Here is a 288358-nt window from a genome sequence, read left to right on the forward strand (position 1 = left end):
TTAAATGTATTTTAGATAAGTTTTACAGAAAAAAGTTTTGTATAAACATTTTTTTAGCTGGTATCTTTCGGTTTTTGTACATTACATTTTTTGTTATCTTTCTTAATTTTCTCAATTAAAAAGAAATAGTGTATTTCATTTCTAAAGTAAAATAATTTAGTGCAATTTACAGACTACATCCTCATCTTTAAAAGACATCTATAAACCTGTAATAGATCTGTTGAAAATTTAGTAATACCGTCTTAAAGTGGTGTTAATTCTGTAAAACTATGAAGTTTTCAAAAATTACATTTTTTGAGACGTTATATCATTTGAATTAAATTTTTGAGATTTTTTTTGAATGAAACATCGTTTAGCAAGATGATTGAAAGGTAAGTTGTGCAAAATTGAGAGTTTTATAAGGAAAATTGTATTAGTTACACAATTTTAAATCATTTTTAAACAAAATTCAAGTAAGTCTCACTTTCAGCCCACACCGTACTTATGCCTATACATTTTGTTTCTTTTTATTAACTCTAAGATAGCTTAATTATTCTTCTTTCATGCTCAATTTGTAAAATTTCATTTGATCCATTAGTTAAAAGAATTGCATTAGAATAACTCAACCGTGCCCTTCGGGGCGTACGCTAGTTTACAGTGCGCCAATGTTTGTGAGAAGGGTGACTTTAGCTTTATAAATAAAAAATTATAGAAGATACAGATTTAATTTTAGAAAAATCTTTTCATAAGGTTTTTTTTGTAAGATTTTTTGAATTTTTTAATGGCCAAGTCAGTTTTTTCCAAAAGTTTATATTTTCGGAGTTATTTAAAAAATCATCTATTTTCGCAGTTCATTTGTTTAATAAAAAATGAAGCACCCACTTCTCGAGTAGAACTTTTTGATAATAAATTTTTTTTTAATATTATTTTATTAATATATAATTATTTTTTAATAAATTTATTAAACATTTCTTAATAAAATTACAAAAAGTTTTATCTTGTTTGATTTTTTCCGAAGTGAAAATCTATATGCACTCCCCTAAAAGTGTGAACCTGTTAAATCTGTTACATTTCCTAGTACAGTATATTTTTTTTCAATCCCCTCCCTCCAGCTTCTTCTCGGCCTTCCTCTTTTTCTTCTCCCTTGTGGTGTCGATATCAAAATCTGTTTACGAATCCTGTCATCTAGCATTCCCTGTACATGGCCGTACCATATTAGTTGATTTGTTTTTATGTCATCAATTATTATTGTATGCGTGACTCCCATCATTTATCGTATTCTCTCATATTTGGTATCCGATCTTTTCTTGATTTGCCTGCTGCTGGAGTTAGTTACCTAATAGTCTAAATAAAATATTTGCCACATGTGAACTAGTGCCTGTATCCTTTTGTGATGTTTTCCGGTTTTTTTAGCAAATTTTTTTGTTTTTTCATCAGCTCTTTTGTTACCGTGTATTCCCTGATGACTTGCCACCCATACTATTCGCGCCATTCCTAAACTAGTAGGCCTGGATCTCGCGTACCAAAAAAAAGTTGATTAATAGCAAGCTGAAAATTTGTTAATCGCTTAACGGTGTCTAGTCGGACAAACTTTAATGTACAGGAACACTGGAACAGGGGAAGTCTTAATTGTGGAACAGTTTAAAAATTTGGAACATCACATTACGAAAACGTCCCATGTATTTTGTCGGATGGAACATCCAATTGATTTGTTACCCTTTCATTAAACTCTCATGCAAAAATCAGACTGCTATTACTAACCAACATGATTCCGGTCATTTAACATGTTCTTTGTGTTCCACTCATTAAAATGCCCAGTTGGTAATAAACACCAGTCTGATTCTTGCATGAGAGTTTAATGAAATGGTAACAAATCAATTGGAAATTCTGTCAAAATACTGAATTCTGACAAATTACATGGAAGGTTTTTGTAGTCTGACGTTCCAAATTTTTAACCTGTTCCACAATTAAAACTTCCCCTGTTCCAGTGTTCCCATACATCAAAGTTTGTCCGACTAGACACCGTTAAGCTACTAACAAATTTTCAGCTTGCTATTAATCAACTTTTTTTTTGGTACGTGGGATCCAGGTCTATAGCTTATAATTTGCGTAGAAGTTCTAAGGGTCCTCAGTTAGAAAGCCTTCACATTAATTCGTCTGGCGTAGAGGAATTAACATGAAGGCATGATTTGGTCTAATCAAGTAAGAAAGGTCGGAAAATCTATCAGATCTCGCTCGTCCGATTTTGAAATGTTCACAAACTTCAAAAAGTTTCTTAGTGAGATGAATGTCTCATCAGATAAGGAAATTAACTGCAATAGACGAGTTGTTGTTTTAAAGGTTTTTGTAAAATTCCTTCAGGAATAGGTACATATAACAAAACAGTTGGAAAAATTGATATAAAAAATAGTACAGTAAATGTTTGAATTGATTGCTTTTAAATTATACTATGAAAAAATATTTGTTTATAACGGTTTTTATTTTTGTTTCAGGTGAGTTATTTATTGTCCAGTCTTCTCTAGCATAAATGTGGGTAAGTTTTAGGCTTAGTAATATAAATTTTTGAAATAAATTTGTAAAAATGTGCGCTAAAGTTACACCAGGCACCAAAAATCAAAAATCACAAAGACATAAGCAAAATATAGTTAAAAGAATATTATAGTAGTTATATAGCTAAAAGAAATTGTTGACAATAAAAACAAAATTAAAAATTTACACAAAGAATCATCACCAGCACATCAGCAATAATAAAAGAATATTTAAAATCTTTGTGTTCTTTTTTTGTAACCTGTTTTCGTAAATAAAGGGTAGGGAATGACATTCGTTAAAATAAATTTTATGTCTCTTTTTTGTAAGTCGTGTGTATCGTTTATTTTCGCCGTAAGCTAACATCCGGTCTTTATGGTTGAGCAATACCGGCGAAAGAGCGAGAGCGCGTAGGGCGTAGGTCAAGAGGGTGACCTCGGCTCGGCAACCCTTAATCAGATTATAAGCTGATTCACGCAGCTGCCGGTTGCTGATGCTGTTGCTGTTTATCCCGACAATAGCACAACTAATTTTCTTCAATTCTTGCGTTGTCATTCATACAGAGGCGTACATACATTTTTGCGATATGATATTTTTATGACAATAGTTTAAAAAGACCACATCTACAGTGGGTGATCATATTGTTAGAGCCATCCTAGTAAAATTCAATGTTTTAGAGTATGGGTATATAATTGAACTGTATCATATATTATTGGATTTGTTTCCATTTGGCTGTCTTGTTACACTTTATGAAAGTGCAATAAATAGTCTGACAATAGTGGCAACATGTATGTGTGGCAATGCGTGACTTATATGCCATTGTTTGTCAGTGCTGCCCAGTCTAGCTTGCCACTCGTGTGCCTATTATTTTGTATTCTTGGTGTTTAGAGTTATAATAAACTTTGTGAGTTTCCATTGCTCTCTAGTGATATTCTGGCAGGCCTATACTATTTTTTGTGAATTTAGCAAAAATTGCGCGTTCGTTACACTAGTGGTACCAGAACATCATGGGAAATCCAAAGGCATCTCACCAAGGAAAATAGCAGAAATAAATAGCAATACTAATTACTCCAACAGAAACATACATCCATTTCTAAAGTTTTAAAGGCAACGTGGACCGTATAAAGAAAAAACTTACATACCATTATTAAAAAAAAAGTAAAATTTTCTGAGGTGGCTCTAATAATATGATCACCCACTGTAATTGTTACTTTTTCTCTACTTTATTTAATAGAAATAAACTACAGACAGAAAATTTTCTATATGTATGAGTGCAGAATCCTTGATAACTATCTGTTGCCTGAACTTTTTACAAATTTATAAAGACACAGGACGATAAATAGTGCACATGGGAGAATCTACAAATATACATCCATCACCTGACCGCTTATTTAGACAAAATTCCAACAGAATTCTGCATCCTTAGTATCTACTCAAATATGAGTAAAATGAGCTGAAGAAAGACAGCTGTAGATTCAATTCAATTCGGGGCCACCACCATCGGCTGACCAAAGTTTCTGCTTTTCAGCGTCTTTAGAGCCGCTTCAGCTCTATGAAGCCCTCTGTAGAGCTCTTTGTAAAAAGTATAGGCAACAGTTAGTTACCAAGGATTCTGCACTCACACCTATAGAGAATTTTCTTTGTCACTAGATAGATGTGGCTAACGCGTCCGTACGCATTTAATATTTTATTAAGGCCGCACCTACATTGGATCCGTATTTCTCCGATCCGATCCGATCCGACGTCGGCCGACGTCGGATTAAAAAATAAACCCATAGTATTAAATGGGGGTGCCTACATTGGATCCGTTTTTCTCCGATCCAATCCGATATCGGGCGATTGATAGGAGAAGCTACAGCAGAGAAGCAGTTCGACGTCGGTCGATATCGGATCGGATCGGATCGGAGAAATACGGATCCAATGTAGGTGCGGCCTAATAGGTGCGGTCAGAATGGGATAAAGCTTATCCCTAAATTGCTTGCGAAAATTGATCATATGGATCTAGAAATCAAACATTTAAAAAATATATCAGATTCTGTTGGCATTAATGACCCTGACACTAGGGAAGATAAAGAAGAAATAATATGTGAGATGATTGAGAGGCAGAGTCGGGCTTCTAACATAATAGTCTGTAACGTGAATGAATCAAAAATGAAAACGCAAGTAGAACGTGATTCTGAAGATGCAACATCTATTGGGAAAATATTGAATAATTTTAACATTGACAAAAATAATTTAAAAGTGTTTCGTTTGGGAAAATATGGTGGAAGCAAGAGTAGGCCGTTCAAAGTTATTCTTAACTCAAAAGAAGATGCCAAATTTGTTCTTAAGAATAAACAATTAATTTCTATTCCAAGCATCAGAATATTTGGTGATCAAACGAAGTAGTCCTGTCGCCAGGGGGGGTACAACGGCCTCGTTAATTCAGATGGACTTACCCAAGTTTTTTTTATGTATTTTGACCCGTAGAAAACGAATTTTTTGGGTAACAGTTGATCCGGATGTCGATAAGATTGTTATAGACCAAGAACTTGAGGAATCAAATAACAGCGATTTTTGGCAAAACAAAACAATATTTTGTATTTTTTGGGTCATTTTAAGCAAAAAATATTTCTACAAGTTTTTTAGTAGGATGCAGAGTTTTCGAGATAAACGCGGTTGAACTTTCAAAAAATCGAAAAACTGCAATTTTTAAACCCGAATAACTTTTGATTAAAAAATAAAAGAGCAATTCTGCTAAGCGCCTTTGAAAGTTCAAGTCAAATTATGTCGGTTTTGATTATTTGCATTGCTAAAAATTTATTGTGTTATTGTTAAACAAAGCTACAAACAACTAGTGCGTGAGTGATGTTTCTATGATTTCTCATTTAAAATCGAACGAGTAGGTAGAATAGGTACTAGTGCAATCAAGACTATTTCTACGTTACATGCGTTAAAACGCATGTAAAAGCACGGGAAACCCTACGTGTTTATAGCTTTGTTAAACAATAAAAAAATAAATTTTTACCAATGCAAATAATCAAAACCGATATAATTTGACTTAAACTTTCAAATGCGGTAAGCAGACTTGCTATTTTATTTTTTAATCAAAAGTTATTCGGGTTCAAAAATTGCAGTTTTTCGATTTTTTTAAAGTTCAACCGCGTTTATCTCGAAAACTGTGCATCCTACGAAAAAACTTGTAGAAATATTTTTTACTTAAAATGGCCCAAAAAATACAAAATATTGTTTTGTTTTGCCAAAAATCGCTGTTATTTGATTCCTCAAGTTCTTGGTCTATAACAATCTTATCGACATCCGGATCAACTGTTACCCAAAAAATTCGTGTTCTACGGGTCAAAATACATAAAAAAACCTTGAGTAAGTCCATCTGAATTAACGAGGCCGTTGTACCCCCCTGGCGACAGGACTAAAGGCTCAGCAGGAATATTTTAAACAAATTAAAAATAAACTACAGACTTTGATCGATAACGGTGATACTACCAAAACTATTAGATATATAAATAATAAACCAACTATCGTTTCGAAATCCGTTCAAAAAAACACGTTATAAACCCTAATATACCATTCAACTCCGATATAATTTATCTCAACGCCCAAAGCATAGTTAAAAATAGAGACCAAGTTCAGGAATCCATAACTTGCTATAACCCCAAAATAATTCTATTGAGTGAGACTAGGACGACATCAGATATTGAAGATATAGAGGTGAAACTTGAAAATTATTGCCATATTCGCTGTGACTCAACGAGTAGATACACTGGAGGTGTTATGTTATACATCAACAAACATTATGATTTCTCAAATTTTAAAACATTTCAATTGCGTAATAATTATTGGTGCAAAGTAACAAAAGTTGATTTTAAATCCATGGTCTACTTGGTGGGGTGTTTATACCATTCACCATCCAGTTCTGATGCTCAATTCATTGAAGATTTGGAAGAAATATGTGATGCTTCATTTACTACAAACTATCATTGTGTGTTAGTTGGTGATTTTAATATAGACTTGTTAGCTAGTAATTTCTATGGGGAAAAAATAAAAAAAATGTTTTCGGCTTATGGGATACAACAGCGTATTAGTTATCCTACTCGTATTACTAACACTAGCAAAACTTTGGTAGATTATGTGCTTTCTAATCAAAATAATATAAGTGCTTGTGTTCACGACTGTCCAAAAATTACTGATCATTCCGTTATTTCAGTAAATATCTCTAATAATAGTAGTTATAATATATCTGATGGTAATATATCCAAGTTTAGAAATTTATGTAATCAAAACTTGGATAAAATCAAAACTAGTCTTATCATGTGTCACTTTAATTTGGATTCTGTTGATGTTAATATCATTTACCAGGAAATTTTGCAAAATTGTGAAAACGTAATCAATGGCATAATACCAATTGTAACATGTCAGTTTCAATCTAAATTACCTTGGTTTGATTATGAGGTATTTAAACAAATTAAACAGCGTGACGGGGCTTATAAAGATTTTAAAAAATGTATTGACGTTATTGAAAAAGAACATAAATGGCAAGTTTTTAAGAGACATAGAAATGAGGTAGTAAATATGTTAAAGCTTAAAAAAGAGCGATTCTATTTCAACAAAATAGACAGGTATAGAAACAATCCAAAACAAATGTGGAAAACTTTAAAAAAATTAATCAATGATAATAGCCGAGAGATGCCAAACTCTGTAATCTTTGAAACTGCTACAGGCCCAAAACGGTTAACAAACAACTTAGAAATAGTTGACAAACAGTTTTAATGAGTATTTTGTTGAAAGCATTGAAGGTATTGTTCAAAGTATTAAGAATTCTGAAACATGGTGTAATGTAAATAATAATCTATATTTAAATTTTGATAAATTTGAAGAGCTTTCCATACAGGATTTGAGAAAAATTGTTGGCAATTTGGATAATAAATTCTCACTGCACGAAACGTTAAATTGCAGAATGGTAAAGGAAGTTTTTGAAACCATTGGGCACGTTATGTTAAATTTAATTAATACATCTCTTGCTACGGGTAAAATTCCTGAAGTATTAAAAATAAGTACTATCACCCATATACAAAAAATACCTAATACTACAAAAGCTGAAGAATTTCGTCCGATCAATACTTTACCTCCTATAGAAAAACTATTAGAAATTGCTGTTTATGAACAATTATTGGAACATGTAACAAAAAATAAAATTTTAATTAATAATCAATCAGGGTTTCGTAAACAATTCTCTTGTGAATCAGCATTACAAGTTACATTATGTCACATAAAGAGTAATTTAGATACAAATAAGTACGTCGGCGTATTTCTAGATTTAAAAAGAGCTTTTGAGACAATCGACAGGACAATATTGATATCAAAACTTAAACAGTATGGTATAGGAGGTGCAGTAATTGAGTGGTTAGAAAATTATTTAGAACATCGCAAACAGAAAGTACGTTTTTAAGACCAATTATCATCTGAAATGGATAGTAATACAGGTATTCCTCAAGGCAGTGTATTAGGCCCTCTTTTATTTATTCTGCACATTAACGATATCGATATTTTTGTAAATTGTGAGTTTATTGACCTTTTTGCCGATGATACTCTAATCTGTTGTAGTGATGAAAATTTTGATACAGCCATTCAAAAAATTAATACTATTTTAGATATGGTTAACAAATACTTGATAATTAATAAACTTAAGTTGAATGTTAAAAAAACAAATGCAATGGTTTTCACTACTAAACATAAATATAGCTTGCTCGATTCTGAGAACATAAATTTAAATATTAATAATGAAAAAATTGAAGTGGTTACAACAGCTAAATATTTGGGATTCCAACTTGACAATATTCTGAATTTTGACAGTCATTTCGAGTATGTTCCTAAAAAAATATCAAAAAAACTATACTTTCTGAGCAAAATATCTCAAAATTTGTCAATGGAGTCAAAAATTACAGTATATAACACAATTATTCAACCTCATTTTGACTATTGCTCATCAATTTTATATTTATTTAATCTTAATAAACTTAACATGCTACAAAAATTACAAAACCGTGGAATGAGAATAATTCTTAAAACAAATCGTCGTACTCCAATTAGGACGATGTTAAATACCCTAAACTGGTTCTCTGTTGAAAATAGATTGTTTTATTTCACCATGATTTTGGTCTTCAAAATAGTAAATGGCTTATCACCTGAATATTTTCAAGAATTCATTTATTTTAACAAAGATATTCATTCTTATAATACCAGAGGTTTAGATGACATATATATACCTAGAACTATTTATAAAAGTACGATGAATTCGCTCTTTTTTAAAAGCTTTCTTAAGTTTAATCAGTTACCTGCAACTGTAAAAAAATGTACTAGTCTCAATAATTTCAAAATATTGCTTAAACAACATATCAAAAATTTATAGTGTACTTTCTTTTCTTTATATTTTATGTATATTAGGTTTTTTTCTATTTAAATAAAGATCTATCTATTTATCTATCTATCTATATCTAATATGCATAGTTCGACAACTGGATTCAGTTCGCTTCGGGATACACCCCAAGCTGCTCTGAAGACGCTGAAAAGCAGAAACCTTATTCAGCCAATGGTGGTCGCCCCGAATCGAATTTAATCTAAAGCTGTCTCGCCTTATTTAATTTTACTCATTTTTAAGTACTAAGAATCCACGAGGAAGAATTTCCTGTAGCTGGCTGTATACCATTAATTACAAATAAAATTTAATAAAAAAAATTTCTTGGTAAAAGGTATATTAGTTTAAAAAGCCCCTATAGGGCTACAAACATATAAACAAAACGTTTTCGCTCTGTAACAAGAGCATCATCAGTGTTACAAACAAGAACATGGTGAGCCAACCAAAAAATACAAATGTCAAAGCCTTTCAAAAACAGACTAAAAGTCTCATATAGATGCAAACACGTCAAAATCCAAAGGATGGATATAATTCCTAAGTACTAACGATGCAGAATTCTGTTGGAATTTTATCTAAATAAGCGGGCAAGTGATGTATATTGTAGATTCTTCATTGTCCGCTATTTGTTGGCCTGTGTCTTTATAAATTTGCAAAAACCTCAGGCAAGAGAAAAGAAAATTACTCTGGTATGGACAACACGCGAAGGAGGCAAGAATACTACTGAGAACTTGGAAAAGGAAACCAAACCGAAAGAGAAAAAGAGGATGTCCTAGATCACAGTAGAACGAAAAAATAAAAACAGCAATAGAAAAAAGAGACCTCGGTGAAGCAGCTATATGACGAAAATAAATGGCAATTGGTATGTGGTAAACAGCAACTACAATATGCTCAGTACCACTACACTCTGTAGCACTAACGACCACTTACGGTAATAAAAAACTTAATAGAGAAGTCGGCGGAATACAACAAACCATTGGCACTGATATTCGTGGACTACGAGAAAGCGTTCGATACCATAAACCAGCAGAAAATGTTAAAAGCATTGACAGAATGCCGAATAGACCATCGCTACACTAACATGATAAAATATATCTACTTCTGATCAACAAACTAATAAATTCTGTATGCAGCGAGGACTACGGCAAGGAGACATCATCTCACCAAAGCTGTTCACAACCCTTTTAGAACACACTTTTAAGAAGGCAGATCTGAACGAATATGGTATCAATATAAATCGAGAGAAGCTCAGTCATTTGAGATTCGCAGATGACATCGTCCTTATAGCTGATCGAATGGATGATGAAATAATAATGTTGAACAAATTATATCACGCTTCCTTAGAGATCGGACTAAAGATTAATATCAACAAGACGCAAATAATGACTAATCTCGTGCTAAATCGTAATATTGTTGTTGATGGAATGGATATTGAGCAGACTGCATCTTATAAGTACTTGGGACATGAAATTCGGTTGGGAAGAGATATCCAGACGTGTGAGCTCCCACGTCGCATAGGATTAGCCTGGGCAGCGTTTGGTAAACTGAGCATGTATTTAAATCGGACTTACCCATATGCCTGAAAAGGAAAATCTTTGGCCAGTGTGTATTGCCTGTACTCACTTATGGAGCGGAAACATTAACACTCACAAAAAAGGTCGTGAACAAGATTCGCATAACTCAGAGGTCTATGGAGCGCCAGATGTTGGGTGTTTCCCTGAGGGACCAAATCCCAAACGAAGAAATACGTCGTAGAACAAAAACAACGGACGCCGTCGAAAGAATCGCGTTGCTCAAGTGGAATTGGGCAGGACACGTCGCCAGATTGTCAGACAAGCGATGGACAGAACGTATTGTCGAGTGGAGGCCACGAGAAGAAGCACTATGGAGCAAAGGACGACCACCAACCAGATGGGCTGATGGGCTGACGATCTGAAATATTGTCAGCAACTGGATGCAAGCCGCACAAAACAGAGAAAGATGGAAAAAGCTGAGGGAGACTTATGTCCAGCAGTGGACGAGTACGGGTTGATGATGATGTCGGAGATCATAAAATTTGCCCTTGCGTTTGTCTTCTATTTAGGAGTCCAGCTTGTTCAGGAGCTATTTATCGGGTTGATAATTTTAATCTTAGACAGTTTAGTCTAAGTCCATGTTCCAAGTTTTTGTGCCATTGAATTTTGACAATTCCATGTTGATACCAGCTGCTTTACCGCATTCCATTTTTTTTACCCTCTATCTTACCTCTTCCATAGAAACTTTTGGTATGCTATCTTAATTGTCTAACAATGCTTGCATTAATTATTTACTGTATATTGTGTTACTTAAATTACGTATTTCGGAGATACACTCTCAAGCTTTTTCCATATTATACTGCCATCATATTCTAAAGGGAGCACGAATCTTGATAATGTAGTTTAATCCCTGCGGTAATTACCCTGGCGTTATCTGACCCAGTTACCCTGACCTAAACCTTAATAATCTTGAGAATAAATACATAAATAATTAAGTTAACCTGGGAAGCTTTTTATATAATTTAATAGAACTTTTAAAACCGTTTAGGCTGCTTCTTTTGAAACAGAGAGCTATTCATCAAATTTGATTTAACACACAGCAAAAAAGAAATAAATTACAAAGAACATAAATTAACCGAAAATGTACGAAAACATATCCCTTTTGTATGGGGTAAAAGGGGTACTTTGTGCGAAATCCTGAAACAAAACAGATTAATTTAAATACGGAAGGACACATACTTTGTGCTACGGCTTAAACCATAATCATTTCAACTGCTGACCACATTCAACCAGACTTTTAAATTAGTGTTGTAGGGACATTGGCGTTACAAGTGTTTTTAGTAAATATATTCTGGGATTTAAACAACATTACAACGTCCAACATACTTTTTTTAAAAATTAATAGGGAACTTGCATAAAATTTTAAGTTCGAAAAAAATGGTATAAATCACAACAGAACATAATTTAGAACCTGTATCAAAAATAAAAAAGTTTTGTTTGTCTTTCGTTTGGCCCCTAAAGACGACTAAAAATTCAACTTATACCAGCCACCCCAAAACGCGTCGTGACGTCACGGGGTTGTATGTTTACATTCTACACCAATTGTATATATAATTTTAAATTAGACATTATAAACGTCAGTAGAAAATACAGTTATGTGACGTTACAAATGTTTTTGATCGTTTGACTTATTCATAGAAAATTGGTACTTTTACAAAATGGTTTTATTTTCAATAGTAAACCTTCTTTCCTTTCCTCCAAAAACTGTATCAAACTGCAATCTCAACAAACTGGTATATTTTATTACAATGACATACGATAAATGTCATTAGAATATAAACATTTTTCCTTTATTCCCCGAGGACGATCTGGCTAAATACCCAAGTAGGTGGAGGCCAATAAACTAAAGAAGAAGAAGAAGAATATTAGACAATGCTTTATTAAGAGGAAACAGTAGGGATCAACAGGTAACAAAAACGCGTTCCAAGATTGCGGCTGTAATTTTGAATATTTTTTCGAGATATTTGGCACACGTATTCGTAATATAATAAAGAATGGCGGTACAGAGCCCAATTTGAAAAATATATTAATATGTGGAAATTACTCTGTAATTCAATGAAATATTAAAAAAACGAGCCTGTACCGCCATTACGAAGAACAAAAAATACACTTCCTTCAAATAAACTTTTTTATCCGATGCCTAGATTTTGTGTCATTTTGGAACTAATAAAATTTTTTATTTCATTAGTAGTTCCAAAATGACACAAAATCTAGGCATCGGATAAAAAAGTTTATTTGAAGAAAGTGTATTTTTTTGTTCTTTTTAATGGCGGTACAGGCTCGTTTTTTTAATATTGTATTTAATTACAGAGTAATTTCCACATATTAATATATTTTTCAAATTGGGCTCTGTACCGCTATTCTTTATTATATTAGGAATACGTGTGCCAAATATCTCGAAAAAATATTTAAAATTACAGCCGCAATCTTGGAACGCGTTTTCGCTACCTGTTGATCGCTACTGTTTCCTCTTAAACTCCTTTTTATCAATTTTTTAAAACTATCACAACTTGCTTCAATCAAAATGCAATATCTCATAAACTAATAGTTCGAAACTTATAATGAAGGTAAGGGCTGACTAAAAATCATCTGGATTGCGTTTTATTTTTTATCTAGCCATTTCGATCTGCCAATCTCGTCTAGAAAATAAAATTTAACGTAAACTAAAAATATACTTTGTCTTGCGCATTACTTAATATAAGTTCATAGGATAATCTTTGTCAAGGTTAGAGATTTTTGTCTATTTTGAGGTTAGAAACAGTAAGAAATGCCCGAAAATCCTTCGCAGAGAATTGGAACTTGTAATCAAATAACTAATCATTTCATCGCGTAACACTAATCCCTAATTGGTCCGAAACTTGTCCAAAACTAGTCAGATACTGTCTCCGCTAATAAAACTATAGTTTGTAGTTTTGTTAGGTGGATCGAGCAGTTTAACAAAACTACCAAAGCAACAAATGGAAGTCGGGATATATGGAGAACTTACAGAACTTATAATACGATAACTTTAATAATGCATTACGTATTATTGTATATGGAATATTCGTCCTACCGTGTTATATTTTATTTGTTTAGTTTTCCCTCTTAGTTTACATTACTCTGTTTATTCTCATTCCGATTCTCCTGCAATCAAAGCTTTTCCTTAATTAAAAACAGCTTATGTTTCAATTCGGTTCAGAGTTCATGCACCATCCCCATACGTACGTTTCTGTCTCTCCAGACCTCTTCAGTGAAGCTATATGTCCCAGATGTAAACAATAAATCTGAAAATTCTCATGGAACTACTTTCTGCTAACTTCCTTAATCTCTGCCTTTTACAATTTACAAGGCAAGGAGACGACGAATAAAGGAGGCAAAAGGGTCTATACAGAAATATGCTTTATTGTCATGAAAAATTTAACAATTTTATAGACAAAGCTTACAAGAATCATAAATAAGAACAATAACAGATAACAAATACAATTTACTAAAATGATATAAATCGTCTATATAAATAAAAATAATAAAGAGAAACAAAAAAAAAAGCAGAAACAATCTATTGCAAAATTAAAAAAAAAAATTTGCAAATTGCATATTCTACCTTAAGAAATTTAATAAGTTAAGTTAAGCTGCTGCATATGACACTCAAATATAGATTAAGATTAATCTTATAAATAAGAATACTGTACTTTCTTAGTTATTGGTTAAGAAACTCTGCTGTTGAATAATATGGTCTTTCAGATAAATAGGCTTTAGTCATTTTACGGAACTTGGGGAAAGATGTTGCAGATTTAAGTTGTAGAGGGAGATGGTTGTAAAGTTTTTTTGCAGAATATAATATAGATTTCTTTACTAACTCACTGGACGGGATCGGTAAATAGATGTCAAAGGTAGAATTTCTGGTGGAATAGTCATGTCTAGGTCTTGCTGGAAAGACATGTAGATGTTTACGAATTAAGCAAACAGTTTCTAAAATATATAAAGAAGGTAGTGTTAGAATCCTGTGATCTTTGAAGTAGCTTCTGCAATGTGTTTTTCTTCTGAGGCCAAACAGATATCTTATTGCTCTTTTTTGTAATTTAAAAATAACATCAGTTTGGGCAGCCGTACCAGAACCCCAAAAAGGGAGACCATATCGAAGATGTGACTCGAACAAAGAAAAATATGTTATTTTGGAAGAGGCTAAATCCATTTCCTTCGAAACAGATCTTATTGCAAAGCAAGCTGAGGATAGTTTCTTGCTTAACACATCAATATGAAGGGACCATTTCAGATTGCTATCTAAAAAAATACCAAGAAACTTTACAGAATCAACGATACTGATCTGGCTGTTATGAAGAGGTAAGGATTGAAGAGCTCCTTTATAGGACAATGCTACTGTTTTATCTACGTTAAAAGAGAGTAAATTTGAATCGGACCAAGATTTTATTGTAAGTAGATCAGAAGTTATAGTAGCATGAAGAGTTGCGATATTTGAGTTGCTCCAAGTGATACTGGTATCATCAGCAAAAAGAAAAACTTTTCCATCGATTTTTAAGCTAGTAATGTCATTAATAAAGATAAGGAAAAGTAGAGGACCCAATACTGAACCTTGTGGTACCCCACATACAACATTTTTGAGACTAGAGTCTGTATCATTTGCTCTAACCAGTTGTTTCCTATTATCCAAGTAAGATTGAAACCAGTTCGAAGAAATACCTCGAATTCCGTAGAAATCTAGTTTTTTTATCAAAATATCGTGATTCACACAATCAAAAGCTTTGGCATAATCACAAAAAACAGTGGCAGTGTGCAGATTATTGTTTAATGCTTGATAAACCTCATGCAGTACAGAAAACATGGCATCTGTGGAACATTTATTATTTAAAAAGCCGAACTGATTTTGTGATAAAATATTGTTATCAACGAGAAAGGACATAAGTCGGGCTTTCATGAGTCTCTCAATAATTTTGGAGAGTACCGGTAGTAATGCAATAGGTCTATAATTGCAGGCATTTGATTTTTCACCACCCTTATGAAGAGGAATAATGATGGCCGTCTTTAGGCACTCTGGAAATTTACCTTTCTCAAAAGAATCATTAATTAGAGAGATAAGGACTCCCAACACACTGTCTGGGAGATTTGAGAAAATTTTTATGGATAGTCCATCGGTACTACAGGAAGATTTGCTTTTGATATTATTGATTGTCTGAATCAGTTCAGATTTATCAACCGGTCTTATAAAGAATGAATTCGAGACCTTTCCTGAATTAGGGAGATAGGAAATGGGATCTTGTTGTGACACAATAGTTGATGTTATATTTTTACTCACATTAACAAAGTATTCATTTAGATTTTCTGGGTCTGGAAGGGAAAATGTTTGAGCTGTGTGAGTTTTATTACGAAGATCGTTTATTATTGACCAAGTTTCTTTTGCAACACTTTTAGAGCTTCTCAGACGATTTTGATAGTACAATTTTTTAGCTGATTTTATAAGTTTTAAATAGATTGCCCTGTACTTGGTGATATATTCAGTAACAGAGACGTTGGTAGTAAATTTCTTGATGTACAGTAGTGAACGCATATTTTTGGCTGATATGCGGACACCTTTGGTAGTCCAGGGTTTGTGATGTTTTGGCTTAATTGTGATTAAAGGAAATGCTTTATTAAAGATACAGACAAGCTTATTCAAAAAGTCACTGAAATTATTATCGACGTTCATAGAAGGAAAGGGCCACTCAGAGGTTAAGCATAAATTTTGGAATTTACGAAAATTCCGAGCGGAAAAAATCCTGCCTAAACGTCGAGTTTTCGAAGAGTGCTTGCTAAAGATGTTAAACTTCGTATAAACCGCTTCATGATCAGATAGTCCCGCATTAACAGTTGTAGCGCAGACATCACCGGGTGAGAAGTCTGAGACAATATAATCAATTATGGTAGATGAAGTTTTTGTAATCCTTGTAGGAGAATCAATGTGCATTGTTAGACCATACGATTCAAATATGTTGACTAGGGATATTTGTGTAGCACAAGCAGCAGCGTAATTAATGTTAAAGTCCCCGCATAAAATTTTTCTGCTTTTATGGGGCAGGTCATCTAACAAATTAAGCAGGTTCTGAAAAAATAGTTCCACGGAAGAGTCAGGTGATCTATAAATGCAAATAATATAAACATTAAAGTTCTTACTGTAAACTAAGGAAAACTCAAAGAATGCTTCGCTTAATAGAAAATCATATTTTGTTACCAGAGAAAAATCATTATTTGTAGAAAGAATCAGGGTACCTCCATGCGCTGAACTTTGACGATCGTACCTAGCAATAGTGGAATATTTTTCTACAAAAAGAGGCTCGTTGACTTCAAGCCAGTGCTCAGTAACCGCAACTATCGGAGGAAACCCTAATTCCTCTAGAAATAGAAATAATTCATTAGTTTTATATCTTATAGAACGAATATTAATCAGAACCATGCTAAAGTTGTTATCACTAAAATAATTTGAGGATTCTAGTCCCTCAGAACACGTCGTGATGTTTAAAAATTTCGTTTAGGAGACACAGCGGAATAGTAATTTTGGTGACATTCCCTTGATTTTTGTAAATGGATAATTCTTTCAGAAGCGAGAAAGGACCTAAAAGCAGCAAGATCAGCTTCCACCTCATCTGGACCAATTCCATAGACTTCGTTAAATTCTAGAAGAATTTTTCGTAGATCTTCCGTGTTGGTAGGAAGCCCTTCGGAAGCCAAAAACAGTTTAACGCTTGTGTTCGTAAATCCATCGTAAAATACAGAAGCAGGTTGGTCGTGTAGATAAGCAAGATGAAGTTTAATGGCTTTTAAGATATCCGGTTCCCTTAATCTGGCTAGAAGATACCGACTATTAGAGTTATTGGTTAATCTAACTCTTGGTGGAGTCAAAGGATCCAGATTTATAGATGGTTCTAAAGTATCTTTCTTAACGAAATTAATTTGCGAATGGAAAGGATTCTTAGATTTACAAATTTCGATGGCCTGCTTGTCTGAACATATATTTGTGTTCTGTGCTTCATCTTTGTTGTTGCATAAACTGGTAACTGGATTTTCCGGGATAACAGGGCTTCTGATATTCTTCGGATTCTTATGTGACTCGGATGGTTCGGAATATGAAGATTCAATGGACCATTTAATGATTACACCAGGTGGCCAAATTTTCTTATTAAATAGTAAGTTAATCGATGATCTAGATTTTATGCCTATTTATTCAATAGGAAAATATGCAGTCACATTCCGTCTATTCATCTAGGAAAAATTCCAACAAAAGTTGATTGGCACGTATTGTAGAGTCATTGTAGGGCCAAGATTTTGGATTGGACCCAATTTCAACTGCTGCCCACTTTTTCTTCTCTTTCCAATAGGAAAGACAAGAAGAGGTAGACCCCGAAGATCATGGAGGGATGAAGTGGACGAGACCATGGAAAGACGAGACCTTAGAGACGGAGAATGGCAGAACAGAAACGACTGGAGACGCTGGTTGAAAGAAGGAAAGCGGTGACAGCTGTAAAAATCATTATATAGATAGTTAGATGTAGGGTCATTTCTCTTTAATAGATATCGCTACCGCTACAGCGCGCAGCGTCCGATATACAAAATTATTTTATATATAATTCTATTTAATATAAATTCTATTTGGAATGTGCCTGCATGTTATAGAGTCCCTTTCGTCTCCTTTCTTCGTCGTCTCCTTGCCTTATAGTCTAAGAGCTAGAGGCAAGAAATCATCGTCATAAGTAATATGGAGTTTGGCATGTGAAATGTGTCTATTATATATTGATAACTATGACCCCTTTCAGGCTGACACCTCAGTGGATACAGGGAGTAGCAATAAGGGATGAAAGGGGAAAGTTAACGCAGTCATTAAAGGTTTTCACCTCCTATTTTGTTAAACCTCCATCTATTTACATGAAAATTGGTGAGTAGTTACAGCATACCTCAAGAAATAAAACTGATATAGTGCCAACGTGCGCTTTTACCCAGGGGGTGGATGCCACCCCTTCTCAGAGGTGAAAACTATTTTATTAAAAATAACCCCAGTAATCGATAGAGGGACAAATTTTAAGCAAAATTTATTACCTCTAATTATTAAAATAAATCAATACTTTTTGAGTTATTAAAGATCAAAGATTTTTGAATTTTTCGTGAAATAAATGCATGATGTAAAGCGGTTTTTCGTAAATAATTCAAAAACTGTAAGTTTTATCAAAATAGTTATAATTACCAAAATTGAAGGTAATAAAAAATAAAAGAGATTTCTTATTCGAAATACCTTTGAGAATTAATAAAAAGTGACTTGTAGGTGATGGAATGTATATTTTTTTTTCGGCTAGTACCCAAATCTATGTATTCAAGCTCAAATAACGGGAAAACGGTGCATTTTATAAAATATATTTACTGAACACTTGTCAAAGTACTTAGAAATATGTATGAAATGAGCTCCCGGAAAAGTTGGTACCATTAAACATTATGCTACAAACATTTTTCAAAGTTTAGGCTCCAAAAATTTGGAGCTTAATTATTATATTATTTATATAAGTTTTTAAAATTGTTTTAAGACATTTATATAAAATATAGCAAAAATGTATTTGAATATTATGTCAAATGTGCCCATTATTGGACACCCTCAGTTTCTCTACATATTCAGTTTATACAGGGGCGGTTCTAGACCAAAAAATGTGGGGGGCAAGGGAACACAACCGGTGAATAAACAAGATAACGTGCCTTTTTAACGAAAATTATAGTACAAAAGTACTGTTAAAACTGAAGGGGGGCGGCTGCCCCCCTGCCCCTGGCTAGAACCGCCACTAAGTTTATATCGATAGAAAAAATTCAATTAAATATCGAAATAATATAAAAATAGTATTTTAGTAACATACATATTATTTCAAAAATATATTACTTCATATAAACTGTAAAAGAATTGAAATATCAAATAAATAAATATTGCTTATTAATTTTAATGTAAGTAATGTTAAATGGCAGGTTACAAATTTTTGGTGCTCTCTACCCAATGATTTATGTATTATGTATATTATATTGTATAATATAACTTAAGTTGGACACATATATTACGGGACACTTTTTTATTTTTAATTTTACGAAATAAAGTTATAATTCATAAAAAGTTCTGCATCGTCTAAAACCTATGATTCAATCATCAGATAGCAAATTTTATCTATATTATAGGAGGTATTTTAAAAAATATGAATTTTGCTCAAGATTAAAGTACCTTTTTTCACACTGTTGTAAATTATTGTTACTACGAAAAATTGTTTGGAATTAAAAACTGTGTTCTAATATATGCAATAATTGTTATTATTATAATTAAATAATTAATAATTATTATAATAATGTAACTATTATCTACATTCTTCTAATAAAAAGAAAATATTTAATTTTTTTCTCAAATTAGAGATTCCTACCAATCATCATTTTCATTTATAACTCTTTTATTATTAATTTTACGAACAAAAATTATTCTTCATAAAAAGATCTGCACGGTCTAAAATCCAAGATGCAATCATAAACATAAAATTATATAAAATTGTATAGATTTTAGTCAATGTGTAAAAAATATGAATTTCGCTCAGTAAAGTGCCTTTATAGCTCACAATATTTAAATAATAGGATATAATTGCACATTAAACATAATTTTTAATTCTAAACAACTTTTCATAATAGCAATTTTCCATATTAGGAATTTAAATACATAAAAAACAAAGTTTTCGTTATAATAATGCTCGCATTTTTAACTTGTTATATTTAAATTGTAATAAAACGAACTTAATAATAAATTATAATCCTAACTTCATTCCCGAAATTCCTTTAAAAATTATTCTGTTAACAAATTTCAAAATAAATACTCTTTTAGTAAATACACTTTTTCCTAAAAACTCGAAAGGGTTCTCTTATTTTCATCATCACTATCTTAGCTTTGATGTTATAAACTTCATCTGGAGCTCACTTGATAGGTATTCTTTAGTACTTTGACAAGTGTTCAGTAAATATATTTTATGAAATGCACCGTTTTCCCGTTATGTGAGCTTGAATACTTAGATTTGGGTACTAGCCGAAAAAAGTATACATTCCATCACCTATAACTCACTTTTTATTAATTCTCCAAGGTTTTTCGAATAACAAATCTCTTTTATTTTTTATTATCTTCAATTTTGGTAATCATAACTATTTTGATAAAACTTGAATTATTCACGAAGAACCGCTTTACATCATGCATTTATTTCACGAAAAATTCAAATCTTTGATCTTTAATAACTCAAAAAGTATTGATTTATTTTAATAATTAGAAGTAACAAATTTTGCTTAAAATTTGTCCCTCTATCGATTAGTGGGGTTATTTTTAATAAAATAGTTTTCACCCCCGAGAAGGGGTGGCATCCACCCCCAGGGTAAAAGCACACGTTGGCACCATATCAGTTTTGTTTCTTGAGTTATGCTCTAACTACTCACCAATTTTCATGTAAATCGATGGAGGTTTAACAAAATAGAAGGTGAAAACATTTAATGACTGCACCAACTTTCCCCTTTCATCCCTTATTGCTACTTCCTGTATCCACTGAGGTGTCAGCCTGAAAGGGGTCATAGTTATCAATATATAATAGACACATTTCACATGCCAAACTCCATATTACTTATGACGATGATTTCTCGCCTCTAGCTCTCCGTCTATTATAAATTATTGTAAAACGCAGAGATTAAAGATGTTACTACGTGTAATGTAAATGTCTCGTGGTTCCACGAGAATTTTCAGATTTATTTGTAAGATCTGGGACTTCTTATTTCTCCTCAAATCAATTCCATTCACTTACTTTGCCAATTTATTTAGTTTATCTCTGACTACTTAGTAGAAATTTAAACAAAAAAGCTGTCAGTGTGTTTTGTCGAAGGGACACGATTGTTCTAAATGTTTGCTTTCAAAACCAATCTCTTATCTCGTGAAATAGAGACGTAACTCACTTATTACCCAAATCTAGCTTTAATTGTGTTCTGGCGACGATCCAAAGTTAGATATTCGAAAATGATTGAAGGAAGTTTATCACAAATCCGTCCATTCTTCCGTTTGATCTGACTTCTGGCTTCACGTCTCTATTCGTCCGATTAAATGACAACAAAGCCTTTTCTTTTATTCATTGTGCTCCTTTAAAACGGTGCCATTAGTCAAGTGGCAGTCGATTTTGCTTTTCCTTTGCTCACATTCACCTATTTTGGAAAACGGTGTCTCTATTTAAATAGAATTTTTTAAAAGATGATTGTTGAACTGTCAATTATTGTTCTCAAGTTTTTTCAGATTTTTAGGGCAAATAAATAGGGGAGATAAATAAAAAAATAAATCAGTATTCAACGCAAAAAATTACTGGTTCTATCTAAGGTCTATAAAATCAGTTCTATAAAATCCTTGATTATAGCCACCTTCGAAAAAATTTAAGAATATAACGCATATACGCATGATTTCTGAAAAGTAATCATCATCATAATCATTGGCTCTACAACCAATGGTGGATCTTGATCTGTTATAGAATCAGCTTCCATTCCCTCCTAACTTTCGCCTTGGTTTTCCAAATAAATCGTGTTCTGGGCTTGCCTCTTCTTCCTCCATTCGGTCTCTGGGTATAAATGTGTTTCGACGGCTCCATCTCATTCATTCTGTTATGGACTAGCCACCACAGACTGTTTATTTTGATAGATGTACCAATACTATGCTTATTATGCCATTATCCCTTTTCCTGCATGCCTTTATAGATATATCTGAGAATTTAACGTTCAAAACAGCCTAACCGTTCTTTATCACTTAGTGTTATCGTCCACGTTTCTGACGCGTAAGTCAGGATTGAGGACGAGCTTAATTAGAGTTCTGTATATCAATATTTTTGTTCGTTTTGTGACTAAAGGTTGCTTTAATTCATATAGTACGCTCGACTTTCTAGATATATATACCTCTGTTAATTTCTGCAGTTACTGTATTACTTTGGTTGATTTGTGAGTCTAGATTACGAACACACTCATTCGGAAAGATTTCTGGAAGATAGATACCAGTGGCGCACCGAGAAATTTCCTCTTGGGGGGTTGTCTTGGGCACCTAAATTTTTTTGTATTGTTTGTGAAAGAGAACTTACATTTTCCTACTACTTTGTATATTTTTTATATGAACTGGGAGGGGTTTTAACCCCCAAACTCTTCCCGAGTGTGCCACTAATAGATACATATAATAAGATTCGTAATATTAGAAATAGCCTTGGATTTTTTTTTCGATAGTTTTATCCATATTTTCTCGAAATGACGGGATAGACGAAAATGTGAATATTCTTTTTCGTATATTATTTACACATAATTTTCATACTTTGTTTAAAGTAGAAAGTTGCAATTATTTCCTCTTGTTTGACGTCCTAGGTATTTTCTAATAAATACCAGGTACCATCTCGTGCCCTCAAAGTAGAGGGAAAGACAGGTTTCTTACCAAAACAAGCAGGTAGATTGCTTCTACACAATCCAGAGTGCACCAGTCTGTGAATGACTGCATGGCTGTATAAAGGCCACCGATATCCAAAAAGAATATTCTCTGTTTTTCTGTCCGAAAAAGTTGGAACTGACGAGCCATAAATGGCGAAACCGGTCTCAAAATGGCGGTATAGACAAAAGTGTGAATATTCTTTATCGTATATTATTTACACATTATTTTCTTACTTTGTTTAAAGTAGAAAGTTGCAATGGTTTCCTCTTGTTTGACGCCCTAGGTAATTTCTAATAAATACGAGGCGCCATCTAGTGCCCTTAAACTAGAGGGACAGCTAGGTTTCTTACCAAAATAAGCAGGTAGGTTGCTTCTAAACAATCCATATACGTAGTTCATGTCTTTTTCTTCGTGTTACTCTTCGGCTATTAGTACAAAAATATTAATTACAATTACATTAACGCACACACCCTGGTTAATATAGAATTAAAGGACGTCACTGTCTGTCTTATTTTGAAATTAAACTTTCATTTTGTTGTTTACCAAAAAAAGAACATACAAAAAACTTCAATAAACCCAATTGTTACTAGATATCGTGTACATAACTTTGACTATATATTTCGTACAAGAATCGAAAAACAAATGTAAGATTGATGGCGAAGATCACGAAAAGTGGCTATATTGAAAAAGTTTTGGTACTTATCGGTCCTTTTCTAGTAAGACGCACATCCGCCTCCTCGATAATCTACTCATCCATTTATCTGTTGTATCCGAAGGAATGGAAGTTATTGAAAAAGTTTCACATCCCATTTGGATTGATGGGGCGAGACCATAATTGGAAGCGTGAAAGTTTCATGAGGCACTCCGCCGCGCCGTTTAACACGCTTTCAATTTTCTCTTGATTACGTCAAACTAGACAAAAATTGAAAATTGTCATTGAATATTGCAAGAATTAAGAGTTTTAAAGTTTTAAAAGATGTTAAAGAAAACCATTGGGAGAAATTTACAAAAGAAATGGAAAGAGACTTGTATGGGAGGCAGAGGAAAGTATGAGGAATATTAAGAAAAAAATAGCTTGAAGTCAAGGAAACCGTACAAACTAATAAAATTACGACACAGCAACAGTGGCGGCTCGTACCACTTTAAGAAGGTAGTGCCACAACTCGGGCAGCCGCCAAAATTTTTAGTGACGGATTCACGATATTGTCAAAAAAAGGTATACTGACAACAAAAACTAAAAAAAATATGCGCGGATACTTTTATCTTATGTACATATCTTAAGTTTATTGATCTGAGGTGCCAAGCAATTGTCCAACATTGATCAAAACAGTTCCGTAAATTAATTAATAATAAAAACCTCTTAACCTACCACCAGCATTTACTGCTGATAGTGCTTGAAAATTGTTATTACGATTTAGTCTCTATTTACCAATTTATAAAAATAATACTATTTCATTATTCACACACATGCACAAATTTTTGTAATGTCACTTTTAAAGTTTACGATATATGAAGTTCATTCTTCTATTTTTTGGTTGCAAAGTTTTCAATGACTTTATAATTAAAATTATCAATACAATTTACAAAATGCTTTTCTGCAGATAGCATACCTAAAGCACTAGGTTTCGATGTAAACATCGAAAAACAGCGTTCTGCTTCAGATGTTGATATAGGAATGGTAACTAAAATACTTAAAAGTTTAATAGTTTCTTCAAATGTGCTTTTTGAACCTTCCCTCTACAATAAAACCGATAGCGAAACAGCCCCAGAGGTAGTACTTAATTCGTCTCGCTAATACAGTACCTACTTCTAATTCAGTTTTAAACCGAGTTTTGCTTAAAAATTAAAATTGTCTCCAGTCTCCATGGTTCATTAAGAAATGATTCGGAGAACTGATGCTTATAAGCAGAAAACTTCTCCGACATAAATAAATTAGAAGCAACTAAATGTCCGGAGAAGGTAGACCTTTGAAAGATCTGGTACTTTGAATAATATGAACCATTAAGTCGTTGTCTAATTCGGCGCTAAAATTGACCAGCTCCTTAAATATGCCTCTATTTTCTGAATTTTCTTTTTCGTCGTGACCTCTTAAAGCTAACTCGAAAGCTCCACAACACCTTATAACATTTGTAGTTTTTTTTCTAGCGAAAAACCACCAAAAAAAATTTTAAAATACTAATCTTTATTGTCAATTAATAAATTAAACTTAAGAAATAATCAAAATATTATCAAAATACCCACGATCATGATGCACCAAAAGTTTAATTATAAATACAAAAACTTTTTAACAGAAAATATACAAAATAAAAGCGACAAACCAGCACGTAAAGAAACTCAAAATAAATAGACCTGGCTTCATACCCTCGTGCCTGGCACAGAGATTCTAATGTTAAGGTATACTAATAGTCCAATATAGCTCTTTCTCTGTCACTTACATATAATGCTCGTAAAATCTTTCTCTCTTTACTCGTGCCAGTACTGACTTCGGCGCGAAGGAGATTCTCCTGTCGAATACTCTCCGCTGTCGGCAGGGATTGTATTGCGCCCATAGTTGCCATATTTTATATAATTTATGAAGATCAAAAGAAATACACACAAAAAAATTAATAGGAATTAAAAAGTTTTGAAGATAAAAAATATGTTTATGGATAGTTAGCAAGGTAGTGCCATGGCTCTATGGCACTACCTCACGGGCCGCCACTGCACAGCAATGGAAAACATACTTTAAAAATCTATATAAGAAAAGTGAAGACCTAGAACAGATACAAAATGGATATGAGGAGGACAATGATATTGAGATAACAAACGATAAGATAGAAAACTTCATAAAGTCCCTTAATAACAGAAAAAGTCCAGACTTGAGAGTGGATCAGACGATATCACCAATGGGATGTTCAAACACGGAGGGAAAAAATTGCAGAACGAATTACTAACCTTATTTAAGAATATTATGGAAGAACAGAGAATACCGAGCGAATGAAAAAACAGTATAACAATACCCATTTCCAAAGAGGAAGAGAAAACACAGAAAGCAACGCTGACTATGCTGTCTTTATCGCCGATTCTGAAGACAATCTTCAAAGGCTACTGCATGCATTTAATACTAAAGCTAAATAATTAAATATACTCATCAACACCGAGAAGACTAAATGCCTAGTAATTTCCAAAGAACCGATAAGATGCAAATTGGAAAATGACTCCAAAACTGTGGAACATGTGAATTACTTCAAATATCGTGGAGCGGAAATAACAAGCCATAGAAATCTCTCAAATGAGATCAGAGAACAAACAATAAAAGCAGCTAGAATCTCGGGATACCTGAAAGGGGTCGTATGGAAGAGCAAATCATGGGCGTACTAGAAAAATCCACTAACCCCATTTTTTTTCAATTTTGACATTTTAATATCACTAAATCCACAAACATCAATATGTTAACAGGAAAAACCCTGTATCTCCAAATTCGTTATCCACTGTGCTTAGATCGGTACATTCAATGACAAAGAAAATCAACTAACTCCATCTTTTTCTAAGTTTTCATGAACAAAATAATGTTTTTCTAAATATTTTTATATACATGTATGTGCACGCCACATGTGGCTAGCATAACAGCCAGTGTACCCGATTTTTAAGAGGTAATCCGTAAGGTATATTAATGATTAATAAATATAAATGCGTTGTTCTCAAAACTTTACTTCTGTGAGTTGTGGATTTTCCCAGTACGCCCACGAAATATTTAAATACTGAAAGCAAAGTCAAAATATATAAAACAACAATAAAACCTATTATTACATATTTATGCTTCAGAAACAAGATCAGACACAAACAGAACGTTACAAATGATGAGAACATTGAATTAAGAACACTAAGAAGTATACACTACGTGACAGAATAAGAAGTGAAGACATCAGACAAAACTGCGGAATACAGGACATAGCAAGGTGGCTCATACAGAGATAAATATATTGGAACAAACATATAAAGAGAATGGAGAACAGTAGACTCGTGAAAAGCGCAAAAACAACTAACCCAGTAGGTAAAAGTCTAACCAAAAACGAGATGCCTATGACCGGTACTAAAAATTCGCAATTGATGAAATCAATTTATCTCTGACAGATAAATGGGCGTACCAGTTTTCAGTTTTCTAAATAGAAGCGTTCTGGAGTTATTTAAAAAAAAACTAATTACAAGACGCCATCTTCAAAGAGCTCTACAGTCGGAAAAATGAAAGAATACCCATGAACGATCATATCAATCACATACAATCACACATTTTGTATTTGCTGTTTTCAACGAAAACTTTTCGTTTATAAATTCGCAAAGTGTGTGTGTTATTGCGTTGCCGTTCCTGTTATTGCGTTGCCGTTCCTGCAATACTTAGAGCAGATTTATCCATGGTTTCTTATGTAGTTTTGTCTTCTGAATCCAAATCTGAAAACGGCATTTCGATATCTCTAACCGTCTTCAAGATAATCGACCTCAAAGTCTAAAATGTGACGTCACAATCCTTTTATTTTCTGCTGACACACTAAACGTCAGCTGAAATCGTTTCTAGTAAGTAGGCTAGTTTTTTCATCTGAATTTGTTAAGCAAAGCATAGGTTATTTACATTATTTGAGTTTGATACTTCGTGAATGTCAAACTAAATTTTAAATAAAGTATTAATAAAATATCAATGACATTTGATAGTGAATTTAATTATTATATAAAATAAATACGATATTCAAAAATACAATTTGAGTATATTTTGAAAGCAATACTTTATTAACAATTTTAAAAATGTTTATACGAGTATACGGCCTCCCCTTTAATGGGAGTACCTAATGATAAATGGACTGTTACATTTGTTATGAAATGAACATTGTTATTATAGTCGGTTCGCTAAACTCAGACACAGCTGACTAGTGATTTTAGTAGTTTTTTTGTTATTTACCAATTTTGCAAAAATTGGCAAGATTACTAATTATTTAGTAATTATTAACTATTTAGTAATTATTTTTTTGCCAAATTGGTAAAATTACTGACTAAACTCACCAGCCAGTTGTGTCTGAGTTTAGCGAACCGACTATGAAATGTTGTTTGGAATAAAAAAATATGGTCTGATATGTGCAATTATATCCTTCTAATGGAATACAATATTTGAAGATTTTTCTCAAATTATGGATACCAACAACATTTTCATTTATAGTACAGGAATTTTTCCTTGTGATATTTTCATTTATAACTCTTTTATTTTTAATTTGACGAAGAAAAGTTATTCCTCATAAAAAGCTCATCATGGTCTAAGATTTATGATGCAACAATCATATATCAAATTTTATTAATTTTATACGAGGTATATAAAAAATATGAATTTCGATCAAGAGTAAAGTACCTTTATAGTTCACAACATTTAAATAAGAATGATATAATTGCACATTAAAACATAATTTTCAATTCTAAACAACTTTTCATAATAGCAATTTTCCATATTATGAATTAAAATACGTAAATAAACAAAGTTTTCGTTATGATAATGCTCGCATTTTTAGCTTGTTTTTTCTATAAATAACAAACGAGAGAGATAGATTATTAATTATTAGTAGTAATTGCACAAGAGCTCTGAAATTATTGAATTTTTCCCGAGTGACACTTTGACAGTTTTAATTTCACGAGCCGAAGGCGAGTGAAATTATGTCAAAGTGTCACAAGAGCAAAAATTCTATATTAATTTCAGAGGTCGAGTGCAATTTGTTGCGATTATTTCATGAATAAAACTGTTCAAAACCAAAATTTTATTGTAATTTATTTATGTAAGTACCATTAAACACACAGTTTTTATAAATATTTGACGATTGAAAGTCATCACTTTTATAATTTTTAAAACATTAATTGTCATTAATGTCACTGAATGTATTTTTTCGTAGCAACGAAGGACATCTGACGTAATATACTTAACGACGGGAGATTATCAAAAATTATTGATTTAATTCAGATTTCTGTAGCTTTCTATTGGTCAGAATATCCTATGAATGAAATAATCAGTAGTAATTGCACAAGAGCTCTAAAATTATTGAATTCTATATTAATTTTAGAAATCGAGTGCAATTTGTTGCGATTATTTCATGAATAAGACTGTTCAAAACCGAAATTTTGTTGTAATTTATTTATGTAAGTACAAATTAGTACCATTAAACACACAGTTATTATAAATATTTGACGGTTGAAAGTCATCATTTTTATAATTTTTAAAACATTAATTGTCATTAATGTCACTGAATGTATTTTTTCATAGCAACGAAGGGCATCTGACGTAATATACTTGGCGACGGGAAATTATCCAAAATTATCACTTTAATTTGTATTTCTGTAGCTTTCTATTGGTCAGAATCTCCTATGAATGAAATAATCTTAATAATATGTGATTGATGTGATCGTTCATGGGCATTCTTCCATTTTTTCGACTGTAGCTCCCTTACGAAGCATTTTCGGACTAGGTAAATTGGGTTGCCCTAATTGTTTTAAAATTATCTAAGAAATCTCCGGTGTTCATTTGTCAGGAAAGTTTCTGAACACCCTGTGTATCGTTTATATTTTACTTACCTTTGATGTTCCATGCCATAGCTTTCTTGTTATTAAACCTCTTACAATCGTTTTAAACATATATGTTCAAATGCGTTAGAAGAAGTCAATAACCTTTTCGGCAAACAAAATTTCATGATTGAAACGTCGCAAAATCAAACAAGGTAGCTCAAATTTTGATAAAATCAATATGAAATATAAAGACTAATTTGATATTGCCACTACATACACACTCGTCCTGATTGAACTTGCACAGTGCCTCGAGTACGGAATTGTGAGCTACAATCTAATATTTATCACAATCCGTCTGCAGAATCGAAAACATGTCACGCTAATGGATATAGACACCATAATGTAGAACTTCTATACCAGTGGTGGCGAAGCTATGACCAGCGAGTCTCGCACTGACAAATGAAAATTTATTGAAAACGTTAATCTTCACAACCTTGCTTATTGAATTAAAGAACGGAATTTACAATACATCTAGAATCTAGAGTGTGTTTGGTAACGAATGGGCCATAGCTTAACCTCAGATTCCTTAGGTTAAAATAGGTCGATTTAAGCTAAGTTACTTTAGTACGAAAGTTGTTAATAACCGAAATACAGGGTGTCATAGTTAAACTTTTATTTTATTCATTCTTAAATATTAAAATTTGGTAAGCAGACACCTGCTTACCAAATTTTATGTTGTTATCCCATGCCAGTCAGGAAATATTCAAGAATATATAAAATAAAAGTTTAACTTGGATATTTGACGGTTATTTGACGGAATCGTATTTCGGTTATTATCGACTTTCGTACTAAAATAAGTTAGCTTAAATCGACCTATTTTAATCTCAGGAATCTAAGGTGAAGCTATCGCCCATTCGTTACCAAACAAAACACTGCACAAGTCTATCATTAATAATAAAATATTAAAATGGCTTGGTTTCTATAAACTCTGAATTGCAGCGTTGGTGGAAAAATCAACGAAATATTACATAGTGTAGTGCTTCTCACTCTAACTTTTCCCATGCATGAAATTATTCACAAATTATTTTTTATACTAGGTCTGTTTTTTCCTCACAGAAACTAGTATCGAAAAATAAAGCCGCTTATCAATAGAAACCGAAATAAGTTAAACAAGCCTAGAAGGCTTGTAGCTCTATCGAATCGTGTTTCGTTTATGGCCATGAGAGTAGATGGCGCTTTTGTAGCTTTTATTTTTAGTTCTTCTAATGCAAATAAATATGATAACCAAAAATAATGATAACCAAATCAGACGTTAGTCAGGCACTAGACTCTATGAAAACCAATAAATCTGCTGGTCCAGATGAATTACCTAGCGAGATGATAAAGTTGGTCAACGAGAAAAACCTGGACATAATAGTAGAACTGTTCAACGCTATCTATACTACGGGAATCATCCCTAGAGAAATGTTGACATCAGCATTTGTGTGTTTGCCAAAGAAAGTGAATGCCAAAGAATGCAGTGACTACCGAACCATAAGCTTAATGTCACATACCTTGAAAATTCTGCTGAAAATTATCCACGCCAGAATACACTCTAAACTGGAGCTGGATATTAGTGACAATCAATATGGGTTCCGCAATGGTATGGGTACCAGAGTGGCATTATTCTCCTTCAACGTGCTGACACAGAGATATTTGGATGTTAACCGTCCTCTTTACGTCTGTTTTATAGACTAAAATAAAGCGTTTGATAAAGTAAAACATGATCGACTCATGGAAATTCTGAAAACTAAAAACGTAGATGAAAGAGATTTAAGACTAATAACACACCTCTATTACAATCAGCGAGCAATAGTAAGAATCGAAAAAGAAACATCCGAAGAAATTGAAATAAAGAGAGGAGTCCGGCAAGGCTGCATACTATCACCTCTATTATTTAACGCTTATTCTGAAGAGGTAATGCGAGAAACTCTCTCTAGAAGATGAAACAGTCGGCATAAGAGTAAATGGAGTATTAGCTAACAACATCAGATATGAAGATGATACAGTAATAATAGCCGATAGTTTACAAGACCTGCAAAGACTCACGAGTAAAATAGTAAGGTGTAGTAGGGAGTACGGACTCTCTCTCTCTCAATATCAAAAAGACGAAGTTTATGAAAATTAGTAAAAACAACCATAATACTAACGAAATCTTGATAGTAGAGGGCCAGCAGATCGAAAGAGTAAAAAATTACACTTACCTAGGAACACTTCAGACAATAACAGACAATAATGACTACATTGCAGAAATAAAAGTCAGAATCGAAAAAGCATGTTCTAATTTTATGAAAATGAAAAAGGTCCTATGTAGCAAAGATTTAACATTAGCTCTTAAAGTACGCCTAGCAAAATGTTACGTATACAGTGTACTATACTATGGAGTGGAATCATTGATGTTAAATGTAGAGACAATGAGACGACTTAACGCGTTTGAAATGTGGACCTATAGAAGAATTATGAGGGTTTCCTGGGTAGATAGAGTTACGAACAACGAAGTACTGAGAAGAATAGGTAAATAGAAGGAAGTTGAACTTAAAATTAAAGAAAGAAAACTACAGTATCTCGGACATGTGATGCGGGGCGAGAAGTATGGCATCCCGCGACTCATAATGCAGGGAAAGATAGATGGCAGAAGAAGCATCCGAAGAAGGCGAATTTCATGGCTGAAGAACCTGCGAGAATGGTTTGGATGCAGCTCAAAACAACTATTTAGAGCTACTGCCTCAAAAATTAAAATAACTATGATGATTGTCAACCTCCGTAGCGGAGATGGCACCTGAAGAAGAAGAATGCAAAAGGATAATTTCAAAAACAAAAAAAAAGGAATTCTTCAGAAGAATTACAGTTTCGAGACTAGAGATTAGAGACCATCCACGAGATAGTATTAAAAAAATATATGAACAAAATTGAACCCATTTCTCAAATAGGTTCGCCGTCACTGTTCTATATCGTGGAATACGCTACATACAGAAACCGTTCAGAAACTCTGTCGGGTAGTATGGGAAGGATAAAATGGATTAATTTTGCAATTTAAATTTCAAACTGTCAATTAAAATATATTATTAATACCAATTTACTATAAATGTATTATGCATTTTACCTTTAAAATATAAATGTTGATTGATTTTTGTTTAATTCATGAAGATCATAAAATATGCGAAGTACGGTTTGAAAATAAAATTAAAATTATAGTAATTTATCATTAAAACTATTATTAAGGGTTTTTGTTGAAAGCCATTGAACAGAGATATTCGTACAATAGTCAATTATATGCATATTGATAAGTGGATCGAAATTATTAATTACTAATTATTATATATTACATATTATAAATTATTACTAAATAATTATCTATAAGCCGAGCGAAATACAGTGCGTCACAAAAATACAGTGTGGTACACTTTGCAGACTGAATATACCGATTAGCAATGTGTTTTGGGAAAGAACATACGGTAGAAGACCGACAGGATGGCCTAGAAAAAGGTGGAGAGATGCAGACAGAGAAGACCTGGAGAAGATGGAAGTGAGACCATGGGACATACTAGCACAAGCTGTAACTTTAACGTGCCATAACCAAAAAACGAAGCACTTTTTTGGGGAAAAATCATTTTAACTTATTTAAAGTGTTTAAAAAAATGCTTATTTTTGTTTTTTAAAAAACATTTTTAGCATCAAAAGTAAACAAGTTACGCTCAAAATAAAGTTGGTCCCTTTTTTTGGTAAGAAATGGGGAAAATCACCCCCTAATTAGCATTTCAAATGAACTTAATTGTTACCACTTCACAAGTTTTTTACTCGCGTACGTATTGATCATATGATCTGTAAGTTTCATCGGTTCAAAGTCCTTATTTTTAAAAGAGCTGTAGTTAAAAGGACTTGAACGAGTCACTTATCACGAGTGTATGCAAATTTAGAAAAACCGAATCTTAACCAATTTTTGTCTTACAGAAAAACAAAAAAATACAAAATATTCAGAAAAGTAAAGCTGACTTTTTTTATTGTTTAAGATTTGGTGTTATTTTGAAAAAAGCATTTTTTTTATAATTCAATTTTTTTAAATTTTTATTTTAAAACCAAATTTTTTCAAAAATAAACACTTTGAATCGATGAAACTTACAGTTAATATAAACACAACATAAGTAAAGTAACTTGTGAAGCGGTAACGATTAATTTCATTTAAGTTGCTAATTGGGGGGTGACCTTCCTGATGTTTTTTTGCTAAAACAAAAGAGAACAACTTTATTTTGAGCGTTACTTGCTTACATTTGATGCTAGAAATTTTTTTTATAAAAACAGAAATCAAGATTTTTTTAAACACTTTAAAAAGTTGTAATGTGTTTTCCCCAAGAATGGTTCATTATTTGGATATTTCACATTGAATTATTCTAGTTGGAATTTTTCGAATATGAACCTATTTTTCATTAGCTATAACTCTGCGTTTGCTAGGTGTAGAGGCCTAATATATACACCGTTTTTTTCACTTTTTGATAGGCAATAGTTTTGCTAAAAATATTTTTTTCAAAAAAATGCTTACGTTTTGAGTTATTTGCGAAAAACCGTCTAAAAACGTGGTTATTTTGTTGAAAAATGAACATATTCACTTGCAATTAACTCTAAAAGTATTGATTTGGTGAAAAAACTCAATAGAACAAAAGTTGCTTCAAATTAGTCAGTTTCTCCCTTTCGGGACTTATCTTGGACATATATTTTTTCACCCCCGAGATGGGGTGAAACTCACCCCCAGGGCAAAAGCACACATTTTCACCATATCACTTTTTTTCTTTGACATGTTAGCTAGGCGTATGCCAAATTTCATGTCAATCCAAGGGGCTCTTTAAAATTTACAGCAAAAACCGTGAAAGATGTACTATAGGGATATTGAATCTGTTGTGAAGTCTTTGTATGTACTAATTTCGCAATCAATGGTCTTGTAATATTCTTCACACTCTGACATACTTAACAGCTTCCAATCTAAGAACCTCTAATATAATTAAATGACGAATTAAAAGAACCTCTAATAATATTAAAATAAGGAATTTATTTTAATGGTGATTTATCTCCAACGAAATGTTTAATAAATTCTGAAATTCAACGAGAATTTGTCAAAGCTGTACTAAAAGTGACTCATTAAAAATTGATAAAAATAATGTTTTAACTCTTTCAAGATCCAACTAAATAAATCACTTCCGTTTATCTTATTTTTAGATGTTTTTAATGCCTTCCCAGTACAGCTTTAAAACGCGTTGAAGATCAAAAGGACCTTCTATTATTTCCTTATATTGTGTATCTTCCATTTTATTGCCAGAGCCTGTGATAAATTCAACTGTCAAGAGTGATATATAATGCGTACGAATCCACACTTATTTACACCTTTGTATTAGTTTATCTCACATTTTATATCAAATGTTTCCTTTGGTCCGTTGAATACTCATCGAGTAACTAAATCTTCGATGGGACTACTATGTTTTTCACTTGGTTGCTTTGAAAGTGTTAGATACCTATTTAAAGATGTTTTGGTAGATAAGAAGTTAATCGATTACACGCTTATCGCTTTTAGTTACGTCACGTGGCTGTACGAATAAGTAAGAACCTTATTTAAATAATTAAGGTACTTAAAAAATAAACATGTGTATAAAGAGTGTCCCGCAATATAAGCGTTAGGACCAGTTTGGAACAGTTAAAGTGCTTGGCACGCTTTCAATCGAATTTAACTCAGAACAAGGTATCAAACAAGGATGTACACTTTCTCCAAAACTATTTAAGCATTATATGTATTGTTATGATCTGCTTTCTATTACTTTTATATTACTTATTATTTATTTGATCAATTATTTAAGTAACGCAAATCATACATAAAAATATTAAGAAAAAATCTCAGGGTGCTTTTTGTCAAAAAAATTTAATTAAATTCTCTTACGTTATACTTATCCTTTCTCGTGGCTTCAGTATCTCTTAGTTGATCCTTATCGGGATAAAATAGGAAAAGGAAGTAAATAGAAAAATCATAAATAAACACATACAAATACCTTTACTATCAAAAGCAATCAATAAATTTATCAATTAAATCCTGTGGGCATAACTGTCCAAAAGAAACTTTTACCATATAAATTAATCTAATTCAAACAAATATTTTTCGCTTTGTTCTTGATACCCTTAAGAGGAAACAGTAGCGATCAACAGGTAGCCAAAACGCGTTCCAAGATTACGGCTGTAATTTTGAATATTTTTTCGAGATCTTTGGCACACTTATTCGTAATATAATAAAGAATGGCGGTACAGAGCCCAATTTGAAAAATATATTAATATGTGGAAATTACTCTGTAATTAAATACAATATTAAAAAAACGAGCCTGTACCGCCATTAAGAAGAACAAAAAAATACATTTTCTTCAAATAAACTTTTTTATCCGATGCCTAGATTTTGTGTCATTTTGTAACTACTAAAATTTTTTATTTCATTAGTAGTTCCAAAATGACACAAAATCTAGGCATCGGATAAAAAATTATATTTGAAGAAAGTGTATTTTTTGTTCTCCTTAATGGCGGTACAGGCTCGTTTTTTAATATTGTATTTAATTACAGAGTAATTTCCACATATTAATATATTTTTCAAATTGGGCTCTGTACCGCCATTCTTTATTATATTACGAATACGTGTGCCAAATATCTCGAAAAAATTTTCAAAATTAAAGCCGTAATCTTGGAACGCGTCTTGGCTACCCGTTGATCGCTACTGTATCACCTTAATAAACCCAGCTAACCAAACAAATTTGGTATTCGCAAAATTACTTATACTTCCTATTAAATTTTTGAAATGTTGGAATCTTAAATTCATATGCTCTTACGTAAAAAAATTAACTTCTGATTATAAAAAAAATCTATCACATAGGTTGTTGACTGACCTTTTTGATTCACACACAATGATGTCTCCTCTTGACCCAAACGGCTTTTCCTTGTTGATTATGTTAGGCTACCAATCAAAGCCCTCTCCGTTCTCAGCAAACAATCCAGCAGGATACCAGCAACTATTTCTCCAAAAACACAAGCCCGGCCTCTTTTTTGCCAGCACTCGTTCACTAAACTCCAAAACTCTCTCCTCTCTTTCTCTCAACAATAATATCCTGATACCCAAGTATCGTTTTTACTTGGTGTCACAAATAATTTTAATAATGATAATTCTTGTAACTTACTCTCTTGGACTTTACAGAATCAAAGAGGTATTTCTTCTCGATTTGATTTGTCTCTCGTTCCACTTTTCCGCTACTCTCACTATCAAAACAATACACTAGTACTTGCTTCTGAACTACTCACGAAAACTTTTGACTGCTCCTTTCGGATGCCGGTAACACAATGATCTTTTCTTTTCCAAACTGTCTCAACATTCAAACAAAACTTTCCCCATTCCAAATTTCCAAGCCAATCAGAAACATTTCTCTCTCCCCATTCTTTTTTTCATTAGAAAACCCACTCATACTTTCAAAATTATTCCTACCATCATACTAATTACTTTCGGGAAATTCTACAAAATTTACTCGGGGTTAAACAAAAAGAATAAAATTCCAAACTTTTTTTACCTTAATTTTTAAGAACTAATTACCTATGGCTTCTATCTTTCCCGTAATAAACAATCGGTTTAAAATACTAATCCTAAATAACTTTCACTTCACTTTTATTTACAAAAATGTTTTTAATATTCTTCATGGAAAAATTCATTAAGGAGAAACCACTTTGCATTGAAAGCTAACTTCTAATAAATATTTACTATAAATATTTATTTCAAAGAATAAAAATTAAAATTTTTATTCTTTGATTGATAAATTGAAACACAATAGTATATGAGGAGCATATTATGAGAAGAGCGCTTGAATGATGTGAAAAAGTCACCTCAATAAATGACCGAAAAATAAACGACCTACGTTTTTCAAATGCTTCGTTGCAAATATGACACAACATTTTTTGCAAATTGTCAAGAAGAGTTAATTGATCTCATACTACTAGTTGATACCGAAAGACAATTATTTGGTCTGCAGTTGATCATATCAAAGAGAAAGATCATCATAGTGGATAGACTACATAACAATAAGCTACAAATAACCACGACTCAGCGGTTTGAAATTCTGTAATCATTGACCACAAACACAGGATCCTGAGTTTAGAATTATAACTATTTTGGGCCAGTTGTTCAAACAGTAAACTCATGGATTAAGTAAACCATGTTTAAATATAATTCAAAGATTATTTCTTAAGAAGTTGTTCAATGTTGGTTAACTTTCGGATTTATTAAACTCGAGTACTGAAGCGGTGACAATGTTGCCAGTTATTAATCAACGGCTTGGAACAAGTTTTATCATGAAAATTGTAATTAAAAATGTGTTCTGTGGTATAAAGGTAATGATTTTTGACGTATGGTGTTTAAATTTTCTTCTAAGATTCATGTGCATTTTTGTTATGTTAATTTGTATTAGTGATTAGTTTTATTTAATTTACACAATTAAACATAATTAAAATGGAAGAAAGTAATAAAAGAAGGAGAACTGATAACTTTACGTCAAAAGCACATGTTTAATGTAATGTTAATTTTTAGTTTTTAACAATAAAAATTATATATCATTCCTTCCCAAAAAAATTCATAAAAAATTTTTAAAATTTGTTTTTACCTGATTTTTACACATAATGAAAAGCAAGAAGCAAGTGAAACTTATGGAGATATTTATTTACTTTTAAATAATAATAATTATGTATCATGAATAAATTTGTAGAAAGCATAAGTACCTACCTATTAAGAAAGCATATACACTGAGAAATCTAATTTATTTTTGTACTGCCCATGTGCATATATTATGGGTTATAATAATATAAATTATTTAAGAAGTAAATTTTTTTGAACAAAAAAAAAATTCTATTAACAACAGCTAAGAAATCTTCGTCCTCTGTGATATGTCATATCATCAAAATCAAAAACCCTAATATTAGAAATAGCCATTATTATTATTAGATACATGAAATTATATAGATTATTATTGCAAATCTTATCTACTACTGAAAATTTGTAGAAAGAACAATTCAATATTTATACCTACTTAGTGCAATAACTATGGTTGTTTCAATGTGGAATTTTCTTGAAAATATTTAATTTAAAAATAGAAAGTAAGGATCTTTAGTTAACACCGTTTTGAAGATTATTTTTAATCTGAAGATAATCTCCAATTGAACAATCGGCCCTAATGGACAAACCTAAGTGGACAAACGATTATACCAAAGAATTCAGAGTTCAGAGGGCGCCAAAAGCATGGGCGCCCATATAAAAAATTTCAGGGAGGGGCAGGCGTGAAGATGTTGCACATTATATTTTGTATATTCTGAATAACATAACCATATATAGTTTACAGCACCCGAAAAGCTAAGGGGGGCCACGGCCCCCCTTCTGCCCATGGGTATGGGCGCCCATGGCTAAAAGGGCATCTTAGGAAACGAGTTTTAAAGTGTTATGCATTTTCTGTTCTTTTATGTGGTGTGGAGACGTGGACTCTTAATAAACAATGTCCCAATAGATTAAAAGCATTTGAAATGTGGACATATCAAAGAATGCTGAGAATATCCTGAGCAGACAGAATAAACAATGAGGAAGTACTAAGAAGCATAGAGAAGAACAGGGAGATACTAGATTCCATGTAAATAAGAAAACTACAATGTCTGGGTCATATAACACGTCAGATAGGTCTCTGTCATGTAACAGGTCAGATATGAATTCCTAAAATTAATAATGCAGGGAAAGGAAGGCGCAGCATAGGTAGAAGAAGAATGCCCTGGCTGGGCAACCTCAGAATGGTTTGGATGCAGCTCAACTGAACTCTTTCGGGCTGTAGTGTCAAAAGTTAGAATAGCAGTGATTATGGCCAACCGTCGTCGTAGAGATGGCACGTAAATAAGAAGAAGACAGAATCACTACAAGAAGAAATAAAACGTAGAGGTGATCTAGCAAAAGTCGCCGTCAAAGTCGCTAGCAAAGAAATGGAACCAGCAATGACCTAAAAGGCAACAGCTAAACTAACAACAAGGAACAAAATAAGGAATACTGAGCTCACGTTCAATGCCCTAATTTTGGGCAATACAATTTAAACACGGGCTCTAAAAAATTGATAGAAGATGAAAGGGTCTACAGAAGAATTAATTCTACGGTGTGCTGGACAGAACACAGAACCCACTTATCAATTCTGGAAGAGCTTCATATTCATAGATATGCTATTAAAAAATTAAATTGAGCATGCCTAAATTACTTCGAGCACATAGCCAGAATAATGAGGGTGTAACTATTGGTAGTAGAACCACGGTAGACAGAGACCGGTATGCTCGTAAATAAATCAAAATGTGTACCCCGACGCGCATGATGTTACCTACGAAGCAACAATACAGGTTCCAGATGTAGGAACCACCAGTGTCCCGGTTGATCTATTTGTGTATCGTACGGTAGATAAACTGTTTTTACAAAGTCTCTCGTTTCGATCTTTTTCTATTATTTAAGTCTGTTTTGTTAAGTTTGTATGTATTAACAAAGACATGCCGGGTTGTGCCGTAGCTAATTGTAAGAATTATAATCGATTGACGAGAGGATCAGACATAAAATACTTTCGATTTCCTCAAAATGAAGAGTTTGTAAAGTAATGGGAGGTTGCAAGTCGGCGCCAAGATGACAAAATAAAGGACTTATTCCATTTCAAAAAGGGATATTGCTTACTAATAGATCTCTGAAAGAGTTACTTCCTTACCTACAAGCAAAATACAACGTTGACTATATTTTTACATCGAAGCTGAATCAGGATGTGCTAGAGAACATTTTTTCTTATATTCGAGAAGCGGGTGGTGCAAACGATCATCCTTCGCCAATAGATTTTAAATTTAGATTAAGGTGGTATATTTTAGGAAAAAATTCAGCGGCGATCTTTACAGAATGTCGCAATACTATTGAAACTACTGAATCTTGCGTAAGTAACAGCTCAATAGAAAGTCCTCAATTGCCAAGCAATATTTCGGCATCGGAAGATATTTTCTTGACACAAAAAGTGCTGTCTAATTTGAGAGAAAAAACTGAAGGTTCGAAAAAATCTCAGTCTGAAGAGGACAAAATACTTCGAAATAAATATATAGAAGCTCACTACTTGGAGGAGGATCATATAACTGACGATGACATTTTGAAAGTCGCAGAAAATTATGAGGCGAAAGAAAAAATTAATCGGGACTCTTTGAAGTATGTTGCTGGTTTTGTGGCATACAAATTCAAGCATAAATATAGTTTACTAAACCCTACAAAATATGGAACCAGGTTGGCTACAGATAGTCTCAAGAGGTTCTCTTAAGTACCCAAACGAATAATTGTGGGAAGCTGCACTAAAAATGGAATCACTGTTTTGTACAATCCGTGGAAGCTCTGTGTCAAAAAAAACTAAAATCTTTCAAGACCTGCCACAGAAAACATTGGCTCAACTTGTGAATATCACGATACCATTTGAGGTACTTTTATGCCTCAGTAGGATACGTATATATACATATATATATGCTTAAGAGAAATGAACAGAATGATTAGTTTGAGTAACTATCAAAGAAAACTCAACAAAAAAATATCAAAGTTTGTTAACTCTAAGAAATAAATTTTAATAAGTAATGTATAAAAATAGGTATTCAATAAATGTGCAATAAATCTTCATTATAAATTGTAGGTCGGATTCATTATTGGCATAGGCGTAACCAGGGGGGGATTTGGTGGTTATAACCCCCTCATTTAAATGTACTTTGAGCTCTATACGCTTAACACCATTACTATTCCATATCCCCAGAGACCATAAGTAGTTGTAACCCCCCGTTAGGATCATCCTGGTTACATATCTGATTATTGGAACATTGTAAAGAAAGCTAATGTTGGAAAATGCAAATGAAAGTTTGAAGATATTTTGTAACCTCTTGTAAACGTCAGTTAAGTAATTCGTAAAGTGTTTTTAATATTTAACCATTCTACCTACTTTGTTCAAAATACACGATTTTCGAAATATTTTGTTCAAAAAACAATATTATATTCCTACATTAATATGAATATACTGTTATATTTCTATTTGATATAAAAATTAAAATTTGATAATTATAAACAAAATTTACTGTAATATAAAATATTTTTAATTTTCTCAACCTCGGGCATATAAATTTAGAACAACCTGTATACAACAAATTGTTATATTTAATTTTAAGAAGTGATTAGAATAAGCGTACGAAACTCGGAACAATGTGCTTAGATAAACAAAGTGAATGACGCGTACCATTATCGTTCTTCTCGGAAGGTCGATCATTAGCCTATGCTAAATAAAACTCAGTGAAATAGATGATAGTTCATTATCGTTTTTCGCGGAAGGTTTCGATCATTAGCCTATGCTAAATAAGACTCATTTGAAAGAGAGAATAGGTCATTAAAATTTGTAAATAGTTAGAAAGTATTTTAGAATGGGAATTAAATATTTTCTTTTGAAATCCATTAAGCATATTTAGAAAGATTAAAAATTGGTTTTGAGGAATACTGCGAATGAGAGTTGGTGGTGGAAGATTGATTTGTGAATCTGGAAGGGATATTTAGAAAGTAGGTGAATGAATGACAAAGTGAGAGCAGAATGTTTTGAGCTGTCGAGAAGTGAAGTCGAGTAGTAGACGGTAGTGTACGGAGAGTGAGAAAGCCGGTGTAGTTCCGTGAGTGTGGAGTATCTATCGTGGAACGAGAAGTAGGCCAGGTCGAGAGTAAAAGAACCTCCTTGAGCCAAGAGTGTCCCGGTAGCTGATAGCAGTTTCGAAAAAGGTAGAACACAGCATCACAACAGAAGCAGGAACGAGAACTATTCGAGCTAGTTTTACAAAGGAGAACATTACTGGAAGCCAGGACGAGGTTTGATCGCAGCCAAGGATAGCAGGAAACGGGTCTTGTGTGAGGACATTTTCAGTTCACCAGGAAAAGGTCAGTCTCATTTGTTTGGACATGAATGTATGGGTTTTTCGTATTAAATTCCACATAAAAAATTGAATAACATAATCAATAATATCAGAAAAGCTTCATCAAACTTAAATAGAGTTGTGCTAATAACTCCTAATAGTTAAATGTTAATAAAAACTTTCAATTGAAAACTAAAAGGAAATAAGATTCCCATTTGTAAATGTTATGTTTAAGAATAATAAGAAATAGTAAATATTAAGCATTGATTGCCTTTTAAATAAAATAAAAAATATTTTGATTATAATTGTAACCCATATATGTGTATTTTTTTTACTCTTTTCTTTTCTATCCCGATTAGGAACCATTAAGAAATATTTGAAGCCACGAAAGTAAGTAATTAATTTATAATTCGCCCTGAGATTGAAAACATATTGATATGTGATCTGGTTAATTAATTAGATTAGTATTAATACATTGATTAAATTAAGTGACATATAAGAATATTATCTCATATCAATAATCAAGATCACATCAACTGTCGTCCAACGTGGAAAGCATTGTAAAGTATTTCTAGTGGCAAATTTGAAGGATAGAAAGAGTAAAGCCGGTATTTGAAAATGTATATGCCTGTGGTAAAAAGTGAGATACTTACATTTGATAACATAAAATTTTAGATCTCTTTAGGTACAAATTTTACATAACTGATTTAATAATTTATTTTTACGATATTTACATTTGATATATTTATTGACAATTTATAATATTTGGGTGAGAAAAAGTCGTCTTGGTAACACTAGTAAAATTTCATATTTGGCGGGGATAGTACTTCTTGAAAACAAATGTCTGTGACAAGAAGCCAAAGCAAAGACAACAAAAAACAAAAAGAACATTCAGACCAAGAAGATATTTTAGACACGACAATCATGGCATCAGAACAGCAAGAATTATCAGGAATAGATAAACTATTACAACTGATGCAACTCCAGTCACAAAAAATGGATGAAGCAAAAAGGACAATGGATAAAGTGGAGAAAAGAATGGTACGACTGGGCAAGAATATGTATGCACTACAATGTGTAATAATGCCAAACATGTCACATGACATGATAGTAGGAGTGGACGAATTGGCAGAAAAACATGTAGTGATAGATTTTAAAAATAATACGATGAAACTAACAGAAGAAAAAGAAAAAGAACAGGACAAGGAACATGAGAAACAAAATACGGACGAATCAGGTAAAGAACAAACAGTGGAAATGAATTTGGCAGCGAAGCAAGGACAAAGAAAAAAAAGGAGAAAAGGTCAGAAAAAGATCAAAGAAAATGAAACCTGTGGCTCCTCAAAAGAAGAGTTGAGCCCAGAAGAAGAAAATTTGAGAGTATCAGAAACAAAGGAAACCTGGGATTCCTCAAAAGAAGAGACGGGCTCAGGAGAAGAAGAAATAAAGCTAAAAAATGAAAGTGAAAAGAATATGATTGAAACAGTGGTATTTGAAGAGGAGGTATATGCAAACGAGGATGCAGAATGCACGGTAAACATGTGTGAAGAATCTGAGAAAAAAGACAGAAAATTGATATGTGGAGAAGGGAAAGAAAAGGAATTGCGGATGATGTTAAGAAACTACGAAAATTTGATCAATGAGGAAAACAGAGTGGCTAAAAAGTACGAACATTCATTTGAGGTGAAAAACTTGGGAAATTTTCGATCAAAGACTTACCCGATTCCATACAAGTATCGACAAGAGGTGAAAGAAGAAATAAATAAAATGTTGGAAGATCAAATCATCGAAAGATGTGATTCACCGTATGTTAACCCGATTGTGATAGTAAAGAAAAGCAGTGGAGAATTGAGATTATGTTTAGATGCCAGGAATATCAACCAGCACACTGTATCACAATATGAATCACCTCTAAACATCGAGGCCATTTTTGGAAGAATCACGGGTTCACACATATTTTCGAAAATTGACTTAAAACACAGTTTTTGGTTGATACCGTTAGCTGAAAAGTGTAGAAACTACACCGCTTTTTCTATTGATGGTATTGTCTACCGGTTTAAGGTAGTGCCGTTTGGATTGCAAAGTGCTTGTGCTGCACTCGTCCGAGCTCTACATACCATTTTGAATCGCCACGAAGATTTCATAGTTCATTATATCGATGATTTATTAATTTTTTCACAAGATACTCAGAGTCATCTGAAACACATAGAAATAATTCTGGAAGAATTGGACACAGCGGGATTGAAATTAAACATTGAAAAATGTCATTTTTTTCAAAAAGAAGTCATTTATTTGGGTTTTCAATTGTACACCAAAACAATAAGATTAGCCGAAGACAGAGTCAAGCTCATAGATGAATACCCAAGACCAACGAATTTGAAAACATTGAGAGGTTTTCTTGGCACGATTAATTATTTTAAAAAACTGATTCCCGATTTGAGCCAAAAGGAAATCCCTCTGATAAAGTTGCTTAAAAAAGGAATAAAATGGAATTGGAAAGAAGAACAGGAGGAAGCTTTCAAAACATTAAAACGAGAATTCGCAAAAGGAACGAAAATATACCACCCCATTTACAATTTACCTTTTATACTCCGAACTGATGCGTCCATACAAAAATTTGCAGGAGTTTTGTCTCAAATACAAAACGACCAAGAAGTGCCGATATGTTTTATATCTCGAGTGACTAAAACACATGAGAGAAAATATAGTGTTACAGAATTGGAGTTTGCCAGTGTACTATATTGCGTAAACAAATTGAGGTTTTACTTATTGGGAGCAAAATTCACAATCGAAACAGACCATGCAGCTTTAGTACATATCATGAAGAATAGATTAGTAAATAATAGAATACATAGAGGCATTCTATTATTACAGGAGTATGATTTTGAGTTCCGATATATAAAAGGAAAAGACAACATAATAGCCGACGCTCTAACACGGGATGAGGACACGGGAAAAAAGGAAACAATTACTCTACAGGTGGGACTAAATAGATTAATACAAGAAGAAGGGATATATTCGTTAAATGAGATAAGGACAAACCAAGAAGACCTAGAGGAAAGAGAGAAAAGAAGAGCGGAAGTAGAAAATGACATATATTTTAAGAGAATAGACGGAAAGGAACTATATTTAGTGACACAGACATTGGCCGAAAAGATAATAAAGAAATTACATGAGGACAATGGGCATATCGGTAGCAGAAAAGTTTGGCTCGTTTTTAGGGAAAATTACATCAGCCGACAGGATTACCGCATTGCAAAGGAAATTACCCAGAAGTGCGATGTATGTCAAAAATATAAGAGTCGGAATTTCAAAAACGAAAATGTTGCCAAAAATATTGAAGCCCGAAACAAACTAGACATTGTAGCAATAGATATGTTAAGCGATCTAATTATGACTACTAACAGGAACAAACATATTCTGGTAATGGTGGATGTGTTTTCAAAATACGTAAAATTATATAGTTGCCGCACCACAAAGGGGGAGGAAATATTAAGAAAAATCGACAATTTTATAGCCATAGTAGGAACACCAAAAAAGATCCTACTGGACAATGCAACGTATTTCCGAAATGATCGTTTCAAGGGACAACTTCGAGAACGAGGAATAGAGACAAATTTTGTCAGCATCAGGCATCCACAGAGTAATCCTTCGGAACGATTCATACAGGAAGTGACGAAATTTCTTCGCATTGCAACAGATGGTCAACATCGCCACTGGGACAGGAAAATGGCGGAAATAGAAAGGTATCTAAATACAATTCCGAGCACAGTAACAAAAGAGACCCCAGAATACATCATGAAGGGTGTACTGCCGATAAGGCCATGGGAAGACCAAGAGCCAAAAGAATATCAACAGGTGATTGAAACCGTACAGAGAAGATTACGGCGAAGCAACGAAAAATATATCCAAAGACAGGAACAAAATAGAAAAAGAAGACCAGTGACTTTCCAAAAGGGTGAAAAAGTACTCGTGAGGGCATTACGAGTATCAAATCTTCCTGGGGGCATTTGCGCAAAGTTGATGCCTGTTTTCGAAGGCCCTTACATCGTGAATAATGAAAATGGGATAAATAGTTATGAGTTGAGGCACAGGAACTCGGAAAAGATCCGAGGAATTTATAATATTCACGATGTATACAAATATCACGAATAAAAGACAGAATTACATGAAGTAGATAGTAAGTTAGGATATAACACGTAGATTAAAGTAAGGAAATATACAGGGAGTTGGTTTTGCCTCGAGAAAATTTATTTAAAAATGCAGATAAATTTTATCGAATACAAGGCGGGGATTTGTTATATTTCTATTTGATATAAAAATTAAAATTTGATAATTATAAACAAAATTTACTGTAATATAAAATATTTTTAATTTTCTCAACCTCGGGCATATAAATTTAGAACAACCTGTATACAACAAATTGTTATATTTAATTTTAAGAAGTGATTAGAATAAGCGTACGAAACTCGGAACAATGTGCTTAGATAAACAAAGTGAATGACGCGTACCATTATCGTTCTTCTCGGAAGGTCGATCATTAGCCTATGCTAAATAAAACTCAGTGAAATAGATGATAGTTCATTATCGTTTTTCGCGGAAGGTTTCGATCATTAGCCTATGCTAAATAAGACTCATTTGAAAGAGAGAATAGGTCATTAAAATTTGTAAATAGTTAGAAAGTATTTTAGAATGGGAATTAAATATTTTCTTTTGAAATCCATTAAGCATATTTAGAAAGATTAAAAATTGGTTTTGAGGAATACTGCGAATGAGAGTTGGTGGTGGAAGATTGATTTGTGAATCTGGAAGGGATATTTAGAAAGTAGGTGAATGAATGACAAAGTGAGAGCAGAATGTTTTGAGCTGTCGAGAAGTGAAGTCGAGTAGTAGACGGTAGTGTACGGAGAGTGAGAAAGCCGGTGTAGTTCCGTGAGTGTGGAGTATCTATCGTGGAACGAGAAGTAGGCCAGGTCGAGAGTAAAAGAACCTCCTTGAGCCAAGAGTGTCCCGGTAGCTGATAGCAGTTTCGAAAAAGGTAGAACACAGCATCACAACAGAAGCAGGAACGAGAACTATTCGAGCTAGTTTTACAAAGGAGAACATTACTGGAAGCCAGGACGAGGTTTGATCGCAGCCAAGGATAGCAGGAAACGGGTCTTGTGTGAGGACATTTTCAGTTCACCAGGAAAAGGTCAGTCTCATTTGTTTGGACATGAATGTATGGGTTTTTCGTATTAAATTCCACATAAAAAATTGAATAACATAATCAATAATATCAGAAAAGCTTCATCAAACTTAAATAGAGTTGTGCTAATAACTCCTAATAGTTAAATGTTAATAAAAACTTTCAATTGAAAACTAAAAGGAAATAAGATTCCCATTTGTAAATGTTATGTTTAAGAATAATAAGAAATAGTAAATATTAAGCATTGATTGCCTTTTAAATAAAATAAAAAATATTTTGATTATAATTGTAACCCATATATGTGTATTTTTTTTACTCTTTTCTTTTCTATCCCGATTAGGAACCATTAAGAAATATTTGAAGCCACGAAAGTAAGTAATTAATTTATAATTCGCCCTGAGATTGAAAACATATTGATATGTGATCTGGTTAATTAATTAGATTAGTATTAATACATTGATTAAATTAAGTGACATATAAGAATATTATCTCATATCAATAATCAAGATCACATCAATACACACTTTATGTAGCGGCAAAATGTCGAAAATAGTTGTTTTATTTTTCATTAATCAGAAAACCTATACCCAAAAAAATGTTAAAAATTGTAAACTACACACCATATAAAATAAAGTACCAAATGTTCATGCTTACATTTTTAATATTAACCGACTAACAGGGCAAGCGTTATTAGTGTTCTAATAGAAACTTTGCTTCGCACGTGACGTCACTCCTTAGCTAGCTTGCGTATAGGCATACCGGTCTCTGTCTACCGTGTAGTAGAACGAAAAGTAGAAGGGACGACTAAGAAATAGATATCGAAAACGAAAAGCAGAACAAATAAAGACTCTGGTGGTAAAATCCCTACCTACATAAAGCCTTCTAGAACAGGATCCCAGGCAATGGAGAGAGCAAGCTAACAATATTTAGAGTGTCAACACGCCCTGAAAAGGACTAAAGGAATATGGAAGAGAATCTTCAACTTTGGACGTAGAAGGCTGGATCATCATGGTGATGAATCCTTTATTACCAAAGTTGACCAGAAGGGACCTTCAGTCTATGCTTTCTGCAAATAATTATTGATTTTGTCGGAAGGTATTTGTAGTTTGCTTACAATTTCTTGAATTATGTCCTCTATAATTAAGACTGCGATCTCATTACCAAAATATAAATACAGGAACAGCTTTGATAACTTCGTAACCAGACCAAATTTAAAACTCATTTAAAGTTTTGTCCAGTTTCTGAACTTTAATCGAAACTGTAAGACATTTTACACATTCACATAGTTAGAGTAACATAAATTTGGTGCGGTTAATAGCTGAGCAGCCTTAATGGCCTAAATAAATAACCACCCATTTTCACCAATTCCTCGGTGGCAAACTATTAACCATTTTATAGATTAAATTTCGCACACAGACAACTGATTACCAAAGTTCGCAACTAATATATCCTGATTAAAGTTGCTATCTAATTACCTAACGAAACTGTCTGGAGTCAAAGTTAAAGTCAATTTAGCAGTTCGGTATATTCTGACATGATTTCTGCTGCATGTACAGAGTTGCGGTGAACTTAGTCCTCCTCGACAAATGAAAAGCACATTATTAATAGGAATGTGTCAGAATTTAGCTTTTTGTAGCGACGTTTAAGATAATTATATTTCTAGCAGTGCCTAGCGGCTATAACCTGATACGAGGTAAATACCTAGAAAATTGAAGTCATCAAATGTACCTATACCTACTAAGAAATTGACTGACGTGTGATAATGTCTTGATTATGTATATTTATTATTATAAATATGTATATAATCATGAAATATAATCATGAAATATAATCATGAAATATAATATAATTAACATGAAAGACAAACTTTTACAAAATTCTACCTATTCCAAAATTCTGGAACCGTATACCAGTTTGGACACGTCGAGTACCTTTTTTGTTAGTCTTAAAATGTATTTTAATGCCTCAGTCTTGCGGGATATGGCTGTTTTAGGTGCTCTGCTACAGAGTCTGAAGCTTAAGGTTTATGAAGTATTCTCATTTTATGCAGGGGCTGCTAGGCGGAAAGAGTTATATTGTGTTAGGATCATGTTTTTTCCTCTTCTTACGGTGCCTATCCGTTCCGGATATTGGCGATCAGCATAGCTATCCTAACTTTGCTTGGTGCTATTCTGAATAGTCCGGTTCTTTCTGGTCCCCTCTTTCCAAATACCTTGCCTTGAAGACTAAGTTGCAACAAGCCATATCTCTGTTTATTACTCATAACATGGCCGAGATATTTTAGTTTGCGCTCTTTGATGGTGTTAATAATCTAACATTTCTTGCTTTTTCTACGTAGGACCTCAACATTAGTCACACGATTCACCCACAAAATTCTTAGAATGCGTCTGTAACATCACATCTCGAAAGCCTCGAGTTTTCTTAAAGAAGCTTCGGAAAGTGTCCAGGCCTCTACTCCGTATAACAACCAACGTAGAAAATATAGAGCATCTGATGATAAAGATTTTGGTAGCAAATTTTGATCATGTTTCACTGCCGTATATTCCCTTCCTCTTCTTCTTTAAGTGCCATCTCCGCGGCGGAGGTCGGCAATCATCATAGCTATTCGTATTTTAGAGACGGCTGCTCTGAAAAGTTCATTTGATGTACATCCGTACCTCTCTCTATGGTTGCGCAGCCACGATATTCTGCGTCTCCCTATGCTTCTCTTTCCTTGAATCTTTCCCTGCATAATCCATTGGAGCAAGCTGTATCTCTTTCCATGTGTGATATGTCGGTGATATTCCAATTTTCTTGTTTTGATGGTATTGAGAATTTCCATTTCTTTATTCATCTTTCTCAGAACCTCTTTGTTTGTGACGTGTTCTGTCCACGATATTTTCAGAATTCTTCTGTACACGCCCATATCGAATGATTATAGTTTTTTCGTTGATGCAGCATTCAAGGTCCAAGCTTCCATTACTTGGAAGCATTAATTGCATTAATTGCATTAAATGCATTAATTGTTCATGTCGTACTTTGTCGAATACTTTATTATAGTCAATAAAACAGGCATATATATATCTTGATTGACGTCCAGGCACCTTTGTATAAGTATGTTAAGTAAAAAAAGAACTTCACGAGTTCCCAGGCCTTTGCGAAACCCAAATTGCGTATCATTAATATCTATGTCCAGTTTATGATATATTCGGTTGTGGATGATTTTAGCACATGGGACATCAAACTAATGGTGCGGTAGTCGCCGCATTCTCTTGCGTTTTTCTTTTTAGGGAGGCAAATAAAGATCGACGTCAACCATTCTTTGGGTAATGTGCCTGAGCTATAAATGTTGTTCAAGAGTACCACTAAAACATCAATATGCTGCTCATCTATAATTTTTAAAAGGTCGATAGAAAGCATGTCAGGTCCTGGGCTTTTCCTGTTTTTCATTGTTTTTAACGCATGTATTATTTCTTCCTTTGTAATATCTGGACCTATTTCTCCTGAAGTAAGTTCTCCAGGTAAGTGTGTTCCAGGTACCCTCTTTCATCATCAAACAGTTCATCGATGCATTCTGCCAACGTTGTACTTTCTCATCGGTCTCTGTTATAGCAACCCCGTGTCTATCCAGAAGTGCACCAGTGAGATTTTGTTTTCTTAGTCCAGCCATTTCTTTGACTTTCTTATGTAGGTTAAATATATATTTATAGTAGGTTATCCAGGTTGCTATATTCCCTAGTAACCTGGAAATCATCATATCCGCCAGTCTATCGAGTTATTTTCAGCATTATACCTTGGGGCTAGGGGCTACTAAGAGCCTCCATGGCCGCTTAAACAAATGTGCATATATTGACCCGTTGGAAAACACACATGTTAATTTCTTTTACACAACGCAAGATTGCTCAATTCTATCCCTGGATATGAGTAGTTTTAGAACTTAGTGTGTGTGCTTTTAGTGTGAGTGGCCGTAGTTCAACGGCATAATTACTGGCCTCATATGGCAGAGCACGCGGGTTCGAGCACTGCCAACGACAATCAATTTTTCATTTCTAAAAATGATACGAGCCGTTTCACCAAGCTTCGGAGAGCACGTTAAACCGTCGGTCCCCCTGGGCTAGTGTACATCGACACTAGTTACGTAAAACAGGGTTAAAGATGTAAATGGCGCCGGAACAATCCGAAAGGATCTCCCCGGCAAAAATGCCATATGAAAAATTCCATATTATTATTATTATAGTGCTTTTAGAAAAACAAATATTTTTTCATAAAGAGAGATTTCACTTGCAAAGAAAAAGACACCGACGATAACAAAGTTTTAATAGCAGCTCAATTTCTGATGGACACAGAGATATAAATTCTATGGATAATCACTAAAGCATAGCAAGTACACAGTTAAAAATATGGAGAATATTATTATGTTATATGCTACTCAAAAGCCATATGATTGTACGACATACTAATTAAATATATTAGAGATTCATAAAGGTACGTATATATCATCGGATAAAAGAACAGTCTTAATAAAATTAGAAAATCTACGGTTTCGTTTTGATTTAAATCTGTCTCCTGCCATCCCCGACATTACTATTTCTAGGTCTACTTGTTGTCAAGGAGGCTCTGCAGAAGACACCAAAACGTCCGTAGTTCTCGGTACAAAAATAAAACTATTTATACCGTAGTATGGTTAGAACGCCCTCTAACGGGGAATAAGTGAAATGCATGTCGACTCGATTCAAGTTCTCTGTTTAACCCAGATATGACAATATCAAAAGGCACCGCTAGGAAAATATTCCAATATGCGGTTCAGAGAACCTGTATGAAACGAGTCTTTGTACTCTAATACAGAGTATGGCATTAGTAAAATTAGAAATTTTTTTTATGATTCTACTGATGCCATTCTCTGTATTAGAGTACAAAGACTCGTTTCATACAGGTTCTCTGAACCGCATATTGAAATATTTTCCTAGCGGTGCCTTTTGATATTGTCATATCTGGGTTAAACAGAGAACTTGAATCGAGTCGACATTCATTTCACAATCTTAATGTATACCAGATTGACCATGTATTAATAGGTAAAGAATGTATAAACTAGATCACCATATTATGTCTGTTGAATCAGGATCTGATGTTGTTTAGCCGGGATGTTCTTCTTCTTTATGGACCTCGCTGTCCAAATATCCTTTTTTTTTGCAGGATGGTTCGTAGGTAACTATACAGGGTGTAACAAAAATACAGGTCATAATTTTAATCACATATTCTGAGACCAAAAATAGCTCGATTGAAGCTAACTTACCTTAGTACAAATGTGCACAAACAAAAAGTTATAGCCCCTTGAAGTTACAAAATGACAATCAATTTTTTCCAATATATCGAAAACTGTTAGAGATTTTTCATTGCAAATGGACAGGTGGCATTCTTATGGCAGTAGCCTCTTAAGAAAAAATTATAGTAAAATTTGGACACCCCATAAATATTTTATGGGGGTTTTGTTCCTTTAAACCCCCCCAAACTTTTGTGTACGTTCCAATTAAATTATTATTGTAGTACCATTAGTTAAACACAATGTTTTTAAAACTTTTTTGGCTCTTAGTACTTTTTCGAAGAGTCAGTTTTTATCGAGATATTTTGAATATTTGTCAAATCCACCACATATTTGTATATGGTTAAGTACGATTATGGAGACTTAGTAGTAATATGAAAATTTATGTATGACTTACATTTTTTATAAATATTTTGAACCATATTAAAAAAGAAGCCACATCTCGATAAAAGGTGCCTTCTCGAAAAAATACAGAGGCAAAAAAGTTTTAAAAACACTGTGTTTAACTAATGGTACCGCAGTAATATTTTAATTGGAACGTACACAAACATTTGGGGGGTTTAAAAGAACAAAACCCTCATAAAATTTTTATGTAAACATATTAAAAAATAGGCCTCAACTCGATAAAAACTGTCTTATCGAAAAAATACTAAGAGGCAAAAAAGTTTTAAGAATATTGAATTTAACTAATGGTACCACAATAATAATTTAATTGAGACGTACACAAAAGTTTGGGGGGGGGGTTTAAGGGAACAAAACCCCCATAAAATTTTTTGGGGTGCACAAATTTCACTATAATTTTTCTTTAATATGCTCCTGCCATAAGAATGCTACATGTCCGTTTTCAATAAAAAATCTCTAATAGTTTTCGATATATTCGAAAAAATCGATTTTTATTTTGTAATTTCAAAGGGCTATAACTTTTTTTATGTGCATATTTGTACTAAGGTAAGTTAGGTTCATTCGAACTATTTTTGGTCCCAGAATATGTGATTTAATTTATGACCTGTATTTTTGTTACACCCTGTATAATAAAGGAAACGAAATTTTAATAAATCGAGAAGTGATAAACAACCTGAGGTACGCGGGTGACAATGACCTCATAGCGGATAGTGCAAAAGAAGAAAAGTAATAATAATCAGTAATTATTAATATTTGGTAGCATATGATTCTATTTTAATCGCTAAAATTAAACTCTATACTAAAATAAGGTAAGGCTAAACTTTATTATTTACTAGCCAGCTTTTGCTTTGAAATATTGCACTACGGCATATTAATTTTGGCCCCTACGTTTAATGGCTTGTAAAATCGTTACGAGCAAAACGTAATATTTTCGCAGCCATATTGCACATATCGGAAACGTGATTTTCAATCCTTATCTGACAATAATAATTCATACCTCGCTAGTAAATGGATACAATTCTTACCGCAACATGGAATCCGTTTCCTGAAAACCTGCAATTTTAAACCGCAGTTGTATGTATCCGTTTCACCTTCTCTTCACGACAACAAAACTACCGTTGTTTATTGGGGGATTGAACACACCTTAATAACACTATACTCACACCAGTCCAGTCAAATACAACTTTAATACACGTAAAGCATTTTGTTTTATTTATAACGGTATAATTCGAAGTGGTTATTACATTATTAAAAATTAAGAAATTGTTATCCTCTATAATTCAGTCAATTTATATTCTACGAGCTCCCTAGCGGGAAAGTTTTGGGGTAGTTCTGATTTCTTTCATTATATTTATATGTATTTTAGGCTGCTGAATCCGAATATAAGGTTTGCGGACAAAATTTCTTGACGGAACATTGAAAAAATCGCGAAAAAGCGAAAAATTTCTGCTTTTTCCCGCTTTTTTGCTAAAATCTGGAAAACTTTTAACTTTTAGTAAATGGTCTGTCAACAGAAATTAAAGTACTTAAAATTCTCTACAAATATCACTATTTACTTTTTTTTTCAGACGAAACGTTTGGTCTAAAGTGCAAGTTGAAAATTGCCAATTTTTAATGATCTCGGTAAAACCCACTTTTTACATTAAAAAACTTTATTTTTTAATAGAATGCTGTCACTTGATAAATTTCTCCTAGTTTTTTGTACAAATAATAAATTTTAGTTCATAATATGAATATGGTATGTCTCTTGTGATAGCTTCCATGAATCCATTCCGTCCTAAGAGGCCGGGAATGTCTCTGCTTTTCCCTTAGAGCCACAGAAGATCAGGCACAGATGGAGTCACAGTTTCAGTTGGTGTGAACATTCCCTTCGGATATGTTATATTGATTTCTGATAAACCTTAAGGTTTTGTCCTTTCAAAATGTATTAGTTGAACAGCTCCCTGACTTCCATAAACCTCAGGCGCGGGTATAGTTTTTAAATGAGGAATGGACTGGTTAGGAGCTACTGCATGTTTTGGTGCAATACAAGAAATGCCACCCATGACGTGAAAAGTGTGGTATCCGTCGATTGTATGTATGTTTTGTTCAACAGTAAATGGTTGAGTTCAATTAGTGCGGTCGTAAATATTATTAAATTTATCTGACCTGGCCCATTGTTAAGACCCATCCGGAGCGATAAGCCACCGAGCTAGACAGAGTTGGTCTTTTGCAATTATCACTGACTAGACGGTACTCCCGTAATAAAGCCTGAAATAAATTTTACCTAAAGCCGGGCCTTTTATACTATTATCGGTTAATCCAGGAAGTTTATAGTGGTAACTAATTGAACTCAACCATTTACTGTTAAACATACCATACGTTAAAATTAGCGTTATCGTACACCTGTTGTGTAAAGCACGGCTGGTCAATTTTCTGCGGATCGCCTGCGATTGCTGACACTTCTAGATAAGCAATGCGCTTGCTCAAAGCCTTGTAGCGGCAGTATGGCCCAGATAGTTGGTCTCACCATTCCTTGCAGGGTTGGCCGTTTTCTCTAGAAAAAGTACGGCTCAAGAAAATAGGTTGATATAGTTTCCTCTTTGGGGTTTTGTTCATCCTATACAGAAGCTGTTCGCCTGGAAATGTCAGCATTCGCAGGCGATCCGCCGAAAATTGACCTGCCGTGTTTTACACAGCAGGTGTACGATAACGCTGATTTAAACGTACATACAATCGACGGATACCATACTTTTTACGTCATAGGTGGCATTTCTTGTATTGCACCAAAACATGCAGTAGCTCCTAACCAATTCATTCCTCGGTTAAAAACGAAACCCGTGCCTGAGGTTTATGGAAGTCAGGGATCTGTTCAAGTAATTCATTTTAAAAGGACAAAACCTCAAGGTTTATCAGGAATCAAGATAACAGATCCAAAGGAAATGTTCACACCAACTGAAACTGTGACTCCATCTGTGCCTGATCTTCTGTGGCTTTAAGGGAAAAGCAGAGACATTCCCGGCCTCTTAGGATGGAATGGATTCATGGAAGCTGTCACAAGAGACATACCAAATGAACTAACATTTATTATTTGTGTAGAAAACTAGGAGAAATTTATCAAATCACAGCATTCTAATAAAAAATAAAGTTTTGGAATGTAAAAAGTGAGTTTTGTTGAGACCGTTAAAAATTGGCAATTTTCAACTTGCATTTTAGACCAAACGGTTCGTCTGAAAAAAAAAGTAAATAGTGATATTTGTAGAGAATTTTAAGTACTTTAATTTCTGTTAACAGACTATTTACTGAAAGTTAATAGTTTTCGAGATTTAAGCAAAAAAGCGAGAAAAAACAGAAATTTTAGGTTTTTTTCGCTATTTTTTCAATGTTTCGTCACGAAATTTTGTCCGCAAACCTCATATTCGGATTCAGCAGCCCATAATACATATACAATGGAAGAAATCAGAACTACCCCAAAACTTTCCTAGTCAAAACACAATTTTATTGAACTACTAATGCCTTTTAAGATGTAAATATTAAGCAAAATAAAGTGATGAATCAGTCAACGAGGGGTTCTATAATTTTTGCACCAAGGACCTGTCGTTCACCGTGATAACAATCTTTAGCGAACTAGTTCCGTGTACACCCACAAAAGTGAATGGAAATAAACTCACGGTGAACGACAGGTCGTGGATTCAATTATAGATCCCTTTGTCGACCCCCATAATTCATCCCTCTCTTTTAATTCATATTAACATCTTAAAGGACAGTAAACGATAACAATTCGAATTTTAGTTCCTGCCTCTTTTGACTAACTATTCATAGATGGTGCTAGTTGCATCTTTGGAATGGTAATTATTTTAATAATTACACCAATGAAAAGATTTGATTCCAGTTCAGTGTCTCTGCACAGGTGCTCCACTGAGGCTAAGTTAAAGCCGAAATATATATAAGAAAATATAGTAGAGGTCCTGTTCTGTTATCATATCTGAATCATCTTTACTTTCCTAAAAATTAAAACATTAATTAAAAAGTGGAAATGTCCTATAGGATTATAATTTTCAAGATCGTTTTTGTCCTATCATCAGTGAAACTTGACCAATTGAGATGCGCTTTGTAAATTATCCTGCAACAGACTATACTATTTACTAATCTAATTATATACTTTCAAATTATGGTATATAAACTAATATAAGAATCATTTCTTACTAATTAATTAAAAATACATATTTGTAGGGCTCCTAATTTACCACAATCAATAATAAAAAATTATTAGAATTATACCATATAAAACCAAGAGTACCGCAAGGCAGCGTGTTAGGACCAATGTTGTACCAGCTTTTTACTGCAGATCTACCAACTTCAAGAACTACAATAACAGCAACCTTCGCAGATGACACTGCAATACTCGCCTCACATCATGATACAGTAACTGCCCCAAGAAACTTACAAGCCAGCCTTAATAATATGCAAGCATGGTTAAAAAAAAATGGAAAATTCGAGTTAATGAGACCAAATCAATCATTTGTTACCTTTACACTAAGAAGAGGTATATGTCCAGCAGTGTTATTAAATAATCAAATGATTACTCAGAGAAATGAAGTCAAATATTTAGGTTTACATCTTGACAGAAGATTAACATGGAGAACACATATATTTACAAAACGAAAACAATTGGGTCTCAAACTAAGACAACTTTACTGGCTTATGGGCAGGAAATCACAATTAAATCTCACAAATAAGATCTTATTATATAAAGCCGTACTGAAGCCAATATGGAGGTATGGAATTCAATTATGGGGTTCTGCTAGCAATTCAAACCTAGAAATCCTACAAAGATTCCAGAACAAAGTTCTTCGAATTAGTGATGTTGAAAAAGTATCTATTCGTACAAAGTACTCGTTACTTACGAATATCGAAAGTAACGATTACTATACAGAGAGGCAAATCGTTACTTTGATTACTCTGATTACTTCGTTACTTCGTACCAATCGTATCAGAGCGAGTACCTATTTTGAGTAATCAATCTACAATCGGTTGATATCGGAATCGGACCGGTATTCCACGAGTGTTCGGTATCAGTACAGTTAACTAAAATTTATCTATGAAGGGCGAAGGCTATGAAGAGTTTTACAGGATTACAGCGCTGAAAAGTAGCTAAAACAGAGGGAGGTATATCATTTAACAAAGCATGCACCTAGAAACAGATGTCTATACGATTTGTCGAGGTAGATAATTCACAGAATTTCACAGATGTTAGTTCTTTTGAAAATAAAAAATGCAACACATTAGATTTTAGTAATAAATACACACTATTCTTATCAGGCCTAGAAAAAAATAGCTTAGATTGACCGGAAAATATGTAGAAATGATAATATTTCTAGACTACGATCATCAACTGTAATTTTACATGTAGGTATGGCATTGTTTTTATTAGACCAGGGCATTTAACACTAAAAACACAGGAATAAATCTATTTTTAAATATAGTAGGTACATAGGGGAAAGAAGGAAACATAGAGGCAGGAGTAAGGCAAAATACAAGGAAATCCAGAGATTAATAAGAAAGAAAATAAAAGAGGCCAAATCCACCTGGCTGGCAAATCAATGTAGTGAAATAGAAGAATATTCTAAAAAGTATGATAGCTTTAACATGCACAAGAAAATTAAGGAAATCACAAATACACAGCGAAAAAAGAGAGATGGCCTTCTTAAAGATATAAATGGAAAAATTATTATAGAAGTCAAAGAGAAATTAAAAAAGTGGAAGACATACATAACAGATCTGTTTGAGGATAATAGACAAGAACCGGAAGAAATCGACAGCGAAACGGGACCAGAGATCATAATGGAGGAAATCGAACAAGCAATACGAAACGCAAAAAACGGAAAAACTGTAGGTCCAGACGAAATACCTGCAGAATTACTGAAATGTCTAGACGATGAAACTCTACCGATACTACTGGATCTGTTTAATGAAGTATATAAAACCGGAAAAATCCCTCAGAAATGGTTGGTGTCCACCTTTGTAACAATACCAAAAACAATATACGCCAAAGATTGTTCGGACTACAGGACAATATCACTAATAAGCCATACCCTCAAAATATTTCTAAAGGTGATTCATGGAAGATTATACAGAAAGCTAGAATATGATATGGATGATACCCAATTTGGGTTCCGCAAAGGACTTGGAACAAGAGAGGCGTTGTTTGCGTTTAATGTCCTCTCTCAAAGATGCTTAGATATGAACCTGGATATTTACTCCTGCTTCATCGACTTCGAAAAAGCGTTCGACAGGGTCCGACATGAAAAACTAATAGAATTATTGAAAAACAGAGATATAGACAGACGAGATTTACGAATTATCATCAATCTGTATTGGAATCAAAAGGCCAATATAAAGATAGAAGAACAGGAGTCCGAGAATATTGATATAAAGAGAGGAGTAAGACAGGGTTGTGTTCTGTCGCCGCTACTGTTTAACCTGTACAGTGAAGCCATATTTCAGGAAGCGATAGCGGAGCTAAGTGATGGAATCTCTATAAACGGAACAATAGTAAATAACATAAGATTCGCTGATGACACCGTTATAATGGCAGACACCCTGGAATCACTACAAGAATTGCTAAATAGAATTAACGATTATTGCATTCGATACGGACTAAAAATAAACAAGAAAAAAACTAAATTTATGATTGTCTCAAAAACAGAACATGGAAATGAAAGGTTAATGATAGAGCAAACCCAAATAGAAAAAGTTAAGACATACAAATATCTGGGAACCTGGGTTGATGACAAAAATGACCAAAGCAAAGAAATTAAAGTCTGAATTGAAACTGCAAGGCAAGCATTTATAAAAATGAAGACACTGCTTACAAACAAAGACCTTCAGTTGCCTCTCAGATTGAGGGCTCTAAGATGCTACATATAAGAAGAGACAACACATAAGAAGAATAGAAGCGTTCGAAATGTGGTGTTACAGAAGAATATTGAAAATTCAGTGGGTTCAAAGGATTACCAATGTTGAAGTGCTACGACGTTTAAATAAGGAGTTAGAAATTATGAAAAGTATAAAAACTAGAAAACTGGAATATTTGGGTCACATTACCAGAGGAGAAAAATATGAGTTGCTGAGAATTATTATGCAAGGAAGGATCCAAGGAAGAAGAGGCATAGGAAGAAGACGCATCTCCTGGCTGAGGAACCTTAGAGAATGGTTTAACTGTAGTTCATTACAACTATTCAGAGCAGCAGCCAACAAAGTGACCATAGCCATTATGATATCCAACCTCCGATAGGAGAGGGAACTTTAAGAAAAAGAAGGTACATAGAGACTTGCAACTTTTTGCATTGTAGTTATTTAGGATTTGGATGACGTCTGGAAAAAAGTCTACAATAGAAATTTGGGTGGAAATGCATTATTACATTTTAAAGTGTACAAAACGCATCGAAAAATGCATAGACATGTTAAAATAGGTATATTAAGGGACAGATTTTCTTATTTTGGAGTATTTGGGGTCACTGAATACGAATATGCAATCAGAACTGACCTTCGAAGCACCTGGGTGCCCAGGGTTACTGCTAAGGTACGTCATCTAATTTCGAGGGTTTGTTTTTAGCATTTAATTGATGCAAACAGATTACTCGAAACACAATAAAATACCGGAAGAATGGAGAACAAGCGAACTAATTCTACTATTCAAAAAAGAGATAAAAAGCAGCCAGAAAACTACAAAGGTATCAACTTGTTAAATACTACCATAAAACTTACAACTAAATTTCTACAATACCTAATGAATCAGAGGATAAGTATAGCAGATGAAAAACAGGGTTTTCGTACTGGAAGATCGTGTCAGGGGCGGCCCATCGGGGTAGGCAAGGTAGGCGCCGCCTACCCTCTTCAAATGTAGTACAATAATATAAATTATTAATATAAATTACTTATTTCAAAATTGTAATTTATAAATTTTGACACAATATCTACAATAAAATAGCAAAAATTATCCAAATTATTTTTAAAAATATCCAAAAAATTTTCTCCGTAGTTATAATTATTGTACGCTCCTTGTAGTATCAGTAGTACTGTATAGATTCTATATTCTCCTTGGTCAGGCAATCGGGAACGTAGCCTGAAATAGAACGACGCCAACATCGAATTGACGTGCGATCTCTCTCTGTTTACGCTAGCGACCCGTATTCTACGATTTTGAACGGGCGGATAGGCACAGAGTCTTATTGCCGGACCTACAAAATTTTATCAGTTACTTCTCTTGTGTCTTGTGAAACTGTTTTAAAATAATTGTTTTTTGATTTTGGCTGTTATTAGTAGGTTAAGTATTGAATAAAACTAGGTAGGACAATTTAAATTTGTTTATGAAAACTGAATAATGTGTTATTAGATTATATAGATAATTAAAAATTTAAAGCGAGGTTAATTGTTAATTTATCAATTTATTCGAATACTAAATTATTATTTGACACATAAATAAAATAAGTAATATTTGACGTTGTTGAAACGTAGGTGTGTTAGTTTTATTGGTGGAAAAACTTTAGTCATCGAATATGAATATTTTAAACGATGTAATATGCAGTTTGATCGAGACGCCTTTTTCAAGGCGCCAAAATCAAGAAAGATTAGTAATTATTTCAATGGGCCGGCCTTTACAAAATTTAACAATTTTATCCACAGATAAGACAAAAGACAATCAACCATTTTCGAGATCGTTTAAAACAATATGGTATGAAAATCATAAATGGCTAAGCGGAAGTTATTTTAAAAATTCACTTTTCTGTTGGCCTTGTCTGTTGCTCTCAAATTTGAAGCAAAATGTTTGGGTGAGTCAGGGATATTCAGATTTGAAAAATTTATCAGCTAGTGTAAAAAAACATGAATCTTCGAAAGAACATTTAAACAATTGCTTAGATTTAAAACGGTTAGAAAAAAATAAACAAACTACTGACAGTGCTTTCGCTGGACATATTTCTCTATCTAATAAGATATATAATGAAGAAGTTGAAAAAGATTGAAGAAGTTGAAGAAATTGATGTTACAATTCTTTTAGCAAAACAAGAACTTACATTTCGCGGTCGTGATGAGAGCCATAATTCTTCAAACATGGGTAATTTTAAACAAATTTTTAATTTAGTAGTTAAACGCGATCAGGAAATCCAGGATCATGTTAAAAAAAAGAAGGGATGTTCACGGGTTTGTCAAAAACAATACAAAATGATTTAATAGATTGTCTTGCCGATTACGTAAAAAATGAAATTTCAACAGAAATTAATGAAAGTCAGTTTTTTTCTATACTAGCTGACGATACTACTGATATAACCGAAAAATCACAGTGTACTTTAACAATCCGTTTTGTTAACAAAGTTGGTCAGGTAACAGAAAGATTTTTAGGGTTTTTTGATGTTAGCGATAATAGATCTGCAGACGCTCTATATAGTTTAATTTCAATCGTGCTTGAGCCATATGATTACAAAAATAAATTAATTGCTCAATTTTACGATGGTGCAAGTGTAATGGCTGGCTCTTTAAACGGATTACAATCAAAAATTAAAGTAGATGCTCCAAAAGCAATTTTTACACATTGTTGCGCTCATAGATTACATTTAGTATTGCAAGACGGCTCAAAATGTATTACAAACTGTAGGATATTTTTTGTCGCCTACCTGAAGTATATGTGTAGCGTACCCGCATACTGAGGTCACGAGCCGCCACTGGATCGTGTTATACGAAATACTGAGAAATGCGATTCTCGATATCATTACCGGTACTCAAATACAAAAGTAATCAAAGTATCCTACTAATAACTAATACTAATACAAAATATGTACTGAGAAATGCGATTCTCGATATGATTACTGGTACTCAAATACAAAAGTAACAAAAGTAATCAGTGTAATCAAAGAAACGAATACTGTAAATGATTACTTTATATAAAAGTAACGATTTGTAACGATTGAAAGTAACTATAATCAATATAACTACTTCGAATTATAACCAATGCTCCGTGGTATGTTTCGAACAACATAATAGAAAAAGACCTCCACGTTCAATCCATAAAAACTGAAGTCACAAAGTCCAGTGAAAAATACAAAAACAAAACTAGTGCTCACTCTAATGACTTAGTGCGCGAACTGTTTAATGTCAACGATGAAGTGCGTCGACTAAAGCGTTTTAAGCCTACAGACTTAATTTACAGGTTTAAATAAAATTAATTAACATTTACCACTACATTATTAACTTTGTTTGTTAATTATATGTTAAAGGAAGCCTCTCACTGGAGAGAATTCCTACAAGTCATTTTTTCTTCTAATTATTGTCATAAAATTTACTTATTGTTACGAGTGATAACAGATTGTAAATTAAATGGAGCTAAATAAAAAAAAATAATAAAAAATGAGGTTATTTGGATAGTGAATAGAGCACGCGTCTATAAAGTATTGGGTTCATTGTTTGGCTAGGTAAATCGAGTGAATCTACCTGAACCAGAAAATTTTTATTAAAAGAACACGTTGCCATACGTTGCAATGTTTGGCCCTATGCAATACACAAACAATAGTTCGAGGATTGCCTGCGTTAAGGGCTTAATCCTTTTCTAAACGGTTGTTATGAGAAAAATATCTGGAATTATTTAAATGTATACAGGGGTGCATATAAATGTATAACCAAACTTAAGACTACAAAAAATAAAACAGGTTTATAAAGTATACCTCTTATCGTTTCTCTTACAAAAAGGGGCGAGCAGTGGTTTTAACAACTTTTAACTTTGAAATTTTGTGGATTTTAGTCCAGGGTAATAAGGTTTTTTGCATGACACTTGAACAGCCAGGGTACTGAAGCGTTTTTTCGACAGGTAATACCTATAAGAGCAAATTGTAACTATTTCCTGCGTAGGATCTGGCGGCCATTTTTATTTATAAACAATTAAGTGTCAAAAAATTGCATTTTTCATTTTTTTTCCAAATCAATGGAAAACAGGGAAACTTATGGTTTTTTTAGTACAAATATCTTCGAGATTATGGAAAAAGCTTTATAATGACGTATTACAAAGTTTGATATACTCATTTATTGTTAATATCATTGCGAAAAAAGGGCGGAATTGCAAAAAAATTGTTTTTGCAATAACTGTTGTAAAAATTAGTGTATAGCTTTGAAATTTTTGTCAAATAAGGATTCTTTGGTGCTTAATATGTGATAAAAATTTCCAAGCGATTCATTCAATTGTTTAAATTTCATTCAAATTGTTTATCCCAGAGACCATTTTTTTTGCAATACCATAAGTCAGAAGAAAATGACGTTAGAACCATTCCACAGGTGTCAAATAAAAGAGCATGAGCTATATTTTCAACTTGGTTTAAAAAAAGTGAATAAAAAATGCATTTATTAGTAATAAACAATTATGCAAAAGTATCGTAAATCTTTCCTTATAAACTTTTTATTTTGTTATACCGGGTGTCCACTTATATTTTCCCCCATTTTAACTGCTTATAACTTCTAAACGGCTCAAGATAAAAATATGCGGTTTTCACTGAAATGTTTTTTTTTAGTAAAAGTTTTGTCTGAATAGATGGAATTTTTTATATCGCTTTCAAATACGAAATAAAATATGGCGGATTTTTGAAAAAAACGTTGTTGACTTTTTTGTAATGTAACACCCAGTATATTCTTTTGTAAATTGAAGGAAAGGTCATTTACCTATCTAGCGATATAAAGTTTTTCAAAAGCGGTTGTCAAATCACTGAGTAATTAATTTTTAAAATGAGGGGTGCAACGTGGATATCACATACCTAAATAACATAACTGAGCAAAATGATATTATGCTATGTGATTTCCACATTGCATCTCTCATTTTAAAAATTAATTGCTCAGTCATTTGACAACCCATTTTAAAATTTTTATATCGCTGGATAGATAAATGACCGTTTTTTTAAGTTTTTAGGTAAGTGACCATTTTTTATATCGCTTTTAAATAAAAAATGGCGGATTTTTGATAAAAAAAACGTTGTTGACTTTTTTATTAAAACACCCAGTATATTTTTTGTATCTTGAAGAAACGTCATTTACCTATCCAGCGATATAAAAATTTTTAAAATCGGTTGCCAAATGACTGAGCAGTTAATTTTTAAAATGAGAGATGCAATGTGGAAATCACATAACATAATATCATTTTGCTCAGTTATGTTATTTAGGTATGTGATATCCACGTTGCACCCCTCATTTTAAAAATTAATTACTCAGTGATTTGACAACCGATTTTGAAAAACTTTATATCGCTTGATAGGTGAATGATCTTTCTTTCAAGTTACAAAAAAATATACGGGGTGTTCCATTAAAAAAAAGTCAACAACGTTTTTTTTTAAATCCGCCATTTTTTTTTCGTGTTTGAAAGCGATATAAAAAATTCAATCCATTCAGACAAAACTTTTACTTTTACTAAAATAAAACATTTCAGCGAAAACCGCATATTTCTAACTTGAGCGGTTTAGAAGTTATAGGCAGTTAAAATGGGGAAAATATAAGTGGACACCCGATATAAGAAATTATACATATTTTTACAATTTTTTATCAACTGTGATATAGATAACATTACTTGGTAGTTGTGCACTTAAAACAGGGTAAAAAAGTTAATTTTTTTGGAAAAAGTTATTCAAAAAGTTTATAAAGGAAAATTGACGATACTTTTGCATAATTATTTATTACTAATAAATTCATTTTTTATTCACTTTTTGAACCATGTTGAAAATGTAGCTCATGCTCTTTCATTTGACACCTGTGGAATGGTTCTAAGGCAAGGTCATTTTTTTCTGACTTATGTTATTGCAAAAAAATGCTCTCTGGGATAAACAATTTGAATAAAATTTAAACAATTGAATGAATCGCTTTGAAATTTTTCATTACATATTAAGACCAAAGAACCCTCATTTGACAAAAATTTCAAAGCTGCAATTCCGACCTTTTTTCGCAATTATATTAACAATAAATGAGTATATCAAACTTTGTAATACGTCATTTTAAAGCTTTTTCCATGATCTCGAAGATATTTGTACTAAAAAAATCATTAGTTTTAGATACTGTTTTCCGTTGATTTGAAAAAAAGGGGAAAATGCCATTTTTTGACAGTTATGTAATTGTTTATAAATAAAAATGGCCGCCAGATCCTACGCAGGAAATAGTTATAATTTGTTCCTATAGGTATTAACTGTCGAAAAAACGCTTCAGTACCCTAGCTGCTGAAGTGTCACGAACAGGGTATATTTTTGTCTTATTACCCTGGCCTATTTTTAGTTTGGAATCTTGAAGCAAATAAAAGTGCTTTTTGTGGTCGAGTATGTAGAAACCTTTAAGTAGAAATATAGAAACAAAAAACAAAAAATAGGTACGGTTTAAATTATCATAAATAGAATATAGAAATGAATATTACAGAGGTAATTTCTTCTGGATTAAACTCTTCAGAGCGTTCAGATGTACTACAATCTGGGAGGCCACTCTGCTGGGAACTGCTAGTACTTTGTCTCTAGTTAGTCTAGTCTACCAAGTTTTCTAAGTAAGGACTATATTTTTCTGCTTGATGTACTAAAGTTTAGTAAATCTTCATCCATTTTTGTCGTCTAGCTGCATCCAACTCGTGCAGTAGTTCGTCCGCAATTTCTCGGTCTTGGCTCCCGTTGTACTGATTCTTGAGTTTAGTAAATCTTCATCCATTTTTGTCGTCTAGCTGCATTCAACTTGTGCAGTAGTTAGTCCGCAATTTCTCGGTCTTGGCTCCCGTTGTACTGATTCTTGATACAATTTTTCATCCATTTCGGGACATACTCTTTACGAGATCCTCTAGGTATAGTTTTCTTCGCTGTAGTGATAATCGCGCCATCCAATCTCATGTAGTTTTTTCGTGTTGGGCTTATTCGTCCCTCCAATCTCTCAATAAAAGTCGCCCAGTCTGCTTTTTTAACGTTTCACCTAGGTCGAGCCACCACGAAATGTGGAAGTACACTACGATTGATAAAAATGGGGAGGCACTAGTAGAATGGTCCGAAGAGCAAAACACATATCTAGTTTTTGATGCCAAAGACAAAGGAACATTTAAATCAGCTGCATGGAGAAAAGAATATAACCCAGACCTATGTTTTGTCTCAAAAGATACCAATGACAGACCACTAACAACTGCGAGAAGTGTCCTTGCAGACTTCCCACATACTCAACATCGTCCTGTGCTTATCACCATCGGAATATCCATTCCAATAATTAGATCATATCCTCGATCCAGGTGAAATCTTGGAAAAGCAAACTGGGAGAAGTTCTCTGAACAACTAGACCGGACCTTGAGCTGGGTCCCTCCAACCAGCAAACATTACGAGAGGTTTGTGGGTGCAGTAATAAGCGCTGCCAAGGAAACCATCCCTAAGGGGTATCGCAAAGAATATGTGCCCGGATGGACTGAAACATGCGAAGCCTTATACGCGACGAACTTTTACACAACATCGATACAGCTAGACGCCAAAAATGGATAAAGACTGTCAAAAACCTTGACTTCAAAAAATCAAGCCGGCAGGCATGGTCCCTGTTGCGAAAAATTTGAGAAGCTATCTATCTATCTATATAGCGGGGGTCCTACAGGGGTTCAATCTCCAATTTTGTCTATCCTGCCAATCCGCTTCTTCTATTTCTCTTTTTCGCATGGCATCCATTATTCCTTGTTCCCAAGATTTACGAGGTCTGCCTCGTCTTCGTCTAGTTGTTGGAGTATAGTCTAAGATCTTTCTTGGCCATCGTTCATTGTTCATGCGTTTTACGTGTCCATACCAGATCAGTTGTCGGAATTCAATTCTGTTGTCAATGCTACTCTTGACCTTTGCTCGTTCTTTAACTACTTCGTTTCTTATGTGGTCTAATCGAGAGATTCTGCACGATCTTCGTAGAAAGTCCATTTCTACTGCTTTCAGTTTGTCTCTGTTTCTTTGTGTTATCTGCCAACATTCTGCGCCATATGTTGTGATTGGTTCTACTATACTGTGATAGAGATTTATTTTTGTTGTCATCCTGATCTTTTTTTTGACCATAATATAGAATTTATGAGAAAAGCTTTAGAATTTATGGAGGAGCTAACCAGCTGGAATCCAGAGAGTCTAAAATGTCTCCTACCAAGGTTGCCTCCCATATAGTATCTCTATCCAGATCTCCACGAGATCGAAAACATACTACCAACGTGAAAAGAGACTTAAGGGCATTAAAACAAATGAACAGAATGAACTCCGAATATTCATCAAGAATACTTATTTCTGAAATCACACATGCGCTGAAAGAAATGAAATCAGGTAAAGCACCTGGGTTTGATGGTATCCATCTTGAGTTCTTGATACACAGTGGTGCATACACGAAACAATGGCTTGTAATGTTCTTTAATGATATACTTCAGTCAGGTAACATTCCTTTCTCACTTAAGCGAACAAAGATAATTGCAATTCCGAAACCGGGCAAATCAAACGATAAGCCAGAAAACTACCGCCCTATAACTCTACTCAGCATGGTATATAAACTATTAGAAAAGCTTCTCCTCAACACAATTAGTCACAGGATACTAGAAAATGTCCCCATTGAACAAGCTGGCTTCCGCCCTCATCGAAGCTGTACGGAATATTATTGGTATTTTGAATAGACTTTTCTAGAACTAAAAAAATAAGAATGTAGTTTGAGTTTTTCTTATTATTTTAATTCTTTTCCAAACACTGTCCTAATTCTTTCTTCGTCGCCTTCCTATCGATCCTTGGCGTTTTCAAACGACGACGCGACATAGAAAATCCAAATTGTATACTGCTTTCGTACATCCTCAACACTGCCATAAATTCGGAAAGGAAGCCATGTAATTTCCCTTCTCCTTAGTTATATTTTAAATTTATTCATTATGATTATTCCTGTTACTCCGGTTAAGTGTAAAAGCAACACATGGGGCCCATTTCATAAAACATTAAAGTGTAATTATTATTCGGCTTGAAATTGGGTCTTATATTTTTGAATTTTAAATCAACAATCTGTTATACTTACCTATTTAGGCCATAAGGTGAGTTTATGAAAAACTGGTTTTTAAAATACTTTTAAAAATGGGTTTTGAAGCACTTTTCGTTTAAGAAATGTCACTCTAATTTTTAACTACTTAAACTTAAATCTACTTAGCATTATTTTCTTCTATATTTCAATCGTTTCTTCTCACTTCTTCTGGTTGTTTTAACATAGATTTAATATTATTGAAGACATATCAAACATAATAGATATCACTTACTTCAACTCATTCATAATAAAGGGTAAGTTGGAAAGTAGATGTGGACCTGGACGTAGACAGTGCTCCTAGCTTAAGAACATATATTAGGCAGGCTTGAACTCAACCAATTTGCCGAGGAAGAGTTAAGACACACACCGATCTTCGATAGAAGATGGCACTTAACGAAGAAGAGATGTGCATCAGCTCAATCCTTGTGGTTTCTTGGGATGCAGAACATAAGTGTCCGCTTGCTTTTTCTTGGAAACCTTTTCTTTTCTTCCATTCGTATACACTGTTTAGGATACCTTTTTTGGTTATTTCTCGCCATTTTGTCTTAGTGACCTTCTTCTTGTAGTGCCTATCCGTTTCGGATGTTGGCGACCATCATGGCAATCTGTACTTTGCACACTGCTGCTCTGAAAAGATTTGTAGTGGTTGTGTTGAACCACGTACGTAGATTTTTCAGCCACGAAATCCTTCGCCAAGGAGGAAGCCATTCTTTAGTGACCAAGACTTATTAATTGTTTCTTTTGCCTGACTCTAAAACCTCATTGTTCTTCTGATTGTTTTGTTCGGATATAATTTTCCTACTAAACCAAATATAAGAAGAAAAAATAAATATATGGGAAAGAAACATGAAGAGAAGACTATTTGGAAGTATTAGATAGGAGTAGGTAAATAGAAGAAGAAGTAATGCCGAGATCACGAGCCTTTTAATAGAGCTTGCGATATTTACTTAGATACTTAGAGAAGACTATTTGGAAGTATTAGATAGGAGTAGGTAAATAGAAGAAGAAGTAATGCCGAGATCACGAGCCTTTTAATAGAGCTTGCGATATTTACTTAGATCGCCCTATTTTGGTATCAGGGATTACACCCTCGTTCTATTCATTTGGTATCTCCTCTTCGGCACTTATCTTGTTAAAGAGTTTGTATAAAAGGTTCGGACCAACTATGCGTTAAATAACGTTTTGAAGCGGTTTACCAATTTAAACGTGTGCAAAGAGAAATGGAAAATATTTAATAGTGCAAAGGAAAGAGAACACGGTTAGCACCCCTTGTTACTGTGCAATGAATAAATATTTGCAGAGTTGTGACTGCATAATCTTCACTGATGATGCATAAGGATGCTGAAATAGTTACTATATGGAGATGGTGGTCCAACTCTGAATCGAATATAAACAAAACCTGCCTTGAACCCTTTTTTATCTTTTTCATTTTTACTCAATTTGTGAGTATTTAGAAACTGTCTTTCGGTCCTTTTCCTAGACGAAGAGAAGGTAAATGCGTGGCCTAAGTGTCCTCTATTTGCTTTCTCCTATTTCGTCGTCTCTATGTGATTATATATTGTAAAATCCGGAGATATGGGATGCAGCCAGAAAGCAGTTTATTAACGAAAAGTCTTGGATTTAAAATATTGTTTATTATATTTTTATTTCAATTATTCTAATTGTTTAAAAAGTAGTAAACTTTGTATCTAGGGCTTTTCGTTTTCCTCGGAATAAATATTTATTTTTTGATAAAATCGGTTGGACCCAGAGTAAGGCCCATACACTGCCAGTGAGTGTGGGCGGTAGAATTTTTGCTAAATTGGTTAATAGGGTGGAACGAAAAAAATGTTTTTAGAATTTCAATGTGTAATAGTGATAGAACGTTGCTTATAGCCATTGTTTAGCCACAAATAAAATATTTTTCCAAACAAAATACTTTTAGAGGTGCCGAAAAAGGGTTTAATGTTATAATTTTTAGTTAAATTTTACGAATTTTGATGATTTTGGTTTGGTAAAAATATTGTCATGTCTTAATTCCTATTTTAAATGATAAATACACACTCTAAAACTACTCTTTGAAGATAATTTTAGTTTTAACTTAACAATCCAGTATTTATTTTTACTAAAACTGGCAAAGTTTGAACTTCAATTCCACATTTAAAGAAATATTTAATAGTAAATATTTATTTTATTCCTTATATAATTTAACAATATTATAACAATAGTAGAAGAGCACATTTCAATAGGAGAGGAACCTGGATCAACCTTCCTAGGTGAAGCTATAAAAGATAGCATAATGGAGCATTTTAAAGGTGAGAATCCTTTGAACATTTCCAATATAACAGCTTTCGGATGTGATGCCGCTAACACCGATGTTAACAATGGTGTAATTGCTTTAATAGAAAAAACCCTAAATAAGCCGCTTAAGTGGCTGATTTGTTTGTTCTACACCAACGAATTGCCTTTGCGTAATTTGTTTTGCACATTGGATGAAAAAACTAAAGGTCCTAATGAATTTGGAGGACTTTTATGCAACGAACTTGAAATCTGTAACCAGCTTACTGTGGTGAATTTTGCTCCCATACAAAACAACCTCCTTATTCTAGAGATTAAGGATGATATTAGCACAGATCAAAAATATTTACTTGAAATGTGCAAAGCAATCTCCAGTGGTGTATGTCCTTCTGATCTTTCTTTAACAACCCCTGGGAAATTAGCTCATTCACGAAGACTTACGTTGGCCAATCGCCTTCTTCGGTTATATGTTGCAACAGAGAATTCTTCCAATAATCTGAAAACTTTAACTAGGTATGTGATGAAGGTGTATTCCCCAGTCTGGTTTCATATCAAACTGAAACCATTTTGTGTAAGTGTATCAAAAATATCTATGGAGACTTATCAAATTTTCACGTTATCTTTGTGAGGATCATCTCCAAATAATTGATCTAGTAATTCAAAGGAATGGTTACTTCTCTCACCCAGAAAATGTGCTGCTCTCCATGTTATGTGATAAGAGAAAACACATAAGGGAGCTAGGTCTGCCGCGACTTTTGATGGCAAGATCTGAACTCATAGATTATGTAAGGAAGTTGGTTGTCCCCAAATAACTGACGAGAACTTAAAATAGTATATAAGTGAAGACAGAGACCCTAGGAGTCATCTCTTAGTGTATGTGGTCTTGAAACAAAAATGGCTTTGTTAGAGCAAAGATTTCTTCCCAAAAGAATATGCCCAAATTTGAGATAAAACACAATTTATTTAAGTATCAAGATGAATATTGTAACTAAAGAAATCTTATAGCAATGTGTACATATATCAATGATATCAATGTTAACTGTTATTAGAAACAATATTTGACTAAGAAATGTTAGTTAGCTACGGCACCAGGTTAAATATGTAAAATAATTGAAATTTTCTGTATTTTTTTTTGTTAAAAACTTCATAAAACTAAAAAACTAATATTTTCAAAGCTCTTGCGGCACCTCAAGATGTAAACCTAGAACAAAAATATTTCGTAGTTTTATTCTAGACATAATAAGGCTAGAATGCTATTAGAAAGTTCTTTGAAAAAAATTTTCTTTTTCCTATCCTTTCCTTCCACCCTATTGGCTAATTCATCTTCTTCTTTTGGTGCCTATTCGTTTCGAATATCGGCGATCATTCTGACTATAATTATTTTATTAACTGATGCTTTAAATAGATTATTTATTGTTGTGGAGAACCATTTCCTCAGGCTCTTTAACCATGATATTCTTCTTCTCCCAATTCCTCGCTTTCTGAATACTTTGCATTGTTAATTCATAAAATGATAAAAATCTTTACACAACCTAGTTAGACGACAACATAGTAAAATTACTACTGCACTAATCGTATCAGCTCCCTAGCTCAGTCGAAAGAGGGACGTTTTAGCACCTGTATGTTAAATCTCTTTGAACTGTGTCATTTTACCGAGAATTCATCGGAAAATGATTAACGCTTCTCAGGACAATAAAAATAGAGAAAAGAGGTAATAAATAGGTATTGGTATTAGCTTAAGGATCATAAATAACAAACTTCGACAGAAATTTCGCTATTTCACGTTGCATTGAATCTATTTCACATTGAGTAGAATGCCGTCTTCAGTTCTTAACTTTTTCTGTTACATTTTTCTATTTCACTCGGCCTGCCGTTCGCAACGTTCCGTGGGAGTTCTTTTTAACATTTTTACTGATTCGTTTGCGTCGGCCTTATTAAATCTATCACTTCTAGTGGCTCTGCCACTTTATAGTTGTTTTAATGTGTTCTGTATTTCTTCTTTCGTAATTTTGTCTGTACTAATGTTTAACTCCTGTATTTTATTCTCTTCGTCTATATCTGGTGTTACCTCGTGTTTGGAGTATACCTATTTCTTTGAACTTCTCTTTCCATTTTTGTATTATTTCATGTTCTGCTTTAATTATATTTCCTGATTTATCTTTGATTTTACTACTTCTTAGTATTTTTTACTCAGAACTTAGTGTTCTTAGGTGTATTTTCTTGCGCACCTCTTTCTGACATTTTCAGCATATCATATTATTTTTTCGGGTTTGCTTTAACTGCTATATTTTTTCTGCTAAACAGGTGACCTATACGTTCACTATTTGTTTGTGTTTCAGAGTTGTCATCTCTTGCATAAAGTTAAAAGTTACAGAACAAAGTTTACTAAACCCTTTATTTTACACAAGAAAATATTATATTTATAGGCTCATATCTCGTTCGTTAAATATTTCGAAAGCATCACAGAAATGTCATCCAATGTTTATTAAAAGAAACGGCATCATATATTTGTTTAACCTTGGTATACATAAAATAAAATGATTCCTTCAAACGCCACGAAGTATCTCTCGATATGGTATATTTTTCAAGATATGAAAAATTGGCAGCAGCAACAGCAATCCTTTTGATATACTTATCAAAAAGATTTTCTTTTATTCTGCAAATATCTAAAACATGGACGAGAAGGAGAAGATAGAATAAAAAAGAACTCTATACCATTCTACTCGCTGTGAAAGTTTGAAAAGGAAAATAAATAAATGCATTTCGCTCGGATTCGGATTTGAAATGAAGCCAAAGCCATAAAGACAATGTTTGCTCGTTTATTTCAGATAAGAGACAATTTGTAAAAGATATATTTTCGTTTCGGTAATAGTCTGACGTAAAGACAAAATTTCATAGAGGGTGTTGTAGATAATGTTCCGTATCAGTTTCCGAGGATAATAAAAATAGGTCTATTTTCCAAATTCAATAGAATTTTCTTTGAGTAATTTTCTAGGTCGTCGCCTTTTTGGCGGTGAGCTGATAAATACTGATTTATTATCACCGCATAAATTTGCCACTTATTTAACCTTTTTGCTGCTAACTGTTACATTTAAAGGGCCTTTACAATGTAAAATGAGTTGGCTGACCATAAGACCTGTTATAAAGTTTCGCCAACCGAATAATTTTATTTTTGTATGTTGGTAAAGGTGTTTGCAAAGTCGAAATACAGGGAGAACACTCACAGGCGTTTAAAACGCATGTTGGGCTGCGACAGGGAGATGCTCTGGCGTGTTTCCTTTTTAACATGTCTCTGGACATGTTAAAGATGCTTGTTAGAGATGCCCGAATAGACAATAGAGGAAATAATTTTAATAAATCAACTCATATTTTGGCATATGCAGATGATGTGGACCTAGTTGCACGCACAACAACCAAGCTAGAAGAAATGTCTCATTCCCTCATAGCACCTTCTCAAATGCCTCAAAAAATGAGAAGAAAACTGCAAGTAAATGAGAAGAAAACTAAGATGGTGGCATAAACACTCAACAATAGAGCCAGAAACATCGGTCACCAACTCACAGTTGATAATTCTACCTTTGAAGTGGTGGACAAATTAATATACGTAGTATCTTGGTACTGGGGGTTGTTACCCCCGATGATGGGGTTGATTAAGTTGAAACAATAATTACCGAAATATATTTGTTTAAGTCACCATGTACGACAGTAACTAGTTGGTGTCGGGATGGATAATGTCTCTACTCTAACCACGTCTTTACTTTCTACGTATCTATAAATAAATCCCAATTGTTTGTTATGGTTTCATACTTCAGTGTGACCGTAAATTACAAATAGTACATAATTGGTGACTCCGTTGTTTTCAAAACGAGTGGCTTACATTGCCAAAGCAATGTCACCCATTTACGTAACGTAAACAGTACATGTAAATAATATTTGTTTGAAACTTTAAAAATTAAATCGATATGGATTACTCTTATTTTTTGGATGCTAATATAAATCCTGTATAGTAGGCTCCCTGATCACCAAGGAGAACGTCATGACGGAAGAAATCAAGCGAATGATAAACCTAGCAAAAAAATGCTATATTGGACTGAGTAGATATATGACAAGCAGAAACTTAAGCCAAAAAACAAAAATAATCATATACAAAACCTTCATACAACCAGTGTTAACATATGGATTGGAAACATGGACCATCTCCAAGGCAGACGAAAACCTTCTGCTTTTATTTGAACGAACTATCCTGAGAGGAATATTCGGGGACATTTGTGAATGGAGGAGGAGGTCTCTCCAGGGCCCCAGTAAAGACTACTGGCGCCTGTGTGCAAAAAAGGATTTTGGTGCCCCTTAAGGCATTTTGGTTCATGTTTATTTATTTTTTTGAAGGTAGGTAGGTATTTTAGGTAGGTGCTTGAGATAAGGCAAAAACTGAACTTTATAAGTCATAATAAGTTTTAATGAGTTTTCCCCAAAAAGTGCTTCATTTTTTAGTAATTTCACGTTGAAATATTCGATTTGGAATTTGACGAATAAGATCGTATTTTTCAATTTTCAGGATAAGGTCTATAGACTTCATGAATATACCATTTTTTTCATTTTTTTATAAGCTACATTTTTGACAACAATATTTTTTTCGATAAGATACTTAGTTTTTGAGTTTTTGCGAAAAACCGCATAAAAAAATTGTTTTTTGTTGAAAAATAAACATTTTCACTCGCAAATAAGACTCGAAAACTATTGATTTAGCTACAAAACTCGATGTAACAAAAGTTGCTTAGAATTAATCAGTTTATCCATTTCCGGACTTATTTTAAACTTATATTTTTTCACTCCCGAGCAGTCGTAACTTTCACCCCCATCCCAAAGCAAACAACGGCATAAGTCCAACTTTGACGGAAAGGGAAGTCGAGACGAAATCCAAATTTTTAAGCAATTCGGTGGTGACCCTGAAAATTACACGGTATCGCCGTAATTCACGTTCATTTACTGAGCTATTGAGGTACAATAGAAAAATAAAAAGTAGCTATTGTAGTAGCGATATTTTAGGAGACTTCACTGTTGCAAATTCATTAATTACATCGCTAAAATTTACACCATCAAAAATTTCTTGTTCAATCGCTAATATTGCTAGTCCGGGCAATCTTTCTTGAACTTGAAGCATACATTGTATTACAGATATAATGAAATGGTTACGTTTGGAAAGGTGGAGATTAAATTGTTTTCAAATATATACCTATTGTAAAATTCTTAAGGGGTCAGTATCATCGAATAATGAAAATAATTTTAACGCTTTAATTAATGTGGTAATTAATTTCATTAAACAAATAATTGGAGTCTAAATCCATTAGTAGATCAGATACATTCTGATCTGTCAGTCGCTCTGTAAGAACAAAACAACGTTTTAAAAGATCGCTGTCACTTAATTTAAATGTTTCGTGTGTGTTTATACCTAATCCTATTTAATTTCCCAACTTTTGTTTTAAAATTAATTTTTTTTGCTATTTTTTTTTTAATTTGTGACCCTGATATGAGTTTTGGAGCCCCTAAAGGATGGCGCCAGTGTGCATTGCACACTTTGCACATATGGTAGCGGGGGCCCTGGGAACAACTACGAGATATACCACAGATATAAACATATATTTATTGGTAAAAACGTAGTATCTCTTATAAGAATAGGAAGACTAAGATGGGCAGGACATCTAGCAAGATCACAGCAGAACAACCCTCCTAGAAGAATCATTATATCACCACCTTTGGGAAGTATAAATATAGTAGGCCAAAACTCAGATGGAATGATGGTATAGATGAGGATGATAGAAAAATAGGCGCAGCAAACTAGCAACAGTTGGCAATGGATAGAACTGACTGGTGTAATATACTTGAGAAGGCCGAGGCTCTTTCATAGAGCTGTAGCACCATTAATGATGATGATGATATTGGTTAAAGCCTTTATTCATGATGCGTTTTTAATGAAACAATCAAACCATGTGTTTCTTCTACAGGGTTTTTCAAAAGGTTGTAGAGCAACTGGATATAGCCGTCAGCTTTTTAAAATATAGTGTGGATCTTCAGGTTAGTGCCTTTTTATATTTACTCAGAGATTGAGAGTTATAGGGAATACACTCAACTTGTGTTCTGTTTTTGTAAAAGACAGAGAATAATGTTGCCTTTTTTTCGTACTAAGAAATTACTTAGTCGTTTTAGATAACATTATATAAAATTGATTCACAGTGTTTGTAGTTATTGCACGAGATCTCGAGGGATCGGTATTTTTGTTGTTTTTTTTTTCTATATAAAACCTCATAAAACCTCAGCAGTCGCGCTGTCTCTGCAAGGGCTATAATATTATATTAAATGTTTTTGCGTTCCCGCACCAGCAATTTATTTAGGTACTTATTTTTTCGTTAAGCTGGCTACAGACTATGCGTGATTCGCGATTCGTAGTGCGCGATGCGTAGTGCGTGTAATTCGATATCAGCTCGCTACACACTATGCACGATTCGCGATTCGTAATGCGCGATGCCTGCTGATTCATCGCAGTTTCAAATTAGTTCACAGAGTGTAAGCATCGTATAATATAATTATTAGTATAAATATAATTATTTTTAAATTGTATGTATTTATACATAGTTCTGCACTGAAAATATGGAGAGTGACGATGATGTGGCAATAGCTAGTGCTATTTTTGTAATCATGGCGCAAAAGAAGAAGAAGAAGGTTGCAAACAAACGTAAAAACGCAGATGATGGAGTGTATCACTAAGAAAAAAGTTTAATGGCAAGCTAAAAATTTGTTGATAGGTTAACGGTGTCTCGTCGGACAAACTGTGATATATGGGAACACTGGAAAAGGAGAAGTTTTAATTGCGGAACGGGTTAAAAATTTAGAACGCCAGACTACAAAAACGTCCCATGTATTTTGTCGGACAGAACTTCCAATTGATTTGTTACCCTTTCATTAAACTCTCATGCAAAAATCAGACTGGTATTTATCACCAACGGGGCATTTTAATAAGTCCGACACGTAGAACAATGTCAAATGACAGGAATTATGACAGGTGATAAATAGCAGTCTGATTTTTTGCATGAGAGTTTAGTGAAAGGGTAGCAAATCAATTGGAAGTTCTGTCCGACAAAATACATGGGACGTTTTCGTAGTCTGACTTTCCAAATTTTTAACCTGTTCCACAATTAAAACTTCCCCTGTTCCAGTGTTCCCGTAGATCAAAGTTTGTACGACTAGACACCGTTAAGCTATTAACAAATTTTCAGCTTGCTGTTAATCAACTTTTTTTTGGTACACGGGATCCAGGCCTATATACTTAAGGCAAATTTTACATAATATGTATATGATAATAATTAATAAATGGTGCTGAATTTTATGTACGTGCAAGGATGTTGTTTGTATATAAAAAAAAACAGATAATAATCGTTCGATTCAGTACAGCGAATCTCTGTTTCAAGATCCTAAAATAATGGGAACCCAAATTGACATTAATTATAAAAATTATTATTGTTTGTTCCTTAAAAATTAATATTGATCGTTTTTCGTGGATGATTTTCTAAGTTCAATTGTTTATATTTCATTTGTTTAATAATTATTAAAATACTAAATACTGCACAATTGAATTACAATTGTTTTTAATTCCACTAAAAAATCAACAAGAACGCGGACTTAACACCACATTTTCATTGTAGACCAGGGCATTTAGCACTAAAAACACCCGAATAAATAAATTTTTAAATACAGCACCTAGAGACTTGCAGTTTTTTGCATTATGTTCAGGATGACGTCAGGAAAAAAGTCTACTATTCAAAAATAGGTGGAAATGCATAATTTCACTGTAAAGTGCATAAACTGCATCCAAATTTGCATAAATATAAAAATAATGTCAAAATCAGTATACTAAGGAACAAAATTTATTATTTGGGGAGGTTTTGAGATCCACTGAATACGATTACGCCATCAGAACTGATCCCAGGATCAGCTGGTGCCCAAGGTCACGGCAAGAGACGTCATCTTCTGGAGTTTCGATGGTTTTCGGCACTAAATCGATGCAAACGGATTACTCGGGAGTTTTAGGAGTCGCTAAATACGAATATGATATCCGAATTGACCTACGGAGTACCTGGTGCCCAGGGTCGCTACTAAGGCACGTCATCTTCTGGAGTTTCGAGGGATTTCGGCACTAAATTGATGTAACTGGACTACTCGGGGAGTTTTTGAGGTGGTTAAACACAAAGATGCCATCAGGCTTGACCTTAGGATCACCTGGTGCCCAAGGCTACTGTAAGGGACGTCATCTTCTGGAGTTTCGAGAGCTTTCGGTATCAAATTGATGCAAGCGGATTACTATCTAGAAGTATCTATCGACAATGAAACAAAACATACGGCAATTTTTAAAATTATACAGTTAAATACAGCGTCTATTAGAAACAAACTTGAAAGGTTGGAAATTCTGCTTGACCAAGAAAATCCCATTGTCGTCAGTATTGCGGAGCACTGGTGTAAGCAGGATGAAATATCTCTAATGGTAACTCCGGGTTACGATCTTGTAACCAGTTATTGTCGACCTATCCATGAGCATGGCGGATCAGTTCTGTATGTGAAATGTGGGTATGAATATCAGATCATCAATGTGTGCCAGTTCGCTGTGGAGATGCATTATGAGTGCAGTGCGGTAAAAATAATGTTTTATGAAAGAAAAGTTGCAGTCATCAGTATCTACAGGCCTCCCAGTGGAGACTTTTATTTGTTTTTGAAGCAGTTTTCCTATACAATTGAACTCTGTAATAGGTATGTTGACGATATTTTTATTTGTGGTGACTTAAACATTGATTTTTTAGAAAATAGTTTATTTAAAATTCTTTTTAACGATGTTCTAATGAGCTACAATCTTAGCATAACCTCTATGGTTCCCACAAGGGTAGCGACAAATTGTTTGAACCAAACTTCTATCAGTAAGATTGACTATATTATAACCAATACAGCTAATATACTTCAATGCAATTCTAATGTTTTTGAAGCGCATTTAAGTGACCATAGAGCAATCAGTTTGGAATTTGTAGTAGACATTAATGGTAGCTGTACTAAATCCAATGACCAGCCTAATTATAAATATTTTAGAGACTTGTCTGACGACAACCTTAAACAAATTTCTTCTGTGCTATCTGTAACTGACTTTGACGATATTTATTTAACCGATAATGTTGATAAATCCTTTGAAAATTTTATAAGTAGTTTAATATATGTATTAGATTATTGCTGTCCAGTAAAACGGTATAATATCAGTAAGCAGACTTGCAAAAAATGGATTACTCCGGAAGTTAAGCAGTCTAGTGTTCATTTAAAAAATGCTTACTGGCTTAATAAAGAACTAAAAGATGCCAATTCTCTTGCAAATTATAACAAAATTAAGAAAGACCACGCGGAACTATTACAAAAATCTAAATTAAAATTCCATGATCAATTGATAAATAATTCAAGTAATAAAAATAAAACTGTATGGAATCTTGTTAATAAGGAAACTGGCAGGAAGTCTATCCAAAAAAACATAGCCTTAAATATAGATGGTGAAAGATGTACTGATTCCAAGCAGTTGTCTGAAGTTTTTTGTGATTATTTTGCTACAGTAACCGAAGAGAAACTGTCAAATCATTTTGGGAATTCTCGATCTAATAGTTGCACATCTTCTACTATTCTTAAAAACAGTTTCTTCTTTAGACCTGTTGTTGGTAATGAGGTAATGAATGTGATCAATAATTTGAAAAATAAAAAAAGCACTGGACTTGATTCTATCTCGATACGAGTATTAAAGGCTATGTCATCTGATATAATAAACCACATTGCATATTTGATAAATTTATCAATAGGTAAAGGAGTCTTTCCAAGTATTCTAAAAAAAGCAATCGTTATTCCTATTTACAAAAAAGACGATCCGGAAGACATTTCAAATTATAGACCTATTTCCTTATTGTGTGTACTTTCCAAAGTATTTGAGAGAATTGTGTATAACCGTATGTCTGAGTTTTTGGGTAGATTTAAAATTGTAAGTGATTGTCAACATGGCTTCCGTACCGGTAGATCCACGCAGTCTGCTGCCTGCAGATTTTGTGAAAGGGTCTACAGATCTTTGGATGCAGGTGAATATGTGGCAGGTCTCTTTTTTGATCTAACCCGTGCCTTTGATTGTCTTGATAGTCGTTTTGTTAGCAATAAACTGTATAATATTGGTTTTAGAGGCATATTTTTAGATTGGCTAATCAGTTATCTATCAGATAGGATAATTTCTGTTAAAATCAATGAAGCTATTTCGGAGGAACGTTTTATTAATCTGGGAGTTCCACAGGGCTCTGTATTAGGACCCCTCATTTTTTTGTTATTTATTAACGATGCATCTAACCAGTTTGATATTTTGGACCTGACGTTATTTGCAGATGATACTTCTCTTGTGGTCTCAGCACAGACCTATGAGAAATTGGCATCTACTTGCAATAGTTTTTTAGCTCGATTTAATGACTGGTGTCGATCTAATAACCTAATTTTAAATGTAGACAAAACAAAAGTAATATATTTTAATAACTTAAATTCTGTAAATCCTGTACTACATCTAAGTTTTAACAATGTTCTACTGGATTCCTCAAATCATACAAAATTTTTAGGTATCCATCTCGACTCAAAATTAAAATGGTCAGTTCACATAGACATGCTCAGTAAGTCCCTTAATAAGTCGTACTATGCATTATCCCGTATTAAAAATATTATGCCCATCTCTGCGCTGTTAAATGTATACTATAGCCTTGTTTATAGTAGACTTTGTTACAACATAGTTTTATGGGGGAATGGAGTCAACAGTGACAGAATATTTATAACACAAAAACGTATAATACGAAAAATGTTTGGAATTAGACCTCTTGAGAGCTGTAAGCCCACATTTATTAAGAATAATATTTTAAGTTTTCCATGTATTTATATCTTCAGAATGTTACTATATGCTGTTGATAATATTCATATGTATGACAGAAATTCTAGTTTCCACAATTATTCGACACGAGGTGGCGACTTGCTGAGGGTACCTGGTCATAGATCGAGTAAATTTGAAATGTCAGTAAAGTATATGAGCATTAGATTGTTTAACGTTTTACCAAAAAAATATAGAACAATGAATAAATATTTATTTAAGAAATCCATTAAAAGCTTATTGCTTACCAAATGTTATTATACTGTGGAAGAGTTTGTTTCGGACAGAAATATTACCTAAATGTTATCAATTCTATCTACCTTAAAGTGTTTATACAATTTATAAATGTATTAATTTTATTGTTTGTTTGTTTGTAAAACTAATGACATGTCCTATACATTGTATGTCTTAAAGGATGAATAAATATTATTATTATATTATTATTATTATTATTATTATTACTTACGGGTTTTTGAGGTCTCTAAACACAAATATGCCATCAACACCTACTCCCTGTGCACCTGGAGCTCAAGCTTACTGCAAGGGGCGTCCTCTTCTGGAGTTTGAGAGATCTCGGCATTAAATTGATAAAAATGGATTACTCGGGGGGTTTTTTGAGTCGTTAAATACGAATATGCCATCAGAACAGACCTCTCGACCATCTGGTGGCCAAGGTCATTGCAAGGGACGTCATCTTCTGGAGTTTCGAGGGCTCTCGGTATTAAATTGATGCAAACGGTTTACTTAGGTGTTTTTGGGTTGCTAAACACGAATATGATATCAGAATTTAACTCCGGAGTATCTGGTGACGAGGATCGCTACTAGGGCACGTCATCTTCTGGAGTTTCGAGGGTTTTCGGGATAAAATGGATGCAAATGGATTACTCGGGGAGTTTTTGAGGTCGCTAAACACGAATATGCCATTAGAACAAACCCACGGTACACCTGGTGCCCAAAGTCACTGCAAGAGACGTCATCTTCTGGAGTTTCGAGAAATTTCGGCATTAAATTGATGCAAATGGATTACTGAGGGTTTATTGAGGTGGCTAAATACGAATATGCCATCAGAACTGGATCCCGGAGGACCTGGTGCCCAAGGTTATTGCTAGGGACGTCATCTTCGGGAGCTTCGAGAGTATTCGGTACTAAATTAATGCAAACGGATTACTCATAGGTTTTTGGGGTTGCTGAACGCGAATACGCCATCAGATCTCACCCTCGGAGCACCTGGTGCCTATTGTAGGTTATCTTCTGTAGTTCCGAGGGTTTTCGGCATTCAATGGATTATTTACTAATCGGATTTTGGCGTTGTTGAACACGATTGCGTCATCAGAACAGACACCTGATACATAGGACACGTCATCTGTAGTTTCGATAGTTTTCGGTACTAAATTAGTGCAAACGGATTACTGTTGAGTTTTTGGGATTGCTGAATATTAAGATGCCATCAGACCCAACCCACTCAGCATCTGGTGCTTAAGGCAGGTCATCTTCTGGAGTTGTGAGTGTTTTCGGTACTAAATTGATGAAAACGGATTACTCATGTGTCTCTCAGGTACCTGAACACTAAAACGCTATCAGAACAGACACCGAAGCACCTGGTGCCTAAAGCACGTTATCTTTTGGAATAATAAAACTCATGTAAAAAAATTAAATAGATCAACATAGAGTTCGTATTCCGTAAACCCAAAAACCCATGAGCAATTCGTTTACATCAATTTACCTGGGCACCAGGTATTCCGAAGTTCAATTATGATGGCATATTCGTGTTTAGCGACCCCAAAAACCCGTAAGTAATCTGTTTGCATCAATTTAATACCGAAATCCCTCGAAGCTCCAGAAGATGACGTCCCTTGCAGTGACCTTGGGCACCAGGTGATCCGGTGGTCTGTTCTGATGGCACAATCATGTCTAACACCACAAAATTCCCCAGGGCTCCAGGTGCACAGGGAGTCGGTTCTGATGGCATTGTCGTGTTTAGCGACCCCATAAAACCGTAACTAATCCGTTTGCATCAATTTAATACCGAAAGCCCTCTAAAGTCCAGAAGATGACGCCCCTTGCAGTGACCTTGGGCACCAGGTGATCCAGAGATCTGTTCTGATGGCATATTCGTGTTTAGCCACCTCAAAACCCCCCGAATAGTCCAGTTTCATCAATTTAGTGCCGGTATCCCTCGAAACTCCAAAAGATGACGTGCCTTAGTAGCGACCCTGGGCACCAGGTACTCCGTAGGTCAATTCTAATGCCATATTAGTACTTATTGACCCCTAAAACCCGTAAGTAATCCGTTTGCATCGGTTTAATGTCGAAAACCATCGAAACTCCAGAAGATGACGTCTCTTGCCGTGATCTTGGGCACCAGGTAATCCGGAGATCAGTTCTGATGGCGTAATCATATTCAGAGACCGAAAAAACCCCCCAAATAATAAACTGTGTTCCTTAGTATACTGATTTTGACTTTATTTTTATATTTATGCAATTTTGGATGCATTTTATGCACTTTACAGTGCAATTATGCATTTCCACCCATTTTTGAATAGTAGACTTTTTTCCTGACGTCATCCTGAACATAATGCAAAAAACTGCAAGTCTCTATGTGCTGTATTTAAAAATTTATTTATTTTGTGCTAAATGCCCTGGTCTATTGCGACAAAGCGGGGACATATGAGATGAAATAACAATTACAGTTTAGTTATCTATATTTTATTGTATACATTCATATATTCTTGTACAAAAACTATGTTATTTATTGCTAACTATAAAAATATTTGTAAAAAAATAATAATTTAATAAAAAATAAAAATAATTCCATGAATCAACGGTTCTTGTTGATGCGCTGCCTTTGATATTTGTTAATTTACCGCTCCCAAGAGCGAATTACTATGCACTCACGAATCATGCTGTTTACGAATCGATTTTCAACGCACAAGACCCTACACACTATTCGTGCACTAACGTGCACCGACCGCGAATCGCGCATCGCGCATCACGAATCGCGAATCACTCAACGAACTAGCCGCTACACACTATGCGTGCACTGCCCACGAATCGCGAATCGCGCATCACGAATCGCGAATCGTGCATAGTCTGTTAGTCCAGAAAGCCACTGCGCATCCGCTAGGAAAAATATTCTAATTTGGATTTTTTGCACAATCTTACTCAAAAAGGACTCCTTTTAACAAATTTGCATGTTGCCAGGACCAAAAGGTGGTCAAAAATTTTTTAAACGTTATGTTTTTGTTTTTTTCCTAAAATTATTTTTTTTGCATGAATAAAAGTTTTTTTAGGTTTTTTGGATCATTCCAAACAGAAAAGGTCTTTAGTGACTTTTCTCTAAAAATGATAGTTTTTGACATATAAGCGATTAAAAATTGAAAAATTGCGAAATCGGCCATTTTTAACCCTCAAAAACTATGTCAAAAACTGAAAATTTGAATGTTGCCAAGGTAAGTAGATATTCTTTAAACATCGATTGATGAAATACCGAAGAGTTTTTTGCAATACAATATTCAAAACTCCTTTGTTTTTTAATTGCTAATCAAGCGTGCTCGACACTATTTTCCACCGACAGTATGGTGCAAATGAAAGGAATAAATTCGTTATTTCGTAAACCAGCGACTTTAAGGAAAAATCCCTAAACAGGTCGATTTTTATTTTTAAGTTATGATATTGTGGCATATATGGTATACTAGTGACGTCATCCGTGTGGGCGTGATGACGTAATCGATGTTTTTTTTAAATGATAATAGGGGTCGTGTGGTAGCTTATTTGAAAGGTTCTTCAATTCTCTATTCAGCAGTGTAAACATTTACTTAATTATTTATACAGGGTGTCCTTCTACTTCTTTTTTTGTCAAGTAATTTAATTTAATAAAAATTTTTTGGACACACTATATAAATAATTATGTAAATGTTTATATTACTGAATAGAGAATTGAAGAACCAGCTAGCACACGACCCCTATTCTCATTTAAAAAAATCATCGATTACGTCATCACGTCCAGATGGATGACGTCACTAGTATACCATATATGCCATAATATCATAACTTAAAAATACAAATCGACCTGTTTCGGGATTTTTCCTTAAAGTCGCTGGTTTACGAAATAACGAATTTATTCCTTTCATTTGCACCATACTGTCGGTGGAAAATAGTGTCGAGCACGCTTGATTAGCAATTAAAAAACAAAGGAGTTTTGAATATTGTATTGCAAAAAACTCTTCTGGATTTCATCAATCGATGTTTAAAGAATATCTACTTACCTTGGCAACATTCAAATTTTCAATTTTTGACATAGTTTTTGAGGGTTAAAAATAGCCGATTTCGCAATTTTTCAATTTTTAATCGCTTATATGTCAAAAACTATCATTTTTAGAGAAAAGTCACTAAATACCTTTTCTGTTTGGAATGATCCAAAAAACCGAAAAACACTTTTTTTCATGCAAAAAAAATAATTTTAGGAAAAAAACAAAAAAAAAACGTTTAAAAAATGTTTGACCACCTTTTGGTCCTGGCAACATGCAAATTTGTTAAAAGGAGTCCTTTTTGAGTAGATTGTGCAAAAAATCCGAATTAGAATATTTTTCCTAACGGATGCGCAGTGGCTTTCTGGACTATGTAGCCTGCTTTAGACTTCATGTTTCGCTTCGATACGCGACTGTTGGTCGTATTACTAGATATGGTTTTGTATATTTGGATTTTTACACCTCGTGAGAGAAGTTTTGATCACGTTAGATGTTGAATTGGTCTCATAAGATTTTGACTGAAATGACCATATATTTTGTTTTGACTTCATTTACTTTCAGACTGATATTTAATGCAGCTTATTCAAAGCTCAAAAAATAGCCTTAACTTCTAATGTTGATTATACTACTGCACCTACGATCTACGTCATAGACAAATAAAAGGAGAGAACGATTTTTGTTTCCTGAGCTGCTATGTCTGGTTTGATTTTCTGATAAAATTTTCACATGGCATTCTAAGACGATGTTAAACAACAATGAGACAGTGGATCTACCTGTCTCAGTCCAGAGTTTACGCAGAAAGTATTTAAAGTAACCCTCCGCTACCTATATGGAGGTATTTATTAGCTCAGTACCATCGCGTCTTTATATTTTAAATAATTTACTAAATTATTTCTCTCTATTTTACAGTGTAAAGATTTCTTGATTCAAGACGATTTAAATAATTTCTCATCTTATTTTATAACCTTAAAAAAACTAAGTTCTCTAAGTGCATTAGTCAATGGTTTACGAGAAATAAGCAAGATCCTTTTATAAATTAATTTGATTTTGTTTATACTCAGAGATTACAGACAGACATATCTCGTAATAAGTATCAATCCCATACTAAAAAAATTCAATTATTCAGCCGTCTAAGAATTTAGGTGGAGCACTAGCACTGCGTGTCTGACCCTAATTCTTGACTTTTTAATCTTCTCCCATCTCATATATCAAGCTCCATCTCACCGAGACAGAGCGCGCTAAGAAAGAGCACACGTGAAAAGACTCATCATATAAATAATCTAATAGAATGGATGTACCACCAACAAGATATTAATAAGTGCCTAGATATTATAAAGATATGTTCCTATTAAATTTATGAGCGGCTTTAAGCCGCCCACTTCAGACAATGGGAAATAATAATGTTACACTCCAACTCAAGTTTTCATAGTTCAGGAAGATTTTTGTAATATACCGCTCTCAATTCTGGAAAATAGTCCTTTTAGTCTCTATAAAAAATCGTCATGCAAAATATTTGACAATTAATACAACACAAATAAGCGGTTAATCGTTAAAATCATCACAGAATTTTATAGTTTATAATAAAATGCCCTAATTGGGATTTCCCCTCTCTTTTTCAATTTAGACAATATTGAGCACAGTTTATTAGAATAATTTCAAACCAATTTTGGTCAAGAACAGTGTTTCCAATTGAACATTTTCCATATATTTTACACTCTCAACAATGCACAATGCACAATGTTAATACACAATAATTAACCGTTTAGAGTCCACTATTCAATATAGACCACCCGTAAATAATTCCATTGCATCCGATCTTAAGTACTTTGAATCCAGTTGTGCTGAACGCGATGGATGTGATCCATCTTAATAGAGAACGTTCTCGATTGCGATAAGCATCGTGTCTAGGTTTCCATTCTAAAATTTTCTTGGTCCATCCTCCATCTCTAACTTGGGTAACATGGTCTGTCTAGTTTCATTTCAACGTTGTAGTTCTTTTAACTGAGTCTGTAGAAGCAATTTTTTTCCTATTTGATTTGAATCTCTGTCTGTGAGGGATATATTTAACTAACAATAAAACACTGAAAACGTTTGTTTTCTATACTTCCACAAAATTTATTACAACTGTGTGACTACAGATGTTTCGGCAGAGTGCCTTTCTCAAGTGATTTAGATTACTATGGGTTTGCCTTTTTAAAGTCTCTGAAGAGGTTGAGAAGTGGGGAGCTGTTTGTCTCGAGTTGGTCATTCAGAATTATATTTGTATTTTTCAATTTATTAATTTCCATAGATTCTTATAAAGCTAATTGAGGCCTTTATTTTGAATATGCAGAATTTGAAAAACTCTTCATTAAAAGGATGATTATGATCTAGAAGGTGAAGTGCGTATGTAGAAGTGTTTGTTTTTCTATTGTTGAAAGCCCTTTTGTGTTCTGCTATCCGTTTGTCAAAGGTTCTGCCTTTGACAAACGGATTTGACAAACTTTGAAAACAAATTAAACTACCCATTGAAAATTGAAAATCAATATTAAGTCCAACAGAACAGAAACACCTTAATATTATGAACCCACAACCTCCTTAATTAAACTCTTTTATCAAACTACACAAACCTGACCACCCAATAAGGCCTGTAGTTTTTTTTATACAGCTCCGTCATATAAACTTTCAAAAAAACTGTCAGATATTATTACAGAATACACTAAATTTTCACCTAAATTCACCGTAAAAGATACACTAGAACTAGTTAAAAAATACAACATTTTCAATTGCCCAACCACTCCACACTAATCTCATTTGACGTAAAAAATATTTTTCCCAGTGTTCCTCCTACAGAAACTTTTGTTTTAGTTAAAAATCTTTTAGACCATAATAGTACAATAGTAGTTTTTAGTTGAAAATCTTTTAGGCACCTTCTTGAAATTAGCATAAATCAAGACTATTTTGAATTCAAAAATCAAATATACACAAACAACAGTGCAGGACTTATTAGGGGTAATCCTCTAAGCCCATTGCTATCAGATATATTTATAAACCAGCTTGAAACAACAATTTCTAAACATCCCGTATTTAAACAGTTCTTTTATTGGTGGAGATACGTGGATGATATACTAGTATGCTTTCTATCATACATTTCTATCATACATTAATTCACTTCATAGTAATATTGAGTTTACAATAGAAACCGAACACAACAAGTCCATAAACTTTCTAGATGTAACAATTACCAGACTACACAACAAACATGAGTTCTCCGTATATCATAAACCTACCCATACTGACACAACTATACACAATTCATCATCCCATCTTACACAACAGAAATTCCCATGTCAAAAAATAACTTCGAGATAAAACTGAACATCATTAAACAAATAGCAGTAAACAAGGGTGGCCGAGGTTTAGCAGTAAACCTCGGAGGTCAAAATAGCCATGGTGATTGCGAACCTTCGTCGCGAAAATGGCACTTAAAGAAGAAGAAGAACCATCACATGTATGACCAATATGGCCATAGTTGGTCATAAAATCATAAGAGTAAATTGAGTATTATAACGGAAAATTAGTTTTTCATCCATTTAATGTGTCTTTACAAGGCTACTAACTGATTAAGAAACTGAAAGTTATTTGTTTTTAAGGTACTAGTACACTTTAGAAGACCAATAATAATAATTTTTTTCTCACAACCTTTATTAAAACTGAACATAAAACTTTTTACATATTAATATCTAACTCTTAGAGAGTACAAAAAATATATCTTTTTTCTATAAAATAAAAATAAAAATGGTATATCTGAATAAAAATGGTATATCTTTTTTCATTTATGCACGTGCACTAATATTGTAGAGAGCGCAAAAGTTGAGGCCTCGAAAAATTATGGCGGACAGTTAATCTGAGGATTGGGATATCTGAAACAAAAAAATCGTACTGCATTTGATGAAGGAAGCTTTCTTACGTGGCAATTTACCACAAATTGACCAAAAAATAAAATATAAATATTTTTTAACCATGAAAAAATTTTTCACTAAATGTGGTAAATTATTCTCACGTAAGAGACCTTTCTTTTTCCAATGCCGTACGATTTTTTTTTGTTTCAGAGATCCCAATCATGAGATTAACTAACTGTCCGCCATCGGAACTACTTTTTTTCGAGGCCTCGACTTTGGCGCTCTCTACAATATTAGCGTAGGTGCATAAATGAAAAAAGATATATTTTTTGTATCCTCTAAGAGTTGGGTATTAATTTGTAAAAAGTTTTATGTCCATTTTTAATAAGGGTTCTGAGAAAAAATATCTTGAAAAAATGCTTATTTTTGGTCTTCTAAGGTGTACTAGTACCCTAATAGAAATTAAAAGATAATTGTTTTGGTAACAGTGGATTTTGATCAAATTTATAATAATTATTAAATGTATTGTATTAATGTGAAAACTTTTTTTAAACAACAAAACTCAATTTTTTTGAGAAACCAGTGGTTGTTGCATTTTAGACTTTGAACGGTATGCAGTCCTTTTTTATAAGAAATAAATTTTGTTCATAAATAATATTAAAAAAGTAGCATATTATCAAAAAAAAAATTCAAATATGACTGGTCTATTTTATTACATAAAACGACTCTCTACATTTCAGTCTAGTTAGTAACACAAGAACGCATTTTACAAGTGATTTATACTCAATGGTAGCTCTCTATTAGGATTAATAACTCAATCAATTACGATATTACTTGATAATATACATTTTCATTAGGTGTATAAAACGCGCTATTTGATATTGATATAGATACACGGCAGCGCATTTTAATAATAGGTTGTTGTGATATATGCCCATGATTTTTTGTTTTGTTTACCATGCACGTGGGATTAAAGTGATTGTTTTTTTAAAACGTTGTTCAATGTATTTTGCTAAAAGTCCGCCTACCTTAGTATTGATGGTTTTATTATTGTTTGAAATGGACAATTTATACAGTGAACATCAATAACAAAACGTTGAAAAATCCTGAAACATAAACATTTAAAATAATATATTTCGTTGTGTTGACGCTTTGCTCATAAATTGGATTCGAATAAAATTGTGAAGGTTTTTATTTAAACATTAAACATTAAACTTACGAGGACAGTTATAACGAACAATATTAATTGTCCTATATGTTAAGAGGACGAAAAACAAGGATCACGATCAGGCAGATCAGAAGAACCCTGCCTATATTAGTTTCATTGATCTAGGGAAAGCATTCGACCGTCCCAACTACAAAACAACATGCATCTCCTCTAAGATAAACAAATTCCACATGATCTAATCAAAAATGGAAACAACCTATAATGATACAATCAAATTCAAGCTAAAATAAACGGAGAACTTACCAATCCAATACCAACTTGGAATGGGATTCCTCAGAGTCACTCACTAAGCCCATTACTCTTCAACATTATTATGGATGAGATAATAAAGAAAGTGAGCAAAATGGGTGGATATAAGTTCAACCTTAATACCCAGTGTTGTAAGTTTGTTCTGAATCATTGAAGCTTTTGCAGAAAAAACTAGAGGCGTACGAGTGGATCGGAAGTGTTAGTTCTCTCTACAGGATTGGATTGGATTTAATATTTAAATGGTAGAAAACGAAAGATAATCGACGTTTAATAATTGAAGAGAATGACATTCTCGTTCTACATATTAAGTATTTAGATAATATTAAATACCACAGAAGTGAAGGTAAAGCAATTGTATATTTGAATGAAACCTATGTACATGTAGAATAAACTACACCAAATAGCCGGTCAGATGATAGAAGTAAAGGATGGTTCAAACATATTTCAAAACAAAGTAGGTTGGTTACCTTACACGGTGGTTGGTAAATGTGTTTTATACGCCGTTTTGGTTTTTACATGAGGTCGGGAGATTATCATGATCACATGAATGCCGAAAATTACGAAAAATGGTTGAAAGAATAGTTAGTCTTAAATTTGCTTGTGGGATCTGTTGTTGTCAGTGCTCCATATCATAATATACAAATCCATAAAGCACCTATATCATAATATACAAATCAATAAAGCACCTACCAGTAATTATGTAAAACCACATATTATTATGTTCTCCTAGTTGACCGTAAAATATATAATTTGTAACATCAATATTAAAACCGCAATTTATGAAATCATCAAACGACACAATCAAATTTGACAAGTTGCAGCAAGAATGTGAACATATAGTTCGTCCGCTATAACTTTTCTCATGCGTCAGGATTCATTTTCCAACAAATTAAGTCAAAACATAAAGTGAAACGTACGCCGATGTGTGTAGTATACAGTGATGAGGTTGCTAATAACCGGCAAAATAGCGCAAAAGATGGAAAACGTATTAAATTGTGAGATAAAAAGAAATAAAACTAGTAGAGATGTTAACTTTAGCGATAGTAACATATAAACTGACATTATAATAATTGTTTCCCACCTTTAGACATATCAGACGAGTATTTCAACAAAAACTGTCACTGTGACAGTGGCATTTCTCAAACTCGTCCGATAGGTCTAAAGATGGGAAACAATCAATATAATGTTAATTTAAATGTTACTATCGCTAAATTTAACACATCTAGTAGGTTCATCTATTTTTATCTCACAACTTAATATATGTTTTCCATCTTTTGCGTTATTTTGCCGGTTATTAGCGCGCTCATCACTGTATATTACATATACAGTATAGTATATACAGTATACAAAATGTATATACACATCGACGTTCGTTTCACTTTATGTTTTGGCTTATTTTTTTTGATTGTGAATCGTGACGCATTGGAAAAGTTATAGCGGACGAACTATATCTAAACTCTCCAGACTTAAATTACATCTTCGTGACTTAAACCCTATAGAAATAGTTTGGGGCAAATAAACATATAATTATTAGTTCTGGTTTCTGATATGACATCTTTTATTAATGATTTAATTAATTAGCTGCGCAGTCATATGCAATAACAAATTGTCTAAAACAAATCACAAAATGTCAAGTCTAGTGACCTTGTTGAACTAAAACCACACCTATCCCAGACCAATCCCATATAATTTAAATATTAAGGTATATATAAAATATGTTGTTAACTAAAAAGGGTCACACCGTAACGACGTCCTTTTAGTTATTAAAATGCTCGGAAGGGGAAGCAAACACTTCCGGCCGGTTACTTCTGCGAGTTGCAATTTTGAATAAAATATGAGCTCCATTTTTAAATTATTTATACACAAACACTAATCTCCTTTTTTTCTTCTTTTTCATGCCCATCCTCAGGACTGAAATGTAAGTTATTTATATAATCTGGTTAAAAGCTGCATGGCTTGTTTACGTATTTGTGTATATTTGCATGGCTTCGCTACATGTTTGTATAGAAATGTTTATTTTGACTTAACTAGTTTTAAATTTTGCTTTATAATTATATTTGCGTAATTATATTATAGGTAAGTGGACTGTATATTATGCATGCGTACTAATATTGTAGTTATGTGTATAAGTGTATACCATGAGACAAAAGGAGATCTCTCTAGACAGCGGTGCCCAAACGGTCGATCGCGATAGCTTCTGGAACCTATCGTGAAAGAATTTAAAATTAATCAGACCCTAGTAGTTAATAGGGGATGGCTTTAATTAATACGAAGGTATACAACAAGAGCGAGGGGGCATGAGTGTATATCTGACGTCGTTTGATGTATTTCCATTGGTCGCTATTGTCTCTATAAACATACTTTTTACTACATTCTACCAGAGGGCAGCATTATTCAAAGTGTCAGATAATCATATAAAAACGTGAAGTTTCAATAGTATTGTGTCATCTTACTGTTTTCAGCTCACGTACTAACAGAGGCCGAAGATGTTTACCGGGAACCGTTTTTTATACAATGATTTATGCACCTGTGGTTAATTGATTTATGGGGGACCCTAATTTAAAGAAAGATCTCGACCGAGTTTTTACATACCTTTTTCTAATAATTGTTCTTAATTACTAGAAAATTCGATTTTACGTGCTTTTCACGTTTAACTTATTATGCAATTGTTTTCCTGCATTACTCCAAAGATTTCTGAATGTATATTTTAAATAAAGGCGATAAGCAGCATCCTTGCTTTAAACCTTTAGACCAGGGAATGGTTTCGACATAGATTTTCCCTGCCTAATACAGATTTTCGGGTTTTGATGCATATTTTTAATTGCTCGCACATATGCTTCACTTACGCCTATCGTCGTCAAAATTTCAGAGAGTTTCTTTAAAACTACCGTGTCGTAGGCTTTTTCCAGATCCATAAATGTTTCTTTTCTCTATAACTTGTTGCATCACGAATATATTTATCTGCGCACGGTCTACCGGCGTGGAAACCAGTTTGTTCTTCCATGTCCTGGATTTCTAATTCCACCCTTTTCTTTAATACTCGGCCGTACAACCTCCCCATTGCACTGGTTACACTTATACCTCTGTAGTTTTTGCACAACGTTTTGTCTCCTGTTTGTAAATCGAGCTACTTTGTAGTAACTATCGTTCATTTGGAAGAAGAGGGTTATAACTAAGAATTTTCACTTTTTCATTAGAAATGTTTCAGTAGAAAGATTCATATTAGTTTATTTTATTTATTTTGTGCAGTGCTTATTGATATAATAATGATATTTAATGATTAAGTATGATAGATTTCTGATCTTTTTATCGCTCTGACAAGAATTTTCTTTTTTAAGATATCAGGGTTAGAAAAAAAACTTAGATATAACCTTCTTGAATAAAGAAATATTATCTTTTTAAGACACTATGTTTCCCCATAAAGTTACATTTTAGGAAATAAATTAATAAAGTCTTATTAAAAACACCATTATACCAATTCTGATTTAATAAAACTTATTAATAAAACATTAAAATCGTATCCCTTATACAACACAAAATGAAACATAAAGCAATAATAGTAATAATTGTTTTTCTTTACAAATTTTTGTGAAAACTTAAATGGTATTCAGGAAAACATTGCGTTTCTCTATTAAAGACAACAAGCATTTGTTGTTAAATTAAATTAATCCTTAAATAATACTACAGTTTAATGTACCTATAATAATTTACCCAATGCAAAAAAAGATAATTCACATACCTATAACAAAATAACTTTGAAGAATAAGGTTACATTTCACAAAACTACTTTTTACGCACATTATATTGCTTCTTTTTTATGATGAATTATCCAAAGAAAAGTTACAACTAAGAAAGTATCCTTCTATCAAAACATACTGTTCACTTTTAGTGTTATAATTTTTAAGTAAAATCGTTATATCTTTACCTATAACTTATATCCCAAAAATAAATCACCCTGTTAATTAAATTAACTTATTTTTGTCTATTATATTCCAAGATATAACTGTATTCTCTAAATCAAATAACGTTCTGTAGAGAAAGTTAGGGGAAAATCAAAGAGTTACACCTGCCATCTCCCGGAGACTAGTTTACTTGCACATGTAACTATTTTTTCCATACTAGAAGTCATCATTTGGAAGGTATTGATGTAATAAAAAAACTTTAACATTTTGAGATTTAACCCTCTTCTTCCAAATGAACGATATTAAACCAATAAATTTCAACAAGGCAGAAAAATAAATTAAGATTAATAATCGGCTCACAAACACCTTAAAATTACAAAAAGTTGTCAGACAAAAATTTCGCCAACTCGACGATTTTAGACGCGAGTAACATTTTAGATAAAACCGGACGTAGCCTTCGAATATTACGAAGAAATATAATTAATTCTATTTTAAGGTTGTCTAAGTGAGAGAAGGGTCTTGGATTCCGTGTGCACTAATTAGAAGACAGGAAAGACTCTGTTGTTACGTAGATATTTCCACTAATTTTCCACCTAAATGTGCTTCGGGACGAAACAAATGCTCTTAATTCGGATAAAATTGTACCTGCGCAAATAGAAGATGACTGTGCTTTAATTAAAATTTGGGCATTTACTCGAAAAGACAATGGAAGCGTTAAACGTTTAAAAAGTATTTTTGGAATATGAGAATTTATATAAATTTCCTAAGATTGCATTTTAGTCCTGGATCCCACGTACATACCAAATAAAAAGATTATCAATAGCAAGCTGAAAATTTGTTCACAGATTAACGGTGTCGAGTCGGACAAACTTTGATGTATGGGAAAACTGGAACAGAGGAATCTTTAAATTATGGAACGTGGTAAACGTGTCATCCTGACAAAATTATGATTGAGAATAACAGCAATGGCTGTTTTTAAGTTTAAAGAAAACCACGGGGTTTTCTTCTTTAATATGTGAGTATTCGTTACTTTTCTCTCTCCAAGTGATTTTGTTGCAGCGTTGATTATGTTATTGAGTTTTTGCCAGCTTTCGTCGATGTTATCGTTTTCTAATATTCTATTCTCAGAAATCGTCTCTGATATTCTTTTCATGTATAAGTATTCCGTGGATTCTGTATGTAGTCCTTCGACTTTGATTTTTTTTTTCTGTTGGTGCTGCCCTCTTGGGTGTGAAATATTTCATAATGATTCCTATTTTACATATACAGGGTGTTTCATGTGTTACATGCGCCGTAAATATGTGTTTCCCTTAGATCAAAAATCGTCCTGTTTCGTAATTTTCTTAAAATCTAATAGGTTGACTGTTTTCTTTGGCCCATTCTGTATAATTGCAATATTATAATTATTACGAGGTTATTATAAGGTTGTCTAAGTGATACATTTTCTCGACTGTTTTACGGAATGGAATTGGACATTGAATGCGGCATCAATGAAAAAACTGGAGTTATTCGAGTTATGGGTGTATAGAAGAATTCTGAAAGGTGGTTGTGTGACTCAAAGAGGTTCTGAGAAAGGAGAATAAAGAAATGGAAGTCTTAGATAAAATCAAAACCAAAAAATTAAAATATCTCGGAGATATTACACGTGGAGAGAGATACAACTTCCTCCAATTCATTAGGCAGGGAAAGATTCAAGGAAAGAGAAGCATAGAGAGACGCAGAATATCGTGGCTGCGTAACCTGAGAGAATGGTACGGATGTACATCAAATGAACTTTTCGGAGCAGCCGACTCTAAAGTCCGAATAGCTATGATGATTGCCGACCTCCATCGCGGCGATGGCACTTAAAGAAGAAGATTGTGAGCTTATTAGTGAGGTTTACCTCTCATGTGTATGCAGTTGATCATAAGTCCAAGTAATGAAGCTTAAAATAGTCCAAGGATCAACATCAAAGGCGCTTTTACCATGGGGGTGGCTGCCACCCCATTTTGGGGGTGGAAATTTTTATTTTATTTTGACCGCAAAAGTTGGTAAAAACATTCATTCTAAGCAAAAAACATTCTATACATTTTTTTGATAAAATTACATAACAGTTTTCGATTTATTCGCTATCGAAAATGTTAGTTTTATATCGAAAAAATCAATGTTTTTAATCAGTTTTCTGCTAATAACTCAAAAAGTTTTCGTTTTATCAAAAAAACTTTATTTTGCTTATTTTGAAAAAATAAACAAAACCGTTTTTTTTATTTTTCTTTAAGACCAATAGTAATCGAGCTATACTTTATTATATTATGTTAGCTCTTCTTCGTCAAATGCTAAATATTGTAGTTTCAAAGTCAAAAGACGGGAAAAACTATGCATTTTTCGAGGATAACTTGTTCAAACTAATTTAAAGTATTTAAAAATATCTATCTCCAGAAATAAAAAAATAGTCTCTAGCCCAAAAATTGTGACTTATAATAAAAAGAATGTCAGCCCTATTTTTTTCAGCCAGAAAGTGATTGCAATCTTTCCCCTACTTACCATCCTAATTAAAATTAGTCATTGACGTTATTTGGTCTTCTTTTTTTTATGCATTATTAATAGGTTCTAGAGGTTTGACCGTCTTAGAATGATTAATTAAAAAAAAAAAATGGAGTTTAAAGCGAATAACGAATTTTCTTCAGAATAGAAAGATTAGCATCAGAGATACGAAACAATATTTAAATATAAAATTGTAGCTTATTTAATTTCCAAGAACATGTTTTGCAAAAAATTATTCTTTAGCAAAAATTGAGTGAGCTATTGACAATTCAAACTTATATTAACATGCAAAAACCACCTTTACTAACCCTTTCAAAGTCACCTCTTTTTGCGACTGAGGATTTTAAAAGGATTTAATATGTATTAATAACCTTATAGATCTTGTAAAAACCAACAAAATTCTTTTTACCAAACTTTCTAGGATAAAAATTAAAAAGTTACGGTTAAAAAATCAATATATTTTTTTGAAAGAAAAAAGAAGAAATCCAATTGGAAGCATAATAATGTAAGTTAGAGATGTTTTTAGTCATTGGCTTTATTCATACTTCTTTACTTATGTATTATTAATAGTTTTCAGAAGTTTGACTGGCTTATAATGATTAGTTTTTAAAAAACTGGAGTTAAAAGCGAATAAGGAATTTTTGAAGTTTGGTAAAAAATGTAATTTTCTTCAGAATAGAAAGATTAGCATCGGAGATGCGAAAAAATGTTGAATATGAAATTGTAGGTCATTTACTTTCCAAGAATTTGGTTTGAAAAAAATTTTTCTACGACAAGATAATATCGAAAACCATTGATTTTGTCTATATAAAACTATCACTTTCGATAGCGAATAAATAGAAAACTGTTAATTTTATCAAAAACATGTATTACCTATTTTTTTCTTAAAATTAATGTTTTCATCAACTTTTGCTGTCAAAATATAATACAAAATTTCCACCCCCGAGATGGGGTGGCAACCACCCCCATGGTAAAAGCGCCATTCGGCATCATATAGATTTTGATCCTTGGACTATCCACTACTTATTCTCAAAATTTTCAAGCCAATCGATCCATTCTGTAAAAATTGCGAGCTGAAAAGCTTCGGTTCCTGGACTAGTTAGTCCATACGTGTAGTCGTTTTTGTAAGTTACGTTGAGAGTATCTATTTTGAGTTACCATTAAATCATTTACTTCACAACATTCGAAGGCAAATTATTTCATATCGTCGAACTGGCTATAAAAAATAAATTTTCAACTAATTTCCAAATTTTATGTCGTGCCTACCATTAAAAATATTATTTATCGATATAGTTTTAACGGACTTCCACAACACTCTATAAAAGAAACTTTTGTGGCACACGAAGCGTTAACTTTTATGTTCACTAACAACTTCATAATTTAAGAAGTTGGATAATAAAAGACACAAAGGATATTTCAAAAATATTGCGTTACTTTATTCCCAGCTGTACGATGCAGTTACTCCATTGTCCTCTAGTTATGCAACTACAGGCATTTTAGGATGTTACAGCAGCCAGAAAAAAATAACTTTTTGAAATATGATTATGATTTACACAGAGAAAATTTGATGCTAATCTGAAGTTGTAAGATTGTAATATTATATATATTTAATCCATAAATGAGGAAAATGAAATATTAAATGCAGTACGATAAGCGAGAAGTGGCTGGTCATCTGCACGTAAAGAGAAAAGAAAGTTTTATAAGAATTATATATAATATTATATATTGTCATTTCTGGAGAAGATGCATTTTCAGATGGAGCTAATTGAAAGTTTCACATGAATGGAGATGTTGGTACATCGAGGTAGCAGCTTGGATTGTAGGCTTTCTAAATCCCTTTACTAATCAGTAGTGAACCCACCCACCCACCCACGTTGGTAATCCCACCAACCCAAGAGAAAAGAAAAAAGTGTATAAATAACATAAAAAATTACAAGTTATAAAAAAAACTCAAGAAAATATAACACTCAATCGAACGGGTGAGGCCTAACAGCTCCCACCCATACGAAAGTAACCATTCTAGAAACTCTTGCCAGAAAAAAAGCATCATTTTGAAAGCCCACTTTTGGGCTTTGTGGAAAACCAAAACTTGTGGTATTTTCCACAAGTATATATTGGCGAAGATTTACCGATTTGGTTAGCTGATATCTAATTAACTTATCATTATTTCCTCAATGTAGTACTGATTTTCTCATTCAATTTTATTACAGTTTGACGGAGTCCTTTAGAAAAGGATGATGATCTTGATTGGCATCTGCACTGTTATCTTAGACGTGTATATTAGTATACGTAGTTTTTTTTAAATCTTTATGAGCATCACATCTGTTATAATACTACGGTTTGTAATGATTGACCAGTAGTCTTTGAATGATGGCATTATTATTACACCCATTAATTTTTCTATTCCTATTAATGTTTTAATTTCAGATGGAGAAGTATTGATTGATGTTAACGTTGCAAAAGCACAGAGGAGATTGCGTTTGTTTTGCAATATTTTGCATAATAGAGTCATCCCAAAACATTTGAAATTATTGCAAAGGTGTAAATAGATTAGATGGGGTTCATACTCACTTTCAGTGGGAATTTTGTAGCGTTGAAATTATTTTTTGCCCAATAGTGGTTTCTCCCGTCATTTTTGTATTTTCTTAGTTACTTTCCTTCAGATTTGAAATTCGAATGGATAATGATAATATCTCATCATCTGCGTCATAATCATCATCCTTATTTGGATGTTGCTTGATTGTTTCGGTAGGTAGGTGTAGAAATAGATTTTCTGGTTAAAAATTAGGCTCCAGATCACTGCCATCGATCTCCTCATCACTAGAGGATCTAGCATACGAGACGTACGCATCTTCAGGAGCTACTACTACATTTTTAGGACATCTGTTTTTTATATAAATTATAACTATAGGTAAAATAGAAATATATTAGGGTTTTACACACACCATTTGATCTCGGCTTAATATGTTGTAAGTTCTTGTAAAAAAATTAGATATCAATGTTTCTCCTAGGATAAAATTCCCTGTTAAGGGCTAAAATTCTTACAGACCAGATATATATTTTGTAGATGATTCTCTGTAAGGCACTTTCAGAATCTCGAATTATCATCTGACCATCAATTTGAGACCGCAGAAAAATACAACCAACATTTCTATGATATTAAGAGCGTAGGCGCAAAATTTCGGGCCAATGCTTTTTAAATGCAATTATTTTTTTCGAATCCAGGAAAAACTAGTAAATATTTTTGAAAAATTTAACCGCAGAATGAAAGATTACATTATTACCGAGGGTCGATGGTCCCTTAGAATAAGCAAAAAGTTTCTCTTAATGAGATATTTGTAAATAGCAAGCACATTACATTTTTTCTTCTGTTTCACCTCTGTAAACTTATTAAAATAAACATTATAGAAGTTTTCAGGGCCTTTCAGCCCTCGGTAATAATGTAATCTTTCATTCTGCTTTTAAATTTTTGAAAAATACTTATTTACTTTTGTCAGGATTCGGAAAAAATGAATGCATTTAAAAAGCATCGGCCTGAAATTTTTCCCCTACGTTCTTAATATACATTTCTATTTGTATACCAATGGTAAATCTTTGTTTATTTACCTTGAAGGTGTATTTTTATTGGCTTGTGTCCACAAAAAGTTATATCAATTTGAATTATATGTGATGAAGATTACATCATTTTGACGGTGATCTACATCGACGCTTGGAATTATCCGTTATTGCTCTCCAGAGTGATATTTTAAAATAATAGCGAGTGAGGGAAAGCTGGAAAACCCCGAAAAGCTTATATGATCACCAGGGGACTAAAGAGACCCTTACCTGGAGCGTGCTCCCTTGAGGACGTGTGTCCAGGTGATAAACGTAATTTTGGTGGTGGATCGGACACTGATAGGCAGCCAGTGCGGACTTTGAATATTTATGTGGTTTTCCCTTATCACGGAATACTTAAGAAGGATTTATTTGTACGGCATACAAATAAAAGTTCTGGTATGTAGCACTTTATTTCCCATTTTATTAGTCGTAACTTCGTAACTGTGTAATATGATTAAAACCGTTGATTGATGTACTGGGGGTAATATTAATTATATTTCAATCATATTATTATTTCAATCAACGGTAAAACATACAAAATCGTATAAAATGGGTTTAAAAGTTTCAATAACAATGAGAAATGCCTTAAGAGTAATGGCGCAAATATTTTACGGCTATCCCTACTTTTTCTGTCTTTACACGGCAAATTACGTATAGTAAGATTATCACTGTTATGGATTGTAATGTAATGTAAACATTACTTGACAATATCATGATTAACTTTAAAGAGATGCCTTTTGAATATTCTTGGATAACTGTTACTTGCTTAAATTATTAATTCAGTTAATTATTAATATGGTTATTTCATTCATAGGAGATTCTGACCAATAGAAAGCTACACAAATAAAAATTAAACTGATAATTTTTGATAATTTCCCGTCGTCAAGTATATTACGTCAGATGCCCTTCGTTGCTATGAAAAAATATGTTCAGTGACGTTAATGACAATTAATGTTTTAAAAATTATAAAAGTGATGACTTTCAACCGTCAAATATTTATAACAACTGTGTGTTTAATTGTACTAATTTGTACTTACATAAATAAATTACAACAAAATTTTGGTTTTAAACAGCTCTATTCATGAAATAATCGCAACAAATTGCATACGATCTCTAAAATTAATATAGAATTTTAGAGCTCTTGTGCAATTACTACTGATTATTTCATTCATAGGAGATTCTGACCAATAAAAAGCTACAGAAAAAAAAATTAAAGTGATACTTTTTGATCCCGTATCCCGTCGTCAAGTATATTACATCAGATGCCCTTCGTTGCTACGAAAAAATGCATTCATTGACATTAATGACAATTACTGTTTTAAAAGTTATAAAAGTGATGAATTTCCACCGTCAAATATTTATAACAACTGTGTGTTTAACTGTAGTAATTTGTACCTACTTACAAAAATAAATTACAATAAAATTTTGGTTTTGAACAGTTTTATTCATGAAATAATCGCAGCAAATTGCACTCGATCTCTAAAATTATTATCGAATTGTTGCCCTCGTGACACTTTGACATAATTTCACTCCCCTTTGGGTCGTGAAATTAAAACTGTCAAAATACTTTTATCACAGAATATATCCTGGTGTATGCTCTGCTTAGATCTTTCATAAATAATAAACAATAAATAACTTTTTATTAAGTTCACATCTTAAATCAATTATTTGTCAAATACACTATCAATAGTATTTGATCAACAACTCAAAATATTCCCGACGCCATGTCAAAAATTAAAAATTGTCACTGTTTTGTCACCATATTCTATTCGACTCAGTGCGTTGTATGACAAAGATAGCGAATGTTCGATTTGGAAAATATCACCACGGACATGGTGTCCATTTCTTTAGAATCCTGAAAAAAACTCATAAATGTTTAAACGCAGAATGAAAGACTAAATTATTATCGAGGGCCGAAAGTCCCTTAGCATAAATAAAAAGTTTCTTTTGAATGAGATATCTGAAATTTAAAATGCCACTACATTTTATTAGTTTTTCACCCCTGTAACTTATTAAAATAAACATTATATAAGTTTTCAGGGACTTTTGGCTCTCGTTAAGACTGTAATCTTTCATTCTGCGTTTAAATTTTTCAAAAAACTAGTTTTCTCAAGATTCGAAAAAAATTAATCCCATTTAAATAGCATTGGAACCGAAACTATGTACCGATCCCCTTAAGGTACTCACAGTTGTCGCAGTACAGATCTGATAAATGTTAAAGTGTCTGTCAAAAATTTCGCGCTTATTAAAAAATAAAATACAAAGCAATTAAACCCTTTCAAAATGCATCAATTGCATCTGAATGACGCGCAAAAATCAAGAGAAATGGCCAAACTCGAAAAAGGTTGATCACTACGGAAAGTTGCTGCAGATTTGAATGTGAGCTATATGTGCATATAAAAAATCAAACAAAGATGAGATTATTTTCACTTTATAGCATAGTTGGATCGTTCAAGAGGGCAAAAGATCTACACAGAGCATCAAGATGAGGTGTTAGTAGATTATCTCATACAAGCTTTTCTAGAAGAAAAGTCAGCGTTTCTGGACAGCATTCGCACTTCACGTAGGATTAAAGCAAGTCAATTGATAAATTTTGTGGCTGTAAGAAAACCATTTTTTGCCTGAGGATTACAAAAGGAGACGAGTTGCATTTTGTAATGAATTGTAACGATAATATAATTTTATCGTCTAGAGTACGCCAATGAATTAAGTAAAACGTGTTTTTGTACGGTCTTGGACGATATAAAAGTCGGATCGAAAAGCCTAGTTAATTATTATTCTTGGAGTGTTGATCGAAGAATAATAAACAACAGCGAGGTACAAGAGGTGAGTTTATGTAGGTAGTAGTTCCCGACCATTTTCCGCTGTCGTGTTGGCGAGCTGAGCGAATCCGACAGTTTTCCTCTTAGCTATCCTTTTACCTATCCTTATACGAGAGGTGATCGTATATCCCTTATATGTCTTTTCATCTGACGAGCTGAGCGAGATTCCCCTTTCTCCCTTTCCTTATACATTCGTATCGTATTAATAAAAGCAATTCCTATTTCACGCGATCGTCAAAATCAATCATTCATGTACAAAATATCGTCACATCAGCTCGAACAGAAAGCTCGATGCGTAGGTTATAAATATATTTTATTAACGAAATTAACGAGTAATTAAGGCTAATGATCTTATCTTTTGTATGTTTTGATTCCAAATAAAAATGTCTTAAAAAGCGAACTCTTTTTCTTCGACTGAATTCTACAGAATTCATAACCACCAAGTCAACTTTTGGCTTAACGTTGCATCTTCCGATGAAGAAGTATTTCAGTGATATAGCAATAGTCGAGTAGGAGTTTATAAGCCGAGAAACCATAGGTTTGATGAACGGTATACTCATAATTTTAGTATCAGTGGAGAATTCTCGACCAAGATCAGATAACGTCGCAAGAAAAACAAAATTATATTTTGTAAACGACAACTTAATAAGACCCATGTTCACATATGGTTCAGAAATCTGTACACCCTGTTAAAGTGAGTAAAGAACAAATCTTGCGACACATATACAAAAGCGCAAAATAAAATTGAATTTGGCGAAGACGATACAATTTTGAACTATATCTTCTTCTTACGGTGCCGTATCCTAAAGGACGTTGGCCATTACATTTGCCCATTTAATCTTGTTTGCAACCGCCCTGAATAGTTCTATTGAGGTCATATTCGTCTATTGTCGTAGGTTTTTAAGCCAAGAGTTGTGTCTTCTTCCTGGCCCCGTTTTGCTATTGATTTTGCCTTCGATTATAAGTTGGCGCTGGAGCAGTTCATATTTTTGATTTTTTACGACGTGACCAAAATATGGTGATTTCCATTTTGTTATTATAAGCATAACCTCTCTTTTCTTGTTCATCCTCCGCAAGACTTCCGCGTTTGTCGTATGGCTCATGCAGGATATTCTGAGCATATTATGGTAGCACCAGATTTCGAATGCATGGATTCTTTTTTATGTGGCTTCTGTCATTGTCTAGGCTTCAACACCATAGAGCAAGGTGGAGAAAACATAGCACTTAAGTATTCTAGTTCTCAATACAATATTTAGCTGGCGGTTGCATAGAACTTTTTGCATTTTGTAAAACACCGTACGTGCCTTTTCCAGACGTGTTCTGATCTCTAGTGAGTGGTCCCAAATTTCATCAAGGTTACTTCCAAGGTACGTTATTCTTGTTACTCTTTCCAGATCTGTTCCGTCGACATTGACCTTCACCCTTCTGTTTTGGTGCTTGCTGATGGCCATCGCTTTTGTTTCTTTGAAATAGAAATAGAAATAGAAATATTTATTCATCCTTTTAAGACATTTTTACAAATGTATAGGACAGGTCATATACAGTAATATAACTGTTACAAGCTAACATTGTTTAGCTACACAATTTTTTATAGGTACCTAACACCTAACACATATTATAAAATAACATATTTAGACTAACATTTTTAGACATTTTAGACTTTGTATACACAAAACAATTTATACATAAAAAATAAAATAGTGTAAAATAGTTTATAGGCTATCGTCAAGGAATTCTTTGACGGAATAGTAGCATTTGGCTAATAATAAATTTTTGATTTTATTTTTGTAACTGTTAAAACTAGCAATCTCCTGCATTTCATCGGGAAGTTTATTGTACAATTTCATTCCCATAAATTTAAAACTATTTTCTAATCTTGATGTTTTAAACTGGGGTATTCGGAGCTTATTACAATTTCTTGTATGGTAATCATGTCGATGAGCATTAGTTTCAAATTGATTGAAATTTTCTTTGACAAACAGAAGAGTGTGGTAAATGTACAGACTATAGAATGACATGATTTTGTATTTTATAAACGTTGGTTTACAAGTTTCCCGAAATTTTAGCCCGAATATTTTTCGAATAATTTTTTTCTGAGTTACAAAAATTTTAGGGCTGTCAATAGAATTTCCCCATAGTAGTATGTTGTAACTCATATGACTGTAAACAAGGCCGTAATAGATATTGATCAGTGCTGATATCGGCATAGTATCTTTTATTCTAGAAATAGCATAAAACGATTTATTTAATTTTGTATTTATTGTATTGACTTGTTCAGTCCATCTCAAACGGCAATCTATATTTAAACCTAAAAATTTTGTTGTTGTAACTGACGAAATAAGTATATTGTCAAATTTAAATGATAATGAGTATACATAGCTAAGAACATTTTGGGAATGAAAATATAAAAATTGAGTTTTATCAACGTTTACTATTAATCCATTTGCTTTGGACCAATCTACAAATGACCCAAAAACACCGTTGGATAATAATATAAGTTCCTCTTTACTAGGCGCAGAGATCGCTAGTGCAGTATCATCTGCGTAAATAGTAATAACTTGAGATTTAATGTAATCAGGAAGATCATTCATAAAAAGAATAAATATAAGCGGTCCTAAAACAGATCCTTGAGGGACTCCTTTATCAATATTGAAAACTGTCGAAGCAGAATTCTGATATGAAACTAACATTTTTCTATTGCTCAAATAGTCTACTATCCAGTCCAAGAAATCTCCTCTGAAACCTAGGTTGTAAAATTTATTTTTAATAAAGTTAAAATCCAGACAATCAAAGGCACGGGACAAATCAAAAAAGAGACCTGCCACATGCCTTCCCCTGTCAAGATCTGTATATATATAATTAAAAAAATGACATGCAGCAGTCAACGTTGACTTCTTTGACCTAAACCCATGTTGATGCGGGGATATAATATCGAATTTGTCGAGAAAACAAACCATTTTATTATATACAACCTTTTCAAAAATTTTTGATAAAACGCTCAGCACTGCTACCGGTCTATAATTCGAAATCAATCCTGGATCATTTTTTTTGTGTATAGGAATAACTCTTGCGCTTTTAAGTGCGTCAGGAAATTTGCCATTAGCAACCGATAAATTAATTAAGTAGCTCAAAGGAGCAGATAGAGAAAATATTCCCGATTTTACGACTTTTGTGGATATGTTGTCCAAACCAGCACTGGACTTGTTTTTAAGATTTATAATTGCGTCTTCAACGTCTTGATATGTAACGGGTGTAAAGAAAAAAGTTTTGTCCGAAATTTTAGAACAAGTACATTTTGTAGATCTAGACAAGCCAAAATATGATTCAAGATTATTTTCAGTTACAGTTGCAAAATATTCAGCAAAAACATTAGCGATATCCTCAGAAGATGTAATATCGCCACCGTCAGAGCTGAGAGTTATATTACATTTTTTTTGTTTTCTACCTGTTGCTTTATTTACCAAATTCCATGTTGTTTTAGATGTGTTATCTGATTGTATGATAAGCTGTTCATTAAATTGCTTTTTTGCATTTTTAATAAGTTTATTATAATTTCTTTTGGCTTCTTTATATGCCTTTTGAGAATTATTATTTTGAAGTTTTTTAGTTTGCGTTCAATTTCATTCCAAATTCTCTACAGACTGTTGTTACTCGGTCCATTAGGCGTTGCAGTGCTTAAGCATTATCTGCCAGGATGATTGTGTCATCAGCGTATCGCAGGTTATTTATACATTGCCCGTTTATAATTATACCATCCGAGGTGAGAGAACTATACAAAAGAACCCAAATATCGTGATATTCATTAAAATAGAACTGCTGCGTTGGAAAAAACATGTGGAATGAATGGTAGAAGGCGAAATACCGACTAAAATAGGCAAACAAATGCCAGAAGAAAAAAGAGCAAGAGGATGACCGAACCTGAGTAACAGAGAACAAATAATGATATAAAAAACATTAAAAATAAAAAAAAGTTTTCCTATAGTATATAACATATAATACATATACCCTGTATAACATATAATACAAAAAACAGTAAAATCCTGTATAAAAGGTATATTTAAAATCCCTCAAAAGGGCCACATCAAAATCACAACATAACTAGTTTTCGACTGGTTTACCAGTCATCATCAGTGCTTACGTGCAATGCACATGCTAACCACCAAGATATTGTTTAACAAAGATATGTGGGTCAAAGCCCAGTAAAAGTTGTCCGTCAAGGAAACTGGTTTAAAATGTTAAATTAAGCTAGGATGTTTAAAATATTTGGCTAATCTGCCCCAGGTAACATCTGAGCTGTGGATATGACTTGTTCACATGTTGAAAGTATGACGGCAAGCAATTAAAAATTAAGAATTGGAGAATTCAAAAAATTAGAAAGAGGAAGATCAACATGGAGAAGATTCCAAGAACAGGTCGAGACCCAAAAAGTCTTGTCAAGACAGTGATGATGATGAATGGAAATTGTTAATTTCAATTTCAACTGGACATACCTTTATTTTGACTTTTTGATATCCACTTCGAAAATCTGTCTGAAAATTATGATACGTTATGAAATCTGGCTTAGGTTTTGGCCTCTTCAAAGTGGGGCTGCTCCCTCTAAGCTTTGAGCTTTGACCAAAGTTACTGCGAATTGGTAGAGTTTCAGAACTGCTGGTGGAGCGAGGAAGTTTAAGGTGAGTACACAGTAGCTAAGAAGGTAAGAGTTTTGTTAGTTTTAGAGAAAAAAGTAGGAGCTAACTAAACCGCGAGCAGAAAGCATCTCAGATGTTACAAGCTATACATTGAGACAGATCTTACTCAGTGTTTTTGCCCTGCAGCTTAATGTTATCTGTGATATCTTAAAAGAGTTTCTTCTAACACGTCGCAATACTCATCAGAAAGTTGCTCTTCCTGATGAGAAAAAAAATTTCCCTTTTTCTTACACTATTTAGGGTGTTTTTGATGTCGATGTTCCAGTTGAGAATTCTGCTAAAATAAACTCCCAAATATAACTAAAAAAAATAATAATAAAAAATATATATTGTTGTATATTTTTCTTTGGGAAAAATTTAGTAAATAAATTTATATCAGAGACCACGAAATTATAGATTTTCATCGCCCTGTATATGACCAAAAATTGTAATAGGATAATTTAGTTGGTAATCAGTGTTTTCGTGGAAAAGTGAAATCGTCAAGAAGGTGGTTTTCTTAATAGGTTTTTGAATGGACTAAAACAATGGTGCGGTCAAAATACAGTTTTATTTCACTTTGCAATGGACAATAAAACATTTTATAAAAAAATTCGAAGAAGGTTAAGCGGTAAACAAATTTATTGAGTTTAGAATGTAAGGCTTTTTGTTTAGCAACGAAAGTAATTTGATGTCTCCCAGAATTTAACAAATTGGAAAGTTGTATACAAATTGTGTTTGTGATTGGTGGAAAATAATGGATGGAAGGGATGAGAGTGTTAAGTCTTATTTTGACGAGAGAAAAAATATGCACTGTGAAATGAATATTTCAAGACAGCAGTCCAGTTTTTGAAAAGTGAGAAGTCAGTGTAAAGTGGTGAAGTTGGCCTTTGCCAGCAGAATCAAGTGAAAACGAAATCGTTGACCGAGTTGAGAAGTTAATTTTCCTGGGACCGAGGAAGATTCCTGTTTCTGTCTAGAACGAGTAGCCGATTGGTATCTATTTGAACAAGATATCAAGCAGAAAGAAAACTGAGTCGAGAATTCGAGCGAGTCCTGTTTGTTTGTTTGTGAAGCAGTTTGGACGAGAGGGACCTTTCGCAACATCATAAGAGTACATGTGGGAGAATCTAGGACGATGCAATCAGGGAAAAGAAGTAGATAAGAAACAAAAATGTTAGTCAAATCATTTGTGAAACGGAGAGAGTTTGTTTATATCCACACCATATTTACTTAATTTTTGTATTGAACAGTTCTAAAACATAATTAGTCATTCCAAATTTTAAAGAAGAAATAAGTAATCAATTTAAAAGGAGAAAAGTAAAATTTATTAAATTTTGTAAGAATAAATAACGAATTATTTAAATAATTTTTTTTTGTTAAAACAAAGGAGATATCAGAATTAAAGCTTAATTTATTAGAGTAGAAATAGTTGCAACAAATCTAAATTTTAGCATATTTTAAAATCTTATGTTTATGGTATATTGGATAAATAAATAATATTTTTAACATTTATATGACACTGAGTGTGTTTAATTTCCCTGTTTTGTCCTGGGGGAAGTAAGCAACTAGCGATACCAGAAGCCACAAACCAAAGGTAAAGCATCAAAAATAAAATAGCCCTGAGAATAAAGTTTATTAGAAAATTTAATTTAAAATTGGTTTTGTTTTACATAAGCAGTAATTAAAATAATTGTGTAATTAACTAAATTAGGAATTTGCTCATCAATCTCATTAAAAAGAGAAATACAGAGCTTAACAATATTTTCAAAATATAAATTAAACAGTTCAATTAATCTGAACCGATCGATGGAATGAAGTTTAATACCAGAAAGAAGAATAAGAGGAAAATGAAATTTTTCTCCAAACTTGCGTGACATTGTTTTCTTGTTTCACTTGCTAATAATTGCAGCAATGTTCTAGCTCTCGTGCGGTATATCGTTAAAATAATTGTGTCTAAATTTTTTAACAGTAATTGTGGAAATACACCTAAAACATTTCATCGCGCTAATTGTAATAATTCGTGTTGAAGCAGTGTTTCATTAAGCACGGCTATACGATATTAAAAAACATCCTGATTAACTCAGTTCATTTCGGAAAATTCATCACGACGCGAGCGTCATATTAATTTACATTTTCAAGCTCGGTCTCACACCCAAAAATTTGGCTGGTCTCCAATTATGAATTCATTGACCCAGAACTAAAAAAATTATGACGCCGGCGTAAATCAGCTGGAAAAGTGCAACTTTTGTTGGAAAAAAGTTGTAAGTTAAATTTAGGAGCATTCATAAATTCTAAATGCTCGTGTTTTGTGGTTGCTTTTTTGCGGTCCATCTGGAAAACGCCGTTTCAAATCGTAGCATTAATATTAAATTATGTATTGTATTTTCACTTATTGTACTGTAATATTTACTTTTATTCTGATTAAAATGCTTTCTTTCCTTTGATTGTTTACAATTTTTATTATACTAACAGCAGTAATCAAATCAACTGGTTTAATCATCACCACCATTCTCTTTACCTTTATCCCTAATGTAGAGTAGGCTTATGCAGAGGGGCAACTCTGAATTGCGTGAAAATTTGGATTTAGGTTCTTCTTACCCTCTACTTCAAAGTTGAATTTGTACCGTTGGTTGTTTTTACTTGGGGGGTGACAATCACCCCTTTTCGGGGGTGAGAAACATGAGTTCAAGGTAAGCCTGGAAATGGATAAATTAACTGATTATAAGCAATTATCGTTCTATATAGTTTTTATGTAAGTCAATACTTTTCGAGTTAGGGGGGAAAGGCAGTTTTGTTTTAATTTGATTCAGAGTTGGACCACCACCTACAGATAGCTATTTCTGCATCTTATGCTTCATCAGTGTAGCTATGCAGTCCTAACTCTGAATCAAAAATCAACAAGCCTGCCTTTTAAGGGAAATCACCGCGATGCAGTAATTCCACCTTTGAGACGCAAAACAGCGACATTTCTAGTTAAACTAGGAAGACGAAGAAAAGATCCAGATGCAAAGTTTACTGTAATAAAATAATTAAAATAGGTCTCAAAGATGGAATTACGGCATCGCGGTGATTTCCCTTAAAAGGCAGGCTTTTTTGATTTTTGATTCAGAGTTGGGACTGCATAGTTACACTGATGAAGCATAAGATGCAGAAATAGCTATCTGTAGATGGTGGTCCAACTCTGAATCAAATTAAAACAAAACTGCCTTTCCCCCTTGTTCTTCTTTACTCAGATTTTTGAGTATTCGAAACTGTCTTTCGGCACTTTTTTCCTAGACGAAAAGGGAGTAGAGACGTGACCATTGGCCTTTCTACTTTCTTCTATATTCGTCGTCTCCGTGCTTATAAAGCCGGAGATTCAGGATGTAACCAGAAAGCAGTTTCTTTCGACGAAAAGTCTTGGATTTAAAATATTGTCTATTGTTTTATTTCAATTATTTTAGTTGTTTTATGACAGTAAACTTTGCATCTGGGTCTTTTCGTCGTCTTCCTAGTTTTACTTTTCGAGTTATTTTCGGTTGAAAATGTTTATTTTTCTACCAAAAACCTACGTTTTCAGACGGTTTTTCGCAAATAACCCATAAGTAAATACTTTATCGAAAAAAATATTCTTAGCATAAATGTAGCTTAGAAAAAACAAAAAGAGTTGTGTGCTCCTGAAATATATAGACCCAACAAAAGCTAAGTTGTGTAGCTCATGAAAATAGGTTTTTATTCGTCCACTTCCAAATCGAATACTTCATCGTGAAGAACCAAAAAATGAAGCACTTTTCGGGAAAACCCATTTAAAATTTTTTAAAGTGTTTAAAAAATCTTTATTTTAATTGTTTATAAAAGTTTCTAGCATTAAAAATAAGCGAGTTACGGTCAAAATAATGTTGCCCCCCTAATGTTTTGTAAAAGAAAATCATGAAAATCTCCCCGTGTTTAGCTCCCCAAATGAAATTAATCGTTACCGCTTTACAAACAATTTAGTTTACTTATCTATCTTTTATATTATGATCTCTTAGTTTCACCGGTTTAAATTAAAGTGCTTATTTTTGAAAGAGTTATAGTTGAAAGGACTTAAACATAAACGAGTCACTAATCACGAGAGTATGCAAATTTTGAATTTGACCAAAATTTTTAGAAAAATTTTTTTTACTATAAAAACAATCTTTTTTTTAAAATTAGCACTTCAAACCGGTCAAAATTTATAAGAATACTTTATAACAATATTTAAAGTAAGTGGCAAAACGGTAACGAATAATTTTATTTAGGGTGCCAAATAGCTTTTCACGATTTTTTTTTACCAAAAAAAGGGGACAACTTTTTTCAGCGTTACTCGTTTATTTTTGATGGTAGAAACTTTTTTAAAAAATAAAAATAAAGCTTTTTTAAACACTTTAAAAAATGTTAATAAGTTTTTCCCGAAAATTTTCGGTGATTTCACGTTGAAATATTCTATTTGGAATTAGACGAATTAGAACGTATTTTTCATGAGTTACAACTTTGCTTTTACTCGGTTTATATACCTTACTGATACACCATTTTTTTCGTTTTTTTTTATAAGCTACACTTTTGCTAAGAATATTTTTTTCGACAAAATATTTACTTTTTGGGTTATTTGCGAAAAACCGTCTGAAAACATAGTTTTTTGTCGAAAAATAAACATTTTCAATCGCAAATATCTCGAAAAGTGTTGACTTTTATAAAAAAAAACTCTATAGAACGAAAGTTGCTTATAATCAATCAGTTTATCTATTTCTGGGCTTATTTAAACACACCCCCGAGAAGGGGTGAGTGTCAACCCCCAAGTAAAAGCAACCAACGGCACAAATTCATCTTTGAAGTGGGGGTAAGTAGAACCTAAATCTCAATTTTCATGCAATTCGGAGTTGCCCCTGAAAATTACAGTCCCTGGCCAAATTATTAGACGCACTATAAGATTTTATAAAAAATGTTAATTATGAGGCGATACTACGTAGGTTTTTTGTATGTACCAGACACAATGTATGTTGTTTGGTTGTCCATTTAATTTTCTATATTTTATCACAAATAAAACAACATTATTATTGAACAAATATGTATTTATTGACTCTTTTAGGCAGGCCGCACATCAAAGAAACATGAAACGTAAATTACGTTTCATGGAAATAAACCACTGCTAAACAAATATATGTCCGGCCATTTATGAAACTCTCCGAAAATAAAAATGTGTCATGAGCATGAATCACACTCTTTTCATTGGTAGGCGGACTTTGAGATTTGTTTAGCAGTGTTTTCTTTTCATGAAACATGTTTTTCGTTTCATGTTTTTCGTTTCATGTTGCTTCATCGTAGTACAGGTTTGCAGTGATAGTATGCCGCGCATAAAAAAACCTCTAATAGTGGCTAAAGGTGGCTCAACAAAATATTTAACATTTAATTGTCGTTATTTTTGTTTTTTTTTCGAGAGTCAATAAATACATATTTGTTAATTAATAATGATGATTAGTTTGTGATAAAAACTAGACAATTAAATGGACAACAAAATAATAGATATACATTGTGTGTGGCACATACAAAAAACCTATTTAGTATCACCTCATAATTACTTTTTTTTATAAACTCTTATAGTGCGTCTAATAATATGGCCAGGGACTGTAAACTCCAAAACGGTCATTTACTAGGCTATACTACTAGTGTTTTATTTAGAGTTTATACTCAAGGAACGAAATAATTGGCAGTGAATTGTTGCAGGAAATGTTACTTATTGCTTACTAAAATAATAGTATATTTTTAAAATTAGAGTATAATTTTACACGCCATTGAAATTACTTATCTTTCTCCTCAAGTTCCGTAGTGATCCACGAACTTTGAAATGAATCACTGACAACTATTTTGTTCTCTGACTATAAATCAATCGTAAAACGCAGTATTTTACTTATTTATTATCATTTTCAGTAGTATTGATTAGTTTTTTTTTAAATAAATACTCGTATAATGGTGTACTTGGCGTAATATTTAGTTAGTTAAGAAGCTTATAGATATTTCCGGTCAATTGTGCAAATATAACAATCACAGGCACACTTGCATTAATTTTATATAAAATAAACCTACCATAACATACTAGAAATCCCACAAAATTGTAATACTATCCCCATTCACACCCCAACCTATGCATCTGTCCCTCTTCAGACACGATATTAAAATATCATTTTCCTTTTTCAGACACGGACAACCAGAGGGTGATTATCCACGTGCGAGACGTCAACGACGAACCACCCTACTTCATCAACAGGCCTTTGCCCATGCAGGCGGTGGTGCAACTGAATGCTCCCCCGAACACGCCCGTTTTCACCCTACAGGCTCGTGACCCCGATACGGACCATAACATTCACTACTTTATTGTGAGGGACAGAACCGGTGGCAGGTTCGAGGTACGTACGCCAGTGTAACCGATTTAATAGTTCACGCGCCAGTGAAAAATTTAAATAGGGTTGAGAGTTGATTTTTTAAGTAGGGTATTAACCTGATCCTGCACCATACCCGGAAATACTGTAAAAATGAATGTTTTAGATGAGAAATTCCAAAAAAATAAAACTAATATTTTTAATTATTTAATATTGTTTATTACAAACATGTAATGCAAATCTTTCAACGGACTCACTGGGGCTTAACAATTCTCTCCCAAGGAGCCTGTAGATTATCAGTACGTACAATTTTACAAGATATTTTTAAAAAAGGCACAGTATTAAAAGTCAGTAAAAAGACATAGTAAATTATAGTTTTTAAAAAGTACTTTCGGCATAGCAAATGCCATCATCAGAGCTTCGTCTTATAGGTATAAGAATATTATAGAAAAGTAAGTGTTTTTTTTTGTGTGAATTTGATGGCCTTGGCTGAGCCAATTAGCCTGACATTTTATTTTAAAAACAAACAATTTTTGTTCAATCAGAGGAATTTTTTCTGTATTCCTAACTCTAAATACATGTACATAACAAACTAATATACTATTATCTAAAAAATACACTGTTTTGGATGTAAAGATTTTTTTTGTATATATTTATTTTTTTCGTATATTTTTTTATTATATTTTTAATTTGTCTTTTTGTTCTTTTTTTTAATTATTTTTTTACTATGCTAAGACAAAAACCCGATTCAACATCTCGAAGGTTTACATCTTCTTAGTTTTTTTTCTTTTTTTTTTCTTGTTCTTCTTTTTTCAATTATAATATACACAAATTACTTAAATCTACAGGGTTAAAAAACTAACAACAAAACAAACATGTTTGTTTTGTTTTAACAAACATGCCTGTTTGGTTTTAACAAAATTACTTAAATACAGGACAAACAACATTGTTCACGTTACAATTTGGTAGCCAGGCGAGGATCTAGAAATTCTTAATAAGGGGGTCAGACGTACCGCAAATATTTTATTGCCCAGATTTAGCCATACGACTCACGCTTACTCTAAGGATAAAATTCAGTCATCTCAGATACCTACGGTATCAAAAGAATTGAGCTCTGGTTGACAGAAAAAAATAATAAATAATAAAAAAATACTTATAGACTAAATACAATAGGGGGGTCCATGAACCCGTTGATCCCCCTCTGTATCCGCGCCTGGTGGTAGCCATATTGTCTCTAAGCACATCGATGTGATATTTAATACTTGTAAGGGTTTTCACCCTAGATAAGAGCCTTAGCACTGTATCAATTTAATTTTTAATATGTTATGATTTTCATACCTAAAAGATGAAGCTCTGGTGATGGCATTTGCTATGCCGAAAGTACTTAGCTGATTTTAATAAATACTTTTTACACACTATCAGTTTTTGATACAACATACATCTGTTGCCGCTTTGACTTTTAATTTCTTAATGAATGCTAACACTTATTTTACTTAGTTTTTATTTTACTTTACTTCACCTTCGGTACAATTAAATATTCAATAGGTAGGGGCTCCATACTTAGATGAATGGAACTGTGCTTGCCAAAACGGGCAAAACCTGAGATAGACTAGGACATAAATGTATCTCGACTATCTCGACTATCTCGATCCTCTCAACGGGATCACCTGGGATAGACTTGGATTCCCAACTTGAGACTGTCTTGAGGTTTTCAATGTAATTAATGTCCAAATAGGAACTATAGATTGCCTGGGACTACCGAGATTGACTTGGCACTAACTTTGGACTCCAAATTATATGGAGAAAATAAAATCAAATGGCCGGAGTAACAGAAGATAAACATATAAAGAAATACAAAAAGGAATAAAAAAGTATCTTACTCTTTACAGGGGTGTCGGGGACATAAGTCAAACTTCACTTACATCTTGCACAGCCGAAAATGAAATAAAATTGAAGATATATTACGCCTTTTATAGAGAAATATTTACATAGCTAAAAGAACCGTTGATTAGCGTTTTGTCGGTGGTCGAAAATAGATGGAACTTTAGGGTAATCGGTAATCTTTAAAGTGATATTCTTCGGCAGTAATAAAGCAGTCAATTCTTTAAATAAGTTTTATCAAATGTTTATCATAGCTAATTTCTGTTTTGTACAAAAGATTCACAATACAATAATAAACTGAAGGAACACCGAATATTTAGGTAAGGATTACTTTGGTGGGTAAGAGTATAACTGAGAGTTTATTGGCGCGACCAAAAAAATGATTTCGTGAGAAAATATTTACAAAGAATAAAGTGATGTACAGGGTGATTTTAATATAATTTAATAAAATAAAGAAAATTAGACAGTAGTATGTAACGTACCCAATTTTTGACACGTTACGAGACTATCAGACAAATGGCACGGATTCAGATCCGTAAAGGCTCCCCCAAACCAACGCGAATTATTCGCAGCGGATTCGTGACGGAAAGTTCGCAGTCGAATTCCTGACGGAATTCGTAAAGAACTTCATATTGAAGCGAATATATTCGCGTCATACTCGTATGTGTCTAGTATTGAGAAGAGTTGGTGACAACGAAAAACAAATAATACTACTCAGTGATCTCAATTCTTCACAAAAATGTATACATCATCAGATGAAGAAGAAGCTCTTGTAATGTTAGCAATGGAGGACGACAATTCAAGGTAAAATTATTATCTATAGTTATCCTAAAACAACAATATGGACTATATTATGAATTTAGTCTTAGGAAAAGAAGAAAATGGGTTCATGATATCAATCTAGAAAGACTGAAATGTGGGGAATATCACACGCTGATGCCTCAATTACGAAAAGACGATAAAAGATGCTACATTTATTTTAGAATGACAATAGATTGTTTCGATGAACTGTTGCACCTTGTAGAAAATGATATTAGAAAATCAGACACGAATTACCGAGAAGCTATTTCTCCCGAAGAACGGTTGGCCATAACATTAAGGTAAGAAAATGAAAAAAAAAACTGCAGGCATTATTTATATCATTAATTTACTACAGTAAAAGAGAATAAGGATCAAAATAACTCTAAAATATACTTTATGTATTGTAAGGGTCAAAGGAATTGACATAGTTGGAAACTGATGGATTATGAGAAGCTGCTTGGTTGCAACTCTGCGCCAAGTTGTGTAGTGTAATATAATTATTTTCACAATTCACTTCATAGAACCCAGAAGTATTCGATTGTTTAGGTAATGCAGTGTCATTTGGTGAAGGTAGGGATACAACCGAAATACTTCCGACGGAAGAGGGGTTTTGATAGGTGTCTGTACTTTCAGCTCTAGATTGATGGCTATTCAAAGAACTTTCCTCCAATTGAAGCAACTCCTGCTCCATGATAACTTGCGTAATCTTCATTTTTGTTTCAATTTGCCTTCTAGGAGAGAAAGATTTTACAGTAGAAGCATGAGCCAAAAACAGTTGATCGGTAGCATCATGCACTACTCTCTTTTTGCTCTCAAAATAACTGATCATATCTTTCACAGATGTGGATGGCTCAGAATTGCGTTTTCTGTTTGTTCTGCCTGTAGAAGGAGTTTCATTTGAAAGAGTAACCCTAGGAGCTTCATTTCGAGTAGGTTTCGATGAGGAGGGTTGAATCTTATTCTGGGAATCATCTGTCTGAGTTGTTAGTAGATTTTTACTACACGTTGGTTTCTGTACTGCGGAATTTTCATCCGTTAATATATTTTCGGGTGATTCTATATTTGGGAATGCTTCAGATTCTTGTGTATCAACATCTGTGACATTGGATGCAGTCTTAGCAAAATTTAGGAACGGTTTGAACGATTCCATATGATCTGCCCATATCCATTTTTTTTTATCGCTTGCCGCTTGTCCAGTTCTAGTTTTATTAGTTCTTATGTACTTAGCGTACGTATCGCGCAGATTCCTCCATTTTTTTTAATCTCATCCCCTGAAACAAAATACTCTTTTTTAGGTATCTGGCTACCGGAGATACATTTTATACAATAGGCCATAGTTTTAGAGTCGGGTTTTCGACTGTAAGTGCCATAGTTGTAGAAGTTTGTGAAGCTTTATGCAGAAATTTGCAACATATTTACTTGCCCGAACCAACTACAGAAATATGGAAAATATCTGAAGAAGGTTTTAGAAATACCTGGCGATTCCCAAATTGTATTGGTAGCATCGATGGCAAGCATGTTACTATCAAGTGTCCAGACAAAACAGGATCTAATTATTGGTGTTATTTGAATAAGTTTTCTACAGTATTAATGGCTATTGTTGGCCCAGATTATAGATTCATTTCAGTTGATATTGGCGGTTTTGGTAAAAACAGCGACGGTGGAATATTCGAAGCTTCCAACATGGGAAGAAGATTTGAAACAAATCAGATGGGTGTACCTGAGCCGAAAAATCTCCCAGGCCAGAATGAACTTTCCCCCCATGTCTTAATTGGAGACGAAGCCTTTGCACTAAAACCATACTTGTTGAGGTCCTTTCCATACAGTCAAAGCAGAACAGATATTTTCAAGGAAAATTATAATGTGAGACTCTGTAAGGCGAGAAGAATAGTAGAAAACGCTTTCGGAATATTGGCACAAAAATGGCGTATATTCTACAGACCAATGGAAACAAAAATTGATACTAGTATTCTCATTGTGAAAACTGCATGTATTTTGCATAATTTTCTAAGGACAAAAAAATGTGATGATTGATTCATAGAACTTTTAGATCCACCAGAGCCTGAATTTGGAGCATTTCAAAATTTGGACAATGACCCAAGGAGAGCTGCAAGACTGGCATTTTCTGTTCGAGAAAAATTTGCCACGTATTTTAATTCAGGACTATGAATAAATTGTTCACGATGAAAATAATGGACTCTTCTTGCAGTAAATATAATATTGTTTAGGCCTCTACTTTTCTTTAGTCTTAAATAAACCAATACAAATCGTAAAACTACTCACCATTTTCGCCTATTTCTTCTCCTATTCTAGTCCAAATCTTGTCCTTTTTCCTAACATTTTTATAATCTTCATGAGAAAGGTCATCGAGAATAGGATACTTTCGAACCAACTCAATAATTCTCTCCATTTTCAATTTTTTCACATGCGAAACCACTGCGAAACTGATAAAAACGCTGTCGAGTGCGAACTAAGATTCCGGACGAATAAATACGCAGACAAAACGCATGCCCGAACGACGAAAATCGTACTTGTCTGAACTTGTATACTTACCACAGTGGAAACAATTCAATGCGAATCGTATGCGGTACGGAATTCCGCAGGTAATGCGAATTTTCCGCGTTGGTTTGGGGGAGCCTTAAGATTGTGCGTAGACGCAGTGTTGAAAAAGCCACCGAATATGAGAAACCGGCATATTTATTCTTCATGGACCTAACAAAGGCCTTCGATTGCATCCCAGTCGGAGATGTCTTAGATCTGTTGTATAAAAGATATATGTGCAATCAATATTATATACACCATCGAAAATATCTACTCCCAAAATCCAATGCACACAAAGAAACATGAGAAACTATTTAATGTGATTTAAAACAAAAACTCTACGCTGAAAAGGGGGCAGGTGAATGGATCGAAAGCAAGTTTCAGATTAACAATATGCATATTATTAGTGGGACCACAAGAGGCGTAATAAAGGGGCATGAAATATAGCAGATTTTTAAGAGGGGTGAAGAAAACAAAGAACGGTTACACCTCACCAAATGTGTTAGGGGAAGAATTGTCAAAAAAATTATGAGCAGAATAACTACTCGTATAGAAAAAACATCAATGCGAATCGAGATATATTAGTTTCCTTTTAAATTAGCTCTCTACATTGTTAAAAAGGGAGATTCACAAAAAAATTAAAAAAAAAATATCCAGCGAGTATCATACGATTTAAAAAAAAATCAATATTTGTTTATAATTAAAATTAAGGGTTGAAATACATCTCGTTTTTGCGAAATTGTCCGTAGTATATTATATCAAAAGAAGAAACTGAAATATTTAAACAAAGCCAAAATATCACAAGTTTAATAACATATTTTATTAAAAATAAAAAAATCATTTTTTTGTGTTTTCTTTTTTATTTACATGTTATACCCCATTTCAATGAGAAAAGTTTATTTAGACAAGCTGTGCAGATTTTTATAAAAAAACATTTTTGTACCAAATTTGCATGATTGCCAGCGAGTTATTCATTCTTCATTTGGCTCTTTTGGCATTTTTGGCTCTACAACTCTAAGTGAGTCTTGACCACATTTACTATTTTCCTCCACTCTTGATGGGCTTGTGCAATAATCCCCCATTGTTGTACCCTCATCTTATGTAGATCACTCGTTACGGCATTCATCTAAACATTCCGTATATGTATTTGGCACCTAGGAGTTTTCTATTGGTTCTTTGCAGCACGCGGTTATATTTCAACCAATACGCGACGAGGTGCCAAACGCATATACGGAATGTTATTCGGTGCGAAATTCATGTACGGAATATTAAATATTCGTAGACAGAAAAAGACACTTTTCATTAGAGTCAGTTAAAAGGAGATTGATTAAAATACTTGTTAATGTATTATTAAATAAAAATAAAACAATAATTATAGTATTTGGAATGATATTTGGTGCGAAATTCATATGCGAAATATTAAATATTCGTTGACTAAAAAAGACGACTTTAAGTCAGTTAGAGAAGACTGATTTTAAAATATTTTGTTAATGTATATTAAAGAAAATAAAACAATTATTACCTACAGTCGGAAAAATGAAAGAATACCCATGAACGAACATATAAAACACGCTGTATTTTCCTGTCACCGTGTCACAAAGAAAATTGCCCAGCGCAAGTTCATGTAATAATAATTATTACATGTACTTGCGCTGGCCAATTTTCTGTATGACACGGTGACAGGAAAATACAGCGTGTTTTATATGTTCGTTCATGGGTATTCTTTCATTTTTCCTACTTTATATGGAATGATATTTGATGCTAAATTTATAAATGGAATGGTATGGTATAGATTTGAAAGACTTTATTATTTCTTTATTTGAATATTTCGCTTTTGCAGAATTTTTAATGACTTGCACGTGTTGTATAGTATGTTTAGATTTATTTTTCAGCTATCCAATTCTGTTATTTCTGTTGAAGTTTAGGGCTGTGTGCTACCAGACGAAAATAGTAGTCTTTTTTGATCTACGAACATTTAACATTCCGTATATGAATTTCGCACCAAATAACATTCCATATGCTATACTTGTTTTATTTTTGTTTAATAATATATTAACAAGTATTTTAAAATCAATCTCCTTTTAATCGACTAATAAAAAGTTATCTTTTTCCGTCTACGAATATTTAACATTCTGTATATGAATTTCGCACCGAATAACATTCCGTATATGCGTTTGGCACCTCGCCGCGTATTGGTTGAAATATGACCGCGTGCTGCAAAGAACCAATAGAAAACTTCTAGGTGTCAAATACATAATATACGGAATGTTTAGATGCTTACGGCATCCTTCCATATTTTTCTTGCGCGACCAACTGACCCTCTGCCATCGAGCCTTTCTCAGAAGGTTGTCTTTAGCAGTCTTTCATCATTTTCTCACAGTACATGGCCTGCCATCTTGTATGATTTTCCTTGGTGGATCGTACTATGTTTTCGTCTACATAGAGTACCTGGAGTTCCTGTTTGTGTTTCCAGTCTCCTATTAGCTTGTCTCTATAAGGTCCAAAAATCGTAGTCCAAAAATCTTAGGATCTTCCATTCTAAGGCTAATAATTTTGTTGTTTCACGCTGGTACAATGTCCAAGTCTCATTCCATACATTATTATGGTACTAAGTTATGGTTTATACAAGACCAAATAATTTTTCGGCTTTAATCACTCGTCTATAACAAAAGGTACACCTATTGTTTAATAACAAACAACTACTTCTTTTGTAAATAAGGTTAAAGTTTGTTTCTTTATACATTACAATATTCTGATCTTATTTGATCATCTTTTAGGTTGACGAAAGATCGGGAGTAGTCCGTACACGAGGTACCGATCTTTTCCAGCTAGATATGGAATACGTTCTCTACGTTAAAGCCGAAGACCAAAATGGCCGTTTGGATGAAAGAAGGTTCCAAAGTACTCCAGAAGAAAGACTGTCGATTGTAGGAGGAAAGAGGGCGCCTCAATTTTATATGCCAAGCTATGAAGCTGAAATACCGGAAAATCAAAAGAAAGATTCTGAGTAAGTACAATTTAAATAATGCTTTATCTTTCTTAAGTAGGTAATTCTTTTGTATGATTATATTTATACTTACTGAATTTATGATTAACAAATAATACTAGGGTCAATTAAAGAGAGCTTATATTTCATTTAGGTTCAGAGATCATCAATCATCCTCTTACGTACGTTTCGGTCTCTCCAAACCTCTTCAGGTCTGGTGAGACCGAAATAAGATTTACTATGGTGAATCTTATTTTATCAACAATGAACCAATAAAAGATTTTGATGAATTTGTGTAACTGTTGCCACCCATATTCAACTTAAATCATTTGTTAGATGAGTGTTACAGACTGTCTTGATAACTGTCTGGATCTCGCGTACCAAAAAAAAGTTGATTAAAAGCAAGCTGAAAATTTGTTAATAGCTCAACGGTGTCTAATCGGACAAACTTTGATGTATGGAAATACTGGAAGGGGAAGTTTTAATTGTGGAACAGGTTAAAAATTTGGAACGTCAGACTACGAAAACGTTCAATTCCGGTGGTGTGGTTGACGGAATTAAAAAAAAATAAGTGTAACAACGAACAGTAATATATTTATTTATTTTGGGTAAACAAGCGGTGTTTTGCTTATATCTCGAAAGAGGGTTGTTTGTTAGCGCGAGCGAGGGTTTGTCTGCATCGTTCGCATACTGTGTAGAGACTGATTTTCGGACCACCAACTATTATGTCAACTGGTTTTGTGGTTTTGTGGTTTTGCAATAATGGCCAGAAAGGGCCATAAATTACTGCATCTGCCTTTTAAAAGAAGAGAACCTTTTTGTATTTTAAGAAATTGACATAAATAGTGTGGCGATCTGACATCCTAATCCATTAGTGTTTTCTTGAAAAAAACATTAATTTTATACAATCTCTTTAGGGATACATTTTGGTTTCTCGAAATCAACGGCCTTTGTTGGCATATGGTTTGTATATTACATGTGAGTTTTAAATGACTAATGTTGTTTCGTTTTGAGAAAAGTTATTGAAAATTAAGAAAATAAAATTAGCAAAAATCGTAATTAAAGCGTATCGCTATAGTTCCATGCATTTTGTCGGACAGAACTTCCAATTGATTTGTTACCATTTAATTAAACTCTCAAGAAAAAATCAGGAATGGAACACGAAGAACATGTCAAATGACAGGAAATATGTTGGTTAGTAATAGCAGTCTGATTTTTGCATGAGAGTTATGAAAGGGTAACAAATCAATTGAATGTTCTGTCAGACAAAATACATAAAACGTTTTCGTAATCTGACGTTCCAAATTTTTAAACTGTTCCACAATTAAAACTTCCTCTGTTCCAGTGTTCCCGTACATAAAAGTTTGTCCGACTAGACACCATTAAGCTATGAACAAAATTTCAGCTTGCTATTGATCAACATTTTTTTGGTTCGCTGGATCCAGGCCTATATTAACTTCAAGATATCCCTATACAAGATAGATTAGACTAAGACACATTTGTTTTTATATTTTTAATTCTGTTCATAAAAACATAAATGGGGGAGTGGAAGGAGTGCAGAAACATAATAAAAGAAGCAGCTGAACACCTATTAGGCATTGAAGGCAAAGAAAAACAACAAGAACAAATGTCTGGTTTGATGAAGAATATTAGATTATGATACTAAAGAAGCAGAGGAGGAATATAAACAACTACGCAAAGAAAAAAGAAAATTAACCGAAGATAGAAGGGAGATGTCAGTCAACAAAGATAACAAAGTCTTATCAGAAACTGAACAAAAACAGAAAATAATTAAAACCTAGAATAACGATGTATAGAGATAAGGAGGATAATATATTGACAGAACCGCAAGAAATACTAAGAAGATGGACAGAGCATTTTAAAGAAAAGCTTGAGTCAGATATAGCCGAGATTAGAACAGCAGTACATTTGAGAAATGAAAGAATGTTTAATAGTCAGTTTAGCGGACTGGAGTTGCGGTATCATTGTACCATTAGATAAAAAGGGAGACCAGTAAAAATGCGAAAACTACCTTGTAATCACGCTTCTGAATGCAGTACACAAAATAATGACCAACGTCATTTATGGAAGGCTTAGACCGTACGCTGAAAAAATAGTTGACAAATACCAATGTGGCTTTTGCAGACAGAGGTCAACAATAGGACCAAATATTTATTCGATGACATATCCTCGAAAAACAATTGAATATAATATCATCAGCACACATATCATCCCTTCATAGACTTCGAAAGCGCATATCACCATACAAACTGCAAATAATTATTGATACAAAGAACTGAAAAAATTAATATACAAATATAATTAATAATAAAGTAAAAATGCAGAAATAAGACAGTTACAAAATCTAGCAGTAGGAGAATAAAGTACTGAGGAGGTACAAACACTGTACATTCTTAAGATCCGTAGTTTCAGTATCATAGGTCTGATAATAACGTTACAGAGCAAGAAAAGAGGCGACTATTCATTGACAATAAATGTTACCATGGATTAATTAGACAACTAAGAAAAACAAATTACCAAAGAAACAAAACCGTACTAATGAATGGTTCAGAAACCTGGACACTCTTTAGAAGTGAGGAAAGATCAGTAGCCACCTTTGAAAGCAAAATCTTGAGGCAAATACACAAAAGTACAAAAGAAAATGAAATTTTAAACATTTATTAAAATACAATGGCTGAGTACCACTAGGAAAAAGTTACAATATGCAATAAAGTACCAGTAGGAAAAAGAACCATAGGCGTAACCAGGGGGGGTTTTGGGGGGTTATAACCCCCCCCATTGGGATGTACTTTGAGCTCTATACGATTAACACCATAGCCCTCAGAGACCTTCCAGTAGTTGTAACCCCCCCCCCCTTTCAGGTAGTTGTAACCACCCCTTAGGATCATCCTGGTTACGCCTATGAAAAGAACATGAGGAAGACCGAGGCTGATTCAGAGACCAAAAATAGAAAATTATATAACAACCTTAAAAGGGGAGAAAAAAGCGCGAATCAGATCACAATGGAGAAGAATTCTGGAACAGGCCAAGACCCAAAAATGATTGTCGAGTCAGTAATGATGATGATGATGATGATCAATTTTTAATTGTTGCATTTTATCACTTGCTCCATTATGTGCATTAAGTATAAAATTATTACGCCATATACACACAACAGTGCATAATGCTTGTTTTAGAAATTCATTAAATTAATACTAAAAATGACTACAGTAATAAATAGTCTAAGAGCTAGTGAACCCTCCGACTAACGGTCGTCCTGTAAGGCTAAAAATTTGTCTAGTGATAATTTATAGCACACAAAGGCTAAAAACCATGACCCGGCAGGCATCAGCGGTGCACGTGTATCTACCAGGTGAATCGAAAAGTGCAAATTTAGGGGGTAAAATAAACTTTCTCCTGTAAGGTTTAAATTTAAGTATGTGTTTGAGTAAGTCATTTAGAGGAAATGTGTACAATGACAGGCGATTCTGAAGAGCATAAGACCTTACCAGGCGAGGGGAAAGATTAGGGGTTTTTCCTAAAATTATTTTTTTTGCATATAACAATTTTTTTTAGGTTTTTTGAATCATTCCAAACAGGAAAGCTCTTTAGTGATTTTTCTCTTAAGTTAATAGTTTTTGTTATATAAGCTATTGAAAATTTTGAAAATTGCGAAATCGGCCATTTTTAACCCTAAATCGGACATTTATCTAAAAATTTCAAAGTTGCCAAGGTAGATATTCTTTAAACATTGATTGATGAAATCTTAAAGAGTTTTTTGCAATACAATATCGGAAACCCCTTTGTTTCTTAATTGCTGATCAAGCGGGCGCGACACTGTAGTATAAGTGAGGACGTTTGAGTTGGCATAAATTCACTATCTCGAGAATGGGCAAATTTCAAGAGAAATCCTCAGACAGGTCGATTTTTATTTTTAAATTAGGACTTTTTGGCATATATATAATACTAGTGACGTCACAAATCTGAGCGTGATGACGTAATCGATGATTTTTTTAAATGAGAGTAGGGGTTGTGTGATAGCTCATTTGAAAGGTTATTTAATTCTCTATTCAGTAATATTAACATTAACATAATTATTTATACAGGGTGCACAAGAAAAATTTTTCGTATATTTGTCAAATTTAATCAAAGTTAATTTAATAAAAAAAATTTTTTGTACATCCTGTATAAATAATTATGTTAATGTTTATATTACTGAATAGAGAATTAAATAACCTTTAAAATGAGTTATCACACAACCCCTACTCTCATTTAAAAAATCATCGATTACGTCATCAAGCTCAGATGGATGACGTCACTAGTATTATATATATATATATGCCAAAAAGTCCTAATTTAAAAATAAAAATCGACCTGTCTGAGGATTTCTCTTTAAATTTTCCCATTCTCGAGATAATGAATTTATGCCAACTCAAACGTCCTCACTTATACTACAGTGTCGCTCCCGCTTGATCAGCAATTAAAAAACAAAGGGGTTTCCGATATTGTATTGCAAAAAACTCTTTGAGATTTCATCAATCAATGTTTAAAGAATATCTACCTACCTTGGCAACTTTGAAATTTTTAGATAAATGTCCGATTTAGGGTTACAAATGGCCGATTTCGCAATTTTCAAAATTTTCAATCGCTTATATAACAAAAACTATTAACTTAAGAGAAAAATTACTAAAGACCTTTTCTGTTTGGAATTATCCAAAAAACCTAAAAAAACTTTGTTCGATGCAAAAAAAATAATTTTAGGAAAAACCTCCAATCTTTCCCCTCGCCTGGAAGGTCTTATGCTCTTCAGAATCGCCTGTCATTGTATACATTTCTTCTAAATGACTTACTCAAACACATACTTAAATTTAAACCTTACAGGAGAAAGTTTATTTTACCCCCTAAATTTGCACTTTTCGATTCACCTGGTAGATACACGTGTACCGCTGATGCCTGCCAGGTCATGGTTTTTAGCCTTGGTGTGCTATGAATTATCACTAGACAAATTTCTAGCCTTACAGGACGACGGTTAGTCGGAGGGTTCACTAGCTCTTAGACTAAAATTACGAACTATATTATATAAACTTTTCAGAGGAAATCATAAATAATAATGCACTTGTATAATGGAGTACTTTTCATTGTACCCAGTTGTAAGGGCGTAGTTGGTTTTATCATTTTATAATTATTATTCTCAGTATAAAGTTTTCATTTGCTCATTTAACTTAGTTTGAAGTTGAAGTTACTATGCAAACATTTAACGCTTTTCGGATTAAATTTTCATAACGTGTTCCCTGTAACAGAAATGTGTGGAAAAACGAACTGGCGCTAATAATATTATAAATTAATCTTGAAACATTACAGCTATAATATTAGTTTTCCATATATAACTTTGTTAACGTATTTATAGAGAGTGTACAATAATTAACTTGTGTAAATAACTTGTCCAAATATTCCAGGTTGATATAAATTTTGAAAACTAATAACAATATCCAGAGTTGGTGGTGACAGCCGACCAACCCCCATGTTGGTGCAGTTTCGAGTAGGGACATACTGTTTCCCGAAAGTTTAAGTTTTAACTATCGACATTATGTCGTTTAATTTTATACTTGTATATAATATTATGTAATTCAAATTCACCCACTGCTTGATTTTGAAGTTGTTTTGCAAGTACGTCAAAGTTCTTAACTTATAAGTTTAAAACTTATACTACAAGAAAAAGTAATGCTGTATGCTGTGCTGTGCAATATTTGACACTTGCGTCTAATTTTCAATGTAGTTACGGCAAAGATCACGCACAAATCAACTGGCAACATTATCTCTTTAGGTAATGTTGCTATGATAATAATTACACACACACACATGCATACTTATAGCAAATACTATTTACTGTACAGTCCATAGTATTTGCTTATAGCCTGTGTGGTAGTGTCTTTAACCGGAGCATTTTAGCATGGCTGTTTTCTTTTTATTTAATTATTTGTTCCAAAGCTTATTAACAAATGATGTGTCAGCTGGCCCAAAACCGGTGATTTTAGGCAAGAAAAGGTAAAATGTGAAACTTGATAGAAAAACACTACAACTTATATGTCAAATATTTATCTCCGTGACTTACGTGTATAATATCCAAGAATACCTAGCTACTGGCTTTCAACCAGACGACTAGGGTTCAATTCCTGGCCCTGAAAACCTTTTTTGTTTTTAAAATTGACATTTTGATTTGATAAATAATTATTTTTTAATAATACATACCACGTTTTTATTATTTGTACGACACAATATAAAAAAGTCTGTATGTCTTTTATAGAATCGTAAACTATGCATTTGATCGTAATATGGCAATAAATATCATAATATTATTATAATTGACCTCCTTAATAAACAAAGTTGTTGTACATAATCCATTAAAGCTTCCTTAGTTAGTACCACCAATCTAAGTGAAAAAGGGGGTTACCCCCCCGTCGTTCTTTTTTATTTCTATTTGGACCCTAATTTTTCCCTTTTCTATCACCAACTTCTTATTAATCTAATTGTTCTCTATAATATATAAAAATGAATGTTTGTACAAAGTTTGCCGGGTCAGCCAGTTAATAATAAAAAAATATTCTTGAACTATGTAGTTTGGCAAAGATTAAAAAGTATAAATCATTAATTTATAAATTTTAGATTGTAAGAAAAAAGCGTCAGCTGCATATATATGATCAAATGCAAAGTTTATGATTCTATAAAAGACATACAGACTTTTTTATATTCTGTCGTATAAATAATAAAAACGTGGTATTATCAAAAAGAATTATTTTTCAAATCAAAATGTCAATTTTAAAAACAAAGAAGATTTTCAGGGCCAGGAATTGAACCCGAGTCGTCTGGGTGAAAAGTCTATTCTTGGCTATTATACACGTAAGTCACGGAGATAAATATTTGACATATAAGTTGTAGCGTTTTTCCATCAAGTTTCACATTTTACCTTTTCTTGGCTAAAATCCCCGTTTTTGGGTCAGCTGACACATCATTTGTTAATAAGCTTTGGAACACCTAACCAAATAAAAAGAAAACAGCCATGCTAAAATGCTCCGGCTAAATTTGACATTACCTCGCGGGCTATTACACAATGCTCAATCATCAGACAGCTACACCACAACTGACTTACCATACTGTAGAGGAGAAAAACGGTTTCTTAAATGGAGGCGCATAGAGCTGAAGAACACTCAAAAAAAAACTTCCTATAATATATTTCCATGGGAATAGAATGGACACAAAAATAAAAATAAATGGTCCAGAAGAAAACTTTTTTCATGTGAAAAGTGACTCTTTTGTTAAATAAAAATCTAGAGGAAATAGAGGGGGTCTTGATCACTGTCTCCATTTCAAAGTCTTATGAGTTATCAGGTGATCTACAAATGATCCCAATTAGCATTATATGTATATGCGAATCTTCAGTACAGTAAAGCAGCTTCTGCAGAACTTAATATTTTTAAGTAAAGGTTGGTGGTCGTCCTGATGAAGAGTCCCAACTATAGCAGATCTGGCAATGTCCTGAGGACTTCAATATTTAATGAAAGATGTGCAATAAGCTATTTATCTACAGGATGAGCAGTGTTGCTGGGCCTCTAGCGGATAGAGGATGCTCTTGTGAATAGTAGTGTCTGACTTAAAGTATATGTTTACAAATAGCGGATAACCCAGAATGAGCTTCTTAATAATCGACATTTGACAATACTTCAAACTTCAAACCGTGACATTCAAAGTTGAAAGGTACAGGTAGATTCAAAAAGACGACAAAGCTAGATATATACAGCATAACAACTATGTCCAACCACGATAGAATAAGTAAACTGGAGAACGAACTGTCAAAAATAAAGTGGAATATTATGGGATTATCATAAACACAAAGAAGAGGGGAACAAACAAGTAGAACAAGGAAACAAGAACAGTTAGAACAGGATCCTTATATTGGAAAGGCAAAGAAGAATCTAGTTTTTATGGAGGTAATATGGAGTAGGATTTATAGTAAGAAAATCGCTATATACACCCAATGAATTGATTAAAGTGGTTTCAGAAAGAGTCGCTTACTTCTGATAATGAAAATAAAAAGGGTGATACTAAAAATAATTGAAATCTACCTCAGATCATGATGACAAAAAAGTAAATGTATTTTATTAAGAAATTCCAAAAGGAATGTATCTATTCTAAATTAGGTTACTTCCCTGAATAATCATTTAAACCCGTTTTCATAAAAACTTCCTAGTTTGTCCTACACACCAAGGTTGTTTGTTTTTAAGTTAGAATGGCGGAGGATTCAACCTGGCGCACCCACCATATTTGAGAATAGAGCAAACTTTTATTATATTCAATTAAAAGAAGGATTCAATTAAAAGACGGAGAATATTTCAAGTGTTCTGTTATATTTTACTTTTGTTACTTTTGCAATATTTTATTTGCCAAAATATGGACCTTGAAGTGGCTATTTATATGTTACGTAAGGAATTTACAGAAAGTGACGGAGTCGAAGAAAGCTGGGCAAAAATTAAGTCCAATATCTTAGCCTCAGCCAAGGAAGTTCTTGGTGAAAGAAACATTAATAAAAATAAATCGTTTCCAAGACGAAGAACTTCATGGTTTTGTACAGAAGTGAAGGAAAAATGTAAAGAGAAGAAAAAAGCTTACCTAAAATACATGTCAACTAAATCACAAGAGGCATACGATAATTATAAGACTATAAGAAACGAAACAAATTCAGTAGTAAAAAAAAAAAAAATAAAAAATGATCACTGGGAACGTTTTTCGAAAGAAATGGAACATGATTTTTATGGTCTCCAAAAGGAAATATGGCGCTTTATATGAGGTCAAAGAACGGAGGTAAAGGAACTAATAGAACCAAAACACATAGAAAAGGATACATGGATTGACTATCTAAAAAAGCTCTATGCAGAGGAAGAACAAATGATGCTAGAACCGGAAACACCAGAAATTACCACAAATGAATATGTTAATATAAGTGCACAGGAAGTACGAAAAACACTCTAAAAGCTGAAGAACAAAACAGCTGCAGGTAAGGATGGAATACCAAACGAATTACTGAAATATTGTGGAGCAGCAATGATATACAATTAACAACATTAATTAACAAAATCATAAAACACAATAAAATACCGGAAGAATGGAGAACGAGCTAACTAATTCTACTATTCAAAAAAGAAGATACAAAGCAGCCAGAAAACTACAGAAATATCAACTTGTTAAATACTACCCTAAAACTTGCAACTAAAACCTTACAAGATGTAATGAATCAGATGATAAGTTTACCAGATGACAACAGGGTTTTTGTACTGGAAGATCGTGTACAGATGCAATATTCGTCATAAAGCAAATTACTGAGAAATCACTATAGTATAATAGACCAGCATTTCTATGTCGGATTTACTTAAAGAAAGCATTTGACAGAGTAAGACTCAAAGATGTAATCCATCTTCTGTATAATAGAGAAGTCCCTCTATATGTCATAAAAACTATTGAGAACATCTAACAAAACAACAAAATGGAAGTCAGAATAGATGGACAACTTACAGAACCTATAGATATATGCAGCGGAATAAGACAGGGAGACTCATTGAGTCCTATGCTTTTCAATTTAATCATGGATGAAATTATCAAAAACGTCAACAAAGGAAGAGGATATAGAATGGGAAACAAAGAAGTAAAAATACTCTGCTACGCAGACGACGCGATATTGATAGCCCGAGATGAAGATAGTCTGCAAAGATTAGTCCACAGATTTAACATAAGAGCTAAGAATTCAATATGACAATTTCATCTCAGAAAACCAAAACAATAGTAATCAGTAAAGAACCAATCAGATGTAAAATAGAAATTGATGGTATCAGTATTGAACAAGTAATGGAAGTAAAATACCTTGGAATTACATTGTCAAGTTACGGAGACCTAGACAAAGAAGTGAGAAATCAAGTACAAAAAGCAAATAGATTGGCAGGATGCCTTAATAACACTATATGGCGAAACCGACATATTAACACTGAGATGAAGTCAAGAATTTATAAAGCCAGTGTAAGACCACTAATGACATATGCATCAGAAACAAGACCCGATATAGCCACAACACAAAGACTACTGGAAACGGCAGAGATGAGAGTACTGAGAAGAATTACAGGAAATACACTGAGAGATCGAAAGAGGAGCGAAGATATTAGAAGACAATGTAACGTACAGTGTATAAACGAATGGGCACTAAATAGAAAAAAAAAAAAAAGAATGGAACAACCACATAACCAGAATGGGGGAGACACGTGTGGTCAAAATAGCACGAGATAAATCACCAATCGGTAGAAGAAGTATCGGCCGACCGCGCAAAAGATGGAGTGACAACCTTCCATAGAGGTATCAATCCGCCAATGAATAAGCAAAATTGCTTATAAAGAGGAAGAAGAAGAAGTAGAAGAAGAGTCAGGAATTTATTACAAAAAGTTAACACATTTGGACAAACAAGTTTTATGTTTTATCTCAATAAGGTGGATATTAAAAAAATCTTTGTTGAGGCATCGGGCGATTACGCCTATATTGCCTGAGGGGCATTCACATGATGGTACGATTGCGCCGAATTAACTCAGATGGTCCATAGATGCGTCCCGTGGTGACGCAATATCTTGATATCTTTCTTCTGCGACTGTACCGCCGCACCGTACGGCATTAATATAGACGAAATATAGGTTAGGTTATATAATTACTAATTGAAATTAAATTTAAGAATTTATTTCAAGAATCAAGAAGGTTCTTGTATTCCCAAGTGGAGCATAGAGCTTCAGTGAAAACGCGCCATCGAGTTCCATTTTGCGGTAAAGCCTTTACCTCATTCCAAGACTTTCCTTGATCTCTTATCTCGTCTATGATGGATCTTCTCCAAGTTTGTGCTGTCCAAAGTGTGCTTCTCCAAAGCTTTAAATAATACCTTATAATTGTCATGCTGTGAGGATTCAATTTGCGGCCGGCCCAATGGTGCCCATACTTAAAGGACTCTTAATCGAGACCGGCTTATGCCAGGTACCACCGGCTCAATCGTCGCCCTCCCGTTTGCTGTACTTTCCATCTTAATTTTTTATTTTGTTAAAGCACTTGCAATTCACTGCATATTAGTCTTTAAATTTTTAAATTCGGTGCAATACTTTATTTATATTTATTAAAAATAAATTCAAATTTTAAGTTGTATTTACCTGCTTAATTAGTTGACTTGGTTCGCCAATGGTTTAGATTTTAATTTCTTTCACAGCGATTGTTTTTTTGTCACATTATCGTCATGTCGTCGGTATCTACGACAGTGACGATATGACTAAAAATTTTTGATGATAACCGCTTCTCTCAATTGAATGGGGTCTGCCACCCCTTTATTGCAGAAATAATCCCAAAAGCTTGTTAAAAGTATTTGCACAGAGATTCCATCATAAATGGAGCTTGAACAAGCACGCGGAAACTTTTGTTACTTAATAAAATGACACAAAACCGATTCATCACCCTGTAGAAATTGACATTACTTTTGAATTTATATATGATACGGTACTAATCAGTAGCTACATATACAAGAGAAACGATCTACTATCTTTAAACTTCTTAGTCTTAATATTGTTTTTATAGGTACCTAGTTTATTTTTGCTATTAACACGTTCGCACCTAACCTATTGATACTAGACGTTCCTCAGAAACGGATATGGGTTTTTAGGTAAAAAACGGGAGAATTGGATTAAAACTCGGACACATGGATTAGTATATAGATATTTAAACATTTTTTTTTTTGGTTTACTTAGCCTGTCAGTATACCTACTGGTAGTCAGGATATAGATGTACGTTTTTAACTATATACTGAATACCAGTATACTGGCAGGCTAATCTATACAAAATAAACAAGAATAATCGCTGTATAATTGGGAAAAATTGGTCTTATCAATTTTATCATTTTTTTATTACAAAGGAAACATAATTATCATTCTAAACTTAAAACTATAAGAAATAAATTTATTAACTCACTACTAACGAAAGTTTTACTTTTAATATTAATAATATTAGAACTAATCTTCTGGTTACATCATTCGAGGCTTCTAAAAATTTGCAAGCCAACGAATCGCCGGAGCAAAGAAAGCCGAGGGAGATCTATCAAGTTGCATCTCACTACTCTCCTGTCTAGCACGGTAAAATTCCAACAAAGATTAGTTCCCAATACCTACCCAATACTCAGAATAAGAGTAAGGCTAATAAAAATAATAAATAATCATTTCGTTGTGAATCGAAACAAGTCTTATTTTAGTTTGTTCAGGGAGCGCCAAAAGTGTTGTAGCTAGTTTCAACTCTTGTTAGAGTTTCTTCAGAGAGCACATATTTGATTCTCTCTGAACCACCAAAATTCTGGCCGTCAGACTCGATCAGGTTTTTCAGAGAGAATCAATTATATTTTTCATTGCGAGTGATATTGGGCTGGTTTCTGGATCTGTGTACCTTCATAAACTGTCCCTCAAGCCCGCTGGCCTAGTGTAGTTTAGAGATAGTTATTTCTAAACTACATTGGTGTCGGCAGGTTTGTGGGGTGGTATATGAAGGTACACAGACCCAGATCCCAGCCCAATATCACTAACAGTGAAAAATGGAGTTAGCAGGTTAACACTCTAAGAGCCCGCGCAGACTGCAGACTTTTTATTGACCAATAGTTTAGTCGGCTTCTTAATCAGTACAGAGAGGTATGCAGATGCGCACATTACACTGATTCAGTCTCAACCGACAAAAAAGTTTGATGGGCTTACCCATCATGGACAGCCCAACCCGACTAAACTATCGGCCGATTAAAAAGTCTGCAGTTTGCGCGGGCCCTTAGCCGACGATGTGCTCTCTGAAGAAACTCTAACAAAAGTTAAAACTATTTAGAGGACTTTTGGGGCTTTCTGAACTAACTAAAATAAGACTGTTTTTATTTAGATTCACAACGAAATGATTATTTATTATTTTTATTAGATTTACTCCTTAGGAACGAACTACCAGTATACTGGCAAAGATAACAATATTAAAGACTACATACATATACGGCGTCTACATCTCGTTCCTTTTCTCCTGGCCTGTGTGAATATATAAATCATTGAAATTAGTAGAGCTGGGAGCCAGTAAAGTGATAGTCAGTATACTATGGAAAACTCGAACTACCAGTATAGTGGTAGTCAGGTGCGAACGTGTTAAAACCTGGACATATAGTGGGGTAAATATATTAATGTAATTTATTCGTTTAGTCATCATCACGTAGCGCTACAACCCTGGGTTGGTCTTGGCTGACTGAACAACTTTTTCCAATTTGTTCGGTCTTCTGTCAACCTAGGGTCAAATGGACATCTGCTTGGATGTCATCTCTCCATCGCATTCTGGGACGTCCGAGTGGTCTTGTTTTCTATAGGAATCTCCTCCCATACCAGTCTTACAAGTCTCTCGTTATGAAGTCTGTGCACGTGGCCTGCCTGTCTTAGTCGCTGTGATTTAATTTCTTTGACAATATCGGCGTCATTGTAGAGTGCGTTTAATTCAATGCGAGCCTCTTCCCATATCAGTTGGCCCAATGTAGATTTAAAAGAAAATCCAATTTTATAGAACAAAAACAAAAGTCCAGCATACCTAAACTTTGAAAGTTTTAATTCATCAATAATATTTGGATTTCCAGAATTATATAAAAAATATGTTTTAAATTAATAAGAACGATTAATTAAACAGAATAATAACAAATTAAAAAAAAACGCACAATTTCTAAAATTTTAACACAAAAATATCTAATTTTAACAAAACAAATAAATGTGGAAGTTTATAACAAGTGACATCTTTTTTATTTTTTATTTTTTTTATGTAATTATGTTTATTTACAATCTACATCATTAAAAGAGTATTAAGTAAATTTTTTCCATGTTTTTGGTCATGAAGAAGAGACTTCCAATGATATCTCATCTTATTCTATTTATGTTTAAAGTTTTAAAATAGGTCCTGAGGCCAGGTTCTATCTAGTCTCCTTGTGACAGGGCCATTATGAAATAATTCCCTTACTAATTCGTTGTCATGGTGAATGGTACGCTCGTTTTGTGATTCTGAGGCTCGATGGATTTCTCCTCTAATGAAAGGTATATTTAAGTCTTGGTGAAGTGTTTGATTAGCTACATACCAGGGTGCATCCACTATTGATCTTAGAACTTTCGACTGAAATCTTTGAATGATATTCAGTGATGTTGACTTTGCACAGCCCCAGAGGTGTAGTCCGTAGTACCAAATAGGTTTGATTATTGCTTTATACAGAAGAATTTTGTTTTGGATGTTGAGTTTTGATCTGCGTCCAAGGAGCCAATACATTTGCCGAAATTTCAAGTCTAGTTGTCTTCTTTTAGTCTGTATATTTTTTGTCCAAGTAAGACGTTGGTCAAGATGGAGGCCAAGGTATTTAGTTTCTGTTACTGTTGGTATTCGTACATTTTCCATTATTACAGGTGGGCATGTGTTGTGGCGGTTTGTAAACGTTATTTGAGATGATTTTGTTTTATTTACTTTAGTTCGCCATTTTGTGTACCATTCACTGAGTATGTCCAGATGGTGTTGCAGGTCTTGTGAGGCTTGTATGTGATCTTAATTTACTGCTAGTATTGCTACGTTATCAGCAAAGGAAGCGATCGTAGTATTAGGAGACTCTGGTATATCGGCTGTGTATAGTGAGAAAAGCAGAGGTCCGAGAACACTACCTTGCGGAACTCCGGAGTTAATAGGACAGAGGCTGGATTGTTGGTCTTTGAATTTTACTGAGAAATATCTATTTGATAAGTAGGATTTGATTAGGAGGAAATAGTTACTAGATAGTGCTAATTTTACTTTGTAAAGCAGTCCCCTGTGCCAAACTTTGTCAAACGCTTGTGAGATATCTAGGAATACAGCGTTGCAGTATTTCTTTTCTTCGAGAGTTTTTGATATTTCATTTACTATTCGATGGACTTGTTGTGTAGTAGAGTGATTTTCCCGAAAACCAAACTGATGTTCCGGTAGTAATGTTAGGAATTCATGATCTGCGTATATTCTTTGTAGCAGCAATCTTTCAAAAACTTTGCTAACGATTGGGAGTAGGCTGATGGGTCGATAAGATGTTACTTCATTGGGAGCTTTGCCTGGCTTAAGGATCATTATAATTTCTGTAAATTTCCATATTTTTGGAAAGTATGATAAACTTAGCATGCGATTAAATATTACTGTTAGCATAATAATGGCCTTACGAGGAAGTTGTTTTAGTACTTGTGCCGAGATTAAGTCATAACCTGGAGCTTTTCGTGAGTTGAGTTTGATTATGTCTTTCTTGACTTCTATAGGAGTAAAACTTTTGATTGGAAGGGACATTTGACATGCTGCGCTAATTAGTTCTTCCACTTCTTCATCAAGGTCTGGTGGCTCGGTTTGAAATACACTCGTAAGATGTTCGGCAAAGACGTCCAAAGATTCAAAATTCTTCGAGGCATAGTTTTTATAAAGTTCTGACAAGACTTTGGTGTAAACGGATCCCATATTTTTTGCAAGTTTTGCTTCAATCCTTTGACAGATCTAGCAAGTTGTTTTCTCATTGTTTTTTTTTTATTTCGCGTAAAAAAGAGGCGCCAAAGTTTTTCTCGGGGACAAGTCGGGACTGTTAGAAACGTATTCCAGAAATAGTATACCGTGGTCACCAATCCAGTTTAAACTCTTTTTTGAGGTATGGCAACCTACGCCATCTCGTTGGAAGACAAAATCTTTCGCTAATTTAAACTTATTGAAACTACTTTGTTCCACAATCGGTAAGAAATTATTTAAAACCTTCAAATAATAATATTTGCCCGTATTTAAAATTCCATTGATAAAATACAATTTTTTAAAACTATTCGATGCCATGCTGCCCCAAACCATGAAAAACGTAGGAAATTTGACTTTTGTGTTAAAACATTAAGCTGAAAATCTTTATTTTTCCTGCGTATAACTCGACTCCTATTGTATCCAACTCGATACCAACGCAAACTTCAAATCTGGTTTCATCACTCCATTGTGTTGTATCCCTTAGTGAATTTGTCCAACCTCAATGCTTTTTTGACCATTTTAACTTATTTTTCTTGTGTTGTAATGTTAAGACTGGATTTTCGTTAGTCTGAGATAAAATTAAAATTTTCACAAAGAATTAGTATTGATTTTTTTAACTTTATAAATCACTTTGTAAGTAGAAAATTTTAATTTGTGGATCTCTCAGTGACATGTCGATCTAGAAACGTGTGTTTCAACTAGTTTACTCCAAAAACTACTTAAATCTAGATAAGTTGCACGTCGGTTTTTCACTATAATGCGTCTTAATCCTCTTCTATCTGCTTCGCTTATTTTACTTTTTCCTACATTTATAGGTTTTGTGATGACAAAACCTGAGGTTTTGTATCTCCTAACTATATTTCTTACACTATACTCTGACAATTGAAACATATTCGCGATTTTCGAATTGATTTTCGAGAATTAAAAAATCTATTGATGATTGAACAAAAATGTTCTCATCCACAACTTTACCTTCACTCATTCCCATCGATGACTTTATCCCGACAAACGGCAATAGGCTTTATAATATCACAAAATCTATTTGACATTAATTGACAATTGTTTTGATATCATTTTCTATAGCTTAACTCTGATTTTAAGATAATTATGAAAAAATCAATGTATGTTGATGTAATTGAATCAAAAGCCACGATTTAGCAATTTTTTTATTATTGTTTGAAATAAATAAAAAAAAACCATAAGGATACTGTTTTCAATAAATATTAGTAAAAAATGCAATAATAATTAATATGGGAACTTAAAAAAGTATGTTGATTATCACTTGTTTATGGTAATTGTCATAAACTGCAAATTCCAAAGGTGGGCCAACTGAAATGGGAAGGGACTCGTATTGCTTCTGATCCTATACTGGTTTGTGGTGATGTCTTTGTGAGGTCCGAAAATCTTTCTAAGTATTTTTCTTTCAAAACGTCTGAGCTTTTATTCGTTTGCTTGGTCATGGTCCACGTTTCGCATTCATATGTTAGTACAGGCCTGATGATAGATTTGTAGATTTTGATCTTTGAACTTCTTGTAAGATTTTTTGATTTTATAAGCTTATCCAGTGCGAATATACAGCGATTTGCCGATTGGATTCTGTCTTTTATTTCTTCAGTAACATCGTTGTCAGCTGTGATTACGGCCCCCAGATACTTAAAACGTTGTACTCCTTCGAAATTAAAGGTGTCGACCGTCACATTTTGTCCCATCTTGTCTCTTCGTGTCGTTCTATTTATACATAATATATTTCGTCTTCTCTTCATTAATCTTTAGCCCTGCTTCACATGCTGCTTCTTTCACCTTGTTGAAAATGTCTTTTATGGATAGGATGGAGTCTCCAACGAGATCAATGTCAATGTTATCTGCATATGCTAGAAATAGCTTGGGACCTTGAACCGATAGCATCTGTTTTTATTTCGTCCGACCTCATGGCTTTTGAACTGAACACCTTTTTGTACTTGTGCAACTTGTAGTTATGCAACATGGCTAAGACACCTAATTTGGTATTTGATTACTTACAATAAATTTAATTAGTGAATAAATATATCGATAATAACTGAAAAAAAGATTTTGAATTTTGAACGACACCCGACTTGGGCGTCGAAACGTTAATAAAATCATTTTTTTTTATTAAAGTGTGGCTTATTTTCCATTGAAAATAGTTGATTTTAAAAAAAGATTTATCAATTAAAATTAAATAGTCAGAGACGAAACGACTAAAAAATTTTGACAGAAACCACTTCCCTCAATTGAAAGGGGTCTGCCACCCCTGTATTGTAGAAGTAATCCTAAAAGCTTGTTAAAAGTATTTGCATAGAGATTCCATCATAAATGGAGCTTGAACAAGCGCACGGAAACTTTTGTTACTTAATAAAATGACACAAAACCGATTCACCAAACCAAATGGCGAGTGCATTTAGCAGATTGTAAACGAGCCTAGCAACTAATTAGAACTTTGTTACGTTAATCCGATTTGTCGGTGTAAACAAAACTAATAGTAGTTTTGGCGCAATATAATCGTACTTCTCACGAAAACCGGAAACGCAAACGTCGTCGGGAAAGACAAGGAACACTCTGCGGATGTGAGTTGTAATGTTGGTTTGCGGTCTAGACAAAAAAGGGAAATGTTTGCACGATTCATTTTAAATTATTATCAAAAGAGTACGATTAACGTCAATTAGGGGTAATAATAAGTAGTCTGGAAAAGTATGCACCAGCGTTCTTAGAATAAACATGCAAATATGCTGTAAAAAACATGTAAACTGCACTTAACTATGTAGTTCTAAGTAATGAAAAAGGTACATATAGTGAAATGAAATGTGGTATTATAAAACAGAAAAAAAGAAGGTAGGTACATATATTTATGGGCTTTGACAAATACCCTACATCATGCCTACAATGATAATTACATCAAATATTCAGCTTCATACAGCTTCTTGTTTTTTCTGATGTATAATTTGTTCTGTTGACTCCGATAGGAACAGTCGACAGCTCTTCTACGAGTGCTTTCTTGTCAGAATCAGTGATTCGACAAGTTTTAAGTTAACAGCTCGAGCAGTGAGCAATCGATGGTGTACGATAAAGTACGGTAAAGTACATATGTGAGAGTATGAATATACTCTCAAGGTTGGACTGTATGTATGAGGATTGCTAGGTTCAAGTGGGAATATATACGGTTTTATACAGACAATATTCATATGTAGATAAAAAGTCTTACCAAACTGTAAAATCTTGTCCCAAGCACTAAAGTCAGTTACTCTCGCATTGACTGTTCCCGTTCCACGTGCCTCGTGCTTTTACTGCTACGAAATCGTGTATGCCGTCACTCGCGGATTAACTGTTCGTGCACGACTTTTGATTGTTTGTTTCAGCCCCAAAAGAAAGGCTGTACTGTCAAGAAATGAGCGGTATCTGAGTTGACCCTTCGAAAGGTCGTAGAAAAAAAGAGAAAGATTTCGTCTGTCGCGATTCCAAGTGTCCAAGTATTGGCTATTGGAAGGGATGGAATTATTAGGGGATGAACTAGGTGGTACTGGACAGGACAGGGTTGGCCTGGTACTTATTTAAAGTTAAGGGTTGTAATAAGAGATTTAACACAGTAAAATATATGATAATATTTTTGACATGTGAAAATTGAACAGATGGCTCCATAGTAAACTGCCCCAGCAGTTCGTATATAGTTGTAATTTGATTTAGTTGTAGCCTTTAGTTGTAATTTGGTTTAATAAGTCGATTTAATAGAGACAGGTTTCAGGAAATTCTAAACTTGAAAATAACGGCCAACGTCGGAATACAGACACGGCACCTAAAGAAATAGAAATCTTTCTTTAGCTATTAGTAGCTAGGCAAAGTAGTTCCAAGATATTTTACTTGATTGACTTATTATATGCCGAGGGAATCTTTTTCTTCTTCTTCATTTCCAGCGCATTTCCCTTTTTAGGGGTCCCTCCAAACAGTCCTTTCACTTTCTACCCGGTTTTTTTTGTACCTCTCTTTCCTCTTAACATTTGTACGTTTGACCACTGCAGACCAAACCACTGCAGTCTTTGTTTTTGAATCTTCTTTGAGACCGTAGTCACACCGGTTTTTCTCTAATGATGTCGTTCCTGATCATGTCCGGTATCTTGTGACATTGTTACGTAACGTATGTCGGAAATTTAGCCATTCTTTAAATTTTACATGTATATTTTGCAAGCTTGTTTCGGAAATATAAGCAGTGTTGGAATCATGAACTCACTGTTTTAGGGATATATACTGCATCATACGTTGAACCAAACATCGTAAGAGAGAGTTGTCGAAATAGTCCTGTCGCCAGGGGGGTACAACGGTACCCAAGTTATTTTATGTATTTTGGCCCGTAGAACACGAACTTTTTTGGGTAACAGTTGATCCGGATGTCGATAAGATTGTTATAAATAAAGAACTTGGGGAATTATATAACAGCGATGTTCTTACAAGTTTTTTCGTAGGATGCATAGTTTTCGGGATAAACGCGGTTGAACTTTGTTGAACAATTTTTGAACCCGAATAACTTTTGATTAAAAAATAAAATAGCAATACTGCTTACTGCATTGGACAGTTCAAGTCAAATTATATCGGTTTTGATTATTTGCATTGCTAAAAATTAATTTTTTTTATTGTTAAACAGAGCTTTAAACGCATAGTGTTTCCCAATGCCTGCGTATGTGCTCAATGCATACATTTTAATCTACCTAGAAATTGTCTGTATGCGCGCCTACTCGTCCGATTTTAAATGAGAAATGCATTGAAAACATAATTTCAAGCACTATGTGTTTATAGCTTTGGTTAACAGTAAAAAAAAATAATTTTTACCAATGAAAATAATCAAAACCGATAGAATTTGACTTGAACTTTCAAATACAGTAAGCGGAATTGCTATTTTATTTTTTAATCAAAAGTTATTCGGGTGCAAAAATTGCCATTTTTCGATTTTTTGAAAGTTCAACCGCGTTTTTGTCGAAAACTATGCATCCTACGAAAAACTTGTAAAAACATTTTTTGCTTAGAATGACCCAAAAAATACAAAAAAATGTTTTGTTTTGCGAAAAATCGCTGTTATGTAATTCCTCAAGTTCTTTGTTTATAACAATCTTATCGACATCCGGATCAACTGTTATCCAAAAAATTCGTATTCTACGGGTCAAAATACATAAAAAAAACTTGGGTAAGCCCATCTGAATAAAGGAGGCCGTTGTACCCTCCTGGCGACAGGTCTAAAACTTTTATTGACGAAACACCGAAAATTGGTACTAATCGTTCATCATCAATCAAAGCCAAAGCCTTCTTCAGAACAATCCTCTATTCGCCCCTGTCTCTGGCAACTCTTCTCCATGCTCTAATTCCATTAGGTACTAATAGTTATTAACTGAAAATGTAGATTCTCTAATGTTCTCGTAAACTATTCGCTGTATGAATGAAAATTATTTAAAGGAAAAAGGAAAGGGAAGAAGATTTATGTGTAACTTACGCTTTTTTTCTTTTTATGATTAAATAGGATCTTACAACTTAAAAGTAGTGGTAACATTAGATAAAATGGGCCCTCACATGTTTCCGGTATATTTTATGTGTTTTTTTGGTTGTTTTAAAATTTTTTTATAGTTTACTTTATACCATATTATATTATTGTCCACTAACGTTGCTTTGTTTTTTTAGCATTATATCCGTAAAAGCAAAATCATTCGCTGACCGAGAAATACGCTACACCCTAAAAGCTCAAGGACAAGGCGCTGGAACGTTTAACATTGGTCCCACCTCAGGCATTGTGAAGTTAGCTAAAGAACTAGATTTTGAAGATTTGAGACAGCCACATGTGTACTCATTGGTGGTAACTGCCACTGAAGACTCAGGAGGATTTTCTACATCTGTTGAGGTAATTGTGGATTTTGTATCACATAATTATTATGTACCCTTGATACTTTCAATATTTAAATCATTACAAATAAATATAAAATATATTTGCGGATAACAGTATTGCATATAAATTCAATATATTGCAATATGTATTTATTTTTTATTCATCAAAACAATCTCCTTTAGCGGCGATACAATAATTTCAACGCTTTTTCAATTTTTCTATGTCGCTCTTGAAAAACTATTTATCTTTGCCTTCAACACAGACTTCCATTTCGGTAATAACTTGCTCATCGGAGGGATAATGTTGCCCTAGAGCACCAGATGTGGACTATATGGTGGGTGAGGAAGCAATCCAAAGCTCATTTCGTACATTTTGCCTTCGTCTTAATTGACTTGTAATACGGTGCTTGGTCTTGGTAAAAATACAATTTTTTCTTCAACGAATGAAACCGTTTCTTTGCGATTTCGGTCTTTAAACGCTCCAATGAACCAATATAGTAGTCGCTGTTGATTGTTTCTCGATAGTTCAAATAGTAAATGAAAATAGTTCCTTGTGAGTTACAAGATACAGAGGTCATAACCTTTCCGGCAGTTCATTGCGTCTTTGGTCGCTTTGGAAGGCTCTCACCGGGTTCTGCCCACCGATTTCATTCCAGCCTTAAGTAATGGATCCATGTTCCATCCATTGTGATACAACGACGCAAAAATTTTGAATTACTCTGTCTCGACACGTAGCACCTAGCCAACCTAACTCTTAGCTCCAACTTCAAATCTCTAATGTAGAGTACTTTTCTCATTTTACTAAAATTTGCTCTAGCCTTTTCTATTCTGATTTCCTGGAAATATTACCTGTGGAGTTGACAATTGTTCCAAGATATGCATATTGGTCGACTCGTTCGACATTGGATCCGTTTATAAAGAGATTCTCGTTGTTACTTTGAGTTTTCGATATTCTCATAAACTTTGTCTTCTTGACGTTTATTGTTAGACCGTATTCTTGTCCAAACTCCGCTATTCTGGTCACCAGACTCTGAAGTTCTCCAATATTCTCTGCTAAGATCACAGTGTCATCCGCATATCTAATGTTGTTAATGGGAACTCCATTTACCTTTATTCCAGCTGTTTCACCCTCAAGAGCTTTTTTCAAGGTCGCTTGCGAGTAGGCGTTAAAAAGAATTGGTGACCGCATCCCTGTCTTACCCCACGCCTGATTTCAATTTCTTCTGACACCTGATCGTTAACACGTACTATTGCTCGTTGTTTATAGTATAAATTCGATATAATTTTGTGCAGTACATGCAATACGAAAATTTGACCGCCGTATGTGAGTCCTGGAATCTTCTTTCCCACAAAAATCAGAATGCGAATTCAGAACTCGTGATCTCTATATATTTGTTCGTGGTTTAAGGTTTTCAGATCTCTCCAGATTTTAGCATTCTTTTACACGTACATGCAATACAATATAGTTAATATAACGTATAATATAAATATTAAATTTATTCTTTTTGTCCACAGCTAACCATTCGAGTCACAGACGTAAACGACAATGCCCCAAAATTCGAACTACCCGATTACCAAGCCCACAACGTCGATGAAGATCTTCCTCCTGGAACCAGTATCCTTAAAGTAAAAGCCATGGACTCAGACAGTGGAACTAACGCCGAAATAGAGTACTTGGTATCAGACGACCATTTTAGTGTTGACCCGACTGGTATAATCTCTAATAACAAACAGCTAGACGCCGATAACAACAACGCTTATTACGAATTTGTCGTCACCGCTAAAGACAAAGGTGAGCCAGCAAAAACCGGAACAGCTACCGTTCGAGTTTACACAAAGAACAAAAACGACGAGGAGCCGAAATTTTCACAGCAAGTCTATACTCCAAACGTTGACGAGAACGCTGGACCAAATACGTTGGTCACTACTGTGGTAGCTTCAGATAAAGACGGTGATAACGTTAGGTTCGGTTTTGTTGGTGGAGGTACAAGCTCAGGACAGTTCGTAATTGAAGAAATCACTGGCGTAATCCGTCTACATAACAAAGCTATCTCTTTGGATAGAGACAAGTATGAACTGAACGTAACGGCTATGGATGACGGAGCTTGTTGTCCAAACGGAGATACAACTATCCATACCAGTACGGCTGTGGTTGTTGTCTTTATCACTGACGTCAACGACAATAAACCTATCTTTAAAGATTGTGGTACTTACTATCCCAAAGTCGAAGAAGGTGCTCCGAACGGATCTCCTGTCATTAAAGTCCATGCCACCGATGAAGACAAGGGTGTGAATGGACAAGTTAAGTATTCCATAGTCCAGCAACCGAATCAAAAGGGCACCAAATTTACAGTTGATGAAGAAACGGGTGAAGTATCGACTAATAAAGTTTTCGATCGAGAAGGAGATGATGGAAAGTTTGTTTCTGTGACTGTAAAAGCGACTGATCAAGGGGAGCCATCCTTAGAAGGCGTTTGTTCGTTCACAGTAGAAATAACCGATGTTAACGACAATCCACCTCTGTTTGACAGACAAGTAAGTAACCATTTTAAGTTTTAATATTTGTATAGTATGTAAAACATTAAAAAACGGAGTATGTTTGTACGATTCTTACTCAAAATGACATCGATAATGTGTTAACTGTTATATTATCATAATTCAACTTAAAAGCTAATTTTAGATACCAATAAAGTAAAATTAGATATTTATAGTGCAGTATACGATAGTGCAGATATATTATTTAATGTAAATAAACGACCATTTTAATTAAATATAACAACTTTAAAGTTTTGAAAATTATTTCCAAAACAGAAAATAAGAATTTGTATTTTGAGAACGATCAAATTGAACGAAAATCGAAACATCGAATATAAGTTATTTGTAATTGTGGTTTGTTCCAATTAAATATCTTCTTTGTGCTGCACATATGTTGTATTGAACAACGTTCTGAGGTTCTTGCCAGTTCAATGCACACAGTTGGTGTGTGTCCATTGAACTGGCAAGAACCACACGTTCTTATCGAGCAGTGAATCATGTTGCCCTTTGAGCACTCTTAACAAATTTATCTTTTAACACCGACTTAGAGTCGCTACTATCATCAGATTATTAACATGTAAATCATATTTTTAATGTAAATTATATCGCTAAATACCTTGGCCTCCATCTTGACCAACGTCTTACTTGGAAAAAACATATATAGACCAAAAGAAGACAACTAGACTTGAAATTTCGTCAAATGTATTGGCTCCTTGGACGCAGATCAAAACTCAACATTCAAAACAAAATTCTTCTGTACAAAGCAATACTCAAACCTATTTGGTACTACGGACTACACCTCTGGGGCTGTGCAAAGTCAACATCACTCAATATCATCCAAAGATTTCCGTCTAAAGTTCTAAGATCAATAGTGGATGCACCATGATATGTAACTAATCAAACACTTCACGAAGACTTAAATATACCTTTCATCAGAGAAGAAATCCATCAAGCCTCGGAATCACAAAACGAGCATACCATTCACCATGACAATGAGTTAGTAAGAGAATTATTCCATAATGGCCCTGCCACAAGGAGACTAGATAGAACCTGGCCTCAGGACCTATTTTAAAACTTAAACTTTTAAAACTTTAAAACATAGATAGAATAAGATGAGACATCATTGGAAGTCTCTTCTTCATGCCCAAAAACATGGAACAAATTTACTTAATACTTTTTTAATGATGTATATTGTAAATAAACATAATTACATAAAAAAAATCATATTTTTCGATGTTACCTATTTTATAAGGTTGCTAGTTTCATCTACTAAGGAGAACGCACTGAAGATGATCTGATCTAGATGGAAAACGTTTTGCGAATCCTTTTGGATGACTCTTTAATAGTTTTTCAATAAACTTTTTATACCATTGTACAAACGAAGTTTTTACTTCTGTATGATTTTTAATTATGGTATACAGCCAGCTACTGTGATTTTCCCATTGATTTTGTTATTAAATAAATGGTCAAACTCGTGAAACCTATCAACTATTTCGTATGCGCCTACACATTTTTATATCCTCTCTGTTAAATGTTTTCGAAACAAGTAAATGAATGAATTTTGTTTTACCGTTTGATGGAAAATGACTCGATTACAGTTTAACATGCAGATAAGCATTAAGGACGAACACGATATTCCAGTGGATATTGTGCTTGTCGATGGATTTGCTCAGGCGTTGGAGCGGAATGTTACAGTTACGCTGATTAAATGCATACGATAAGCCAGATGGATTGACTATATCTTTCACGTTTTGCACATATTGTTGCTATTTTAGATGCAAATAAAATTTCCTCTGTTATTACATTTTTCAGTTGGGCATAATTTTTTTTCTGCGACAATAACTGCACCATATATTGTGGCAAACATGTATAGCAAAGTATTAATTTTGTTTTAACACGTTCAATGCCGATTATTTGAGGTTCTTGTCCGGAATTGTTTCCTTTTTTTAATGCATAAATATTTAAATTTTTGTTTTTGTATATGTATTTTTTAATTGCATTGCATCTTCGACACCTCTCCAAGACCGTCTTGGTCTACCTGTTTTCTTCTAGTGGGAGGAGCAGTCCATTTTTCTATCTTTTTGTTTTGTCATCTATTTTCAGGCATCTATTTCTCTGCAGGTATCGCTACCAGGTCAGTCTTTTCAATTCAATTGTGTCTATTATGTCTAGATGAATTTCCATTTGTCTCCTCGTTCCTCCTATGGATCAAGTCTAGTTAGACGGCAACATCGTCTCCAATAGTTCATTTCTATGGCCTTTTCCGATTTGTTTCTCAGAGGTCGGCGCCGTATAACCATGGATACGTTAACAATAGAGCAGGCTAGGGATATGCCACTCAATGCATCGGGGTGTAACGACAATATCAAGTACACTGGTCTAGCTATCTTTGTCTGTCGTACGAGTGTGAGGGTATCTACCAAGAGGTGGGAGTAATAGAACGACACAGACATAGAGGCAGCGGCCATCATATGCTAGAGAGAGAAAACTAAGCGCCGGCAGAAAGAAATAGATAGATCATCGAGCCGAACTGCTCCGCGTTACACCATTTTTCGGACCTTGCCTAATCTATGTGTTATTATATTTATGCGTATAACCCAATACTTTCTATTTTTGTTTTACTAATACTGTTTTATAAATTCTGTTAATTATATTCTTTTATTATTTTATTACTTCACAATATTCCGTGTAGCTGTCTAGTAGCTGATCTTGCTCGGCGAATCCTAGAATGTATTTCTTTCTTACTTCCTGCTTTTGATGTTATTTGGACTCTCAAGTATTTGAAGGTTTCAGTTAATCTTATAGTTCCCATTTTAATGTCCCAGCAAACAGACCGACGAGTTAAAGACGTGAATTTTGGGTACGTTTGTCACCAATATACGTAAATTGCTTACGTGAATTTCACGTGAAAATTTCGTTGGAATTACGTGAATAACTCGTCTTCAATAGACGTGTTATTTACCTTAAATAGCAATAAAATGTTTCAGGAAATTCACATTGCAAACACGTGTTGATTAACGTATCTTTTAGGGAACGTATATATTAGTTTTCACGTGAAAAATATGTCCTCGGTTCACGTTAATAATTCGACCTTAATTAACTTATGATTCACATAATTATTATCCTCATATAATATGATATAAATAAAACAAGCATAACATAAAGTAATAACAATGTATTTATTTAGTAGAATTTAGAGACTTTAAAAACATTTATCTTGTATAATTATTATACAAGATAATGCACCAAAAAGGGTACCGACCTAAAGACACATTAAAAAATATGCAAACACAACACAGGTCAATTTTTATTTTGAGGAGGACACTTCTTATTTTTTCTAATTGCACCATCGGCACTTCAACCCTCGAGCAGTGAGGTAAACAGACGCATCAGGCGGCATCACAAGGGGGCGGCATATTCAGTAAAATCTAATATAATAATAGATAACTCAACATTATTGGAGAGAAGTTTTGAAAAGAATTAGACTTTTTCCTCACAATGTTTAGCTTTTCGTGGAACAACTGATCATTTGTTTCTACCTAATATTGGAAACTTTTTAAACTAGTGCAATTGCTCTCTGAGTTTGATCCAGTAATGTAAGAACATATGAACATATCCGGCTAGTTCAAAGGTTGTGACTTATTTAAGCAGCAGTAGGCAAGATGAATTAATAAGTTTAATGGGTAATATTATCTTAAACAAAATTATCCAAATAGCAAAAATCGACAAATATTTTTCGATAATCGCCGATTGTACCCCAGACGTAAGTCATATTGAACATACGCTTAGACGATAACAGTTGTCGCTTTTAATTCTTGTCAGAACAAATACCTATAATGTCGAAGGATTTTGTATTGGTTTTTTTGAAGCTAATGATTCAACCAGTGAAGGTTTAACGGAACTTATTTTGACAAATTGGGAAAAGTTAGGTCTTGAGTTAGAATGGCTTAGACGACAAGACTATGATAACGGGACCGATATGAAAGGAATAAGAAAGGGTATGCAAAATAGAATACCTACTTGAAAAATATCCGAGGCGCTTTACGTGCCCTGCGCATGCAACTCTTTAAAATTAGTCATAATTGACGCAGCGTCTTCTTCTGTAGAAACAACAACCATTTTTTATTATACAAGAACTGTAGGTACACTTTTTTTCTGGTTTTAGGAAAGTTCTGAAAAAACATGTTTCAAGCTAACTCTAAAACCGTTGAGTGTTACTAGATCATTAGATGGTCAAGTCGAATAGATGCATTGAAATCTTTAAGATTTAAATTTTGTAAAATATATGATGCCTTATTCAAAACAATAGAAGATATCAACAAAGATCCAGAAACTAAAGTCAAAGCACAAGGTTTAGCAAAAACTACTTATTAAAAATTATAAATTTATATGCGGTGTTGTTCTTTGGCATTCGGTTATTTCATATAAATTCAGTCTCGAAGATGTTGTAACATGTAACTATAAATTTGTCAGATTGTGTAAAAATGTTGTCAGAAACGACAGAAAAAATGAAAAGTTACAGACAATCTGGCTAAGACCAAATGAAAATTATTGTTAATGGAATTGCAGAAAATCTTGATATAAGTTCCGAATTTCCAGCTGAAAACGAAATTCGAGCCAGGAGAAAAAATAGCAAATTTGATTATGAAAAATCTGTGGATGAGTTCTTAAAATTTAAAATAAATAATGTTTCATCTATATTTTAGACATTGCCAATAATTCTTTGAATGGCCGATTTTCGCTTCTAGAAACTCATAATAAAAATTTTAAATTTTTATATGATATGTTTAATGGAGGAAAATAGATGATAAAACACTAGAAAAATATTGTATAAATCTTCATTCGATACTTTCAATAGAAAAAGAATAAGAATCATATATAGAGTCAAATGATATTATAGAAAAATTGCGTGATATATCTCTAATGATACCGTTCTCCATGAAACCTTTTTTTAAGGTTTGGAGATTTTGAACTCTTTGTGCCAAAATAATCTAATTTCTTTATACCCAAATATACATAGTGTTATCACTAAGAATTTTATTAACACTCACTGTCTCGGTAGCTAGTATGTAAAGAAGTTTTTCAAAATTAAAAATTATTAAAAACTATTTACTAAAGTCCATAAGACAAAGAAAACTAAAAAATATAGCACTAATTTCAATAGAGTCCCCACTAGCTGCGACTTTAACCAACGTGATTGACGAGTTTGCCAAAATTAAAGTCAGTAGAGAAGGGCAAAATTGTAATTTTTGTAAATGTTATTTAATGTTAATACATATTTCATTTAATTTAAAGTAGGTTTTTTTTTTAAAATAAAAGGTGTCCTTCATTTTGTGTAGGTTCATTTAATAAAAATAAAAGTTAAGTTCCAATCATACTTAAGGCGCGGCATTTCGAAGACTTGCATCATATTGAAAAGATGTACCGCACGGCTCTGGAGGTAAACATTAATACGAAAGACGAAAGACATTATTATACATAAACCCGCCTAAAATAAAACGAGGGAAAGAAAGCACTAAGCACTTCACGTTTCACTTTTTGTTGTGAGAACTGTGAGAAGCTGATTTTAGAGGTTATCATCATCGATTATAAAAATAGATTATTTTTAAATTAAAGTTAAACTATTCTACTTACTTTAAATTAGTATTACATATTTTCTTTTTGTTTTTAAATTTATTCTACTATTAACTAATTGGTCTTACTAAAAATCTATTTCAATACCAGAATAATATAAAAAAATAATCCTATCGAAACGTGTTATTCGATAAATCGATTAATTTAGTTTTCAAACCAACTATGTTAGTCACGTGATGGTATTTAAAGGTGGAGAAAGGCTTGGTAGTACGTCATCACCGCGCGCGATTTGAAAATTAGACTAAACATCTACATTTTTAAAGAAAAAAATAGCAAAAATAGCTTCAAATCAAGGTTGGATTGAAATAGTTATGCTAAATGATCTTAAAACGAAATCATAAACTTTTTGTTTAAATATTGGTATTATTTTCATTACTTTTACGTGAAATACATCTAATTTTTCGACGTCCATAAAATACAGTGAGTAAAATTCAAGCGATACGTATTTAACCAACACCGTTGTAAAATTTTGTTTTCCAAAATATTTCTCAAAATTTAACCAAAGGAAGTTATTTCTGTTTCGTGATTATTACGTGAAATAAACGTACATTTGCGATGTAACCGACAATCACAACTATTATACAAAACATGTACTATATTCGTCATTATGATTTTATATTATTCTAATGACAAACATGTATAAAGGAAGCACTAATATATAGGTGAATGATTTGGCACTGAAATACGTTTTTCCCGTCATAAATCACCGAGTTACGTATTCGTTAAAATCTGCCGTAAATTAAACGTAATCATCACGTAACTGGGCTCAAGTCTGTTTGCTGGGTTGTAGGTTTCTGGTTTTTCTCCGGCAACTAATTAGGTATTTGGTTTTTTGTATATTAATCGTGAGACCACACTTGGTGTAATCCTCTTCCAGTTTTCTAAGCATATAATTTATATTGATCTCATCTTCAAATAAATTGTCACTTTTCTTCTATGTTTTCTCAGGATCAATGAATACTATGTCTGTTTCTTTATTTCTGCATCTTTCCATCAACTGCCCTACAATCAAAACTGCATCTGTGTATGATATGCAATGGATAAAGCCATAGGTTAATATGTGTTTTCGGTGATGCTGTATGGGGTGGAGGCCTGGACCTTGAATAAAGAAATAACCGATCGACTTGAAGCATTCGAGATGCGGATCTACCGAAGAATATAAGTGGGGCAGACCGAATAACAAATGTTGAGTTCCTGAAAAAGATTAAAAAGAAAAAGGAAATCATGAATACGATTAGGATAAGAAAGTTACAATATATCGGTCACGTTATGACATGGGTTAAATACGTATTGCTACAAACCATAATGCAGGGAAAAATACAGGGAAAACGAAGTACTGGAAGAAGACGCATCTCCTGGCTCAACAATCTGAGAGGTATAATTGCAGTTCCGTCGACTTGTTTAGAGCTGCAATCTCAAAAGTGAAAATGTGATGATTACCAACCTCCTTAGAGGAGACGGTACCTAAAAAAGAAGAAGAGGGATAAAGCCAAATTGATTTATCGAATATTTCGGTTTCTTCACGTATCCGTTTATCAATTCCTCTCCCCCATATTTATATCGCGTGACTAAGTAGCTTTATGGATTCTTAAATTTATGTATTGATATATATCTCCCTTGTTTTTTAAACAGGCACTAATACACCCCTTCCCCATTAGTCTGACAGTTGTCCAACTTCTATAATTAAATAAACCTGTTAACCAACTTGTTCTTGTCACCTCTAATGCTCTCCATACTTCCCCAGGAATATCATCGGGTCATCCTTAGTTATTTGATCAACATCTTTTTTAATAACATTTTGTAATTGCTTAAAAAAATTTACCATTAATCTTAATCCAACATTTTTAGACCACTGATTTTAATGTTATTGATACATATTATTGTGCGACTGCTGCTTATACTAATCGCATTTTATATTGATGTGATCTTGATTATTGATATGAGATAATATTTTTATATGTCATTTAATTTAATCAATGCATTAATAATAATCTAATTAATTTACCAGATCACATATCAATATGTTTTCAATCTCAGGGCTTTTTATAAAATTAATTACTTACTTACGTGGCTTCTAAGTATTTCTCAATGGTTCCTAATCGGGATAGGAAAGAAAAGAGTAAAATAATAACACATATGGCTTACAATTGTAATCAAAATATTGTTTATTTTATTTAAATGGCAATCACTGCTTAATATTTGCTATATCTTATTATTCTTAAACATAACATTTACACATGGGAATCTTATTTCCTTTTGGTTTCCAATTGAAAGTTTTTATTAACATTTAACTATTATGATTTATTAGCAACAATTCTATTTAAGTTTGATGAAGCTTTTCTGATATTATTGATTATGTTTCTTCAATTTTAAATGTGGTATTTAATACGAAAAACCCATACATTCATGTCCAAACAAATGAGACTGACCTTTTTCTGGTGAACTGAGAATGTCTTCACCCAAGACCCGTTTCCTGCTATCCTTGGCTGCAATCAAAACCTCGTCCTGGCTTCCAGTAATGTTCTCCTCTGAAACTAGCTCGTATAGCTCTCGTTTCCTGCTTCTGTCGTGATGCTGTGTTCTACCTTTTTCGAAACTGCAATCAGCTACCGGGAACTCTTGGCTCAAGGAGGTTCTTTTACTCTCAACCTGGCCTACCTCTCGTTCCACGATAGATACTCCACACTCACGGAACTACACCGGCTTTCTCACTCTCCGTACACTACCGTCTACTACTGGACTTCACTTCTCGACAGCTCAAAACATTCTGATCTCTATTTGTCATTCATTCCCCTACTTTCTAAATATCCCTTCCAGATTCACAAATCAAACTTCCACCACCAACTCTCATTCGCAGTATTCCTCAAAACCAATTTTTAATCTTTCTAAATATGCTTAATGGATTTCAAAAGAAAAATAGTTAATTCCCATTCTAAAATTACTTTCTACTATTTACAAAATTTAATGATCTATTATCTACTTCCACTAAGTCTTATTTAGCATCGGCTAATGATCGTACCTTCCGCGAACAACGATAATGACCTATTATCTATTTCACTTGAGTCTTATTTAGCATAGGCTAATGATCGAACCTTCCGCGAACAACGAAAATGGTACGCGCCATTCACTTTGTTCATTCTAAGCGCATTGTCCCGAGTTTCGTTTAATCACTTCTTAAAATTAAATATAACAATTTGTTGTATGCAGGTTGTTCTAAATTTATATGCCCGTGGTTGAGAAAATTGAAAATATTTTATATTAAATTGAATTCTGTTTATAATTATCAAAATTTAATTTTCATATCAAATAGAAATATAACAAATCCCCGCCTTGTATTCGATAAAATTTATCTGCATTTTTAAATAAATTTTCTCGAGGCAAAACCAAATCCCTGTATATTTCCTTACTTTAATCTACGTCTTATACCCCTTCTTCTTGTATTACTCTAATTAGTCCCACCTGTAGAGTAATTGTTTCCTTATTTTCAGTGTCCTCATCCTGTGTTAGAGTGTCGGCTATTATGTTGTCTTTCCCTTTTTCCCATATCAATCTTCTGTCTTTTTCCTCAGATTTTTCACATACTTTTACCGTGTATTCTGCATCCTCGTTTTCATATGCCTCCTCTTCAAATGCCACTGTTTCGATCATATCTTTTTCGCTTTCATTTGTTAGCTTTATTTCTTCTTCTCCTGAGCTCATCTCTTCTTTTGAGGAATCCCAGTTCTCTTTTGCTTTTGATACTCTCAATTTTTCTTCTTCTGGGCTCAACTCTTCTTTTGAGGAGCCACAGGTTTCATTTTCTTTTGTCTTTTTCTGACTTTTTCTCCCTTTTCTTCTTTGTCCTTGCTTCGTTGCCAAATTCATTTCCACTGTTTGTTCTTTACCTGATTCGTCCGTATTTTGTTTCTCCTGTTCCTTGTCCTGTTCTTCTTCTTTTTCTTCTGTTAGATTCATCGTATTATTTTTAAAATCTATCACTACATGTTTTTCTGCCAATTCGTCAACTCCTACTATCATGTCATGTGACATGTTTGGCATTATTACACATTGTAGTGCATACATCTTCTTACCCAGTCGTACTATTACTCGTATGCCTTCATTTATAGTTGCCAATGTCCGTTTGTTTGCGCCCACTAAATTTACCCTAGGTATTTTGTAAATTAAATTTGTTAAGTTAACTTCTTCTATTAGTTTTCTGTTGACCAATGTTATTTCAGATCCAGTGTCTATCATAATTTTAATTGGTTTCTCGTTGATAAATCCATCCACAAATTTTAAATTAACTCCATTTTTCTTTTCGTTGTTTCCTGCCAATTTAATAAACTCCTTGGGGTTACAAAAGATTCCTGTTTGATTTTTGGTTTTTAGTGAGCGCCGTCGTGAAAAAACGCCGGTTGCTCATCGTTGTTTATATTTTCGTCATAATGTCTCTCTCCGTCATATTCATCTGTCTGGGTATTATTTACTTCTCTTCTATTTTCTCTTGGTCTGTCGGATCTGTTTCGGTTTTCTCGATATCCCTGTTCATTTTGTCTACCATTATTTCTGTTTTCTTGATTTGAGCGTGTGGTGTTTCTATTCTGGTATTCTCGATTTCTGTCCTCATTCCATTGCCTATTTCTTTGTTCATAATTTCCTCTTCCGTTGTCTCTATTTTCGTTTTCCCTTCTGGGATTGAAATCTCGTCTTGTATAGTCCCTCCTATTTTGATTTCTATCTCTGTAATCTTGTGTTTCTCGGGGCCTGTAATCTTCTCGCGACCTTCTTGATTTTCTTTCTCTTATACGTGATTCTCTTATTTGTACGAATTGGCATAAACTATCTATGTCTTTGTAATTTTGCAATGTGATATGGTCTTCCAGCGTTTCCTCGAAATGTCTTGCAATCAGTTCGACTAATTGTTCCGATGAGTAATTATATTGTAAATGTTTTGCGTTATAGTAAATTTGTAATGCATATGTCCTTTCTGATATACCCATCCTATCATTGTATTTCCCATTTTGCAATTCCTTGTTAATTTCCAATTGTTGGACTTTTCCCCAGAAATAATTCAAAAATTTTTGTTCAAATTGTTGCCAACTGTCAAATTCTTCTTCTTTGCAATCGAACCATAGGCTTGCTTCATATTTTAGATGGTTTCTGATAGTTTCTTTTGCTGTTTCGAAATTTCCGATGTGCTGTATTTTCTTTTTCAGGCTATTTATGAATGGCACTGGGTGTAATCTTCTTACATCCCCGCCAAACCTTATCTTCACGTCATCTGTGCTATGTATAACCATTTCTCTTCTTTCTCCGACATTCTGTTGCGTCCTGTTTTCGGTGACTTGTTTTTCTATTTCTGTGATTCTTTTTTCCACTTCTTCTCTGTCTACTTGAATAGCATTTTCTAACTTATTTTCCAAATTTTCTAGTTCCTTTTTCTGGCCATTCGTTAACTCCTCCATTTTGTTTTGAATTATCATTTCTTGTTCTTTCATGTGGTCCTTCATTCTAATTTCTTGTTCTTGCATGTGATCTTTAATTTTCATTTCTTGCTGTTCTATCTCGTTTTTCATTGTTGTCAAACATCCTTTTATTTCCTTTTCATACTTTTCTATGCGTTCCTCTATTTTCTTATTGTTCTCTTCTATTGCTTGTTTTGTTTCCTTTTGATTGTCATCCATTTTTTGCTGTGTTTCATCCATTTTTTGATCCACTTTATCCATTTTCTTTGATGTTTCTTCCTGATTTTTATCCATTGTCCTTTTTGCTTCATCCATTTTTTGTGACTGGAGTTGCATCAGTTGTAATAGTTTATCTTTTCCTGATAATTCTTGCTGTTCTGATGCCATGATTGTCGTATCTAAAATATTTTCTTGGTCTGAATGTTCTTTTTGTTTTTTGTTGTCTTTGCTTTGGCTTCTTGTCACAGACATTTGTTTTCAAGAAGTACTATCCCCGCCAAATATGAAATTTTACTAGTATGTTACCAAGACGACTTTTTCTCACCCAAATATTATAAATTGTCAATAAATATATCAAATGTAAATATCGTAAAAATAAAATATTAAATCAGTTATGTAAAATTTGTACCTAAAGAGATCTAAAATTATATGTAATCAAATGTAAGTATCTCACTTTTTACCACAGGCATACAAATTTTCAAATACCGGCTTTACTCTTGCTATCCTTCAAATTTGCCACTAGAAATACTTTACAATGCTTTCCACGTTGGACGACAGTTGATGTGATCTTGATTATTGATATGAGATAATATTTTTATATGTCATTTAATTTAATCAATGCATTAATAATAATCTAATTAATTTACCAGATCACATATCAATATGTTTTCAATCTCAGGGCTTTTTATAAAATTAATTACTTACTTACGTGGCTTCTAAGTATTTCTCAATGGTTCCTAATCGGGATAGGAAAGAAAAGAGTAAAATAATAACACATATGGGTTACAATTGTAATCAAAATATTGTTTATTTTATTTAAATGGCAATCACTGCTTAATATTTGCTATATCTTATTATTCTTAAACATAACATTTACACATGGGAATCTTATTTCCTTTTGGTTTCCAATTGAAAGTTTTTATTAACATTTAACTATTATGATTTATTAGCAACAATTCTATTTAAGTTTGATGAAGCTTTTCTGATATTATTGATTATGTTTCTTCAATTTTAAATGTGGTATTTAATACGAAACACCCATACATTCATGTCCAAACAAATGAGACTGACCTTTTTCTGGTGAACTGAGAATGTCTTCACCCAAGACCCGTTTCCTGCTATCCTTGGCTGCAATCAAAACCTCGTCCTGGCTTCCAGTAATGTTCTCCTCTGAAACTAGCTCGTATAGCTCTCGTTTCCTGCTTCGGTCGTGATGCTGTGTTCTACCTTTTTCGAAACTGCAATCAGCTACCGGGAACTCTTGGCTCAAGGAGGTTCTTTTACTCTCAACCTGGCCTACCTCTCGTTCCACGATAGATACTCCACACTCACGGAACTACACCGGCTTTCTCACTCTCCGTACACTACCGTCTACTACTGGACTTCACTTCTCGACAGCTCAAAACATTCTGATCTCTATTTGTCATTCATTCCCCTACTTTCTAAATATCCCTTCCAGATTCACAAATCAAACTTCCACCACCAACTCTCATTCGCAGTATTCCTCAAAACCAATTTTTAATCTTTCTAAATATGCTTAATGGATTTCAAAAGAAAAATAGTTAATTCCCATTCTAAAATTACTTTCTACTAATTACAAAATTTAATGATCTATTATCTACTTCCACTAAGTCTTATTTAGCATCGGCTAATGATCGTACCTTCCGCGAACAACGATAATGACCTATTATCGATTTCACTTGAGTCTTATTTAGCATAGGCTAATGATCGAACCTTCCGCGAACAACGACAATGGTACGCGCCATTCACTTTGTTCATTCTAAGCGCATTGTCCCGAGTTTCGTTTAATCACTTCTTAAAATTAAATATAACAATTTGTTGTATACAGGTTGTTCTAAATTTATATGCCCGTGGTTGAGAAAATTGAAAATATTTTATATTAAATTGAATTCTGTTTATAATTATCAAAATTAAATTTTCATATCAAATAGAAATATAACAATATGTTTTTTAGAAATACGTTGAAAACGTAAAACAAGACGCCAGCATAGGCACCAACATCCTCCGAGTCTCCGCTTCAGACGAAGACGCCGACAACAACGGCGCCATAGTCTACACTCTGAACGCCGGTTCCAACGCTGCCGACCTGGAGTATTTCGAAATTCAGCCGGAATCAGGTTGGATAGTGCTCAAGAAACCCTTGGACGTAAGTACTAGGCAAATCATCGCGAAACGCGTTAGGACAGCTAAAATGTATGCATGGATGAGTGAGTGGGTTGGATCATTGACGTTTCAGGTTATTCTGAGGATGGATCTCCATGGAAATTAGCGGATTAGGTACGAGTGGAAATAAAAGTGGAACGTGTTCTTGAGTAGGAAGATTGTTTTGAAGGTTAGGAAAGCAGAAAGTCTACATACTATTACACTACGTTTATTACCAAGAAAAGCTCAATGTCACACTAATCGGTCACACTGGACAGTATGACCTCGGGGTTATCTTGGAAATGACTGTAGTATAGATACAAAATTTGTTTTATTATTGATTGTTGTCTTGACTTCTTTCAAAATAATAGGCAAAAATATACAATGGCACAATAATAAATTTTTTGGGATAGTAATCGGGTAATAATTTCGGGGTAGTAAATTTACTTATATTTATACTAACTTACAACAATCTTATTGTTTATTATATTACTTATCGATGTATTCTGCAGAAACAGGTTTTATTAAATTTAATTTTTACTGTCACGACAGAGACAGATAAAGAGAGTTTAATGGAGACACTAAACTGTCTCCATCTGTCTCTATCCTCTGCAACTCTGAAACAAAGGTAAGGTACTAGTACACTTTAGAAGATCAAAAATAATCATTTTTTTCAAGAATTTTTTTCTCAGAACCTTTATTAAAAATGAACATAAAACTTTTTACATATTAATATCTAACTCTTAGCGAGTACCAAAAAATATATGTTGTTTTATTTAGGCACGTACACAATTATTGTAGAGGGCGCAAAAGTCGAGGCCCCGAAAAATGATGGCGGACAGTTAATCTCAGGATTGGCACATCTGAAACAAAAAAATCGTACTGCATTTGAAAAAGGAAGGTTTCTTACGTGACAATTTATCACAGTTTGACCAAAAATAAAAAATAAATATTTTTTAACCATGAAAAACGGAATAAAAACGGGCGATTGTTTCACAAAATTTTTCAAATTTCGGTAAAATCTATTTTTTGCGGAAGTTTTCACTGACGGTGGTAAATTGTCACGTAAGCAACCTTACCTTTTCAAATGCCGTTCGACTTTTTTGTTTCAGAGATCCCAATTCTGAGATTGACTGTCCGCCGTCGGAACTACTCTTTTTCGAGACCCCGACTTTGCCGCCCTCTACAATATTAGTGTACGTGCATAAATGAAAAAAGATATATTTTTTGTATTCTCTTCTTCTTCTTAACGTGCCCTATCAAGTCCCCTTGACGTTGGCGATTAACATGGCGAAACTGTCTCTGTCTCGAGCTATTCTAAATAGGTGTTTTGCTTTCTTTATTCCTGTCCACTCCCGGATATTCTTCAACCAAGAGGTCTGCTTTCTACCAATTCCTCTGTGTCCTTCGATTTTACCCATCATAATAAGTTGAAGAATATTATACCGGTCTCCCCTTACTACGTGTCCAAAATAGGCCATCTTTCTATATTTGATGTTATCAAGCAGCTCGCGGGTAGCATTTGCTCTCTTAAGGACTGCCACATTTGTCAGCATAGCCGTCCATGGTATTTTTAGAATACGTCTGTGCAGCCACATTTCCAAGGCCTCCAAACGGTTAATGGTGGATATTTTTAATGTCCATGCTTCGACACCATACAAGAGGACTGACCAAATGTAGCATTTAATCATGCGCTTTCGAAGTTGAAGTTGCAAGGTATCATTACAGAAGAATGACCTCATTTTTAAAAATGTCGTGCGGGCTATCTCGATTCTACATTTTATCTCTTTATCTGGATCTAGTTGTTCAGTAATATGGCAACCAAGATATTTAAAACTGGGTACTCTTTGAATCATATGACCATCAACATATAACCGTGAATCTTGATGGGCCAAACGGCTAAATACCATGTACTTTGTTTTTGAACAGTTTATATTTAGGCCAAACTCTCTTCCCACTCTGTCAATGGCATTTAAAAGGTGTTGTAATCCATGCATATCATCACTTAAAATAACTGTATCGTCTGCATATCTGATTGTATTTATCAGAATTCCATTAACCTTCACACCCCATTCCAAATTATGCAGCGCTTCCTTAAATATTCTATCTGAATACAAATTGAACAACAGTGGGGACAGTATACAACCCTGTCTGACGCCTCTTTGTATTTTGCATATTTCTGTTGATTTTCCATTTATGCAAGCTGTCGCTGTTTGACGCCAGTATAATTTTTCTATGATTCGTACATCTTGACTATCAACTCCTTTATCCTTTAGTATTTTAATTAATTTGTGATGTTGTACTCGATCAAAGGCCTTCTCATAGTCAATAAATACAGCAAAGACGTCTTTCCTTTGATCTCGGCATTTCTGCAATAACACATTTAGTGCAAAAAGTGCGTCCCGGGTTCCCAGTCCATTTCTGAAGCCAAATTGTGTTTCATCCTGGTCTTCTTCACATTTATCTCTGATTCTACTGTGGATGATACGTAGAAAGATTTTCAAGGTGTGGCTTATCATTCTATAGTCGCTACAGTTTGTATTCTCTAAGAGTTAGGTATTGATATGTAAAAAGTTTTATGTTCATTTTTAATAAAGGTTCTGAGAAAAAAAAAAAATGAAAAAATGCTTATTTTTGGTCTTCTAAAGTGTACTAGTACCTTATAGAGCTCCGACTTCTTTTGTAATGTAGTACACATAGTTTGTTGGTGATCTTTCCCGGGCTGTTGCTCCTTGCACTATCACCTTCAATGTCAGCTTCTCCAGACCATCACTACGCACTTCATGATCAAAATAAGCTGTGATTTTTTCGGTCACAATGTTTTGAAGCCTACTTGTACTTGTACAAGAATAGACTCGTTGGTTCTTCTTGCGGTCGTAGGTATTCGCAATATTCTTCGCCAGAAATACATTTTAAACGCGTCTATAGTGTGTTTATAAACTTCATTCAAACACCAGCAGGTAATAAGTTCTCGAAAAATATTTTTCCAACTACATACCTATATACAAAAAGTAGGTTTTTTACAAAAAATTCAAGTCGTCTTTAAAAATATCTGGAACCGAAGTCAAAAGTATGTCTATCTGCACAAAAGAACTAATTCGATAAATATGGGGTACATAATAAGTGCGTTCGCGGGAGCCTGTCGGCGACTAGTCGGCGACAAATTAGCAGCAAAACGCATGCGCACTTTAAAATGATATAAATAATATCTTTAATAGATAAATATAGAAGGTATATTTGCCCAGTATAATTTAATTATTAGTTATTAATATTAGTTAAAAGTAAATATACCTTGTATATTTATCTATTAACGGTATTATTTATATTAAGTGAGGTTAGAAATTGTCGGCGACAATTTGTCAACTGTAACCGCGAACGCACCTTAATTATAAAAGATCTCCCGTTTTTCTTTATTTTTGTAAAATACATTTTCGAAAAAGTCTATTTTCTATATTCCATTTTAGATGATATTTATTTTCCATGGATTTAGATTTCTATTTGTCTTATTGTTCTTTTTTTTAGCATGGTCTCTCTTAATATCCAGGCATCCTTCGTTGGCGATTTGCAATATTGCAGTGATGTATTGTTTTCGGAATGTATAGCCTCGGTCTGCAATGATTTCTCCTTGGTGCTTTGTCCGAGATTACTCCAAACATTATCAAAGGTGATAATGGATGGCTGTCGAATATATGCGCTATAAATTTATTACCTTGCGTTTTCCCAAGTTCTGTCGGTTGGTTTCAATCGATATTAAAATCTTCAAATGCGTCTGGGGAGGAGTTTTTTTATTTTCTAGCGCTCAGAACGATATCTCGTCAAAACGTAAGGCTCTTTACAGGTAAAGTTAAACGCGTGTTTTTTTTATTTCTATAGCCTCTTTGAACATCTGTTGATTGTAGTGTCTTGTTCTAGTAACAATCTCTGAAAAAAATTTGGGTGTGTATCGTGTGATGTTGTGTTCTGCAACGGTTGATCTTCTTCCGTGTTAAGTAAGATATAATTTCCATTTGTATTCATTCAAACGAGTGTTTGCACTACGCATTTTGTTTCAGTTGCATTATTTTTGTGGTGTATACCGTATATCTCCAGATCTGTTTTATACCTATTCACTTAAAGATTTCTTTATAAGAAATCCAAAGAATATATACAAATTTGCATTTTGCCAAAGACTTCAACCATAATAAAAAGTTTTATCCCTAGAGTGGTCTCGAGACTTTCTATGAAGCTAATTAGTGCTAGAAGCTATGTTCGTTATTTCAAATCCATTCCGAATCCAGTTTAGACATCAGTACACTTTCAATTCTGTTGTCGAAACCCCCAAAATATCAGAGGGTTTTAACGATTGGCCCTTAGACGTGGACTTCAATTACCTGGATTTATAGTTGGCAGCATTTTCTTCTCTTTACACTATTTGGAATGTTTTTTCCTCCACTGGCTGGTAAGTCGTATGTCTAAGAAAACATGAGACAGCTGAATAACAGCAGAGATGATTACAGATAAAGTTTAAACTACTTTGGAGCAGTTAAAAGCTTAATGTACAGGTACCTCTTTGATGGCGCTATTCCAACCTTTTGGCAAAATTCGACAGTAGGTACTTTTACTACACAAGAAAGGAGACAAATACAAGTTCTAAAACTACAGACCGACAAGCCTGTTACCATATACGTACAAACTGCTTAACAAAGTAATTACCAACATATCAAATACACTGCAGTGCAAAAAAATCGATCCACTAAAAATTTGGTCATTTTTGATGTTTCGACTTTCCTAAACCTGTTGTCCGATTTAAGCGATTTTTTACCACGTTATAGCCTTATTCATTGACTATATCGCTGTAATAATATTGTTGCTAGACAGTCAAACTGTCATTGTATACCGGGTGTACGAATCAAACTGTGTTTTTTTCTCAAAGTTCGCATCACCATGTGGATTATTCTAGCATTTATAAAATACTGACATTAAAACCAAACTATAGCCTCAGGTTTTCTTAACATTTTGTCTTTCGATTTATTCGCTTATGTTGGATAATAAAAAAGTTGTACTTTAACAACTGGCCATGTTCGTCATCAGTACAGGGTGTTTCTAAATAAGTGCAACAAACTTTAAGGGGTAATTTTACATGAGAAAATAATGACAATTTGCTTTATAATCGTATGTCTGCAAACGCTTTGTTTCCGAGATACGGGATGTTCAATTTTTTTTACAAACTGACGATTTATTTATTGCTTTAAAACCAGTGGACAGATTGTAAATAAATGGGATGTTAAAAAAAAAACCAGTGGAGACATGCAAATCAAATTTGGTGGGTTTTAAGACGTAGTTATTGCACACTGTTTGACATACAATTAAGAATTTAATATTCACCATTGGCGCGAACGGGTATTATGACCGATAATATTACCCGTACGCACGCCAATAGTGAATGTACAATTTTTAATTGTATGTTAAAAAATGTGCAATAACTACGTCTTAAAACCCACCAAATTTCATTTGCATATCTTAACTGGTTTTAAAGCAATAAATAAATCGTCAGTTTGTAAAAAAAAAATGAACATCCCATATCTCGGCAACGAAGCGATTGCGGACAAGCAAATTATCTTTATTTTCTCATGTAAAATTATCTCTTAATGTTTGTCGCACTTATTTAGAAAACACCCTGTACTGATGAAAAACATGGCCAGTTGTTAAAGTACCTAACTTTTTTATTATCTAACATAAGCGAATGAATCGAAAGACAAAATGTTAAGAAAACCTGAGGCTATAGTTGGGTTTTAATTTCAGTATTTTATAAATGATAGAATAATTCACAGGGTGATGCGAACTTTGAGAAAAAAGCACAGTTTGATTCGTACACCCGGTATACAATGAACAAAATATTATTACTGCGTTATTGTCAACGAATAAGGCTATAACGTGGTAAAAAATCGCTTAAATCGGACAACAGGTTTAGGAAATTCGAAACATCAAAAATTACCAAATTTTTAGTGGATTGATTTTTTTGCACTGCAGTGTAGTTTCGGAAGCTACCCACCTGATTTTTAAGTCATCTAACATTTGTTGATGACGTTCTCTAATTAAATAAGTTCCTCCTATTTTTCTTCATCTTCTTGACATGCATTTAGTTTGAATGTATTTTCAAGATATGTAGCAAATAGCTCGGCTTTTTGTGCACTACTTCTGTCCATTTTCTAGTTTAATAGGCGGAGAGTGAATAATTGGTCCGTAGATATTGTGAAAAGAATTATTAAAACTAGAGAAAATAGTATAGATACTTCTGATCTAGTACATATGGAGAAAATGCTCATATATTTTTCTGCGTATACACTAATGGTAAATTATTTCTCCCTATAAACTAGCAGGTTATTTTAACCTGAATGTTTTTGAGACAGTAATATTGTTACCCGTTATTATGATGTGCATTAAAATACCTTAAATATTTTTAATTTAAAGTTGTTTTTTGGCAAATATTTTTAAATTTATTTCCCAAAAGAAACTATCAAAATGTTTCACAATTTTTTACAAATCAACAATTAGTCCTATTGAAATCAAAACTTAATTTATTATGTTTTTAAGAAGTCAAGACAACGATGTTGACGGAGATACCTTATAAGAGTTTATTTATATGAAGAACTTTCTGTTTTCCTAACACCTTGAAAGCCATCTTTCTGTTTTTCGAGCCACTTCCGTTAGCTGCTTCTTTCTTCATCATTTTTCAGCGCACCTTACTTTAAGTTGCTCTAGTCGATCTATTTATCGATCGACTGCACTATACTGTAACTTTTATTCAATGAGTTTGTTTATACGGCACACCTTGCATAAAACATATGTACCAGTACTTTATTGTACTTTGTGTTGAAACTTATTTTTTTAATAGTACCCTTTACACCAGCACCACTCAAGGCATCTTGTTTGCGATCTGATTCACAGAGCTATTTGATAAACTTAAAAAAAGGCAGTGAAAAAAATATAATAAGATTAATCTCGTATGAATCTTTGCTTTACTAATATTCAGTTTTGCTCTTATGGTTGGCCGTAGATCAGCAGCACAGACACTGGACTCCTAAGCTAAAGCGCACGAGTTCGAATCTCGCAACCAACAACGACATTTTCATTTATAAAAATGATACAAGCTGTTCATCGTTATTCGGAGGGCAATTAAAGCCGTCGGTTCCCATGGCAACTGTTCATCAACACTTACTACTTGAAACAGGGCTAAAGGTGCAATTGTCGCTGGAACAATTCGAAATATTCTGATTATTATCAATGTTCATCTTAAACCTATACAATTAAATAGTAAAGAGACGAACGTTGTGTTAAAGGAGACAGTCTTTGACTGACAGTGGAGTTGAGAAACTACCAGATAAATATTATGGGACTTTCATAATAGCAACCCAAAATAGAAAAATATAAGAGCAGTAAGAACCATAAAAGAATATTGACAAAACTTTTGATAACATCATCTACTACCAAATGTGGTTCTGAGGTACTGCAAAAAACAATCCCTTTAAAACCTACCAATCGACATTAACAATGTAATATGAAATATAAATAAAAGACATTAACAACTAGAAATAAAGGCCCAAATATACAGTGATGAGCGCACTAATAACCGGCAAAATAGCTCAAAAGATGGAAAACATAATACATTGCGAAACAAAAAGATGAAACTAGTGGAGGTGGAAATTATCGTTATAAACGTCTAAAATAACATTAAATTACATAGTTTTCCACCTTTAGACATATCAGAGGAGTATGACAACTGTCACTGTGACAGTACAATTATATAAAATACTCCTATCATAGACGTCTAAAGGTGGGAGACTATGTAATGTAATGTTAATTAACACGTTTATAACGATAATTCCCACCTCCACTAGTTTCATCTCTTTTTGTTTCGCAATGTATTATGTTTTCCATCTTTTTAGTTATTTTGCTGGTTATTAGCTTGCTCATCACTGTATATTAGTCAATAAAAAGGCACTATACATTATGCAATTACTAACTCAAAAACGCTAGTGTCCAAAAGCAGACTTATATATAGCATTCATGGACTACCAAAAGGCTGTAGACAACTTAAAATATTTACTGCTCATAGAACGACTTCCAAAAATAGAAATTGATTCCAAGCACCTACGAATAATAGTAAAGTGCAGCCCAATAAATAGAACACCTAGTTGTTAACAGTTCAGTAGATATTAAAAACTTAATACAATTATGCTCTTTATTTAATGTCCAGTCTAGTGCAAGAATATATCTACCTAGGCCAAATTCCTAGATAGAATCACTTTAAAGTCTCATTTTGAGACAAAATGGATCATTATTGTGATCAAAGGGTTAAGTAACCAATGTACAAAGCTTTCTGAATCAGAATTTTTGAAAGATTAAAGCGTTTTATTTAGATCGTAAGACAATGATATATATTTTCCTAAATTTTAAAAAATAAATATTTTTATTTAAAATTTTATACTAATCTATCGTTTTAAGAACATTTGGTAAAGATATTTCGTCATAGAAAACTGTTTTTTTTTATTATTGTGTACAAAATGCGGTGAAAATGATGTTTTGAAGACGAAGCTACAGATTAACACTAATGGACAAAGCAAAAAATAAATAAATTAGGGAATTGTGGAAAGGAGAAATAAAAACCAGTGGAAAAAGAGACCTTCCAGAAGATGATATAAATTATATGACAAAAAAAAATTGAGACTGGGATGTAAAAGTCAAACAGAATAATTAAGTAAAGTAAAACCACGGATAAGTAAGTGGAAAATAAATGCAGAGAAGATATTTTAGATACTGTCGCTATCGATATTGGTAGATTACGGGCATGGTAAATTAGAGAAAAGAGAATAAATCAATGAAATCCTCAACTCAATAGATACAATTTGCACTAGAAATTTAATGAGAACAACATCAACGAAAAGTTGTCATAACTTAGGGCCACACTAACCGAACCAAAGACTGAGTGACGGAGGAAATTCCAAATTTACAATCAAAAATGTTTTGTAGGAAAAACTTTATCATAAATCTTCCAAGTGGCGTCCTCTATAAAAAAATGTAAAATAATAAGTAACATAATATTTCTTGTCCAAAGTTATGCCTTTGTTGCAGATTTTAATACTAATTTATAAATTAATATAGTGCACATATTATCAGAAAACGAAAAAAATAGCTCTAATGCAGTGTATATTTTTCCACAGTATCCACAGTGTATATTTCATGAAGTAATATTTTACTGAGACATACTGTGAGGCATGATTGAGGCATATTACATTCATATTTGGTCCACATAACCTCATTCTAGTTCAACTAAGTCCCAATATAAAAAGCCTAGGAAACAAATAACTCAAAACTAATAAAAACACAAAACTCTTTTAGTTTTTACAAAATATGGTCTATCTGACATGTTTCCCTGACAGCTTCGTCGGGACACAAATTTTGAACCAGAACCAGAAAAGAATTTGTACGTTTTAAAATATCTCCTCCGATGAAGCGTATTTACAGCGAAACATGTCATTGATGATATTCTACATAATGAAAGGTAAAAAACAGTGTTGTACATATTTTTATGTTTTACATGAACATCGAACATGAATTCCTATCAAGTAATCATTGATTTTGTAAATCTGTAGTTTAAAAATAATAGTAGAATTTATGATCAGCTTATCACAATCGACTAATTCTCTCCACCAATGACCCGTAATACTAATAAACACAATATTTTTTAAATTCCTTTATAAGGAATTATTAATTCTTTAATAGTAATAATTATTTTATTCCTCTATTAAAAGGGCCCTTTCAATACATCACAAAACGTTTTCGGAATGACAATTTCATCTTCAGTGCTGCTTAAAAGATATGCTCTAAAGGTTGTACTTACACCACGATTTAAATAAAACGCTTGGCTTATTTTATTTCAAAATATTTATCTACAATTAGCATAATTAATACCAGAAATAAGTTCTTGAGTTGTGTTGGTGTTGTGCACATACTCAGTTACCCTTTTACAACGTTTTGGAGTAGCAAGGAGCGCTGATTTTGTTTTTGAAGCCAGGTGCTACTTCATCGACTCGAACTTTTTGGCCGCATCCCAGCCGGATTTTTGGCTCACAGACGCCGGAGAATTGTGACATTTTTGTTGATATGATTTTTTGAGCCTGTGATGTGATTTTTGAGTGATTTTTTTGCAGGTGAATAACTTTTCAAGCACACTTTGAAATATCTGTTTCTATATATTAGTACCAAACTTGACATCAATTCTTTTGCGGAAACCCTTTGGTGAACTTTAGGTAAACTTTTGGTAAACTTTAGGTAAACATTTGGTAAACTTTAGGTAAACTTTTGGTGAATTTTTGGTAAACTTTTATATTTTGAAAAAGCTGGTCTTACTAACATGACCAATAGCAAGTAGACTTTTTTAATAATACAGACTTGTTAGATTTACTAGTTTGAAATTAAATTTTAACACAATTACTCATATTCTTCGATTATTCGATTATTCGATTATTCGATTCGAAGGACCAGGTAATTTTTTACAGATACTATTAACTAAAACCTGAAATTAATTCAATAATACAAAATAAGATCGTAATATATTGTGAGTAATTTCTTAATGATAGATTTTTTTTAAATTAACTATTTGGTTTGTATTTTGGTCTTTATGAGGATTGGTACTGATCTATAGAAATATTTATTGTAAAGTGTGCTCTAGCCATATGTAACATTAACGATTTTGGTCAAGAAATGCCGCAGGAGATGAATTTTTCTATCCCCGGGGGTTAACTTGAGCTCTTGCTGCATTTCTAGACATTGTGACATTTTTACAACTGTGTATGGGGCGGCGTACTAACTTTGTTACAAAATTAACCAAAAAACGTCCATCCGGTTTTTGAAGGTCGTTTAACCAAATTACTTTTTGCACATCCTTGCTCCTGACCTGCCCTTTTTTCGTTTTTATTTTCCTTTTTGGATTTATTTTGTGCATGTCCTGCCTGCTTAAAAATGTTTTCTTTCGAAGTGGTTATTTGTATATATCAATCTTGTCACGTGGCCTTAGTATCAAAATTTTTCTTTTGTTTCAATCGTTTTCGGACATTTTTATTTATTTTTTATATTTTAAAAGTTACAATTAAAATACAGATAGTGAGCGAATACTGCTATCTAAATAATATTAGTCATATATTATGATTAATATTATTTGTAACATATTAGTTATTTCCTCGTATTTTGAAAAGAATACGTTCAAAAATCATCTTTTCAATTTTACTTAAGCGGTTTCGAAACTTTTTCAATTATCTTGGTATGACGTTTTTATTGTGGTAGTTTTCAAATCATTCAGGCTTCAAAAGTCCTATGGATACTATATACTTAATATCCTCTGGTTATTGGATATTTACTTCTTCAGCTACGATTGACTGCTCGTACTGGTTATCTATCGCATAAAAATCCTATCTTTTGACGTCTGATACTTGACGTGTGACACTTGATATCTGACAGTTGACGTCTGACGTTTGACATTCAAGGTTAGATGTTAGGTGTATCACCAATGGTCACGTGACACACGTCACCAATCCCTAAATCAATGAAAAGAAAACAACATTTTTGAAAATATCTAAAAACCAAAATGATAAAAGCAATAATGCAATACCTATATCTATGGATTTGGATACATATGGTCTTCGTTAATTTTAGGCTTATCAAGAACTGGACAATATTTGTTATAAATAAATAACGAAAATAATGCTCATTCTGTGTTTCTCGTATAAAAACTATTCGACACTAATGTAAACCTAAATCTGAGATCTTTGAACGTACCTAATAAGAAATTGCCAGGCTCATCTTCATAAAGATGAGAAAATTCTTCTGCAACACAGATATTAGCATCCCTCTACGATTAAGAATGCTAAGAGGCTACGTATTTAACACGCTATTATACGGTGAAGAGGCCTGGACTCAAACAGAACAACATAAAAAATATTGAAAGTATCGAGATGTGGTGCTACCATCGAATGCTGCAGATAAAATGGGTTGAAAGAGTCACAAACAAACCAAACGAAGGATAGGAAAAGGACAGAAAAACGAAGAAAACTTGAATATTTGGGTCATCTGATGAGAGGACATAAATACGCATTATTTCAAAATATAATGCTAGGAAAAATAGAAGGAACACGTAATCCAGGCCGTAGAAGAATGTCATGGTTGCGGAATTTGAGAGAGTGGTTTGGCTGCAACCACTAAGATCTTTTTAGGTCAGCTGTAAACAAGGTTAGGATAACCTTGATGATTTCCTATCTCCGATAGGAGTGGCACAAGAAGAAGAAGAATAAGAAATTATTTTCTTACAATAAATTAAGGAGATAGCTGTATTATAAAATGCTTAGGTATACAATCCTGGAGAAAGTAGTAAGAACAGCACAAATTAGAACAGAGCTACGGACAGTAAATGGACCAAAATTATTACTAGGCGGACGACATGGATATTGTGGAAAGCACCGGCTACAATGTAAAGTAAAGTTTCAATAAATTAGAGATAGAGACAGAAAAACACCTGTTTAAGGTCCAATGAAGATAAAACCAAATATATGTGCATTAATAGACAAACGAGACGAGATAGAATAGGTAGAATAGGTTAAAATGTAACAATCGATCCATACAACTTTGAAAGAGTGGAGAGTTTTAAATATCTCGAAGCGACGATCACCGCAGATAACCATATCACTGAAGAGGTACAAGGAAGAAATTAGGCAGCAAATAGATGTATTTAGCCTCCGCAATACTATTGAATTCAAGAGCCTAACACGAACATCAAAACTTAGGATATATACAACCGTGATTAGACCGGTGCTCATGTATGGGTGTGAGAGGTGACCGCTGACAAAAGCAATGGTAAGAAAACTCAGATGTTTTACCAGAAAAATTTTTAGAAAAATCTTTGGACCCTAGAAGCAAATTTGGGCCAAATACTAACAAAGACAAAGGAAGCCCCGGCATGGAGAAGACCCTTAGGGCGTACAAAGAGATAATATGGTCAGATTTAAGAATAACGGGGCTACCCACTGACTCAATTATCATGGACGACTGTTCGAGATGGAAACGTGTGGTGGAGTCAGCCAAGACCCACTTTGGGTTGTAGTGCTGCGAGAAGAAGATATCTATGCGTTTACTGCAAACAGTAATTATTGTTTTATCAATATAATAACGATATATTTCATTTTTATTGATCGAGAAGACCAATGCAGATTTTTAAGGTTTTCTAATGTTTTATCTCTACCCTTGTTCTTCTTGCCATGCTTTGTAATCTCTATCAAAAATGAACACTACATGTCTGAATAAATTATGAGCTTTGGTGGTTTTTGTGTGCTTTCTTTTAATTTTCTGTTGCTAAACAACTCTTAAAAGACGTATTTCTAAACGTTCATTAAAAAATCGCTGACGTGTTGTAGCGATGCATGAACTTAATAATAACTCATAATCTTCGAATGAAGTAATAACTAACTTGAGCAAACTTTTTCATAAATTTGATGTAAGATATAGTTTTAGTTGTATATAGTAAACTAATTTTAAAAATTGGCAGTAACTAACAATTCGTATACATGTTTTATGTGACCGGTACACGTAAGGGGCCACTGACAAGTGTGTTTTGTTTTATTCTTTTATTTTATTTAATGCACTTTTTTCTGTTCGACAATTATCTCCATCCATGGAATACAGGGATGTTATTCAGTAAGTAACTTATCGCCAGACAGCTACAGCTTCACCTTTTAAAAAGGAATATGCCAACTTCCTTAATATAACAAATGATTATAAAAAGATAATAATTTTGTGGTACTTGGTACACATACCATTTGGATGATTTAACAGGAGCTTCCACAGGAGCACTAGACTCTTCTTTTAATAGAGAGTAAAGTGGTACTTAACATATGAATGAATTTGAAATAAACGTTTATAGATATTGTCAGTATCCGGCTCGAGGGACCATGTAAAATAAAATCCTGTTTTAATGGAGAGTGAACTGTGGTTGAAATACGTTTTTTGAAATATCTTACACCCAAAATCCAAGATTGAGTTTCAGCAGAAATAATAAGTTTGTTCTACATTCTTTTTGCATATCTTTTTAATTTGCTTTCCAATTTGATCTATATAAAGTTATGAATATCTATTTTTTTTTAATATCATGTCTATATTTATTTGTCTATGCCATTGATTGTTTCTCAGTTTCATTCCCAACTTTTTATCATAATTCTCAGTTTTGGGATTAAAGTGTAGTTACCATAGCTATGCCTAGCTTTCTGTACTCTCTATATAGTCATCTTGGAACCTTACCGTAATTTATCATCTAAACCTAATATCTTTATTTAGTGACTTAAAACACCCACTCAATCAAAACCTAAGCTCTTTAGAAAACCCTATTGGATACTTGACTATTTACTTTACTGGACTTCTTCAATTATTGATACATATCTTCATATCTTAGAGTCGTTTAAAAGACTTTTTTTTTTTGTATATTTGGCAGTAAATGGTAAATTTTGGTCTTAAATTTTTTAACGAGACTTAACGTCTTTGAATCGTTTAATCTTAAAAAAGAAATTAGTTATACATGGTTTTGTGTACGAAGTATCGCAAGGTTATTGGGGCATATTTTGCAATCGAGTTTTCTATTTGAAAAAGGTTGAAACCTTAATCATTTTTTACTTAGAGCTGTAGTGTATGTGATGTCAAGTATCAGCCAGTTTCTGTAGCGATAAAAAATATTGTCTATATTTAAAAATATATTATTTACCCTGATATAGACTGTGTTTTGGCAAAATAGGGTAATGTCTGTAAATATGTAGATATAGTGTTTTTTTTTTCTATTTTTTGATTGGCTTTTTTACTACTAGAGCGGTAACCCGAGCTACATTGGCAATCAGCACCATTTTGACCTGGGAATTGCTGTGTGAATCAGCAAAAATTCACAAAATTTACTCCCGTTGTATTATTATTTAACCCGATATTTTGTAATCAGGTCTCAGAAATATCTTTTATTTACTTTAGACAAAATTTCATAGAGTGTATTGGATTATTTTTTAGGCTTTAGGTATCGATTGTAATATTTTTGAGCTAAACCAAATTATAGTTTTTTTCAGGAATGGAACTTCATGTATAGATCTTCTTTTTTACCAAAACACAGTCTGTTATATTGGTGTCTTCCAGTTACCATAATGATCTCTGGTCAACACGACAGCATCCAGAGGTGGACACTGAAAATGTAGTTCGAGTTTATTTTTTAATTGCAAAATTATTGATTTTGCTTTACATTTTGGTACAGAGGTACAGAATGAGAAGTACAAAAATGATATAATACATACCTTCAAGATTATATTATAATAACAAGTTTTTTCCTGTATTACAATGTGTTTTGTGGTGAAAATTATTTCAAATTGTTGTGTATGAAATTTTTATGGTTTGTTTCGTCAAGTATGTTTTTTTGAGAATTTTATTTCTATGGACGAAAATTAGGGATTTTGGTAATATTCAAAATTTAATACATTTTATTTAAATCGCTTCGTGCTACACAAATTTAAAATACCAAACAATATTTTTTTTTATTTCTACTTGCTACAATAATTTATGGTTATTAATTAATTTTTAAAATTTTTGTATGCATTTTTAATTTAATTTTAAGTGAACAAAACAGTAAGAGTGAAATATCAAATCAAGGCCCATAAGAATTTTTAATGAAAAGTGCATGAAACAGGCTAAAAACTTTTGCGCGTTATCGTTCATTGTAATAGAAAGATTTCTAAATAACGATATAGGGAAAATTCATACTGGTAAGCACCATATAAGAGTGTAAAATTCTAGAATTATTGCGGAAGGTATGTCAAGAACATAATTTTGGTAACCAATTCTCCAAATAATAAAAAAAAAATAGTATATATCTGTAACAAAAAAATCATAACGTAAGTTAGGACAGTGTGTAAAAAATCTGATGATAAAAAGCTAACAAAACCTAAGGAGAAGACCGTATGGACCATACAGGAGTGACTCTAGTATGAGTCATCCGCTGCATAAGGGGGAGCTCGGAACGAGGCGTCGACCCTCGCTTCATAGTATCACACGCATATACCATAGTATCGATCGTCTGGTAAAATAAATGCATTATCTTAAATGCGAGAGTTCACGAACATGAAGAGTACGATGCAATGCTCTAGGCGAGGATACCATTGGATGGTGTCCGTTATGAATGTACCCTAAGAGTAAGAACAGAACAAGTGGGTCGAGGTGGAGGTGTAGGTCGCGGTGGATGCTACTAGTTAAGTCGCGGTCGATGTCGACAGCACATAGCAAGGAGGTCACCTGCGCTGTCAGTCGAGCTAGAACCACTATCAAGTGAAGTAGTTTAATGAAATTTGAATGACAAAAAAACTGTGTTTTTGCGATGTTGTGTCAGTCAAGTGATGCTAGTGATGAAATGTCAGCTGTAAATAATCAGATCCTTCTTCATGTTTCAAAAATTTACTGAATTTAATTACTTTAGAAATTCAAAAATAAACTGAATACAAAAAAGGGATTTATATGAAAAGTATCAACTCAGATAGCGCAGGTACTGACAACTTAGCTTCGAACTGACCAATCACAGGAAAGCATCCTTGTAGGCCGGGCAGTAGACATCCATGTAAAACAAACTCATTTTATTTTCAAAGGCATCGATGTAAACCTCCTGGATGGCATCGCGCTAAACCTCCACCGCGACTTACCTGCTCTGTTCTCTTCCATTCACTACAATGTGCAGTGTTCCCAGATGACTTTTTTGAGGATCAGGAGGTGTCGCCACGAACGATCAGGAGATTTCAGGAGACTCGCTCGCCTCAAAAATTGGTAGAATTCTGTAGTTTCAGTCTTTACATTTATAGATTGGCAACTAGATGTCGCCACGAAAAATCAGTAGAATCAGTTGGTGGAGTATTTTTACGTTTATAGGTAGGCATGCAACTCTATAAAATCTGTAAGGACGGCTGTGGCAACGCTAGATGGCGGCTAAAGCATAAAAATAAAAAAAAATGAAATAGGATAAAATTCTGAAAAATTCAAACTCCATACAAAACCGTTCTTGAATCGTTACGCGCATGTGCAATGACGAATAATGCTGCGCAGTAACACATTTTTCGTTACTGCGGATCCTCGTAATCATTCAAGAACGGTTTTGTATCGAGTTGGAACAAAACCAGATGATTTTCAGAATTTCATCACTTCATCAGGAGGTTTAAGGACGCCATCAGTAGATCAGTAGGCGAGGGTCGCCATCAGTAGGTCTCCTGAAATTTCGGGAGGTCTGAGAACACTGACAATGTGTTTGTTTTACATGGATATCGACATCGACCGCGACCTCCACATCCACCTCCGCCGCGGCCTCCACATCCACCTCCACCGCGGCCCACTTGTTCTGGTCTTACCCTAAGAGAGTCAAAGGGAATGAACTAGCTTACTCGCTTTTAGGCTGGAGCAAAACCTTTGAAGGCCAAGAAACATTTAGTGATATCACTCTCTATCTCTCTGTAGTCTTGACTCGCCATACGGGATGTAGTCGTCATTTCTTTATATTTATTTTAAAACCATAGTTTTGACTTCTGTCATGGACATTATTTTTACATCTACGTTTTATCTACTTTTGTAGTATCCCTGTATACAAACACGTGGTATCTGGATCAGTGATCCCAGATACAAGTATGCGTTGCCAATGTCAAACAGGTCAAACCAAAAGTTATGCACAGGGTGTTAGTAAATAAGTATGAAAAACTTTAAGGGGTAAACTCTACATGAAAAAATAATGACAGTTTGCTTGATAATCATATGTCCGCAAATGCTTCCTTTTTGAGATACGGGGTGTTGAAATTTTTATTTCAAACTGCCAATTTATTTATTGCTCTAAGACTGGTTGAGCTATGAAAATAAAATTTGCTGGGCTTTAAGATGTAGTTATTGCGCATTTTTTGACATACAACTAAGAATTGTGTATTCATCATTGGCGCGCCTACGGGTAATAGTCTGAAGTTTTTTAAAGAAAAGAATAGTACGCCACTGAGATATTTTAAACTAAAAATTATTTTTATATGCTATGTTTAATTTATAATAAGATTCCTTTCTTAACTTTTTTTTGATATGGTGTACCGTTTTTATGCAAAAAAATAAAACATCTTGGCGCGTATTTTTCACCTCCTAATGCAAGTGCATTATCAAGAAATATTTAAATACTAATCTAGAACAATAACAGAAAATATTACTAATAAGATTTTAAATAGGTGCAAAGCTACAACAAATGTTCAAATCCACCTGCTTTAGAGGTGACAGAAGAATTGTATATTCATCACAGGCGCGCATACGGGTAATGGTCTGAATTAAAAAAAAAAAAAAATAGTACGCCATTGAGATATGTCAAATTAAAAATCATTTTTGAATTTCTCGTTCAATTTACAACAAAAAATTTTTCTTGTCATTTTTTCATATGATGCGCTGTTTTCATGCAAAAAAATAAAAAATCTTAACGTTTACAAAGCATTTGAAATACTCGTTTCTATGCATAATATGGCAACTACCTCGAGTACTTTATAAGCGTTAAGATGTTTTATTTTTTGTATAAAAAGGACTCTTTATATGAAAAAAAAAGGCAAGCTATATTGTTTGTCACAGATTATAGGAGAAATTCAAAAATTATTTTTAATTTGACATATCTCAGTGGCGTACTATTTTTTCTTTAAAAAATTCAGACCATTACCCATAGGCGCGCCAATGATGAATACAAAATTCTTAATTGTATGTTAAAAAATGCGCAATAATTACCTCTTAAAACCCACCAAATTTTATTTTCATAGCTCAACCGGTCTTAGAGCAATAAATAAATTGGCAGTTTGAAATAAAAATTTCAACACCCCGTATCTCGGAAACGAAGCATTTGCGGACATATGTTTATAAAGCAAACTGTCATTATTTTTTCATGTATAAATTTTTCATATTTATTTACTAACACCCTGTATATGTGGATGATGGTTGTGATGCCTATCTACTATTATGTTTTTTTTCTTCAATTTGTGTAACTTACATATTTAACTCCAGACTATATTTTCAACCAGACGAATGAGATCGATCATGTTTGGCTGTGTCACCTGTGCGAGACGCAGATTGTTTATTTTTCGGAAATATTGATATGCCCATATACGCACTATAGCATAATCCTTGCCTAACCCAGCTATAAAAGAAACGTCAAGACCAAACCATTTTAGACTAATAAACCCTCGTAATCTTATGTTTTTCGTTACGATCCATGTCTCTCCCTCATCAGTCCACCTTTCCTCTACATTGTGTGTCATGATCTGTTCCAGAATCAGTCTTCTTTCCTTCTATGTTTCGCCTTGATTTTACTGTTATATATCATCAAGTTTTCATCTATTTTCTTCTAAAATCGTGCTTTTAGCCAAGGATGGCTTGTAGGAGGGCATATCTGGATTCATTTCACATGATGTGGTCAGTGGTCAGTACCTCTTAATTCTTCTTCATTCTTCTGAGGTCCTCTTCATTTGTGACTCGGTGAATCTATGACGTCTGAAGTATTCTCGGATATAGCCACATGTCAAATGCTTCCAATCTTCTGCACATTTCTTCATTCAATGTCCACGATTCAACACTAGAAAAAAGACAGAGAAGACGTAGCATCGCACTATTCTTATTCTTATACCAAGAGAGATGGAGATTGTGGCTCTTGATGAATGCTCCGACATAGTTGAAGTGGATCTAGTTTTTTTCGATGCCCGCTCTTATTTTCTGGTTGTTGGTCTATTCTTCATTTGTTATGGCGCCTCGGTAATTGTAGTGTGTCTCTCTTTCTACAGGGGGTGTAGTGGAAGTAGAGTTGACCTTTTATCTTTTTCTTACTAATTATCATGAGCTTTGTCTTCTTTACGGTTATATTGAATCGATATTGTTGACTTTAATCCGTGGTTTGGTTCATAAAGACTTGTAGATCTTCTAGGTTGTCCACAAATACTATGGTGTCATCTGCATATCTGATATTCTTTAGCCGGTACCCGTTTAGTAGAATGACTTTTTGCAATTTTGCAAAGCTTTGATAAATATTTTTTCAGAGTTGACATTGAAGATTATAGGCGATAAAATACAGCCTTGCACCACTCCACGCACAATTTTCACATAATATTTCTCTCTAACTTTTTGTGTTAGTCCTGTCGCCAGTGGGGGTACAACGGCCTCCTGTATTCAGATGGACTTACCCAAGTTTTTTTTATGTATTTTGACCCGTAGAACACGAATTTTTTGGGTAACAGTTGATCCGGATGTCGATAAGATTGTTATAAACAAAGAAGTTGAGGAATTACATAACAGCGATTTCTCGCAAAACAAAACATTTTTTGGGCCATTCTAACAAAAAAATGTTTCTACAATTTTTTTCGTAGGATGCATAGTTTTGGAGATAAACGCGGTTGAACTTTTAAAAAATCGAAAAATTGCAATTTTTGAACCCAAATAACTTTTGATTAAAAAATAAAATAGCAATTCTGCTTACCGCATTTGAAAGTTCAAGTCAAATTATATCAGTTTTGATTATTTGCATTGCTAAAAATTTATTATTTTATTGTTAAACCAAGCTATAAACACCTAGTGTTGAGTGATGTTTTCAATGATTTCTAATTTAAAATCGAACGAGTGGGTAGAGTAGGTAAAAGTGAGTGCAAGGCTATTTCTACGTAGCATGCGTTAAAATGCATGTATTAGGCACGGGAAACACTATGTGTTTATAGCTTTTTTTAACAATAAAAAATAAATTTTTAGCAATGCAAATATTGGAAACCGATATAATTTGACTTAAACTTTCAAATGCGGTAAGCAGAATTGCTATTTTATTTTTTATTCAAAAGTTATTCAGGTTAAAAAATTTCAATTTTTCGATTTTTTGAAAGTTCAACCGCGTTTATCTCGAAAACTATGCATCCTACGAAAAAATTTGTAGGAACATTTTTTGGTTAGAATGGTCCAAAAAATACAAAAAAATGTTTTGTTTTGCGAGAAATCGCCGTTATGTAATTCCTCAACTTCTTTGTTTATAACAATCTTATCGACATCCGGATCAACTGTTACCCAAAAAATTCGTGTTCTACGGGCCAAAATACATAAAAAAAACTTGGGTAAGTCCATCTGAATAAAGGAGGCCGTTGTACCCCCCCTGGCGACAGGACTATGTGTTCCTCCGAGCTTTGCGGTCTGATTCCAGTAAAAGTTTGAGATCTTGGTTGTTAGTTCTTAGCTAGAATTACATCATCTAGCGTGCTGTACTCCATCAAACGCTTACTCGTAATCAACCAGACATACGTATACGTCGTAATTGACATCTCTGCACCCCTGGAATAGGATTTGTACTTAGAATAAAGCCTCTCTGGCACCAACAGCATTTATGAGTCCAAACTGGTTGTATAGGGGGAAACTTGACTTTCACACAGCTTACAAATTCTGTTATGGATTATCTTAAGGAAAAATTTTATGAGCTGATTCATGAGGATAATCGTATGGCATTCGTCGCAATGTTTGGTTCCTGGTTTTTTGGAAGTGCAGTAAACTCACACTTCAGCCATTCTGTTGGTATTTCTACACAATTGTATATTGTTGAATGTCTTTGTGATTATTGCTATTGATTAGTTGTCCATTAGTTTGATAGACTCACTTAAGCTGTGAGCTACCTAGCCCGTGAGCCTATGATAGACAAATTATTGAGCTAGTACAAAAAAGTGAAAAGTATGAAAGAAATGACAGTAAGAAAAAGAAACAGAGCCAGGAAGAGGAATAGACGTGAAAAACCTTTAAAGTGGGTTTTAGGATCAAGCAAGCAAGCGATAGTGATTTAACCCAGCCTGAGAGACTTGCTCACCCCGTGAGAATTACATTCGGGTGATACAATTCGTTGTTTTTTAGGTTTTAGGATACTAAAGAGGCGACATTTTTTTAAACATTATTGCAATATTATTGAAGGTAAATTACAAAAATTTGTTTATTGTATTTTATGGCACAAATTATACAGGGTGTAACAAAAATACAGGTCATAAATTTAATCACATATTCTCTGGGACCAAAAATAATTTGATTGAACTTAACTTACCTTAGTACAAATGTGCACATAAAAAAAAGTTACAACCCTTTTAAGTTACAAAATGAAAATCGATTTTTTCGAATGTATCGAAAACTATTGGAGATTTTTTATTGAAAACGGACATGTGGCATTCTTATGGCAGTAGCATCTTAAGAAAAAATTATAGTGAAATTTGGACACCCCATAAAAATTTTATGGGGGTTTTGTTCCTTTAAACCCCCCCAAACTTTTGTGTACGTTCCAATTAAATTATTTTTGTAGTACCATTAGTTTTTTTGCCTCTTAGTACTTTTTCGAAAAGTCAGTTTTTATCGAGATATTTCGAATATTTGTCAAATCCACCACATATTTGTATTTTATATGGTTAAGTACGATTATGGAGACTTGGTATTTTGAACCGTATTAAAAAGAAGTCACATCTCGATAAAAGGTGCCTTTTCGAAAAAATACAAAGAGGCAAAAAAGTTTTAAAAACACTGTGTTTAACTACCGGTACCGCAGTAATAGTTTAATTGGAACGTACACAAACATTTGGGGGGTACCCCTATACAATTTTTATGTAAACATATTGAAAAATAAGCCTCAACTCGATAAAAACTGCCTTATCGAAAAAATACTAAGAGGTAAAGACGTTTTAATAATACTGAATTTAACTAATGGTACCACAATAATAATTTAATTGAGACGTACACAAAAGTTTGGGGGGTTTAAGGGAACAAAATCCCCATAAAATTTTTATGGGGTGCACAAATTTCGCTATAATTTTTCTTTAAAATGTTCCTGCCATAAGAATGCCACATGTCCATTTTCAATAAAAAATCTCCAATAGTTTTCGATATATTCGAAAAAATCGATTTTCATTTTGTAAATTCAAAGGGCTGTAACTTTTTTTATGTGCATATTTGTATTAAGGTAGGTTAGGTTCATTCGAACTATTTTCGGTCCCAGAATATGTGATTTAATTTATGACCTGTATTTTTGTTACACCCTGTAGAATTCCTTTAGTCTCTTAACATTGGCACTCTACTTGGCATCATAAAAAGCATTCAGAGCTCAAAGGGCCGTTCAAGTATTACGTAACGCAGGTTGGGGGAGGGGGGTCAAAAATCTTTAAAAATTGCGTTACGTATTACTTGAACGCCCCATTAAGGTGCGTTACATAGGGGGTAGGGGGGTCAAAAATTTTCAAAAATCGTGTTAAGTAATACTTGAACGCCCCCCAAGTGAGTTGAAGAACTTTAGTTCTGACCAAATACTAAAGGTACCTATACAATCGAAGCGATTTAAATTATCACTAATTGTGTTTAAACTTTAGGTATTTTCTAATCTTTCAGCAAAGCCCCTGCCTGTAAAAGTCCTGTTGATGGAAATCATTATGGTTATTTGAAGCAGACACTACTCCGTCCGTTTTGTTAAACAGTAATTTTTTGCTCTTGAGTTGTTCTGTTGTGTGATTGAGTTTACAATTATTATACATATTTATTTTGTTCGCTATTTCGTTAATGAGTGTATTCTGTTTATGTTTTTGTCCTTTTGTACCTGACCTGACCATGGGGTTTAGGGAAACAACATCGAACCACACAAATATAACATTAATTATCTGTTTAAAATTTTTACATCTGTGAGAAAAACATCTGTAAAAAATGAGAAAGATAAAAAACTAATTTGTTTCACTTACATTTCGAAATCATGCTTAAGAAATCGAAACATAGCTGATCCAGTTAATCTTTGTTATAAAATTAAAGTTAATAAATTGTATGGAACCTTAAAGTATGTTTGCCACATAATTGCATTTCTGTATCATATAGTTACTGTTTTTAAAGGAAATAAACCACAATTAAATTGTAACTTTTATACAGTAAAACCTGTCAGTAACGGCCACTAAAAATTAAAAAGCTCATGGCCGATATAGAAAGGTGGCCGGTATTGCCAGTTTTTGTAGTCCAGATGTAATTGGTTTGGGGAATTTTTAAACTGGACGTTAGTACAGGTGGCCGATTTTGGCAGGTGGCCGGTAACACAGGTTTTACTGTATATTTGAAAACCGTTTTAAAACTACAAATTAAATAATTTATTTAATTATTGTTTTGAGAACTATTTCCAATTATTTAAAGAATTTACAAAAATTTATTAACTAAAACAAATGACAGACATCTTGCCATCTCGTTTGTGCCCCCCCTGGTAGTCTCTTTCCTGCTTGTCTTCTTTTTATACAATAGTCTTCCGTTTTTATCACAGTCTACTTTTTATTACAGTTTTTAATCTTTTATCAAACTCCATTCTTGTTACATATCTGCTTCAGTACCTTCTTCGTTATCTACCCAATGGTACCAACTAGCCCTTGAATGTCGTATTGTTATCTTATATTCTTGTTTCGTATCGGTATCAACTCATTTTCTTTAGTATGGATGTTAATAGTTTCATTTCAATGTTACATTTCTAAACGTACAGGCCTGTATTGTGTATTTTATCGAGAGCATCCCTCTTATGGCAGATGTTTGCCTGGACCGGTTTATTGAGTATAAATTTGAGAAACTCCAACGTTTCTATTAGTGTGCACTTCAGAACTCATATTTTCTTAAGTCTTTTCAACTTGCCTATTTTGAGGATGGCACCTTTTTGTTATTCCCTCTCAATAAAAGTTAACCTTTTATTTAGTATTAGTCCAATGTCCTTTACTCACTTACTAGATATAGTAGATACTATTCATGTTTAGAGGAGCTAATTCTTCTAAATTTGGTCTCATAATCTTAATTTATGTATGTCTTCATATAGATTATACTAACTTTACACTTAAAGTCAATTCTGCGACTATTGTTAGAATCTACTAAGTTGTATCTCTGTTTTATTAAATTTGATATGGGCTAAGTTGACGAGGTCATCTGCAGAGCCCAGGACATGGTCTGCGCTGAGTCTAACAGTCAACCCACCCATAACCAGATTCCATAAAAGAGGAGATAAGACTACCCCTGAGGACAATAATATATGACTTCATGTGTTGACCCCGTATCCCCTTCTGTGGTTTAAGTATAAGTTTTTTTTCTTTCACTGTAATGTCTTGCGTAATTATTTAACACCTACTTAAAGTTTTTTGGGTATTATTGTATTACTCTGTTTTGTTTCCATTTTGACGACCATGAGATATGACGTCATTCCATTTTAGGCAGTATTTTGTGATTGCTTAGGATATCCCATTATTTCATGTCTAACTTAAGATTATACATTGATTTTTTTACCCCTGATAATCTGATACTGCTTTTCTTTCAATCAAAGCTAAGAGATCTTAGAATGCTTCTTAACGTCTTGCTTTTAGTGATATCGCTGTATATATCCAACACGTACCCAATTTTTCGTGCCTTGATCAAGTTGAGCAATTCTCTCTCATTTACACTCTAGCCTCAATTATTCCGACTTCAGATAGGACATTCTATCTGAATTCTGAACTCTCACTACCTTTTGAAAGATGTCTTACGACTAAATTATTTTTACTCTTGCTACTAATCTACTTTATACCACAAAGTGATCTTTTCTACCACAAAGTTTTAATTAAATACATAACCTATTGATACATGCTCTTATTGACTTACGATTTCAGAACATTCTAATTTATGATCTAGACATATATTGCATAACATTTTTTAAATTAGATAATGGTAGATTTAATAAGGTTTAAGAAAAAACTAATAGGTAAAAAAATGACTTAATGTACTGTTACACTCTATTTTATCTCTTTTATTAGATTGTTTAGCAAATTCTTAATTTAATTAATTACTCAATTAATTTAATTACTGCCTATGTGAAACAAAACCAAAATCAACTTAAATTCTCTAATAAACTTTATTCTCAGGGCTAATTTTGTATTCAATGCAATACCTTTGATTTGTTGCTTCTAGATCTCTAGTTGCTTACTCCTTCCAGGATAAAACAGGGAAATTAAACACATTCAATATCATATAAATGTAATCTATTATTTATTTATCCAATATGCCGTATAAATTAAATTAAAAAAAACTAAAATTTAAATTTGTTGCAATACCTTCTTACTCAATAAATCAAGCTTTGATTCTGATGTCTCCTTGTTTTAACAAAAAAAAATTATTATTTATTCATACTAAATTTAATAAATTTTACTTTTCTCCTTTTGAATTGATTACCTATAAGTTGGAATGACTAACTGAGTTATAGAACTGTTCAATACAAAAAAATTAAGCATTTATGGTATGGATATAAACAAGCTCTCTCCGTTTCAACAAGTGATTTGACTAACCTTTTTGTTTCTTCACTCATTCTTCTCCCAAATTGCCTCGTCCTTGATTCTCCCACACGTACTCTTTGGATGTTGCGAAAAGGTCCCTCTCGTCCAAACTGCTTAAAAAACAAACAAAACCAGGACTCGCTTGAATTCTCCTCAGTTTCTCCTTGCTCGATATCTTGTGCAAATAGATACCAATCAGCTACTCGTTCTGGACAGAACAAAGGAATCTTGCTCGGACACAGGAAAATTTTACTTCTCAACCGGTCAACAATTTCGTTTCAACTTGATTCTGCTCGCAAAGGCCGATTTCACCACTTTACACTGACTTATCACTTTTCAAAAACTGGACTGCTCTCTCCCGATATTCATCACACAGTGTCTATCTTTTCTCTCTGAAATTCTGACTCCACATTCTCATCCCTTCCATCGATCTTTCTCTACCAATCAAAAACAACCTCTCTACCCCAAAACATCCATACTTTCCCTTTCTAAGAAAACCAACTTAATTTGTATCCAATTTTCCATTTTGTTAAAATTCTAAGAGACATCAAATTACTATCGTTTTTTCAAAAAACTAAACAAAAGGCCTTACTTTCTAAACTCAATAAAATTTGTTTATCGTGTTTAAACCTTCTACGAATTATTTACAAAAATCCTATTGATGTTCACAAAACGAAATAACATGCACTTTCCAATATTTTTGAACCATTGTTGGTATGAACGTAATATAAAACCTTTGGACCCGACCTAAGTTTGATCATTTAAATATACTATAAGATAGTTCCATACTATTTACGAACATTATTTTCATTGCAAATTCTCATTATATAAAAGGTTATAGGCTTAGAAATAGTACATACCATAATATAAATATGTTAATTATAGTTGTTGCAGAACATTCTGTGGTTCGATATTGTGTGTTTCTTTTTACTTCCCATACCTCTCACCAGACCCGTGTTTTACATGTAGCGAGACAGGTACCGGCTGCGCGTGCGTGCTTCCGATAGAGGCATCCCCCCATCCTACGCGGACGTGGATATCGAACTTGATGTCGTTGATAGAAACAATAAGCCACCACTATGGGATCAGCCCACGTACGGCCCCATTCACATCCGAGAAAATGTCACAGTGGGTACAGTAGTGACTTCTATCAAGGCAAGGTTGGTATTGAGGAGAAGCTGACAACTACTTCGGAACAGAACGCAGTCCCGTGGCTCGGGGGAGGGGGGTGTAAAGCAGGATGTACTGGTTTTTTGTCTTGGACCATAGCTTTATTAATATCATTTCTGCATACAAAATAGTAGCATGTTACTTAGGTAAAAGCCTTAAATCATTTCGTAGGTAGAGGCTCCTAAACAACATTCCATCTTTTTTGTGAACAGATGGTCAATAATGGTTTTATTGAAAAATTTATTCAACAATCCCTTATACAAGGTACATATATTAAAAAGATTCTTTCGAGCTACATCACAGAACCTTTTCGGAATGACAATTTCATCACCAGTTCCGGTTACAAGGATACCTACATGGTTAAGCCACTCAAATATCTGTGCGAAAACCTTTCAAATAGTGTAAAGTTATTAAAATGTTATATTGCTGTAGATAATATGTGATGTTTTATTTGATGTGACTTTTATTTGATTTTACATCATGGCAACGCAGTACTGCCAACTATATGGGTTGCTGGCCTTGAAGAAAATCTCTCTAAAAGGACTTTAAATAGCTACTGAAAAACTTACTTGCTATCTAGAGTTCATTTAGAAAGGTTTCCCTAAGGGTCAGTTACCCACATAGTTGGGAGTACTACATTGCCACGATGTAAAAGTTCAAACATCACATAATATCATCTACAACTATGTAACATTATAATAACTTCCACGTCTTAGTGCCTCAACCACGTATATCTTGTAAGTTGTAAGCTGCACTGATGATGGAATTTTTAATCAGAAAACGTTCTGTGATGTAGCGCTAAAGGGCCTTTTTCTAATCTAATCTTTTTCTAACAATTTTCTAAGGGATTTTTAATAAATTTTTATTTTATTTTCATTAAACTCACTTTGACAAAAGTAGCAGCTGTAGCAGTTATGCAAAAACGACACATTTTATTGATTATTGTTGTTTTTTTATTAATAGTTGAGGTGACAGAACAATAAAAGAGAAAACTACATAATAGTGCTAATTTTCCAAGGCAACAAATTTAGTATAACCTGTACGAGATGGGTAAAAGCCCGGGATGGTGGTCTGACATTAGGAAGTCCATGCTACCAGACCATAATCCATTTTTCCATACTTTTTTTCTTGAGTGAACACACCTAAAAATATTAAATTAACAAGTATGGTTTAATATTATTTATATGTGTTCTTACTTCTTGATTTTACTTGCTCTTACTAAATACTTACATAAACGGATGAACTTAGAAAATATCAAGGTAGTGCAGATACTATAATCTGAATAGTTTTTTTATATATAGTAGCTTTTGTAAATTTTGTGCTTGGTATTTTCGCCGATCTATTTATTGGAGTGTTTAGATGATTGCAAGTAAAATTACTTTTTTTATTTTTTAACCCTTCTTCGAAATCATAATGTTGCTGTTACTGTTTTTTCTTCGCGCCTAAATCTAGCGCGAGACCTACAAACTAGAGGCGACTGCCCAAGACAAAGGCTACCCTCCCCTGTCCCGTTCCGTGGAAGTCCAGATAGATGTCGTGGATCGCGCAAACAACCCCCCCATATGGGACCACACTGTATACGGCCCCATCTACATAAGGGAAAACTTCCCTGTCGGGGCCAAAGTGGTGTCAGTGAAGGCCAGGTCTGTGCCTCAATAAGTACAATTTTGTTGTACTTATCAAATTATATATAGGCCGATTAAGATAGCTCTTGTTAAAATATTTTTTACTTTTTTATGTTGGTAGGTAATAAAAACGACCAAAAGTGTAAGATGTCTTGACTAGATTAACAGCTTCTGTTGGTATTAGGTATATCAGACGATAAGTCTAAGTACATGCAGTGCATGGGTAGCTTTTTTAGTTAAATTGGATTTTCTGGAATAAAATAAAAAAATAATATCAATTTTAGTTATCCAAATTTATTTTTCTTAATATCCATACTCAAATTTTATTAATTTGTATAGGTACTTTACTACACTTTACAAATTACAGACATATTATGTATTTAACAATAAATTTTTGTAAATAATATTAAACATTTAACAATTAAACATGTATTGTTTAAAGTGTATAAACAATTTTATCAGATAAACAAAAATAAATTTGGATAACAGAAGTTTTGAAAAATATTTAATACTGTCAATGTTGTTTTCAAAATCATTATTTGTTGGCTGTTACGCGAAATAATTCTTGCGCCGTCAGACTGTCAGACTACAACTCTTTCTGATATTATGGAATCATGAGTATTTTTTTTCGGCATATCCATTTTTTACTTCCGTTTTATGCTTGTATTATAAGACAAGGTATTTAGTTCTCCTAACTGTATGGCCGAAGGATTGATTCTCTTTTCCAGCTCTTGATATTGTTTAAGAGCAGTATAATAGGATATACCACACATTGCATCTTAGGACCCTCTTACAAATAATATAACACTGTTTCCCATATCATAAAGGCCTTTCATGATATTTTAGTTTTCTTCTGGCTACTAGCTCTTCATCAGTCATAATTTTAAATGGTTTACAAGATCTAACTTCTCCCCATCTAATCAAAGCTGATACTGATCTACATTCACCTCCTCTATTGTCACCCTTTTTTTTTGGTTTTGACATATTAATTTTGAGGTCTCTTAGACAACTGGCTTGTTTAACCAGTTGCTGTAAAGTTTTGGCGATCTTCTAGGTTATTTGCGAGTAACCGTACCTCATATTGAATTATTTCTCCTCATATTCGTACTCCTTACTGTCTATCATCTAAAGCCCCTAAAGATTTATCAGGAGTAAAGTTCACATTAAAAATATCGGGCGACGAAACGCAGCCTTGTCATATTCTACGTTTCGTGGGAAGAGTATCACGGTTCAATTTGAATAGACACGGGTAGAGGCTGTCAGCAGATTTATATCGTACTGGTCCAATCCTATTGCAAGCACTTAGAAGGTATATGGTATTATTGTACTTATTCGAATCCCTTTTCGAAGTCGACGAATGAGATGGTTACGAATTAATGTCTCTTTGTATGTAGCTGATCAAACGTATTAGCTTAAAGCCGTTATACCTATAGCCCAGCTTTTCATTGGCAGTGTTATGTACAGCGACTCCAACCAATCATCTGGCATTGTTCCTTGTAATGTAAAAGACTAAATTCAGCGTTTTTTATGCATATTTCAAATGCCTCATATTTATTGCCGAAACTCAAAATCAAAATTTCATGTTATAGTTTGTGAATATCTGGCTCTAACAATGAAAATTAATCAGTGGTTGGTCAATGGAAGTGATAAATTTTATTGATCTCCTGAGAATCGTAAAAAATGGCAAACATCACGTTATAGGTCTGGATCACGCGTATGAAAAAAAAGTTGATTAATAGCAAGCTGAAAATTTGTTAATAGCTTAAGGGTGTCTAGTCGGAAAAACTTTGATATATGGGAACACTGGAACAGGGGCAGTTTTAATTATGGAACAGGTTAAAAATTTTGAACGGTCAGACCACGAAAACGGCACATGTATTTTGTCCGACAGAACAGATTTAAACTCTCCGAACAGAGATTAAACTCTCATGCAAAAATCAGACTGCTATTTATCACCAAATGGGCGTTTTAATGAGTGGAACATGTATAATATGTCAAATGACAGGAATTATGACAGGTGATAAATAGCAGTCTGATTTTTGCATGAGAGTTTAATCTCTATTCGGAGAGTTTAAGTCTGTTCTGTCGGACAAAATAAATGTGCCGTTTTTGTGGTGTGACCGTTCCAAATTCTTAACCTGTTCCACAATTAAAACTGCCCCTGTTCTAGTGTTCCCATATATAAAAGTTTATCCGACTAGACACCCTTAAGCTATTAACAAATTTTCAGCTTGCTATTAATCAACTTTTTTTTCATACGCGGGATCCAGACCTATTACTCACGTTACTTATTTAATAGTTTTATAGAAACTTATTTTATTTGCCGCAAAGTGCCAATCGCATACGAAAGCTGTACTGTTCATCTTTAAAACGCATTTTTATTTTTGTCGATATGACACTCACTAATAAAAAGATATCGAATTTTTACTGTCGAGTAACATTCAAAATCACCGGTTATTTCTAGCTTTTTTTCTGAGATAACGGCTCATTCTACAGAAAAAGTGCTAATAAACATTTTTGTTCAAAATTATCATAGCTACATTTCTTGTTTAAAACACTTTTTTCTGCGGCTTACAGATTCTTAGTAAATCAATGTTTTTCGCGCTCGGGAGAACCCCCTACGAGTGGGCTTTTAGGAGGAAGCCCGAGGGTAGGAGTTGCAAATTTTTTTTGTATCTTTTTTGGAGTCCCAAATTGACATTCGTAAATGTAACATAATTCTATAAAGTTACTAGGTATACTTGCTATTTTACACTTTTGGCAATAAAAAGAAACCATTAGCATTTAAATATATATGTAAAATATATTAGAAAGTATTAGTACTCTAAATTTTAGATTAAAAAAATATATCCTTTTATAAATGTTACGAATGGAAAAAAATTTAATTTTGAACTAATTTTACAATTAAACAAATTAGGTAATTAATATAAGACAACCGATTTTTGATCTATAAGACTATTTTAGTCGGCCTATTCGTTCAATTATCAGTATTAATATTGAAGTCAGTGTTATGGTGACCGTGTGGTAGCACGAAGGCTACACGGCACACGTCCCGTCTGTTTGTGCACGCTTTATCCAACAAGTTGGGGCCAGCACGTGTCCTCTATCATTTATTTAAACATACAAATTCCTCCAACAAAATAGTCAGTTTAGATTATAGTTTAGAATATTACAAAGTAATATCCACAAAATTACAAAATTAAAAAGATTTATTGACAATTATTAACTACTGGTTTTCTCGGTACAAAAAAAAATAGTTTAGATTTTTTCTCTGTTACTGTTATCGGTTATATCAATCTGTAATAAAATTATATAAAGTATAGGAAAATCAATTCTGTTATGATATATCATAAGCTTTGAAATACAGTAACAGCGTAACTCTTTTTTTTTTAGGATACAGTCCGTCTAATTTACTTACCGTTGCACGTCATTAGCTACGTTAGAGATCTAAGTTGACATTGTTGCCCAATTACAAAAAATTCTTGAATTCATTTTAAATCAAATACATCACACAATTTTTGGGGAAGTGGATTATACAGCAAAACAAATTAATATTCAATGTAAATAAATAAAAACTTTGGAAATAGAAAACAAGAATTAAGTTATAATCTTACGTAAAAGTACATAATAAAAACAGTAAATATAATGAAACAAATACTTATAGTAAAGAATATAAACAAATATAAAGTGTCATCACCGCAACTGTCAAATAAATGTTACCAATTTATGCCAAAATATCACCTTTGTTCGATTATAGTTACAGTGTATTCCGAACAAATGTGCTTCATAAAAACGCTTTATAATTCATTTATACAAATTAAATGAAACATATTATTGTGTATTTCTTAAATTTAACATTAATAAAAATCTTTATATATTATTTCTACGTGTATATAATAAAATATGTCTGGTGGCTGTAATGCCAGTGTACTCGGCAAAGTAATTCTAAAAAAGAACACACCTACCGCCTAAATATTTCGTGTTTGTATCATGTGACGGCACGGGCTATGACGCGGATGACGTGCAACGGTAAGTAAATTAGATGGAGTATATATAACATTTTTTAGTCATAATTTTATTTATTTTATACAACAAATTTTAGTACCCTCTAGAAGTCGCTACTTGTACATACATAGGTCATACTCCCTCCAATTGGCATTTGTACAAGTACAGCTTCCTTAGCTATTATTACAAGTTATGGCGACTTTGTATAGCACAAGTGAACGTGTCCACGTGCGACGTGGACACTGAAACAGTGTGAGACATTATTTTAATTTAAATTTTTTAATTTATATTAGTGTTTTTCCTCTAGATAGAAATTTGTATAGTCAAAAGTTTTTGTGAGATATTTTTCAATTTCATCATCATTAAAGATAATGTAATATGCTTTATATTAGAAATATGATTTTAACGAACTTCCTTTGCAAATATTTATGTATGTCTAATAAAGTTTTTGGTTTATTACTTCTCATAGCATCTTTCTGACAAAAAGTTATAGATTATTAAAAAAGGAGTTACGCCTAACTTTGTGAAATATTGTTGTTATAGTCAAAGCCCGAATTTCAGGCACTCCTAGGTTTGACTAGGCAATCCTCAGGTCTGACTGACGGTCTTAGTCAAAGCCCAAAATAAATTACAGTTTCGGCCTTTGACTAGTCAAACCTAGGAGAGACTAAGTTGGTCAGGCCAAGGTCGAAATTTAATTTTATGAAATCGGGGTTTGACTAGTCAAACCCCGATCAGCTATTAAAATGTCGTAATGTGTTAGACTGGGTTTAAGAAAACGTCATTTTTTAATTTTAACGTTTATTATTTTTATATTTTCGCAATTAAAATAAAAAAATTAGTATTTATTCTCACATGTTGAGGCATTATGTCATTTAGAGTTGCACAATAGGTTAGACCTTTTACACTTACATAATTTTGAAGAGCATTTCTTATTGTAGTAGCATTTTATAAAGCCTTGTCCTCCAAATATCGAGTCCTTTGTACTAATTTCTCTTAGACAGCTTAACGTCTGGATCATCTTCGAAATTAAGAAAATTCTCTTTGCATTCTCTTATTTAATTTCTTGGAAAAAGTGTGTGTATTGTTCCGTATTTCCTACCAACTCTATATAAACCGTCAATTATTTTATCTTGTATGATATCCAAACTATTTCGAGCATCTCCTTTGGCTCTATCAAAGCTGGGGATAGGTATTGTTACAGTTTTTCTGATCGAAATTGGAGGAAATTTTTTTTTCACTTAATTGTTTCATACCGTTAGCCTGGGAATGAAGACCTTCATTCGCCTTTCCTTTATTTATTTTAATCTTTTCTGTCTGTGCACAACGCATGCATGTAACTTTTCTTTTAAAACCTTCATAGTACCTATGCATCAGGTGTGCTGTCAGCGCACACAACATGTACCACCTGATTACAAATTATGCACGTATGTGCATCAGAGCTCTCTTTTTGGCAAATACAACAAACCACATCCGAAGAAGTAATCTAAATTGTTTGCAAAAGCTGTCTCTAAGAGAAATTATTAGTACAAAAGATTCTAAGTTTGGAGGACAAGGCTTTATAAATTGCTACTGCAATAAAAAATGCCCCTTAAAATTATTAAGTGTAAAAGGTCTAACGTATTGTTCAACTCTAAATGCCATAATGCCTCGACATGTGAGAATAAATATTATTTTTTAATTTTAATTACGAAAATATAAAAATAATAATCGTTAAAATTAAAAAATTACGTTTTATTAAACCTAATCCAACAAGTTACGACATTTTAATAGCTGATCGGGGTTTGACTAGTCAAACCCCGATTTCATAAAATTAAATTTCGACCTTGGCCTGACCAACTTAGTCTCTCCTAGGTTTGACTAGTCAAAGGCCGAAACTGTAATTTATTTCGGGCTTTGACTAAGACCGTCAGTCAGACCTGAGGATTGCCTAGTCAAACCTAGGAGTGCCTGAAATTCGGGCTTTGACTATAACATTCTAACTTATAACACTATACGTAGAGCATATGCCATTACAGATACAGGGCCGGTGATAACGGGCCTGCAAGGGATGCACTGCAGGCCGGCGCCCCTGTTTAGGGGGCGCCAAAATGAGCTTTCTTTTGCTGGTGTGGTACAAAATACTAATTAAAAAAAACCGAAGGGCCCTTATTTTTGTCGTTTTGCAGGCGGGCACCTTATACCCTAGCGCCGGTACTTTACAGATATATAGTAGGCACTAAATTATTTCATCAAGATTTTGTAGATTATAAAACTGTGTCACTTAGTAGCGATAAATAGGTAACTAATTTTTCAAAAATTTCCACACAAAACTATTTTAAATATAGCTTTCGTATACAAATAAACAGATGCTAAGTGACACAAAAATCCAAAAAACAGCTATTACATATTATTATGTATGTTTTGAGAATATTCTGTACAATTCGATAGGATTGCAAAATAAACAAACGAGCAAAATATCAAAATGATTGGATCAACTTACATCAATTAATACTGTGTTGATGCGCCTCGGCGGGTCACATACGTCTTGGCTCGCTTCTGATTACATTGTCAATATCCTCTTGGGGTATCTTATTCCGTGCCCTAGTTCTAATCCCGAAGAGATTCCCAAGTTTGAGAAGGTTGTTCTAAATTAATAATTCTCCGACACTTCAGGCCCACACGTGTTGCATTGAAGAACAATCTGGGAATCTCGAGGGCGAGAGCAAAATATTGACTCCAGCCTATTCAAAGAAGTCCACAGTGTGTGACGCTCTGTCGCTTTTTTGGCGCCGCTCTGCGTTCGCTTTCTTAACGCCATGCCCAATAACACCTTAATACAGTATCTAAATTTCTGTGAACCCTTTTCGCAATTTCCTAAAAAGAAAGTCTAGCTTCTCTTCAGGCAAAATTTTAAAGTTAAAATTTTTATAAAACCTGATATTATGGCTTGAATTCTAATCAAATTATAATAATTCATAAAGTCTGTTCGGATTTCGAAGTAACTTTTTGGTATTTTAACTATTTGGTATTGTTATGGAAATTATTCTGACGAAAATAGACTTTCCAAATAATTAATATTGAAGACAGAATATTACATATAATCATTAAAATTGATTCCTGTTTTATGTGAAACTCAAATATTTTTACTAAAATGATATATTGGAGTGAAAAATACGATCGATAAACAAAATTCAGAATTTTACAAATTACTAAATGAGGAATAAGTACGGCCCCATAAATGTCACGGGTTCTCCTATTAGCGTTTAATAGTTCAGGGGCCAGGACTGTTTCGTGGACAATCAAAGTCTACAGAATTTCAGAGTGTATTCCTATGTATTTTGACCCGCTAACTTCGAATTTTATACTTGATTTTGCTTCGAAAGTGACGGTAATTTGTTATAAATAACTTAATTGTTTAAATACTTATAGCTGAAATACTTCTGTCACATTTAGTCTGGGCTGATTATCGGAGAATAGGCCATTTTTGGGAAAAGTTATTTACCAGCAATTTTATTGCTGGAATCGAATTATAAGATCCTATATATTAATAATATAGGTATGCAAAGTCCTCAGATAGTGTGCTACTTTTTTTATAAACAAAATGGCGCACGAAAATCGTGTTTTTTTTTCAATTATTGCTCTATAACTCCGAAGATTTTAACTTTACAACAAAAACACCAAAATAAAATTTCACCGTGATTAAATTCTGCATAGAGACGCGTTTCTCCCGATCTGCTTCGACGAAAATTTTCCTCGGAAAATGCGGGTTTTCCCAACAAAATCTTTAATTTTCAAATAAAGTTTTAGATAAGTAATTATCTACCAATAATTAAATAATTTGGTGACTTAAAAAGCCTTTTTGGTTTAGATTATAGTTACAGAAGCTGATGAAAATTAAACGAATATTTTAGCAACAATTCAATTGTTAATTAATAATTTACGGTCGCAATAGTAACCAAAATAATTATGATACACTGATCAAACTTTGAAATCTTATAAAGATGAGATGCCTATTTAATATTTTGTCGACAAAATATGAATTTTTTATTTGTTTGCATAATCTTTAAATGTTTAAAAAAAAATAGTTATAAACAAATTACCGTTTCTCAGAAAGTTTTTATTATATTATAATTTTAAAAAATAGCTAAAATGCGCATTTTAAATATCTTTAAAATAAATGCTTTAAAACTTTTTTGCAACCATTTGTAAAAAAGTTATGAAACAGCAAAGTAAACATACGATTACTACTGTGTTTATAATATTTTTTAATTCTTTCAAAGCGTAGAAGTGAGTTTAAAGTACAAGCTAATTATTTACAAAAAAATATCGATTATCAGTTTAATAGTTATATTTTAATTAAAGATTATAAATATATTTTTTTGTAATTTACACGCGCGAAAGTAGAGTAACACAGTACTGTAGCTAAAATTTTCACTCGGAGCGACGACCGGCCGCGTGATGTACACTTTTAATAAATAATGCATGCTGCGTGTCAGTCGCTTCGAGTGAACATTTTAGCTCCGACTCTGAATCAGGCCTACGTTTGCGCTAAAAATTACAAAAAAAAGTATTTTTAACCTTTGATTAAAATATAACCATTGCACTAATTTTCGATATTCTTTGTGAGTAATTAGGTTGTACCATAGACTAACTTTTAAGCTTTGAAACAATTAAAACAAATTATAAACAACGGAGATTTGGTATATTTACTTTGCTGTTTCATAACTTTTTTGCAAATGGTTGGAAAATTTTTTTTAGCATTCATTTTCAAGACCTATGAAATACGCATTTTAAGTATTTTTTTAAATTAGAATATAATAAACAATTTCTAAGAAATCTTAATTTGTTTATAACAATTTTTTTTAAACATTTAAAGATTATGCAAAAAAAATAAAAAATTTATATTTTGTCGACAAAATATTAAATAGGCATCACACCTTTACAATCTTTCTAAGTTTGATCAATGTCTCATGATTATTTGGTTGTTATTGCGACTGTAAATTGTTAATTAACAATTGAATTGTTACTAAAATATTCGTTTTATTTTCACCGGCTTCTGAATTTAAAATCTATAACAAGAAATCTTTTATTTCACCAAGCTATATAATTATTGATAAATAATTACTGGCCCAAAAAATTTATTTGAAAATTCGAGATTTTGTTGGGAAAACCCGCATTTTCCGAGGAAAATTTTCGTCGGAGCAAATCGTGAAAAACATATCTCTATGCAGAATTTAATTGCGATGAATTTTTATTAAGGTGTTTTGGTTGTAAAGTTATATTCTTCGGAGTTATAGAGCTATAATTGAAAAAAATACGATTTGTCGGCGTCATTTTGTTTATAAAAAAAGTAGCACACTATCTGCGGACTTTGCATACCTATATTATTAATATATAGGATCTTATAATTCGATTCCAGCAATAAAATTGCTGGTAAATAACTTTTCCATGAATTTTGCTAATTAGCCCAGAGTAATTATGAGATACCCTAAAATATATGATCTTTTACATCTGATTATTCAGGGAAAGATCCAAGGTAAACGTTTTCCTGGTAGAAGAAGAACATCATGGCTGAAAAACAGTGGCGTAGCTAGTCTCACATGGGCCTCATATCAAACTTTGTTGCGGGGCCCTCTTCCACCACTGATATGGGATAGTGCTAAAAAAATGTTCAACAAAAGAAGCAAAAAACGCTTGTATAGAATAGAATAGAAATATGCTTTACTGTCACTGAAAATTTTACAATTTTATGGACAAAGCTTACAAAGAGTTAAAAAAAAAACAATAATAAATACAGTTTACTGAAATTACATAAATTGTCAATATTATTACAAAGATTAAGGCAGAGGCAGGGCGATCGTCTTTCATCATTACTCTTCAACTTATGCCAAGAAAAAATACTGTGAGAAGCGAAAAGCAACAGAGAAGGACTCCTATATCAAAAAAGACACCAAGTTTTGACATTTGCGGATGATATAGTGTTGCTGGCAAGAGGAAAAAAAGAGCTACAGGAGATAGATAGTACAGAGAATAGTAAAAGCAGCGAAGAAAATGGGACTGTACAGAAATGAAACTAAATCAAAATGTATGAAGTGGACAGGTGTTCATTTCGGGAATGGACAAAAGTGTAAAGTAGAACTACCTATTCTAAATGGGGAAGAAGCCACAATTTAACTAAAAAATGATTTTATTGACGTCCGATTTGGACGTCGAAACGTTAATAAAATCATTTTTTAGGTAAATTGTGGCTTATTTCCCATTTAGAATAGTTAGTTACAAAAATGCCACAAGGAAATAGCTTCAGAACAATTTTAACGTAGAAGTAGAAGTAACATTATACGAATTCGAAATTGTAGAAAGATTTACTAGGACCAATAATATCACGTAAACCAAACATTAAAGAAGAAATATAAGCTAGAATAATGGCAGGCAATAGAAGTGTACATACGGTTAATGGAATGTTGAAAAGCAAGTTTTTATCAAGAAAGGCAAAAATACAGTTATACAAAACAACTATACAACCAATAATACGTAACCTACTGCACTGAGACATGGACAATGACAAAAAATTAACAAAATTTACTGGAGATCTGTGAAAGGAAATCCTGAGGAAGATACATGGAGGCATAATAAGGGATAGTTAATGGATAAGAAGATCAAAAGATGAGTTCAAGAAATTATACAATCAACTTAATATAATAGGAGTGATAAAGGCACAGAGACTTAGATGGCGCGGTCACCTAGAAAGGATGTCGAACACGAGGACCCTAAAAAGGGTTCTAAACTACACTGTAGCCTCAAAAAAGAGAAAAGGAAGGCCGAAAAATAGATGGAAGCAAGAGGTCGAACAATATATGGAAAGAATGGGACTAGAAGACCAGAAAAAATATGATAACAGGAACGAATGGAGAAAAATCACATATCAAGCCAAAGAAGATCTCGGTACATAAAGAAAAGGGAAAATGAAGAATGAACAAACTTTTCAATTCATAGTATTGTAATATGAACAATAACTATTGTATATACTTATATTATTACAAAATAAAAGATAACAATTTATTGCAAAGTTCAAATAAATTGCAAACATAATACAACCTTAGGAACTAATAAGCTCTGCGTATAACACCCAAATATAGATAATAATAATAAACCTAATAAACTCTAATAAACTAATGTCGAAAAATAGATTTAAATAGTTGAGACACATTATTTGAAAACAGATTCATTTTTTTCAAGCTAAGGATGAATAGACATTGAAAATGAGCTTAATCAAACAAGCTCTATTCTTATGGTATAAGGCGAGCGGCCGGCAAATAGATATAGGTATATAAATACAATTTATAGATAAAGAACAGATTACACGAAAATATACCCAATCAATACTTTCAAAAATTCAAAGGTAAAGCGATTACAAAAATTTCAATTTGGCATTATACATTATACAATATGTGACACACAGCCAACGGTGAATCGACAATGAAAGATAGCTTGAAAACAAAAAAAAGCTCTGTTGGAGCGAGCGGCAGAGAATAGAGAACAGATAAATATAATTTATATAAATATAGATAAAGAAAACGTTATCCAAACACTGTTTTAAAGCATTTTAATAGTGAAATAATTGTTCAATTTTTTTAAATGGAATTTTGTTTCGACATTCCATGCTGGGGCCCCGTATACTTGATACGGCTGATACGGCGGCGGTAGCTACGCCTCTGCTGAAAAATCTAAGACAATGATGATTCAAAAAAGTCGACTGCATCCTTATTCAATGCTACTGTCAGTAAAGTCACGATAACGAATGTGGTAGCCATCATGATCTCCAACGATCGATAACGGTCATGGCACTAGAAGAAGAAATTATTAAAATTTGTAAACTAGCAAACATAAATCACTTTTACAAAATTCAAATGTTCTTTTAAAAAATCTACAAAATGATGTTTGGTAAACCTTGACCTATTAACTAGAACCGGAAGTATTGCAAAATTGGTGCAAAAACATTGCAAAATTACTGCATTTAGGCGATTTTCACGTCTATAACTTGTCTGCGTTTTGTGTAAAATAATTTTATAATATCTACCTCGAAATAAATGAAAAACTACCAGCTTTAAAACTGAACCTTAGATAACTACAGTCCGGGCCAAAATTAACGGGCCACCTTAAAAATAGGTAATTTTTGATCTTATTTCTCCTAAACGTGTTGTCCGATTTAAGTAATTTTTTAATATGTTATAGCCTTATTCCTTGACAATATCGTTATAATAATATTGTTGCTAAACAGGTAGATTTTCATTGTATACCGGGTGTACGAATCAAACTGTGTTTTTTTCTTAAAGTTTGCATCACCCTGTGAAATATTCTAGTATTTGTAGAATACTGAAATTAAAACCTAACTATAGCCCCATGCTTTCTCAACATTTTGTTTCTTGATTGATTCGCTTGTGTTAAATAATAAAAAAGTTAGGTGCTTTAACAACTAGACATGTTTTTTATCAATACAGGGTGTTTTTAAAAAATTTTGGAAAATTTTAAGGGTAATTCTGCATGAAAAAATAATGACAGTTTGCTTTATAAACTTATGTCCGCAAATGCTTCGTTTCCGAGATAGGGGGTGTTAAAATTTTTTTGACAAACTGACGATTTTTTTATTACTTTAAAACCGGTTGAAGTATGCAAATGCAATTTAGTGGGTGTTATGACGTAGTTATTGCATATTTTTTGACACACAATTAAGAATTTAATTTTCACCATTGGCGCCCATACGGGTAATATGATAGCTCATATGATGGCTCATATTACCCGTATGGACGCCAATGGTGAATATTAAATGCTTAATTGCATGCCAAAGAATATGCAATAACTACGTCATAAAACCCACTAAATTGCATTTGCATACCTCAACCGGTTTTAAAGTAATAAATAAATCGTCAGTTTGTCAAAAAAATTTCAACACCCCCTATCTCGGAAACGAAGCATTTGCGGACATAAGTTTATAAAGCAAACTGTCATTATTTTTTCATGCAGAATTACCCTTTAAAATCTTCCAAAATTTTTTAAAAACACCCTGTATTGATATAAAACATGTCTAGTTGTTAAAGCACCTAACTTTTTTATTATTTAACATAAGCGAATCAATCAAGAAACAAAATGTTGAGAAAGCATGAGGCTATAGTTAGGTTTTAATTTCAGTATTCTACAAATACTAGAATATTCCACATGGTGATGCAAACTTTAAGAAAAAAACACAGTTTGATTCGTACACCCTGTATACAATGAAAATCTACCTGTTTAGGAACAATATTATTATAACGATATTGTCAAGGAATAATGCTATAACATATTAAAAAATCACTTAAATCGGACAACAGGTTTAGGAGAAACAAGACATCAAAAATTACGTATTTTTAAGGTGACCCGTTAATTTTGGCCCAGAGTGTATAATCGAAAATTTTTAGTTATTTTTTGGGTTTATATGACTGCGGACACTAAATCAATTCGCCAAAAATATTAGTTATAACAATTTTAAATACATAGATATTTTTTATTAAAAATGGGCTATAATTTATTTATACTTAAGGCTTAGCTAATGAATCGTTAGATTATAGAAAAGCAAGTTACATATCCGTATTGTACGAAACAGCCCTGACCCCCAGACTATTTCTTTTTCGGCATTTTCGATCAAATTAATTTTATCGGTTGGAAGACATTGGAAAACTATTAGATATATAAAACAGATATATTGATTCAATTTGAAAGTTTTTATTATACCTATTATAAACAAAACTATTAAAATTGGAGGAATTTGTTAGAAACACGACAGTCATCATCATAAAATTATTAATTTGTCCCGTAGCTCTTTCTGGGTGTGTAGTCATCCCGATAAAAGACTAAACCTCCAGAATGACAAACTATTAGTCTGATATGTACAGAATCTCATCGGTCTGTGATTACTTTCGCCTCCCAATAAATGAGGGAACTTTAACTCGACCATGTCAAGACATATGAGACTTAAAGACATTCATATATTTGAGTTTGTTGTTTTGGAACTCTAGCATCTAACCTCAACCCTAAATCCCGAGGTGCTGAATGTTGCTAGGGTCTGCACCACACGCATTAACTTCACGAAGCTTGGGGCTCAGGGTCAATGCAACACCTTTAACAGCATTCAGCGCAACCACCCCCTTTTACCCTACAACCACCTTTCATCTTCTAGATTTTAGTTCGAAATTAATCAAATTTGAAAACATATAAATTCTAACACCATCTCTCGAACAACTACAGTAGCTTTATTCGACTGGTTGTGAACATTGCTAAAAGGGTTGATGCCTCTCCTGGAAGGGACTGGTATTGATCTTTTGGCGACCGACAGGTTCGACTAGTTCACGACAGATGGCGGTAGTTGTTTAAATCGGCAAGCTACTAACTAATTGGCAAGTAACAAACACACGGCAATTATTTGTCTTAAAATATGAATAATAAACTTCCTAAATTCATTGTATAGTTTAAATATTTTATGGTAGTAAGTAATAAATTGTGTAAATATAGGTTACATAGGTATTTCCGGATTATGTAAAACTTATTGGTCTCTAATATACAAGGTCGGGGATAACGGACCTGCAAGAGATGTCTAACTGAGCTTTTTTTCTGCTGAAACTATGCTAGTTCTGCAGGCGGGCTATTTACACTCTAGCTGTGGGACTGCTAATACCTATACATTCAATAAAATATAGTGTGAAATATAGGTCACTTTATATCTGTGCATAATTTTCTTACGGCGTTTAATAAATTGACAAAAAAACGTCTTTCATATGATAAAATATACTGAATTAGTTCCAACTGTCGAGCTTTAGTAATAATTTTGTGTTGATTTAATTTTGAATTCAACTCGAAGTGGATTGAAATAATTAGGTACTGTTCAACCAATCACACGTGCTCATAACAGAGCCAATATTAATGATTAGATATTGCATCTTTTATGAAGTTTATGAACAAAATAAAATTATTCCAATTACATAAACTAAAAGTTTGAAATTAATTTATGAAATTGTATAGAATATAAATGAAATTTTTAATCAAAATTAATGATTATGTATACTCTTTCGTGGTTCAATATTCTTCTTTTTTTAATTAAAGAATACTGCATATTGTATAGATACGAAGAACAGTATCTTGTTCTTCGTACGGTGCCTATCCGTTCCTGATGTTGGCGATCATCATGGCTATCCTAACTTTGCTTGCTGCTATTTGGAATAGTCCATTTGTAAACATATTGAACCAGTTTTTCAGGTTTTGAAGCCAAGATATTGTTTTTCTACCTGATCCTCCCTTTCTAAATACCTTGCTTGCCCTGAAAAATAATTTGCAACAAGCCATATCTCTTTTCATTTCTTATAACAAGGCCAACATATTCTAATTTGAGCTCTTTAATTAATAATCTCGTATTCCTTGTCCATTCTACGGAATTTTTCTATATGGAATAAATCTTATACAAAACTGTCGTAACATTGCTCTTTTCTTTATAAGTTATTCGTTCGAATAATAATTATTGTCCTATCAGGGACTGACTGAACCCAACAAGGTAGATCAGTTTCATGGTATGGATATGAACTGCCGATATAAACTATCTTGGGTTTACTTCTAGCCGAAAACTGGATGCGGCAGATTTGATTCAAGCTCTTCCAGTTTCTTTGAAATAGGCGCAGGGCTTTTTTCTTTGACGGGTTTCTTTTCTTTGAAGCTTCGGACAAAGTCCTTTCTTACGTATGGGAAACAAACAGTTCTATTATGTCAATCGACCATTACGACTGATTGCGGGTGGATAGTAGTCATGCCAATTTTCTTTATACCCAAGATTTTCATTACTTTTTGCAATAACTCTGATTCAAAATTTTGTCTTTGATCAAAGTAACTCTAAAGGAATTCCATCTTCAGCAATTTAAAAAACAATCCATTGCGGCCATTAAGTATTTGTTTCCTCTGTCTGTCATTGGAAGTGGACCGAGAATACCTATTGCAAGCTGTTCCAAAGGTTCTCCGGAAAAGTAGTGTACCATTTTACCACGACTTCTTGTTCTAGGACCTTTTCTAGGTAGGTACATCTCAGCGACAATTGATCCAGTAAAACTCCTGAAAGCGTTGTTTTGATTCCAAAATATCCCCCAAATAGGCTGCTATGAAGTTCCTTTCCACTTTGAATGTGTGATTTTGGCAGTATCAATTGTTAAACTGAATATACTCAGAAACAGAGGTTCTCATTGAGCCCAGTAAGCCTTTTACTTCCACTATATTTGGATATTTCTTGCCAAATAGGTCTTACTCCATTTTAAACCAGTCTCGTGTGATTTAAATAACTTTTTTCACCTTTTTAATGTCTAGACGATGAAACTCTACCTGTACTGCTGGATCTGTTTAATGAAGTATATAAAACCGGAAAAATTCCTCAGGAATGGTTGGTGTACACCTTTGTAACAATCATCATCATCATCCAGCCTTCTGCATCCAAAGTTGAACATAGGCCTCCCCTAATTTCTTACAGTTCTGTCGATCTTGGGCTTTCTGCAACCAATTCCCAGCAATCCTTTTGACGTCGTCTGCCCATCGTGTAGGTGGTCTACCTCTACTTCTTCTGTCTTCTCTTGGTTTCCACACTGTAATTTTTTGGGTTTACCTCCCGTCCTTCATTCTGGCTACATGGCCCGCCCAATTCCACTTCAGCCATGCTACTCGCTCTATGACATCTGTGAAAGAAATCAGAAGAAGGAAGAAATCAGAAGAAGGGCAGGCGTCACAGATGTCATTTGTAACAATACCAAAAACAATATATGCCAAAGATTGTTCGGACTATAGGACAATATCACTAATAACCCATACCCTCAAAATATTTCTAAAGGTTATTCATGGAAGATTATACAGAAAGCTAGAAGATGATATGGATGATACTAAATTTGGGTTCCGCAAAGAACTTGGAACAAGAGAGGCATTATTTGCGTTTAATGTCCTCTCTCAAAGATGCTTAGATATGAAACTGGATATTTATTCCTGTTTCATAGACTTCGAAAAAGCGTTCGACAGGGTTGGACATGAAAAACTAATAGAATTATTGAAAAACAGAGATATAGACAGACGAGATTTACGAATTATCATCAAAATGTATTGGAATCAAAAGGCCAATATAAAGATAGAAAAACAAGAATCCGAGAATATTGATATAAAGAGAGAAGTAAGACAGGGTTGTGTTCTGTTGCCGCTACTGTTTAACATGTACAGTGAAGCCATATTTCAGGAAGCGATAGCAGAGCTAAGTGATGGAATCTCTATAAATGGAAGAATAGTAAATAATATAAGATTCGCTAATGATACCGTTATAATGGCAGACACCCTGGAATCGCTACAAGAATTGCTAAATAGAATTAAAGATTATTTTTTCGATACGGACTAAAAATAAACAAGAAAAAAACTAAATTTATGATTGTCTCAAAACCACAACATGGAAATGAAAGGTTAATGATAGAGCAAATCCAAATAGAAAAATTAAAGACATACAAATATCTGGGAACCTGGGTTGATGACAAAACTGACCAAAGCAAAGAAATTACAAGTCCGAATTGAAACTGCAAGGCAAGCATTTATAAAAATGACGACACTGCTTACAAACGAAGACCTTCAGTTGCCTCTCAGATTAAGGGCTCTAATATCTCGAAAATGGTGGGCCTCTCGAAATGTGGTGTTACAGGAGAATATTGAAAATTCAGTGGGTTCAAAGGATTACCAATGTTGAAGTGCTACGACATTTAAATAAGGAGTTAGAAATTATTAACAGTATAAAAACTAGAAAACTGGAATATTTGGGTCACGTTACCAGAGGAGAAAAATATGAGTTGCTGAGAATTATTATGCAAGGAAGGATCCAAGGAAGAAGACGAATCTCCTGACTGAGGAACCTTAGAGGATGGTTTAACTGTAGTTCATTACAACTTTTCAGAGCAGCAGTCAACAAACTGACCATAGCCATTATGATATCCAACCTCCGATAGGAGAGGGAACTTTAAGAAGAAGAAAACCTTTTTAATGCTTTCCAGGGAAGTCTAATCATTGTTTTTAACTTGCTTAACTGTAGTAATCTGAAAACGTACTTCTTCGGTTATATTCACTTTTACTCTAAGCTGACACTGGCTTTGAACCTATAATTGATAAAGCATCTTGGACTTCTTGTAACAATTGTTCATTTAACATATTCTTCTCTTTCACCAGTTTATCGTAGTTGTATTTCAGATTCCAGTATATTTTCCGATATTCCAGACCTTCTTCTTCTTTTTTTGGGCTGTGTAGTTGTTGATTTACCAAGTTAAATTTTAGGGTAAAAACTTTTTGTCCTGCCTCGGCAACCAATGTCTACACATATAGAAAGTTAATGGTTCATAATTTAGTGTTGAAGGTAGTATTCCAACCGTTACGAAACATTTCGGGATATTTGATTTCTTCTTTAGTTTATTGGCCTCCACTTACTTGGGTATTTGGCCAGCTAATGGTCGCGGAATACCTTCGGGATATTTCTACGACATCTAGAACATTCTAGACTTTGAATACTTCTTATTGTTCGTCAAGGGACTTTTTCATATATGAAATAAATCGTCTTTACCTGTCGTAGCAATCATCAAACAGCCCTGATTTGTCCATTGTTGAGCATAGGTCTCCTCCAGATATTTCCATATTCTTCTGTTCTGTGTCTGCTATCCAATTGGTCACAATATCTTTGAGGTCTTCGGTCCATCGCGTTGGGGGTCTTCCTTGGCTTCACTTGTCCACTCGTGGTAACCACTCAAGCAATTTTGTTGTCCATCTGATTTCATGAAAAATACACATATTTTTCCACAAGTGCAAATTTTTGTTTTTCCATAGTTTGTCATAGCAATAGTTTGTTATAAAATTCCGCTACTCTATTTACATAATTTGTATGTAGTTTGTTTAGTGTCACATACTCTAAATTAAATTACAATAATTTATTAGTTAGTTAAATTTTGAATTAATGAAATAATTTTACACTCCATATATTATTTCATCAGCTGTAATATTGGCAAGTAAATATTTGCGTATTTTAATAGTAACAGCAACAAACAAAACTAATATATACCCTCATCAATATTACAGGGTTTGAGGTGAAATTAAACCATTTATATAAATAAATATTCAGTTTCATTACAAAATTAAAGTAACAAATAATATAGTCGTTGATAACAAATATTAGTTTATAAATTGTAGTTTAACGTCGATAATTTGATGCTGAGTAGATCAAAAACATATACTCCATGTATTTAAACTTCGAATTAGAAAAAGTAATAAAACAATGAAATAAACAATAAATTGTTTGTCCAAAAAAATTTATTACAAAAATTCCTTTACAAACAGTATATTCAATAAAAAACAACCCTTTCGAGCTACATCACAAAACGTTTTCAGAATGATAATTCCATTTTCAGTGGTTGGACCACTAAATATATGGGTAAAAGCTCTCAAATGGTATACAATTGTTATTATATTACATAGTTACTGATAATATTATAGGATGTTTAAACTTTAAGATGATTTTCTTCATGGCAGCGTAGTACTCACAATTAGGGGAGAGATCCTCGGGCCAGAAGAGATCCTCTCTAAACGGACCTTAGCTGGCAATTGAGTTTGGCACACCTAGCAATACTTTTAGTAGTAGTAAAGTTTTCAAGTGGATTAACGTTATTATCATCATCATCATCATCATCAGCATCACCATCATCATCTAGCTTTCTGCGTCCAAAGTTGAACATAGACCTCCCCTAATTTCTTCCAGTTCTGTCTGACTTGAACTTCCTGCCGCCAATTTTCAGCGATTCTTTTGACGTGTAGGTTTCTCCATCGTGTAGGTAGTCTACATTTGTTTCTTCTATGTGCTCGTGGTCTTCACACTGTACTTTTTTAATTAATTTTGGTTATATAGCCAGCCCCACTTCCATTTCAGTCAGTTAATTTTCTTCAGTGCGTTACTTATTTCGTCTGTTGATACATCAGGCATCAATTCCGATCCTTGGTTGACTAATCGTTTTCCTGACACGTTTTCAATTTCTTTGTTAGTTGCTCATCACATGGATTTCTGAATAATTCTTTAGAGAAATCTACTAATATCTTTAGTAGTTTATTTCCATTGGTGATGATATTTCCGCTTTTTATTCTTTAATTAATTAATCCCCCTTTATACCCTCGTTAATTTTCTCCTTGGAACTTTGAGGCTCTTTTTATCTTCAATCATTTGTTGTATTTGTTCACTTTTATGCGTTTCGTTGGTAGTTCTAATAGGTTTTATATTCTGTTATTTATCTCTCTAAGTTTATGGTGTTTTTTGCTTGTAATTTTATTTTTCTACTTTATTTCATTAATTCTTGTATCTGGAGAAGTATTCTTTCGTTATATGATTTCTTCTAGCAGTGTAACTTCTGGACTTCCTCTTTAGTTACTATTATAATGCCAAGTAGGGAGCCATTGCTTTATAGAATGCTGTTGATCTGTTCTTCAAATGCATTTATGTCGTCAGGCTCTGTCCAGACTGTGTAGTCATGTGTAGACTTGTTCTTGATAATGCGGTATCTCTTTTTCCAAACAGATATTATTATTATGTTATAAGTAGAGACTGGAAAATATGCACTAAAAAATGTCTAAAATATGCATGCAATATGCATTTTAAAACAAGCTGAATATGCACAATTAACATGCAAATATGCATTTATATATGCACTTATTTTTATATGAATAATTTTATGGTTTACGTTAAATACATAAATAAATAAAAAATAATAAAAATAAATAAATAGGTTTGAATTTAAACCAAATTGTATTATTATTTCTTAATATATTTTTTTAACTTCAGGTTTTGTGACAAATAAAACGGCAAAATATTTTATTTTGACCACAAGATAAATAAGAGTACAATAAAATAAATGTACATATTTTTATTGTTACAATATTGATTCATATTTTCTAAACTAATATTATAAAAAGAGTACAATAAAACAAATTTACATATTTTTATTGTTACAATAAATAATCATATATTGATTCATATTTTCTAAACTAATATTATGTCTTCTATCTGTTAATATTTGTTTATAGGCAGAAAAAGATCTCTCAACGTCACAAGATGTAATTGGGGCATATTTAAACTTTGCTATTAGAGACGGATCCATATTAATATTTTCATCGAAGTTTCCAAAATTGATTATATTATTTATTGAACGCAATAAAGTGAAACCCTCATTTTTGTTTAAAACGTCATCAAGTTTATCTTTAATTTTTACTCCAATTTCCCCATTCAGATTTGTTATTTTCTGTTTAACCGAATCAACAATAGACATACTATTGTGAAGACATAAATTTTGAGCCTCTAATTTTGTAATTGAACTTTCAATGATATCGAAATTCGATTTTATATACAACAATTGATTTTTAATAGACTTTTCTTTAAAAATATTTTGACAGTTATCAATAGCGGTACAAGTCGGATCAAAACTTGAAATAACGCTTTTGATGTCGTCGTAGTGTTCAGATAAAAATATAGCACTTTTAAGCCAAGTTCCCCATCTGGTTAATACTGGTTCTGGTGGTAAAGGAATATCGGGAAGCATCTCCCTATATACCTGTACACGTAGTGGTGCTTTCAGAAATACTTTTTTTACATTATTTATTAAGGTGTTTACATTGGGAAATTCAATTCTAACTTTCTCTGCAACTCTGTTTAGGCCGTGCGCCAAACATGTACAGTGAATTAAATTAGGGAAAAAGATTTTAAGATTGGATGCAGCTTTCATCATATATGAGGCGGCATCACTAAGCATTAATAATATTTTTTCAAATGGTACTTGATCAGGTAAAAAAAAATTTGTTAGGGATTCGTTAACAAATCTAGCTATTGTAGCATAGTTTGTTTTTTCCAAACATTTTACACTAATTAAGTATGAGTTTTTAAAATCGCCAGAGTCGTTAAGAACTCCAACAATTAGATTCGCAATTTGTCGACCCTTTGTATCCGTTGTTTCGTCGACGGAAATCCAAAGATAATCGGCTTTTAACTGATTTTTAATACTCGTCATCACATCTTTGTAACATGCACTGACATATTTTTTCCGAAGAGTTGAAGAACTTGGTATTTGAGCTGGTTTATCTTTAATCTTGCAATAAGTTTTTAAAAAGTTTTGACACGATTTATGTTCTAACTTGTGCAGAGGGATATTGCAGTTCAAAAAAAAATGGCATAAATCCTTTGCAAAGGTTTCTTGCCCAACTGACGTATTCTGAATCTGCAAACTGTTCTGTAGAATCTGCTGGCGAGGTTTATTATCATTTTTTGATAGCTTAGTTTGGTGAAGTGAAGTTTTTATGTGTTGAACTACTTGGAATTTCTTTTGACATGGAATCTGGAATATAATGATAATGATGTTTTAGATGTTTTCGTAAATAGATACCTACATTAAAATGATCAAACTTTTTAAACCTCCCCCAATTTTTTTTTATTTCTCAAAGTGAAATTGAAATCGTCAAACAATAAAGTACAGTCAGTGTACCGTAGTATACAGGGTGGGCCACTCTCAACACCTCGCTCTGTATAAGCCAAACCGTTGCGAACTTTAAAAAACAGTTTTTGAAGAAATGGGACGGTTTGTCATTTTAGAATAGACAGACACATAGATGTGCAAAGAAGTTTGATAAGTTTAAAAATCTATTGAAGTGGAGAACTTACCTTTTTATCACAAATGGTGCAAAACATACTTTCACTGTCGATAACTTTTAGATGATTGTTACTTCCAATCCAACTTCTGAGAAGACTTGATTTTTCCCTTGCTACTTTAGGCATTTTCACAATAATAATAAAATGATTTTTTTACACAGTATAGTCAATAACTTGCAATCACAAAAGTTGAATAATCGGCGATTGATTTAAGACTAACCATTCATAAAATAAAATAATCTATCCTACCCTTAAAACAGTGTTGCCAACTCGACCAATATAGTATTTGCCAAACCTCACAAGAATGATGGAATGATCAGTTCAACAGTAGGTATTCCATTATCAACTAATAAAAAATCCCTATAGCAAGCATAACCCAGTACAGATAAATTATTTGTTTTAAAAAATGCTGAAACATGATCCTGTAGTTAATAGTAATCTCATGGTCCACAGACATAAGTACTAATATAAACATTATTGAAGGCGAAGGGATTTGCTGATGTAGGTGTGTATGTGTGAATGGTTAAACATTTTTTGTTAGGAATCAGATTTGACTCACTGATATCAGTTTCAAGTTCCTGTGAGAGAGTTCCTAAGTTGTTTTAGTAATTGTAAGGCCAACATAAAAATTTGTTCTGAATTAGAAGATTTTCGATTTTTACTAAATAATTTTTATATTATTTAATATGCTAGAAAATATGCTATATGCTAAACAAGAAATAAATAAGCTAAACAACACAAAAATATGCCAAATCTAGCATAAAATAAGCTAAATTGGCAACGCTGCCTTAAAATTTCGTTTTGGTTGGTTTTCCCAGAATAATTCATAGTTGGCCGACACCAGCAGAAAGTACAGGTAATATTTGTAATGTTATTCAAAATATAATCGGTATTTACTTAGGTAATTTGTAAATTCTGAGAAGTCTATAAATCTTAAATATCCGGATAATGATACCTGCAGCTATAAATAACGCCCATTATGTTTATGGGTACAACAACAAAGGAGCTTAACAGCAAAATATTTACTTTCACATTTTATTTTAATGGATGTTGATGTTACTAATATATACCTTATTTTTAAATGGGGTAGAGTAAATTCCCATCAAAATATGCATTTATATGCTCTTAAATCTCCAAATATGCAAGGCATATGCATTTATGAAAAACATGAGAAATATGCAGCATATATATGCATATGCATTTTGCATATAATCCAGTCTTTAGTTATAAGTCACCCCACATTATGCTATAGTGTGTTATTGTTTCGTTTAGGGCTGAACTAATCTCATCTTGAAGGCTTCTGTTTTTGGGCTATTTCATAGCCCACATGGCCACTTGTGAGGGCATAATATGGGTAATATATTTTACTAAGTTTTAAAGCTAAGGAAGCTTCTCCAGTAGAAAATTTGTTCTAGTAGGGAGATACTGAACAGACAATAATTATGAGTCACGGACTAAATTAGTGGTAATAGTGTTACTTCAGTCACTATAGTCATTGTAAAATACTAAAATACTAAAAAATTAAGGCAATTTTAAAGAAACTTGTTTGACTACCACAAAATGTTAAGCAACATACATGAATTTAGGAAATATTCGAAGCAATATGACAATTTACAAAACTTTGGGCATCAGATATTTTGTGCATGACTTCTTTGGAATATATTTGAATTTTAAAGAATTTTTTTAGACGAAATCTGCAAGTCGGATGCCTGAAGTCAACTTAGTATAGATTTTTGATGGTTGCATGTACCATATATTTTTTTTGAGGTCGTGACAATTATTTTTGATCTATTTTTGCCTAATAATTGGCCATAATTTTAAAGCTTTTCCTATGAAAGTAAAGAGTGAAAGTTTTTTACCTTTTAAGAACTTTACTGCAATTTTTTAAAGTTCTTTACAAAATATTTTTTATTGTTTATTTTAATATCTATTAGTCTTTTTATGTGAATTTGTGGTTTAAAGCTCTTTGGGCTATTTTAAGCTCTTAAATAATAATAATAAAAAAATATGTAAAATAAACTAGAAAATTTTATTTTACACTTTTTCTTAAATATTTATTTTCTAGCCAATTCTGTGTCTAGTTTTTTTACTCTGTCTCAGATTGCGAAGAGAACACATTTTGTTTCTTTGTCAAATATGCTATTGCTACTTATTTACTGAGGGAAAAACTAATATTTTCATCCTATTTTTTAAAAAATCCCTTAAACTTAAACAGTTACCAATATTTTAAAATGTGAATAACGGGTTAAGTTTGGTCACAATGAAGTTAGATATTAACAATATTTGAATGGTCAATATTTTTATGTAATGTTTTGTTGTTTAATAATTATTAAAGTGGATGAAATGTAGCCAGCTAAGGAGAAAGTAGCAATAATAAAGATGTTTTATTTCGACAATAGCACGCGCACTGTCAGTTCTTGATTTAGTGTTCAAGATTTAAAAAAAATTGAAACTTTTTGGTACCATGATTCCTAATTGTACCTCTATAAACAATATTGCGGAGATACCAAGAATTTGCAAAACTGAAGTGGCACTGGTCATATATAGTCGAGGAAATGAAGCTGAAAAAATGGCAAAACTTCGCAATTTTTTCGTCCAGCATCGATTTGTACAAAAATTTAAAATTAGGCTCATTTCACCCTCTAGTTTATTTTCTATATGGAGCCGTTTGTAAGCTTTTGGTTTTTTAAGGGTAAAAACTACCCCTAATTGTAAAAAATTATAAAAGAACATTTTAAACTTTAATATTGTCAACATTTGGTTCTTATTAGTTACATAATGATTGTTTTATGCTTTAAGATATAATATCATAATATTTCAACCCTTAAAACCACCCTTGTTGGAGCTATATATAAAAAATTTACTTATCCTAAAAGAATAATTTCGGCTTGCATCGATTTACATAAAAAATTGGAATTAGGATCATCTCACCCTGTACTTCATATTCTATATCATGCTTAAGGGCGTTGATTATTTTTAGGGGTGTAAACTACCCCTTATTGTCAAAAATTATATAAAAACATTGTAAACTTTCATATGGGTAAAATTTGGTTTTAATTGGTTAAATAATGATTGTTTTATACTTTAGGATATAATATAATATTTCAACCCTGAAAAACCACCCTTAATAACATTACAGTTTTTATAAGTAGATATTTTAATAGATCTATACAGAAAATAAGTAGAATTAAAGAATTACAAAAACCTTTATTTACAGAAAAATACAAATTTACAAATATGTACAAATACAAATAGTTTTTTAGTCATCTTCCAGTATACGAACCAGTTCTGTGGTATTATACATACATTGAAAATTTTTCGAAAACAAAATTCGTTTTATAAACATAGCTCCTTCATTTTTGGCGATAAAAAGTTTATTCAAAAATGACTTTGTAGGATTTTTGAAGAGTTATAAGACTGTGTAAACTAAATTTCGTAAGATCCCTTAGTTTTTAATTAGGGTGGGTTTATAGGGCTCGAATAAGGGGATGTTTGCTCGTAAATAGAGGTTTTAAACAGCTATATCTCGCTAACTGTTCACTATAATACAAATCTATGCACAAGAGAATTTTAATTATTAGAAAAGCTACAATTTAGTTATCTATAATTTTTTTCGAATCTCCAGTATTTTCGGAGATATTTTGAAGTAAAAGGTGAAAAATAGGAAATTCCAAAAAAAATATTTTTCTTTAAACTCCAGTTTTTCTAAAATTAGGCCTTTTAAATGGGTCAAACATATTGGGTGTATTTATAATACATATATAAAAAGAATTACAGAAAGGAGAAGACCAATTTTTAATTAGAAGGGTAGTTAAGGGATTGTTTTCACTGATTTTTTCATAGAGAAAAGCAAGTACCGACTTTTTTTGATCATAAGTCGCCTAATTTTCAGGCTAGAAACTTATTATTATTATTTTTTGAGAGGTCTAACTGTATACTTGAAAAAATATTATTTCAGTTTTCCTCGAAAAATGCAAAGTTTTTCCGTTATTTTACTTTGAATATTTCAAATCATGCATTTGACGAAAAAAGCTAACTTTTAACATGTCGTATATCGGTTTGTGTTTGTCTTACAGATATTATAGAAAAAGAATTTGGTTTGTGTTACTGAAAGGTACAATTTTAATATCTACAGTTTTTTTTGATCAAATGCATATTTTTCGAGGTATTCTCAAAAAACCCTCTAAAAAAGTCGATTTTTTCATCGAAAAACTGTTACTTTCAAGCGCGAATAACTCGAAAAATATTAGTTTTACGAAGAAAATGTAAAACACATTTTTTCTTAGAATTACTTTTTACATCGATTCACATAGTTAAAATGTAATAAAAAATTCCCGCCTCCGAGATGGGGTGGCAACCACCCCTAAGGTTTTAGCGTACAGCGGCATGATATAGAAAATGATCCTTGGACTATTCCCTACTTTCTGTGAAAATTTCAAGTAAATCCATGGTGGACGAAAAAATTGCGAGCCAAAATGCTTCATTTCCTCGACTAAGGTCCGCTTGCCACTATGCTAAATTTAGTACTGAAATTAGTACTAAAAATATTGTATCTACAAATTAGATGCGCACGCCGATTTAGTACTAAAAATTAAAACATGTTCTAATTTCTTGTACTGAAATTGACACAATATTAAAAAGTGAGGTTGTATTGTATATTAGGTACTTTTGTTTTTTTTATAGGTACATAATAATAATAGTGATTTCAACTTTCAACATGTGGAGAAAAAGGCAGATTGAAACATTAATAGAGTTTTACAAATCGAATCAATGATCAATGTTTTTATGTGCCAAAGCACCCTCTCTATAGAATAGGAACGCACGAATTAAAGTTTTGGAAGAAATAAAGGCAGAATTAGCCAAACTAGATGTGGATATATCTCTAATAGCAGAAATAAAAGCCAAGTTTGCCAGTTTTGCAAAAATACTTCTTCCCATCTTTTATTGTTAATAAGTTAATGGCTTGCAACTTTCAATCTCAATTAGTAAAGCTCCTATCTATGAACCTTGAGTAAAGCTCATGAAAATTTAGTAGGTAGAGCGCATGCCTATATGCTGATTACAATTCGGATAGTTGCAAACACAAACTTGGCACAAACTGACTTTTTCATACTAAATCGACTCGCGCAACTAACCAATATTTTTAGTACTGAAATCAGTACTGAAATTAGTATAATGGCAAACGGGTCTAATAGCCAATATGACGATAGCAGGTGGACACTGAGGATTCTAGAATGGAGACAAAGAAGGCCCACAAGAAAAATAGAAAGACCCCAAAAGAAATGGGTAGATGACATTTGAGTAGTGGCAAGCAAACAGTGGATTAGATTGGCAGATTAGGTTAGATCAAGAGCAATAAATTCTCCAGAATATATGGAGTAAAATAGACAGGCTTCGAATACCAGACAGCAGGTAGACAGTGTTGTTTACGTTAGAGTAAAAGCATTATCTCGACTATTCTTCAGCAGGAACTATTTTCTGCAATTTGGGAGCAACTGGCGTAACAGTTAATACGAGTATCCAATTTTATTGTTTCCGAACGCAACCTGTTATACACATCCTGCACTACGTGTGGCATACCTACTTTGACAACAATACTCCCGCAATATTTTGCAGCATTTTGGAATCTGCTTAATTTCTAGAAGAATTGTAACATGTGATTTCAATAAAAATTTCACTCCTGTACAAATACCTTGTATCTCATGACTCTTGATGTAAAATAATTAGGGAAGCAAGAATTCAACAGCTAAGAATTTCCTATGGCCTGTTGACAATTTATCACCCGGTATATATACAGCACTACAAAAAGACATCCTATAATACATTTAGATACATAAATATCGATTTTGATAAATACCTCTGACGTAATGTTTTTCTTAATCCACCTACCTGTCTTATTTTCTTCTCAGTAAAAACAAGGTAATAATAGTAGATAATATTAAAAAACCATTGTTTTTTGAAAAGAAATCAGTCAATAAATACAAATTAATAGAGCCGTTCGTAGAAAGGCGACAGTTCAAATTAAAGACTTGGGGAAATAGGGCAATAACAGACTTGGAAAATCGCAAGATTAGAAAAAACCTGGTGACAAAAAAAGTAATAGAGATGGAATACTTTGTTTTCGTATGGCGAAGGCCAAGATGAGATCAAGATGTCGGAGATGAAACACAGAGTGGGACTTAGTATTTATAGATTCTTTGATATACAAATAGGGGTTAGGTAGTTTTTATATTACAAATTTCAATTCATATTCCATTAACTCTCAGTAATTATTGTATTGAAATTTAAGTAAATTTTTGATGAGATGATTATTAATTTTAATAGTTCTGAGCATAATAATAGTAAGGGAAGCGCCACTGAATTCTGAAGATTAGGTCTGAAAACCAAATAAAGTTAAGTTTTCCATTTTAGTGGGCATTTTCCATTTTCAAAAATTATTTTTTCCTATTATAGCGGATCAATAATTCAAAAAAAATGTCTCGAATAAAAGTTACTTATTTTTACGGAAGGAATCCAAATGACAATGTAGTGATCTTTTCTACCTCTACCTCAAAAAGCGTCATAAATGACTAAAATGAACCTCAAATTTTGGTGGAGGTGCCAATGATAATTTTTATGGGCGCACTCATCAAATCGTAGTTTTTGAGGCCGAACTGAAGCTGAAATGAAGTTTAAGAGACTTGATGAAAGGTTTGTTCCAACACGACCGAGAACCGTCACGAAACGGTAACGCTCCTGAGCAGTAAACAAAATCCGTTCCAACAAAAATATGATTGTCATCGGATCGTCCTTCACACTGTTCCAACAATAATTGTGATCTTTCGGTGACGGTTTCGTGATGATCATTTCAGTAATCGGGCAAATGCATAATGTGCTGGTTGGACTGACTTGCGCACTAGGATTTAATTATTTAATTTTTTTGAGCCTTTGATCGACTAAAAGCACACAAGCTGTCACCAACAAAAATGACAAATATTATGATAATGATAGATAAATCAGTTATCAGTCAGATAACCGTTCCAACATTGGTTTTAAAATTACCGTCATGGGACGATAACTGGGCGATACAATTACGAACATGCGTACAAGAAACGGTACAAGTAGTTTCGTGACGGTTTCTGGACCGTCCAAAAGTTCATGTTGGAACAAACCTGTTATGGTTGCAGGTGTGAGTTCATGATATGAAAAAAGGGTCAATACTCACAATCTATTGGTGTTAAATAAGGCGACCGGTTTCGAGGCTTACAATATATGCCTAATCCTCAATTGGTGGATCATTAGAATCAAAAGAGTTGGTGGCTTGTTTTAAATTTTATTCTAATTCTATGATCTAACTCTAATTTTAATATGACCCTGGTTTGTTATGTTATTTATTTGTAACCGACTATTTTGTACTTTTAGCTTTTAAGTTTTTATAAAAAACTCTTACACTGGACCTGAAGATGAGGCATATATGGTAAGCCTCGAAACCGGTCGCCTTATTTAACACCAATAAAGATTGTGAGTATTGACCCTTTTTCATATACTATTTAAGAGACTTTTTAATGGTGCTGTCTCCTTTAGTAGAGGTTAGCGTCTACACTGGCAAATCTGTCTCTGTTCAATGGGGCTCTAAGCAAAGATGCTGTATCAAGACCGGTAGAGTCTCTGATATTTTTAAGCCATGAAATCTGGCGCCTACCGGGACCTTGTTTTCCTTCCATCTTCCCCAGGATGATCAGTTACTCAAGGCGGTACTTATTAATTTTCATTATGTGTCCTAGGTAGCTAACTTTTCTAACTTTGATTATCTTTAGCAGCTCCCTATATTATGTACCTATTTTCCTCAGGATATTTTCGTTGATGGTGTGGGTTGTCCAAGGTATTTTCAAGATCCTTCTATAAAACCGAAGTTCAAATGCTTCTAACTTGTTTATCAGCGTTATGTTGAGCGATCAGGCCTCCGTTCCATACAATAGTATTGACCATATTGCAATGCAGAAAACGATATCTGAGACTGATATTAATGCTACTGTTACAAAATAAGCTTTTCATTTTTAGAAAGGCTTGTCGAGCTACCTCTATTCTCTCCCTTGTTGATTGTTGAACCAGCAACCAAGATATTTGTATTTGTTCACGTATTCAAGCTGTTGGTGGTTCATATATATGGGAAGGGGTAAATTTTTATTTTTTGATATTTTTATAACATTGATTTTGCACTATTGATCATCCCCATTTTTTCACAACTCTCAGTGAGCCTATTTTACAATAACTAAAGACAGTAAGAGACTAAGTTTTTTTAACGTCTGAAAGATATTTTTGTTAATTTTTTTACATTTTTAAACTGTGATATATTTGTTCACAGAATCTCATAACCAGATCAGACGCAATTTAAATAATTAAAACATTTTTTTGTACTTGTCACGACCTGCCGCGAATTTTGCATGTGGCTGATATATATTTTTGTAAGCCATATAAAACAGTTTTTGCTTTTTGGATGCAATACACGTTACATAGATATTTTTGGGATAGCGTGTATTATCCGCCACTTTTTCGCATATTGTCTAATGTTTTTTCGATTAGCTCCGGCATAGAGAACAACCCGACAGTGTTTTATCGGCTGATGCCGGGATCCACGGCGCAGACCAACAAATTCCACACATTCTATCTGCAGCAGAGGCCTGATAATGGTTTCACTTGGGCGGACATTAAGGTTAATCATCCTCTGGATTACGAGACCGTTAAGGAGTATAATCTGACGGTTCGTGTTGAGGTAAGTAAATATTTTCCTCCCTAACTTTACGTTGTACTTTAAAAGAGGTAAGGATGATAATTCGGCGAAATATGGAACGAGCACTAAACAGCTTCAACAGAGTTGTTGAAGCTATAATATATATACCCATATACGTTTATTATACACTTATGGACAATATTGGATGAATGAAATAAAAAAACATACACATTATAGACCAGGCTAATTAGCTGAATTTTAATAAAATTCAGAATTTTATCTACATCTGAGTTTTATGATGTAAAGTTGTAGATGGGGGTAAAATATACAAAATAAAAATAAATAATTAAATATATTAAATAAATACATAATTTTACATTAAAAGGGGACGAAAAAACCCAAAACTACCTTGGAAAATTAATTTTTTTTTCAAAAGAAAACACTAATCTTTTGCAATTAAACCATTTACAGATAATCTAAATCTACAATTTTTCCTTTTTAACATTTTTAACATAACCTCAAAATTACTCACAAAAATGCAGAAAATTGTCTTTTTTCAATATTTTCGTTTGTTATTTTTGAGTTCTGTAAAAGTTATTTAATTATGATGGCACTGTGTGAAAATAAAAGATATATACATAAATATATACATAAATATAATAAATTCTAAAAAGAGAGCAGATCTAGTACGTTTTTCAAAGGTAAAATATTGCAAAACCTCTAAATTTTAAAGAACCGCTTGGATTAACATGAAATTTGGCATACACAAAGAAAAAAAGTGATATTGTGCCGATGTGTGCTTTTGCCCTAGGGGTCAGTTTAAAATATATGTTCAAGTCAAAAATATATGTTTGAAATAAGTCCGGAAATGGATAAAATGACTAATTCTAAGCAACTTTTGTTCTATGTATAAAGTTTTTTTTACCAAGTTAATACTTTTTGAGTTATTTGCGAGTGAATATGGTAATTTTTCTACAAAATAACCACGTTTTCAGACGGTTTTTCGCAAATAACTCAAAAAGTAAGTATTTGGTGTTTTTAAAGTGTTTAAGTGTTAAAAAAATGCTTATTTTTGTTTTTTAAAAAAAAATTTTATCATCAAAAGTAAACAAGTTACGCTCAAAATAAAGTTGATCTTTTTTTTTGGTAAGAAATCTGGAAAATCACCCCCTAATTAGCATTTCAAATGAACTTAATTGTTACCACTTTACAAGTTGTATGTATTGGTCATATGATCTGTAAGTTTCATTGGTTCAAAGTCCTTATTTTTGAAAGAGCTGTAGTTAAAAGGACTTGAACGAGTCACTTATCACGAGTGTATGCAAATTTAGAAACACCGAATCTTAACCAATTTTTGTCTTACAGTAAAACAAAAAATACAAAATATTCAGAAAAGTAAAGCCGACTTTTTTTATTGTTTAAGATTTTTGGTATCTCTAACAATTTTTAAGTTATTTTGAAAACAGAATTTTTTTCAAAATTAAAATTTTTAAAAATTTTACTTTAAAACCCAATTTTTTTAAAAATAAGCACTTTGAATCGATGAAACTTACAGATCATATAAACACAACATAAGTAAAGTAACTTGTGTTAGGATTAATTTCATTTAAGTTGCTAATTGGGGGGTGATTTTCCTGTTGTTTTTTGCCAAAACAAAAGGGACCAACTTTATTTTGAGCGTAACTTGCTTACATTTGATGCTAGAAATTTTATTTATAAAAACAAAAAAAAAGTTTAAACACTTTAAAAAAGTTGTAATGTGTTTTCCCCAAGAATGCTTCATTATTTGGATATATCCCATTGAATTATTCTATTTGGAATTTTTCGAATATGAACTTATTTTTCATTCCGCTTTTGCTAAGTATAGAGACCTAATATTTACACCGTTTTTTTCACTTTTTTATAGGCTATAGTTTTGCTAAGAATATTTCTTTCGACAAAATGCTTGCGTTTTGAGTTATTTGCGAAAAACCGTCTAAAAACGTGGTTATTTTGTTGAAAAATGAATACATACACTTGCAAATAACTCGAAAAGTGTTGATTTGATGAAAAAACTCTATAGAACAAAAGTTGCTTAAAATTAGTCAGTTTGTCCATTTTGGGACTTATCTTGGACATATATTTTTTCACCCCCGAGATGGGGTGAAACTCACCCCCAGGGCAAAAGCACACATCGGCACCATATTACATTTTTTTCTTTGTGAAAACTGTGAAAGAATGTACTAATCATAGATATTATCTACTAAAACCTGGAATTACAACTTAAACAATAAAAGACTGATGTTTTAATATTTTTTTCTACAACCGTGTTAAAAATGCAATTTTTAGCACTCCATGCGTGCGTTAAAAATGCTACTTTAAGGCACTAGTGCTTTAAAATATTTTTAAGGCACTGCAATTCGTATTGACCGAATATTGACAATTTTGATATATTGACAATTTTGATTTAATTTCAAAAAAATATAAAAATGGAATGTCAGTCAAGTTCATGTAAAAGTTTTTGTAGATATTTTCCTGTAATTACGTTTGTAGAAAAAATATTGTCTGATATGCGTGTTAAAAAGTACATTTTTAAGGCACTCATGTGAATTGCAGAATTCGTTATCGCTCTTTCTGCAAACTTTCACATGCGTGCCTTAAACGTGTACTTTTAACACTTGTATCATAAATAACTATTACCGCACCATCGGATGGTGTAATCATTTTTTAATTTATTTTTAATTTTAAACAAAAAACTTATATATTATTTTCACCAACTTTCATTAAAACTGAACAACTTTTACAGAAATGAAAAATAAAAAACGAAAACATCAAAAAAAGACCAACTTCTTCATATTTCTGAGTAATTTTTAAATTATGTTAAATTTATGGCTTTTTATATATTATCTATAACTTTCTTTAATAAGCATTGTCTATATGGTGAAAACTAACACAGTTGTTTATAATTTTGAACAGAATAATGGAGCCCAACAACTGGCATCTGAAGCAACTGTGTATATCCAACTAGAAGACGTAAACGATGAAATCCCACTGTTCACCGAAAGAGAACAGGAAACGGTACTGGAAGGGGAGCCAATTGGAACCAAAGTTACACAAGTCAATGCCATCGACAAGGACGGCACCTTTCCCAACAACCAGGTAAATTATCGTTCTATAATTTATAACATTCAAACGAGTCACCTTCTTTCTAATAGTGTATTATTTTGATGATCTCGATACAACTTTTTTCATTTTTCTCTGATACATTTTTGACTTCCCTCATGTTAAGAAGTCCTGTAAGACTACGATATGCAGAACTCGGGGAGAAAAATGTAGGTGTATCTGGATATATGACTCTATAAGTTAAACAGGCGCAAACCGACAGAGATGAAGAGAAAACCCACAAGGTTCCTTGATAACGTCGATGAAGACATGCGAAATGTGGGAATACGTGCTTTGCGGGGGAAGGCGATGGATAGGAATCACTGTAGAGAAATTCTTGAGGAAGCTGGGATCCTTACAGGGGTGTGAAGCCAGAATGATGATGATGGTGATCACGCTATACGCAGAGACCGCTCTTAAGGTTATGGAATCTCAGCAAGATGGCCGGTCTAGATAAGCTTTAATGATAAAATGGAGACCAGTATGTATATCTGCAAAGGTCCTAGTGCGTTAGGCCGTTGTATCCGTATTTTTATTCACTATAGATATACTGGGTTGGGATAAAGTATGGAACCAAGCAAATATCTTTGAAATGAAAAGAGCAATATTTATGAAACTTTGCATGCAAGTACAGTGACGCAAAATGCATCTGTTGCCACATTTTTGTTACTACTTCACTTCCGGTTTCACCGGATATACCCTTAACTTATTTAATTTAAATGGGGCACCCTACATTGTTGCGGATTTTAAAAGAACTTGTTATTTTTAATTCATACGTACCAAATTTGGTAGAAAAATTTATTAAAAAGTGTCTGTAGATAATTTTTTGTATTAATACAACGTAGTAGGTAATAAACGAGTACCATCTATACTGTAGACTAAAATTGTTGTTTAGATGCACTGCATGACTTATTTGAATTTAGTATAGTAGGTAAAACTGTTACTGAACTAATTGACAGAAATAAGTTGTATTAAAATGGTTAATTTAAGTGAAAAAGATCGTATTGAAATATTAATGATAATCGGATACGGTGAATTCTCATTTTTTGGAAGTGAATTTTCCAAATCGATGGATTGGACGTAGAGGATCCATAGAGTGGCCCGCTCGTTCTCCGGACCTCAACCTGTTAGATTTTTTTCTTTGGGGTTATCTAAAATCACGTGTTTACGTTAGGCGACCAACATGAAACATGATTGCAGGATTTGAGACAAAGAATAATAATTGATGAATGTGAATACGTGGAGAAATCTTGCAAAAAGCGACTCATGAATTTATTTATAGGCTTGCACGTTGTCAGGAGGTCAACAGCAAACATTTTCAATATTTGAAATTATTGTTTTTATTTTTAGTATCATTGGTGTAACGTAAATAAATTAACCTATTTTTTAACTGTAAAGAGATTTATTTCTTGTTTTAATAGTTTTTTCTTCCAAACTTGGTATGTAAGAATTAAAAATAACAAGTTTTTTTAAAATCTACAAAAATATGCAGGGTGTCCCATTTAAAGTAAATAAGTTAAGGGTCTTTCCGGTGAAACCGGAAGTGGAGTAGTAACAAAAAATATGGCATCAGATGTATTTTGCGTCACTGTACTTGCAAGCAAAGTTTCATAAATATTGATCTTTTCGTTTCAAAGATATTTGCATGGTTCCATACTTTATCCCAACTTTGTATAATTATATTTCTTTGTTTTAGTCAGCTTTTCCTACTCTGTTAATACTTGGTCTCTTTGTTTCTTCCTTATATTAGGCGCATATTTGAGTACTTTTATCACTAATGTTGCTTCGATATCCTCTTTGACTGTTTGGGCAGTTTGGTCAGTAAATTTCTGCATTGGGTCAGTTCTTCCGAAGAGATGCATTGATGAACCATTTCAGTTTTTTTGTTTTAATTTTGTGATGTTTCTGATACACTTACTAATGTTACTCAAGTAATGATATGTGTAATTTTTCTTCAGGTTTACTACTTCATCGTGGATTCTCCGCGTAACGAAGGCAAAGACTTCTTCGAAATTAACAAAGAAACAGGTGAGGTCTTCACCAAAGTTGTGTTCGACAGAGAGAAGCAAGGAGCCTATGCCTTGGAAATCGAAGCTAGAGATGGAGCACCGTCAGCCAGGCCGAACAGCGACAACGAACCCAATTCAGGTAAGTACCTATACACCTACCAGTTTAAATTTCTAATCTTGCCAATAATAATCTAGCTTACAAGAGGCTATGGCTTATATTTATCTAGCTTATATCTCTCTATTCTACCAGCCATTGTTCTGTACTTCTTATCATACGATTCATAGCATAGCTATTCAGTCATGTGATAAGAGTTGGCTGTACTAAGAGTTACAGGGTAGGGATGACGGTTTTTGACAAAACACCGGTTTTCGGTTATACCGGTTTTTTTTGCCTACGGTTTAACCTGGCGGTTATAACCGGCCAAAAAAAACCGGTTTTCGGTTTTTTTAATTAAATAGGTTAGAAAGTCACATTTACAATACACTTTAGTTTGCGATACTCCATTCGACTCGATATCAATATGATCAAAATTAGTACTATCGAAAGAACATGTATTACTTTTAACACGTTTGTATATTTGTAGAATAGGTACATTTTAACTCATGTAATACTTCCTGTATGAGTGTCTCGTTTTGAAAACGTAGGGAAATTCTTGGAGATTCGTATTCGTAATCAGTAATTCGATATTCATAGTCAGAGCATTATTTTTGGTAATCAGAAAAAGTCATTCACCCACTTTCAATGTCATGAGTTAAGTGTGAAAAAAAGATGATGTTTGTGTCTAATTCAACCAGATCACTTCTTATGTAAATATTATGATTACAAATACCTTTTCAAGGAAATATTATAATAAAAATTAATAATTGTTTCTAGCTGATGTGAGATTGCACTTTCAGTTTGCTTCTGTATTTTATAAAATAAAATAAAATTTGAATTATGGTTTTGTTTGGAATAAATACTTGAGAATAATAATTATGATTGCGATCCAAAATAATACCTAACCTAATCCTAATCACCCTAAAAACCTAATAACCGGTTTTTACTTTAAAAAGAAAAAACCGGTTATAACCGGGACAAAAAACAACCGGTAAAACCGGTTATTGCGAAGTAAAAAAACCGGGTTTAGGTTTAAACCGGTAGGTTTTTCCCATCCCTATTACAGGGTAACAAAAAGGCAGGCCATAAAATATTAAATCACATATTCTGGGATCAAAAATAGTTCGATTGAGTCTAACTTACTTTAGTAAAAATGTGTACATGAAAAAGCAGCCCTTTGAAGTTACAAAATTAAAATCCATTTTTTTGCAACATGTGGCATTCTTATGGCAGCAATATCTTAAAAAAAATAACACCCCATAAAAATTTTATGGGGGTTCTGCTCCATTAAACCCCCCCGAATATTTGTATACGTTCCAATTAAATTATTATTGTGGTACCATTAGTTACACAATGTTTATAAAACTTTTTTGCATCTTACTATCTTTGCGATAAACCAGATTTTATCGAGATGTTTTGACCATTTTTGTAAAATCCACCGTATATTTTTAATTGGTTTTAGTAAGATAGACTATTATTTTATTTTCATAATATAATTACCAGTTCAGGTCTCCTGCTATATTATCTGCGCTGTATTATTTTTTTTTCTGTGAAGCAATGCCTATACTTATACCTCCGTGGAAAAAGTTATGGTGTACAAAAAATCGCGTTTTTTTTTTGTTTTTTTTGTTTCGTTTTTTAAATATATTATTGTGTTTTCAATTTTATCAATCAAAGACAAAATAAAAATTAAATTAAATTTTTTTTAAATAACGCGGGCACATAAATTTGATACACCCTGTATATTGAGCTGTACATATTTATTAGAATTTAGTTTGGATGTAAGTGGATTTCTCTTTTTAATGAGCTTTCCGATGAACCATTAAAGACTTTTGTGAATAATTAAAGTGAAAAGGACGATGTATTTAGATTTAAAATGAAAATAGATTGTTTATTACGAGAACTATAGAATCCACGGTAGATGTAATTATCACTTTCTGGGAAAGTGGTTTAAAAAGAAAGTTTGGAATTTTAATATCTTTGTTCAACACGAGTAAATGTTGTATAGTTTCCCCGAAAGTAATTAGGATGCTCGGAATAATTTTGAAAATGACTGTTTGTTTGTCGAATGGAAAAGATTGTTTTTGATTCTTGGCAAGTTGGAAGGGGAAAGGTAGTTTGAATGATTGAGAGAGTTTGAAAAAGAAGTCATTATGTTTTTGGCATCGTTGAAGAGCAGTTCGACGTTTTCGTGGATAGATAGTTAGCAAGTACCAGTGGCTGTTTGATAGTGGAGAATAGTGTTGAAAAGTGGAACGAGAGACAGATCAAATTGAGACGAAATACCTCTTTGATTCTGTATTATTGTGAGAAGGAGAGCAGAGAATTTTTGGAGTTTTGTTTGAATCGAGTACGTGTCAAAAGAGGCCCGGCTTGTTGGAGAATTGGTGCTGGTATGCTGATAGTTTTGAAGCTGGAGAACGGAGAGGGCTTTGATGAGTAGCCTTTAACATAGTCAACGAGGGAGAGCTGTTTTGGGTCACGAGAAGACATCAGAGTGAATGAAGAAAAAGGTCAGTCAACTTATGTGAAAGATATTTTTATGTTCAGAAACTAAAATTTTGAGTAAAAAGCATATGAATTAAAATTCCAATATTTCTAAAAGTAAATAGGAAGTATAGCTAATCTTGCGAATACATAAATTTGTTTTGTTTATTTTGTTTTACCAAAGTCATCGGGAACAAACCGATAAATTGTTTTTTTTAACTATAATAAATTTAAGTGGTAAAAATTTCATTCGGACATCTGTGTCCACAGGTTTTTAGATTCGATAGATTTTAGAGTATTGATTTTGATAAATAAAAGACAATTCTGTATTTTTAATTTAATATTTTGCTTTATTTCTTTTCCCTATTTTATCCCGATTAGGATCAACTAAGAGATACTGAACCCACGAGAGAAGATAAGTATAACGTAAGATAATTTGGATTTTTTTAATAGTATAAAAAGGCACCCTGATATTTTTTATTCATTTTTTATGTATGATTTGCGACAATTAAATAATTAATCAAATAAATAATAATTAATATAAAATTAATAAGAAGCAGATCATAACAATATATATTAAAAAATATATTTTTGACTTCGGAAGGGATTTCGATAGGAAATTTAATTTTGAAAAAGTTTCTGTGGATGTATACAGGGTGCGCCAAACCTCTGGTCTTCTTTGATTACGGCTAAACTATGAGATATACAAAAAAATGTTTATAACAAAACTAATGTGTATCAAAGAGGTCTATAATCTAAAATTATTTTTAATTATACAGGGTGAGTCAGAAAGACGGTATGAACCAAAGTTGTATTTTTTTAAATGGAACACCCTGTATATTAAATCATTTTTGAATATATTATTTAAAAATATGAAAAATTTGTATAATATCTTATAGGCCTAAAGTTAATAATTTTCGAAATATTTACATTTTTATTGAGAAAAATGGTAATATTTATAGTGTTGTGGATTATGTTTCCAAGGAAATAAAAAATTAGGTGATAGGTCAAAGTTTTTAAAATATAGTGTTATTTTTAAATAAATTAATATTTTTAACTTTTAGCCATAAAATATACAGTGTGACCACTATTTGCAAATACAAAATTTTCTCATTTTTTTTAAATGGGACACCCTGTATATTAGTTTTGCGTTTTGTAGTAAATATTACAACCTTTCTTTTGGTATAATATTGTATGTACCTAGCATGTTTGGTTTTGTAGATATTTTTAAAAAACTATAGATTTTACGTTTTTGCGGATTTTTTATTTAAAAATTTTTTTTGCAAAAAAAATAATTATAATCTGGTTTTAGAAACATACACTAAAATATAAAATATGAAAATAAAAACGTAATTAAAGATTAAAATAAATCGTATGTTAGTACAATTCCATTGAATTTAATAACTTTAAATTATTTTACCAAAAATATTTTACCATATTAATGAATACATAAATTAGTTACTAAATTAAATAAACAACCAAATTTTAAATCAATCGTAGTAATTCTTCTACCGCAGCAACTTTGCTGCACCAAATTAATTGTTAGTTATATTGTATTTACGAGTAAGATCAGTTAATAACTTTTTAATTTACCTACATCTTGAGAACGTATAAAGTATGCTTTGAAACAAATGAACGTTATGGAAGTATATAGTATCTATGTACCTACTCGTGTCACAAAAGCTGGTAATAATTTCTAATGGTTTCGCCCAAAACAAATGTCATATCCAAAAATTTTTCGGTTAAAAAATTAAAATTTAAAATATAAAAAATTGTTACAAAAATTTCAACTACAAAAGTATTACCAGCTTTTGTGACACCCGTAAATACTATTTATATTAATAAATAATTTGGCTGATACATTTAACATTCATTTGTTTCAAAGCATACTTTATAATAATTTTTATATTCTCAAGATATATGTAAGTAAATTTAAAAGGTAAATTAAAAGTTTAACTAAATACAATTTAACTAACAATTAATTTGGTGCAGGAAAGTTGCTGTAGTAGAAAAATTACTACGGTTGATTTAAAATTTGGTTGTTTATTTAATTTAGTAACTAATTTATGCATTCATTAATATGGTAAAATATTTTTTGTAAAATAATTTAAAGTTATTAAATTCAATTGAATTGTACTAGCATACGATTTATTTTAATCTTTAATTACGTTTTTATTTTCATATTTTATATTTTAGTGTATGTTTCTAAAACCAGATTATAATTATTTTTTTTGCAAAAAAATTTTTAAATAAAAAATCCGCAAAAAAAGGAAAATCTATAGTTTTTTAAAAATATCTACAAAACGAAACATGCTAGGTACATACAACCTCATACCAAAAGAAAGGTTGTAATATTTACTACAAAACGCAAAACTAATATACAGGGTGTCCCATTTAAAAAAATTGAGAAAATTTTGTATTTGCAAATAGTGATCACACTGTATATTTTATGGCTAAAAGTAGAAAATATTAAATTATTTAAAAATAACACTATATTTTAAAAACTTTGACCTATCACCTAAATTTTTATTTCCTTGAAAACATAATCCACAACCCTATAAATATTACCATTTTTCTCAATAAAAATGTAAATATTTCGAAAATTATTAACTTTAGGCCTATAGGAGCTTATACAAATTTTTCATATTTTTAAATAATATATTCAAAAATGATTTAATATACAGGGTGTTCCATTTAAAAATATACAACTTTGGTTTATACCGTCGTTCTGACTCACCCTGTATAATTGAAAATAATTTTAAATTATAGACCTCTTTGATACACATTAGTTTTGTTATAAACATTTTTTTGTATATCTCATAGTTTAGCCGTAATCAAAGAAGACCAGAGGTTTGGCGCACCCTGTATGTACAAAGAATGCTTGAACACTGGAATAAAAAAAATTGAAAAACTCTAGTTTTACTATTTTATTTACAAAATAAACTTATATCAGACAAGTCCCCAAGTAAATACGTAAAAAATATATTTTATTACGAAATCGTGTAATTAAACATTCAACATAGTGTTACTCCACCACTGCCTCTTTAAAGTGTTCCTGCTATTATTAGGGCTCTATGTCTTAATCCCGATAGTCTTTACACTTCTCGTCGTGCTTACCATTATACTTACACCTTGAGGTGCAAAAGCTTTAGTAGCGGAAACAGAATCGCTTTAGAAGTTTATCGTTGATTATGTACATAAGTTTGTAGTTTGGAAGATTTCGTCTTAAGGTAACTCGCAATTGCAGGTGCAGCTATTACGGTTGGAGTAATGTGGATAACTTTGGATTTCCGGTATGTACCTTGGCTCTAACTCGTTCAAAATCTGCATCAAAATTTACAAGGCAAATAGTTTAATTGAGTATTAGGATACTGCTATATTGCAGATTAGTTGTTGTTTATTGCCTAGCGCAAAACAGTTTTATACAGAAACTGTTTCGGGTAGAATCTCATGAATCCGATGTATTTGTGTTGTACAACAAACTCTTGAGTTATTGATTGAATTGCTAATTCTTTAGTTATTGATTAACACAAAGTACAAGGGGCATTTATATTTTGTGTTATTTGCATCACAGATTTTTTTGCAAGGGAGGTACCTCTAGGAACAATTAAATCGATCTATAATACGTTGAGTCCGGGAATCTTTACCCGTGCGTCATTATTTAAAGCATACGAAATAAGTCGATGATAAGTCGGAAATTGAAATTTACTGAACGCAACAGCAAGTCACTTACTGTCACTTGCTGTTGCGTTTAGTAAATTTCAATTTCTGACTTATCATCGACTTATTTCGTATGCTTTAAATGATGACGCACGGGTAAAGATTCCCGGACTCAATTGTATCTACCTGAACAACACAATAAGAGTAAAAGTAGATGAAGAACTAACTAACCCAATTGAAGATGGCAATGGGATAAGACAGGGAGACTCTCTGAGTCCTCTATTGTTCAACCTGATTATGGATGAAATAATAAAAAAAGTAAGAACAGAAAAGGATACCAAATGGGAGAAAAACAACTTAAATAATCTGCTATGCAGACGACGCAATACCAATCTCTCAAAGTGAAAATGGTTTACATCGTATGCTGCACCAATTTAAGATAACCGCTAGAAAATTTGACATGTTAATTTCTCCAAAAAACATTAAATTCATGGTTATAACAACAAATCTAATAAGATGTAAGTTAGAGCTGGAGCGTCAGATAATAGAAAAAGTCATGGAGTTTAAATATCTAGGCATCACACTATCTAGCTACGGAAAGCTCGAAACCGAAGTGGAAGATCAGTTGAATAAAGCAAACAGAGCTGCAGGCTGCCTGAATGACACAATATGGAGAAATACAAATATTGGAAAAGAAGTGAAAGGCATATTCTTTCATATGTTTCATGATTCTTCGTATTTGTGTAGTTTACATAATGATTCCTCCTCGTATAATTTCCTCTTTCGTCTTTTATATTTTTATTCTGGTAAGTTCTCTTCTTGTTTTCGTTTGAATTAATGTAAGTTTGCTCTCGATACATGCTCATATCATGACGGCTATTTTCTTTTGTGTTTCTGTAACTTTTATCACGGTACATCTTCGTGTCACGTTTTTCCTTGGCGTTAGTACTGTTGCAGGTTTTGTTTCTTTAGAATGTATGTACCTTCACTGGGACTGACCGACCGGCTCTGTCCCGTCATACAGCTGACCGACTATGATAACTTTTATTTATATTCAATTTAGAATGTGTGTACTGATTTTCAGCCTTAGTAAATGGAAATAATTACCTTCGTAGGAAAGCAACTTTGATAACCTATCAGTGACCCCTGTTCTACGATTCGCTTGACCGATCGCAGTATGTTTCTCTACACAATCACAGTAATCAACTGTGAAAAAACTATCTTTAGTAAATTCAGAGAGATTTTTCGGCGCTGCCTCTTCGTCTATAATATTTTTATTAGAGGATTTAAAATTTAAATTGAATTATTTGCTAATGACTTAAATAACTTTTATTTTCTAAATGCTTATTTAAATCCCTTTACAGTATAGGGGAGTGCATATAGATTTTCACTTCGGAAAAAGTCAAACAAGATAGAACTTTTTATAATTTCATTAAGAAATGTTTATCATGTAACAACATATCAAAAAGTTCTACTTAAGAAGTGGGTGCTTCATTTTTTATTAAACAAATGAACTACGAAATTTGATGTTTTTTTAAATAACTCCGAAGATATACATTTTAGAAAAAAACTGACTTGACCATTGAAAAATTCAGAAAATTTTACAAAAAACCTTATATAAAGAATTTTCTAAAATTAAATCTGTATCTTCTATAATTTTTTATTTATAACGCTAAAGTCACCCTTCTCACAAACATTGGCGCACTGTAAACTAACGTACGGCGAAGTGCACGGTTGAGTTATTTTAATGTAATTCTTTAACAAATTGATCAAATAAAATTTTACAAATTGAACATGAAACAAGAACAATTAAGCTAGCTTATGGTTATAATAGAAAGAAATAAAATGTATGGGCATAAGTACGGTGTGGGCGGAAAATGAGCCTTACATGAATTTTGTTTAAAAATGATTTAAAAATGTGTAACTAACACAATTTTACTTATATAGCTTTCAATTTTGCACAATTTACCTTTCAAGCATCTTACTAAATGATGTTTCATTCAAAAAAAATCTCAAAAATTTAATTCAAATGATATGACGTCTCAAAAATTGTAATTTTTGAAATCTTCGTAGTTATATAGAATTACCACCAATTTAAGATGGTATTACTTAAGTTTGAACAGATCTATTACAGTTTTATAAGTGTTTTTTTAAAGCTTAGGATATAATCTTTAAAATGCACTAAATGATTTTACTTTAGAAATGAAATAAACTATTTCCTTTTAAGAAAAATAAGAAAGATAACAAAAATGTAATACAAAAACCGAAAATTACCAGCTAAATAAATGTTTATATACAAAGTGATAAAAAGTTTTTTTTATAAAACTTACCTAAAATACATTTAACAATAAGCTTCAACAATAATAAATGTTTAGCAAAAAAATTTTTTTTAGCTCTTATACAGTATGTCTGCGTAGCTTGGAACCTATTGATAACTTTTTTATTATCAGTTTTATGAAACAAAATTATTCTTTATAAAATACTCTGCATCGTATATAATCTAAGATTCAATCATCAAATATCAAATTTAATTAATGTTATACGAGGTATGTCAAAAAATATGAATTTCACTCAAGAGTAAAGTACCTTTACATTTCACAATATCGAAAATTGTTATTAAGAAAAGTTGTTTGGAATTAAAAAAATTGTTTTAGTGTTCAATTACATCCTTCTAATTAAAATATTTTGAATAATAAAGGCACTCAACTCTTACGAAAAATTCATATTTTTTACATACCACGTATAAAATTAAGAAAGTTTGATATCTGATGATGGTATCTTAGATTTTAGACCAGGGAGAGCATTTTATGAAGAATAACTTTTTTTTCGTAAAAGTGATAATAAAATAGTTATCATAATTGTAATAAAATTATGAGTATCCGTAATTTGAGAAAAAATTGAAATTTTTTTTCGATTAGAATGATGTAATTGTATATTTAGACATAGTTTCCAATTTCAAACAACTTTTCATAATAGCATTTTTTGATATTCTGGAATATAAAGGTACTTTACTCTTTAACGAAATTCATATTTTTGACATAACTCGTATAAAATTGATAAAATTTGATATCTGATAGTTGAGTTTTAGATTTTTGCATTTTATGCACTATCCAGAGCATTTTATGAAGAATAACTTTTTTTCGTAAAATTGACAATAAAAAAGTTTTCCATGTGGTTCCTAGCTACGCAGACACACTGTATAAGAGCTTCTGTATAAGAATTTTCAAATTGTAATGCCATATTCGGATTCAGCATAATCAAAAACAAAATAGAAACATATTTGATCAAAGTAAAATTATAAGTTTATCAATATTTTTAAAATTATTTATACAAAACAATTGTTATTGTGTAAACAATTAATAAACAATTAGCGGCCAAATCTGCGAGTAGAACTTATTACTTTAACATGTATATGAACTAACAAAAAAAGTTTTAGAAAAATATAAGCTTGTTTGAATTTTTCCGAAACAATGCATGTTTTCGTTCTAATTGCCCTCCCCTAGTAGGTAATGTTTTAATTGCCATCCAATTCTGCTCGACTCCTGTGTTTGCCTCTATTTTCTGCATCCTTCCTGAAGATGAATTGTAGAAATGATAAATATCGGTGATCTGTTAAATTTTCTTAAAAAAATATGGTCCTAGATAGATAGATAGATAGATTTATTTAACTACTTTACAAAAATATTGTTTGTAGCAAGTCAAAATTACAAGGTATATCAAAAAATTATAAAAATTACAAGGTGTATAAAAGTACAAGGTGTATAAAATAGAAATATAAAACATAACTTATTAATATCACAAATAAGAAACATAGATTAACAAAAAATATTTTGTGTCACGGTAAGCATTTCAGTGGATGTTCTGCAATGCGTCATATATTCTTCCGAGCAATAAAAGCAATGCTTCAACAGATACCTTTTTATGACTTTTTTGAAACTGTTACAGCTTAGCTGTTTAATATCTTTTGGTAAAATATTGTAATAGTTATAATTAAGACAATTTTTATCTGAACGGAATCTACATCGGTTTGTTCGCAAATAGTGAGAGTTTCGCGTATTGTGAACGTGAACATCAGACTGCTTTATTAAATGGGCCCTTTTTCTGTGAATTTCAGTCAGAACTTGATATATCAACAGAGTAGGTAGCGGCATAATTTTTAATTCAATGAAGAGAGGTCGGTAATGTTCCAGATAACTAACCCCTGCTAAAATTCGGATAGCTTTCTTTTGCATCCTGAAAATTTGAAGAGCATTTGTTGAATTGCCCCATAAGATTAATCCATAACTTAGGTGCGAGTGAAATAAAGAAAAATATGTCACCTTCAATGTTTCAAAGTTGACAACCCTTGCTAGTTGACGAATAAGAAACAATGAACTAGACAGCTTCCTCTCTACTTGTGAAATATGAGCCGACCAGTTCAATCGATTGTCTATGGTTATTCCTAATAGTTTAGCAGTCTCTTTTTCATCTGGATCGCCATGTAAACCACTTGCAGATATAATCAAGTCCTGCGTTTTTTCAGTATTAAGTTTTAGTTTGTTCGCAGCAAACCATGTACTAGATTTATCAAAAACTTCCTCGTAAGCCATTTTTTAATCCTCATTATTATTACCTGATATTATGTATGTCGTATCATCCGCAAATTGTACTGATTTGTACGGAGATATGAAATGAGGCAAATCGTTGACATATATAATGAATAAAAGAGGTACCAAGACCGAACCTTGTGGGACTCCATGTTTTACGGGTCGAAAATCGGAGAGATAACCTTTAGACACAAAAGCCTGATGTCTGCCACATAGGTACGAAGAGGTAAGCTTAAGAGGGATACCTCTGATTCCATAATAATTTAATTTGTGGAGCAAAATGTCATGTGAAACGCAGTCAAAAGCCTTCGACAAATTGCAGAGAGAAATTGCTACGCGATTGTCCTATAGCTTAACTGACCAAACATTCAGTTTCTCTGAACATCCTGCATCCTATTCCCTTAAATTCATGTAATATTTAAAACTTTTATTTTATGTGTCACGTTGTTTTTGTCTTGTCACGCTTTTTCTACCCTGTATACTGGGTGTTTGGTAGGTCGATGCAAATTTTTTAAGGGATAATAGGGGACGCCATTTGCAACATTTTTTGCTAATAATGTATCGCTCAAACTGTTAAGGTTTCCGAAATAAAGTTAAATTTGTCAATATTTGAAAATAAGGCTGCTCGTCTATTTAATTTTTAAAAATAATTATCTAAGCGAGATACTTCCCTGACATACAAAATGCCTTACGTATTACTTGCTCAGATTGCAAAAACCCTTCGTTGTTAATCAAAACAGTAAAACGCACCTTTCATACGCATACAATAACCGTGTTTATAAACCAAAATAAACCACTTCATAGCAGGTAGATTGTTTGTTATCATAGCAGGAAGATTGTTTTTTGTTTGTTATGCGTTCGGAGAATGACGATAGCTGATGGAAATTGTATGCGAAGAGTCAGTGTTGTAGGTTTACATTTTTATTCCATTCGTAAAACAGGGAGGTAGTACGCCTAGATAATTTTTAAACGTGAAACAGACGGTTGTCGAATATTGACAAATTTAACTTTATTTCGGAAACCTTAACAGTTTGAGCGATACATTATTAGTAAAAAAAAAAGAATGTGTGTACTTTGTACGCACGTAAGAAGTTATACTTCTATTGATTTCAACGAAATCGATATACTTTAAACAGTTTCTCTACTACTTTCCAAAAATTTTTATTAAAACAATACCAAAAATTAAAAAAATAAAAGAATAAAACACACACAAACACATTGAAAAATGCCACAAATGATTTCTGAACAATAATTGTTGCCAAAAATTTTAATTAAATACGTATTTTCTGAAAAAAATTATATAATAATATACTTACAATCATAATATCTATAAAAAAATGATATAACTTGCATTGGGCTTGAACCTACTTCCCGTGTATCCCGCCGTACGAGAGTCGAAGCGATTTCAAACTGCACCACCTTCGCGTATACGTCATGTGGGAATATACACAAACTGAACAACTTTTTGACATTTTGTGTACATGAATTTTTATTAGTTTGATTTTTGTCGAATTAAAATACAACAATATATAGAGTAGGAAAACGATACATTAAATGAAAATTTGTAGAAAGTTTGTTCGTAATCAGATTATGTAAATTAAAGTGTTGCGTACTAGGGGTATAGCATAGCAAGTACTAGGTAAGTACATTATTTTTTTTACATTTTCCAAATAGGCATGAAGATAATTTTTTATTGGAATACAACTGAAACATTTAGAATTACGTACCTTTGGCTTTTTAAAACTATTTAAAAAGTCACTATAATTATAAATTTGATTTTATTTCTGTCCTCACAACAATAAAAACTAATATATTATACAACATTTTTGTTTACCGATAACCTCCATATTGAACAATTATTGACAGATTATTTCAACACCCAATCAGAGCCCGTATAAAGACTATGTCGGTGTGCGCATGCGCGCAGATCAATATAAATTCACCCTCAATCTCAATCGCGCCTAAAGAAGTATAACTTCAAAAATGTTGCAAATGGCTTCCCCTATTATCCCTTAAAAAATTTCCATCGACCTACCAAACACCCTGTATATTCCTTAGTATACTTTATCACAGATACTCGGAACTCAGTCGAAATACGTCATGTTATCAAATTGTTCGTTCATTGCCCATACTATTCATTTTCGACTAAGCCAACGAGTAAGGTACGTGTCGTAAGATAAATGTCGAAATATTTTACGTTTCCTTTGAATTCCCGAGGACAAATATCCGGGGGCATATTTTACTTGCATCAGCAAAACCCTTAACTATCCATCAAGATAGCTTTACGCTAAAGAGCTATGCTGTGTTCCCGGGCTTTATGTGTCATTTTCTGTAGAGATAGAGGAAATGAAAATTGAAATTTCTTTCTGGGCTACAATGACCCTTGACGTTCCGAGCTTAAAAAGAATCTAATTGTTAAAAGTTTGAAATTTGATTAAGAATTGTTTTACACTTTTGTAGCGAACGACACTCGAACCGGCCTTTTGAATAATGTATATTTCGAGGAGTTGTAGACGTTGTTTAGTGCAAATCAAGGAAACAATAATCCTTTGTTTTTAACATTAATTAAAATAGTTAACGGAGGGCTACTCTTTCAACCTTTGTCTGTATAAATACTGAGTAAGTATTTTTAATCTAATTTGAGTTGAAACTCGTGTATTTTTTGTTTTGAACTATTTTAAATGGGAAATAAGCCACAATTTTACCAAAAAAAATGAATTTATTAACGTTTCGACGCCCAAGTCGTGTGTCTTTGTCAAAATACAAAATAATACTAAATAAACAAAAATGTTATTGCTTAGTAAAAAATTCTTTTAATAATTTATTTAATCTGACTAATTTATATCGGCAATTCAGGCATGTATTATACATTTTAAAGTAGAAGACTTTAAAATGATATTGCCAATATTGATGAGTTGCGTTCCTGGGACGACTTTACTAAAAGATAGTTCATTCGATTACATGGAATCAAACCCAACTCAAGAATATCCGCCACAAAAAATCATAGCATGTGATCTGTCAAAAAGACAATTAAATGCAACGATGGCAGTAAAATTCTCGCGCTAGAGATTCCATAGTAAATCACGAGGTAAAACCAGGAAAAAAACCTCGTGATACTATCCCGACATCGTAAGTATTTTGGCTTACATTTAGTTTATTCTCAAAACCAATACCAAATTCTGACTTTAATGTATATATGCTATTTTAAATTATAAATAATATTAATAATACATAGATATTATATAAATAATACTAAAATATAAAATATGTACTAGTTCGATATGTTAATGACTTACTAATCGTGGTATTTTCTTTTTATTGAATTAAATTCATACACACTCAGTTCATACTCTCGTACCCACTTAGTCTTAGTTAAAAGAAAGACAAAAAGAAAAAGAAAAAGAAAAAAAGAAAGAAAGAAAAAGGAAAAAAGGAAAAGGAAAAGGAAAAGGGGGCAGTTGGCGAGATTGGATGTAAAAGGTCCTCCCCCGCCAACTGCCCCAAGACGTAGCGAACAAAGTATTTACAAAAGAAACACAAATATAACATAACGAAGACACGTAAAATAAAATTTAAATAACTAAGTAGGCGATAAATTAGATAAACAAATAAAATAATTTAAATTAGACTAAAAATAAAAAATAAAATAAAAATAAAATTAAAAAAGCAGTCAGCGTGGTTTGGATGTAACAGGTCCTCCCCTCATATTGTACCTACTTGTTAGTTTAGTTTTAATAAATTTTGTTGGTTAGTAATTATTGTTGATTAGTAAATAATTAGTAAATGATTAGTAAATAATTTGATGATTAGTAAAATAAATTAAGTAAAAATGAAAAAATGACTTGTTATTTGAGGAAGGTGGAAAAACCATATGTATAATATGGAAGTAAAGTTCCTTTTCCTCCCTTGAATGATTACTGCCCTCCGCTACGCGACGGGCAGTAAACTTCATTCTCGGGACGAAAAGTAGTACTTTCCTCCCTTGTTATACAAATAGCTATTAAAACGTCAGGTTCTCAACAACTTCTATACCTACAACTCAAAGTTGTAACGCATGCGCCACAAACCTTAATCTTTTATCCCTCCATATATACCATTCTTAGGATTTTGCGCTCGAAACGTTTGAGCAGTTCTTGGTCATTCTGTGTAAGTGACTAAGTTTCTGAACCGTATGTTATCACTGGTCTTATTAGTGTTTTGTATACAGTAAACTTAATTTTTTTAGGTATTTTTGAGGCCGTTTGTCTTCTTAAGCCCTGGTAACACTTATTCTTCTCTTAATTTATTGACTGACATTGTTATCTTTAGTTAGCAGTGAGCCTAAGTATATGAAGGTGTCGACACCTTCCAGTTCTAGGTCGTCAATTATTATTGTTGTAGTTGTCGGGTTGCTTGACCTAGTGCAACACATATATAATGTTGGAATATATTATACTTGGCGTTTTGAACATTAATATTTACATAGTTCCATTCTCTGCGCAGATGCTCTTAACGACCGAAATGCTTCAGTCAGAGATTCTGTGGACCTACTTATGATGTCTATGTCATCTGCGTATCCGACAATTTGGACTAATTTGTTAAAGATAGTACTATTCGTATCAAAATATTTTTTCCAATGCCAGGGTAAATAAGAGACACGATAGTTCATCACCCTGTCTTAGTCCATTTTTGCAGTGGAAGGATCTTGAGAAATCGTTTCGGATTTTTACCATACTCTCTGCTCCTGTGAGTGTCAGTTGAGTTAATTGGACAAGATTAAACGGGATTTAAAATTCTAGCATAGCAAGTAGAAGTTTGTCTCTATTAACTGAGTCGTATGCGGCTTTTAAGTCCACAAATATATGGTAAAATTTGATTAAGAATTATTGTTTTTCTCTTTTGATACGACCGGCACTCGAACCGGCCTTTTTGAATAATGTATATTTCGAGTATATTAATGTATAAGTCTCGACGTTGTTTAGTGCAAATCAAGGAAACAATAATCCTTTGTTTTTAACATTGATTAAAATAGTTACTTACTTACTTTCCGTGTCCGGATCACCAACAACTTTAAATTCTGTATTTCCAATGGTTGGCGACATATATGGCCCTGTCATTTGCTATAATTAAGTCTTTTTCTATGCAGGTCTCTTTCATCTCTGTGCATGATAGTAGATGCCGGCTGGTCTGAACCGCGCCACAGTCGCAGGTATCGTCCTACTGGTATCCCCATTTTTTCAGGTTACTAGCACAACGTGAAACGCCAGTTCTTAGTCTGTTTAGCGCTTACGGCGGATAAGTCGGATACGGTAAATTGTGTCCATCAGCCATTTCCACTGAGGGAGGAAAATGTGTCGCGGTATCTGACGCTTTCCACAGGTGTATTCGGCGCGTCTCTGACGCTTCGAGGATGGATCTTGATGTTTTCAGGAAGCTTTTCCGAGATCTTAGTCTGCTTGACTGAGTTTGGTGGTCATATAAGGGGTGTGTGGGCACTCAATAAGAAAGGAGTCCCTGGTGAATATGTAAAGATTGTGAGGGATATGTATGAGGGAGTAACGACTAGTGTTAGGACAGGTGTGGGAGAGACTGATAAATTTCATGTGAAAGCAGGATTGCACCAAGGCTCTGTGCTTAGTCCGTATTTATTTTCATTAGTTTTGGACCAGATAACAGCGAAACTACAGGGTAGTATTCCATGGTGCCTAATGTATGCTGATGATGTAGTCTTAATAGGAAATAGTGAAAGAGAGTTAGAACAAAAACTGGAACAGTGGAGACAAGCTCTGGAGGAAAAAGGTTTAAAACTTAGTAGGACAAAAACAGAGTATTTGGAATGTTCATTTAAAGATGGAGCTACTACAAATAAAATGGTATCTTTGGATGGTGAAATGATTGTGAAAAGCAATAGTTTTAACTACCTAGGATCGGTATTACAGAGTAATCGAGAAATAGATGGAGATGCATGCAGTAGAATTAGGGCTGGATGGATGAAGTGGAAAGAAGCGAGTGGTGTATTGTGTGACAGAAAAATTCAAATGAAGCTGAAGGGAAAATTCTATAAAACAGCCATAAGACCGGCTATGATGTACGGAACTGAATGTTGGGCAGTGAAAAAGAGGAACAACGAATGCATGTGGCGGAAATGAGAATGCTTAGATGGATGAGTGGAGTGACAAAGAAGGATAAAATTAGAAATGAGTATATTAGGGGAAGTCTAGGTGTGGCACCAATTGATGCCAAAATGAGAGAGCATAGGTTAAGATGGTTTGGTCATGTTCAACGTCGAGACGTTAATCACCCAATACGAAGAATAGCTGAAGTGCAGATTCCTGAAAGAATTAGGAGAGGAAGACCAAAGAAGACCTGGGGGGAGACGATAAGGCAGGACATGTGGGTAAAGGGGATTAACATTGATATGACCCAAGATAGAATTGTGTGGAGAAATGCAATTAGGGAAGCCGACCCCGCATAGGGATAAGGCAAAGAGAATGATGATGATGATAAGGGGTGTCTTCGGTCCGTCTCCTGCTTTTTTCGTTCTACCTCTGACGTGACCTTCCTCCTGATAGGTGGTGGAGCAATTCCAGCTATGGGGTATACCTCTTCGATTAAAATAGTTAACGGAGGGCTACTCTTTCAACCTTTGTCTTAATAAATACTGACTAAAAGTATTTTTAATCTAATTTAAGTTTAAGCTCGTGTATCTTTTGTTTATTTAATACTTTGCAGATACCTTCAAAAATATTGAAAAGTTTGAGAGCTACCATAAAGTAGTTTAAATTATTTCTATGCACTAGTTACAAAATAAGTATCTCTTTAGATTAGGTATCTCTCTGAAGACATACCTATAGGAAAATGAGTACTACAATAATGTGTACTATCCCCCCTACTTTTTAATGTGTGAGCATATGAGGTTGTTAAAGAGGCAATAGAAGACAACAATAGAGACATATCAATTAACGGAATACTGGTGAATATTCTCATATATGCCGACGATACTATACTCGCTGCAGACACCAGAGAAGGGTTGAAAATTTTAATTGATCGCGGTAAGCAATACTGCGAGAGGTATGGAATGACTCTGAATGCATAAAAAAACCAAAATTCTGATTTGCCTACTTACAGTCCCTCCTTCCTTAGATTAGCTGTTTCATCCTTTAGATTCTTCATCTGTTTTCTGAACTTCTTCGTATCGTACCGATCCTTCTTCGGTCGTACTGGCCATTTCTTGGCAAACTAGTAATTTGCTCAATTTTCAGTCTTTTATGGCGAATGTTGAAATTTTAGGAAGTTTTAATGGGTGTTTTTCTTTTCCGTTCGTCTTTAAAAGCTTGATATATTACACATTCAAAAACTACAAACTAAATTTTTCTTCTTCAAATGCCATCTCCGCGACGGAGGTCGGCAATCATCATAGCTATTCGGACTTTAGAGACGGCTGCTCGAGAAGTTCATTTGATGTACAATCGTACATCAGGTTGTGCAGCCACGATATTCTGCATCTCCCTATGCTTCTTTTTCTTCGAATATTCACCTGCATAATCAAGTGAAGCAAGTTGTATCTCTCTCCAGGTGTAATATGTCCGAGATATTCTAATTTTCTTTATTTTGATGGTATTTAAGATTTCCATTACTTTATTCATCTTTCACAAAATCTCTTTGTTTATGACGTATTGTGTCTACGATGTTTTTAGAATTCTTCTATATTCCCACAGTTCTAGTTTTTTCATTGATGCTGTATTCAACGTCCAAGCTTCCATTCCATAAAACAAAGTCGAGAAAACGTAGTACCTAGCCAACCTAACTCTTAGCACTAGCTTCAAATCTCTTGTGCAGAGAACTCTTCTCCTTTTGCTAAAATTTGCTTTAGTCTTTAATTCTGATTTTGATTTTTTGGAAGTAATTACCTTTGGAGTTGATCATTGTTCCAAGGTATGCATATTGGTCTAATCGTTCAACATTGGTTCCGTTTATGAAGAGATTCTCGTTATTTCCTTGAATTTTCGATATTCTCATAAATTTTGTCTTCTTGACGTTCATTGTTAGACCGTATTCTTCTCCAAACTTCTCCTTGTTTACAAACTGAATTACTAACACACAAAATTCAAATAAAACTTCCTTTAAAAATTTTACCAGTGCCCCAGAGGCTATATTTTATTTTCTATTATCTGCATGACATAATCATTTGGTGATCAACTAGACTGTGCTTCACTTTACTGTTTTCTATTTTACAATTCAAATTACACTTTTTAGTTCTACTAGTGTCTGGTTAAAATTCTTTAAAACAAAAAGGAGTACGTTAGGATGAGCTATAAAAGTAATTTTAAAAATTTTGTAGACTATATAGGGTGAGGCAGATAAAGGGCCTATTAGAAATATCTCGAGAACTAAAGACAACTGAATTATGAAAATTAGAATAAGGGGGTTTTGAAGACTGATCTATTTAATGAAAATATTTTCATCTATTTGGTACTTCCGGTTATAACGGAAGTTGCTTATAATTTCGTTTTTTTAAATGGGACACCCTGTATATTTTTACATTTTTGGATTCTCCTCGATTTTTTCTTTCTTAGAATATAAGGTTTTGTCAGATTATACAGGGTCGGTTAAAAGATAATTACGTTTTCTTATTAATTTCGTAGCAATATTCACACCCTGTAGGATTGTAGTAGTTTGACATAATAAACTCTATTTATGTTCAAATGATTTTTAATATAGTCTACTATTGTTACCAATTATTAGTGTAGCTAAATTTTTAATTTTAGTATACAGGGTGGGTCGAAACTCGGAATGAGTATTTTCTGAGTTTTCTTAAATGGAACACTCTATATTTTAGTATTGCAATGAAATGATATTTCATGGTACTTTTTACTTCTTAAGCATTACCTATACCTAACTGCTTTAGTTTGTGCTTAATTGTTAATCGCACCAACAATCTTAACTTCGATGGTATTTTGATACCTCAACCACTATTGGCAATTTTAAGTATCAGTATAGATTAATATGTATTTATTTCCAAAAAATTATTTGTGACTGAATATTTTCACGGCCAACCTAATAAAATTTCACCTATTTTGTGTTGCAATTAATGTTTGGTTTAATCACCAATAACTCACAAATTAAAGGAGTTAGGTATAGGGAATGCTTAAGAAATTAAAAAGTACCATAAAATAACATTTCATTACAATACTCAAATACAGGGTGTTCCATTTAAAAAAACTCAGAAAATACTCATTCCGAGTTTCGACCAACCCTGTATACTAAAATTAAAAATTTAAATATACCAATAACTCTTAACAATAGTAGACTATATTAAAAATCATTTGAACATTAATATAGTTTATTATGCCAATCTACTACAATCCTACAGGGTGTTAATGTTGCTACGAAATTAATAAGGAAACGTAATTATCTTTTAACCTATCCTGTATAATATTACAAAACCTTATATTTTAAGAAAGAAGAAATCGAGGAGAATCCAAAAATGTAAAAACATACAGGGTGTCCCATTTAAAAAAACGAAGTTACAATCAACTTCCGGTATAACCGGAAGTAGTAAAGAGAAGAAAATATTTTCATTAAATAGTTCATACCTCAAAACCCCTGTATTCCAATTTTCAACATTCTCTTAGCTTTGGTTCTCGAGATATTTTTAATAGGCCCTTTATCTGCCTCACCCTGTATATAATATTTATTCCAAAAAGTTTGTGAAAATATTCACAGGCCTTCGTAGTTCGTACAAGTTCAGCAGAATTTTGTACTCAAAGGAAAGGACGAAAGGAGAGAAGTAATTTCAAGAAATATAATTGTTGCTTATCAAAAATAATCAGTATACTTTGAATATTCTCATTTTCTATTATGTTCTGTGTTGTTAAACATACCTTCCAATAAATACTTTTCAAAATAAACTTCTTAAATGGTAATTACTGTTATAAAGAACACAAAATACGAAATACTCAGAATCATTTATACAGAAATGAACAAAACCAACTTCTATTGAAAATGTACTTTTTCTTATTTGTATTTCTTGTTTGTTTTGAAATTTAAAATCAATCGTCTTAAAACCTTTAATGATAGCTCCTACATTTCATTTTCAATGATCTCAACGACCAAGCTCTCCTTTCAATAATTACAAAAAGGTAATGAAACGGTTGTTGAAAGTTCTCCCATAATGGAAAATTGTATTTCATTTCGAGTGCAATTTGAAGAAGATACTTAAAGATAATATCCGACAATTTGTTTTGTTAATGGTTATCTGTAAAGTTTTCGAATGAAATTCAACATACATATCCTCAATTTAGATCAAGATCAACTAAAAAGCAGTATTCAATATTTCTTGATGAGTATTATTGGCCAATATATTTCCGTTTCAGAGTAGTTTATAAGATTTTGCTTTAAATTTTAGCAGTTGAAGTTGTTCGAAAATGGAAATACTTATCTTAAAATAGAGGTAATTTTGCCTTCAATTGGGCAGATGAATGTTATTGTGGCTTTCGATGCTCATTTTCACTATAGTTTATGAGTTTTATCTAGTTTCACGTATTTTTGATCAGAAGCTTAATTTATTTCAAAAGTATTAGAAATTTTTGAAGTTATACTTCGTTAGGTGCGTTTGGGAAAATTTTTGAGGGTAAATTTTTATAAAAATGACAGTATGAAGTACGTGTACATCGACAGTATGAAGTTAGTTGCTAAAGATAGATAAAAGGCATTATATTTTAGGCAACCTTTTACAAAGGATTTCTTTCCAATTTTGCATTATATTTAATTTCGATTCAGAGATCATTACCATCTTTCTATGGACCATTTCGAACTCTTTTGTTCTCATCAGGAAAGCAACTGTAATGATGCTCTGATTCGAAAAATAAATACCTTTGCCATTCATGCCAATTACAAAATATAATTAACATTAAGACGCTATAGCGACCTCTATTAACAAAATGTCGAAACCCAGAAGACTCCATTTTCAAACAAATAAATGTTTAAGGGAAATGAAAATGTAGTATGTCAAAGTGTGTAAATAATTTATTTCCTTAGCTGAGCGCTTTCGACATAAACGTCATCATCGGAGCTAATGCTAAAATAAAAAAAGAGATCTTGTAAGAAAAAGAAGTACAAAACTCTTTTTTTACTTACGTCAAATACTAAAAAAGTACCGCTACATAGAGGTGTAAACAAGTGAATCTTAGGAATGTAAATTTGATTTTTAAATTGTGAATGCTAACTTAGTCCTCCGTACAACAGCAAACAGCAAAAAAACAGAAAGAAACGGCCACATACACGTTGCACAAAAACATATAAACTTTTTTCATGGTACGGGTGTCGATATCACCCGTCCATCCTTGGCCTAGTAACAACAGCTGACTGACAAGGTCGGATATTCAAATCTGCTTTTATGTTTTCTGCGTTGACGTTGACAGCTGACGTTGAAACATGAATATTTTAAACATATTGAAAGGAAAATTGAAAATTTTTACAATGAAATTGATAAGGAAATGTACCTTAGATGTTTGTACTAATCAACTATTAAATTAATTGATGACATGCTTGATTTTGAGACTAATTGGCCCAACTTACATACACTGTGTTAAGTTAAAAAATTAAAAAACAAAAAAAAATTATTAAACAGAAAGTAATGAGAAAGATCAATTTTGATTGTGAATTCTCAAATTCAATATTCAGATGTTAGCTTGTTGAAGTTAAAGATTGAGATAATATTATATTGTTGTTATTTATCATCTTTTTGTCATTTATGTAAGTCATTGCAATGACCTTTACTTGGTGTATGGATATTTTATTAAGTTGAAACCCTAATGTTTATGTAGAAATATTAAATGATTTTATTAAATGATCATTTGATCATGATCATCTCCTGATGAGAACAAAAGAGTTCGAAATGGTCCATAGAAAGATGGTAATGATCTCTGAATCGAAATTAAATATAATGCCTTTTATCTATCTACGGTTTTACTCACGTATTGAGTACTAGGAAGCAGATTTGTTTATCTTTACCTCAGTGAATTGATATGTTGTGGAGTGCAACTATGTAGACTCCCCATGTCTATACATTCATCACCCTTTATTCCTTGCAATTTTTAGAAGGATGGGAATAGGTATAAGAGAGAATATGTTTCCGAATTAAGAAATCCAAAGATTTTATTATTTTTAAACATTTATTTGTTTGAAAATGGAGTCTTTTGGGTTTCGACATTTTGTTAGTTGCTAAACCTTTCAAGTTATGTATGTATCAGTACAAATAAAGTGTGAAAAAAATATATTGTCGTTTTTAGTAAATACATTTATTACGATTTTTGTATCTTTGAATTTGACTTTGTCGGGAATAGGATAATAAGTGTTAAAATATGATGGAAAGAGGAGCAATCTTAAAAAGCTTTGGTTGCTTGAGCCACTCTATCTTAAAATACTCAAATAACGGATAACTTTAAGATGATACAGTAGCGATCAACAGGTAGCCGAAACGCGTTCCAAGATTGCGGCTGTAATTTTGAATATTTTTTCGAGATATTTGGCACACGTATTTGTAACAATAAAGAATGGCGGTACAGAGCCCAATTTGAAAAATATATTAATATGTGGAAATTACTCTGTAATTAAATACAATATTAAAAAAACGAGCCTGTACCGCCATTAAGAAGAACAAGAAAATACACTTTCTTCAAATAAACTTTTTTATCCGATGCCTAGATTTTGTGGCATTTTGGAACTACTAATGAAATAAAAAATTTTAGTAGTTCCAAAATGACACAAAATCTAAGCATCGGATAAAAAAGTTTATTTGAAGAAAGTGTATTTTTTTGTTCTTCTTAATGGCGGTACAGGTTCATTTTTTTAATATTGTATTTAATTACAGAGTAATTTCCACATATTAATATATTTTTCAAATTGGGCTCTGTACCGCCATTCTTTATTATATCACGAATACGTATGCCAAATATCTCGAAAAAATATTCAAAATTACAGCCGCAATCTTGGAACGCGTTTTCGCTACCTGTTGATCGCTACTGTTTCCTCTTAATACAATAAAATTGTGGCTTAGGGTTAGACCACTTTGCATCTTATAGCGTCACATTCTATCAGCATAATCGACTTAAGAACTATCGGAGGGCCAGATATCGACTTGGATAATTTTTTCGTAAAGGTCAAACTCCGTAGAAGAATTTTATCACGAACAATACATAAAGAGACAAAATATCACGAAAAACATTAATTTTTGTCCCTTGCACGTTTCTAAAACAAACAATTAATTGATTATAAAGCGTTTGAAGTTCACAAATATAGGAGAAAATTGAAAAAAATCTTTAATAAATATCATCCGCATCGAGCAATTCCTCGTGAACAAGAAATCAAATTAAAATTCATTCGGAACAGTCTACAAGAGTCTGCGGATCGAAATGATAAATTATATCATAGCTTTCTCTAATTTGGAGTAACAACATTAATTTTGCCAAAATGAATGAAGTATCCAAAAGTTACCATTACACAAAATCATTTTAAGCCGCAGTTGAGAAGCGAGTGATGTCAAAATAGTTAAACTCACGGAAAAGTTCCTACATTATTCACTTGCCTTCAAAAAGTTTAATTTCTAATTCAGTTCTGACGAAACTTACGGGCCGAATAATAGAAAGATCAAATGTTGACTTCAAGAGTAGTTGTTGTTTTTGTTCGTTTAAGTAGTACACCAAAATGTGCATTATAAAAAGTTTACAAATTAATTATCTAATGAACAAGCATGAATGAGCAACAGATAAGTAGAGGAGTGACACAGGGCTGTTTACTTTACCACTACTATTTAATATAATATACTCCGAAGAGCTATTTACAGTAGCATTAGAAAACTGTACAGAAGGGATCAAGATAAATGGTGAAAAGAGGCAACAGTAGCGATCAACAGGTAGCAACAAACGCGGTCCAAGATTGCGGCTGTAATTTTGAATAGTTTGTCGAGATATTTGGCACACATATTCGTAATATAATAAAGAATGGCGGTACAGAGCCCAATTTGAGAAATATGTTAGTATGTGGAAATTACTCTATAACTAAATAAAATATTCCAAAAAGCAGCCTGTACCACCATTAAGAAGAACAAAAAATAAAGTTTCTTCAAATAAACTTTTTTATCCCTTGCCTAGATTTTGTATCATATTGGACCTAGTAGGTCTCTAAGTTTTTATCTCTAACAAGAAATCGAACATATTATAACTAAATAACTGATTAGTCAACATAGAGAAAGTGTCATTGTCATTTTGACAAACCTGCGTCAGATTTCTGTTCTGTTATCTGCGTAGGGACTAAGAACACTCTACGGCGCTACAGTAAAACATGGCGGATACGATTCCTATCGAGTGTTCGTAATTTCTACGTAGATAACAGAACAGAAATGTGACGCAGGTTTGTCAAAATGACAGTGACACTTTCTCTATGTTGACTAATCGGTTATTTAGTTATAATGTTCGATTTCTTGTTAGAGATAAAAAATTTTTACTAGGTCCAATACGACACAAAATCTAGACATAGGATAAAAAAGTTTATTTAAAAAATAAACCATGGCACAAAATATTAAATAAAAAAACCATGGTTACTAGTAAAGCGCTGGTTTCCTCGAAAGCGGTGCCGACAAACTGCGACCATAACACTGCGATAAATGACATCATAAAAAACTGTACCATGCAAAATAATAGCGTTGGTTTCCAAGGATGCGTTGGAAGCCACCGCTTGCTGAGCTTGCACATTCCATTGCCGCAGTGAAGAACCTTGAATTTTTCACCGTAATCAGACGTAATTGGTGTTGCATAGAATGAAAAGATACAGAGAACTTTTGACCGCTATTAAATAAAAAAAAAACAGCATATTTAGGGCACATACTTAGAATTGATAAGTACGAGTTGTTACTGTTGATTATGAAGGGTCTTTGTTCTTTGTTTGAGTCACATCTTCGTTATGGTCTTTCTTTTTGGGGTTCTGGTACAGCTGCCCAATTCGATGTTATTTTCAAATTACAAAAAAGAGCAATATGATAAGTGTTGGGCCTCAGAAGAACAACACATTGCAGAAGTTACTTTAAGGATCACGGAATTTTAACCCTTCAATCTTTGTATATTTTAGAAACTGTTTGCTTAATTCGTAAACATCTACATTTCTTTCCACCAAGGCCTAATCATGACTACTTCACGAGAAATTCTACCTTCGACGTCTATTTACCGACCCCGTCTTCTGAGTTAGTAAAGAAATCTATTATATATTAGCAAAAAAACTTTACAAACCATCTTCCTCTACAACTTAAATGTGCAGCAACTTTCCCCAAATTCCGTAAACTGACAAAAGCCTACCTATCTGAAAGACCACATTATTCAGTAGAAGATTTTCTTAATCAATAACTAAGAAACTACAGTACCCTTTGCACAAGTAATATTTTTATTATTTTTTTGGGTGTTAGCTTAATTTTTAAACTTATTAATTACTAGGTAGACTATGCAATTTGCAATTTATTTAAATTTTTGCAATTGATTCTTTCTGTTTAACTTCATTATTATTATTATTTTAAATATATTGACGATTTATGTAATTTTAGTAAATTGAATTGTTATTGTTTTGTTTTCTTGACTTTTTATAAGCTTTGTCGATAAAACTGTACAATTTTTCATGACAATAAAGCATATTTCCATTCCATTCTAAAATCGAGGGGGTACTTGTAAACGACCAATTAATATTCTGACTGAAAACATTCTCGACTGGACCGGGTTAAACACACAGACGGTTTTAAGAAAATGACAAAATATAAATAAACTTTTAAACTTTGATTAAAAAGCTTTACTTTTTTTGACAAGCATGGTTTCTCTAGAATTGGCCAGATAAGTGAAAACAAATACTAATAAGTAAACATAGGAACTAAGAAAACTAAGAAAAAAAAAGAAGAAAAGCATTTAAAATTGGAGAAATTCTTCAAGTTTATGACAATTTAAGGGGACACTCTATATATTTGTTCCAAAAATTTTAGTGAAACTACTGATTTAGCACATGGTGCACGAATTAGCTATGTATTTTGATAATTGCACCCTCTACTCCTTTCCAAAGTTGAGCATAATCCAACAAACATCTTCACTACAGTTTAACTATTTAAACACTCCCTCGAAATCGAGAACTTAACGAAATAAGTGTGGTGTGGAAGATCTCTGGACGCACCATTTCACGTACGGAACATTCCGTTTTGCGAATCTGCACAAGGAGACATCGCAAACTTAGTTTGTTTGTTCTTGTCGGAAGTTTGTTTCCTTGTGGTGGTTGTTCTCCCTCTTGCCCCGCCAAGCGTTATCAAAAAAAGAATGTAACTGAATGCGAGCCGGGTGAGAAGTATCATACCAGGCGTTGGAGTTTTTGTAGATTTATATCTGCAGTTGTTGATAAGAAATATGACACATTTTCCAGAAATTGAATCCTTTTTTAAGAGCGTAGGTGGGCGCAGAATTTCGGATCGATGCTTTTTAGATGCATTCGTTGTTTTCGAATACTGAAAAAACTAATCAATATTTTTGAAAAATTTAATCGCAGAATGAAAGAGTATTTTATTACCGAGGGCCGAAACTCCTTAGAAAAACAAAAAACATGAGATATTTAAAATTAAAAATCACACTAAATTTTCTCTTTTTTCCACCCCTGTAAATTATTAAAATAAACATTATAGATGTTTTCACGGACTTTCGGTCCTTCTTCTTCTTCTTTTTGTATAGACATGACTGTCTGTTTTTTCAATGTGCCTCTAGTAAGTTGTCGTTCCATCATTTTCGTGGTTTTCCCACTGATCGTCTTCCTATTGGGGAACCGTCTCTCGCTGTCCTGACTACCCTATTTGTTGTCATTCGGCTTATGTGGTCATTCCATTCTATTCTTCTGTTTCTTACCCAGTTATTAATGTTATCCACCTTGCATCTCCGTCGTATATCTGTACTTCTAGCTCTGTCCCATAGAGTCCTACCATCGATTTCTCGAAGGGTTTTCATCTCCATTGTTTCGAGCAATCTTTTTGTCCTCTCTGTGTCGGGTCGTGTTTCTGCCGCGTATGTCATTATTGGTCTGATGACTTTTTTGTATATGCTGCCTTTCATTTCTTTTCCGATATTTTTATTTCTCCATATTCTGTCATTCAGGCAACCTGCGGCTCTGTTTGCTCTATTCACTTGATCTTCCACTTCTGTTTCGAGCCTTCCGTAGCTAGATAGTGTGATGCCTAGGTATTTAAACTCCATCACTTGTTTATCTGACCTTCCAGCTCCAATTTACATCTTATTGGATCTGCTGTTATAACCATGCATTTTGTCTTTTTTGAGGAAATTAACATGTTAAATTTTCTGGCGATTATGGCAGCATACGTTGCAAAACATCTTCACTTTGAGAGATTAGTATTGCATAGTCCGCATAACAGATTATTTTAAGTTGATTTTCTCCCATTTGTACCCTTTTTTAGTTCTTACTTTTTTTATTATTTCGTCCATGGTCAGGTGAGCAATAAAGTACTCAAAGAATCCCCCTGTCTTATCCCATTGCCGGCTTCAATTGGGTCAGTTAGTTCATCTTCCACTTTTACTTTTATTGTGTTGTTCTGGTAGATGTTTTCTATCGTTTTAATTATTCCCAGAGGTTGGTACCTCTCTAGAGTATAACAAGTGGATAACATCCTTTAATGTGACCCTGTCAAATGCTTTCTTAAGGTCCACGAACATAAATATTCCGGTTTGTTGTATTCCGACGATTTCTCTTGAACTTGCCTCATTATAATTATAGCGTCAGTGCATGACCTTCCCGACCTAAAACCTTGTTTTTCTTCTGCTAATGTTATAATTTCATTTAATTTGTTTGTTATCACTTTTGTTGTTAATTCTAATGTTGTGTTTAATAAGTTAGTTTCGGTCCTCGGTAATAATATTATGATCTTTCGTTCTGCGTTTAAATTTTTCACAAATTATTATTAGCTTTCTCACGATTCGAAAAAAATTAATGCATTTAAAAAGCATTGATCTGAAATTTTTTGCCTACACCCTTAACACTTTACAGGATAAATTATTTTTGGGTTTCGAAATTCCACATTTATTTCTGACTATCGCTTATTGATAGAACTGTCAAATAAATCAATAGAGCGTCAAATAAATCAATGCAGTGTCAAATAAATCTCAATGCAGTGTCAAATAAATCAATGACAGAACTGTCAAATAAACCAATGAAACATTGCCATGATGCCAAATTGGTTAAAGCATTATGACTACAAAATGCTACAAGCCTAACACAAGCGATAGTTTGACAAGAATAGCAACAATTCTCAATTTAAAAATGTAACGAAATTTTGAAAACAATCATAAAATTAGCAAAACGTGTCTTATGATATAATTACAACAAGAGAACAAATTTTCTTTTAAAAACGAACTTATCTTGACACCTGGCCTAGTAAAAAATTCTAATTTAGAATTTATTTTTATTCCTAAGTATTACTGTGAAAGTTTTCACAGAAATTTCGCGACATTTTTAAAGCCTAAAGTAAAATAAGATAAGTAAACAACTAATGTTCGATAAATTATATTGTGTTTTAGTTTTTTATATCTCTTTCTATATACAGTCGAACCCGCTTATTAGAATACCGGTTATAGAAATATCCCGGTTTAAGGAATAAGAATTTGAGGTCCCGAAACGTTTCTAATGGCTACCAATGATCAGTAATTAAAATATCCCGCTTATAGTAATATATTTGCTTATCATGAAGGCTATGTCAATAAACGGAATCGACTACATCTGTAGTTGCTTAAACCGTTTTTCCATTCCCAACGATGCACAGTAATTCATTTTAAACATGTCTCGTTAGGAGATTGATACACATTGATTCTAAAAATTTCACTTTGCCAAGAAATTAACGCACCATCAAAATTGGAACATATTTGATTTCTCGAATTTCCTAATAGTCCTGTCGCCAGGGGGGGTACAACGGCCTCCTTAATTCAGATGGACTTACCCAAATTTTTTTTATGTATTTTGACTCGTAGAACACGAATTTTTTGGGTAACAGTTGATCCGGATGTCGATAAGATTGTTATAAACAAAGAACTTGAGGAATTACATAGCAGCGATTTTTCGCACAACAAAACATTTTTTTATATTTTTTGGGTGATTCTCAGCAAAAAATAGTCTTACAAGTTTTTTCGTAGGATGCATAGTTTTCGAGATAAACGCGGTTAAACTTTCAAAAAATCGAAAAAGTGCAACTTTTGAACCGGAATAACTTTTGATTAAAAAATAAAATAGCAATTCTGCTTACTGCATTTGAAAGTTCAAGTCAAATTACATCGGTTTTGATTATTTGCATTGCTAAAAATTAAGTTTTTATTTGTCAAACAAAGCTATAAACACATAGTGTTTCTCGTGCCAAATACATGCGTTTTAATGTACGTAATATACGTAGAAATTCTGTATGCGCGCCTACTCGTTCGATTTCAAATTAGAAATGCATTGAAAACACCATTCAATCACTATGTGTTTATAGCTTTGTTTAACAATAGGAAAATTATTTTTTAACAATGAAAATAATCAAAGCCGATAGAATTTGACTTGAACTTTCAAATGCAGTAAGCAGAATTTTTATTTTATTTTTCAATCAAAAGTTATTGGGTTCAAAAATTGCAATTTTTCGATGTTTTAAAAGTTCAACCTCGTTTATGTCGAAAACTATGCATCCTACGAAAAAACTTGTAAAAACATTTTTGGCTTAGAATGACTCAAAATATACAAAAAAATGTTTTGTTTTGCGAAAAATCGCTGTTATGTGATTCCTCAAGTTCTTTGTTTATAACAGTCTTATCGAGATCCGGATATACTGTTACCCAAAAAATTCGTGTTCTACGGGTCAAAATACATAAAGAAAACTTGGTTAAGTCCATCTGAATTAAGGAGGCCGTTGTACCCCTACTGGCGACAGGACTATAAACCTGTTGTCCGATTCGAGTGATTTTTTTTAATATAATATGTATTATAGCTTTGGTCTTTAAGAATATCGCTGTAATATTGTTGTTACCAGATAGGCAAATGTCATTGTATATTGGGTGTAACAATCATAATGTTTTTCTCAAAGTTAGGAGCACCTGTAGAATATTCTAACATTTATAAAATATTTAAATTAAAAATCAATTGTAACCTTACACTTTCTTAGCATTTTATTTTTTGAATCATCAGAAATATCTGTTTCTCGCCAATATTCTCGTTTTAACTTCTCGTTCTACGATATTGTCGGTATTTACTCCCCGATCAGCTATGTCTGTTTGGATTTTCAGATAAATTTCAAATAAATACCTAACAATAAAACTCCAACTTAGCTATGGCAGCCAATTATTTAAGGCTTCTTCTAGCTCAATAACTTAATTGCAAGTATGCCTTATCTTAAGTTACTCTTAAGAGTTTGGATGGGATAAATAAAACATAAAATTAAAATTTAGTAGGATGACATTTTCCAATCAGCAAAGCAAATCCTGCCTGAAGTTTTTCAAAATATAAATGATACCTACTTGTATAACAGTGCATACAAAAAAAGTGGCAATAAAATTTTTCTTTTATGCATTGTTGGTTTCGTGAAATTGGATCATTTGTTGGACGTAGATGGTGTAGTTGCTGGCTTCAGACGATGGCTTAGGTGTAGTTAAATCTAGAGGCTGACATGCTCTTGAGAAAGCCGTTCTGTTTTCTAAAATGAAGCTGCAGTTTTATTTCATTTCGATGATTTGTGAAAATTTTTGGAAAGCCCTGGAAAAATAGGATTAGATAGGATATGTCTGGACCTAAACGTGGACAACAAAAAATTATACGGCAAAAACTACAAGTGTAAAATGGTTGTACTCGCCCCAAGAATATTCAAATATTATAAAATTAATTTTGGACACAAACATGTGCCTAAATAGACAGAAGATTTACATAAAACATATTCCCTTTCTATTATTCAGAAGTAACATTGGTAGACGGATGTCAAGAGTTGCCAACTGACAAATAGACATCATGGACATTTTATATATGTCTACGGCTAAGTCAGTTTAGTCCAGTCGGGTTAGACGAATAACAGGCCTAACCTGGCATTAGGAGCTGCCCCAAATTTTATTTTTCTAATCTTTAGGGAGGGTCAATATTAGTATAAATTTAAAATCTCGACTGAATTCCACTGTTGCATTAGCCGCCATCTTGATTTTAAGCCAGAACCGTTTTTGCTCAATATCTCCGCCATTTTCAATTTTTTGATAAAAAGTGGTAGAAACTGAAATTGTTGAAAATATGATTTTCTATAATTTCATTTATTATAATTTTTTCGTGCAGTCGATATTTTCCGAGTTATGAGGGGAAAATACTGACAGTTGGAGCATAATTATTGAATTATTAAATTTTCTCGTTTATTATTAGTTTTACAACAAATATGTACCTGTATAAAAATGAAGATAATTAAATTCTACACAATTTTGGTCTCTTTCATTTTTTTGCTAAAATTAATATTTAACGTAGTACGTATGCGGTAATGGCGCGAGCGTAAGACCGGATTGATTTTATAGTAATTGTTTTTGTTCAATATCTACGCCATTTTCAACTAAAATTGTTCAAAATATAATTTCCTACAATTTATTTTTAACAATTTTTTTCATGCGGTTGATATTTTCCGAGTTACATGGGAAAATAGTAAAAAGTGGTGGGGTGAGCATAATTATTGAATTGAATTTTGTATCCGAGCTGCCCCAAATTTTATAATTGTATCCTTTAGGAGAGATCAATAGTAGTGTAAATTTAAAATCTCGACTGAATTCCGCGGTTGCATTAGCCGCCATATTGATTTTAAATGAGAACTATTGTTGCTTAATATCTCCGCCATTTTCAACTTTTCGACATATATGGTGGAAAAGAAAATTGTTGGAAATGCAATTTCCTACAATTTTTTTGGCACAATTTTTTTATACGATCAATATTCTCCGAGTTAAGGGGGAAAATAATGGAAGCGAAGGGGAAGCATAATTATTGAATTGTCTCATTTATTATTAACTTTACGACATAATTGTACATAAACAAAAATAAAGAGAATTATATTTTATACAATTTTTGAAACTTCTAATGAAATATCAACCAAACTAAGTATATAAAAGACATAAAAAGACAATATACATTAAGTTCACTTAATTTTATTAACTAGCGGGTTTTATTGGTTGAATTTGTCTGTCGATATTTTAAGTTTGATGTCAGCTAATATATCGTGATGTTCCAACAATTTTTTTTTTAATTTTGGACCCTGTTGGGGGGAATTTTCCCATTGCCCCCTTGTAGACCTGCCACTGGTTTTCTCAAAAAATTGTAGTAAATCGTAATTGCAACAATTACAGTTCTTGCAGTTTTTGTCGAAAAGTTGAAAATGGCGGAAATATTGAACAAAAACCATTGCTACAAAATCAATCAGGTCTTACGCTCGCACCTTAACCACATACGTACTACCTTAAATATTGATTTTATCAAAAAAATGAACGGCATCAAAATTGTACAAAATTTAATTCTCTTCATTTTTGTGTAGGTAAGTATTTGTTGTAAAACTAATAATAAACGAGATAATTCAATAATTCAATAATTATGCTACAACTGTCACTATTTTCCCCTCATAACTCGGAAAATATCGACCGCACGAAAAAAATATAATAAATGAAATTATAGAAAATCGTATTTTCAACAATTTCAGTTCATATATTTTTTGTCGAAAAGTTGAAAATGGCGGAGATATTGAGCAAAAACCGTTCTGGTTTAAAATCAAGATGGCGGCTAACGCAACGGTGGAATTCAGTCGAGATTTTAAATTTATACTAATATTGACCATCCCTAAAGATTAGAAAAATAAAATTTGGGGCAGCTCCTAATGCAAGGTCAAATGCTATCCCGACTGGGCTAGTTATTGAGAAAAAAATCAAAATAAATAAAAGATTAAACAGATCACTTAATTCATAGAATAATTGAGAGGCAACTATTTTTAGAAGAAAAATAGTAAAATAAAACAGACAGTTAGCAAATGAATAAAATCAACCAAAATTGGTAAGAAATAATTCTGTAATTACAACAAGCGTAAACACTAATGAATCATCAATATTGTAATGTGTGTATTCTATTAATAAAACCATAGTAATTATAATTTTTTCGCCATTTTACAGCAAAAAATATACGATAGCGTGTATGCACAATTATTTTCTGCCTAGCCTACATAAAATTTCTATGCTTATATTTTTTTATTTAATAAGAAGATAAATAAAAATCGAATGAACTGAATTCAGAAATCTTCCTATCTAGGTTATTCCGTAATTCTTTGTTATTTCTGGGATTTTATTTTCTTTTTTCTGCGATAGGGAACATAAAGTAAGGTTATGGTAATCTTGTAAATAAAATCTGAAGGCAGATTCTGCGAAGAATATTAAAATTTCGGGCTAAAAAATATTGTACATCGAAGTTTCTATTCATATTTCTTTATACTTCGAGAAATTCAGTTCCGGCATGCTGCGTATTACAATATTGTTATTAAATTTTGTAAAATATAGTGAAAAAGTATTCGAGTGAAGTTCTAATAAGTTATAAAAAGTAACTTATTTCCTAGACGTATTCAGAAATTTGTCTGTAAAAAAATAGGTACTTATTTATATTTAGTTTTGTTTTATATTTAATTTTGTTAAATCGATAAATGTTATGTTGTATAGACCGGTACTGAACATTTACTACTATTCTATGTATTTTCTCAATTCCGTACTTAATTAGTTCATTATCTATTTGTCCTGATTCCCATGATTTTTTCTTTAAAGTTTTTATTGCATTATTTACTTCGGTTAAGAGCGTAGGCGCAAAATGTCGTCTGCCAAAATGTTCAATGTGTTTTAAATGTATTCATTTTTTTTTGAATCCTGAGAAAACTAACAAGGAATTTTGAAAAATTCAAAAGCAGAATGAAAGATTACGTTATTACCGAGGGTAAAAGTCCCTGAAAACTTCTATAATATTTGTGTTAATAAGTCACCGGGGTGAAAAAGAAGAGAAAGTTGAGTGTGATTTTTGGTTTTAAATATCTCATCCAAAAGAACCTTTTTGTTTATTCTAAGGGACTTTCTACCCCCGGTAATGAGGTAATCTCTCATTCTGCGTTTAAATTTTTCAAAAATACTTATCAGTTTTCTCAGAAATCGAAAAAAAATAATACATGTAAAACACATCTAACGTTTTAACGGGCGATATTTTGCGCCTATGCCCTTAATATTTCCTCAATTTCTTATTCATTTTGATTCCGTTGTTTTTCATGTCTTGCGTCTTTCTCTATGAAATCTGGGTCGTTTTCAGTGAGTTGTTCTTTATAGTATTCTTCCTATTCTTCTTGTGATAAGTATTATAATTGGCCTTTTTCGTTTGTATTTTCCTATTTCAATATTTTCCAGGATACAGATTTTTTTGTTCCTTTTATGTATTGTACAATTTTTGCACATGTTTCTTGCCATTCTTCATTATCTTCTTTTGTCATTCGTGTTACTTCTCGATTTTTCTTTTTGTACTTCTATGCATTTTCTGTTGTTTATATTGTAATTTCATTTTCTTTTGTAGTTAGATTAGAGTAGAGATTTAAGATAATCAAAATGATGGTTCTCACATAACAAGACAATAATTTCACATAATATGTGACTAGCTGATGACCAATGGCCAAAAAAAAGGGATTCTTGACGTTACCTCTAGTATTATATGTATATTTCTGGTATATCTTTTGCTTTAAACCATTGTTCTCTAGTAAAGTCTTGTCTATTTTCCGTCATAGTCCATATTCCCAACTTGGAGATTTCTTATTTAAATATTTTTAAATATTGAGGCCAATGCTATGGCCAATTCTTCAGCACATATGTTCATATTATCTGTCTCACATCAAGTTTTTCGTTTTTACTACTTTTTTTTATTTAAATTATTTGTTTATTCCAATATACTGGTTTCAGTCCTTAATCTATTTGTAGACTCGCTTTATATTATGCTTTTGTCTTATCTTTTATTTATTTAGAGATCTTTGTCAAACCATTGTGGGTTTTCTGTTTTTAAATTTAAAGTTGACTTTTATAAATATTTCTTTTGCGGTAAACAAACAATCTTATGATAATTAGTTTATTTAATAAAGACTCTCATCCTCTTGCGACGTTATTAAAAATGTCTTTCTAATTTAAATTATGGCACCCCCGACTCCAAAGAACTCATTTAAAAGTTTTACTTTGCAAAACAAATATTTGACCAAGTTACCCAGTTAACAAATATAAAATTCAAAACAACCTCTCCCCTAAGCATACAGCAAGCTAGGCATGCGAACAATCAAAGAAAACTGGAGGTTCTTACCCTAAACATATTGAGCCAGCGAGAAGCCCCAAATTATGCTCGTGAGGTCGCTGCTTGTAAAAGCTGTTCAAACACCACTTAATTAGCCAAGCCTACATAATGAAAAAGAAAAAGAAAAGGATGAAACAATAAAAACCAGGCCTGTTTTATAGTACGGTTTGCTGTATTGCTTTGTTCCAAAAATTTTAACAAAGGAATTCTTGATAAACACTAGCAAGTTGAATTCCAATTTTCTGTACACAGTGTTTGTTACTTGTTAATTAAATTTTTCTAAAGCTCTTTTAATAGCTGTTATCCGATCTGTTCTTGAGAAGAAAGCACAAATAATGAAATAAAATCCTTATTTGACGTCAAATGTATACTTTAACCCTTTTATTCAATAAACTACCTACCTAATTAATAAAATAAATATTATTTTTGTTAATTTCAGGTAAATCAATATTTTTCATTAACTTAGTTTGCTATAGTTTGCTATACTCGAGGTTATTTTTGTGGAACGATTTTTCTTTGACCTCAAAATATATCTTGTTTTTTGGTATAACATCTTCTTCTTCGATGGCATATTAGGTCCTCCTATCGTTGGCAGTTACATTGGTGACTTGTTCACCGTCTTCAGCTAATCGAAATAGTTTTTCGGCACTGTCAAGTTTTTGCAATCCAATAAATCTTGAAGATCCTGGAGACTCTCACATAAGAAAGACAAAATAATTATCAATTCTAAGATTGTCAGTCACCAGTTCACTTCAATTGTCAGATCTGTCGGTCTTTTTTTCTAACACTTCTTATTGGTTGTTTGTATATATTGAAAATCATTGTTTCTAAAATAGTCCATGTGGTGAGACCGCTCCCGTCTGAAAAAATTTCTGATTCGGTTTCTTTGTGGATTCCTATTCAAAAATATCTCCTTTAAACAAATCTGAAGGGTGCGGGACGGAATTTTTGGGCAGAAATTGTTTAAACAATTTTTTTACTTGACCACCACCTTTTTTGACTCGAAGAATATTTTTTCAGGTTTCTTGAGTCATTATAAATAAGAAAGGTATCTTGTGATTTTTCTCAAAAATTGATAGTTTTTGAGTTATAGACGATTTAAAATCTGAAAAATGCGAAAATACGCATGTTCAAGGCTTAAAAACTCATATCTAAATTAGCATTTTTGAGGTTGCCAAGTACTTGAATTGTAGTTTAAACATTCGTTTTCAAGATTCTGCAGACTGATCGGGTCTAACTTAAATTTACACCGTTGTTATTTAATTGTAAATTAAGCGTGTTCATCCGATTTTTTTGCCGGTGCGTCGCGCACTATTTCCAAAAATGTAATATTTTCCCCCGAAAAATATATTTTTTAGATTTTTCGGGACATTCTAAATAAAATAGGTTTCCTCTCATTTCTCTCAAAAAATAATTGTTTTAAAGTTATAAGCGATTTAAAGCGCATTTTCGAATTTTAAATCGCTTATAACTTTAAAACTATTAACTTTTGAGAAAAATGACAAGAAACCTATTTTATTTAGAATGTCACGTAAAATCTAAAAAATATATTTTTCGGAGGAAAATCGGAGAGTCTTGGAAAAGTGCGCTCCGCACCGGCAAAAAATCGGATGGACACGCATAATTAACAATTAAATAACAACGGTGTAAATTAAAGATAGACCCGATCAGTCTGCAGAATCTTGAAAATGAATGTTTAAACTACAATAATTCAAGTACTTGGCACCTCAAAAATACTAATCCACAGAGAACGGCAGTTCTCACCAGTGGCGCACAAAACCCCTACAAGCGACACTATATATACACGAAATTTTCGATTTTCTAAACCTGACTGAATGGAAAATTGGGCCACATTCCATCTTAAAGTTTACGAAAAGACTCGTCCATCCATATGTTACTTCTCCATTTTGGTCCAAGGGTGTGGAATTTACGACCCTTCCCATTTAAAGCCTGTTTTTCGTTCTCGTCCCCAAAACTCCCAAAAATTTCAAAAATTTAAGCCCGACCTTTGCGGCTTCTGATAGCATAGATCATTACCTTTCCAACGCATGTTTAATTTTGAAAATCGGTTGTACCATCCAAAAGTTATCGAGCTCAGAAATATGACTCAATTTTTATTTAAAAAATGGAAAATGTTTGTGGATATGTATGTTTGTATGTATGTATGTGGAAAAGTTAAACCGATCTGATTTTTTTTTCTGTGTTTCAAGAGGGTGTGAGGGCCGATTCAGAACCGGTCTAATTTTTGACTTCTGACTACCCGTAAGTTAGCTAGAGGACTAAGTAGATACAAAATAGCATATTTTTTGGGCGTATATATCTTAGGTTCAAGAAAAGACGGGAAAACCGCAAATACACCAAATTAATAGGGTTGAGTTAAGCTTTCAAATGGCCCTTAAGCGATCAAGCTGAGACATACGCACTGCTCACCATAGCCAAAAAACTGAAAAATTAAACTTTGAAAATTTTGGTTTTTCGACATTTACTCAAAATTTCAACCTACGAATTGCGCCAATAACTGAGCGTTTGTAGAAGGACTCAGGACGCGTCTAACGGTGTATACCTTATATCTGGGAAAATTCGAATTTTTAAGTTATAGATAGGGTTCATAAGTATGATCAAATCTATTTCTTATGGGAAAAACGGTTTTTCAAGCTCAATAATTCCTGTAATACGTTCAGTTATCATACTCGATCTTGGATGCATCAGATACTACTTGTCAATACGTTTCAAATTCATGTTTAGTGATCAACATCAGGTAAGCCGTTCAGAAATTATAGAGCTCCAAAGGTATAATTAGTCCAGGAACTGAAATTTTTCACTTCGCAATTTTTACAGAATGAATAGATTTGTTTAAAAATTTGACAATAAGTAGTGGATAGTCCAAGGATCAAAATCTATATGATGCCGAAAGACGCTTTTACCAAGGGGGTAGTTGCCACCTCATCTCGAGGGTGGAAATTTTTTTTTTATATTTTGACCGCAAATGCTGGTAAAAATATTAATTATAAACAAAAAATGTTCATTATACATTTTTTTGATAAAATTAATAGTTTTCGATTTATTAGTTATCGAAGCTGTTAGTTTTATATCGGAAAGATTACCAGATAACGGCAGTTCTCGCCAGTGGCGCAGAAAAACACCCCCCTACACGCGACACTATTATATACACGAAATTTTCAATTTTCTAAATCTGACTGAATTGAAAATTGTGCCAACTCCCGTCTTCAAGTTCAGAAAAAGACTCACCCATTCATATGTCAACCATCCATTATGGTCCAAGGGTGTCGATTTTACGGCCCTTCCTATTTAGTGTCTGTTTTTCGTTCTGGTCCCCAAAACTCCCAAAAACTTCAAAAATTTAAGTCCAACCTTTGCGGTTTCTAATAGAACTGATCATTACCTTTCCAACGCATGTCTAATTTTGAAAATCGGTTATACCATTCAAAAGTTATAGAGCTTAGAAATGTGACTCAATTTTTATTTAAAAAAGGGAAAATGTTTGTGGATATGTATGTATGTGTGTTTGAAAGTTAAACCGATTTGATATTTTTTCTCTGTATTTAAAGAGGGGGTCAGGGCCGATTTAGAACCGGTGTAGTTTGTGACTTTTGACCACCCATAAGCCAGCTATAGGACTTTGTAGGTACAAAACGGCATATTTTTTGGGGGTATATATATTCGGATCAAGAAGAGGCATGAGAACCGCAAATATATCAAATCAATAGTGTTGACTTAAGCTTTCAAATGGTGTGCAAGCCGTCAGGATCAGACATACACACGGCTCAGTATAGCCGAAAAACTGAAAAACTAAACTTTGAAAATTTTGGTTTTTCGACAATTACTCAACATTTCAACGTACGAATTGTGCCAATAACTTAGCGTTTGTATAAGGACTCAAGACGAATCTAACGATGTATACCTCATATCCGGGAAAATTCAAATTTTTAGGTTATAGGCTTCATAAATATGATAAAATCTATTTTCTGTGGGAAAAACGGTTTCGAAAGCTAAATAATTCCTGTACCTAATAGCTTCAGTTATCATACTTGACCTTAGATCCATCAGATACTACTGGTGAATACGTTTCAAACTCATGTTTACTGATCAAAATCGGTTAAGCCGTTTAGAGAAGTTATTAAGATACAAAAGTATAATCCAATTAACGATTGTTCCCCAAATGGTTTATGAGTTGTAGTGGTTACGACGCTAAATTTGATCTGGCAACGGGCAATCCGACTTCATTTACCGGCCATCTCAATATATTTTTTTTTTCAATCTATTTCGAATAGAAAAAAATCTAGTGTACATTCGATGGACACTAGATGATTTGGGAGATAATGCAACAAAGGTGACCGTTTATAAAGCTTGACGTGTAATAGAGGAACATTGCATTCAACTTCATACATTTAATTTATAAATAACTTTGAAAAACTCCTGATACAAGAATAAAAAACCGCTAAACGCCGTAAAAATGAGTGGCGCATAAAATATTCCAGCTACAAAACATCTGATATAAATGTTACGTGGCGCGAAAATGGATTTTCATTTGATGCAAAACAAAATTCTAGTTTTGTTTTAAAAGATTTTTCCATAATATTTGCTAAATTTGAAGTAAACGCGCCACTAAAGAGTTTCAAAATTCACTGTATCAAAGTTACTCTTTTGTGGCGCGTTTACTTCAAATTTAGCAAATATTATGGAAAAATCTTTTAAAATAAAACTAGAATTTTGTTTAGCATCAAATGAAAATCCATTTTCGCGCCACGTCACATTCATATCAGATCTTTTGTAGCTGGAATATTTTATGCGCCACTCATTTTTACGGCGTGTAGAGGTTTTTTATTCTTGTTTAAATATAGACAAGGCGAAAACGACGGGTTCGTTGGGAAAAATATTCCCATGAGATTTTTTTGCATAATCACATTCGTGAGACATCCCAGAATAAGGTTCAAGAATTTGCCCACGTGAAAAGTGGTCCAATTTTTTTTTTAATATTTTTTTAATCAAATTGCAAAAATCACTATTTTTTGCCCGAACAATTTTTTTTTATATTTTTTGGATCATTCCGGACAAAAAAGGTCTGTCATAATTTTTCTCTTAAGTTGATCGTTTTCGAGTTATAAGCAATTTAAAATTTGAAAAATGCGAAAATGGCCATTTTTAAGACTTAATAACTCAGTTAAAAATTCCTATTATGAAAGTCACAAAGAGACTAAAACAAAGCCTAAATACCCCTACATGATCCTGAAGAAATTGATTACTAAGCTGTTATTTTTAATTAATAACAATGAGCGGTTACATCGTATTGACGCGGCTGTAAATGTGAGTGCGAGTAAGATGCACAATTGGACTGCCGGAAGGGCATCCCTCTCGCACTCAGCATTTACGGCCGCCTAACACTTGCATGGCGCTCATTATGATTACTTAAAAATAACAGCTCAGTAATAAAATAATGACAAAAATTTCTTCAGGATCTTGTAGGGGAGACGTTAAACTTTAATCTAGTCACTTTCTGACTTTCATAATAATAATTTTTAACCGAGTTATTAAGCTTTGAAAATCGCCATTTTTCGTTTTTTTCAATTTAAAATTGCTTATAACTCGAAAACGATCAACTTTACAGAAAAATTATAAGAGACCTTTTTTGTCCAGAATTATCCAAAAAAACCTAAAAAAAAATTGTGTGGGCCAAAATATTGATTTTTGCAATTTGATAAAAAAAAATTGTTAAAAAAAATTGGACCACTTTTCACGTGGGCGACTTCTTGAACTTTATTCTGGGATGTCTCACGAATGAGATTATGCAAAAAAATCTCATGGGAATATTTTTCCCAACGAACCCGCCGTTTTTGGCCTTGTCTAATATGAGTTTTTAAGCTTGAAAATGCGTATTTTCGCATTTTTCAGATTTTAAATCGCCTATAACTCGAAAACTATCAACTTGTGAGAAAAATTACAGGATAACTTTAGTGTTTAGAATGACCCAAAAAACCTAAAAAAGTATTATTCGGTCAAAAAAGGTGATCTTTTGTATTTGTTTAAAAATATTGTTTAAACAATTTCTGCCCAAAAATTCCGCCAGACACCCTTCAGATTTGTTTAAAAGGGACATTTTTGAATCTCTCTCTCTCTCTCTCTCTTGTCCTTTCCCCACTACTGAGGATCGTGATTTCTTCCAATAATCCTAACAATTTTTCTCCATTGGTCTCTATCTTCAGCTGCTCTAAGAGCTTCGCAGAATGCAGAATGAGTTTCCAGCTGAATGCTGTATTTGGTCAGACCATCCAGTTAGTGATCGTCCTCTTGATATTCTCCCCGGAACGTTTCCAGAAACAATTAATCTCTCTAAACTGTCGTCACCTCTGCGAACCACGTGACAAAAGAAGACCTATTGTGGACAGCCTTTTTTTAATATTGAGTTGGTTTAGAATGGAAACGTTTGTCCTATGAGCTATCCAAGGTATGCGTAGCATTCTTCTCCAGCACCACATAGAAGCACCAACAGCACCACCGTATAGAAATATTGAGAATACAAGGGCATTTACCAGTCTCATCTTGATATATTGAGAGATAGATCTGTCTTTCCAAACTTTAGTTAGGCGACTCATCGCATTTTTTGCCATACCAATACGTCTCCGAACTTCTGCTTCACAGTAACCATCGTTAGTTATACATTTTTGAATAGTAATCCACAAAGAAACCGAATCAGAAATTTTTTCAGACGGGAGCAGTCTCACCACATGGACTAAAACGCTTCCTTGTGGGAGGCCGTTCTTTTTGAACTCTCCATCTACTTACTTTGCCCTCCAGAATGGCGAAAAAATGGCCGTTTGCCGTAAATAATGTACGATTCTAACTAGATGGTGGTTATTAAAAGTGTCGTACAATTTGTTGATCAATATCTTGTGCCTTACTAATGTAGTGAGAAGACTTTGTCAGTGCAAGATTTGCTGGGTTTAAATCCCTTTGTTGTGCGATGAGGTGCGTGTCAACATTTTTTTTATATTCTGACAAGGATGAGTCTCTCGTTTAGTTTAAAAAATTGACACAACAGGGAAATAGGTCTGTGGATATGGTAATTTTCTGGATTTTTGGTTTTAACAAGGTGATTATTTTAAATTGTCTCCATACTCTTGGAATTTCCCAAGCTTTACAGCACGTGTTACAGAGCTGCAAGATACATTTGGTTGCTTCTAGGCCTAGGTTTTTTATTTGTCCACTGTATAATGATATTATCCATACTTGCAGGTTTCCCGTTTTTAGCCTGTACTTGGAGTTCTTTTAGTGTAAATGGAGTTCCTAGGTGATTTGTTTTCTGATTCGGTTCCTGTTTCGGTTCTTAGTTCTTCCATGCAAAAGAAGTTGAGTAGCTACTTGGTTTGCTGTAATCTTGCAAGGTAGTTTATATTCATTTGAATCACCGCTAAGATTCCTTACTACCATGACATGATAACAATATTTAATATGGATACCAAGACAAACTGCTCCTAAATGAGCTATATAATAAAACTTACAACACCACCACCAAGGTAGTAAAATATAAGAGAATATGAAAAATCAGTTGGTTGAAGCTAAGTATATCGAACCTCTGGCTTGTCATTCCACCGTGCATTGTGCCATAAATTTACATTGCTCAAACTCCACTCAACTCTTTTCTCTCAACTCAATTCTTGGTTTTATTGGAACAACAAAACGATGTTCATCAATTCATTATGTTCGTTAGTTGATCCAATGTATTACGTTTATTGAATGGATGAACATCCATTTATTAATATTACGAACACTGAGCCAACGAACACTATTAATTGAAACAACAACGTCGTTAATTGACCGACGAAGACTATTCGTTGTGTCAATAACACTGTTATTTTTCCTAATGTATTTCGTTTATTTCTACAATTATTTCCGTTTATTCTTACAATTAATTCCGTTCATTACCACAATAAATACGGTTATTCTTACAAGCAATTCGATTGATCCCTACAATCAGTTTCGATCATTCCTACTATGAATGTATTTTATATTGATAATTACTGAATGCATTAGCTCAAAGTATGATATTAATTGATTAATAATAATTTTGCAAATTCCCCTTTTTAGTCCTAAACCTAATGGACTTTACACTGTGTGATTTCTCATATGATGTCACTTATACAGTGCGCTGATAAAAGTGTTGCCCCCTTTTTATTTATTTTTAGCACATAAGCAAAACGCTTGGATAGGTCGATTTTTAAAGTAATCATAGTATATTATAACATCAATGTTTCGAACTTTACGCGATCCCTCTTCAGGTGACAGCCACAACTTTGATTTTTTTAAATGGGAAAGTACATCATGTGACAGCTTGTTTAAAAGCGTTTTAAATAGTGATTCCAAAAATGTATAACACTTTAATCCTTTTGGAGAGCGTAGGTGCAAAATTTCGATCGAATTCTTTTTAAACGCATTCATTTTTTTAGAATCCTGAGAAAACTAATAAGTATTTTTGAAAAATTTAAACGCGGAATAAAAGATTACATTATTACCGAGGGCTGAAAGTCCCTTAGAATAAACAAAAAGTTTCTTTTGAATGGTATATTTTAAATTAAAAATCATACAAAATTTTCTCTTTTACACCCCTGTGACTTAATAAAATAATCATTATGGAAGTTCTCAGGGACTTCAGATCCTCGAGAATACTGTGATATTTTATTCTGCGTTTAAATTTTTCAAGAATACTAATTAGTTTTCTCAGGATTCGAAAAAAAAATGAATACGATAATAGACACACGAAAACATCCTTCCAGTACGGATTACACTACTTGGACACGAAATGAAATTATTCGGCACTTCGGCAGAGGTAACAGAATTGTTTAACAAAGAACGATAAGGAAAAGCCGTTACATTTCAAATGGTCAAGCAAACATTTATTGTTTCAACAACTTCGTTTATTGTTACCATGAACGCATTGATTGTGGTTATTAAACGCAGTAGTAAATTGATTAATGCATTCGCTGTCACAACAGTCAGTTTACATCTATGAAATAATCAAATATTACTCTTATTTGTACATTGTTTTAATGAAATCTGTACGTTGTCACGATAAACCAAGGTAATTACTAATCATCTACGAAATCAAGAAAGTGCTTTGCTGCCAGAATTACCATTATTTATTAAATATACGAAACTAACTTATTGTCTGAATAAATTAAGTGTTATTGATCATTGTGACAATAACGAAATACATTGTTCAATGTCTAAAACTTCGTCGAAACAAAAATTAAATTGTTGTTACAACGAAATAGTATTCAATAATCACTGTTAATCAATATTACGAACTAAATTTTTTTTGAGTGTCGGAATATAATATTGCTTACATCCAGTAGCGCAGTTTCTTTGAAAATCTTACGTATCGTGTCTAAAACTCAACCAAATAGACGTGCCGAGGAAAAACAAAGATGTTCGGCGAGACGAATTTCAAACATACTATTCGACGCAATGCAAGTAGAACAAAGACATATCCAAACACTTACGGAAAACTATTGCCATCTGTCATCGGATTCTTCCTCATTCTAGCACAGGAAAGTGCCTATTCTCATTGTAATCTTAATTGTCACTATGTAGAAAGTCGTTATACAATTTAATATTTGCACCAAGCCAGCTAAGCAGGGCTATTAAATTCCATGCATCCAACGTCATCCGGTTCCTCGAATCCTCACTAAACTAAATTTAGATTATTTACTTTCTAGGTATTTATAAATTGCATTATTTCATAGCTGGTTGTAAAGGTTTTCTTTCAATAACAATAAATTTGAAACACAAGCCATCGTTTTAGGGGAGTGTGCAATTAGAACGAAAACATGCATTGTTTCGGAAAAATTCAAACAAGCTTATATTTTTCTAAAACTTTTTTTTGTTAGTTTATATACATGTTAAACTAAAAAGTTCTACTCGCAGATTTGGCCGCTAATTGTTTATGAATTGTTTAAACAATAACAATTGTCTTGTATATAATTCATTTTAAAAATATCGTTAAATTCATCATTTTACTGTGATAAAATATGTTTTTATTTTGTTTTTGATTATGCTGAATCCGAATATGGCTTTGCAATTTGAAAATTCTTATACAAAAGCTCTTATACAGTGTGTCTGCGTAGCTAGGAACCACATGGAAAACTTGTTTAATATCAATTTTACGAAAAAAAAATTATTCTTAATAAAATGCTTTGGATAGTCAAAAATCTAAAACTCAACCATCAGATATCAAATTTTACCAATTTTATACGAGTTATGTCAAAAATATGAATTTCGTTAAAGAGTAAAGTACCTTTATATTCCAGAATATCAAAAAATGCTATTATGAAAGGTTGTTTGAAATTAGAAACTATGTCTAAATATACAATTACATCATTCTAATCGAAAAAAAATTTCAATTTTTTCTCAAATTACGGATACTTATCATCATTTTATTACAATTATGATAACTATTGTATTATCACTTTTACGAAAAAAAGTTATTCTTTATAAAATGCTCTCCCTGATCTAAAATCTAAGAAACAACCATCAGATATCAAACTTTTTTAATTTTATACGAGGTATGTAAAAAATATGAATTTTTGTTAAGAATTAAGTGCATTTATTATTCACAATATTTTAATTAGAAGGATGTAATTGAACACTTAAACAAATTTTTTAATTCCAAACAACTTTTTTTAATAACAATTTTCGATATTGTGAAATGTAAAGGTACTTTACTCTTGAGTTAAATTCATATTTTTTGACATACCTCGTATAACTTTAATTAAATTTGATATTTGATGATTGCATCTTAGATTATATACGATGCAGAGTATTTTATAAAGAATAACTTTTTTTCGTAAAACTGATAATAAAAAAGTTAGCAATAGGTTCCAAGATACGCTGACATACTGTATAAGAGCTAAAAAATTTTTTTTGCTAACCATTTATTATTGTTGAAGCTTATTATTTAATGTATTTCAGGTAAGATTTACAAAAAAAAGTTTTGATCACTTTGTATAAACATTTTTTTAGCTGGTAATTTTCGGTTTTTGTATTAGATTTTTATCTTTTTTAATTTTCTTAAAAAGAAATAGTTTAATTCATTTCGAAAGTAGAATAGTTCAGTGCATTTTAAAGATTACATTATAAGCTTTAAAAGAGCACTTATAAAACTGTAATAGATCTGTTCAAACTTGAGTAATACCGTCTTAAAATGGTGGTAATTCTATAAAACTACGAAGATTTCAAAAATTACATTTTTTGAGACGTCATATCATTGTGATTAAATTTTTGAGATTTCTAACGAAACATCATTTAGTAAGATGCTTGAAAGGTAAGTTGTGCAAAATTGAGAGTTTTATAAGAAAAATTGTATTAGTTACACATTTATAAATCATTTTTAAACAAAATTCATGTAAGGCTCACTTTCCGCCCACACCGTACTTATGCCCATACATTTTATTTCTTTCTATTATAACCATAAGATAGCTTAATTATTCTTCTTTCATGTTCAATTTGTAAAATTTCATTTGATTCATTAGTTAAAGAATTACATTAAAATAACTCAACCGTGCACTTCGCCGTACGTTAATTTACAGTGCGCCAATGTTTGTGAGAAGGGTGACTTTAGCGTTATAAATAAAAAATTATAGAATATACAGATTTAGTTTTAAAAAATTCTTTATATAAGGTTTTTTTTTGTAAAATTTTCTGAATTTTTCAATGGTCAAGTCAGTTTTTTTCTAAAATTTATATTTTCGGAGTTATTTAAAAAAACATCTAATTTCGTAGTTCACTTGTTTTAATAAAAAATGAAGCACCCACTTCTCGAGTAGAACTTTTTGATATGTTGTTTAATTAACATTTCTTAATGAAATTACAAAAAGTTCTATCTTGTTTGATTTTTTCCGAAGTGAAAATCTTTATGCACTTCCCTATTTGTATAGTAGTGCCTAAAGAAAAGGGAACACACATATTTTTTAATGTCTGAGTGAATCCTGTTGTCGATGAGACAGTATCGGAAAGAATTTAACGTAGGTATTAACTTTCGGTAGGAAGTGAGAGAAACATATTTAAAAGGGCAGAGCGATATTAGGTCCCCGAAATAATGTAGTCGAATATATATTACATTGTGGAAATAACTCAAGAGGGCAGGTTCAACATTGTTGCAATACTGATTGTTTTTATTTGACCTGCCGTCTTTTTTTTCTTTTTTTCTTAGCACAAGCACATTTTTGAAAAATGTGCTAAGACAATCTTTGGGTGAATTGATTTAAATGGTAACTTACTATTTTTTTGGTATGAGCTACCAATACGTTATTTTTCCGTCGTCCATCAAGCACAACTGACAAAAGGCACTCAAATAAAACATACCAAATACTACAATATTTTATTGAATATACTTGAATCCTGGACTATAAAAGTACCTTTATTTACTTTAACTAAAAAAAGTAGAATGTTCGGCAGCCCCGGGGTCTCCTTTTGTGGATAACAAAGTTTAACTGTAAACTCTACAATAGCTATAAAAAGTTGACGAGTTTGTTACAGGAGTTATAAAAAGGACCATCACTAATCTCAGGAATGTATTTTATAGAAAAAAAATATTGTTACTCACCAAGGTACCCATAATTTATTAAAACATTGTTGGGGATGCATTAATATATACTTAACATAGGGCACACATTATGCAGGTTTTATAAAAAATACTGTATACAGAATAGGAATTGAAATACGTGAATTAAAACCTTATACAGGATGAAATTTGAAATACGTGAATTGAAACTTATAGAATTTTTGGCCAACCACCCACCCAAGACCGATTCTTCTCTTCTTGGGTGGGCAGCATCTGGAAGAGTGAGTTTCCCACATGGCGAAAGAGGAAGGTATTTGATCAGTGCGTCTTCCCAGTCTTGACATACTGAGCAGAAACACTTATACTCCTTCTCAGAGGCATCTCAGTGCGTCACAAGTGACAGAAAAAAGGTAGGTCCGTGATACGTGATACATACACATTTATAATATTTATTCCAGGTGTTGATAGATGGCGCTATAATCGGAAAAAAAGATTTAGGTATGTGCCCATTATTTACCTATTATTTATCTATACGACTGTACTTTAAACTTCTTTTCAGTCTTTCAGTGGATCATTAAAGATGTAATATGTATATGATTTTAAGAATTTAGAGAATCATAGCATAACATTTTTGTTAAATCTGACAGTTGTCAGAATCGTAATCGTAATTTGGTACAAAAACAAATCAATTGTGTTTATTTCATTTATAAAAAGGAACGTTCTTTGATTTGTATAGTCTTATAAATTGTACAGATTATAGTCGTAAATATAATACATAAATCATTTTTTCTGTCCTTGTGGGATCGGTACTCACCGGAGGGACCGCAGACGTTCGGATACAATTAGCGTCTCTTTGCAAAGACAATGACGTCGACTTTGCAAAGTAACAAGACACTTACTCAACACACACACTACACATTACACCTGAGTTAGTGATAAGTTACCTATACAATTAAGTGGCTGAAGGTTCTAGTTCCAAACCAAGGCCAGAATCAGAGAGAGAAAAAAATCGTTTTTGTTCGATTATAGCGCCATCTATCAACAACTAGAATAAATGTTATAAATGACTTTAATCACGGACGTACTTTTTTCTGTCACAACTTAAGGCGTTAGAAAAAAATCGAAAAACTGTGACGCACTGAAAGATGTCTCTGAGAAGGACTTAACAAAATCCTCGGCACCCAAACTAAGCGTCACACAGAAAAGAATGGAGCGGTCCATGTTAGGAATAATTATACGAGATTGAGTGAAAAACGAAGAGATCAGTAGAAGAATCAAGGTGACCAACGTCATCGAAAGGATTGCCAAACTAAAATGGAGAAAGGCAGGACACAGAGCCAGAATGACAGATGAGCGATGGAAAAAGAGGTTATTACGTCCAGAGTAATAAGGATGTTCTGGGACACTCAAAGATTCAGGTAGCTGACTACTTTTTTAGTTAATGTAGACCTATAGGAAGAAAACTTACCTATTTCCTGCTTAGAGTTTGCGTCCATTATTTAATTATTAACAAGTTAGTGTCGATTTTTTGCACTCCATTCATAAGCTAAATAGTTGACATTAAATTACAAAATTCAGTTTTTTAGAACATTGAAACACCTTCAAATGCCGATTTTTGAAAGTTAAAAACTGCAAAACGCAAACTGAAAAATAAGTGAAAATCGTATGTTAATAACTTTTACTAAAGCTAACTTAGAACTTTAGTGTTTCACACAAAGTTGGGTATTGGCGTACTTAACAAATCTTCAAAATTTGAGACCGATCCATTAATTAGTTTAAAAGAGTTATATTTGTTTATCCCAGAGACCTTTATTTTGCAATAAGATAAGACAGAAAATAATGAAGATAGGGCAATTCTGAGTATGCCAAATGAAAGTAGTAGAGTGATAGTATCAAAATGTATTAAAAAAAGATAAAAAAAAATAATTAATATAGTCAAAAATCCTAATGCCAATTTTTCGAAATGTTGTAGTTTATAAACATTTAGATTAACTTTAAAAATTTTGTCCGTAGAAACAATCTTTATATAATATTCGAAAAGATAGTTTTTTAACACTAATTTTCAAATAAAAAAATTTAGCCTGGGTTCATCTGGGACAAAGTTAGCCATATGTTTTTTTTAATTCACAGCTAATTTGTTTATAATAATTAAGGAATCTCATTAATGCCATTTTAAAGAATGGGATTTGTATTTTTTCTTAAAAAAATTGCAAATACATTGTACCTTCACAGCACCCTCTACGATTTTTTAAAAATGTAGTTTAAACGATTACTAGGGGAACCTACACATTTACCGAGTTAAAATACCGAAAAGTAATTTCAAACAAATATAATTTTTTGTATATCCGGACCAACTCAATGGATTTTGATCTTTATTTTTTTAATTTGTATGTAATTTCTACGTAAATTACAAATATGCAATTTGTTTATAAATTTATTAATTAATAAACAGTCTACAGTCGGAAAAATGAAAGAATACCCACGAACGATCACATCAATCACTTATTTTGTATTTGCTCTCTTTTTCTATAACAAACGTTTGTTATTTATAGAAAAAGACAGCAAATACAAAATAAGTGATTGATGTGATCGTTCATGGGTATTCTTTCATTTTTCCGACTGTAATTGTTTGAACAATTCTTGAAAAAAAATTTTTTTTAACAAAAATCTATTTTTTAATCGTAGTATTATTAATGATCATAGAAAAAGTTAAAGTACACTTTAATAAATAAATGATTTTTATCAGATAATTATTTATTGAAGATAATTTATTTATTAAGGTATACCTACCTTAACTTTTTCTATGATTAATAACGAGAGTAGGATTAAAATCATGGATTTTTGGGAAAAATTTATTTTTTCAAAAATTGTTTAAACAAATTAGACTATTTACTAATTAATAAATGTCTAGACAAATTTCATATTTGTAATGTACAGAAAAATTACATACAAATTAAAAAAAGAACGATCAAAATATATTCAGTGGATTCCGAGATATAGAAAATGATAGTAGTTTTAAGTTGCCTTTTTAGTTTTTTAACTCATGCATTTGTCGGCTCCCAGCTCCCCCTTCACTAACCACGACTAGTCACCAATTGAACTACATTTTTAAAAATTCGTGTAAAATAGCAGCTTTTCTAATATGTAAAACGATTTTTTCTACAAACAATACTTTTTAAAGTTATTCTAAATGTTTATAAATTAAAAAATTTCACAAATTTGGCATTAGGTTTTTTGACTATATTAGATATTTTTTTTCTTGTTCTAGTGCATTTTGATAACATCAGTTTTCTACTTTCATTTGGCATACGGAGAATTGCCCTATCTTTAATATTTTCTGTCTTATGTTATTGCAAAATAAAGGTCTCTGGGATAAACAATTAGAATAACTCTTAAACTAATTAATGGATCGGTCTTAAATTTTGAGTTTGTTAAGTAACCCAATAGACAACTTTGGGTGAAGCACTAAAGTTCTAAGGTAGTTTTAGTAAAAGTTATTAACAAATAACGATTTTCATTTATTTTGCAGTTTGCGTAGCAACAAATTAACTTTTTAACTTTAAAATTCGGCATTTTGAAGGTTTTTTAATGTTTTAAAAAATTAAATTTTGTAATTTTATGTCAACTATTTATCTTTTGAATGGGGTGCAAAAAATCGAAAAATCACGATTTTTGCACTAAATTGTTAATAATTAAAAAACGGACGCGAACTCTAGGCAGGAAACAGGTAGGTTTTCTTCCTATAGGTCTACAATAACTAAAAAAGTAGTCAGCTACCTGTGGATCTCTGAGTGGCCCGAACATGGTCTATTTCTAGCTTATTACCCTGGAGTATAAGATCAAGGGAAGACGAGAGAAACGTCAGTTGACCACCTACGAGATTTACTGACGATTTAAGAAGGTTAAATAAAAACTGGATGAGACAGAAACTAGAACAGGTGTATGTTTAGCAGTGAACTTTTGAGGCTGTTGATTTTTTAACCAAGAGGAGTACATTAAAAAGACAGATTCACACCCAAGAAAGTTACTAGAAAAGTCACCAAATTCATCTTCTTTTTTCGTTGATCATATCACCTTTCGATGCATAGAGGTATATTAACATACAGGGAGCCTACCTTCCGCGCTTCCTGACGACAAGATCTCATGGACTGGTTTGCTGCATCTCTTTCTAACACATTGTATCGAAAATCTATGATGACATTCAGTGTGAATATAGGCACGGAAGAGGAGGACAACTGTAGCAGCTTTACTATGCGTAAGAGTGAAACTGCACTAATCCAAATAAAAAAGATGGTGTCGTCACTTCGCTCTGAATGACACTCTCTCTATGCTAATATACAGAGAGAGTCTGTAAAGTGGAATAAATTCAATATCTCAAATACTAATTGTTTTTTTGGAAAATGCTCAGACCCGTCGATTAGTATTTCAAATTGTCCTTTTTGACATTCAATAAAAATGTATACAGGGTGTCCCAATTTAGAGATATGACGTCATCGTCGATTGTCTTAAATGGCAACACTGTCATTTTGATAGCTAATTTGATAGGGTTTGTAAAGTTATACATAACTGCAAAATATCAAATTTTTATTCTCTACCATTTACAAGATAATAGAAAATAACAAAGTTATATCTGTAATTTGGAATAAATTCAATATCTCAAATACTAATTGTTTTTTTGAAAAATGCTCAGATCTGTCGATTAGTATTTCAAATTGTCATTTTTTCCATACAATAATAATGTATACAGGGTGTCCCAATTTAGAGATATGACGTCATCGTTGATTTTCTTAAATGGCAACACTGTCATTTTGATAGCTATTTTGATAGGGTGTGTAAAGTTATATACAACTGCAAAATTTCAAATTTTTATTCCCTACCATTTACAAGATAATAAAAAATAACAAAGTTATGAAAAACAAGTAATCAAATAATAATTGAATTTAATTATTTCAGTTAAGCAAATACTCATAATGTTGCCTTCAATTATTGTCAAATTGTCAATAGGCAACGTTATGAGTGTGCTTAATTGAAATAATTAAATTCAATTATTATTTGGTTACCTACTTGTTGTTCATAACTTTGTTATTTTTCATTATATTGTAAATGGTAGGGAATAAAAATTTGAAATTTTGCAGTTGTGTATAACTTTACACACCCTATCAAAATAGCTATCAAAATGACAGTGTTGCCATTTAAGAAAATCAACGATGACGTCATATCTCTAAATTGGGACACCCTGTATACATTATTATTATATGTCAAAAAGGACAATTTGATATACTAATCGACGGGTCTGAGCATTTTTCAAAAAAACAGTTAGTATTTTAATTAATGAATATATTCAAAATTACAGATATAACTTTGTTATTTTCTATTATCTTGTAAATGGTAGAGAATAAAAATTTGATATTTTGCAGTTATGTATAACTTTAGCTATCAAATTAGCTATCAAAATGACAGTGTTGCCATTTAAGAAAATCGACGATGACGTCATATCTCTAAATTGGGACACCCTGTATACATTATTATTGAATGTCAAAAAGGACAATTTGAAATACTAATCGACGGGTCTGAGCATTTTCCAAAAAAACAATTAGTGTTTGAGATATTGAATTTATTCCACTTTACATACTCTCTCTGTATAACTCTATGTTTCGATGATAATCCATACATATTATAACGCATCGCTAAAGAGTTCTAAAAACAACTGTTTTTATATAAAAGTAGACTAAAAATCTAAAAATTAAAGGCATAATGCAGAACACATAAAAAATCGCCGATATACTTAATTAACCTATAAAATGACAGAAGTGCCAAAATTTGATTAATGTCATTAGTGTCAAAATTTAATAACAGTGGAGTAAACTTGCCTGCGGTTGGACCAATTAGAAACAGGCATACGGCGCGGTAAATTTGAATCACTCCCCTTGGTTAAAAAACAAATAATAGTTGATGATAATGAGGGTTTTTGGATCGTTAAAACATAAGCTGTTTATTTAACATTTCTACCTCTGATATAGTCTTAAACTATAAAAAACAGTTTGTTTTGAAATTTCCGTCTTACTGCCAATAAAATATTGGATAAAAGCTCAGATATTCACAACAAAACAGATTTAGTACAAACTGAATGATAAGGAAATATGATTTATTCCCATTATTTAAATCTGTGAAGACGTTATGCATAGCAAACTACGTTGCCACTGTCGACTGAACTCAGTATCTCTCTCTCTTCTCATATTTTAACTTACTACTCTATCGACTTTAATCTTAATAAGTCACGCTGTGATAAACAGTCGTAAAGAAGAGTATTTAGGTACTCGGGAATTTCCAGGCGATATGCTTGATTATGAAAACATGCACGTTGTTTACGCTTGAGCTTTTAGAATAATAGTATTGCATTGTTCCTATTGAAAGCGCCATGTTGCTAAAGTTATCATCCCTAAAGATATTTGGCCCATACGTGTCACATTAGTGCGTCATAGAGAAAGTCACTTTCTAGTAAATTATGGCGCATACCCATAGTTGCGAGTTTCAAGATAATTATACAGGGTGTTTCATTAATAATTGTCCATATGGTAACTGAAGAAACCTTAGCACAAAATACGAAGATTTAACCTAAAACAGTTAAATAAAATGTGGTTCCTTACTGAGTTACGGGGTGTTTTATCTAAAAATTTAAAAAGTATTTTTGCTCAGCATTTTAAAACTATTCGACGTATCCTTTTCATACTTAGCATAAAGTGCGACTACTAGAAACCCTACTAAATTATGATAAACAAATGTTTCTAGCTACTACCAGAGGCGTACGACAGGGGATGGTGAATGGTTGACCCTTCTCAAATTCTACGCCGCTGGAGAAATTACTATTTAAGTGCCATTTTTAGATTTTCCAATACTTTCTACGTAAATAATATACTCTTTATTGGTAACGATAAAGTCATTAGTTTTCGAGATATTTGAAGTTAAATATGAAACGGCACAGTTATTTTGATTAATTTATGATATGATTCATATGATTAAAATTTAAAAATTATTTGTACCTAGTACTTTAAAACTATTTGGCGTATTCTTGTCATACTTGGCAGAAAGTGTAGGTACTATACACCCTACTAAATTAAGATAAATAAACGTTTCTAGCTACTGCCAGAGGCGTACGATAGGGGATAGTGGCTGGTTGACCCTTTCCAAATTCTACGCCACTGACGAAATTGCTATTTTAGTGTAATTTTTTGATTTTGCAATACTTGTTATGTAAATAATATACTCTTCATTCGAAACGATAAAATGATTAGTTTTCGAGATATTTGAAAGTAAAAATGAAGCGACTAATCAAAATAACCATGTCGTTTCATTTTTAACTTCAAAGATCTCGAATACTAATGACTTTATCGCTACGAATAAAGAGTATATTATTTTCATAGAAAGTATTGGAGAATCCAAAAATTGAACTAAAATAGCAATTTCGCCAGTGGCGTAGAATTTGAAAAGGGTCCCCCATTCACTTTCCCCCGTCGCAAGCCTCTGGTAATAGCCAGAAACGTTTGTTTAACATAATTTAGTAGTTTGTATAGTACCTATACTTCCTGCCAAGTATGAAAAGTATACGTCGAATAGTTTTAAAATGCTGAGCAAAAATAGTTTTAAAATTTTTAAATAAAACACCCTGTAACTCAGTAAGGAACCACATTTTATTTAAGTGTTTTAGGTTAAATCTTCGTATTTTGTGCTAAGGTTTCTCCAGTTACTATATGGACAATTATTAATGAAACACCCTTTATTATGTTAAATAGTTAATGTTAAAATGACGTAATTACACAAAGTTGTTTTATGTTTTTCAGACTAATGTAATATTGTTCCAATACTGTTTATCAGTGTGTGTTCCATTAAAAAATATCTTGATGCAATTTATGTAACTTTTTTTTCTTCTTAGCCTTCTATGTTCCATTTTGGACACAGGCCTCTCCTAACATGTTCTATCGATCTCTATCCCAAGCAACATACCTTTTCCAGCTATTTTTTGATGTCATGTACCCATATTAGCTGTTGTCTTCCCCTTGGTTGTCTAGCTTTCAGGTATTTTATTGTGGCGTTCCAACGTTGTCTGGCAGTGTATAAAAGTGGCAAATTATAATATATAACCTATAAAAAACCTTGATTTGATCTATCTTGAAGCTTACATATAAAATGGGGAAAATCCCCAAAAATACCTAAGAAAACCAGTTTTTCGATTTTTAAAGGAGAATTTTTTTAAACATCAGAGAAAACGCAGGAAAATTCCCTAGAAGAAATCAGAAATATATTTTCTGATAAAATATATAAAATAAAAAAAAAATTGACTTGCAGCCGTCTCCAAAAAAGTTTTTTTTGAAAAAAAAATAGGTTATGTAATCTTAACCTGTGGCTATGCGTGTGAATTTTTTGAAAATTTTGAATTGTTTACAACACACCCGAATAAAAAAACAGAACGAATGTTTTAGATGAATAATTTAAGTACGTGGTACCAGCCAAGTACAAGTTAATTCCAAAAAGGCATTTAAAAACAGTCTGTAATAATCCCAATTTAAAAATATATATCCTGATTACATTTTCAGAATGTACTTCTTTTTACAGCGACCTACTTTTGTTACCTACTATTCCAAAAAATAAACTCATCATTAAAATATAGCCAAGTAAATGAAAGAGCCTCATAAAAAACATCTGATTTCCCCATCTAAGCATCCCTAAATGAGACCATTTCGTGTAATACATAAATGGCACCATAAAACCGGGAAAAATAACGACCAATAACAGAAGGGAGTGTCGTTTTGCGCGATACAACACATATTAAAATTACGTTATACCTTTTTTCGGTAGAAAATTTAGCAACTCCATCTCTAATATATACATTTTAAAAAACAATTCCACGGAAACGGCGTAAACATCATATAAAGCTGTTGTGCGTTATTGAAAAACTAGTGTTGTCGCTGTGATTCATTTCTGTTCGCCAAAGACGTGCCTATCGAAATTTTGCTGGAAAAATTCGGTCTCTTTTTTCGAGAAAAAATGGATGATGTGTATTATAAAATTAGGGAGGGATACTGACAGGGATACTAGCATTATGTTTACACTACTAGACAGAGATCAAAATCATTTGTCCTCCAAGTCTCACGATTGAAACCCAAACCTTTCCGATCGAACTTATCACAAAATAAGATCTTGCATTGCCAGTTTTATAATAATTATATCGTTTTATACGATGATTTTAACGTTATAAAGTTTATACGATAGTACTTCTACCATAATAGTAATATATACGATAATCTCGGCTAATCATCCTTTATAGTATCCTGAGGTATCTCGTGTAACATACACTGCGGTGCAAAAAATCGATCCACTAAAAATTTGGTAATTTTTGATGTTTCGAATTTCCTAAACCTGTTGTCCGATTTAAGTTTTTTTTACCACGTTATAGGCTTATTCATTGACAATATCGCTGTAATAATATTGTTGCTAGACAGTCAAACTGTCATTCTATACCGGGTGTACGAATCAAACTGTGCTTTTTTCTCAAAGTTCGCATCACCCTGTGGATTATTCTAGCAATTATAAAATACTGAAATTAAAACCCAACTACAGCCTCAGGTTTTCTTAACATTTTTTTTTCGATTTATTCGCTTATGTTGGATAATAAAAAAGTTAGGTACTTTAACAACTCTCCATGTTCGTCATCAGTACAGGGTGTTTCTAAATAAGTTCGACAAACTTTAAGGGGTAATTTTACATGAGAAAATAATGACAATTTGCTTTATAGTCATATGTCCGCAAACGCTTCGTTCCGAGATACGGGATGTTCAATTTTTTTTACAAACTGACGATTTATTTATTGCTTTAAAACCAGTTGAGATATGCAAATCAAATTTGGTGGGTTTTAAGACGTGTTTATTGCACATTTTTTGACATACAATTAAGAATTTAATATTCACCATTGGCGCGTACACGGGTATTATGTCTGATAATAATTATTACATTGATGAAGTTGAACAATAAAGGACTCAGGGAACACCCCTGTCTTATACCATTTAAGCTTTTGCTGCTGCTACTTTCGTTTCCTTTTTGGCGACCGTACCGTTTTTAATATCTTCATCCAACTGTATTTTTTGTCACTGCCTTCTTTTTACTGATTTATTTTTTCTTGAATTTCGTTTAGTCACCACCAGGCCCTTTTATCCACAAACTTATTTCTTGATGTTTTTCAAAGTATTTCAATAACATGAGCTCTACTGACACTGGGCATCTTCTTCTAATTTATATTAGGGCTTCCTTTAATATTCTAACGCTTAAGCTTTTTTGATTTTTGGCCTGAATTAAAGGGTAACAAATTAATAGGAAGTTCTGTCTGACAAAATACATGTGACGTTTTCGTGGTCTGACGTTTGAAACCTGTAACCTGTTCCACAATTAAAACTTCCTCTGTTTCAGTGTTCCCGTACGTCAAAGTTTGTCCGACTAGACACCGTTTAGCTATTAACAAATCAGCTTGCTGTTAATAAACTTTTTTTTGGTACGCGGGATCCAGGCATTTAATCCATTTGCGAGTAATTTTGTCCACTTCTGTACGTAATAAGTTGAGTTTCTCTCTTGAAAGAATGCGTTAACAGTCGTCATGTTTGGTATATTAAATTAGTGTTTTATGAATACCAATATGTAGGTTCATTTCCGGTACGCCCATGCGGAATATTATATCTGCGGCAGCAGTGCGCTATTAAATTGTGTGATCTGGGAGAAAATTAAACTTGGGAGCTCCTGAAAAATAGAAGCACACAACAGATCGGCGGCGGCGTTATAAAATATCATAAAAATACGTGACGTCTTGCCTGCATTTCCGAAATGCAACGGGGAACGGCTAAATATACCCAGTTTTAAAATTAATGGCCACCACACGTTGTAACTTTTGATTTAGGGGCGGCAAAGTTTGGTGTAAAGTTAATGTTTGTTGTTTATTAAAATTTACGCACTCACCTTTCGTTGTTTTGCATTTTGTTGTACATTTTTTAGTTATAGAGAACTATAAATTTTAATTTAATATTACAACGCAAATGACGAATCAAATTAAATGATACTATCTCTACCTAAAAATCTTCGCAAATTAAATAATTCAAAACATACCAAACCAGTTATAATAAATATTACACCCAAGTCATATACGTAATAAAAGCACAGTATTATGGCACCACGGTAGGCCGTTGATAAAAAAGAACATCTTTAGTACCACGTGGATGGCGGAACTGACAACCCTGGATTTTAGTGTTGGTATAAAATCAAATCGACAGTGGTCTTATTACAGCTCTGCTAGCGAGAGGGAGATATCAGTTTTTTGTGGTTTTAGAATCTCAATGCACAGTTATACCTGTCCATAGGGACGATACAGCCACAGCTACCCTCAAAGCATCCCAAACTCATTATACCTTTTATATTTGTCATATTTTCCGATAAGTAATTTCAGTAAAATTAATTTTAATAGCAAAACAATTCTGAAAAAAAAACCGTTTAGCAACCAGGCCCTTTCCCCTCTGACCAAACTCCAAAGACGTCCTCCTCCGCAGACACAATATCCAACATCCAGCACATAGACATCGATACCACCAGTGATGCTCAAAGAATCCAGTGTCAAGACCATAAACAAACCACGTCCTGTAAAGGTAACAAACACCTAAACTAGAATCAATCGCACCAACCCAACAAAGACAAAATACATTGCAAACAAGTCGACATTGAAAATAGTATTACTACTATAAGTGGAGATCTCTCTCGCAACACCAATAATACACAAACCATCTTGTTTCGCAGTCCTTATTTATCATCCAGACCAATCAGAAATAATAATGACTAATTCACTCTAGAATTGATGGGAGAAATGTTCTCTATCAGCCCGACAGCATCCTACCTGAGTTTTCTCTTCACCAGGGCCCTCATTTGGGATGATAATCTAAAGGCAACTTTGGATAGAGTCAGAAACAGATCTCGAGTCCTTAATCTATTTTCAGGAA

General features: G+C 32.9%; 2 protein-coding genes across 2 annotated transcripts; both read left to right on the forward strand.

The window, feature by feature from the left end:
* The first annotated feature begins 71650 nt into the window (after positions 1–71650).
* On the forward strand, positions 71651–227749 carry LOC114324473 (neural-cadherin-like). The gene is made up of 11 exons (XM_050653677.1): positions 71651–72162; positions 82630–82739; positions 115921–116129; positions 124103–124332; positions 145588–145804; positions 147304–148323; positions 161596–161787; positions 190790–190980; positions 222257–222446; positions 225360–225542; positions 227504–227749. The coding sequence occupies exons 1-11, from the start codon at positions 71651–71653 to the stop codon at positions 227747–227749; spliced, it is 3300 nt and encodes a 1099-aa protein (XP_050509634.1).
* Positions 118531–120833, forward strand: LOC126881757 (uncharacterized). The gene is made up of 3 exons (XM_050646256.1): positions 118531–118787; positions 118853–119083; positions 120080–120833. Exons 1-3 carry the CDS (start codon positions 118723–118725, stop codon positions 120816–120818), a joined length of 1035 nt encoding a protein of 344 aa, XP_050502213.1. The 5' UTR covers positions 118531–118722; the 3' UTR covers positions 120819–120833.
* Positions 227750–288358: the final 60609 nt, after the last annotated feature.

This window comes from Diabrotica virgifera, chromosome 1, assembly GCF_917563875.1.
Source record: "Diabrotica virgifera virgifera chromosome 1, PGI_DIABVI_V3a".
Lineage (NCBI taxonomy): Eukaryota > Metazoa > Arthropoda > Insecta > Coleoptera > Chrysomelidae > Diabrotica > Diabrotica virgifera.

Coding starts and splice junctions, on each gene's coding strand:
- LOC114324473 (XM_050653677.1), top strand. CDS start 71,651: ATGGAGCATTTTAAAGGTGAGAATCCTTTGAACATTTCCAATATAACA. Junction 116,130..124,102: donor GAACCGGTGGCAGGTTCGAG/GTACGTACGCCA, acceptor ATCATCTTTTAG/GTTGACGAAAGATCGGGAGT. Junction 190,981..222,256: donor GTGGTGTCAGTGAAGGCCAG/GTCTGTGCCTCA, acceptor TTTTTCGATTAG/CTCCGGCATAGAGAACAACC.
- LOC126881757 (XM_050646256.1), top strand. CDS start 118,723: ATGTATACATCATCAGATGAAGAAGAAGCTCTTGTAATGTTAGCAATG. Junction 118,788..118,852: donor ATGGAGGACGACAATTCAAG/GTAAAATTATTA, acceptor ATTTAGTCTTAG/GAAAAGAAGAAAATGGGTTC. Junction 119,084..120,079: donor CGGTTGGCCATAACATTAAG/GTAAGAAAATGA, acceptor ACTCTTTTTTAG/GTATCTGGCTACCGGAGATA.